Source organism: Carassius gibelio, chromosome B21 (genome assembly GCF_023724105.1).
Source record: "Carassius gibelio isolate Cgi1373 ecotype wild population from Czech Republic chromosome B21, carGib1.2-hapl.c, whole genome shotgun sequence".
Lineage (NCBI taxonomy): Eukaryota > Metazoa > Chordata > Actinopteri > Cypriniformes > Cyprinidae > Carassius > Carassius gibelio.
Window position 1 is genome coordinate 18,158,585 of NC_068416.1, and position 288,358 is coordinate 18,446,942.

Consider the following 288,358-nt stretch of genomic DNA (forward strand, 5'->3'; position numbering starts at 1 on the left):
AGAGTACTTACAACAGAACAGCAACACGTTTTATGGATGACCGTTTCATGAACCTAGGAAAGGAAGTAATTCTGACTTTGCTACGACAATCTGGTGCTTCTGAATCAGTTACTGTAAATATGTTTTGTTATTAGTTAAATTATTTGCTATGGACTGTTGTGTGCGTGTGCTTCTGTGAGAGAGAGAGAGAGAGAGAGAGAGAGAGAGACAGGGTCACTCAAATCACAGTGTACTGCATTTATATTACAAAAACTGTTAAGATTTGAGTGTGTGTGTGTGTGTGTGTCTGTCTGTCTGTCTGTCTATCGATCTCTCTCTCTCTCTCTCTCTCTCTCTCTCTCTCTCTCTCTCTCTATATATATATATATATATATATATATATATATATATATATATTTATATATATATATATATATATATATATATATAGTTCTACCAGAAAGACTCGGGAGATAGAAGAATACATTTATTGACAGCTCAGCGAGCACAATTATAAATTTCTTTGGTGGAAGGCCCCGTCCATGGTTCGTAATCCGAGGGTAGCGAATCTGCATTTCCTGCCTGAAGACGAAGGCAGACCCCCCTGGAAGGTAAGGACAGGACCATCCTGGTGGTGGTGGGGAGGGTGGAGGTTGTTGTCGCGTCGGCATCTGCGAACTCAAACATGTGTAAGTACGATCTTTTATACAGGAGCATAAAGACGTGATTGGATAATGATGAAGGTATTTAGTGACGAAGTGATAGAGTCTTACTGGCAGAACTTAGGCTAAAGCTTCCATTTTCATATTTCTAATATTTCATAAATACACAGTCTAAGTTGCTTTTTGTTGTTAAAATTCTTCACTGTTCCCATGAAGCTGTGTGGTTTTCCATTAATGATGAGAGTCATTTAAGAAAACAAGCTTTCAGCAGAACTCTTTCCACACCCTTGTCATCCTTTTATGATTTCTCCTTTGAAAATAAAATGCACCCTGCTGACACAGACGTCTAGGAATGTCCAGTTTTGTCTGGTGGTGATACCCAGAGTTCCTCAGACTCTCTCATCCTCTCATAGCAACCAGAACTGCCTAGCAACGGTTAGTTGAGGGTGGGTGAGTGCGGTGTAGTGTGTGGCTGGTGTTTGTGTCCGGGGTTGTTGTCATGCAGCTCTCATCTCTCCCCAGCAGTGAGACTCACACTGGACCCTGAAAAGGAGCATCTTTATAGTGACAGTCAAGTTTTGTACTACGTGTGGAGGTCATCATAATGCACATAAGGACAATGTTTTTTGTTTTTGTTTTTTAAGAACACCAAACATCAGTTTGAATCTTGAGTCTGTTTCATCTTGTGCAATGCAGACAAATGAAGGCACTGACATAAAAGAAATAGTTCACCCAGTAGACAACATTTGCTGAAAATGTACACACCCTAAAGGTCATTGAAGATATAGATGAGCTTGTTTCTTCTTCTGAACAGATTTGGAGAAATTCTGCATTACATGACTTGCTCACCAATGGATCCTCTGCAGTGAATGGGTGCCGTCAGAATGAGAGCTCAAACAGCGGATAAAAACGTGACAATAATCCACAGGTAATCCACATGACTCCAGTCCATCAGTATACTGTCTTGTGAAACGAAAAGCTGTTTGTACATTTGTAAGAAGCAAATCCATCATTAAAGCATTTTAACTTAAAACTGGTGCTTCTGGCCATATGAGTCTATAATAAGCAATGTTAAGGAAAGAGGAGGCATGTTTTAGCCAGAAGCAAAAAAATAATAAAAATAAAAACATCTTAACGATGTATTTGTTTCTTACAAACATGTTGCTTTTTGCTTCACTGGGGTCGTGTAGATTACTTGTGGATTATTTAGATTTTTTTTATCAGCTTTTTGGATTCTTGTTCTGACGGCACCCATTCACTCCAGAGAATTCATTGGTAATGTAAATTTCTCCAAATAAGAAACAAGCAAATTATTGATGGCCTGAAAGTAAGTACATTTTCAAGGAAATTTTTGTTTTTGGGTGAATTATTTAGAAGCTTAACCTGCCATTTGTAATGATTATTATACTTCTACATTGCCATCGTCACCGATCCTCAGAAAAATTATTTTGCTGTACTCTGCCCCCCTCCAGGACCCACATGAGACAAGATCCAGGAAATATGCTGACAAGACCCCATCAGTGACCCCATGTACCTTCCGCATCACAAGGACTGCAGAGCCAACAAAACCAAAACAACCAGACACAAAAACAGTTTTTCCCCTGGAGCAGTGATCCTCATCAATAACTCAGCTGCACCATTTAAACAGATGGATTAAACAATGTACATCTGTTGTGTACAGCATGTATTGCATTCATTGCTTTTTCCTTTCATTTGTTTACAATTTTTTAAATGTATTACTGCTATAATGTAAAAAAAAAAACTGGCTTTATAAATGTCAATAATAAATCTCTATATTGCTTTAAAATCTCTGATTTTTTTACAATAAAAATCTATTACTAAAGTTAACACTTGACTTACAAATTCAAAAAAAGCGAAAGTGAAGTTTGGCGATATTGGTGCAGAGCACAGGGAGCAGTTGGGGGTTCAATACCTTGCTCATGGGTCTCACCTCAGTCATGGCATTGAGAGTGGAGAAAGTGTTGGATATTCACCCCCTCCACCTACAATTCCTGCTAGACCTGAGACTCAAACCCACAACCTTAAGGTTAAAAGTCAGACCCTCTAACCATTAGGCCACAACTGCCTCTTAACTTTAATTTTAGTGTTAAGATATAGTAAGTAGCATTCAACTACCATTTTTAAAGATACTCTTAATGTTTTTGTTGAATTTCAATTAAAATATTGACAGTTTATTTTTCAAGAACTAAAGGTTATTACGCATTCCATATCAATAAAATTACAGTTGTAGAGTTGTACAGTGTGCCCAGTTATATTTGTAATGGTACTAAATGGTACTTTTTTACTTATATTTATATTTCAATTAATTCAAATGTAAACATTTTATTCAAAATGTGCATTATAATTTAAATTGAAATTGTGTTCATCCTTTATATTGATTTTATGGTTTTTAATTCACCACCTTCACCATAACACATTATGAATGTATATTGTATCCTTTGCTTGTTTGATGCAAGCTTAAGTCAAATTTAGTTGTTAGCACAACTTTTCCGGTCAATGAAATCAGTTCTAATTCTACAGTGCATATAATCTTGCCCCAGAAATAAACAACCAAACAGCAAATCTTGCCTAGCTTCAGTTTTTCTCTATTCATATCTGTAGAGAATATTAACATTAGTTCAGTCTGAGAACTGTTTGAGCCATTGTACTCTCTGATATGTTGCAACCACCTTGTGAAAATCTTATGCAAGAAGCTTTTGTTTGCCAGGATGTGACCCAGTGAATGTGAAATCTGTGCAATGCATGCTATGTGCCTGAACCTTGACAATTTCGGACATTGTGAAAGGAGGTTATTATTCAACACACATGACCTGTGAAACTCATTTTCAGTTCGTTTCTTTTGCTTACACACACACTCTTCTTTGGACATCCATTTCATAGCTGTAGACGACTTAAGAACCAAAGCGTATAAGAAGAAAGAAAAGATTATGAGTCAAACAGTGGTTTTTGATGTGATATGCCATTTACATTTCATTTCTAAGCATAGATTAATACATCATGTTCTTTTTATTCTCTTTCCTTGCGCATCATGAAATGTTTTACAGCACTTGGAGGTTGGATTTATTCTCTCAGACTTTTTATGAGCCAACAGCTCAATCCAACTGACATGAATACCACTATTCCCCCAGGAAAGGTCACTGTATTCATCGTGCCTCGTACACAAAGAGCTAGCACAAAAGCTTATTAGCTTCCCGCCTCCTGCAATGACCTTCCAGTTGAGCTGGTCAACCAGACACAGGAAGCATGGCCTCTTTCTCTCCTCCCCCCAGACAGGAGGTGGACGAGGAACCAGATGTCCTGCAACAGGACGACCCTCCTTTAAATCGTTATCTCTAATTAGAGTGCTGCAGGTATCGGGCGCTCTGGAGCACACATCACAGGCCTGCAATTCATATGCTAATTACTTGAAAACCCAACAGGAAATGTTTTTTTCTAGTCTCCATAAGGAACCAGTTATATGGACTTCTTAGTGATTGCCCACTCTGTCTTCCCAGAAAACACCCTTGACAGACCACTGACATCACTAGCAAATTGTATTTGCTTTTTTAAGACCATATAAGATGTCTGAAACCACAGATATGGGATAAAATAAACAAATTACAAAAATGCTCAGCGTTATGACATAAGCATGAATCATTCCTTATCCTACTGCGGTGGTGCATGTCAGATGTTCTCCATCTGTTCTGAGATTTATTTGATTGATCTGATTGATTGTGAGAAGGGATCGCTGCCATTGTCCATCACGTTTATTTACCTATTCCAGTTAGTGTTAGTAAATGAACTCCCACAGCAGGCTAGCTGAGCAGGAGCAAGACAGAGAGAGCAGAGCCCCCGGGGTTAGGTCAATTCCATTATCAACGATTGAATTGGCTTCCTGTGCCGCACTGGGACAAAAATACCAGCTAACGTGCAGCTCCAGGCTGGTTTGCTGGTTTCTATAAGTAAGGAATATGGCAAAATGACAGCGTGAGCACTAGCTGCTTAACACAGCGGAATAAGAATGAGAATAGCATTATGTTTGTTAAGTTTAAATATTAAAGAAATAAGGCAGTGACCATATGGATTTACAAGTGGATTTAAAACATATGGATTCATACATATATAAATATTGTGTTATATATCAGTTCAAAGACATGTACAGAGTGTGTGTGCTTGTGTTTGTGCGTTACATACATACACACATATCAATTCTTGTAAATGTCTATTAAAAATTACAAACAGACCGATTGATAGATTTATTTTTATATCAGTATACAGACACCTACAGAGATAGAGAGAGAAAAAGAGAGTGTATCATACACACGTATTTTATATATATATATAATTATTATGAATAAATGTATTAGCATTTATTATTATTATAATTATTATAAATACATTTATAATTAAGGTTAATTTCTAATGGGTGCTGAAAATTCAGCCTTGAATTAATTACATCTTAAAGATTACATTAATATAAAAAGCTATTATTTTAAATTGTAATAACATTTCACAATATTATTGTATTTTTTTTTTTTTAAATCAAACCCCAGTTCTTTTAAATCAATTATCAGTTTTTAATTTGAAAATATCAGATTTATTAATCTCACTAAAACATTTTTTTTCCAACTCTGGGACTTGGACTTGCATCAGTTTTACTCCCACAGGCCTCAAGTAAACACAGACGTCACATGTAGGTCATTCCACCCACAACTTACAACTCTAGAGCAAATATTTCTGTCAAACTCCTTGCACTTCCATCATATCACCCTCTGGTTTTGGCCTATATCATCGCTGTAAAAAAAGCAGTGTCAAATCAATTACAAAGATGAAACAACACATTTTTCACTGAGAGAGGCGATTTAGTTTTATTTTCTCCACTTCCTGTGTCACATTCCATTGCGCACGGCCAAAGGCAAGAGATATAGTGAAGCAATAGGACTTCAAGAACAGGGGGCCAAAGGGTACAGTACATTCAAACACATGCAGACTTGAGACTAAATTTGACATTGGTTGAAGCCAATGTTTAGTTCTACTCTTCCTTGTTTTTGCTCAATTAATGAACACATACTATTAGACAATTCTGCATGCTTTTTTGCCCATTACTTAATTGTTTATTCGTAAAAGAGGACTTAAAAACAACATTAAGTAAATAATTCCACTCGTCTTCTTCTCACTGGGCTTTCTCTGAACCGTGTGAACTCAAGCCCGGTGCTGTTTGTCTCCCCGGGCAGCTAGTCCTGTCATGGACAACAACCGATTACTCAAAGAGCGCCACAACTGTCTCTTTAATAGTGTCATTTTTCATCCCAAGAGCTTCTGCTCTCCTGTCTACTCAATCAGAAGAAGCCATTAATTGAAAACCCATTGAAAAACGTCTTATCCTAAAGTCTCCTCCATGACTGATGCATTGTCTAAATCAGTTTCTCTGTGTGCAATTTGGAATGTGTTCAGACAAGGGCTCAATGTTAGCCCATGCTGCTAACCAGTGTAATTTCAGTATTGTTTATATAATATTATATTATTTATTAATATTTTGTTCAGTGTTTTTTTATTAGTTTTAGTATTATTCATTTTAATACTTCAATATCAGTTTATGTCAGTTAGCTGACATTTCAATTTTTTTAAGTTTATATTTTTCATCTTATATATCAAAATAAATAATTATTTTCAGCTTTTATTTAAATTTTTTTATTTTAATTGTAAATTGTATGTGTTTTTATCATTTTATTTAGTTATTTAAAATATTTATATTGAATTCAAATTTACTGATTTATGTTTAGTTATTAATTTTAATACTCTCACGCTTATTTATTTTATTTCACTTAGCTGCCTTTTTCTTTTCTTTTTTTTTTTTTTAGCTTTATTTCAATTACAGAAAAGATTTTTCATAGTTTTAGTTGACCGTAACAACACTCGTGGTACCTGCACCATCAAAAACGACCTTACTCCATCGACAACCATTCAGTCTGCAATATATTGTAAAATACTTTTCGAGGTGCCATCAGCCAAAAGTGCTGAGAATGATTAGTCACATGCTATTTATGGATCATGTGACTGGCATAACAGTTATCTGTTCTTATAAACAAGATGGTTTAGATTGAATATTAGATTGCATGTAATGTTGTCACATGCATGCAGCTGCCATTGAAATCCTATCTGATGAAACAAGCTAAATCCAACTAAATGCTGAATTTCACAAAATAAGCATGATATTGATGACTTGTGCTCCCACAAGGGGGCTCAATGACATATAAAACTCCAATTTAAAATACATTTATATATATATATTACAGCATTTTAGCAAACATTTTATGCAAGGGAGCAGAAAAATACCCATTCAATGCTCATGCATTGTTATCATCCTCTTGGCAGCATTAGAATCATGTGCTTAATGGCTACAGTATCCTCATATTGTTCCTTAATCCAATCTAGCACACGTGCTGCTGATCGCTCTCACTGAAGCCACCCAATAGGATTTTCTTGACAATTCAATTACTCTGCAGAGTCCTTCTCCCAGACTGACGCCTATCACTTGTCAGCTGTTTTAACAACTAAACAGTGCCTATGTTATTAAGGTTAGTTGAAATAACTTGAACACAACAAGCCAGAGCAGAGGACTTTTAGATACTTCTAACTAGATATGGATGCTCATCGTCACATATTTGCCAGGTGCCAAAAAGATGAGCAATGACTGGGGACAGTGGAAACTATGTGTGTAAGAATTCACAGCAACTTCCAGCGCATTTCACTGACTCACACAGCTGGGAAATATGGATTCAGAGCAGACCGCTGAAGACTCAACAAAAGAGCTCTTGTTATTTTGGCCTTGCTTCGATCTTGGAGCCCGAAGAGCAGATATTTGAGTCTTTAAATATTTGAAGTAGTCTCAAACAATTGTACAAAACCAAAAAAAAAAAGTTAAACCACAAGCTTCCATTTAACTGTATTTACATATAATGCAGCTGTCTTCATCCTAAAATGTAAAGCAGTGTCTGGTTTCATTTCCTAAGTGCAGATCAAAATGTTTATATGTTCCAGCACCAACACTTGCCGCCAGACTTGCTGACGTCTACCAAACATCATTTCCACAAAGCAACAACTTCTTGTTCATTATTTTTGTGCTAGACTCGAACCGAACATTCTGAAGTGTCCAATTATTCTTATTGTCATTTTACAAATTACCCACTGCTCGGAAGCCATTCGTAATGATTTCTCTCTGAACTGGCAGTGGCGCTGTGTTCTGCATATTTTCAGATTAGCTTTCGTTTCAGTAAGATTACAGTAAGGACATTATATCGCAATCTTAAATAATCCATCTGACAGACCAGGCCAGTGTAGTCCCAACATGAATAAAACAATAAATAAAAAGAGATTTTCTTTTAAATGAATACGACTAAAACTATTATGCTTTTCTTATATTCGAAGTGACAACTAATTTCGGGTTTATACGGTACAATTGTAATAATCCATGAAATGAAAATAACAGTGAAACAGTGAGGTTTACTAATTAAGGTTTACTAATGAAGGTGAGGTTTAGTAGTTAAGAAAATTATTGTTTGTATATTATAGTTACAATATTTCTGTTAATAAATATATATTTTAAAATTAAAACATATTCATATATATATATATATATATATATATATATATATATATATATATATATATATATATATATATATATATATATATATATATATATATATATATATATATATATATATATATTCTTAAAGAGACTGTGAAATTTAAAAGACTTTTCAGATGTTACCAAATAGCTTGGTCTCGGGTGTCTTACCTGTTTTAAAGGTTCTGGCATACCAATGAGCCTGTTTGTTTTGTAAAAGCTCACACATGCATACTGATCATGTTTATTTGTTATTTCATACACTCTTTTGTCCTCTGAGAGCGACTTAGAACGCTGGCCATCAACAAAGCTTTATTTTAATGCCCACAAAATAATGTAACTGCATATACTGTATTCCCTACTCCTCATGCCATCCAGACTTTTTCAGTGAATCAATACGGTAATTGATGTAATTGATTGCTTGTTTATTGCCAGTGAAGGTGTTACTTTTCCTTTTCCTGTCCTGCCCACTGATCAGCTTACACCAACATGGCCAGATGTGTTTGCTTTGGCTTTTTATCGTCTGTTAGGGTAAATCAAAGACAAGGTCGTTATTTAGCCCCTGCCCCCCTTTTGTGATGCATCTGATCAACATCCAGCTCTATCACCCTCCCTCTTCATAGTAGAGTCATTACCTCCAGCAGTACTGAGTCATACTGCCTGATGCAGAAGCTAGCTCTCATCAAAACAAACTACAAGCCTAAAAGCTCTTCTGTCTGGGACTGAGAGCACAGTTAGGGCACGCAATAAACAAGTGAGAACTAAACACAAGCATTAATAAACATCCCAAAAGAGCTACATGCTTATATTCCAAGGTCATTTTACCTTTGGCCTCTGATGCTCATCAGTTCTCTTTCTGGCATCTATTCGGGGGTGAAATTGCTGCAGGTTGTTATAAAGTGATTTACAGTTGAGAAACTCCTTCAAAAATCTGAACAGAATGGTGTTTTATTAGCTTATGGACACTTTTATGTCTCAGCGGTTGATTTACATTAAAATGAACTGGCTTGCTTTTTCTTATTGTTACATGAAGATCTTTGAAGTCCTTCCATTCCATTGCTAGGCATATATAGAAAGATGATACAATACAAGGTTGGGATCAGTAAGATCAATACATTATTCAGCAAGGATGCATTAAATTGGTGACAGTAAAGATATTTATAATATTACAAATGGTTTAGATTTAAAAAAAAACAACACTGATAATAATAATGATTTTTGAGCAGCAAATCAGCATGTTAGAATGATTTCTGAAGGACCATGTGACACTGATGATGCTGAAAATTCAGCTTTACCATCACAGAAATAAATTACATTTTAAAATATATTAAAATAGAAAAATGTTATCTAAAATTGTCTACAGACTACTTTTTTTTTTTTTAACAAATGGATACTGTGCTTACCAAAGAGATAACAGTGAAATGAAATGCTAGAAATTATACATGTACATTTGTGTATGAAGTATACAAATTAAAATGCAAGCTAGCAGGAGGTTTTATTTCTTTTAAAAAATCGAATAAAAGTTGATTTAATGTTGTGAAAATTACATTTGTTGGCTCAGAAAAAAATCTGTTTTTCTGTAATGTATGGAGTTCGTAATTAGTGGAGAGTTTTTTTTTTCTTCTTTAAATCCCCAGAACCAAAAGTGCCAGTAGTTTAAGAAACACTCATCATTGTAAACATAACTTTTTGGTGGTTTGGTAGTTAACTATTCAAAAAATTCTGAACCTTAGTTTGTCTGAGGTTTTACAGATGGACACTTCCGGCTGTGAGCTGAAATTCAGGAGAAATTCTCAGGAACTAGCTGAAGGTTTCCATGGGACAGAGTACAAAAACACCCTCGACAGGATGAAAACAACACACCACCTATGTGACAGATTCTCAAGAGGAAGCTCACCAGTCAAGAAACAATATCTGCTTTCCCCTGACCTCTCTCACTCTGTTACACTTTCTCTTGCTATTATTTGTTCCTCTGTTCCTCTTTCTGCACTCCCCAAGAGGCTGAGATCATCCAGGACAAGGTTGCACCATGTGACTGGACAAAAATAGCAAGACTGGCCTGTAAAGCATCTCAACTGCATGCCAATCTAGTAACATTTAGCCAATAAATTGCAACATCCTGCTCTGTTTTTTCCTGCCTGTTATTGTTTCTTTCCACAAGCCATCATAGTAAAGGAATCTTCATCGCTTCACAGTACATCTGGTCCATGTAAATCTCAGATCAGACACTTTAAAAGTGACGTTACTGGAGAGAGAGAGAGGGGGACGGAAATAAAAGAGTGTCTTCCTTTTGTCTTGTTTGACAAAAAAAGAAAAAAATTTTTTTAAACAAGATATATTTACATGAGAAGCAAAACTACAAACTACATTACTGTTTTCAGATAAATGGTCTTAAATTGAGTTTATTTGTCTTAATCAACTGGCAAATGAGCTGAATAATGACACAACTGTCTTTGTAGAGCTGCTTCACAGCAGAATTTGAATATTTGATGAAGTTTGAATCATTGATTCTTTGATTTTTATGTTTATTACTGTGAAGATGCTTTGAAACAACCTGTATTGTAAAAGAGCAACATAAATACAGAAGAATAAAGGCAAAAGGTAGGTTGTTAGTATTATTAAAAATAAATAAAATAGTGAAGTTTATTTTCAAAATTTTTTTAGCAATTTGGAAATTTGTTATCGTAATTTTAAGGATAAATCTAATAAGATGTATTTTGAATTTTGCATTGTAAGCAAAAAAAAAAAAAAAAAAAAAAATCTAATCCGACTGGTAGATGTTTTAAGCAAAACTCAACTATGAGGTTTAGGGTTAAAAAAAAAATATATATATATATATATATATATATATATAATAAAATGTAATAAAAATAGGATCCTAATTCAAGATAAATTATTAATTAATAAATATATATATTTGTAATATTCTTAAAATGCAACTTTATATGAGAACAAAAAATGTTAAAATAATGATGCTTAAATGATATTTGCAGTGAATGAGAGAGATGAAGTGAGGCGAGGATCTGAATAGGTGCCAGAGCTCTGATCTCTTACGTCTGCTTGCTCTTCTCACTCAGAGAGGGGAGGCTTCTTGTGTCTGGCATTTGTCACCACTCCTGAGCCAAGGGGAGCTAGAACAGGAAATGAAGGGACACCTTTTTCTGCCACCAGATATTGCCTGTCATAACCGCTTCATTCTAATAATCGCCCAAAACACCTACGTATCAAACGCGAGTGTGTTTGTTTCTTCTTTCCTGATTGTTTTCTATTACCCTGTCCAGCTGTGAGCCAGCTATGAGCTCCTAGATCATGAGACCTGTGAAGAGTAAACTGGAAACATACTTGGACTTGTGCAGGACTCTGTTTGTGTATCGCCACTGAGCCACCGGGCCCATTCATATTAAACTGCAGTCATACGGTAATGTCTCCATGACCTGCATATTAAAGCAATGTTTTGGTGAAAGCAGCTGATTTGCAGGAAAAATCTCCTTAAAGTCTTATGTAAGTCACAATCCCGCTGCTGCTCAATAATGCAGCGCGTCTGGCTACAGAACACATGTACTGGGGTGGCAGAGAGACTTTAAGAATGAATGATTGGCTCACAGTAAACTTGCCAACTATTGATGTACAATAGAGGATTTATTGTGAAGAAGACATTTTTTTCACATTTCAAAATGACTGCAAGTACAGCAACTCTGCTGAAAGCTCAGTTTCACAGTTTCTAATTTATTTAACACGTTACAAATGTTATATGTACACTACCATTCAAAAGATTTGGGTCAGGAAGATTTTTGAAAAGAAATAAAAATTTTCTGAATAAATGATGTTCTTTTAAACTTTCTACTACTCAATGAATCATGGAAATTGTATCATGGTTTCCACAAAAATAATAATAAATAAATGTATGTATATATATATATATATATATATATATATATATATATATATATATATATATATATATATATATATATATATATATATATATATTTCTTAAGCAGATAAGCAGCCAATTAGAATGATTTCTGGAGAATCATGTGACACTGAAAATTGGAGTAGGGGCTTTTGACAATTTTGCTTTGACATCACAGGAATACTTTTTTTTATGTTATTAAAATTGAAAACATTTTATATAGCACGTATACTGTCTATCTATCATATTGTAAAGTAATTCATTACATTTATTTGCAGGTCAGAAATAGTAAGGTTGGCCGTTACATGTTACACATTCGGATGAATGCTTAAAATAGAAAACGTGAGCTCTACCGTCGCAAACCACTTATTGAAGCAGCTTGAAGTGATGCTCTGTTGCTAAGTAGCAGGTAAAGCTCGCCCTCTTATGCACCCATGCAAAATGAGATAGGAGACACTTACACATGGAAAGCTAACAGGGCTACAGCTCTGCTGTTACTCGGCAGCAGGGGAAAATGAGGTCAACATATGCAAAATGTCTCAAACGAATCCTCCGCAACAGGAAGTTTGCTTTGACAGTGCATCCTGATTTTAGTTTAACACTGATTTGAAAGAAATGAAGTGTTACTATGAATATATCTGCCACTTTTTACTGATATTTAACTTAAGAATTCATTTTTTTTAATCAATTGGTCAGAAAAAAGGAGATGCTAAACAATATATGAGATTTGTTTTTTCCATTTATTTATTTTTTATAAAGTCCCCGCAGTTGTTGCAACTGGGTTATCAAAGTTTCAGATATGTTTATGTACAGTTAAAACTCTGATTTGAATTTTCTAATAAAATTCATAAAATAAGTCTTAATTTAATAAACACAATATAAAAAAAGAGATGAAAAAAAATTGTAACAAAATTAAAAAAGCCAAAATTAATCTTATTGTTGTTGTTGTTGTTGTTAATGATTATTGTTACTATTAAGCATTAATTTATCAACATTTTGTGAAGTTTATTCTTTAAAACAAAAACATCAATCAATCAATCACAATTTTTCTGAATTAAAAAAAAGGATTATACATTCAATCAATGCAAGTCATGTATCACAGTTATGTTCCTCAGATATTAAAGAAAAAAAGTTTTTTTAATTAATGGTAATGGGGTTCAATTAAACATTTAACATGCAATCAACACTACAATTTGTGCAAAAAAATAAATAAAAAAGACAAGATCATTTATGCATCTTTCTGTCATGCTGGCGAAAGGGTCCAAATGATGTGATTTCCCGGGTCTGTCAGAATGGTCCATTTTTTTTGTGATGTGTGTAAAATGTGGGACAAAGCTAATCTTAATAACAATAATAATAATAAATGTAATATTAATTCAATAGATTGTGTCAAAAATATAAAATATATCTAATTATAAGAGAACAAGAGAACCCCTTAGAAGAGGACATTTGTACCATCCAACTTGTTATTAGAATACAGTAATAATGTTAATCGAGTCTGGACCTAATAATCTCTCCCGCCGTGTTCATGAATGAGGTGACATAGTCATTTAGTTTGTGCTGGGCTGGCATGTTTTAATCGGTTTACACAACAGATTAAAGCTAATGTGGTCTTGTGTAACCAGACAGAGGCCAACTTTTAACACATCCACAAAACAGGTTCTATTGGGATTGATTTATTTATTTATTTTCGGAGGACATAAATCCAATAAGAAAGATTATACTCCCACAGAAATAATTACAATAATGACTGCCGAACTGGAGATATTTGATTTGTACACCGGAAGCTGCATAATCTAAAACATTTTGCTAATCTAGTACATCACCCCCCCCCCCCCCCCTCCCCATCCGATCATGTGACTTGTGTGTCTGGCGGGGGAGGGAGGGAGGGAGATGGAGATGATGTCATCTACAAAGACATGATCACAGGAGATGTGAGACCTACTTTCTTCCTCTGCATCAACAAAATCCTCATCACTCAGTGCTGACATGTGACACGAACAGCACACAAAAGCCTTGAATAATGATGACACTGATGTCTGAAAAGCAACAAACGATTGTCTGCCCTGAATACTTCATCGCACTCATGCATCATAACACAACTTGCAGTATGTGACACTCGTGTGGGGACTACAAGGAAAGAATCTAACCGCCGCTTTCCAGCATCGAGTCATATATTTTAGGAGCACATAGCATGTGGAGACTTTTTTATTCCACACACACAAAAAAAACTGTAAAGTCATACTGGTCTGGAGCGACCCGAGCAACCGACACTTGGAAAACTGTGTCTTACATTTCTTTGCAAAACTCCATCTGAAATGAACACTAGTGAAATTAAAACACCAATAACTTCAATGCCCTTTCACACAAATGATGATTACAGGGCCAGAATATAAATTAATAAAGGCATTTTTTGAAGCAGCTCCTTGCACAATAATGTTACGACCTCAAAACACCTTTACCATATTTACCATTATCTAAAGATAATTAATTTTGTCAAATAACCAGCTCTATGTATGACTTTTTTTTGCACTAATAAAATTGCTTGGTAGCCCAGCTGGTATAGCACTGCAAGTCCCATGAACATGTGTCACGATTAAAGAGCACAAAAGTTTGTAGAAGCAAATTATAATGGAAAAGGTTGTTTCAGCAAATCTGACAAGACCATTAATCTTCCAGACATTATAGTTCCCAACTGTCATGATACATACAACAGCCAACATAATAAAATGCTGCCAGATTCACCCTCATTAGTTTCAGATCAAACTGAACATGTTTTAAGCACCACTCACTGTATATTTCATTTTGAAAATCTCACGAAACATACAAAAATCAGCATAATACCATTAATTCAATGTCGCAATGTTTTTTTCATCTGCCTCGGCTGAAATAATAGTAGAATTTTCATTTTTAGGTGAACTTTTCTCTTAAATGCAGCCTGATTGTAAAGTTAGAAGAGACTGACTTATGCCAGTACAGTCAGGTCAACACTTCACCCGTGTCCTAACTAACCCTCATCCTGTCCGGTGACACGCTCCTACTTTGCTTATGCTTATGCAAAACTGTGTTTTGAATGTGGATGTGGCGGATGTTGCTTCTGGAGATGCAGACGTGTGTGTGTGTGTGTGTTTGTGTGTGGGTGTGTGTGTCATATGACAGGATTAATGAGAGGGCGGTGAGCCATGCTGCTTGGTCAGAGCTGAGTTAGTCTGAGGAAGCCACAATGTGGAGGCCTGTCCGCTGGTTTTAACATGCTGTGGAAATCAAACAAATGTCTGTGGTTATATTCAACAATGCAACAAAGGAAGAAGCAGCTACTGTTTCAGTTTTGTCCTTTGGAATATTTTAAAGTTGGTATGTGTAATATAATCCTGACCCATCAACACTGGCTCAACCAATGGCATCATGTTGGGGTGGGACTATTGGTTTGACTGGTTTGACTTATCTAAATGTGATTAAAAAAATGGCTTTTTGAAAGAGTTAGTCTTATTAAGATTAATCTGTCTTCATTACTTGCATAATGAAGAAACTGTTCAGTGCAACTGATATAAAAAAACGGCTTCTAACGGTTAAGATGAAACTTGTTTGACTTGCATATATCATATAGGGAACAAGATGAGCTGTTTCCTCTTAACACAGTGACTAATTGGGTAAACATCAGTATCACTAACCGAGTCCATATCTCACATTACTTGTGGCTTTACATTTCCGCCCAGTCATGAGGGCAATGAAATGCATCAAACACAAGTTTGCTCAGCTGCCTTTGTTGTTCCCTTTTTAGTTTTGAACAGTCACAGTTTAACATGAGCCCGAGAACCCACATTATATCAAAATCCGATGTTTCAGCACATCTTCAAACTCATTGAAAAACTCAATTTGAACTGTTCTAAACCTGTATCGCTTTATTTTTCCTGTGAAACACAAAATATTAAATTTTAAAACAAAACAAACTATTTGAACCCCACTGACTTCCAATGTGTGGCCAAAAAAAGAAAAGAAAAAAGGAATAACTTCTTTTGTGTTCCACAGAAAGCCATAAGGTTTGGAACAACATAAGGGAGTGTAAATGATGAGTATGTTTTTTTTTTTTTTTTCAGTTTCAGTGAACTATTCGATTCAGTCAATACATATTTTACTATGTTTTTACACTTGACTCACGTGTCGTAACTTTCAGTTTTTTTTTCCAAAAAGGTTGAATCATATTCAGGGATAGAGATGTGGTGGTGATTACACATTTGCTTAACAATGCAGATGAATGTTCAGGCCTGGACCTTCATGTTGTTGACACTAAGTATTGCACAAAAGATGCTTGAAAAGCTAATCATCAATGAACAAGAATGAACATGAACAATTAAGGAGTGTACTTAGTGGGCTTGCTGGCTTAGAATATCTTCCAATGAGCTACCCAGTAAGATTTCCCACTAAAACTGATAAATAAATAAACTAATAAATTACTCTCTTACTATAGTGCTTTGTCTTCTTGTCAAAACTTCCAAATGTTTGTGTAAGGACAGTTAATGCAACTACAGTCATACAGTATTTAGTGTGTGTGTGTGTGTGTTTTAGGCATTTATAGGTTTGTATGGATATATTACATTAGTTAATGTTAACTAAATGTAAGCAGGGTAGGTAGTTTTTTGAAGAAAAGCTTTTCTGGGGACTTTATTTATATTCTCTATGTACAATACATATTTTTCAGTTCTTTGGCTGGAATTATTATCATTTTTTTTTCTGATATCAGGAAAATGGATGATTGAGAAAATAATCCACTTCTTATATTAACTATTGTTGATTTCGAACTTCGGTATTTTGGCTTAAATTCATGTCACATGGTCCAAACCAGTACATTATGAAAGATGCCACATGAAGAGTTTGCATCCTTGAAAACCATCAACAAAATGATTTGTTTTTAAACACATTTTTAAAGGAACGATTCAAACAAAAAAGAAAATCCTTCAAAATCATTTACTCTCCTTCATCCACTTCCTTTCTCCCTTGAAACACAAAAGGAGGTATTTTAAAACAAACCATTTGGACTCCATTGACATTTTTCAGAATAAATTCCTATTGTTTCACATCAGAAACGGAAATCATACAGGTTTATAGCGACAAAAGTGTGAGTAAATTGTTTTTAGGTGAACAACCCTTTCAACCGATTACATATTTGACTGTGTTTTTACACTCGACTCATATATGGTACAAAAAAAACCCACCCAGAATCTGACATAAGTGACAGTCTCTGAGCTAACAAGGCTTTCTCAACGGAGCATCTTCCTGTTGTACACACAGGAAATGGCTAAATGGGTTGAATACGCAGGGGTATGCATGTTTAATGAATGATTTGGAGACAGAGAGCACATGACTCTTGGGTGGGACCAGTATAATAAGGCCGACCGTGTTGAATCCTGTGACTCATATTCCATACCCCAAGACTAAACCACTTCCTGTTTGTCAGAGGAGTACGGACGGTATGTGGAAAAGCATCGCTATAATACTCAGCATATATAACATTCATTTCTCCTTACTGTATAAACATGCATGAAATCAGCCTCACTCCCAACCTACTATCAATCCTCACACACAAACACACACCACAGAGGTGGTGGCGAGTTTGACGTCAAGCGTTCGGCTCAAAGTGACTGCTCCTCCCCTGCGCAGTCACCACATCATCCTTTAGCAGTTTCTACATGTGCCATCGCTCCGTTGCTATGACAGCTATGATTTACCCAGAGCCCCCATCGAAAGCACAGAGCACTGCACACGTGCCCCGAGCTGCCATGGCTACTCTACTTTCTTTCTACTCTGAGACATTTGTAACTCATATAAGCCTATGCATTCTCTAGAGCACGGGTTTTCAAACCTTTTGACGACACAGAATATTCATTTAGAAAGGCCTATTTGTACTATGAAAAATAAGGACATTTGATATATTTGCAAAATATAATTTGGAAATTGTTTACTCACCCTCAAAATAATAGCTATGTTTTGTGTTTAACAGAAGAAAGAAACTCTCACAAGTTTGTAAAAATTCCATACTCGCATAACGCATACTTTTTTGTCTTTTCTGTTAATAAATAAACCTCTGTTTCAAAATCTTGGTCTGGATGTGTTCCCCAATATCATGTCATTTTGAAATCTATATATTTTTCTCTGTGAAGAGGAGAAATCAGAAACATACTGATTCCAAAGCCACAATCAAGAAAACATTTTGGCACATAAAGAAACAGACTAAAGTAAAATCACTTAGCATTAACAATTCTTTAACACGCCACAATTGCTTCAGACGGTGTAAATGAATTGTTTTCAGTCACAAATGGATGCAAAGCCATGTGTGTTCACAGCTTCACAGGAGCAGAGGGGGGAAGGGAGGATGTGTCATATGATAACATTAACACATCTTTTGGATAGAAAACCTTCCTATCTGCGCTCAACTGAAGCAATGATGGCAAAGCACTATGCAAATACAGGAGTCTCATGAACGAGCTTGTGTTAAATCATGCAAATATTTTACATTCGAGATCCGGAGGAATTGAAAAGCATGTTTTAAAATGCAAAACCATTCCTTCAAATCCACACATAAATATGGAAGCAATTTAAACAAGTATCTCCGTAACTTGTGGTAATTAGTTTTAGTTTTAACTTTAATTAAAGAAAAGGCAGAAATATCCTACTGTATTTTACTTCAGTATAACTATAATACAAGTACCATTAGGGCTTTTCAGCTAAAATCATATTAAATGTTAAGTTTTTTGTTTGTTTAACAAATGCTTATTGCATTTTAAAGATGATATCTGAAATATGCAAACCCCAGGAGAAGAAGCGCAGCTCTTTCCTGTTAACCATGTTAACTCATTAACTAGGGGCTTTCTTAATCCCATGAGTCAACTAAGAACTCACCCTCATGTCTCCATCAAATCAGGCAGCATCAGACAAAACCCCCTGTAGGGAAACGATAATTAATCAGAGCAATAATTAACTCTTTATACATAGAAAGGCAAGAGTGAAAAAACAGTTGTCAGAAAATTAGGCCTATTTTAAATATATTATTTATTAAATAATAATAAAAATAAAAATGATGTGGATTGCCAGATGGCAGTTTGGTGACTACACTTTCAAGTTTCTACTAACACTTTATTTCATTATAAAACAATTGTAGGTTATATCAAGGTACTTTTAAGTCTTACAAATTTTTAGTTAGTGTAAAACGTACTAACAATCAGATGGTGCAATCGTAAGCACATAATGTGCATAAAATCCACTAAATAATCATTCTACCCTACATTATTCATCCCAAAAAAATAAACAATATTCTCAGCTAACTTACTCACACAAAGCACCATGAGCATAACCACCCTAGTTAATTAAACAAAAAAATGAAAAAATAATCCTAACTTACTGTAAAAAAATAATAATAATAATTGATTGATTGATTGGTTGATTGATTTATTGATAATAATTATAATAAGTATGAACTACAGTAGTGTTTTCAACAAAACGTAAACAGATGTGATGCTTAGTGCAGAGAATTATGGGAATTCCCTTTTTTTATTTAATAAAATATTCTGCTGTGTGTGTTTGTGTTATATATATATATATATATATATATATATATATATATATATATATATATATATATATATATATATATATATATGTTACAGTCACACAGCAACTACTTTTACTATGACGTTTAAATATTCCAGTAAAACTGTACACTATTTGAACTTGCCGTAGGTGTATCAATATGTTGTTGACCGTTCTTTTAAGTAAACTGTCTCGCCATCTGAGAAAAAATATCTGATGGCTGGGTTCTGGTTTAGACGAGGAAGGCGGTCACCATCGATCGTCGCTGACTCTTATGAATGAAGAGCGCTTAATGAATGGAGCTCGTAGCAGACGTCATCTCCATTGTGACGTCGCGATCCTTTTATGGAGCGCGCGTCTGAAGCCCATTCATAAAACGGAAAGAGAAGTGCCCGTGGTAGTAAAGCTCTCTGGAGGGCAACACAACATTACACGTCGCACTGGCAACGCTGGATTTGACGTATTGTTGTTATTAAAGCACCGTTTGACCGTGACCAGTGCCCGTCGGAGGAGGAAAATGGTCACAATGGACGAACTTTGTGAAATGGATTGCAGCGTTTTGAAGAGGTTGATGAAGAACGACAGTGCGAAATGTCTGCTTTTGGACTGCAGGTCGTTTTTAGCGTTCAGCGCCGGTCACCTCCGCGGTGCTGTAAATATTCGCTGTAACACGATAGTTCGGAGGCGAGCGAAAGGCTCCGTGAGTTTGGACCAGATTCTGTCCGGTGACGATGAAGCGAGATCCCGTCTGAAATCAGGGCTGTACTCCGCCGTGATCTTATACGATGAGCGGACCTCCGATACAAACACGATGAAAAACGACAGCACAATCACCCTGGTACATAACGCTTTGTGTAGGGATACGTTTAGGACAGAAATCTATCTGCTAAAAGGTAAATTCCAATCTACATTACACAAAAATCTATTGAGTTATTGTATTTCTGAACTGAAATAAAGCTGCCATGTTTTGAGAAAATATCTGTTTTCATTGTGGAGGGATCTAGTAGATGGATAATGATGATGATGTAATGTAGATTGCCATTTTCTCTGCTGGAAAATCCAGTTTAAGAAAGCCTAGTAGCTGTTTTTTTTTTTTTTTTTTTTTGGAGCACACTAGCTGGTCCATGCTGGTCATTCGCTGCTTGACCAGTTAACATGTTCTAACTTGACCACCTTGAGCTAGTGTGGGCAATTAGAAACCAGCTCCCATGTTCTGAAGAAATCTGGATCAAACCATTTTAATCTGTTAGTTTATAGACACAGATCCAACTATTTAAAATGCTTCACGTTTCTTTTATAGGGGGTTGTGCATTTTATTTAGTAGGCCTTACACTGTGTAAAATGTATTCAAAATGTCACAAATTAATGGCTTGTCTTAAAAGAGTGGGTAAAATGAAATGTATATGAAATGTAAAAACTATGTTCAGGTGGCCCCATCTTTAAAGTGGAATTACTGAATGCATTCTCTGTGACCGCAATAAAATAATTCCATTGAAGTAAAGATTAGGGGAAGTTAAATGCAGTTTCCTCATCTTAGATGGTTTAAGGTGGACTATAGCTGATTCTAAAACAACAACCCAGTGAACCAGCTTTCTTTAAGATGGAAACAGTTTGAGGAAAAGTGTTAAAAATATGTATTTTTTCACTTTCTAGGAGGCTACGACAGATTTTCCACACAGTATCCCGATTACTGTTTGAAAACCAGAACTCTGGCAGTATCCAGCCCTCAGTCCAGCGTGGAGAGCAGCTGCACCTCTTGCGGAACTCCACAGCATGACCAGGTAACTACATTAGGGCCAGTGGATACTTTGAGGTCAGCTAATGGGCAACATTGTGTAACATTAAACGTCCGGTTGACTGCTGTCATCCGCTGCTCTTTCCGGCTGATGTAGCAGTGCTTTAGAGTGCGTTCCTCTGTGATAGGGGTGTACTGTGTCAGACACTTCAGTGAGCTTTAGAGTTGATTCCCACATTGATCGTTTCCTGTCTCTACAGCTTGCAAAGCAGGCCACTGATGACATAATAGTGGGCCAAATCGATACACATTCCCAGAATAAATAAACTGGACGTTATTAGCTTGACCTTTTTATAGCAAACAGAGGTGTAGTAAGTGGTCTGATGCTGTAATCTGCTGCAAATGCTTTTGATAATTTATTGAGAGGGGCCTGCGATGATTATCTGGACAAATGAATGAAATCGTTTATCTTTTAAATTATAAATGCATTTATTATTATTATTTTGGTTACACTTTATTTTAAGGTGTCATTGTTACAGTGTAATTATACATTTAAGTACTGAGTAATATTAAATAACTACATGTTTTTACTATATGGTTAGGGTTAGAATTTTGTTTAGGGTTACTTGCATGTAATTATGCATAATTATTGTTATTATAATAGTAAGAACATATAACATGTAACAAGGACACCTCAAAGTAAAGTGTTTCCAAAAATATTTATTTAACATATATTTAATATCCATTATTAATCATTAATTTTTTTGTCACTTTTTTTATTACAGGGTGGCCCTGTGGAAATCCTCCCCTTTTTATTTCTTGGCAGTGCTCTCCATGCGTCTAAAAAGGACATGCTAGATCGTATGGGCATTTCTGCTCTATTGAATGTATCTTCAAATTGTCCGAATCATTTTGAAGGGGATTACCAGTATAAGTGTATCCCGGTGGAAGACAACCATAAGGAGGACATCAGCTCTTGGTTCATCGAAGCCATTGAATTTATAGGTATGTTCAACATTATATTATGTTATACAGATTTTTTTTAAATACATATAGATTTTGTCAACTTTTGGATGGTTAGGGTAGGTGAAACCATTGTAAATTGCTCTTGGTTGCTATGGCTCCTTTCAACTGCAAATAGTGTGGCATTCATCAGCAATTAAAATGTTTATCTGCATTGCAGAGCATTTACAGCAATTGCACCCTTCTTTTTAGTCTTGCATTCTTCTTGGTCACTTATGCAGGTAGCTTGAAGAATATGTTTGAATGCGTTTTGATGTGTAGAGTTCTTTGTATAAATACGATGATGAAAATTGAAGTCTGCGTGTCATGGGTGCAAAATACGGGTTGAATGCGGTATGGGTGGGTCTTCCTCATAAAAGGGTTTTCCGTGACTGAGTGGTGGGAGGGGGGGGGGGGGGGGGGGGGGTTGGGAATCCTGTATATCCAGTTTCAGCTCAGCATCCTCTGCACTAAAGCAAGGCCCCCAAGTAGGCTTGCCGCATTTGATCGCACCATCCTAGATGTGTGTGTGTGTGTGTGTGTATGCGTCAGAATACAGAGCTTAGGGACCAGAGTCTGACTCATCCTCCAGTCAGGGGTGCCTTGATACTGGAGTTACCTCAGATCTGGGTGTGTATGACTGTGCGAAGGTGTATGTGCAGACCGTAATGTGAAAACAATAAAAAGAAACCTGACTTATGTTTGGATATATGTGCTTACTCTCCCTTTGTACCATGGACTTGTCATTTTTTTGTTAATTAGCAGCTTGTTAGCAATAGCAGGAGGTGTCTGTGTGTACAACGGTGTGAAATCCACCCCAGACCATTTTGTTTGGGCGTTGAGTGTTTGTTGTCCAACTGTGACTATCAGCTTTGGGTGAATGTGTTATTCTCAGTTCTGTGTGTATTTCTAGAAAAGCATTGTTTTTATTATTGGATTTTTTGAGTGTTTATTAATGCCTACAAATCACAGCTCATTGTATACAGCAAACTGTTCAACTATAGCAACAGGGATATATAATTATAATTACCTTTTATATTAAGATTTATTTTAGATTTGTTTTTTGTTCATACATTTAATTTGTATCTTTTCAAAAATGATTATTGAACTGTGATTGGTTGTTTTACATGTCATTCGCCTGATTCGACAGGCTCGGGAGATAATTAATTCAGGTCATCCACCGTCAATAGAAAATGTGAACACAAGTATTTTCTCTGTAATTTAGGCCTAATAGTTTCATAGTAATTTGGTCACCTTTCATAATCTGAGTGTAGTTTTCTCAGCTTCGCAATATCTGGTCATGTTTCCTGCATAATTTTCAGAGGTGACTCTGCTAAATCTCAAGTGCAAACATCAAAAAACATTTTACACGAGTTGATTGGGAGTTTGCAGTCTAAACCGAACGAGATTCGTTATTCAATAAGGGCAAGAAATATGTTTCGAGCTATTCCTGCCACAGGCTGTGTGCAAAACAGAACATAACAGAAGACTCGTTCACTGAATGAACTACATGCATTTCTCAGAGCAGTGGTTCAATGCCTCAATAGTTCTATATATTTTAATGTATTATAATTAATAAATGAATTATTTATTATTTATAAATGTTCCTATGACTTCTGAACCCGCATCAAAATGTTGCAGGCTGTAAATACTGTAAGATGAGTCATGTCTGAACTTCATCTGTGCTTAACTAAACTAAACTCTCTGCTCTTTTCCTCAGACTCAGTCAAGGATACCAACGGCCGTGTTCTGGTGCATTGTCAGGCTGGCATCTCCCGGTCAGCTACTATCTGCCTGGCGTACCTGATGAAGAAGAAGCGTGTGCGTCTGGAAGAAGCGTTCGAGTTTGTTAAACAGCGGCGCAGTATCATCTCCCCCAACTTCAGCTTCATGGGTCAGCTGCTGCAGTTCGAGTCTCAGGTGCTGGCCACTTCCTGTTCTGTAGAGGCCGCCAGCCCTTCCGCCACTCTCGGTCCCAAGTCTTCCTCCACCCCCACGTCGCCCTTCATCTTCAGCTTCCCCGTGTCAGTAGTGACACACAGCCAGTCCAGCAGCCTCACCTACCTACAGAGTCCCATCACAACCTCACCAAGATGCTGATACAACACCAGACACTAAAAAAAAACTGCAAAAAGGGTGAATTTCTCTAACGTTCTTCACTTGGCACAATCATGTGGTCATTCCAGCTGAGTTGCAGCTTCGGCTTTGCTGGTGACCCGTCCTCATCAAACTCACCCTGCGGTCTTCACCGTGCATTAATATCAGAAGAATAAGTTGTAATAATCCGTGGGGACGGTTCATCTCCTTCATTTCCTGTGGTTCACTTCCAAAGAGTGGCTGGTGGGGCTGGTGGTAATGAAGTGCAGGACGTCCTTGGACCCTGAGATGTTCTTCACACTGCGTTTGGACTTCCCATTTATCACTTCCTCTCGCTGGCCTTCCTCAATTCCTTTAATAGAGACGGTCATGGCCTGACCGTTGGCAGGAAGTGTCTTTCATTTGCATTTGTCAGTGCCTTGTACAGAGAAGGTACACAGACACTTTCACAAGACGCTCACGTCGCCTTTCCTTCAGCCTGATCGCAAACGAGACATTCAAAACATTTCAATCTGCAATACCTACCCGTTCCTCTCACAAATCAGAGCAATATCCTGATTCTCCTTCCTCCCAGTCACCACCAAAGCTATGTCATGTCTGTTTTCCTTTGTTGTATTGTGTGGACATGATTTGGTTTTCTTTGCTAGTTTGTACTGAGGAGATGTTATAAATTATTTTTGCTGTATGCCTTACCAACAATGACATTCTCCCACACAGAATGTTCTCATTAATAGACTATTTAAGGAAAAGCATAAGTCAAGATAATGCCAGGTTATACACTGAACCCTTTTTACACTGGAAGTTGGGAATGGGAGTCGATTAGTTTTTAATATTCCCCTTTGAGCAGCTCTGTGAGGGAAACATGCCTTGAAGAGTCCATATAGCAGCTGGTATGTTTATGTGCGAGAACCTACTTTTTTTTTTTTTTTTTTTTTTTATGAGATCGTGGTATCTTTTATAGCACTTTTAAATGATGCAAAATTGATTTGAGGTTCGTTTCGCACAATTTCGTCGGATTGAATTGTAACCGAGCGACGTTTCCCACTCTTTTTTGTTTTTTTGGCATATTACGTCGTCTGTTTGTCTGTCAATCACTGAGATGAATGCAATACTTTTTACTGTACTTGTGGAAATGTTATTGTCTGACGGCTAATGGCAATATCATTCTGAGGGTTAAGATTTTTTGAACTGTAGCCGACCCTGTTCTGTTGAAATAGCCTGGGCTATATGTACATTTTATTTATCTCACGATTGTTATTAAATATAAACTGTGTTCTTTAATTAAAGTGTGGCGTGATTTAATTGTATAGACGAAGAAAAGCTACAGAGGATGAATCATATTTTACTGTATAGGCCTGTAAGTAATATTGTAATCATTTTTAAAAGATGAATAGAACATGAGCCATCTCATTATTTCTTACATGAACAAAGAAGATATAGAATAGAATAGCGCGCGCTATTACGCAGGAGAAGATAATTAGTATTATATCTGATAAATGAGGGAAGGATTATGAATAGATTGAATAGAGGTTACTTTTGAAGAGCCACAGCGCCTCCTAGCGTCTGTCTGAGAGTGGATTACACATTACCGTAAATTCTGACCCACGGAAACCATATTTCCCACTCATTTCCCGAGAAGTTTGCAGAAACGACAGCGGCTTCCTCAACATGTTCCACAGAACCCTCGGTGACACGCTGTAGCAAAACATCAATAGGTAATGTTCAAACTGGAAGCTGCCATAGAAAAAGCAGCTGCAATGTATCAAATGGAGCAGTTTGTATATATCTTATTGTAAAAAAAATAAAAAAAATAAATAAAAACATTAGCCGTTATAATCTTATACTACACTACATCATAATTATCCCTATTTTATAGAATGGAATAGATGTGGAAAACTCTCTTTCCTGAGAAATGAGACCGAATAAGGGTTCAGAACAAGTGTAACAAAAGACACGAGACAGTATTTATGACATACTTTATTAAGACCATTTTACATGATTAAGGAGTTTTTGATTAGTCCGCAGATGGCTTATGCAAGATAAGCCGTTTCTGATTAAAGTTCACAGGAACATGGAAATAAAGTACAATTACAGCTCAGAGAATTGAGAACCAGTTCTGGAGCAGTCTCCCACGTATTGGCTTGAGGAGAGCAGAGGACATGTCTGTGCTCATACTACTAAGAGGAGAAGACAGGTCTGCTCTCTTTCTCTCTGGTTTGAACACACAGATTCCTGGAGTAAGGCAGATGACCTCCAGTACACATGTACAGAACCACAAACTACACCTGAGCAAAGCAACCAAACCGTGAGGCTTCCCGAGGTAGAGCCACGTCCTTCATTTCATTCTGTAACATGAACGCGAGTCAGCCGAGCCGCTCATATCAGTAGTGTACGTACGGAAAAACGTTACGGAGACCCTCATAAAAAAAGACTTTTCTCTGATGCCAGAGAAACAGGACTGGAATGAACAAGAACTGAGGAGTCCCTGTGGTTGTGATCCAAAACATATCGTAAGCAAAAGGAGCGACTTCCGACACGGAGTCACTTAATCGTCCGAAAAAATAAAGGAAAGATTTGAAAGCAAGAATTCCCACTTCCTTTACAGTACTAATAAAACCCACTCTGCATCGGTAAACAACATTAAAAGATATACAAAGGCATTGTCCATTACACAAGCTGTACATTACTGGACATTTTTTTTTTTTTTAACATAAGTCTTTTAGAATTATTCTGAATAACTTAAGTCCTGGCTAAAAGTGCAAATTGTTTAAAAGATGCACTTTCAGATAATGCTATGGCAATGGAATGGGACATTCTGGCCAGTATTCCTGTGCAAAGATATGTAAAAACTAAAACGATAATAAAAAAAAAATAAGTACCAAAAAAAGAAAGAAAACGAATTCAATTTTTGCTATTTTATGGTCAAAGGCTTTTTGAATAGTTCTGGTCTCTGCATCAACATTCTTTTTTGCTTTAAAACCCCTCTAAGGCTTTTTTTATATAACAATGCATGAAGAAAAAATAAAACCACAACAATGAGATTTTTAGGGTTTTCGGTGAACTTCTACAATGAAAAGGAGGATTGCTGAAATGTCGGGTCCCTTTAAGATGTGGTCCATTATTGTGAATCAAATTTCTGGAAATAAAACAGAAAGGTAATTAATCACAGTAATAGTAAAACCGTCTCAAAGAAAGGAAGTTAATGCTTGAAGAGTGTTAAATTGAGTCGAATGAAGGGGAAGAGGTCACTTGTTGTCTTTCACGGAGTCCTTTCGTTTAGCCCTGAAACAGCATTATGACCGATATCCTGACCCTTGACCTGAAGAGGAGGGCAAGGACACGGCCAGCCAAGGCAACTCTTTCTTGTAAACACTCAAGGGGACAGAAATGGAGCCTAACTGCAAATTAAAGAGGCAGCGCTGAGGTTTATGGGAGTGGGTGGATGTTTCTATCATGTGAGGAGGAGTCTGTGGATGTGTGTGAGATGTTTGGGGAACAGTCTGAGAGTTTCGCAGGGCCGCCCCTGTGGACTAGGACTTCTGCTCCGCTGCTGTCGGGGACGGAGGGGTGCTGTCTGGCTTGATGATCTGGTATGTGATGAGGTACTCTGGGAAGGCCTGTAAAACACAAAGAGTTAGAAATGAACTGAATATCTACTACCTGAAAAAATGTGTTTTTGATTTTGCAGTTGTTAAATCTCTGAGCTCTCTCACCTGTTCCCCTCGGTAGATGACGTATTCGGCGTAGGCTAACCCGTTGACGCTGGGACGGCCGATGACCGAATGGTGCCCTGGAGGAGCGTGGGCCATCTTCATGGCACTGAACTGCAAGAAGGATTTACCCAGAGTCACCCGGCAAAACAGCATCTGCCTGTGAACAGAATGATTATATTTGAAATAAATAAATAAGAATAAAAAAATTACGTACTAAATGCGATTGAATTAAATTTAATACCACAAATTAATTTAATATCATTAAATCATTTTATATAATTTCACATAAAATACAAAATGTACATAATTTATATTTATAAATCACATGTATAATTTACAAAAACAACAACAATTATTCTTATTATATATTTAATACCACAACTTATTTTACTGAACAGAATCAAAGTAGTCAAACAAGTTGACTTTTGAGTTGAAATTTTGAGTTTTAAAAATACATCACAGCTTATGTATAAATAAATTATTACACAGAATTAATTTACGTCCATGGACAGTTTTAGATCAATTACTTTTAATAATTCATGCAATAATATTTAACTTTATTGAATATTAGCAAGTATAATTAATATTAATGCATTTCAGTGTTTGATTTGGATTATACTTTAGTACGATTAACTATTTTGTGCTGGGTCAACACTTTATCTGGGTCCTGAAACTTAACTAGTTTGAGAAGAACTGGATTGTAGGATCCACAGCACCATCAGCTGGTCATGTGTGGTCACTGCGCCTGTATTTCACTCATCAGAGCTTGTCTAGGATCTTAAAGGGGAAGGGGATGTGTGTGTACCTGTGACAGATGTAACAGGAGCGGTCTTTATGTGTGGGGCAGCCTGTCCCTCCGCCGATGCCGTACACATACTGGTTGCTTTTAGAGGAGTTCTCTGCAAAGTAGATCCCTGCTCCAAACATCCCTCCGATGTAAGCGTGCCTCTCATCAAACCCTTTATGAATGATGGCGTTGATGAACGGTGATCCTGGAGATGAGGAGAACTGATCATCCTTATGTAAAAAGCGGAAAATTGGAATTACATTCTTTGAAAGAAGCTTTCGAGTCTGACATGGAGGAAAAAAGCTTCTTTTGTAGCTTGAACTTTCCCAAATAGCACTTCTGACAGCTCATTCGTCTGGTGACAGTACCGTGAAAGAGCATGCGCTCGTTGTGGTGGTTGTGATTCTCGTCTGTGATCTCCTTCTGCCTGTGTGCGTATCGCTCCCTCAGCTTCTTGTTCACCACCTTCTGAATCTGTAACATTCAACAAACGTCTGACATCAGCGCATACAGGATCAACAAACACACACGCTATGAACTAATCAAAGGTATTAATGTTCACACTCACCTTCAGGATGTTGTATCTGCTGAAAACACCGCCAGCATTGCCACCGTCCCTGTGCTCTCTGATCGTACTTTGCAGCTGTAAACCGAAAACAGAATTCTTTATTACGTCATGCTACAAAATATTCAAGAACCCTTAAATAGGGGGAATGCAATCAAACTTGACAGAAATGTTAAATGACACGACAGATTACAGACTCAAATTTTATCACAGTAAAAAAAAAAAAAAGACTACAAATAAAACCATAGAAACGTTAAATACTAAAATATAATGGGATTAAATTCAACAATTCAGTTATAATTGTAAAATTTTGATTTGATATTTTTAAAATGCAAATAAGATCACAAGTAAATTAAAACTTATCACACTACAAGAATTAAATATAATTAATATGCAAAATGAAAAAGTAATAAAATAAGACTATATATATAAGTTATAGAACACCAAGTTATAACTTCTTGATTATTTGGTGTAATGAAATGTGTTTATGCAGTTTAAGGTTAAAAAAAAACACATTATTTTCCAAATGATTGTTTCTCTTCTATGCCCTGCCTTCTGGAACACATCGTTTTTTTTTTACAAAGCTCATTGTCTGAAAAGCGAGGTGTGCTCTGATTGGCCAGCTATCCAGTGTGTTGTGATTGGCCAAATGTTTCAAGCGTCTGATGGAAATGCTACGCCTCTCAACATATATTGTTATGGCGTGTCCCGGACAGAACACCAACATGACAAGAAAAACAAAACAAAACGAGGCAGTTGTTGCATTCAGTGGGAACATAATTTTTTGATTATAATGACTTATACAGTCTTTTTATGTGTTGCGTTGCATATCGTGCCATGTAAACATAAAACCATGTCTGCATTTGTGATCGGAGAAACGACAAACAAGAAGGGCTACTCTACATTAGTCAAAACTCGCGTTTGCATCATCAGTGGCAAATCCTCCACAAAGGAGCAGCAGGGGGTGTGACTTTGAGACTTTAGTCTTTGCAACTTTACAGATCTTCTTCATGCACCAAGAGCTTGTAACACTCCAAAGAGAAAGGAAAAATAGAAATAGCATCATATGACCCCTTTAAATACTAAAATATAACAAGATAAATTAAATAAAATAGTAGAATAAGACAAATCGGTTATAATTAGGTTAAGTTTACATTTTTAAACGCACAAAGTAAAATAAGGTCACAAATAATTTGCATCAGACAATAAATTAAATACTACAAAAATGTAAATACAAAAAGAAATAAAATAACAAGACTACATATAAGTTATAACTTTTCAAATAATAAAATACAACTTAACACTACAAATAAGTTAGGACTATAAATAATTAATAACCTATCACACACTAAAATAAAATACTACAAATAAGTTAACTTCTATCACACACTAAAATAAGATTAATAAATATAGTCTAAAAATAAGTTACATAAAACTTTAAATAAGTTCTAACTCTTAATGCACACTAACACTACAAATCATACTCCTTACAAAAAACAATTTGATGAAGAAAAAGAAAAGTTGTTAAAGGTTTTTTAATGCATATGCCTTAATCTCATTTATAGCTCCATCACAAATATTTATATTTCATTAAACAAAAATAAAGCCTTAAATTTAGTTGCTAGACAACTAGTTACCATCACTGAATATCTTAGCATGGATGAAATACTGTGCTGACCAATCAGCTTTTAGAACCAGAACAGTCCATTTTATAATATGGAATCTAATAATTTTATAATATGATCTGATGATTTGGATTCCCCTCTCACCTCCTCCTCTACTGACTGAAACTCTTTGTCATCAGGGGCCAGGTCGATCAGCACCGTGCCTTGACTCGCACAGTGGAATGTCAGGTATGGGTTGGCACCTGAAATGTAAGCACACCAACACATAAAACTATAAGGAAACTCAGGGTCATGAACAGATGGTGTTTGAGAGAGATGCTGGAGTTGAACGCTTCTGGACTGACCTTGTTGACCGCCCAGCAGCCTCTCAATGCCTTTGATGAGTTTGTGTCTGTGGCCGTACGCGTTGATCCCGATCTCCTTGAGCTCCTCGTGCCCCATGTCAGCTAGCACATCCAGCGTAATCTAATACAACAGATGAACATCAAACAGAATTAGGGAAGCCATAGTAGTCTGGAGGCACAACCAATCACAAGATAAAGTTGTAATGAAAAATGATACATTTCAAGGCCAATTTCGACTCGGCTGCTTCTAAAACAGCCAACAGTGCAATATATTATTTTCTCAGCTTGTTGCAATGTGGAACTTCCTCCTACTGAGAAGATAAACTCTTAGAGCGGCAGGAGGCTTGGATGGATATTAATGGTGTGACTCGGAATGATTATTACTGAATACGCCTCCTACACGCAACATGCACCGAAAAGCAAACATGCAGATGGCGTTTGGCGCATGCTAGACTGCGACGCAGGGAGCCGTTTGAGCCAGCGTGTGTTTTACAGAGAGCATTAATGTTTGGTCACACTTGAACGAAGCACGTGAAACTGTTTTGGACCTTATGGAATGTGGACGAATGGTTACATCATTACTTTTTTGTTTGTTAACTCTAAAATAAAAACATAATATGTTCAAAAAGTTAAAATATAGGAATGTGCAGGTACGTTTATTTCCTTTTTGAAAAAAAATCATTTTTCATTCAGCAATGACTAAAAACGACAGTAAAGACATGTTCCATTTATACTCTTATTTTTACATAGCAATGAGAAGCGTTAAATGTGGAAGCTAGCAGAAGCCGTAGCATTTACAAAAAATAGCGTTTCTAGAACTATGAGAGAACACCAAACAAACAACATGCCATTAAGAGCCGTGCTTACACAGGTTCTGAACGATCCTCTTCACTAATATTCTCTGGGTCTCAATCGTGCTCAAATTGATAAGCAATATAGACGACGCCGTTGTTTACAATACAACCGAAGTTGCTGAGGTGAGGGGCGGGACATTTAGGCGCTTTCTAGAGTTGGTTTAGCCAATCACAGCACATTGGACCAGCTAACCAATTTGAGCCCATTTCTAAGGGAGAGGATTCATAAAAACAGGAAATGATCAGTGTGTTTAGAAGGGACAGAGCGGTGTGGAATAATTTTTTTTTTTTTTTTTACAAAGCATTAACACATGTTAGACTGCACCCCAATATTAGCATCAAATCAGCATATTAGACTGATTTCTGAAGGAGACTGAAGACTGAAGCAAGACTGCCACAGGCATGAAATATTTAAATGGGGGGAAAAAACTAAATATTATGATAAATTGTAAATTGTATATTTTGACTATTTTAATTGTATTAATTGTAATACATTTCAAACTAAAGTAACTTTTAAAGTAATAGTTCACAATTTGTTTAACTATGTTTTTGATCAAATAATGCTGCCATGGTGAGCATAAGAGACTTTTTTAAAAACAAACTCAAAATCTTACGTTTGAACCTTTGAACAGTAGTGCATAAATGAAAGTGAAAGAAACAAAAAGTGTGAGCGTCCCATCGCCGTTGACTCCGCATCAGGCTGTGTAATCTCAAACTCCCAGACTCCAGTTCCAAGGACCATTTATTGGCAATGCATCACATCTATGATAGGTCTGTCAAAGGCCATTAGCCCAGGAGCTGCCAACTGCTCTCTCTTTCTCTCAGAAAGCACTGTGCACTTCAATCGATAGGGCTCGCAGGACCAGCCATTATGGCTGTGAAGGTGTGATGGCCGCAGCAGGAAAGATTCCATTTATTTCTTTTTCTCTCTCTTTAACTCTCCTGGCAAAGTTTTCATTTGTGCCAAAGCTGAGAAGGAACTGCAGCAGATTTACAACAGACTAGTGAAAAACCTGAAGACTTATGAAAGTCTTATTTATGTTCAGTGTTGTATTAAAGTAGAAAAAGGAAAACCTTAACGTAAGGTAACGTATATATATATATATATATATATATATATATATATATATATATATATAAACACGTGCGTGTCTGTAATTATAACTATATTAAGTTTTTATTATCATTCTAAATATATGAAATCGAAAAGTCCACACTAGAATTTTAACGTGCAAATTTGTGACCCCCTTGACCACATATACAGAAGTAGCATGGGTATATTTAATAAACAAAAATTCATTGTATGGGTCAAAATTATCGATTTTTTTAATGCCAAAAATTATTAGGGTATTATTTAAAGATCATATTCCATGATTCCAGATTTTCAAATAGTTATATCTCAGCCAACTATTGTCATAACCGAACAAACCATACATCAATGGAAAGCATATTTATTATAATCTCAATCTCAAAAAATTGACACTTATGACTGCTTGTGGTCCAGGGTAACATTCGCTAGAAAGCGTTTGTGGATTCTGGAACCTTTGTTTTTAACCGATAAATAAAACAATAAAATGTCTTAAGGAAGTGGAAATGTAGCAGACATCTAAAAGAGACAAATATTCACACACCGCCCTTCTGACGGCACTTGTAAAGTGAGAAGACGCCTCTAAACTGTTCTGAGGTTAAAGCCAGACACGTCTAATGACGACATCGGTGCGTGTATGAGATCTTTGAGCATATCCTCAAACTCATTTGCACTCAGTCTTTCGCACGTCTCTGAAAAACTGTTGTCTGTTCATGCTCCATCTCCCGTAGGCACAGCGAGGCAGAATAAGATGGAGAGTGAGCAGACGAGTGAGTCACTGTGAGACAGATGAATGCGTCTTACTAAAGCCACAATCAGAACTGATTTCAGCCCCTCACATCAAGCGCTCTTTCCCAGCTGGTGGCCGCCAAGACCATTTCTGTTCATCTATGTGCAAATGAGTGGCGGGCTTGGCGCAGTATGCCAATCGCATCCCACGGGTGAAGCAGAGAACAAGGAAAGCCGGAGGAACAACAGAGTCCGGAGCTCAGTGTGAGCGAGTGGTATGACCGTATTAATCAAAAGAAGGGGTACAGAGGTCAGCCCCGTTACCCAGGATCTCTCTCATACCTATAAAGATCCAGAGATGCTGGTAATCTCACAGCGTCCGGCTGAAGAGGAGTTGGCTGGAAAGGCTAGAGCCAAGGTGCTGAGAGAGTTGAGTTTATTGAAAGGAGATAATTACGAGTCCACAGATGTCATCGCATTTACATAACGTTCACTAGAAGGACCTGGAGTTCTCTACAGGAAACAACGGCAGGCCTCTCTCTACATGGGACGGATGGCAATTTAATGTGTGGAGTGGAACTGAGGAGACTGAGATTGATTTGATCCCAGGAAGTGACCTTACCTGTTCCCGCTCGAAAATATCCCGCAAATGCTCCAAACCCAAACTCTTCAGGAACTGACTGATGTTCATATCCAGAATCATAACTATAGAGAACAAAATACATCATTACTCATGTAACTATTATCCTACATTCAGGGCATAATTACATTTAGGGATGCAACTAAATGTCATTTTACTACATGATTAATCTTTTTTTTTTTTTTTTTTTTTTTTTTTTTGTGATTAATGGGATAAAAGATTTTTCCATCATTTTATAAAACAACGTGCTATTTCATGTCATGCACTCTCCCTTCCTCCAAAACCATGTGCAAACTGAAGATTATAAATACAAATAGAAAAGACTATAAAACAGTACATAAACTCTGAGTTTATACTCTGTGTGCTATAAATTGTATAAAGCTTTTCACACACACACACACACACACACACACGTTTGTTTTTGTGAAAAGTGGGGACATCCCATAGGTGTAATGGTTTTTATACTGTACAAACTGTATATTCTCAAATTTCAAATTTAAAATGCACAGTGTAACAATGAACTTATAAGTGTTATAATGTATTAACTGTTATTATAATTATAGATAAGATTGTACAATGCTATTAGGAGCATTACAAGGCATAATTAATGCATTAAAACTACTTTTATAATGCATTATACATAAAGGTTATAAGTAAACTGTTACTGACATATTTTCATAAGTTCTAACTACTAACAAGTTCTGCCCAAGTATTGTTACTATAATTTCTGTTTCTTATAAATGTAAGAGACTGACATAATTTGTTATAATCCCATTACAGTTACTGTTCTTAAAAATGTTGTCAGCATTCCAACATTTCTCAAAAACATTCTAAACAAATTATTTATATTCAATTTATATTCAGATCAAAATTTGAAAAAGGTGTTGCAGCCCTAAAAAAAAAATATGAAGACACATCACATGACCTACTCACTTTCTCCCTCCTTCCTCTCTGATGCAGTCGCCCCATCAGCAGGGCCTGAGGCTCCAGGTACGGCCAGCTCTGTCAGCGGCCCGGCCAGGTTGTCTATGCTGCTGGCAGCGGACAGACAGGAAGGGGTAGATGTTGGAGAGATGACAGAGGCACTGACCACTGTAGCCTGGGGCTTGAAACAACTAGGCAACGCTTCAGGGGGCATGGCATCAATCAGCAGCGCCCGGATATCATCAGCCTGGAAATCAATAGAAAAAAAGGAAGTAAACGTAAAGGAAAAACGATCAATAGTAGTGTAAGAACTCTCTGTCTGATCAGTTTTAAATACAACTAGACTAATGTAATACTCATGTTAGAGTTCCACGCCACATGGGCGAGAGGATAAATTAGAAAGTAGTTGTACACAGCATTAGTTTGTCTTCTTGGTCTAGAATTGGACAATAAAAGCGGAGAACAGCTGTGTCATTAGCACCTGGCATGAACACAGCCACTGGAGCCCAATTACTAAAGGTTACGGCAGATTTACTATTTGCTTCGCACAAGCCTGAACCCAGGGGACGTGGGTTTAAACACCTCAGCTTATGTGTTTAGAAGATAAATCTCCCAATTTCTCAGGGTAGTCTATGCCACCTGAACCATATGAGGTCTTACAGCAAGAACAAATGGTCTTGTAGAGCATGAAACTTTTATAGAAGTTGGGTTTAAAATGCAGAATGTCTATTCAAGTCTGTAGCTCTGTTAAATGATTGACAGTATACGAATGTGGGCTTGAATGTATGTTAATGTGAATCCAAGCAAGAGGTGTGTTTTTATTACAGTCGCCAAGTCCAGCGGCGTCTGGCCCTCCTGGTTCTTCATGGTGGGGTCGGCTCCGTGGGCCAGCAGCAGAGCGCAGAGCTGTGTGCGGCCCTTCTGCGCAGCCTCATGGAGGGGTGTGAAGGCCCATTTATCAGTGGCATTTACACAGGTGTTATACTTGATCAGCAGGGCCGCGATGTCCACATGCTGGAAGGGAAGACAGAGGCTCATTACTGACAAAATTATTCTACAACCTACAATCTTTAAAACCTGGATGTTATTTAAAAAGAAGCATAGCTCTTTCTGGAGCAGATCTGCTTGGTGTAAAAGATTCAGACTTCAGTTGCTAATTGTTATCTTTAGTGCTCCATACAATTTGTTTAAAGCCATATGATAGCTTTGTTTGGACATGTGAACAAAAAAACAAAACGCAAGTTGTTATTCACCAAAAATATTAACATTTGCCTTCGCTCTATTTGGCAAGTGAATAAGAATTAGTAGCAATGTTCCAGCAGTGTCCAATTTTAGCACTTTTTTTAGTTACTTGCCAAAGCAAGTAATTTTTTTTAATCTAATATCCTTTTTATTATGTCTATTAACAAAAATGTTTTTTAATAGTTTTGGTTAACAATAATAACTAAGCATGACACCATGAGCATGCATAAATAATGGCAATATGTTAATTTTAAGGTAGACTACCTCTTTAAAAGGCATTTTAGAACAATTCTCATTAGCAATAGAAAGCGCAGGGCCAACTCTTGAGTTGTGGTGCAGTGTGTGTGCGGCTGAGATGTCCTGAGCCGCCCTTCCATCAGCAGCAGTGACTGTATGGAACTGCGATCAGCTGGCTGTGTTTGCCGAGTGCTGACAGCCTCTACACAAACAGGCCGCATATAAACAGAGGGAGGTGCACTCAAGGTCAGCCAGGATCGGCCGGCCGCCAGCTCTCCTCTAGCCAATCAGCAAAGCTTGGGCAACCTGCCACTACGGCCACAGCCAATCAGAATCTCACAGCTCTTGTCACAGAGGTCCTGTTTCTTGGACGGCGACAGAGAGTGTATGCAAGTATGTCGAGGGCTGGAGTCTGGCTAGTTCAGATCCAACATGTTTATGTAATAGCAATCTGCTCCTATCCATCTGCATGGTCTAATCACATCCCTGTAGACCTCCAGAGGGCAGACCCTGATAAATACCTCCAGCTACCCTCACCTGAAATGGGTTTCCCTGAATTTGCCTGATTTGATTTCCAGAAAGAGTCAAATCCTGTATTAGAAGTGTTCTATGTCACGTGGATTAAAGCTAATCTGGGTTGCAGTTCGCAAACGGCATCATCTCGGCATCTGGCTTTTCCGCGAGTGGAAATGCAAGTGAAACCACCTGAAAGAATCATGAGCCGCAGTGACACATTAAAAGTGCATAAGCCAAGGTTCTGTTGGCAGAACAAATACAGATGTCCAAATACTTTTTGCATACAGTCACACACTGATTTTGTCACACACAGGAAGTGAAAACAAAGTGCTGTATCAAAGCACAGAGGGGTTCAGGTGAAGGTTTACACTTGTTCGAAGAAGAGAAAAGCCCTGCGTTTCATTTTCAGAAGCAAATACATGGATTATTCACAGTCTACATCTGTTTGTGTGTGTCTTGAGGTTTCCTGCCAGACCTGACATGACACCGGAGGCATGACATGCGTCGGCTTAACAGATGTCTGCATGTAGTCCCAGTTTCAATGAAATATTCCTCCTTTTAATCAGCAATTGCACTCACCCCGTATGAGGCCGCGTTGTGGAGAGGAATAAGGCCACCTTTGTCCTGCGCATTGACGTCCGCCCCATGCTCCAGTAAATACTCTGCTACCTCCAGATTGTTATAGCCAGCTGTGGAAAAAAAAGAATGCAGAGAAATGTAAATCCATCTGCCCACAAACCATCTGGTATCAAACACAAGCACCAATCCCTATCACATGTACAGTTCAGAGTGCTTTCGAAACTTTGAAAACTGAAAGAAAAAAAAAAAACTAGCATTTTTCCGCTGTGGTGCACCACCACTGAAGCTACTGTATGATAATAAAGTAACTGCATTGAGGAGATGCTTTAATAATAGCCATAAATTATAAAGTGGATCAGGAGTGCGCAATTGAGAATTATTGCAAACTGGAGCACCGTGAAATTAAATTACATGAGGGTGAGGATCACATTTACATCTAAATGATTATGAATCTACACGGAACTCAACCCAAACCCCAAATCATCTTTTTTTCAGGCAGATTTACTGAATAGAAAGTGTTTGTGCAATTTTGAAGTATCTATCTATCTAATGTATGTGTTATTAAACCATAAACATTACTTAATCCAAATTTTAGTAAATACTAATAGTATGCAAGTATTAAAATCACTGCATCCAAAAAACGAAATAAAAATAAACAATTAAAAATATATAAAGAGCACAAAAACTAAAAAGACAAGCACAAAAAAAGACAAAAAAATGTAAATGAAAACAGAAAATACAATAGCAAAAGCTAATTCAAAATATTAGTAAATACTACAATAGTGTATAACTATTACTAAAATAACACCGTTACAGCTGTCCATGATCGCATTCATAATTTTCCCCATGAATTTATTAATAGTTCCCAAAATCAGATTGCTCATCTTGGATACATTACAGCTTCTACGTAGCTATCACCATCTCAGTGAAATTTAATCTATTTCCCTTTTCAAAACGTAATTAAACTCAATTAATTAAATGTTCTTTAGCCAATGTTACTGAAATCTTACTCCTCGTTACTCCTTGTAATTGCAATTATATTTATTGCTCGGTGTGAAGTGGAAGCTAAGCACAGATATATATTTTTTTTTTTTTGGCCGAGCTAAAACATACTCAATCTGGTAGACAACCTTTGGCACTAAACAAGCTGTCGCTGACCTTTACCCAAAAAGACCAGTAGACTATTTTCAGCTTTAACGGTCTTCTTTGGTTCCTTTAACTCTGTTTCTCACTCCAGACATACATGACTGCCTACAGGACTGTCATTAATTAGAGCCCTCATCATTAAAGGCTGGAGCCCTCTAATAATGAGCAAACCCGGCATTGAGAACCGCACTAATGAGAAAACGCTCTCACATGTACACACTCCACCGCGTGTGCCGCGCTCATCAAACGCTTCCTGCAGGTTCTTCTCCATAAACGACAAGCAGTTTTAGCAGTTTCTCACTTCCTTCCCACGAATATGTCATGTATCTGGTTGCACGCACTGCTCGGTTTTCCTCTTGTTTTTAATAAATCAGATTTACTCTCATTAACACCATGATAAGCATTAAGATTATAATGAATAAAATGAAATTAAAAACGAATAATAGTATGGATACGGTGTCACGGGTCGCAAAGTGTCAGCAACTGTTTTCCAAACATGAGAAAAAGTATAGACTGCATTAGCAAGATGGGCTCATTGCAGCATTTTAAAGAAAATTTCTGCACATATTTGATTTTATGGATGAATGAAAAGCCATTTTTTTTATATAGTATAGTAATACTACGTAAAAAACAAAGTTATTTTTAATTTACCCACAAGTGTTACTTCATAAGCCGTGTTGCGAAGGTTACTTTGGAAATTTAACAGGTTACATGTTAAAAGTTACCCTATTTAAACCATTTCAGTTACTTTATTAAAGTAATGTAACTTATTACATTTAATTACTTTTCTAAATTTGATAAAGCAGCCAGGGTTAACCTTACACTGATAACTGTCAAGACTTTCGAAATCCTTCTTCACTTGAATTAAGATCATGATCATTTAATTTCAAAGCACAGCCACCACAAACTCAGACTTTAGTACCTTTTGCTTCGAGAATGTTCTGCATTTAAATACAGATTAAAAATCGAAATATATAGTTTAATAGCTTTGATACTATTTTTTAATTCAAATCTTTGGATAGCTATGACAGGAAACACTGGCATTTAACAATGCTTTGGAAAAAATAGTTAATCTTAAAAAATAAAGCATTTACATAAACCCAAATAGAAAATGTCCTTGTGTAATAAAAATTCATGAAACACTGATGTCTCATATTTTAAAGCAGCCAATGCAATTTGGGAAAGAAATCCATCAAATCTGTAAATGGGAAATATTCAGATGAAAACCCCTTTGTAATCGTTCCCATTTTCATAAATAACCAATTTAAAGGGTAACTAAACCCCTGGTCAGAGCCTGACTCCACCCACTGAAAATATTTGAAAAATGCTGAAAAGTGGGCAGAGCACAGCTGAAATAGAGGGGACGAACCTAGGGTGGGGCTGAGCGAGTGCGGCGTGAACCTGAGACCCGCAGTGACAGATTGATTGACAGCTGCTGTCAGAGAAGCTAAAATAGAGAGTGACTGTAATGACGCAAGTAGCTTTGCAACAGAGCGATCATTTGAAGTAGAGGACTTTTCTCCCCCACTTTCACCTGAAGTGGAGGATGACGAGGTGTCTGTTCATATCAATTCGAGCCGCTGGCTCAAACTGCGGTCTTAACTCCCGCACCACGTCGCTTTTCATCGCGAGCTGTGTGGAGAAGCCCATTTCCACCTCCATTGCGTTGAAGAAGCAATCCCGCGTAAAATGCAGTTTACACACTGCATCTGGGAACTTGCGGTCTTCCAGACCAAGTGCATGCAACCACTGGCGCCTAATTTTAAAGTCTGCTGGTAAACTATGCAGTCCAGCAGAGCTGTTGCAAGTAGCGACACACCTCCGTACCATCCTGACCACTGTACTAAATACAGATAAATCTAAGCTAACTTGATCTAAATAACTATATAATTGCTATGCTAAATAGATGCTATAATAGTCTATCCTGGTCGTTGTCAGTACTCACAATTCCAACTCCTGACTCACTACAGTGATTTTGACGGAACAAGATGGTTTTATACTGCCAAGGGCGTGGTAGCTCGTACCAAGGGGCGTGGTGAGCTGGAAACTGCTTAAGTCACCTGCCACCACTTACGTCACTAGCCACAGCAACATCCAATAGAAAAAAATCAACTGCAGTAGCCACCATTCAACCTGAAGAGGGCAGCACTCAGGCGTTTTTACAACATATTTTGTAGAATTAAAACACTTTATACTCAAATGTCAAAAAAGTTACTCAAATCACTGAACAGCACTAATAAAACCCCATTCTTACAGATTGTTAACTAAAAAAAGTTGGTTTAGGGTTTAGTTACTCTTTAATTACAAATTTTTCTCTGTACTTTTTGACAATAAATTCATAATTCCATTCCATGCAGCTAGTTACTCCCCAAAACTTTTCATAACAGATTATTTACAAATAAAAGAAAATGAAAACAAATTTAATTGGTGAGTAGACATTTTATCTCAGTCCCCCTAAGCAGCCTTAAAAATGATGTTTCAGTCATTAAAAAAATGCACAGAAAAGCATCAGGATTGTAATGCCTGAGATCCTGCAATATCAGTCAGAACGAATGAATTCATCTTACGATTCTCCCTGCAGGCAAACGGCAGACGAGTGACGTGTTCACTAGGCAGGGGTCACAACCACCACGTTAGTCACAGCCCATTGCTCTCCGGTGGAAATAGAGAATGTGTGCAAGCTGGAGTAAAATCCTGAGTCTATATTTCTGCCTGATGGTTAGGGCCGTCACCCACCTGCTGCTGACCTGGCCTAGCAAGATAAGTGCACTGACCAGAGTGCTCACTCCATCTGTTCAGTGACATTTGCTCAGAACTATTTAACACCCTCAGGCTTCTGGCTAATTCCTTTTAGCATGTAGTCATGGTTATAAAGTTAATTATCATTGTTGCTAATAATGTATTAGAAATGAATTGCCATGCATGTTAAAAAAAACCAACAAACATGAAATTACGTGTTACTCTTCTGTGTTTGTATGTGTGTAAATTTATTTAAAATATTCATATCTTCTCAAACATTCCAGCTGCAATTGTATAATGTTTATTAAAGGGGGGGGGGGGGGGGATGAAATGCTCGTTTTCACTCAATATCCTGTTAATCTTGAGTACCTATAGAGTAGTACTGCATCCTTCATAACTCCAAAAAGTCTTTAGTTTTATTATATTCATAAGAGAAAGATAGTCTGTACCGATTTTTCCTTGAAAAACACGAGTGGCTGGAGGCGTGACGTGTGGGCGGAGCTAAAGAATCACGAGCGCCAGTAGGTTTTTGCGTTGAGAGCGTTTGGGAGCTGTGACATTACCGTGAGGAGAAAAACTATCCAAAACAAACCATGGCTAACAGTCAGATTCAGCCGTATATTTATGATCCAGAATCAGATCCAGAGGCTGAAATTTAACAAGAGCAGCAGCAGCGACGACGTCTCTATGTGGTATGTACTGAAACTGTATACATTTGCTTAGCGGTTTTGGAAAATGACTAAGTTCCAATTTGTCGTCTTTTTTTTTTTTTTTTTTTTAAGCTGTACATGTGGAAAGTGCAGTTTGAGGACAACATCGAATGTTGTTTACTTGATGTGTTTACACGCCGATAGCTAAGTTAACAACACAGAGATATTTGAAGCAGTTTTACTCACCGCATGCGGTTCCAACACACGATCGTGACCCTTTTTCGTTGGGACTGCATTATCCTTAAGAAATAAACGATGTGCAAATCTGGCGTCAAACTGGGCCTTGTTTGTAAAACAAGCATCTTCGAAATGCAGGGAACAAACAAAAACACTTGCACAACTCCGTTGATGCTCTGTAAAAATAAACTCCATCCACTGGTCCCTTAATGCTGTTTTTTTTAGGTAATCTGTGCAGGGTTGTCTTGCCCTGGCAACCAAAAACACACTCCTTTTGTGACATTTCGCGACGCTCTCGCTCTGATCAGTGAATGCCTGTTGTGCTCTCAGCGCTGTGCTATACGGGAGCGTGCGCTCTTCCGGGAGAAGTGCCCTTAGGACCCATATAAGGAAATTCAGCTCCATCTAACGTCACAGAGAGCCATACTCGAAAGTAACTTTCCGAAACTTGTGACAAACCGGAAGGAGTATTTTGGAACAGAAACTTAATTTTTGAAACTTTGTCCATGTTTAGCATGGGAATCCAACTCTAACAGTGTAAAAAACTCAGTATGCATGAAATAGCATTTCACCCCCACATTAAAGAGTGACAACAACTGTTATCATCATCATCATGTTAGTTATAAACTAAATTATTATTATTATTATTATTAATATATTTGAATTAAATTGCTAAATACTTGCAAATAAAATTAAATACAGATGCAATTGTATATTATTTATAATAGTAATGTGATTCAATCATTACAGCTGCAAGTTCATGTTTATTGTAAAATAACAACAATGACTATAATATATTTTTTTATATTAAATAAAATTCTTACTTCTGAATAAGAATTCTATTGCTAATGTCTTCTGTAGAGCTTTTTACTTGTTTCATAATTAACTTTGCACTGCTGAACCAAATCTGAACAAACACTAAACTTACTTGAGCTGAATAATGCCACTGTTGTCTTATCAGAGCTGCTTTAAAGCAATTTGAATTTATATTGTATTATATTTGAAAATAGAGGTCGACCGATATATTGCTCGGCCGATATATCGGGCCGATATTTGTAATTTTTTTATATATCGGCATCGGCCGATATCCGTGTTTTGTAGCGCCGATTTAAAGTCAGGCACGTCGTCGGGCAGCCCCGTGTTATTGGTGCGGTGGAAAGTGCTGCTGCTGCCACTGCATGTGAAGCACCCCAAGACAAAACTTTTGGAAGATTCAACAACTGCCCTGGGAGATAAAGGTAGTCAGATAATTTCACTCTGTAAATGGGGTGGAGAAGTTGTCAGCTCTTACAAACACTGCAGCGTGATTGAGGGCTCCGTTACTCTGCCCTGCTCACAGACAGCAACGCGCTCGGAGAGACAACTGTCCTGGAGCTGCCCCAGAACGGTGAATGACATTTGTTCTGAAGCATGTTTGATGCAGACAATAACCATTTTTCCATCCAATTCATTTGTATTTAGGGATGCCAATATTCGATAATTTCCATGATCGATCTTCGTTTAAATTAACGATCAATTAATGCTGCAAAATGCGTCTGCAGTGGTATTATTATTATTATGTGCAAAAGCCACTTGGAAAAAAAGCTTTCTCACACGAATTAAAGGGGTTTTAGTCTGAATAAAATGCTAGTAGCAGGACTGTAAAATAAATAGATGTGATATGATCATTTGATAAAATGAAGAGAGCGTGCCATACGTTGGAGATCATTATCTTTGTTGACTGTTTCTCTTCAAGGAGACTGCTGAATGCGCTTCTTTAAATGGTTTCGTTGTGCTCGTTGCTGTATTTTAAAACGCAACTGCAATGTTTTCAAATGACACTATAGTAGTGGTGCAACGGATCATCATTGATCCGTGATCCTTTCAGATCAATATCTTCGGTTCGGCACAAACGTGACCCGCGGATTGATTTATGAAAAAAAAAAATAAAAGTTGCGCATGTTCAGTCCACACTCAGCGGTCATGGCGATCAGAGGAATGGAGGAGCTTGAACGCCCCACGCATTTTGGCTTCCCTGTCAGATATAATGATGAAAGAAAGAGGTTAGAGTGAAAAGATTGTGCCAGATCTTTATGAACAGGAGAAGAAAAAAAGTTGTGGATGAACTATCCCGAGCATCCTCTGTTGCGCTCACGACAGGCGGTGGAAGTCCAGGGGGAGGGAGAGCTCTGTGACGATAACTGCTCACTTCATCACAGCAGACTGGAAGATGAGAAGTCCGGCTATTATGTTAGAAAGAAGATATTATGCCATGTGCACTTTAAGTCGATTTCATATATTTTAATTTAATAATTTAATGTTAATAAAAAAAAGACAAAACGTATGTTTATTTGTCTTGGCCTTTTTTTTTTGTTGTTGTTTTTTTTGTTTTGCTGATCTGAAAAATGATCCGATCCATACGAGGACGAGCGAGCGCGGGTTTGCCTAGATGTATTTGGTGGTTATTGCTCAGGTCTTGTTCTGCGCATATCTAAATGTTTCCACATTCGCAATGTATCTGAATGTTAAACTATAATATTTTTTATTATTTTTTAAATGTAAACTAGACGGAAAATATCAAAAACGTCCTTGGCATAACAACAGAGAGGACCTGTATACTACGGTCTATTTAAACTGACCAGTGTAACCTTTTATATGTTTGGTTGACTGTACTTTATTTTAATAATGAACAGACTGCAATGTAATTTTTAAATTAGAATGCACTTTAGATGTCCTGTGCCATTTATACCAAACACAAATGTTGCTGGTTGCTAGTGTGTTTGCAGCACTACTATTATTTATTTTATTTATTTATTTTTTATATTTTTCAATTTATTTTTTTTATTTATTTTTATTTCTAAAATTGTATTTATTTAAATGTATATTTGTGTTTACATTTATGTTCCAACAAACTTGAAAAATTCTACTTGATAAATGCTCGAAAACTTATGTAAATGATTGACATATATATAATTTAACACTTGGTCAGTTTATTAATTTGTTTGGTTAGCTTTGGATAAATTCTTTATTTAAATACCGTGCAGTGCACAAAATTAAGATTTGAGAGATGGTTCAAATCAGTGCTCAATAAATGATGATAGGTTTAGAAATGTTGTGCATCCACTTATTATTAGTGCGACATTTTAGCATGCAAATGAAGGAGAAAACTTCAAGATATCGGCCCTAAAAATCGGCAGCACATATCGGCCATCGGCTGACCCTGACCTCTAAACATCGGCATCGGCTATAGAAAAACCCATATCGGTCGATCTCTATTTGAAAACCTTTGCATCAATGATTCGGTTAGTTCCCATTTTATTATTGTGAAGCTGCTTTGAAATAATCTGTATTGTTTAAAGAGTTATATTAAATGTTTTTTTTGTTTGTTTTTTTTTATAGCTACAATATACGTGTATGTGAACGAGTCTGGAAAAAGTTTATATTCTGAAACATATTTTCACAACTACAAGAACACCCATGAATAAGATGGGGAAGGCTCACATAAAGAGATTATTTTGAATAAGACTTTATCGGGGACATGAGCCATACGGAGAATATTGTTGTTCATGTAAATGTCGGTGACGGTACGAACCGTGTGGAAGTCTTAGACAGATTTAATATTTGGCAAGGAAGCCTTTGAATCCCTGCCTGGAAGCCAGGCTTACACAGCGCTCAGAAAAGGATGAGAGCCAAGATTTAATTCAACATGTCCCCCTTTTCTTTCCTTCTGGGTTTCCTTGCCTTGCCTCTGGGGTGGGATGATATCTCACACACTGCTTCAATGCTTTTGTAGAAACGCAATTCTCTGGATGCCGGTACAGCTTGATTTTTCCATTTGAAAGAGAGAAGAGCTCTCATTTCTATGTTGAAAGCGATGGCTCGGAAGGCTGCAGAATGATTTTTCATTACCTGCCAGGTGCAGTGGAGTCGAGTTGCGTCCCTGTGTGTCTCTGCAGTTGATGTTCTCCAAGCTGCACAGTTTCTGGACCCGGGCCAGGCAGCCTTTTTTGGCGGCATCCAAAAGCGCTGCGTCCCCTCTCAACAAGTCCTGGATATCGGTGTCTCCCTCCTTCACCATGTCCAATGGAGTGTTTCCGTCCCGATTCTTCTTGGTGGGGTCTGCTCCATGCTGAAAGAGATAAGGACATTGAGCACAGATCCACAGAGGAGCCTGAAGCCTGACTTAGCACAGTTTGAGAACCTCATCTAAGATCTCTCCGAGGATTTCTACATGAAATGATCAGTGCTCAATCATTTTTTTTTGATTTCACTAAACAAACACATAAACATAGTATATTTGAATACAGGACGGACTGAGGGACAGATAGTTTGATATGTGGTATGAAAAAAAAAGATGTTTTGTAAATATTATACTGTAAAATGTATCTGTTTGTGTGTGTGTGTGTTTGTGTATATATATATATATATATATATATATATATATTAGTTTATGCATATTTATGTTCATATTTTGTAAACAAATATAAATAAACATTCACATCAATTTGATATTTTATTGCTTTAATGCTTTAGCTTTAATTAATAATCGAGTTAATCACATCCAAAAGTAAAGCTTTTGCTTACATATATGAGTGTACTGTTTATATTTATGTATATATTAATACATACACATGCATGTATAGATTTAAGAAAAAAAGTGTTTTTTTCTATATTAAAAATATTTATATAAATTATAAATTATATGAATATAGAGATATTTATGTAAATACGTGTCAATTTTAAAAAAAATATATACTGTATGTGTATGTATTCATTTTTTAAAAATAAAAAAAATTTAAATTTACACTTTATGTTGAACTATGTATTATTTTGTTGGTGCAACAGTTTATGTTGAACTCTTTATTGTTTTGGCCAAGGTTATTGAGAGTTGGTCTTAGTATGTTATGGCCTCTGAAGCAACAGAGAGATGTTTTCTAATAGTCAGTGTTTCCTATGTTCTGAATGTAATTGACAGTATTGTGTTTTACTTAAAAAACACTTTACAGAAGGTTCCAGCACCTATAAGCTTCCTGAATTTCTGAAATTTACTATTTCTAAATTGTTTCTAAATATGCTATTGCTACACTTCATGGCAAACATTGCACTGGTCTGCTAGACTTGGTTGAACAAAAATAAACAATATTTTGTTGCTTAAGCTTATGTATTCAGTCATTGTTCAATGGTATACTATAAATCCATGTGAAAAAAAAAATACTTCTCAATGTTCTCAGGTCAAATATTTATATGCGATTAAAATGTGATTAATTTCGATTAATTAATTACAAAGCCTCTAATTAATTAGATTAATTTTTCTAATCGAGTCCCGGCCCTAGTATTCATATATACATAATAAATATACAGAGCAGACACATATTATTAGAACATAAACTTGCATTTTGGATGTGATTAATCACAATTAAACTGCACTACTTATATATGTTTTAATGTCACAAAAGTATGGATAAAAAAAAAAAAAAAGATTTTAAGAATGTTTACTTCTAAGAAAACTCTTTTGATCAAATTGCATCTGTAGGCCACAAGTACTGAATTTAATAGTTATGGTCCATTAATATTTCAGTTCCCTGTACAGCTAATGAATTACTCCTAACAGAACTGATTTCGAATCACAATCAAATCAAATGCAAGTCTTTGTGAATACTTTTGACTCAGGAAAAACGTTGCGTTCAAAATCAGTTACAGTTTTAGATTCAGTGGATGAGAAAAACGACATTTCTTTTCTGCAGTTTCTACCACAGCCAACCTCAGCAGTTCCACTTCAGGAAACAAAGTGACATGTTTGTTTGAAGTCTAATGTGCATATTCTTTACAGCTCTGAAGCTGAACCTCTCTGTGACAGTAACCTGAGGTACGATGAAAGCCGACAGCATTAAAACCGACGTCTGCTCAACGCCAATAAACCTGAAGCCCCTGCAGTGGTTCACACTGCATTTCAAAACTTTACAGAGTGATATAAAAACCATTAACAACTCCAGGCTGTCAGACGTCTAGGAAGAGATAGCTCCTGAATTAACAAGTATGCTGAGTGACGCGAGTAGGTCAGTGTTGAGCCAGCAGGAGGGGTGATGAAAGTACCTTCAGAAGTAGTTTGCAGATCTCGTATTTGCCCTTGGCCGCCGCCTCATGCAGCGGAGTGAACTTCCACAGGTCGGCCACGTTGACGGACGCTCCGTGTCTGACCAGCAGCTCCGCCACTTCGTAATGGCCATAGGAACAGGCGTTATGCAGCGGCACCAAACCTCTGCCAACAGACAGGGAATTCCAGATAAACAGTGACAAGAAGATAAAAGCTGATCTCCTGGTGCTGCGAACTCATGAGCTGACTGTTAATGAGGTTCACTCCACAACTGAACAAGAACGGCAGGAAATCTCACCCTTTGTCTTTGGCGTGGACATCGGCGCCGTGGTGTAGGAGATACTCAACCACAGCCACGCGATTGTATCCGGCGGCAAAGTGGAGCGGAGTGGAGTGACGGCCCTCCAGGTCTCGACAGTTCACATTCTGAGGGGAGCAAAGTTGCTGTGCAAGAAAACAACGAGAAAACATTAAAGCGAATGCTTGATTTCATTTTGCAAATCCATCACTTTATTTTAGTGATGAGTGTTTAAATACATCCAAGAATTCATTTCATTTGATGTGCTTTTATAGGGTAGCAGGCCAGAATTATGGCAAGCGTCAGTGGAGATTCTGATTAATTGCCTGACAAAAGTCTAATTGGTGCTCTGATCTAATTACTTTACGCATAATGAGGCTTTCAGATAACGAGGATCTGATCGCATCAAAGGCATCCATCCATTCAGACATTTTTAGCATCGGTTTCTAAATCACTTCAGGCTTATATTACCAGTCAAAAAGTTTGAGGTGATTAAGCTTTTGATCTAAAGACTTGTGCTTAAATTATTCAAAGCACTTTTGTAGACTAACAGAAATTATATTTACATTAATCATCATTTATTACTGTAAAAAAAATATTCAAAATTTATAGTAATTGTGCAATATTAATAATATGCAGGCATTTTAAATCATTGCACGTATGTGATGTATGCCGCTTTTCACAATATTTCATGTTTTTTAAAGAAGTCTCTTATGCACGCCAAGACTGCAATTATTATGTACAGTAAAAAAAGTGATATTGTGAAATACTCTTACAATTTAAAATAACTGTTTCTAGTTTATGTGTGATTTTAAAATGTAATTTATTCCTGTGATAACAAAGCTGCAACAAATGTTAGTGTATAGGATAAAAAAAAAAAAGTTTTTGTGCACACTGGCTCAGCATTTCTCTTACACACACGCACGCGCACACACACACACACACACAAAAACGTGAGGTCTTCTTACATCTACCTTGTTCAAGGTCATGAGTACGGAACAGAACACATTTAAGAACTGCAAGCTGTGTCCTTGAAAAGTTACATTGTCTGGGATAAACAAACTAAACTCAAAGGGTATTTTTGTTCCAGACAAAAGCATATAAAAAAATTCAATATCCATGAGCGCAGATATATTTTAATCTCTGTGTAACCTGGAGCTGCTTTGTAGCACTACGCTAATGAAAACAGTTGTAAAGGTTATTACAGCTATCTCAAACGAGTTAAGGTTTCTTACAAAAAAAGAAAAATAGTGCCTCAAATTTCTCTTTCTTGAGAGAACAGTTTCATGTTATATCTTGGCTCCACCAGATCAAGACAGATTTTGTTTAACCCTTGGTTGACTATTGGACAACTACATGACTAGTCTCACCTTCACAGTGTCCAAGTCTCCTGCTTTTGCTGCTTCTAAGAGTCTATAATCCACGTCAGAATTCCTCACTGGAATGTTTTCTAACAGACACGAGCATAAATTAACATCAATTTCCAGAATTGTTAATGCATAATATCAAAGCCCAAATAAACATTCCCAAACCCCAGATTCAGTCTGTACCATTTAGGATCTGCTGTACAGCTTCATTGCCCATCTGTGCGGCTGTGAAGCCCTGCAGGGAGACGATGGTGGGGTCGGCTCCATAACTCAAGAGTAGCCTGCATGTCTGTAAGTGTCCCGCCAGAGCCGCCCGGTGCAACGCCGTCTGACCCAGCGTGTCAACAGCATTCATCTATAAACAAACACAAAAAAAAGGATGGAAAGGAAGTGAGCAGACTGAAATCTCCTCCTCCTCACTGATCAGCGAAGAGCACATCTGAACGCAGCCCACAGAGCAAGACTGAGCTGTAAGCAAACTTGGCCTCTTTTGAAATGAACACAAATATGAATTAATCAGACAAGCCCCTGGGAAACTTCCACGCTCCTTCAAAGACTATCAACACTGCACAGCAAAGAAAGAAAGGGACCTACTGCGTAAATGTGTGCGTGTGGTTCAGCGTTTGGCACGATTACAGTTCATTATTCTGTCTCAAACTTGTTACTTTTTCACAAAAAAATGCACATGGCGCAGTTCTCCACATCAAACACACAATGGCTTTGTTCACACTACAACCTCCAATTCTGATTTGTTTCAAAATAAATTTGTGACTGATATATAATGCATGAACATTAATTCTGAGAAAACCTGAAAAAGAAATCTCATCGGTGAAAGGATGCTTACATTAGAGTATGCTGAATGTTAAAAATGTTCTTTGCAAATAAGTTATGCTTGCAGGATTTCACATAGCCTTGCATTTTGTCTTGTCCAGCTTGGGGTTCACATTCTGGTTTTTGCTCATATTTTCTGCCAAATTGGCTCTTTTGCCCCAAAACAGCATTTTATTGCATTTTGGCATGGAAATGATCTATGATCTAAATGTTTCCGCATCTGTACTACATATACACATTTAGGATTACATGATTATGATTACATACAGAGTTGCAAATAATGAAAAAACTAAATCCATTATGACTGATTGACATACAATCTAAATTTAAATGTTATAATATATATACTACTGTTCAAATGTATGGTGTTAGAAAGCTTTTACTTTAATGCTTTTATTTTTTGGGGGCAAAGATGCAATAAATTGGTGAAACGTGACAGTGAAGAAAATAATAGTGTTACAAAAATATTTTTGTTTAAAATGTTTTATTATTATTATTATTATTCAAAGAATAGAGAAAACAATTATCAAGGTTTCCAAAAAATATTAAGCAGAACAAATGTTTTTAACATTTCAACATGGATAATAATAAGAAATGTTTCTTGATCAGCAAATCAGCATATTAGAATGATGGATCAAGGATCACTAAACCTATATTTTAAATTGCAATAATATTTTACTAATATTTTGGGAAATGCTTGGAAAGATTGTTACTTCAGAATTTAGTTCAGATGGTTTAAGACAAACTTGACCCCTGAACTTTGTTACTAAATTTTTCATCCATGTTTAACAAAATACAGGTAGATATTTCAGTGTCAAAACTTGTACAGTTGGGTGTAAATTCCCAGTTGATCTGCTGGTATATCTCATTTCTCACAAATAGAGTTCAGGGAGTTAAAGAGAACAAAACATTGGCATCTGTTATTATAACAAATGCTGGAGTACCCCAGGGATGTGTCACAGTTCTGTTATGCTTTATATTTTATAAACTTTATATACAGACGATTGTCAAGCTGACATGACAAATCAATATATTTTAATATCTCTGTTGAATGCTTCAGACAGTCCTATGCTACATCAACAGGGTGTGGCAAAATAGGTAGAATGGTGTTAGAATAATGAACTTGTTATTAATACGATTACAATTGAAGAAATCATATTTGGATACGGATTTGATTATCTGTTGTTATTCATAATGAAAAAAATCAGACAGGTTAAAATGTACAAGTGTTTGGGAGTGATGGTGGATCATATGCTGTCTTGGAAAGATCATATTAATACTCTCTGTAAAAGAGGTGAGGATGCTGTAAAGTGTAGTGTAATTTTAAATGTATAGTACATGTAATGTAGGATGTAACGTAATACTTATGTAAGTGTAAACTATAATGCTTGATATTTCTGTATTGTATAGATGTAATGTATATGTTGGTGTTGAATGTTGAAAAACATGGATACGGTCACATCAGAAGTAGTTCAGACTTGAGTGATAAAGTATTATCATCATCAATATTTCTGAAATTTACTGCTTTTTACTGTATTTTCAAGCATAAGAGACATTCTTTCGGAAACATTTACTGACCTCAAACTTTGGAACGGTAAGTGTACAAATCTGGTTAAATGTTAATTGTGTCCAGTCCAAATTGAGAAACTGCTAAACAGATTTTAGTCACACAGTCTACACCAGAAACAAATTTTCCTGTCAGCTTGAACAAAGCTACACATATCAGTCTAGATCTTCAGCTAATAAGCAGCTCCTAATGTCAGCTGATTTTCTCAGTAACTGTGTTTACTTTAGACAGCTTTATTCTTCACGCATCCTGCTCTTCTTACTTCTTACAATGCTTCTGCACCATCTGTTTACTGGTTGACACGTGGTCTGTAAACACACACTAGCTACAATAGCCTCTTGTCTTTGAACCTCAAGCCTGACTAATTATCCAGTCCATTAATGTCACTTAAGTCTGGCCGCTGAAGTTTGGCAGCGAGCTAGGTCGCAACACCAGTTAATGATCAAATGCGTTTCTGAGGGGTCGTACTGCAACAGATGGACGTTGGCTGGTGACTGAATGATGGAATTCGGGTTATGGTGGGTCACCCTCCATTTATTTATCATGCAGAAGAGCAGGGGTTGCGAGCACGAGGGAGGTCGGCTTCAAATCAAGCTGCTCCAGGCAGCATAAAAGAGTCACACGGCATCAATGAAGAGGACCTCTGGATAATACAACCTTGCGTGAAAGTAGGACAAGCAAGTTTGATGAACTGGGAGGCCCTTTAGATATACTCTCAGCTCAAACAAAGGCGGCAGACTGTGGATGAGATTATTTACAGGAGTATCGGCTCCCCTGGTCTCTCCGCTGAAGAATAGCTGATCAGCCCTGATGCTCTCAGCCAAGGCAGTAGCTGAATGCCTGATCAGTTAGTCGATGCTTATCTGATTTGGCTCTCTGGAAGAGCTCCATTGATTTGGAAGTCTTTTACCCCTCTCTGCTCTAGAGAGGTAATGACATGACTGATGTAGCTCGTAAACGTCCTCCAGTTTCTCTGACACAGTCCAGCTGTGAGATCGAGGTAGCAGACTGTTTACCTATTCATCCTAACCAGAAAATTTGACAATGTGTAAGATTTATCTTTTAAAAAGTATTACAGAAACAGAGCCGGCTCACCATAGAGAGCTTAAAACAAAGAGGACAAACACAAATTAATACAATAAAAAAAGTACAAATAACAGTTAAATACAAATACTGTAAAAACAATAATACTGTGAAATATTATCACAATTGAAGCCGAATTTTCTGCCATTACTCCAGTCTTTAGTGTCACATGATCCTTCAGAAACCATTCTAATATGCTGATTTGGTGCTCAAGAAATATTTCTTATCACAGTTGAAAAAAAAATATATATATATTTTTTTTTTTTTATGGAAACCATGACAATTTTCATGATTCCTTTATGACTAGACAGTTCAAAAGAACTGTATTTCTTTGTAAAATAACTCTTTTGTAATGTTCTATATATCTTTACTGTCACTTCTGATCAATTTAGAGCATCCTTACTGAAAACAAGCATTATCTTACTGACCCCAAACTTTTAAATGGTACAGAATATTTAGAAAACATTTCAATTCCTCAGCAGTCTGCTGTGAAACGAGGTCAGTTCAGAGTACATCAGAAAAACAAAAGAATCAAACGTATAAAATTATTCATAGAACCTTTTCATGTTTTCAAATGTATTTCATCTAGCAACTGTGCGGTCTTCAGTATCTCTTCTAAACCAACAGACATGTGCCAAGTCTGTGGAAAAAATGTAGAAGGCAACTTTTCTCTACTGTACACACACCGAAGTGCCATTTTATTAATTTTGGGAAAAAAATAAATCAGACAAATTCAGTTTTCATTCTTGTGCATATCCGACAAAAACAAATCTATTGCTCTTATGTTTTACATAATTTATTTGTGTTTTATGCAGTTCCATCTGCATTAGTGGAAGAATGCAAATGTTACAGAAAAAACTACAGAAACAAACTTCCTAAAATTCAAGTGATTCCAATATTTTTAAATCAATAAAACCAATAGTACAAAAAATGTTCTGAATCCGAATAACTTCATGATTCCACACTCTAGTGATCAGATTTCCAGTAAGAGACCAATCTGCTAAAGTATCTGAGTGATGAATGTTTGGCAGTTAATTGGGAAGATGTTAGCATATAAACACTTCCATACTGATGATGAGCTCTTCCATCTCAAAGCCAATTATCTTATCCACTAACAAACAGGCAAATGACTCTGACAAAAAACAAAAAAAGAAGGAAGTGCAGTGTTGGCAATGCCTAATTTTCTATTCTCTTCCTCTCATAGCAGGAACGTGATGACTCAACTGCACACAACGGTATTATGTGACAGAAATGCTGCTCCACTGAGAACAGGTGAGAACAGACAAAAAAAAAAGATGCTGTGGTTCTGTAGACAGGCCACATTCTACACTTGTAGTGTTTTATTCTTTCCCCAGTATACCACTTATAATGTCAGTCAATGGTGCTTGCATCATAATCATAATCTATTTTTAAATGGCCAATTACCTCCCTCTCTTTGACCTGAGCTGTTGTTGTATGGCAAGAAAAAAAAATGTCTTCCCAGAATACAGGTGTATTTTTCATACTCTATCCCTTTAAAGGTAGACTACACTGTGAGAGCTTGTGACAGATTGTGGAGAGCGAAGTGAGGTGTCAGGTGTGTATGTGTGTGTCGCAGCTCTGTAGGCACTCGTGAGCACAGGCAGGTATGTACCTTCGCCCCGTGTTTCTGCAGAACCTCCATGATGTCGTTGTGTGCCCGTTCTGCTGCCACATGGAGAGGCGTCATGAAGCTGCACAGGGAATAAAGAGAAGATAGCAGAAGATAATGAGAAACAAAGACCTTAGCATCAGTCTAAAGAGAATAAACGTTTGCCATTTGTTAAACACATGACAGGCACGATGACTCACTCTTTGTTCTTCTCATTGACATTGGCTCCTTTCCGTAGCAGCAGTTCAGTGACCTGTTTTCGTTTCGGGTGAGGTGAGGTGACAGCGCAGTGCTGAAACACAGGACAGAGGCCTTTTAAGTGTCACAGTTCTCTGCTAATTCTCTTTTTGGTACACCATTCACTATCACTGTATGGAACAGAGCAGAGGCATCCTGTCTAAATATCTCTTGTGGTTTAAGGAAGAAAAAATCTCATCATAAAGGTAAGGAATGATATGTAGGTGAGTAAATGATGATAGGAATTTTATTTTGAACTATCCCCTTTAACTATCCCACTATCCTCAGCTGGTGAGCTTTGAAGTGAATCAGCAGGGGCTCACCAGTGCCGTTTCGTGCGTCTGTGGGTGCTTGAAGTTGATGATCTCTAAAGCTAGGGTCTTCTTCACCTTGGTCATGTCTGCTTCCCGTGCCGCCTGAAGTAGAGAGTGGCCCTTAAACTCATCTGCGCCGGAGGAAAAAAGAATATTTTGAGAGGTGATGCAAGATGCTCTGACAGAAGCCTTTGGTAGACATAATTCATCAAGACAAAGCGTGAAAAAAGTCATTGAAGCTTCACAGCTACAATGCAATTTGGCTTTACGGCTGCAAAAATTTGAGTAAGGATATCTAATATGTATGACTGAATCGTCTGACCTGATCGAATGAATTTTGCGCATTCAATTTGTTATGCTTCTGCTCATAAGAACAGCAGAGAGAGAACATTATTCCATCTGCATGAGAGCTGTTTTACTGGATGAGGACGGCGGGGATTCGGCCAAAGGTAATCCCTTCTCGTGCTGATATTTAACAAAACATTACAATTCAATAAATCACATGATCTCCGCCATTAACTGCCAAGAGTTCATTTGTAAAAACACTGTTAAATGCAACCTTTAGAGAATCTAAAAATCAATATACATTTTCATACATCATAATGTTAAAATGCTTAACTTGAAGCATTTCAAACATAAAAATTATATTTAACTGGTGTATTACATTTTAGCACTCTTGGATAACAGCTTGAGCAATGAATAAGAATTGAGAACTGAGAGCTAAATATTGTATTTTATTAATTATACAGTATATTATCTATTTTGTAATTATATAAATATTATTATAATTGATGTATATTTCCATTTATCTCACATTTTTTACTTACCACACACTATCAAAAGTGAATATTACAACAAGAGCTCGCATTCTTAAATACTCGCAGCACAAGCTCAAACTAATTCTACATAAAGGAAAATCTTTACACAGCAAATTGTGTAAAGTTTCCGTCAAAACTACATCAACTCCACCCCACACTGGGAGAAGCCAGATGGAGAATTCACAGGCAAAATATATAATGATGTTGCCTGCCAACCCCATCAGCCGACTGGAGCTCAGCCTCCACTGCGCTTGAATAATGCAGAATGAGAATATTGTATGTTTAAGGTTGTCTTTCTCTAAACCTTGATGTGTCGGTCTCGTTGCCAGTGAGAATGTTGCAGGAACAATCAGAGCTAAGTCATGTCTAGCTCACTTGCACTTGGACGGTGAACAAGCAGGATGAGTTTTGTAAGCTTTGATTATTGAGCAATAATGAAAGATCCCATGTTGTCTTTAATTCACCCTTAAGCAATAAGGAACACGGCTGTTTTATAATGCAATTTATGCTATATAAACTCACATGTGAGCCTCTCCTTGAGTTCTGGGGTCGGGGCCATGTCCACCGCGCTCTTCCCATGGCAGTTGACCAGTGTGGGATCGGCTCCGTGACTCAGCAGCAGGGAACACACCTCCACGCGATTCTTGGAGGCAGCCTCGTGCAGAGGGGTGAACTGCCAGAGGTCCATGGCATTAACGCACGCCCCATGCTACAGAAAAACATTCAGGGTGAGATCACACGGAAAGGATGGTGCCAGCTCTGACGGCTCAGATTCATTTTCATATACATCGAGAACATTATGCGGTTCCGCTTGAGCAGTAAGAGCAGTTTTAGCATAGATTAAGAATTTCTATCTATTAAGGGAGTCTGCTATGCCCCAGAAGCTGAGTTAATAGCACTGAGGGAAAAGAATATCGAACACGTTTTTAGAAAATGGCAGTTTTCCAAAACGGAGACATCAACTTGCACTCAGAGGCAAAGGGTAAACAGAACAAAACTCTTTTTTCTTTACTCTTTAGATTTGCTATCTAGCATCAAATGCTAAATAAAATATTTAAAACATTAAAACATGATATTGTGTGACATGTTTGGTGAACAAGATTTTAGAGGATTTTCAGTCAAATTCAAGCTTTTCCTCAAAAGGATCTAATGGATGGTTTCAAAGGACTTGAAGCTTTACAGATCCTGGTCACCATCCACTTTCATTGTGGAAAACATTCTGCTAAATTTCTCCTTTTGTGTTTCATGACATGAGGGTGAATGAGAAAATCTCTTTTGGGTGAATGATCCTTTTAAAACAGAGAGAGATTCTTTTGAGCTGCAAGTAAGAGGAGTGAAACGAAAGCTCCTGAGGAACTCAGGAACATCAAGATAACGTCAGGTGTTCACAATGCATCAGTGTACGATAAGAGGATTCTTAATTGTCTTTCTGATCATTGCACAGCACATTTAATCGAATATAATGATTGAGGGGGCATAAGGAGATCCGGGAACTACTGATATTGTGATAAGCTCTCCTGAGGCTGAGAATTCTCTGTTCTGCTGTGTATCAAACTCCAAATATTGTTGTAGAGACAGATTGGCCACTCCACAGGGCTCTGTTGACACACTGAGCATGGGAGAACACACCATGAGCATAGTGTTCCATATTACAGCTTTGTAAATAAAGGAAGCTGGGCTTAAAGGCCATACTCTATGGAACTTTATATTGTGTTTGCACTGAAACAGAATGAACTCTGACAGGACATGTAGACTGAAGCTGTATGCAGGACATGCACTAAATTTGTCACTAAAAAAATAATAGATAATAATCTATAACAGTCTATAAATTCAAAAATATCGGCGTAATCATTCTCTCCACAGTGATGCCTAAAACACTGCATAGCATGGAAACGTTTAAATATATAGTAAGTGGAGCAGGATTTTGAATCAATGCTTCATTGCATTGTGCCGGGTTAAAACAAGCTGCTTAACTGGAAACACTGTTGTTTGTCTTCCACAGAGATTACACAAAATTATTCATGCACACCCATTCAGGTTTTTGTCCTTACCTTTAGCAGTAGCTCTGTGACTTCGTAGTGTCCATATGAGCAGGCGTTGTGTAGAGGAACAAGACCACTAGGAATTGCAAGAACAAAACACGCACAAACAAAATCATTTACGCCCAAAATGTGCTTTTCCTTTAAGTAATATATGGACAGAGGAAGGTTAATTAAAAAGATTTTACCAGAGTGAAACAAATAGTTGATAGAGACAGGAAAGTAGGGGAAAAAAGGAGACATAAGCAGACACACCCTTTATCTTTAGCGTGAACATCAGCGCCATGTTGCAGGAGAAGCTGAACGATTCGGACTCGGTTGTATCCGGCTGCCAGGTGCAATGGAGTAGACTACAAGAAAGACAAGAGGAACCACAGTTATGACAAAACTGAAAGATGAACTATATTGTTCAAAAGTTTGGGTCGGTAAGATTTGTAGGCCTATGTATTTATTTAGGAATAAATTACATTTTAAACATTTTAAAACAGAATGTATTTATTTCATATTGCAATAATTTCACAATATTACTGTTAATTATAAATATGATCAAATAAATGCAGCCTTGGTGACCATAAGTGAATATCATTCTATTGAAGTAAAAAAAAAAGAAAAAAAAAATTCTTACTGCCCTCAAACTTTTTAACAGTTATGTACACAGATCCAACAAAGCCATGATGACAAAGCACCCCTCTGTAAAACAGTACCAAAACCCACCTTTCTCTTCTTTATATCTCCTTTTTTCTAAAATCGGGCTGCCTAGTGACCAAGGGAGGTCTTGGTTTGTCGAACACGTGAGGAAAAACCAATACCGGTGTTCCTCACCTCTAGAAAAGTGAGGCTCATGACTGAATTTTGCCATAAGGAAGTCACACTTCATTGCAGCTCTGAGGCTTGAAAACCCACCTGACAATCCAACCCTGCACAAGTCTTACTGAGAATGATATAGAGTTTAAGTATTAAAATACAAAATAACATAAAAATAAAGGTAATTAACCCCATGTATCTGTTTACAGCAGCACACAGTGGGGTATAACAACAGTTCCCTCAGCATGGCATGATCACTGCAAAAACTCACATCACCCGTTTTCTGATCATTTTTTTGCAAACGGTATTTGTTACAAGAGCTAATTAAAGATAGCAGCTGATATTTGTTTCAAGCCAACAAAAATGAAACAAGATGAGAATTTAAAATTAAAAGGAAGTCTGACGGCATAAATATCGAACAGTTCAAATGAGAAGCTAATCAAATTTTTAACTTTCAGACATCAAGTAATGCAAGTCACGCATTCTGCATTCAAGAACAAAACACAAACAAAAAAGAAAATCGACAAGCCAGTCGAAAACAATCAAACAAACTGAGGATCAGGTGGCACAAACAAAATAAAATCCCCATAAAAGTCTACAATGAAATGCGACAAGCAACATGGTCATAAACCATTACAGCAATGTATTGATGCGAGCAAAGCACAATGTGCAAACTCCATGGGTTCCCGCACAGCCTCCTGCGTTAAGCACGGATCATTCAACATACAGCTGAAAATGCACAAAGCAATGAGAAATCAATCTAGATGAAATTGGAAAACTTTGAATTGTGCACTTCAATTGCAAAATAATGATAACAATACGCAGTGACGAGCTTTCGTTGGCATGCACACCAGGGTGTTTGAAGTTGTAAAAGACAAGAAACAAACTGAGTGAATATGTGAATGGTGGGGTGAAAAGCTGTAGTGGTAGAGGAGGTATATTTAAGCTCACTTATCAAGCAGGTGGTGCACTAGGCATCCTCTTTAGGACAGAGTTTTCACACTCTAACACCTTCACTCCAATCCACTGCATTCACAAAGACGCAGTTTATGAACAAAGAACCAAAACAGCCACATTGTGAAAATCCAACAAATTAAAATAAAAAATACAAAATAAATGAATCCAACAAATTAAAATTAGTTCAATCAAGCTCAGGAAAAAAAAACAAACAAAAAAAAACACTTACCAGCATTTTCGGCGATGTCGACTGATAGACAATGTTGCCAGAATGACGAATCAAAACAAAAGAGAGCAAAACAAAAAAACAAAAAAAACAAAAGCAAATAATGACATAATGATAGCATTGTGTAATTCTGGCACACCCTGTAACAATTTCTTGTTCTTCTTCTTTTGTCCTCTAACTTTACTTGGGACATCGGTAGAAGCACAATGTACAATGTGCAGCACTACATTGGCAGCACTGTATTGTGACAGAGACTGAAATGACATGATTTCAACACAAAGTGGATACGCGAACAGAGCAAGCAGTCTATCATTCTTTTTACTCTCCAGGGAGTTAGAGCTGACTTGACAGAAGAGTTGGTACTGATTCAGTGGCATTCAACCAAAACTCATTTCAGGCAGCTGTGACCGAGATCGCACATGTGATGCTGGTTTACGTGATTCATCCTGTGGCAGAGCACTTTGGTCTGCTGATGCATCTCGATTGTCCACTGAATTGGTATTACAAGTTCTAAAAAAACATTAAATTTTTAAAGGGGGGGGGGTGGGGTGAGAAAAAAGCCAATTAGTTTGCATTAAATGAAGTAAATGTAAATACAACTTTTTGTTTCCAACTTTATTAATATTAATGTTCAAAGTACATGCAAGCTGGTGTTTCTATTCCTAGTAGATGACCATTACAAAAACTGCATGCTTACCATCTGTTAACCAAAGCATTAAGTGTAAACTAATTAATTTTAAGCTGCAATGAATAAGACTATTTCCCTAACACCATGAATGTAAATTTGAACCATTTTAAATAATAAATATGAAGACTCACTCATTTTTTTTATATACCACAAAGGTTTAAATGGGGATTACTTGCTGAATCAATCTAAACAAAACCCAGTTTGTTTTCTACGAAAGATTATATTCTCAATCTCATGTGGCACCACAGTTCTATAACAGCATCAAGGTCATGCTCAGACTGAAATTATTTAATCTGTCATCATATCAACATTTTAACTACTTCCTAAAGAGCATTACATTTAAAAGTAACAGTAAATATAATATGGCCCAAAACTGACCCTTGGGGAACACCTAGTTAATTTTACCTTGTGTAAAACATTCATCTGAGGATTTTCTGAACAACCTGAATCTTGCATATGTAACGAGTCAGGAGGCTGGATGTCACCATGGCAACACAGTCATACAGTAGCCATGGCTACACTCAATCACTTTTGCCCCTCCTGCCAATCTGTCTGCCCTACCCAAAGCAAACAGGACTAACAGGAAAGACATATCCTGCAGAGAGCACACATGTTCTCTTGTGCTCTATGCAAAACAAAAAGTAGAAGACAAAACCGTTTAACCGTAGGCTATTAAATCTGTTTCTTGCACAGATCTTCCATCAATTTCTTTAAGAGCCCGACACACCAGCAGAATTGTCGTCTCACTCGAGAGCTGTTCTTATTGAATCATTTAAGATGAATGTGTTGCCTAAAGATGTACAGCTGGAAATATCACCCCTACATACTCCAGATTGCAACACTATGACACTATTTAAAATGCTAAAATAAGCTTTTGCTTTGTTTTAAGGGAATTTACAAATAATGAAACTCAGAATACCCTCTGTGCATATGGCTCTGTCACATAATGTCTTTCTGGTGCTGGCAGAAACAGCAGACAGGTGAACTAAAGTGAAGATCTGTGTCTATTCAGATGGCTTCAAACAGAAAGCAACAGTGAAGCTATGTGGCAGCGTTGACCTTTTGCCAGCAGACCCTGAAGCAGTGCAGTGCAGGTCATTCAAATGAAAAAGTGTTTGGTTTATTCTGCCCATTCAAATATAGGCTACCAATAAGACAAATCCCTGCACACTGTCGGTACCGCCTGCAACAACATTGAGAAACTCAATTGTTTTGTTCTTTTGTGCAAATTTTTCACCATTACACACATTGTGAGGGTTTGTGATAAGGAGAGAAACAGTGTGAACTTTTGAGCAAACAAGCAAACAACAGAAATTTCTGGAAAAGAAAGAGATTGTAAATGCCTAATAATGTATAAATGTATAATGCATATGCATAAATGTATAAACTTGTCTATTGTCAAATAATCCTCTTTAAAGGGTTACTCCACCCCAAAATGAAATTTGTCATTAATCACTTACCTCCACTGATGGCAGATAGACTATTCTGACAATGTCTTTCATACTTTTCTGGACCTTGACGGTGCAATTTACTAGGCTGTCAATGGAACAGTAACAAGCCTCCAGGTTTCCATCCAAAAATATCTTCAATTGTGTTCCAAGGACGAACAAAGCTTTTACTGGTTTGGAATGACATGGTGGTATGTGATTAATGACCAAATTCTCATTTTGGGGTGGAGTATCCCTTTAACTAGAGGGTTTATAACAAAACAAAACAAAAAGAGTTACTTGAATCATGTTTTAGTAACATTTTCAAGTTGACCAATTAAAAATCTTAAAATTCGAAAATCTGTCAAATGTTCTGAAAATGTTCTGTTTTTTTTTTGCCATATTGCCCAGTCCTACCTAAAAGGAGTTATAAAGTTTTAAATAAAAAGAGTTTAATAAAATAAAAAAAAACATTTTCAAATATAAAACCATTTCTTTGGCTACCAATCCGCATATTAGAATGGTTTCAGAAGGACCATGTGAAAGCTGACAATCAGCTTTGAAATCATAAGAATAAATTACATTTTCAAATATATAAGAAAAATGTAATCATATATCCAATATTACTGTTTTTCCTGTATTTTCATTTAAATAAAAGCATCCTTGGTAAGTATTAGAGACTTCCCCCCTCTAATCTCAGTCACTATCACATATCCTGATATATAATTTAACTGTATTAATATGACAGAATTTTACGTGCCTAGAAAACAACAAAAACTCCTTGTTTTTCCTAAGAATAATAATATCCGTCCACATCTTTTCCTTGTGTTGCCATGGAGGAATGGTGACCTGTAACCATGCCGACGATGAGTGCTTCTCCACAGCTGTTGCCATGACTGCGGTACATGCTATAACTAGCGTGAAATCTGCGTGGACGGAGCCTTTGAAAACAATGTTGCTTGGCTAAGTAACCCCATAGTTTAACTCCGTTAGTGCAGATTTACACATGAGAGTGTACAGAAGTCTCTTTCGTCCCTGTGAAACGCTAAAGTAAACACCACGTCCAAAGAGAGGAATATACTAGCTGCAAGCAAACAGCAGGAAGGGTCTACCGAGCACACTAATGCCAGTTACATGCTGAGAGGATCAATAAGACATTAGCCCCTCGACCAGGCCTGGAAAACGGACAAAATACAGCTCGCCAACTCCTATAGGGGCTTCTTACTGCATACTGGGCTCTGCATAAAGGAGCTCAAATCCCAAAGGGGGACGACGCCTGGTTCCTCCGTCCTAATCACAACACTCACACCCTATTAAAGACAGTCCCAGCAGAGCACTGAAGGAGTTAACGACCAGAGCGTCCAGCGGGATGCTATTTTGAATCATGTGCTGTCACGAGCTCAAGTTGTCCCAGGAGTCTATTGCTGAAAAGCAGAAACAAATAGTCACATGCGATAATTAACTGCAATAAAGCCTGTGTGTTTGAGAGAACGAGAGAGAGAGGAAAGAGATAATGGCAGACGGGAAACACTACAAGCGCTCCACATACGCAGCTGCTCCGTTTCTTCCATCCACCTACGTTTCTACGGGGGCGCATCATTGTGCAATGAGGACCAGGAACAGACGCTTGGATAGACAAAATATTTGTTAATCTTCAGAAACATGGAAATGAAACCAAAAAAGTTGTCTGAATTAACATATTCTCACCGGCAACCGCTGCACAGATAGCACGCCGCTTGTTTTATCTCAGCCTGTGCAGCGAGGCTGTCTCAACTTGCTTTATCAAAGATGGCAAGGCACATTCTGCCTTGTTCATTTTACAGTCTAAATGGGGAAAAAACTAAAAAGCACTTCAGCTGACTGCAAGCTTCACCTGAAGTAAAAACAGTGAAGTGAAGACAACACTATCGAGAAATCTGTGCATACACTATATCTTAGAATAATCCAACCAACCACAGAGCTAGAGAGCTGTCTTGTAGAGTACTAGATCCAGAGCACTAAGACTTTGGTGCAAAGCAAATCGTTCTGTGCTAATTCCCTCCCAGGCCTCTTCCTACATCATTCCTCTAGTACACATAATCTTTAAGCTAAAGCCTGGAATATGTTAAAGCGAATGTTATCACACCATATAAACAGCTCTGTTTCACAATCCCACCCAGAGTAATGATGGGGCAGTAATCGGAACAATGGCTTCTAATGTCCTGACATGGATGAGAATGTCTTCATCATGCCTTCTTTAAGGTATTTGTTGTGTGTTTTAGCTAAAAAAACATCTGGTTATAAAATAATGCTTGTTAAAAACAAAAAGAAAATATGAAAAGGAAAAGGAGTCATTACAAACCTTGATGATTTTCTTTCTTCTTTCTTTCTACACATGAAATAAAATATTTCACAGAATTTTCGGTGTTTTTCGACCATACACTCGAAGTCTGTGCTGTCCGAAAATTACACTGGGCTACACTGATTTTCAGTTAAAAAAAATAAGAGATATTTTTCTAAATGTTTTCGTTCCACAGAAGAAAATCAGTCAAGTTTGGAAAACCCTGAGGGTAAGTAAATGATGAAAGTTTTTATGTTTGTAGCCATTTAATTCCAATTAGCAAATTCTCTAAAAGAAAGTGGAGTGGAATCTTATGCGTCTCTTGGGGAAAGAAGATCAGATAAATACAAAATAACAACTGCACAACTAAGGAAGGGAACAAGCTAACTGCACAAGTTTAGTGTCATGGTTAAAAGTTCAGACAGGTTAAGTGGAACTGACTACAGTGTATATTTAACATACAACAGAGCCCAGCTCAAAACTAATCTGAGAAAAAAGCAGCAGTGAGAAAAAGTAAAAACACAGAGAAAATGAAAAAGTCAATTGTTCACCATGGAACAACTGTGACATGATTGATGGGATCTGCGGTAGGTGTACGGTAAGTGATTGTTTTTCCCTGAGCCCCAGTAGAAGGCATCTTGATAATGTGCTCCAGTGTGCTGTGTTAACGTCCTGCACTTCAGAGAGCTCCATCATTTTTAAACCCAGACCGTGGCAAATCTCACACTCTGGAGTACGCTTCCTATTCTCTCTCTCTCTCTCTCTCTCTCTCTCTCTCTCTCACACACACACACACACTCACAAGTATGGCTTTCAATCAGTGTTCGGAGACATTGTCTAAAGCTAGCATGCCACTGATAAATTATTTTCCACTTCAAGAAAAAGAGTCAGGGCAAGTCATTCGTTTCTGCTTTGATTTTACACTGATTCCGATAAAATATTTAAACATCATGCACATCACATCAGTAAAGCCTGTTATGTGATTAGTATTAAATCTCCATCACGTGCTTTCAGGTGGAGTGGCATTTAATATACAGCGGTGTAGTTCACTGAAAAGCTACACAATATCACGTTCATTACTGCAGGCAATTCATTTGTGATTATGAACGCGATGTTGCCTAGGACGGACGTGTTACTCAAAGAAATGTTTGCAAAAAAAATCGCTAATATTTGCCAACGTCATATCATTACAGACTGCATGATAATGCCACAGCATATGTCTGATCAGGGCGATAACTGCCGTAGACATTGATGGGGGCTAATCCCCCCAATAATTAGAAATCGCTAAACCGAGAGAGAAAGAGAAATGGAAGTTGCGTGTATTCGCGTCTCTGCGTTTATCTGTTTAGAGTGAGTTTACTTAAAAACAGCGATTGTATCCTCTCGTCGCTGGAAAATATAATGTAGCGATTCAGTATTTAAACTGTATTTAATAAAAGTCGTGGGGCATGGTTGACAAGTTTATATTCTCCTGGATGTGTGAGCTGCACGATTTCCGAGAACGATAATTAAATGCTCTAATGCACACCAGCACACCAGTTTATGTGTGTATTGTAAGAACTAGACGAGGAATGATGACGTGTGACGGCATAGTAGTGGTGTCCCAATCCTAAGGGGACTATTTTCTACCCTACCCCTTGACACTCTGTTTCAAGGGACAAGGGGAAGGGGTGGGCGGAGGGGTAGGGGAAGGGGTATAAAATAGAATTGGGATTGGGCCTCAACCTATCTCCACTTTTACGAAAATCCAGCTTTTTAGTTCTTAAAAACTACAAAAAAAAAGGGGGTTGGAAAATCAGTGTGAGCTACTTTTGTGTTGTGGCTACTATGAATGAAAATAAAGAAGTGAATTGCAAATTGTTTATTTTTGGAGCAATAAGCTTTTAGAGGTACTCGGGTTGATTACAAAAGCATACTTTTGAACAACAACACAGTGTAAACATAAGAAAGAGATGCAAATTCAGATTGTCCTGACTGAGCAAATGCATCAAGTGTGAAAGCTACATTTAACAGAGTCTGAACTGACAGAATGTGCAAAAGCGCTACCTCCTAAAACCTAGCCTTAATCAATTAGAACAAATTAGAGCAAAAATTCACTTTAAAATTGTGCCACGGGGTTGTGATTTTTCAATTTTATTTTCACAGTCATCCTGCAAACTGTGTGAATGTTCTCACATTTTGATGAAAAGCATGTCCACTCATAGTGTCCTTGCCATGAAAAAGTGTCACCGCAAAGATGACTTTTTCAGCAAAGATGGAGCTTAGCTTTTAGTGTGGCATTAAAGGTATCATGATGAGCAGTGTCTCTGTCTTCACTGACAACCTCTTCTCCAGACAGGAGACTAATGACTCTGCTTTTTCCATCGTTCAGACAGCTACAACTACTGCGAAGCACTCCTTCATTTCACACATCGGCACTCCCTCTCTGTCTCCCGGGCCAAACCACTGTCGCCCTAAGTGACTTAACCCTCTTCACAGCCCAGTAAATGAGCCCTTTAAAAGAGCCACAAGAAACCAGCCATACTGCGCCCTCAAGTCACCCTGGATGGTCGACAGCATTGCTAACTTCTGGAAGTGTTTAGGAAAATATAAGTCTCCCTGGAGGGGGTTGAGGTGTGCCTCCATGCCTGACCCACCACCAGCCCCCTCTGGAGAAAGCCCACACTGTCCCCGTTACTGGTCTGACTTCTAGTGCATGCAAATCTAGACTTTGGTTTGTGGAGAGCAGCAGCACGACAGGAATCAGTGCCACTGGTCAATCCATCAGCAACTGAATCCTGAATCTGCTGTCAGCAATCTCAGGGAGCTTTTTTTCAGCATGCAGGACTCTAGATTCACTAAAAAGTATATACCAGATTGTGTTGTACATGAAACTTCATGAGTATAATGCAAATTAACTAACAAAACTGTATGTGACACGCGGGATGTTTTGCAACATTTAGAAATAAATTGAGAACACCGTTTAATTTTCAGTTCAATTCATGAATTTAATTTGAATTGTGATGGCAAACAGGACATAGTATTGCAAATTGATTTTGAATGCATACATTCAGGACAATGCAAATATTTAATTATCTAAGTGTCTAATAAAAAGAAAGAAAAACAAAAAACAACAGAATGATGCATAACAGAACAATAGCTAAATCGATAGATAAAATGATAGATGATTACTGAACCGAGATCAAGTTTCAACTGAATTTTTGCTTAAATCTAGTCTGTAAGGGGTGTATAGTAAGACCGGTGGTCACCTATTCCATCCTCGAGACGTTGATCCACAGGACAGTCACTTTTCATCCTCTAAATCCTCACAGGTTGTAGCAAATTGCAATATGAGAAGCGCCAACCACGTGCCTGGTTCCTCACATGCTTACAAGAGAAAGGCAGGCAGAGGCCCAACCTGAATACAAAGCAGTTCAAGAGGGTACATTTAACACGCTAACGCTTCGCTGAGCAGGAGCTCCTCCAGGGTCGCAGCTGCCATGAAATGCTGAGACAACACGGCCAGCCAGAAAATATGACAGAAGAGCGTAAAATGCCGTGCTAGATGATGTACATTTCTGATGTACATTATAAATACCAACATCATTACCAATATTAGGATATATAATCACAATTCAAATTTTGGAGTGAACTGTCCCTTTAAATTCAGCATGCCGGCACATTAACGTCTTATGTAAAAAAATATTCCTAAAGTAAATGCTTTTTTATAAAAAAAAATAAAAATAACAAGCAAGCCACTTACAACTAACAACACTAACAAAAATGTATTTAATTTAAAATAACCTTTAATCTGCTGAAAGCTTACAATTATAAATGAGCAATACATCATAAGAGATACTTGAGAGAGGATTGTGGCAGTAAATCTTTCCACATGTTTGACGACTGCTGCCTTGAGAGACCTATTTAATCTGCAATAAATTAAAGAACAGAACTGTCAAGACCTTTACCTCCTACGCAACAAGAAGTCATTGTGGAAAAACTGAAAATAGAATACTCTGAAGAAATCTGCACACAGTAAGCAGAGTAGTAAAAATACCAAAAACAAATAAAGAGTACAGTTTTAAAAGAAAGCCTTATTTTATATGGTTCGCAGTACACTCAACAAAAGCAAAAAATTATATATATATAATTATATAAGCACAAATGTTTTGAGAATAGACAATACAGCATTAAAGCTTTCTTAAAAGAGTCCTAATAGAATGACCTCTAGACAGCTGACTAGTTAGATCTGACTGACATGAGAAAAAGGCTTTCACATTTGCAAAAAAACCTGACCGTTTTGCAGTGATCTTGATTCAGTGTAGCACAGCGAGCACACAGCACTGCATATATTTAGCAGCGAAAAAGAAATCTCTGCTCGTGATGAGACAGCCCTTCAAATAAGAAAACAGGAAGCCCTAATTTCACAGCATGGGACTGGAGACGAGCTTTCAATATATCATTGTTGGTACAACTTTGAAGCTACTGAAATTGGTCAGCATCAAAACACTAACAACAGCAATACATGGGAAAGATGAATGTGGGGTAATTTGCAGGGTGCTGAGAGAGATGTCGGTCTGCGTGGCAAAGGCTGAGATGAGATCTGTCATTAGGATAGATGTTGGAGATGGCAGAAGCCTCTAGGTTCATGCTGTTATACATAATAGATGTGAAAATAACCAAACACAGCACATTACGATTCTGTTCTACTTTATGGTCAAATACGCGGAAATCTAAATAGAAAGAACAAAATTATGTAAATTGTATAGAACTGTAAAAAAAATGTCATTGTTAAAATGCAAAAAAAAAAAAAAAAATTTAAGTGAAATAAAAAAAACAGTGTAAACAGAGAACAATAATTTCTTAGAAATTTCATAAAATTTCTTACAATAAAAAATAGTGAATTATGTGAAATGTAAAAAAAAAAAAAAAACATTTACCTGAAGCAATGTTTACTTGGCATTTTAATTTACCTTATTAAAACTTTAATACAGTGGCCCAGTAGTGCACAACACAACAATATCTACATAAAAAAAAATCCACACAACACAACGCAAATGACACATTTCTATGTGTTGTGCTAATTTTGCTATATTGTGGATTGTTTCCATTGTGTTGTGCTAATTTTGTTTTGTTGCAACTTGGTTGTGTTGCGACTAGTTTCTGTTGTGTTGAGGCTTGTTTCCATTGTGTTGCGCTACATCTTTTGTGTTGCAGCTTGTTTCTATTTGCATTGCGTTGTTCTAATTTTGTTATGTCGTGGCTTGTTTCCATTGTGTTGTGGAGATTTCATTGTGTGGTGCACTACTGAGCCACCATACTTTTTTTTAGTTGACTAACTAAAGCAACGTTTTTCCATAAATGCAGTTTAAGCAATTATGTAAAAGCAGTGCCGTTTCAAAATTGCTATTGAACTTTGCTGTGGTCTCAAAATTGGTACCTTGAGAAAATCACTTGTATTTGTATCGACTACTGAAATATTGCTCTGGTGACAACCTTATTCTATACAATGGTTCCATGTGCTTGGTTTTTGCAAGGGAACACAGAAAGAAAAAAAAAACACAACAACTAAATCAATATTTTATGAATGATGTGTCCTGTATAATCTAAAATCCCCAGAGAGGTGAAGTGTGTGGAAAACAGCAAGCAATAAATTGAGGGCCCAAGGCCATCTGTTACAGCATCCAGGGCTCAGAGCGTGATGGCCACTGAGGCAAACATATAATTACAAAATGAAAAGTGGTTCACTTGTAATGGAGAGCGGGTGAAAGTGCGTCACACCATTGCCATCCATACAGAAGTTGCTTGTATCTGGCAGTGGAGTGGAGCGGAAGATATCATTTTGAATGGAGATATCTTGGCTAATTAAGGCTCAGTGGGAAGGAAGTCTACAGCATTATCATGCACCAGTCTGAATATCAAACCACTATGTATGACCTAGACAACCATGGTGAAGCATCTTGTAGTGCAAGTTCGGACAATATGTTGCAATGGACCTGGTGGACCTCCCTCACCAGCATGGTGTTTTCGCTTACAGACAACACAAGGGTCATGTGTATATTCTCAGTAAAAAAAAAAAAAAAAACTAACCTGCTTGATTGATTGTGCAGAATGAAGCAACTGTGAAAAGTTCTATAAAATGAAACGTAGCACTGAGGACAGTGTTATCAACACAAACACCCCACACTTTTTAGAAGAGAGAGGTGGACAGAGCCTTTCACTATATCTTCTGTTCACTGTAAACATTAAAGCTGGGCAACAGTCAGGAAGAAAAGGCAACAAATATCAGTGAAAGAGCCCTAACATTACATAAGTGGGATGACATTAAAATAGAATCAAATTAAATAAAATGTTCTTTCAAGTCAAACAGCATCTCTGTATGAATTGTGATGTGTCCATTTATACATAACATTTACTATAATTTAATTGTATTGCTGAATGACTGTAAACAAGGACGAGAGGAAAAGAAACTGATGTTTTCACAATAAGACAGCAATAATGCCGACATAAAGACAAGCAACGTAAGCTATATACATATAATAGGGGTGGCGAAGAGTTTTGCTTCAACCCTAATCAAACACACCAGAACAAGCTAATCAAGGACTGACCGGTTACTAGGAAGCTACAAACTGGTGAATCTGAATTAGGGTTGGAGCTGAACTCTGCAGGGCTGCAGCTCTCCAGGACTGGAGTTCACCACCCCTGATTTATAACATATTTCAATATGTGGTTTAATGCATGTAAAGGTATAATAAGGGGCTTTATGAAAATAAAATGTTGGAGAATAATGCCTGTATTGAGAGTTTAAAATATGAAGTTATAGTAAACAGCTTCCATTTAAACTAATTGGTACACTTGACCAAAACATCTGTAGTATTTACTGATTGAAAGCATAATCATAAAACCAAAGAGTGAGAAATCTGAACCGATGCACCCCCAATTATTACAGAACATCGAGTATAACCCCAACACACTGTTTGGCACAGAGATGTGTGGACAGAAGACCAAGGAAGTGCTTCTCTGTCTGAGTGCAGAATACATAATTCAACCATATGGGGGTTTGGAAGGGGTCCAGCGAAAATCTGCTCAGCGTTAAAGGACGGGGGTGTTTTGTGGAGGAAGGCTCTGTCTCTAAACAGCACTGCCGGTCGCTGTAAGTCAAATCACTTTTCATGGTTGAGACTAGAGTATCAGGTGGATGAAATTGGCTATGAAATTAAAGTGACAGAGCTCTAAATAACACGCTTCCAAGGTCTTTCTCTTCATCGTAGAATGGAGAAGAATAAAAGCAGGTAAACAGACAATAGAGAAACACCTCTCAGTGGATCTACAGAAGACGGTATTTTCTGATTACATCAAACAAACAAAGGATTCCGGCTTTGCGATCTGACATTCTCTATTCCTGTAGTGTCTTTCTGTATCTAATGAAGTAGCGAGTGCACCTAGGGCTACATTCAGAAGCAAAGGAAGCAACAAAAGGCAGGAGAGTAGCATCTCCGTGATTCAGGGAGAAGCCGCTATAGACGTTAGCTTAGACTGATCTTTATGCACGCATAAAGCTGCCTGGGAGAGCAAAACAGCCAACTAAAGCAGATGGACCCAGAAAGAGCGTTTTTTTCATTAAGTCCAAAAGAGCTAAAGATTATCCCGGGCATAATGCACACGCCAGCTCTTTGTGTTTGAATAAGCATCATCGTGGTGATTGTAAAATTCTTACGCATCATTAACCAAAATCTATTAAACACGAAATGCAATGCCAATCTATTCTGTGAGTGGGATGAATCCATTGAGATTCATTCGAGAGGGTACAGATCAGATGAATCGAAATACTGTAATCCCTTAAGTAATGACGGCATCTCACACAGAAACACTTTCTAAAATTACTAAGGTGATGAGCATCAGACTTTGTTAGAGGCGTTAACACAGACAGCCGAGATATGCGCCCTTGGGTCGATAAAAGCCAATCTCAGGTACATCCTCAGTGAGCCTTTACTACACTCACCTGTTTTAGGATGAATAGAGACGTTGTTAAACAAGTTCAGGGATGCATTTCATGATCTAAAGGACAACATTTATGTTGTGTTATAAAGGTAGCAAATAAACAGCATTAAGAAGCACAGATATGTTTTGCTGCACTGCATTACATTTTTTGGACATCAATTGCATACTATTCAAGGATACTGGAAACAATTAATATCTCAAATCAGATTTGAAAAATAAAAAATAGACACACTGATACAACATTGTGTCAGTAAATGTAATCTAATTCAACCATGTAACTGCAGATAGTCATTTTAGGATTATGTTTGCATACATATTGTATTATTTTTAAGCATTACACTCATGCAAAATACATAAAAAAAAAGCCAGATCCTATGATAAGTTTGCATTCAAATTTGCAGACATTTAAACGGCATAAAGTATTAAAAATATCCATGAAATTATAGGATTGGTACCTGACATACAAAATTAAATCCTTCCTGCAATTTCTTTAAAATGATTTAATAAAATGTCTTAGCTTGTAATCACAAGTGACAGTGATTTGTTAATCCCGATCAGCACAGAGAAATAAAAAAAAAACTAATAAAAAAAACCTGGCAAATCATTGCAGCATCCTTCAGAGTGCTTATATATACTGCATTTGCAATATATATTATTACTGCCACATTCTGCTGAATTAAGGGAATAATTATGCACTAAGGCACCAATCTTTGTTAAACACTTTTCAGTAATATCACAGACAGTGCATATGAGATGAGAGTGCATGTCTACAGACAGACTCTTCTCAAAATGTTTACCAAAGCGGAGAAGAAAAACCTTTTGGGTAGCACGCTTGGGAAATCAGTCAATATTCGATAAATATGCATGAGGACTACATGCACCGGCTGAGAGTAATTCCTCTAAATCAAGCCCTTGATCTTACGGAGAGATTAGGACTCTTCTGCAACCATTTCACTGCTCCTATCTTGTCCTCAGTGACAAATATTGATGAAAAAGTCGTTGTACACAGTTTTACATGCGCTGCTGACAAAATTCATACAAGTCTTGTTTAAAATAGATAAATCCAATCTGAAAACACACTAAGTCAACATGCATTATGCAACAACCAAAAAAATCTCCATTTAAAGCTCATATTAAACCCATATGAGTGGAGTTTAGGTTAGTAATTTTGCTGCAAGTAAACTGTTGTATTTATTCATAAAAACCTTAGGGCTTGCGTTAATCTTTAAACCCAACGCAAGCAATATTTCTCTGAACCTGAAACTCTGATAAGTGCAATGCTGAGCCCTGAATTTCATACACAAGAACGAAAGCACAAACTAGACTAATTAAATGGCAGTTCCACATAAATTACTTGAGTGATGTACTTGATTAAATATGAACCAATTAAAATAAAAATTCAGAGCGATGCTTCTTAGCTTCAGCTTTAAACCCAACCCTGCACATTCACTTTTACTTGTAATCTGATGATTATGACATAAATTAAACTTATTTTCAACTGCAAATAAGCTAATGCAAGGAGAAGGGAACAATGCCCATTTCTCACAATGAAGCCTGGTAGACACCATATTTAACTGAATATGCAAATTAAGGCAATGTCTCAATAGCTGACTTGAATCAGTTCTATTTTGGTTGGAAAGATTAGCAGTGTTAGTGTGAAAATGAAACAAAAACTAAATAGAATGCTCTCATACATAGCAGAAATACATATAAACGAACAGAAATGGGAAAAACTGAATTCAAACTAAAAGTTAGTGTAAATCTGATCACAGAACAAAGTAATTTTTAGGTACGTGCTATACCATAAACCCGTTACAATATAAAGCCTAAAATAAACGGAAACTAGAAAACACTGGGAAAGAAAACAAACAATGAGTGGAAACTAACAAAAACCAAAACAAATTAAAATACAAAGTTGATTGAGACTAGGGTCATTAACTCTCCCAATAGATTTATATTAAATATGGTATCTACCTTGACTCCATTTCGGAAGTTTGTCAGAAGGACAATATTAACAGCTCTATGGAGTTTTCACCAGCAGTTTTCAAATGTTTATGCCGCAGTGAATGTTCTTACCTTGCGACCGTCGCTGGCATGGCAGTTGACGTTTAACGGCGTGAGCAGGGCCATGAGCTTCTCTTCATTTCCGCTCCTGAAAGCAGCATTTTAAAGAACAGAGGGAAACATGAGAAGTGATGAGTTAAAGGAGAGATGGGGTCATAATCAAAAGAGGAGGAGCACATAAGATGACAAGCATCTATCAGTGGCTTATTTCATGGAACATAAAGTAGTAACCGACAGTGTACTTTCAATATAAAATGTATCACATGCCTATGAGTGGCACTTGTGGATACCATATATAAAGTTTTCTCTGTTATTAGAGTGAGCCATAGCTTGGAGCTCCAGCCTTGTGGCCTGCAGAGGTTTGACTCATCAGCACCTGCCAGCGACTCCTTCACATCTCGCCAGCAGCCCAAGCGTGACCAAGTATGACAGTGTTAGAGAAACCAGACCTACGGCCAAAACCTTGTGCCATCTGGGGCCAAAGATGCCACTCTAATCAAAAGTAAACATGTATTTATATAGCACCTTTCAAAACAAAGTTGCAAAGTGCTGGTGAACAATGGCAAAGGGAGATATCAGATGCAGAACAATGTAGTGGAATGCTTCGACGTCAAGTTGTCCATCTTTGGAAACGGTCAGGTTCTTGCAAGCATGCAAACACAGACTTGTGTCGACTCTAGAGGTGCTTTCCTCAGGTCAAGCCTCACAAAAACAGTAAGGTTCGTGTAGTTGCTCTGGTCTCCTCTTGCCAGTAACTACAGATAACTGGCTTCAGTGAACAACACCAGATCCTTCATTTAAATGCACACTCTGCCGCCGACATGGGAAAATAGGACTGGCTGGGAGATTACAACTGGGAAGAGAGGCTGAGAAATGGGTGGGTGTCATCAATCTTCTTGATGCGTTTGCAGATGCATCCTGGTCTTCGGGAGATTACCACTTAGAGGGAAGCAGGCCATAAGTCAAACCCGACTTTCTTGTGAATTGTTTGTCTGTCTATCGGATTCGTCCATCTTCCATTCTGCAAGTCTCAACAAACAATTCTCAATTCATAGGGTTACATGCGGGGTGGGGGGCAAGATCAACTTAATTCCACAACAATGCGGCCCCCGTGATCGTACATGTTCCTAATGATCGGTGGAGGGAATTACAAGGCCTTTGTAGTTCCTTTCTCTCTTGATCATTAAAACAAAAAGAGTCCTGATTTGTATCCATGCTGCGGGCTGTGCCTCAAGGCAGGGGTATAAAGAGGGGGGCAAAGCCAATGGAGATTTAAATGTAGAGTATGAAAAGGAACATCTTTTCTCTGTGACGAAGGCAGTGACTGCTGGGATCGCAGGAATGTCAGATGTTACCAGAGGCAGTTTTGTTTCACCATGGCCCAAGTGTTTAGTGAAATGGAGTTTCCTTGGACAACAGGTGCTCCCTAGCTCCTTCACATCCTCTTCCTGTGGTTTCACCTGCAGCACTCGGAAACCAATTAAAACCGAATTCACCACATGGAATAAAGCATTCTGCTGCTAAATGGAAACTCAAGCTTCCTCCAGGCCATCACATGTATGTATGAAAACCCATCTACGGAGTCAGAAATCCCTGGTCTTAAAAGGACCTTCTCCGACACATGCCTTAATTCACTTCCATGTGCACAGACAAAAGAAAACAGTGACTATGGAAACTGTACAAGAGCATGGAATCATGGGAGAGTGGGAAATTAGACAAGGAAAGCTTGAGAAGGCATGTACTCACCTCGCAGCTTCCAGGAGTTCGTCCTTCTTGTATTCGCCTAAGTGATTACAAAAAATCATGGTGTCAGAGGCAGACAGGATGAAGGACGTACAGCAGCAGCAAGAAGCCAGAGTAACTAAGTAGCAGTGGACCGCCGGCAGCCCCACACAGACACTCTCAAACACATGTACACACAGGCATCGGTGCACCAACGCTGCCTCGCTTTCCTCTCGTTCTCTGCCTGTCTCTCTCTTCTGGTGGTGGCGTCACCGAGCACCAACCCCTCTCGCCTGATAAAACCGTGGCACTGAGCAGACTGTGGACGCGGCATCGGCAGTGTCTTGGATACGACGGACGAACTGACGCATATCCCTGTTCACTCCACAAATTAAATGGCTCTCTTTCTCAGGCAGACAGACACCACACACACATATACACAAACACACACACACCCCTCCCCTTGTATAGTCAGTGAGCCTGATACTTCCCCTCCACTGTCTATTTTATGTTTGTATAAGAGGAGCCGTTGCCGTGATAACATGAGATAAGGGGGGGGGGGGGGGGGTATGTAATAAACAAATGCCACCAGCCCCGCTCTTTCTCCCACCCCCTTACCCACAATACCCGGCCTCTCAGCCAATCAGAGAGTCTCAACTAATTCAGCTGTGATTCCTCCCCACCCCCACATGTGCGCGCTCTCTCTCTCTCTCGCTCTCTTTCTCGCTCTCTCTCTACTGAGGCTTGTGAAGACAAGAGAAGTGAGGAATAAGGGGGGAGGATGCAAAAAGACAAGTCCAATGAGGGAGGGAGTGGAAAAAGCAGCAGAAAGGCATGTGAAAATGTTGTGGAGAGGTGGCTATCATGACATATGTGCTGCATGTAGGGGTGTTTAAAACCACAAAATGGCTAAAATAAAATTCTGCAAGCAGGGCATGTTTGGCAGTCGCAAACAAAAGGCCATGAATCATCACGAGTGGGGAAGGATGGTAATAAAGCAGAAAACAGCCTGTCTGGAAGACTCATTACATCCCCGTGTCCTCGTCAGGCCATCGGTTGTGTGTTTTCACTGAAAGGGCGGCCAACCTCCCAGTCTGGTGGCCCCCCTGCTGAGAGATCCCAATGAAGCACGGTGCAAAACACAAAAACACGTATAGGGTCTACAATTATGTTTTTGCCAATAGTAGGCCACAAAATTTCAATAGCCTACTTTTGCAGTTATATCGTTTTATAATTAAACTGTATATAAAATTGAGGGGATCAGGGAGCCCCCATTATGCCTGGCATTGAAACTGCTTTTGAATGCATGATTGCTTCAAAATCGCGATCGCAGGCACTCTATTTATACTATGGAGTGGCAGTACTTACTACTTACCACACATTTTACAAGATTAGATGTTTGTCAGTGGTGCTCAGGATCTGCACATCATTCTCCATCATCCTCAGTCATCTCTCCTTACTCTGTTTATGTGATAAGTGAAACTCTATGTACTGCAATGTGACAGGCAACCGTTAGCAATCGTTATTTGTTTTTCCGTGCCTTTTGAATACGGATTCATGCTTCAGGCACACCCCCTAACTTTTTTTATTTGGTGCTTGGCATGTGTTCATTCTCGACTGCATGCACATACATAATGGGGTTTTTCACCCCAGATAAACAGTTCTAAAGACCTTTTTGGTGTCTGACTGTTGACTGGCGCAAACCGGGGAGACTAAACGACCTGAGTTATAGAGCGTGTTTAATGGATAGCATAAATTTCTCTATGTTACATCTGAAGCACACCATGAGAGATTGTCGACGGCAAAATGAACCAGGAGTGAAATCTTGTCACGTCCAGGTCTGGTATTCTGAGAGTTTTTCTTGCTTAGTCAGTATTAAACCACCGAATGTCCCCGGGATAAATCACCTCCAGAACGCTAAGTGACATTATTGACAGGAAGGAGAGCTTTAAGGAAAAAAGAAAGAGAGAGAGAGAAAGAAGAAAACACCACAGATGGTGAGGCAGAAAATATCACGACTTCAGAAACTATTAACGAGCTGCCTGCCAAGTTTAGCAATCTTTCATAACAGCATCAGAGAGACTATTAGTCTAGTCATACCGTTACAGTCAGATGTTCTCTCTGCATGAAAAGAATGCATGTTTACCCAGACGCTAAAAAGAAACATTTCACAATATAAAAATTATCTAGATTTATACTTTAACTGAAGTACATGTGAGTAGTGCAAAACTCACCAGCAGTAAAGTGTCCTGAATTGCTGCTAGGTAGTTGGCTAAAGAGTTCAGAGTTTTTGCTAGGAAATAACTGGGCAGTTGCTAACTGCTCCAAGTCTATGACCTATCTGAAATATTCTGACATCTATTTAGGAGAAATGCGTTGGTATCAAACACTCACCTTTATAAACCAATCCTGACTCCGATTCTGAGCCAAATATGAGGGATTTCAATATTAAGGATGTGCAGAGCTTAGAGAGGGAGCAACAGTCCAACAGGCTCATAACACCAGAGGAAGCTGCACTTTGAACACTCATTTCGAGAATTATTTTTGTCTGGGGTCCCAGAGCCCCCAATGTTATAAAAGTATATAATAATTAGGAGTATTTTTTAAATCAACGTCATATGTTACTTTCAGGCTCCTTTAATATGATCTTATCGTAAAAACAGTAGGCAAATATCAATGAGAAACTATGCCTTTGTTTTACCATACAGTATCCGTTTTTATTTTTTGTTTTATTTTAGTTAATACTTTTAAACAAAGATCTATATAATTGATTAAAATTGTTAGTTAAGACTTGACAAACTGTTACAAAATATATATATATATATATATATATATATATATATATATATATATATATATACTTTTGATCTTTCCTTATTGAAAGAATCCTGATCATGTATTAAAAATGACAAATGTTTTCAACATTGATAAAAAGGTGAAATGTTTATTGAGCACAAAATCAGCATATTAGAATGATTTCTGATAAACAATGTGACACTGAAGGTTGGAGTAATGGCTGCTAAAAATGAAATAATAACATTGTAAAATACATTTGACCCTGGTCCACAAAACCAGTCATAAGTAGCACAGGTATATTTGAAGAAATAGCCAACAATTCATTGTATGGGTCAACGTTATAGATTTTTCTTGTATGCCAAAAATCATAAGGATATTAACTAAAGATCATGTTCCAGTAAGATATTTTGTAAATTTCCTACTGTAAATATTATCAAAACTTAAAGGGGACCTAGTTTGGATATAAATGTGTGTTGGCAGTGTGTGTACACATCCACCCTACAATACAATTTATAAAATTTCTAATCGCGATTACAATTATGGATGCCACAATTACGTAGTCGTTCAAAGCGGCAATTAATCGTTCAAAGTCCACTTATGCTATTCTGCATGCTTAAGATGCTTTTTTCTTTCTTTCTACATGCTACCTTAAGGGTTTTTCCCATTATTTTAATTTAAGTTTTAGTATGACGTAATGCAATTCATATTTACTTTTTTATAATTTAAAGGAACCAATCCGATGTATATTTGACATCTGAGGCTTAATACTATAGAAAAGCACTAAATGTTTTTCAGTTAAGAGTTTTTTTAGCTTTTTTATTTTCACATAAAAATATGGCATGCAGCTGCTTCAAACAATAGTATAAGCATCATTCAATGGTAAATTGTGATAATCGTAATTAATAAATCGCAATTACAATTTCAAGGGAATAATCAACAATTATGATTTTTGTCATAATCATGTAGCCCTACCCTATAATGATAAAAATCCACCCATTATTTTTTTTTAATTCCCATAAATCATAAGCAGTGTCTCCTAATGACCTATCTCAAGCATTGGTGCTAATATGACGTCACATTAGCCACAGCCTTATTATACGATAGAACCGACCTGCGCGAGTTCACAGACAGTTGTGCACAGTCCGCCACTGCTGAACTGACAAGAATTTCTCCCAAGCGTTTTAGGTGTTCTGTAGCTGGATGTATGAATCCACATAGCTCTCTCCATTTACTTCCAAAATCTATCTGAGCTGCTGAAGACAAAGTGGGTAAATTTTGTTTTCGAAGAAAATGCTCCCTCAACATTATAGAAATGTGTTTATGTCTGTGCGAATCATTTACTGCTTTGTGAATGATTGTCAGTATAAAGCAGGTTTTGCACAAAAGTTGCTCCTGAATGATGGAGCAATGACAGCTGTTCATGATCCATCTACACCTCCAGAAGTAGTATCACACGTTTGTTTTCCAAAATTGCCTTTCTGAAAGAGCTTCTTGCTACTCTGTATGTTGCTAAAGCTACCGCTGTCTGTCTGTTTTCACTGGCCCTGCCTTCATGTGTTACTAGAATGAACGTGAATAGTAATGTGATGGTTAAAAATTGCATATGAAAGCAATGTGAAATATACCGCTTGAATCTGTCAACCTCATAAATCACTTATAAAGTTTGCATTAGCATCCAATGGAAATGAGACCAGCTATGTTGCTATTTTTATCGTACTGTGCAACCCGTCTGTGTAATTCATAAATAATCTGGCAGAGTGCAGAATTCGGCATGACACCGGTTCGAACATATATGGCTGAACACTGCAACTAGCAGTTTCTGACATTTTTAGTGCGTGAGAGAGTGTTCGGTTATTGTCGGCATGATGCCGGTGCACAAGCTCTTGAAACTCCACCCACTTCTGAAAAGGGGGGCGGGAGCACCAGCTGGTTTTCATTTAAAGAGAAAAACACAAAAAAACAGCATGTTTTGGCAAATACCCTAAAATTTCAACTGAAGAAAATTTCAATTTCTTCAAGTTATAAAAAATTATTTGTAGGGTATTTTGAACTAGAACTTCACATAACACACTCTGGGGACATCACAGACTTATTTGACATCTTATAAAAATGGGTGTAATAGGTCACCTTTAATTTTTGATAAGTAATATGCATTGCTAAGAACTTCGTTTAGACAACTTTAAGTTGAACCCTAAGATTCCAGATTTCAAACAGTTGTATCTCGGCCAAAAAAAAAAAAAAAATCTAACAGAAAAAAGTAAACTGCAATAATATTTCACAATGTTACTGCTCTTCTGCATTAAAAGTATAAAGGACTTTAAATAACTAAACTAACTTACTAACGAAATAAATTAAACTGAAAAAAAGAAAATACATTCTTTTTTTTGTTGTTTTTACTGCAAACTGCAAATTATAAAAACATTTTTTTTTTAATGCTCATGAATAATACAAATGAAAAACAGCAAATGATTCATGTAAAATTCATTGAAGAATTTATCGGCTTGTATCTGTTGTTGTATCTTTACTAGTCTATACCTTCAGGATGTGCACAAATGATCATTTCCTCCCTCTTCAAACACTGCCACTGAATCAAGGCCTAATCGCCTCTCTGACTGAACCGTGAGTACATCGGTTGTTTGAATTTCACTTTATTTTTTGTGTGGGTGGGTGAGAGCAACAACTCAAAGTAAACATGCGCAGCCTGAGGACAAATGACCTGCCTTTGATTTCTGGGCCGACACACTAATAAAGTGCACTTGGCAAAGTGATAGAGTGCACTTCAGTCTCTTGCTGTGAAGGGAGTTGTGTGCGTGGTGCACGACTGCGAGTGAGGATAGGTTAGGGGAAGTTGGGCATGTGTGGTCAGGGCGACTGGACCCCTGCCTAGCTGACTCAAAGAAAGAGGATTTAACGGGACAGGTAGGTGGTGATGCATCGTAAAGGTGCTCTCCTCATAAGCCTACGGCTCCTTAACAAACACACTTTTGCTGAGATATGATGGGAAACGAAGGACAAATCCTGTTTGCTGCGCCACACAATTTTCTTTCTGGAGCCAAAATAAACATTGGGAGATTAGCTTAATTTCCTCTTCCTACACCGTGTTCGTCAGCACACGTGTTTTGTCTTAAAACCTCTTCTTTCGGAAGAAAATCAGTGTTAAATGATTATCTGAACGTTTCTATGACACTTTTAGCAGTTATATGCAAGAAAATTTTATATAATACAAAGCGACTTACAAATGAGGACAACAGAAACAATCAAACCAACAAAAGAGCAATAATATGTAAGTGCTGTGACAAGTCCCAGTTAGTCTAACGCAGTACAAGCAGCAAGTTTTATTTATATAAATATATAATTAATAAAAAAAAAACAAGTAGATAGAATAAAAAAAGAATAGAAAAAGCTATTATTAGAGTCATGATTTTTAATAATTAAAAGAAAACAAGAAGATAGACTAGGAATAGAAAAGAGAGTGCAAGTGTTAGAGAAAAAAAACTCCTTACTTTATAGGGTCTTTAGGACATAACTTCTGCATGAAACTTTCTATTTCTATAAGATTCAGTTCAGATGTGCCATATGCAGTGATCTTAAATGCAATTGTTTTTCTGAGATATTTGCAACCATAAATATTAGCTAAACTCACCTGTATTAATCCATGAAATTAATTCCACCCATTTAATTATTCAAAGGCGGCACTGAACAAGCCAGTGAACTAACACATTTGTATAACCACTGTCAGACAAAGATGCAACTGTGATATAAAATAATTTCCCTTCAAAGGTTTTTCCCCCCCCACATAATTTGCATATATTTTTTCTTCATTCATTTCACTCTAACTAGCTTTTCAGTAGTAAAAACTTGAGGAATTTACGTTTTTACAAAGTGGAGAATTTTATGGCAGGAGTGGCCTTATGGGTAATGTTTGTGTCACTCTGCAACCCATTAAAGGGCTTAATGCTTCATTTCAAATAAAGGGAAAGAGATAGGGAGACTGGAAAAAGATATCTCAGGCAGCACAATTAACTTAATAAATCTCATTTATAACAAATATAAACTAAATATATAGCCGAAATATCATCTTTTTCATTAGCGTCTACACTGCGCGCCAGATAAGCGCCCACAGACCCGCACTAACCAGCAAACTCCTTCATTCCTCCCATTAACTGGCAAATGCGCATCTCATTCCCAAATCTGATTGAGGAAATAAACCATATTGAGAGGAGCTGCAATGTTCACCTTCTGTTAATATAACTCATGAGTCACAACTCTAGGCAAGAGAGACCCAAGTGCACTACCACACAGACGAAAGCAAAAGACTGATGATGCCTCTGACAAGACCTGCAACTCAAATGATTGCTTTGTGGGCTGCAATTTATATAAACACTGTGACAAACCCCTTTCGGTTTTGGATCAGTGACTCCAAATGGAAAGTTCTTGGGACTACGCATTAAAAGATCACAGCCCTGAGACATGGTCACAGTTTACAGACGGCAAAGTGGATCCCTTCTGCCAAACGGAGCGCTGGGAATTGGAACCTAAGCCACGGAAAACAATCCAGCTGAGTCCTTGCCTCTCCTCTGGCTACACCGGAGAATTTAGCTGTCAATCAAAACCATGGCATACCCTGAATGAGCCATTAAAGAGAAAAATGTTTTGGGGTCTGAGCCGTAAGGTATCACTTCCATTCAGTCAGGACATTCATTTCACATCCTCAATACCAGGAAAACATAATTAAATATAACCATAATTCAAAATATTGCTTTTTCAGTAGCCTATGGCTTACTAAAGTAAATAAGCAGCACAGAAGCTAATAAGCAAACTAAAGAAAGTATCTCAGACCAAAAGAGCCCTAAAGGATTCTAGTGGGACATGCACTGCTAGGATAGAATCTTAAATAGTTTTTCCCCATATTGAGATATCAGTTGTTCCCGGTGTGATTTGCTTAGCAATGGATGTCAATGCTGGTCGATGCATTGCAACTGAGGTGTATCAAAGTCCATTTAGAGCAAGTCAGTTCACTTGGCGGCCATGTTGGTAGCACACTCATTCTGCTGTTTTCTATCCAAACAAACAAATACACCTCCTACTTAAATATAGATGAATAAGAAAGATCATAAAAGTCAAAGTTCAATAACATATTTCAATAAATTCAGCAATAAAATCCATCAACAGCAATTAAATATAGCTCTTGCCTCTCAAACGATGCATAAAAAATACCAAAAATATATAAATATAAAACAACAATAAAATAAATATTTTATCTCATATAATAATAAAAACATTATTCAAATATTTTCAGAAGTAATTAAAACTTATTCAGAAAGGATGCATTCAATTAATAAAAAAAGTCACAGTAAATACCATTATAGATAAATTATATCCTTTTTTATTGGAATTATGTTTATTAGTACTTTATTTTTAATGCGGACTTGGTGAGCATAAAATAATTATTTCAAAATCATTAAAAAAAATCTTACCTAAATCTAAATGGTTTTAACAACATTTACTCAAAATCTACTCCAAAAGTTCAACACTGGAATATATGCATTATGCATTATTCATTGGCAATGCCGTTGGTAGATTTCGGAACGGACACAAGGGAGAGCTAACACGGCTGTTAATTAGACAATATCGCTCTATCACTGCTGGTTACCCACCACAGGAACTGCCATTTCACAGCAAGTCAACAATTAGAGATAACTGTCTACACAAGCAAAAATCTCTAGATCCAATGTTATGACTATGTCATTGCATCACTGCCAAAAATTCAACCCGGCCAATCATAAGAATCCAAAGCTCTCAAGAGAGCTCGTACAACAGAGTAAATCAGGACATGCTGCGGCCCCCACTCTTCTTCAGCTGTTTCATCCTGCATCTGGAGAGTTTGATAACTAAGCTCATTATTTCTGTTTCTCTGTTCCCCATGTCTTCTGTATTTCTGTATTCCTACCATCTTATTACAGGCAGGCCGGGCAGCCGGGCAGCCGTTCAGCCATGTGTAAAACCAGGCAATTACAGCTCGGTGATAATAGTGACCAAGGGCAACAGATAGCCTGGGAAGATGAATCACTTTCTTCTCCATCATGGGACAGGAAAACATCAGCTAGACCAATTGGCAAAACGTCAGATCTCCCGATGATTTTCATTGTCAGGTTTTCTGAGCCATTATCAGTGTGGACGGATTTGTCATTTCAGGAAAGATGCTGCCCCCCTTCTGCCACGAAAGAAAGGGAAACGGATAGGTGACAGCCAACATTGCGCAGTTGAATTTGCATGTTCTCATGGTAACCCTTCTGAGTAATGCTCTGGTGAATAAAGACAAATGAAAACTCGTGAGGGAGGATCTCAGGGCTGCGAGAATTCATCAGGGAGCCGATCGAAAGGCAGCACACCACGGTAATCAATGAGCTGTCAGGGATGGAGGGCAGGCTTGTCACAGAGGAGAACAAAGTGACGGAGCTCTTGCTGGGCCATGAGCATCTAACAGTAAGTGAAAATGGGTGGCCTTTAAAATATATCCGATTGGAAAGTCCATTAGCCAGTTTATTTACTGGCCCTTTTGAATGACTCCTTCACATAGGTAAAAAAAAAAAAAAAAAAACCTGTATTGAACTTTGGCAAAAAAAATATTACACCTATTGGGAATTCTATTTGACTTTTTTTGTAGTGGTGGGGCCTTCAAAGGTTAGATCATCAAAAATTTTTAAAGCTGTCACCTATTGCCCATCCTCATGTCATCCCAACACCATTCGTTAAATTATTCGTAAAGATTGTTGTAGTGAAATATGATATACCGGTCCCTTCATTTTTGTTCTTGTGTGTCAATCAAGTAAAGTTGAGCTTCCATCTTAACCATATTTGATAAGCTCTATATATATATATATATATATATATATATACGGTAAATTCACATGGGCATCAGCTTCAATGCCTTCTGTTTGCTTCGAATGGATGGATGTCAAGCACTGGTGAACTGAATTGTGGGTCCGTCACTGGCGTTACTCGCAACAGAAGTTGAAGTTTTTTTTTGAACTTTTCAAGTGCCAACGCAGGCATCAGCCAATCAGATCCCCTTATTAAAATACCCTAGAGCAAAAGCTAGCCAATCCTGTTCATGCAACTCCAGAAAAGTAAAGAGATTGTCTATTGTCACTATTACCATCAAATTATTTTGTTTTCTTGACAGCCGATGCCGATATTGATATCTTGGAAAGCAGGGCGGCTGATGGCCGATATAGTTTTGTATTTAATGTAATATTTAAGAAATGTAAAAATTTGAAAATGGATTAAAAAAAGAAATGTGTAAAATAAACATGCTTATACTTTAAATGAATGTATTTTTCATAAATAAACAAATATTTAATAAAAATATAATTAAAAAGGAAGTAAACCCTTTAACGAACAGGGCACTCAGTATTCTGCATGGAGGAGGAAGTGAAGCATAATTTGAAATCATGAGTTTCAAGTTTGTCGATCGCGCATCTCAATGAAACTGAACTCTCCTCCTGTCCATATTCAATTTGCACGGACCGACAGTCACGCAGAGTACATGCAGTCGTGCAGGATACAAATGCACACTTCATAAGATCGCACAGCGGGATTCAACTGAGTTTGCAAGGTTTTTGAAATTAGATGTTCATTAGTCATTCAAAGATCTGTTTAAATTATATAAATGTGTGTTTGCTGAATGCTGACAGCAAATGAGAAAATATTATAATGTTTGCCTTTCTATTCCTAACAATATAAAAAAGCAATCGTTATAATACTTTTTGTATATATTTTAATTTCTTTGTTTAACAGTTCTATCTGATTATTAGACAGACTACTGTATGTGGACAGAACGGTTAATGACGACATCGAACAAGAGGTAAAATGTGAGCACTGTTTGTTCAGGGGTGCCGTACTCAGCACCATCAAAATAAGAGTCAAGAAGTCATCTGCCAAACAGAAAAACTTATCAGCCGATGCGATATATTGGGCAGCTACTAACCGATATGACTGTTGCTCCAGGTTAATGTACTGTTATGGGTTTGGAACGACATGAGGGTGAGTAGAAACTAAATGTTTTAACTAACATACAGACAGATAAACAGTTCAGTCATTTCTGAGCATCTAAGACCCTGATTAAAACTCTGATTCCTCTGAATATAGGATTTTACGCATTTCTGGTTCTGAAACCCAGTTAAATCTCATGATAGTGGGTTGAATATACCAAATAAAGTGTTTCACGCTTCTTTTTTTTCACTATGATTGTGGGACGTGGGAGTTTCCTGATGCCCTACACAGTCACAGATGTATCTGCTCCACTTCTGGTGTGTAATATACTTTCGCTGTGGGCATGCAAAAAGGATTATGTTCCTGCCGCAATAAGAGGTTTATCCTCCTCATACCGGGTATAAGAAAGGACTTAGTGAAAAGCCCACCAAATGAGGAATAAAGCAAAAGGAGAGGGTGGAAGGAAGGTGCAGAAAATCTTCCTTAATAAAATGGGTCATTAAAAGAAAAACACCACACCAACAATCTGACGTCGCCTTTGCGTTTAAATTGATCTCCCTGAATAAACGCGCAAACGATACTTCAAAAGATCATTTGCCGGAGACAAACTGAAAGGCAAAAGTGAGCTGTGACCTTTTCTGCTGTAAACCCCTACACTGCCATTTCCATTCAGATCCGACTTTCTCTTCGTTTGCACGGCCCCCGCTTCTTCTGATGGGTTTTAGCTTGTTTACTGCTGACAGCTTTGTGTGCCGGTGTACGAAGGCGATCTGGCCCTGACACCGCAGGCATCCTGAGCTGTGAGCACAGAGGACCCATTTAATGTTTTCTGGCTTTAAGGAGCCTCCCTGCATAAGCCCGGCCGGCTATATGCACTACGCTGCTTGCTAATCTGTTCGATGCTCCTCAGAACTGTCAGGGAAGCCAACAGCACCTGCCCGGAAACAGGCAGCTTTCCCAGGACGGCCAATACGTGTCCAGCACCCTCAAATACGCCGTAGCTCCTGCCGCAGACTCTGGGTGTATGTGTGTCTGAGGCGAGCGCGAGCTGAAGAGACTGAACCAGCACCTCCCTCTGGGAGCTAATCATAATAACAACCTGAACACTTACTGGGCTATGACTTCCTTAAGAGATGCTATTTGTATACAGGGCTAAAGACGTCTCATTTAAGGCATTACAATTAAGGCCTCAATCTTTGAACTACACACAAGCAAGGAAGCAAATTATGGTCTGAACATCTGTGCATTGTCATTATATCTGTAGCCACTGGTATGACACCATCCTAACAGATTTAGCTGAAAAAAAGCACTAAATGAAAGCAAACTGATGGAGTGCCGTGCTCCAAGTCTGACGACGGGAACCAGCAGGATGCAATCTGTGAGCCTTTTGTTTTGTCAGTCTGATATTTGTCCAAAAGCTCACACTGAGTCTTGCCCACAGGGGGGCAGTGGGAGTCCCACATCGCACGTCTCTGCCTCACTAACGCTCTTTAATTCTCTCATTTTACATAGACACCAAGGGCCAAAAACACACAGCGTTCCCACTGGTTCTTTCTGCAAACACCACAAGAACCTGATTTCAGATCACTGTGTAATTAGCTGCTAGAACTTGGAAAGGCTTTTAAATGGAAATCAAAGTTTGTTGCAACATCACAGTCTGCCAGCAAACTCTGTTTTCCTTATGTAAGACAAGAAATACTGCAGTATGTGAGTTACGGTAATGTGAACTGGCAAGTCTGGGCTCTTTAGGTTAGCGATATCCTCGTGGATCTGTAACTGACCTTGGCTAATCTGGACATCAAATGAGATCTGCGCTACACAAGCATGTACTGTCAGAATCAATAAGACTCTGCACGTTTATAATCTTAAACTGGGCTAATCTAGCAGGAATCGGCAAAAAGAGGAAGATAAAAGACCGCAGTGCATGAAATCCAGGTACAGAAGCAAATCTGAAAAGTGGAAAATAGGAGTGGAAATCGTTAGACACCCCGAGACATGTCAATTGTTACAACAACAGCAGAGAGGCAGTTCTGCAAAAAAATCTGTACTAAAATATGTCTGCTCTGACTTAATAAACAGGTGTTTCTTCAACTTTGGGCATTTTTGTGTTTCAGAGTGGATTGTTATTATTTTCTATAAAGTATACACTAAAATTGTCTTATATTGAACATTTTACTATGCCTTTATTGATCATTTTTATTTTTCAAATCATACATTTATATTCTATGTATGTATAGACCGTTATCATGCCATGTCCCAGACCCAGAATTGAAATTTTGGATAAACAATAAAAAAAAAAAAAAAAGTAAATCACAAGAACATAAATACACACACACATTTTTTTTTCCTTGCATTTATACATAAAAATATAAATCATAAATTTACTTTTTATGCATAATTTAAAATCAAGCTGTAATTCTCAAATTATAAAAACATTGAACAAAAATATTTAACTGCATTTAGTTAATTGTATTTAAATTACACATGAAATTAAATTTTATTCCAAAAAATATTTAAAATATAATTATTTCTATTTTTTTTTAATTATAGAACAATTATATATATAATAAATGAATGATGAATATGATGGCGATGATAATGACAGTTTTTTTCTTTAAAGTTTATACTGTTTTCTATTTCTAAAATGCAATCTATTCATGTTATGGCAAACTGAAATGTCATATGATCCTTCAGAAAACAATTTAATATGATCAGTTTTTAATAAGAGCTTGAACTGGTATTTATGGAACAATTATAAAGTCCATGAACAAATCTTTGCCTGCCTGCCTGATGATAGAATCTTAATAGGAATCATAAAATGGCAACTCTTAAGACTTATTACACCCCAGTTTGGCCCAGTAAGACAGAGGGGCTGATTACACTGATTTAACAGCCCAGTGTCCAGTGTCCAGTGTAGAGGATTGATCAGCTTTATACGCCCACAAGAAAGCTCTGACCATTAAGCTAAGTAATTAATAGAAGTTAATGTTGCCTCAGATATCCCTCTTTGTAAAATGGCTCTGTGAACTCCCATTATCGAAGCTCCTCTGGGTGCTTTATCAGCAAAAATTAATGAGTTTTCCTCTTTTTTTTCCCTAAAGAGAGCCACAGGAAATGTATTTTTTTATCAAAAAAAAAATCTAAAAGCTGTAAAACACTAGAGGAAAAACATAGTATAAATGGAGCTGGGAGAGTATATTCAGACATGATCAGAGTAAGTGAGAATCAACAGAACATCATGCTAGATACTACCGACATGCATTCTCACGTTACATTAATGAATGTGTCAGAAGCTTTTATCCAAGGCAACTTCAGAGTGTACTTTAAGTAAATGTGCTTCCTGGGAATCAAACCCACAACCTTAGAGTTTTCAGTGCCTTGCTTTACCTGTTGAGCTATAAAATTCTAATTTTCCTTTTAGCTAAGATTCTCACTAAGGGTTGAATAAAATTCAGATTGATGATAGATTAAATGTTCGGGTCTTTGCACAAAGCATTGAAGTATAATGAAAGCGAGTGGCTGTAAGCAGTAACCCATTGAGCTGCATACAAAACAAGGTTTTTTTATTGTGTTAAGAGCATTGATGAGGGGAAAAGGTATAGAAGAAAAATTATAAATCTGGATTTCATTCCACATAAGGAGCTTTGTTGCTGGGCTTCTGGGAGCTCTGTATACTGCAGACAGGAGTGGATAATTCAGGAGAGCATTAATTATTCAGAGATAAACAGAGACTCCCTTGATCTGAAGCTCCACAGGTGGGCTGAAAAAAGATCTCACGCTGGTCCTTGAGCTCCTGGGTAAAAATGGCCCCAGATCAATGAGATATGTCTCACACCAAATTCCCAAGTTACAAAAGGTTCTGCTGAAGGATCTTCCTCAAATCTGGGTCTTAGTCACTAGTGCCTAGGGTTCCAGAACCATTTTAAATGATTCAGAATGGTTTCTGCCTGCTTTCAGAAATCAATGATATTTAAGACTTTCAGTTACAACAGTCTGTGAAAGTGAATTCATTTTCCGATACAGATGAAACATACTAAAATACTCGGAGGCAACAACCCACAACTGAATCTACACTAAGACCTTTGTAGTTCAATTTATGAATGAATGACTCTTATGAGACAGTAGTGAATAAAACTTTTAGTGGAAGACAGAAAAGAAAATACATATTTAAATAAAACAAACAAATATTGAGGTCTTAAAATAAATATGACAACAAATGTTTTAAAAATTATATATATATATATATGTTATGTCTAAAGTTACAGTAAACAGTTGAGAGAAAAACTCTGTGTGCCAGTATATTAGTGACAGCTAGGGATGGGCATTCGATTAAATTTTCTTAGTCGATCGTCGGGAGAATTAACGATCGACTATCGATTAATCATTAATATTTTTATAATTATTTAATTTTTATAATAAAAAAATGCAATGAATACAAAAATACAGCGTGTTTTTCCTCGGTGAGACCTTTATTACAAGATCAACTTGTGGCAGACAGTTAAACTACGTTCAGGCAAACCGAACATATATCCGCGTGCATATGCAGTGCTCTAAAGCAGCGGAACCTGCAGCTGCTAGCAGGCGTTCTTAACCCTTTCGAGTCGATTAACGCATATATGCGTTTTGAGTCTGAATAAAGTGCTTCATTCTTTTTTCTGAGGAAATCCATTTCTCAAATCATCAACCACATCACATCTTTTTGGGGTGAATTATGTCTTAGTCCTCTCATCGCGAAGCAAACAGTAAAATAAAATAAAAACTTGAAGAACAGTCTCGCTGCTTTTTCTTCTGTGTGGGCGTATTCAAGCCGCGCGCTTCAGTTTGAATCTGAATAGCGCGTTCAGCGCGGGGGCGTGGTCACATTAAATATAATGAAGGAAGATATGTAAAACAGACATTGCGTTGTTTTCATATGGATTACTTTATCTCAGAATATGTGTTTTTCGGAAGCACTTGTTTAGTTTAAAAGTAGACATTCCAGGCTTTCTATAGATATCTCTCTCATGTCTCTTCGTTGAGTATTCACGGAGTTACGGTTCATTTTAATGAAATGTTTGTACATGACGACCAGCGGAGACAAAGACTGTAGACAGAGCCTCATGAAAATTTGCCGGGATGCACAGGTACATCATTTGAGCCGTGGCCGTGTTGTACTTAAACACGGTATCGCAATGTTTGCAGTTAACTAGTTCGCTTTTTAAATCAAAATGGTCCCACGCCACACTTCGCCGTGACATCTTCATGATTATTCTTTGAAATCAAAACGGAAGATCACAGATAACCGAATAGGGTGTCAAATATTGCCCCATGGTGGTAAAATATTTAATTGCTGCCACACAGTGAAATTCATTTAATTGCTTGAAGACTCGCACTACGCAACGCAACCTGCATTAGATTAAAAAAAATGCTTTAGATTAATCGATAACAAATTAACATGATCGAGGAAAATCTTAACGATCAATTATCGATCGTCGATTAATCATGCCCATCCCTAGTGACAGCAAACTAATAGTACTAAAAATCGAATCTAAAAATCATGTAATCACTCTCATGTTGTCCCGAACCTGTACTAATACATTTTGAGAAAATGTGGGTAACCAATAGGGCTGTCACTTTTAGTTTGAAAATCGACTGCACATTCGATCGGACCAACCAAAAAAAGTTTGGACAATTAAAATAGGAAATCAAAGCGACCTCTCTGCATTCACACTAAACGCGAATAGAGCATCTGGCGCGAATGATTTCAATGTTAAGTCAATGTAAAGACGCGATTATGCTTGTCTGGAGGTCTCGCGGCGCGGTAGACGCGAATTCGCCTCTGCATCTAGTTACAGGAGATTTTGAGTTATGAAAAGGACCATTCCAAGCTGACAGCGATCGGCTTTTGTGGTGGAAAATTGGCAGTAATACCCCCACCTTGCGCAGCGGTATCTGAGTGTCCCTGGGACATCAGTGCACGTCTTCTCAACAGCTGGACATATAGTGAATAAAAACGCTCTGCTCTGGACCCCGATCGAAATGTGGATCGACTTGTTTTCCTGTCCAATACATTTGTATTGTAGCCTTTAATTATGTCGGTTACGTTCAATAAAAAAAACATACATGGCCTGTTCTCAAGTCCATTTAAAGTTTCATTTTTTTGAACAGTTGTTTGAAATGCATTGAATCATTATTTAAAATAATCTTGGAGATTTTTGAATTGCCTAAATCATAAATGCAGCCGGGTTGAAGATGTTTTTCTTTTGTTATGGCAGCCGTCCCCTCTGCATATATATTTTTCGGAGAATGTTGCACTCCTGTTGCTGTTTGTTATTTTGCACGAAACTTCATGCCAATAAATAAGAAATATTGCTGACTTGTGCAATTCCAGCGCTCTCTTTACGTTCGTCCGTTATTTGACATTGAAAAAGGAAACGTCTTTTTTTTTTTAGACATGGAAAATCGATTCTACAATCAATTCAATGAACATTTGTGTCTTAAAAATCGAAAAAAAAATTTTTCAAACAGTTGCTGGTCCCTGCTAACTTTGATAGTAGGAAAAAAAATACTATGGAAGTTACTGAGGCCAGCACCGTGAAATGAACTACCATTCAAACAGTAAAAGTTGTGAACTTCAGATTCTGTGCTCCACACAGGACAAAGGTTACAACTTGGCCTAGAGGTTCACGATTTACAGTTGTTAATATAACCAAACAGAACCTGAAAGGCCTTTGCAGCAGACATACGCAGAGGATATAAGGGATTATCTGACCCACCCAGACGGACACAAGCTATGGATCAATTGCTAGATATAATTGACTGGGAAGCGACTGCCTGCAATGAAAAAGTAAATCTTATAAATAAAACTGCAGCCAGTTTTATTTTCCTGCTAAAATCCTGGCAAGGGAGAGGCAGGATATTATGCTGAATAGATTAAGCAAACAACCCCTCTTTACTCTGGTGCTGAGAGCTTTTCAAGATGTTTGCACTACAGATTGTTTTTATGTTGCAACATATCATAGGGCTCTTAAAACAGCTAGAGACTTTTTCAATTCACTTTGGGAAAAATATGTTCATAATAATATGATAGCAAACTCAGGCGAAAGAGGAGCCCTAAAATTCAAAGCATAAAAAAGCAAGCCTGGAAATATCTAAAAGAACTACAGTCAAACAGGATTTATCTTAGATTTATTTTAGAACTAAAATTGAAGAGAGCTGGGTGGAGTTGAAAGCACATAGGTGAGAAAATAAACAAAGGAATTTATTCGGCTCTTCCTCTATCTTTTCATACATTTCATTTCTGTACTTTCTAACTAAAACTGATTGGACAGCATGACCAAAAAAAGCAAACAAACAAAATACAGATATTCTGTTGGAAATTCAAATCAAAAATGTATTATATATTACATAAGCGTGTGGTAAATTAATGCCCGTTCCTGGTACTGCATCTCAATTTGATTATTTTTGGAACTTGGAGGCAAACCAAAAGGTACGATTATTCACAACAAATTAATAGGTCTGTCATCAGTACAAAAACAGCTTCATGTTATATAACACTCAAGGTAAAAACAAAAGAGTAAAAACAGCAGCTGAATGAGCAGTCATAAAGTACTGTTCGGGAGATTTCTGTGATTGCAATGCACCATCGTCATCTCGCCCGGCCCTACCAGGTGATCATCAGCAGAGCAGTGGAGCAAAGATGATGTCCTGACAAGCTGTAAAAATGGCCGAGGTTGTTTATGTGATGCCAAGCAGCAGTTCAAACCAGCCATGAGGCCCAGCCATCTGTCCTCTCCAAGTGGAGACCAGGCTGGATGTCAAGACATCATGCAAAGAACCAGAAGGTTCTCAAAGACAAAGTAAAGCAGTGGTGCAGAACTAGGCCTATTTTTGCTTTATTGTGTTCTGCATTCATACTCCGGATCCTGAGTAATGAGCAGTCAAGCTGTCTGCTGTGAGATAGGTGGACAGATAATTATGTGACAGTGCATCCCTCTTTTGTACCAGGAAGGGAACTGACATGAAATACTTCTGGGAAGTTGACAAATACTGCAGTGTGACATGATATACAACATAATTATAACAGCACTTTGTAATTATATCATGCACCCTTTATAGATTCCTATTATTGGAACACTTACATGAATTCGTATTTTTATTTTATTTTTTTACATCACAGGACCACTTCAATTAACTGGTAAAAGTAAATCAAGTTAAACACGTCACTTTCATATATATATACACAAAAAAAAAAATCCTTCTACAATATCATTCAAAAGTTTAAGGTCAGTTATTTATTTATTTATTTTTAATTAAATTTGCTTTAAATTGATCAAAAATAAGATAGTATGTATATATTAATATTAAGTAATATTAGTAATAATGAAGCAGTGCAACTATTTTTATCATTGATAATACAAATATTATTATTTTTCATAATTGTTTTCACCCTGAAGACTGGAATAATGATGCTGAAAATTCAGCTTTGTCGTCACGGGAATAAATTATATTTTTAAATATATTAAAATATATATAAATAAATATATATATATATATATATATATATATATATATACACACAAATATAAATTTTATTTTTGTAAATATATTTTGCCGGGTTGAGTGAATACCTTCTGTGTGTAAATCATATGACGCTAGTTTTTCTCAAATGAAATGGTAAAATACTCATGAAGTGACTCTTCATGAGTATTTACCAATCAGTTCTGGAGATGTTGTTTATGTATTTGTATCCTCATTTAGTGAGACGACAGATGTTGAAATCACCGCAAGCATTGCGCGCAGTTCAGCGTGTGTAGTAAAAGGAACCTCATGAGATATGATCCCGTATTATGAGTTTATGCTAAACAGATTGCGTAAATCAGTGGAAAATTAATAGAAATTATGATTCTATTTAAAGAAATATCAAGTAAACTTGTATAAAAATATCAGTATTTTTCCAAATATGAACTAATAAGTTTTAATGGAAGCAATTCAGTGATGCTTGCACGTGACTGCCTGCCAGAGTTTTGTCGACAACCAGGGGCGGTCCAAAATTTTGCGAAGGTAGCCACCTCATAATTTTCTATACAGAAAAAAACCTGGCATATATAATACTTCACTTTAGTGAACTGAAGGTTCTACAGTAAACCTAACATTAGGCAAAAACAATGGTTCCTTGATGTAATTTATCTGAATTAATACATAAAATGCAACTAAACAGTAAAAGCCAAGTGAAGATGATCAACAACTATTTCGCTAAATCTTTAAAATAACTGAACTAATCTATAAAGCACTGCATGGTTTCCTAATGGGGAGAGATTCTAGATTCTAGAGAATGCAGTCAGCCCCGGAGCACACAGATCCACAGACGCGTCAATAACCAGACTGATCTGGGGCTCTTGGCACTTCATTAAACTCGCTATAATGCGATTTAACCTCACTTTCTTGGTCCTGAAGGTCAGAAGCATTAGTTTCGGACCACGCAAGATTAAAACCGACTATACATTTACACAACTGTTTCTGTGTAATCCTATAGACTGTAAAGAAATACTGCATATGATGATGGCTGAGAGATAAAACTAGTGCTTTTTTTACAGATACATTTAGAAACACAGGTTGGGCATTATGATACAATAAAAAGAGAAAACAGTTGGATCTGTCATAGCTTAAAGAATGCTAATTTATTTAAATGTATGCATACCCACATATTCACCTGAGGTAACACACGTGATGAAAAAAATCTCTGCGGTCACTCAAATTAGACTGAAAAAGATGTGCTATTGTATGTTTTAAACTCCTCTAGGGAACAAATCGGCAAGAATATCAAATTAATTAATTTTTCTATTGTATTAAAAAAGTAAACAAGCAAAAAGACTTTGTTTGGCTGGCAAATATCCTACTCTTTCCTTGGTCCTAAAATATTTAAAATGACACACAAGGGTTTTCCGGTTATGTTTACGCTGGGTTTTCAAAGATCGTCTAGGGCATGGGTATGCTGCTATAAGACAAATATTCTCCCACTCACTTGAAAAACATTCAAGCTTTAAAAAGTGGACCATGACTGTAATTCTTCAGAAGATTTCAAAGGCTAAATATTTTTCATTCGGTAAGATGAAAATCTAAATGGATATTCAAAGCACTGTGAGGCTTGTAAAGTCACTTGACTGGTGAAAAACAAAAACATTAATAGTTGTTCCAGAGAGAAAAAAAAAAAATTATAAACAAAATTTTGCTAAATAATTAACTATTCATGGAAATGCCACACTTGAATTTTGCATCAACACACTAACTTCTATCTATACTTCTTTTCCCCCCAAGTTCCAGCACTGCTTCACTCAGAAAACACCATCCGAGGCCTTCAGTGACTTTGCATTCCCCTTCACATTTTCCATTTTAGACTCTATATTTCTCAGAGTAATATGATCAACATGAATCCATTTTCAGATGGAAAGGAACACACATGGAAAAAAAAAAAGAATAAAGCACCCACAATAGTGAGCAATATAAAAGCACAGAAGTTCTAGTCCCTGAGAAAGACGTTCTAAAAACAGGCGAGAAATAAAAGTTAAAAGGGCTCGTTTTGAAGCCTTGTAGCAGTCCACTAGCTTACCGATTCAGGTCTATATCTCATAAGAACATTCACTCTGCTTTCTTGCACTGTTTTTGTGCTGGAGGGCACTCGCACTTCAAACATCTTTCCATTACACACAGAAATGTCAGAGTCATCGTTCAGATGCCTCACCGTGGGATTCGCTCTTTAAGGAGAAGATTTTTTGTTTGTATGTCAAATTGAACTTGCATTGATTCAAAATAGCTTCGTTTTTAACATAGGAAGCGGGTTTAATGAATAGCACCTCTTGAAAGTCAGTCAAGCAAAACTAAATGAACGGTGTTATGTTCATCATGGCAAGAGGATGATACGCCAGCGGCTATCTGATGTGTTATGAACTAATCTCTGGAAAACGAACAAGCGGAGCAAATTGGATTCATCAAGCCTGTAACAATAGAGAAATTTACTCACTTCTGATTACAGTATATTACCAGGGATGAGGTGAACTTTGACGTTCGAGAATGGCAAAATAAAACTGATTTAGTGGTAGTGTTCTGCCAGAAATATTTGCTGTTCTGCACTGGCATTTTGTGTGCAATTCTTGCAAATCACAGACGCTCTTAAAACCCCCAGCCAAAGTGTGTGGCTCACAAATACATTATACAATTACACATTCGCACACACAATTGAGCTAACAGCTATCTGAGCTATCAGTGTTATAGCGAGAATAAAACGGCTCATAAATGAATAAATAAATGAAAACAGATACTTGCAGAAACACAAAATGAATCAGTGTGGAACGCCGTGCACGGTACTACTGTAGTAATTAATCATTTCACAAAAAGCTACAGTGCAAGTGTGTCTAATGCAAATTAAAGGAACATTTTGTCTTTGTAAAAGACATCATATGATGGCAGAGGCATTACCACATGATCAAAGTCAAGCTGAAGGTCCCTCAAAATCTGTCATTTCATACAGGCGCTGGTTTCACATGGGTGCTATTTTAGATGTCAAATATAGGCATGAATCAAACTGTCTACTCTGGTGTTCTCTGAAAGCCAGCGTTTTCAACCAGGGATCCGTGAAGACAACATATGAAGCAATGAATACTAATGACTTTCCTTACAACATGAATAAACATTAGCTAATAATCTGTTAAGCATTATATAATCATTGAAACAGCCCTGCTAAGACAATCTAGCTTTTAAGTCCTTGAGGAAATAGTTTTACAAGTATTATATTAAATTAAATTAAAAGTGCAATGCATTAAAAGTAAATGCATTGATTTGATAAAATAAATATTGGAATATTGTGAAAAATTATTAAAATAAATGTTTTATTTTTATTATTATTGTTCCTGTGATGGCAATTATATTTTTTCAGTTAACACTTTTTTCAGAGAACACTATACACTGTTAATGAGTTGCTCATTAGCATGCATATTAGTAGCATAATAAATGTTTATTAGTACTTTTAAAGCACATGTTAATGATTTGTTCTGCATGATCATATTTTAGATCCCCTAAATCTACCCCATACGTAAAATTAATTACAAATAAATAACTTAAATAACTACCTTATTTACTTTAAATACACAGCACATTAGGAGTTTATTGGGGGAAAACTAAAAGTTAATATTCCCTAATCTAAATAAAGTAAAAAAAATTAATAAATAAAAAAAATTCTAATCTGACTGTAAACTTTTGTGTTGTTGAACTTCAGCAAGTAATGATTAGGCATTCTCTGTTTAAATTACTGAGTAATTTATTCATCAGAATCTGAAGAATAAGATGGTATTTCGATATCCATGCAGTAGGATGGGAATTATTTTGTTTTTACAGTGTTTGAGAAGTTTTTTTTTTTCATCATTACCCAGACCCACAACACAAGACCAAAGCAGAGACATGTTTACACCAAATGATCCCTATCCTCATAAATAACAAAAATCTGAACTCTAATGTTTACAAAGCACCCCTCTGGTGACCGCGCAAAAACTTTGCCACAGTTTAAGAATCTCCTATAACGGATATAGCCTAAATACACAAGGGATGTTCAAAGTAAATTGTTAGTAGCTACAATTTGTGCTGGTTTTCAAAACTCCATGTGACAGACAACAAAAACTCTTGGCATAATCGTACAAACTCCATTTTAAAACCACACTCAAATGTAGTGTTGCCTTTGTCAACAAAAATGATGACTAAATATCGTCGTCAACAAACCTTTATAACGTGATAAATACTAGACAAGATGCACCGTAAATGTTAGTCATGTGATGATGACTATAATTAAATGTATAGTGCAATATTTTTGATGAATAAAAATGACACTAAATGTGGTTCACAAAATAAAAACTATGCTAAAATGTCTCTTAATTTTCCAAATCTAGATGAGACGATATGTTAGAATGTTACTTGTCTCGTTAAGTCACGTTATTTCCTGTGTCTCACTTCAGGGGCCGCATCAGGTCGCACTGCGCAGAGGTCGACGTTACGTCCTCAAGCCCCACTCGCAGCTTTATTTAGAAGATGACGACAAACAAAGTTAAGTCTGACACAGAGAAATTTATTGATATGTGCACTTCTAACATGTTTGGTTGGTAAAAGAAATGTTATAAATTCAAATCAGAGAGTCTTCCGCGTCTGGAATGGATGTATTCTTGAGTCTATAAGCTAACAATAATATAATAAGTTAACTTTGTTGGAAATGGGTTCAGCTAAAAGAAAATTGATTCCGCCTATACTACTAGGTACTTATACTATACTCGCTGGGTTAACTAGAATTGCATTACTAAAAAGAGACTGAAGTACAATTTTCAGATTCAATGTCATCAGTTTTCATAGACTAAAACTAGACAAAAATAGTAATGGATAATTCCTACTAAAATAAGACTAAAATGCTCAGACTTTTAGATGACTGAAATATGACTAGACTAAAAAGAGTATGAACAGGACTAAAACTAATAAAAACTAAAATGACAAGACTAATAAAAACTACAAGACTAAAACTCAAATTAAAACAGGCTGCCAAAAACAACACTACTCAACAGACCGTGCATTGGAAAGCCTCCATCCAACAACAAAACCAAACAGGATGCTCGAACAAATTAAGCAGCCGATAAGCAGCTTCACAGCACAGCACTCTTTTGAAACGTGCAATAAATAACCAATCATACAGCTGAAATGAGCTAAACAAAATATTATGCGCGATCATTAAGCTGTAACAACAAGATGGACTTGATGACCAGGAGGTTTATTCTAAACCTGTTTGAAGAAAAAGTAGCTACACTTACAGATGGTTGGACGCATCAGACCTCTCACATCTCGCCTTTTGGCAACCGTGATGCAAAGCAGCTAATTCACAACGTAATTTGTGCAAGCAACATTCAAATTAGCAAAACCAACGTGAGAGGAGAGAAACTAGCATCGAGCAAATAAACAAAAAATGTGAATCGATCCACATTGCTCAGCTTCTAAGTCAATATTTCAGTTAGTAATTAGGGCTTAGGTTGGTAAAAAAAAAAAAAAAAATGAAAAGGCTGGATTTTGTGTACTCAGGTGCAATATAGCTAGCCAACTACGATTAAGAATGAAATGAACACCGCTCTTCAATATTTCTAGACATACGATGGGAGGCTCGAGAGGCAGGGTCAGGTAGCCAGGCAGGAAAAGCAGATCTATAACAATTATCTGAAATACTCGAGAGACTGGGGCTCTGCCTCCTACTCTATTTATACACGCAAAACCAAACACATCACCTCTGTCACTCACACCAGGAGCTGCCATTTATACCGTTCACATTATTTCTGATTTGTTAGACTAAGAAGTGGATCAAAAAACAGATTTTCACAGCAAATCTCATAATTTACATATAATTTCTAATGCATGCACTTTGAGTGATTCTATACCATAAGCACACTCCTTGAAATGCTATGCCCTGGAACCATCATTTTTATGGCTTTCCATAAAAAATCTTAATGTGAAGAATATTTTAATACTCTAAATAAATAAAATTTTTCCACTATAAAGAACCTTTTGTGCAATGGAAAGGTTCCATGGATGTTAAAGGTTCTTCATGGAACCACAAATGTGTTCGTGGAGAACATATTAATAATCTATAGTACCTTTTTTCCACTATAAAGACATTTTGGGGTTCCCCAAATAACCTTTTTTTTTATTTTAAAGAAATTGTTTTTTCTTTATGTTTAACATACTAATCTAAAGAACCTCTTGTGCAATGAAAAGGTTCCACAACTGTTAAAGTTTTTCTAGGAACCTCAGAGCTCAATAAAGAACCTTCAATACCACTTGAATAAGCCTTCTGATTCTTTTGATTTTGCTTTCTGAGATCTGATGTATATTTAATTACAGAATTATTTTCTGAATACATGATGTGAGAAATGAAGAACAACTGTTATGCGGCCAGCTATTGTATCAATGTATAATGTTCTTCAATCAAGATTATTCAGAAACAGAACGTTTTATAATGCATCACTGCTGCAGTGTTTCTGTGAGAGCTGAAGAGTGAAGTTTTACTACTATAATAATTGTATTGTCAGTTTGGAGAATTACTCTGCTGACGAAATGCTTTCTACAACCCTTATAACTGATGTATTTACCAAACAGGAAATGATGCAACTAACTGTAAACACAATCAGAATGTGTCTAAGAGGACCATGTAATAGATCAGTACAGCCTGAATATACTTGAATCTCTTCTCCAAACAATACAAAGTGCGGGGCTAAGTGTAGTGATTATTTTATCAAATTTGTTGACCAATGGAGATTTTACTAAGTTGTGATATGCTGGTTCAATATTTATGTGTAAAAGTGGTGTAAAAAAAAAAAAAAAAAAAACATGGTGTAATAGCTAAATATAATTTTGCAATATATAAATCTATTTAAATAAAAATATTTATACATTTCAAAAGTGGTGAAATTTAAGTGAACCATTTCAACCAAACAGCCAAGTAATTTCAATTTTTAAACTGAACAATAAATAGCATAATTCACACTATGCCTTCCACACTGTTTTTTATTAGAAAACAAAAATTTGCTCAAATTTGTGGAGATTTAAAGAAAAATAGTTTTACACAATATTTTACTCAAAATATAAAATCAATAAATCTGTGCAAAGTAAAATTATGAACAAATTGGGAAGATTCTAATAGTCGTCCAAGTGAACACTGTATATTGGATGATGTGATAATCTTAATAAACAGTCATAATTATCAACAAACACTTTTTACAAATACACAGACAAACGTCAACAAATTGTTGAATCAAGTCACAACACAGAAACGAATCATACATAACTCTAAAAATCTTTCGCAAATGAAGCTTATTCACACTAAGCTCTCGAAAGAAAGACGCAAAACTATTAATAAACAGCATTAAATTCCTCAAAACGTATCTTTATTTTAAAATCATCGCAAATAAATCCTGGATATTCTATATAGTCACCCATCCCTAAAACGGAGAGAGCGCACACAGGCAGAGAAGCGCTCAAGGAAAACAACAGTCTCACTTTACACAAGCACACCGAACGTGGAAATACTGATGCATAACACTGCTCCATTTCAAAGCTGTGCAGACGTAGTATCAGACAGGAACAAACTGCAGATGATCAAAGACAATAACACTGATGAAACAAAGAAAGAAAAAGGAGAAGACAAGGTTGCAGCACTCACCGGTGAGAACAGCTTTAGCGGACGGGTCAGCCAGGTCCAGGGCAGACTTGCCGTCAGTGTTGCGGATGTTGGGATCGGCGCCGTGCTGGAGCAGAACTGTGCAGGGGAAACACAAGCAGTATCGTAACTCAGGCAAGCAGAGGCTGCTGCTGGGGCCGTTCGGCATGGTGGAGACATAAACACACATCGCGCACCAGCGCGCTAGGAGCAGCAGCGAAAACAGCCCACACAGAAACACACACACTGTAGAGAGACCGGGGAAAAAAGCCCATGTTACTGAGAGAGAGTCCGACTCTGGGCATGTGACAGGAACTCGGGTACGAGAGTGGAATATCAAAGCATGTCTTCTGATCCTCACCACAGCCCCCTGAGAGAAAGGAACAGAAATGGAGAGAGCCGCTCGCTGGCGCTCTGCTACTGAGACCCAAGTAACACAGAGCACCTAGAGCAAGCAGCGTCTATCAACTGTCTCCAATCCTCCCCTCTCTCTCTCTCTCTCTCTGTACAATAACGTACGTGTGTACACAAGCTAACGTACTCAACCCCTCCTTTCCCCACTCTGTCTATTTCACTACCCTCCACAGTAACACTTCCACACATCTTTACTCACTACAGTTCATCAGAGAGGAATTCTTTTAAAAATCATTGGGAACATCCAGGAGCTTGGAACTAGTGAGGTTTCAAAATCAACTACTTGACTTCTGGAAGACTTGCATAGTTAGGTTGATTTTGGGTTCACCTGCACGCAATTTTCTATTTATTTTACCAGGGAAAAATGTACATGGAGGTATTTCTTTTACACAATACTCATTTTGCATTCCAAACCCGTTATCTTAAAGACATCGAATTTGTTTACTTAAAGTTCACCCAAAAATGACATTTGTGTAATCATTTACATTACCGATATGGGTTTTTCTGGGCCGATACTGATACCGATATAAGGAAGTAATGTGGTGAGTTTTTACACAATTTAACAAACTTTATTATCCAAAATGGGCCTGACATCAGTGCACTGAACAATAATGTCCAAGTTTATTCAATTCAATTCCTTGAATTCAATTCAATTCCTTGAATTCAATTCAATTCCTTGAATTCAATTCAATTCCATTCAGCTTTATTCTGTTGAAGTTTATTTCATTTATTATTTATTGTTTTTATTATTGTTGTTTATTTATTATTTTTTGGAATCACGCTACTGTTTTCACACACAGACGAAACTTACGAGAAAATTGTGAACTGTGACATAATATACCTCTAAGTAAATACAATATAAATTCACGTCTTGCGGCACACTTTAATGCCTTTGAATGTAACGTAATCATGGCAGAATTAAATTTGAAGTCCACTTTGCAGGGCACTTAAAGGTCAAATAAGACAACGCTTGAATGCTGACCGAACAAGAGTCCTCCTTACTGAAGTGAAACTGTTGACTCTCACAAACACGCCGGAAGATCTCCAACAAATTCTGGGAATCCCTTCAGCTCGAGGATCCCTCTCGGTAGCCACCATCCGCACAATGATAGCCCCTTGGGATCGCAAGAACGGTCGGCACAGAAACCGCGAATTTAACCACCCATAAAAGGTATCCCCGAATTAGGTGCAGATTAACCGCGCAATTACAGAGATATGGCCGTTCAATGGTTTTCCATAGACTTAAAGGGATAGTTCAACCAAAAATAAAAAATGTATGTTTATCTGCTAACCCCCAGGGCATCCAAGATGCATGTGACTTTGTTTCTTCCATAGAACACAAACAAAGATTTTTAAGTCAAACCATTCCAGTCTATCATTCTTATAATGCAAGTAGATAGGAATTAAGGCTAAAACGTACAATAAAACTGAATTGTCTAAACTGTATGAGCCCCTCCACAAAACACAGCCTGCCATGTAGCGTCGTCGTCTTCTTTCTTTACAGCGGATCGCAGTCTTGTAAGTGCATTACCGCCACCTATTTCTCAAATGGACCATTGACATTCTATCTACAATCTTAATTAGGAGTATCAATGGTCCATTTGAGAGAAATGTGGCGATAATGCACTTTCAAGTCTTGACTTCTCTCTCTCAAAAAAAAAAAAATCATACTCAAAAACATGTGAATGACAGTATAGCTGATCATCACGCTGGGATCGGCTTATACAACAAAACATAAGCTTTACAAGAAAGCACTAGAATAAAATATTTAAAGCTTGTGAAAAAACAGCTGTTTTGTTTGGATGTGGCCGTGAATCCTGGCAGAGAAGCTTGAACCTAAAAAAGAAGAGTAATCTTGCGTTGCGTGAGTATGATTGTGATGCTACTGCTATGCCAGTGACTCATAGGTCATATATTTCTCATCAGAAAAACAGTTTTGACAAGCATTAAACCCGTGTGAAATACACCACTGCATCAAGGGAGGACTTGATGTGGAAAAACACGGGCTGAGAAAAACAGTTTAGCTAAGTGGGAAGATACAGCTACTATCAACCCTCTCAGACAAATTAATATGCACTAAAGGTCCCATAGAGACCACATTTGCATACACTGGTGTCATGAAAGCACTTGAGTGGTGGGCTGCTGTGGGGCAGGTGGGAACAGAGGGTTGGAAGTGTTGACTGCGATGGGGTGATTAAAATTCGTTGGCGTGCTTATGATAGCTTGCCTATCCATCAGGCGACAGGCATCAAGGGGACATCATTGTAACCTCTGCGCTCCAGGCGGCCCCCCTCCCTACAAGATGAATCTACGTTGTCTGCATGCCTACCCATAGGCTACTGAAGTGTCAATGAAACAATGCACATTTTTTTGTCTATAAACTTTTTATTTGTGTATTTATTCTGGTACTTTCCAGAGAGCATAAATGTCAGTACGATACAGCTGTTCTAATATTATAATAAAGAAAAGAGCCTTGCTGCAAAGGAAACAGGTGACTTTACATAGGCCTAGTTCAGTTAACGCTGCTTTGTGCCAATTTAAAATTTCTGGTAAAATGCACAATGCCAACCCAAGCTAAATTACACCTGCTCAGACTAGGGGTGGGCACTATACCAGTATGAAAGTGACTATGATATGTATTTTGCTATACCGTGGATAGTGTTATATATTCATGAATCCGAATTTGCATTTATATGGTTCAATTTGGTACACTGTGCAAATTTTAACACAATTGACATTAAAGAGTTGAGGCTGGACGTTTTTATCATTTGTGTGCAACGCTATACTACACAGGCATTAGTAATCAAGAACACAGAGCATCACAAAAGACCAAACTAATAGAGTCTAATAGGGCTGTCACTTTTGTGAAAAATCATTTTCGATATTTAAGACATAAGCGTTCATTGAATCGATTGTAAAATCGATTTTCCATGTCTAAAAAAAATGTTTCCTTTTTCAACGTCAAATAACGGACGAATGCAAAGAGAGTGCTGGAAACGCAAGTCAGCGATATATTCCTTATTTATTGGCATGAAGTTTCTTGCAGAACAGCAACAGGAGTGCAACATTCTCGAAAAAATTTATATGCAGAGGGGACGGCTGCCATAACAAAAGAAAAACATCACTGCAGGCTTCAACCCAGCTGCATTTATGATTTAGGCAATTCAAAAATCTCCAAGATTATTTTAAATAATGATTCAATCCATTTCAAACAGCTGTTAACTTTAAATGGACTTGAGAACAGGCCATGTGTGTTTTTTTTATTGAACGTAACCGACACTTAGGCTAGACGGCACTAGGCAGGCTTAAGGAAATGCAGGCTAGGACCATTACAAATTTATTGGACAGGAAAACAAGTCGATCAACATTTTGGGGTCCAGAGCAGAGCATTTTTTATTCACTGTATGTCCAGCTGTTGAGAAGACGTGCTCCGATCGCACTGATGTCCCAGGGACACTCAGGTACAGCTGCGCAAGGTGGGGGTATTACCGGTCAGCTTGCAATGGTCCTTTTCATAACTCAGAATCTCCTGTAACTAGATGCGCAAATGAGGCAAATTCGCGTCTACCAAGCTGCGAGACCTCCAGACAGGCGCCTCTTTACATTGACTTAACATTGAAATAATTTGCGCCAGACGCTATATTCGCGTTTGGTGTGAACGCAGAGAGGTCGCTTTCGACGTTACTGGGTCTTGTAGGCGCTTAAAATTGCTGGTATTTTCTGTCTAGCTTTCGCAAGGCATACTGCACTTTCGGAATTCTTTATTTTCTTTTTCTGCTTGTTTGTGTGTTTTGTTACATCTATATTTTTTAATTGTTTAATTCTTTTAAAATTAATAGTGTACATATTTGGTTAAAATCGATTCCCTATTTTCATTTTCAAAACTTTTTTTGGTTGGTCCGATCGTGCAATCGATTGCAATCGCATTGTGCAATCGATTTTCGAACTAAAAGTGACAGCCCTAGAGTGTATATCGCCTACTCTAGTGGTTCCCAAACTGACTTTACAAAAAAAAACTAAGGGATGTGCAAATAATCGAATGCTATTTTCATGCACATCTCATCAATAAAGCTGGTTCTGTGATTTCTAGGGGAGTCCCCGACTAAGGATTTTCATAGTCAAATCGCAATTTTCGAATCCTGCCAATATTCGACTAATAGTCGAATCATATGTTTGGGGGTGGGGCGAAATACATAAAAATTAAATAACATAATAACAATTACTGACGTTAACACACAGGGAAAATGTGTAATGAACACCTTGCAGATATAAATGGAGTAAATAATGTTTTATGTTTTGGTGAACTGATAGCTAACATTTAATCGGTGAAACCATAATTTGTTTTTGTTTTTGTTTTTTACAATCGTGCTCTCATTATAACGTTAGCCTAAAATGTTAGAAATGAATGTTCTGCATTTCTGTTTTGAGCTGCGCGCTCAAGAGGACTAGTAAAGTGACACATTTGATACCAAGTTTTTAATCAATTGGATTCAACCTATAATTTCATATAGAATACGCTTCGTTATTTATACAACATAATGTTAATATTAAGACTTATAGACTATTTGCAAAAAGGGCCCAAATGCACATAATATTAAGACTTATAGACTATTTGCAAAAAGGGCCCAAATGCACATGAACATATCTGCTGGGCTCTGAATGTGAACTCCTTTTGTGGACTTGTTCTTTACGAAACAATGTGCAGAAACACTGCAGCTAAACTCTAAAAATTAATAGCATTTTAGTATAATGGTCATCTCATTATAATAGTATGTATATAACAGTCCCAGTCATATTAATATTATGCATTGTGCAATATTCACCGTAGTACTACAATGAAGCGCTTGACTCAAAACCAAATGCATCTTATATCAGGTAAATAATATATCAACAATATATATACACCAGCTGAATTGTTTTTAAATCACTTGTACCCTACCTGTTCAAAAAAAAAACAGTCTCTGCCTGTCAGTTTTAAATCCCTGCCGCGAAGATGCTTCTCTGTCAGTCAGGGATTGTGGAAAGTGAAACATAAATCTATAGGGGTGGTTGGATTTATTCACGCACTTTAAAATATTAATTTGAAGCTTCTTTCTTTTCAGATTCTTACAGCTTTATCATAATAAGCTGTATATTAACTTATTGGAAGAAAACTGGTAGTTCTATGTGAAATCAGACATTTGAGCTGCCCAATATAGTCAAAATGGCATAATCAATAACACCCCGCGAATATTCGACTGTTAGATCAGTATTTGAATCAGGCTGTTCGAATCAAAGCATCGATTCATCGACTATTCATCGAAAATTCAACTAAAATGTCATGTGGTGCAACTCCCTGAAAAAGGTATTGATATTTTTGAATTAGGCCTAATAAATATATATTTAATAAAAACCTTGAACAAACTTTAAGATGTGCATACCAAATTACATTTTTAAAGTTAGCCAACATATACTTTTCTTCAAAGCTGCAGTCTTATTTTGTGTTCAAAATGTACAAAACATAATATGAGTACCTCTTGGATCCATTTTCCAAACCGTGTTTTTGGCTTATCCCAAATCATTACGGTACTCCTATAATAAGTTTTTACATTCAGACTGCTACTGGTGGAACCGCTGTGGAGTACCTGCGTGATTCATCTTAGACATAAACAGAGAGGAGTATCTCCGGCTACAATGTTCTTCCACAAGAGTCAAGACGCATGCAGTTGTGTTTATTAACCACTAGAGTGCCAAAAGTCATGGACTGCAGCTTTAAAAGAGAAGAAAATGTTCAAAGTACATTTTAACAACATGGACGATACATGTATTGAAAACAGACCATTTATTTATTTATCAAAAACAACCTTATTTGTCATTGACCCTGGAAGATGTTTTAAAAAAAATTAAGATTAAAATGAGAAAACTTTAAAAAGAAGTAATGTGTGAACAATGTTATTACTTTTTACATGACTGTTACACCACGTGACTTCTACAAACTGAAAAGTTTTTAAAAACCATATAAAACAAAGTACATTCATAGAATGTTGTAAATTCGTTTTAAACTACATTCATAATGGATTTATTTTGTTCCTTTCTTTATCATGTACAATCTTATAGGTCATTGACCCTGAAATAAACATGTGAAAATGTGTGTTTAGAATACAAATGAAAGAACCCCAGAAGCGACAGCATTAAAACAGGTGCGGAGACCTACAGTTGGTCATAAGGACCTTCTGAATAAACAACGGCTGCCGCGTGCGCAGTAATTGGTGGTTGGAGTGTGATCAGCAGAGTAAGGTAATTGCGACTGAACGCTGAGAGGGCCGATTATCTGAGAGCTTCAGAGAGAAGATGGGTGCTTGGGTTAATGCATAACCATGTACAAATCCCTTCTGTTCTAACAGCATTCAGATAGTCTCGCATACATATATCAGACACAGCCATCTCTACAAGCTGCCGTTCATTAAATTTCTTGACATACTTAGACAACAGTGAAAATGGCCATTAGTGCCAAGAGAAATCATTAGCAATTTGATCAAACCAGAAGGGAATGGAAGAAATGTCTGGCAGGGCTAGCAAACACATACACGGGCACGTACACATATTATCCAGGACTGAAGGTGTGCACTGAGGACATTTGTGATTAATCAATTTATTGATTGTTAATTTTATTTCTAGTGTGAACAATAACAGTTAGTTGCATTGGAAAATAAGAGTTGAAGGCTACAGCTCAAGGCTAAGAATGTGGGGAGATCAAACTTGTTCGGGAGCGAAGTGGAGAGGTAGAAATAAAAATTAAAACATGCCGTCACCATTATCGTCATCCATCTTTGAGGCAAGGAATGACGGCATGACCTCTAATTTCAAACTGCCCTCCTGCAGTTTTAGGCTGATGGGCACAAAAATTAATGAGTGGAGAGCAATCCTAATTAGCAGAGGGATGCTAATTATTTATTCATTATGAACAAAGGGCAAAGGTGACAACACTTGTTGGGTGTTGAAAGAATGAAGATAAGAGGGGAAAAAGCTTCTAATGGGAAAAATTGCCTAGAGCGGTTTATTGTTTATTATCTTTGTCAACTAGTAGCGAGTCATGCTTTGAGATTTAGAAAAATAAAACAAATTGGCATAAATTAAGGTACTGTAACTTTACTTGTTTAACTGCTCGTATGTTTGGGAAATTTTTATTTGGAAAGGATGCATTAAATCGATCAAGACAACGGTTGGCAACCAAAATTATTTGAGCAAAAATAGCAAATAAAGCTCAGTGTTCGGCCAAATAAGTGAAAATAAATTGTACTGAATAATGACGTGACAATATCAAATAACAATCATCTTAGACTGGAGGACACAAAATCTTTATAATGCAGCACAGGTGTCAGCAGTGTGGAAGCATTTAAAACTATCGGAGAAATATGCAATAATCATTACAAGCTCCGACAACAAGAGACTGTTTAGTATAGCATCGCATGATGAGAAGAGGAAGGGGTGATTGTTGCTGGTTTATTGTATGATGATCGAAATCGTGAAATGCCTTAAACAATTAGTAACTAAACTGCAGAATGTCATGTTTTCTAATACACGCATACATTGCATGTTTTCTTACAGCGCTCGCACGTATCTGCTTGTTAACCAGGCGTCAAAGTTCAAAGGAAAATCTGTGCTGAAACCGTGTTACTCGTCAGTTCCTCACACATTTTTTATGATTTTTTTACAAGGCATGTGACAATGCGATATGTGCAACGTATTGGTAATAAGACTGTTGTCAACAAAAAGTAGCACTGAGGTCTTCCTGTGCGTTTCCGCCAAAATAAAAGCTGAAAACTCCATCAACATGTTAGTATTGTAATTTTACTGTTGTTCTGTTAAATAAAATAAAAAGTTAGACAATAATATCGCATCGGCCGATAAGTTTTTCTGCTTGGCCAATGTGTTAAAGGGCGCACCAGACTTTTATTTTGATGGCACTAAGACAGTGACACATTCTCCCTCTTGTTTGCAGGCGTTGTTAACAGTTCTGTCTAATACAGATAGAAGTCTGTCTAATAATCAGATAGAACAGCTAAACAAAATAATTAATGTATACAAAAAGTATTATAATGATAGCTTTTATTTTATTAGCATTAGAAAGCCAAACATTATAATACTTTCTCGTTTGCTGTCAGCATTAAGCAAATACACATTTATTTCATTTAAACAAATATTTGAAAGGCTAATGAACATTTAATTTCACAAACCTTGCAAACTTAGTCGAATGCAGCTGTGAGATCTTGTGAAACGTATCCGGCATGATCGCGTGTTCCCTGCGTGATGGTCAGTCCGTGTGAATTGAATTCTTTAAACTTTAAACTTATGATGTTGAATTATGCTGCACTTATGCATTTGCACACTGTAATATTGGTAACATTGGTGTGCTGTATGTAAAATGAGTGTTACCTTGCCTTTATTTGAAAAACATGATTCCCAATGCACACAAACTTCCCAGAATACGGAGTGCCTTGTTGGTTAAAGTGTTAACTTCCTTTTATATATACATATATTTATGTATTTGTGAATAATACTTTGTCATCTAAAGTATGTTTGTTTTACACCTATATTTGTAATCCATTGTCAAATGATTTCAATTTTCGTAAATATTAATAAATAAATCGATTGGCTGTCAGCAATAAAAACTGGAACATAGCAAAAATAGTGATGTGTGGACAAAGATATCTGTCTAGTGCATGTTTACTCATTAAAAAAAAAAAAATAAATAAATAAAACCGTTCCACCATTCCATTGCATGGAAATGGAATACAGCCAAAGTGGCCATATGTTCTGTCAGAACCTAAACACATCTTCTGGTTACGGTACGTCCAAACATCCTGGTAAAGCTAAATGTTTTGGTCTTTTAGTTGCTGGCTCTATCAAAAACCAACAAAGCCTGAGGATTAAGAACAATTAGGGCGTCAACCAGAGATGACGGCAACAATGGAGACATGGAACAGAGGTTGCCTAGTGTATATTAAAGCAATGGGCAACAACAACAAAACAAACCAACTGCTGTACCTGCATCAGCATACATCTACAACATGAACTAACTTCCCTCTGAGGTCTATCTTGCAGAACATTGTGATCAATAGTGAATCAGAAATATCTCAAGGACAAAAGTTCTATTTCCAGCATGAGCTACTCCAGACTGATGTTTAAAACTGCGAGGTCTACTTGTACATGGAATGACTCAGCCTGTCTAAAGTTCTCGAAAATCATTTTTTCTGATGAGCAAGTGCAAAGATAAAAGCCAGAGAACATCTTATTCAATCTTTTCAGATTGAGAGATGTGAAATTACATGCATGTCCTGAGGCCTCTGAATTCTCCATGAGATTGTGCAGATAATTCTTATCTCAAAGTTTTTAAATTGGAATTTTCCCCCCATTTAATTGGATTATGCTGAAAATGTAGCAAGTGGCACTCTGGATAAGATTGCCATGAGCAGTAGACTAGTTTTTGAGCAAATTCAGATGCAAGCAAAAAACACACAAGCGCACGCAATACAATTCAAAATACCCTTTTCATTTTAGAAACAAACTCAGACACAAATCTGCAGCCTAAATACGTAAAACACAGAGTGGGAAGCACATCAAGCAGATTATTTCATGATCTGCGCATTGTGATGCATGAAACAGAGGTCTGAAATGTTGAACGACATTCCATCGCCGCATTATTGGCCCTCTTCACCCCTCAGATGCAATGCTACATTTCTCATGAATACCAAGCAGTAAAGATCTGATTAATGACTGAGCGCTGTGTAATAGCGTCAGTCACCGCAGCTAATCAAGAAGAATGCCACATGATTAACCCTTATTGAGAACTGTTCCTCAGGCAAAACACAGGAAAAATTAAAGTCATACATCTTCAGAATTCACTAAGGTGAGATTGTACCATTCGTCTCCTCAAACTACAAAGCTTGCAGGCGCCCCATCTGAATCCAAACCAACGTTCGCAACTCGACAGACACATTGGAGGTTGCACAAGCCAACTTTTCACATGATATACCATTGTAGAATAGACAGAAGAAGAGGAACTTACCGATGCATACATCAATTTTGCCCTTGATGGCGGCTTCATGGAGCGGAGTGTAATTCCAGTTGTCTCTAGCATTGGGATCGGCTCCTTGACAAAGCAACAAGCTGACCACCTCGGCGTGACCGAAGGAACAGGCGTTGTGCAGCGGGATCAATCCCCCATCGTCTCGTGTATGCACATTGGCCCCCGTCTGCAAGAGATGTTCCACCACATCTTTCCTTCCAAAACCTGCAAGACAAAAATCTGCTTACAACGTGCGATTCAGCCATTTCTTGCAAGAACATCATTCTACACTTGTGCTGCCGTTTTTTCCATCGACTGTCAAATCTTATCTATGATTTGAGTCATGATATGAGAACATGTTTCAACAGAAAAGTACTTTATTTTCGGTTTGGGTTACAGACTGAGAATACTACTTGATATGAAGAGGAAGGAAATAAAGCGGTGTCTAACAAAAAAGCTCAATGATGATTAATGTGTACAAGAATCATTCAATAACTTTATTGATATAAAACAGACATTATTAGCATCTTAAAAATGCAACTTCCCTTCAAGTACAAGCTTATTCCAAAAAGAAATGTATTTTTGCACATATAACGGAAAACAGGTTTCAGAAATAACACTATGTCATGTCCTGGTGTGAGTGGATCTCCCATGAAATGTCTTGGAATTTAGTGCAGTTTTCCTTGCTATGTGGACATATTTCCTACTGAAACAGGAAGCTAGGGCAGGGCATATCAAATGGCTCCTTTATTTGTTTTAAAACAGCCCATAAATCACCACACATGAACTAAAATCAACACAATTTAAAGAAGTCATCCAGTCATTTGTGATTTTTGGATAAGGACTTTTAAAAATAATTTTGTAGTGACTGCATTTCCAAAGAGCAATTTTTAGTTGAGCAGAAAATTAAGATATCGATATAGAAATGTTGACATTTCATTCATTTGGAAAATGTTGTTTTATCGTTCCAGTTTTACTATGACTGCGGAAACACTAAATAATGTTGTTATAATCATTTTTTTGGGAGTAATAGTTACATGTAATGGACATATGTAATTTAATTACAAAATAAATTTAAAGGCAATCAGTTGTAAACAAAATTTAATTAAATTAAAGTCACTTATGAAAATGTTAACAATTACAAAGGGGGTTACAAATGAATATTTTCACACACACGCACACAGATTTGATTGCTTTCTTTTTCTAAATTGCATTGGCTGCTTGAAAATATGAGACTTATTTTTTAAGATTATTAGTTTTTTTTCCCAAGCATCATTAGATGCCAGTGTTTCCTGTCATAGCCATGCAAAGATTTAATTTAGGTGCTAAAGTCTGATTTTGTAGTGACTGTGCTTTAAAATTAAATGATCATAATCTTTAAGTCAAGAAGAATTTTAAAATTTGTCAGTTATCAGTGTTGGGTACTACTGTAAGGTTAACCCTGCCAGCTTTATCAAATTTAGAAAAGTAATCAAAAAGTATTCAGTTACATTAATAAAGTACCGGCAAATGAAATAGTTTCACTTCTTATTACATTTTAAATAGGGTAACTTAAAAACTGTAACTTATTATATTTTCAAAGTGACCTTCCAAACACTGGAGATATTGTGACGATTAGATGCATATTATCTTTATAACAATGCTAGAATTTTTCTTCAGCACAAACACAACATTTACTACATTCATTTCGTGTATTAAGTGTTTTGACAGCTGTGGAGGATCACAAGCATGCGATAGTCCGGTTTCAGTTTATGGTACAATTACGCGAAGCAAAGTAACTTAAACACTAATTTTGAACATTCGAGCACAAACTGCAGCTTTAAAACAATGTTTATTACTTTTATCGATCAACTCCCGGTTCACCGCGGTTCATTCAGTCTCTATGTCGAACTTTATTCACTTTCGGCAACGCATCAAACGAAAACAAACACGAGCAGACCAATAGCTCGCAGAGTGGTTAACTTTCTACTAACCTAATATGTTGCATGATTGTCCTGTAAACTTTACTTTATTCCCCATGTCCTTTAAACCCTATCTTACTGTTTATTTAGCGACTTAAACCGACTAAGTTACCTGGCTGCTTTCCAGGTCGAAAATCGCAATATATATATATATATATATATCTTATTCGCATTTAATTTACCTGCAGCGAAGTGAAGCGGGGTGGACTTGCGCCCGGCCATGTCCTTAGCGTTTACATTGACCGAATCCACCAGCCTCTTCACCCGAGACACGTCCCCATTCCTGCAGGCCTCAAACAGCTCCCTGAAAGCCCCACTCGTCCCGCAGACGCTGCCTCCAGGACTGGCACTACCGGAGTCGGGAGTGGAGGCCGCACTACTGCCCCCGCCGGTGGTAGACGAGCTAGCGCTGCTCGAGCTGGAGCTACTGCTGCTGGTGCTGAGGAGCGGAGCGGGGACTTCAGCAGCGATATCTGGATCACCGATGCTTTCCGGCCTCTCGCCAGCCGCGGAGCCGCCGGTGTCTGAGGGGGACTCTGGAGGAGTAAGGAGACTGGGGTCGGGTCTTGGTGGGGAGGATAAGTTTTGTTGTTGTTGCTGCTGGGAAGTGCGACGAGACGTCGCCATTTTCGCACTCAAATCCCCCTCTGGCAGCGAAAACATTCGGGGAGAACTTCCGGGAAGTGTCAGAGTAAAACTTCCGCTTGCAAATTACCTAAACGGACAAATAATATTTTTTGCTATCTGTGTCTTTTTACCATGGTACCACAGTTTCAGCCAATAAAATTCAGGCGAGGCTTGGTATTATCAAAGAAATAAACAAATAAATAAATTAAATCAAACAAAAAAGACAAATAAACAGGCAGAAATATATTTTTCTGAAAATAAAACGACAAATAAATTATGTATGTTTATGTAAATTATGTATGTAAATTAAATGTTATGTAAGTAAATCTTTCTAAATGTTAAAGTCAACAGAAAGCAGAATAAAATAGTTTACTGAGGGGAAAAAAAACTAATGGTTTGCTGGGGCCTGTACCATGAAGCTAGATTATCTGGCTAGCCAGGTCATTGCAGGTTAGTTTGCACCAATCCTGGGTTTTAGGTACCATGTAAGTGGCTTGGCTTTTAGCGGCATTCATTGCCATAGTAACTTACACTCCACGCAGGTTATGTTCTGGGTTAGAGATCTCAAACTGAAGGTGTACCAATCAGATGTGAGAAAAAAAACACAGAGTGACTCCTCCAGTTTATCTTGCTCCAAATTAAAGGTCACTAATGCTGAAAAAAAAGGAAAGAGGAAGTCTGGCTTTAATGATGATTACTAAGTCATTTTATGATTTATATAATTATTGTGATTCATATTATTATTATTTATCTTTCACAAATAAGCAAATTTAGTTTAACAGTTATTATAAATTGTTTATTTTGAATAAATATTAATGTATACAGATCATGTAATATAAATAAGCTGTAGTATCAAAATATTGCACTATTTAAAAAATAAAAAATCTGACCTGTACATGTCTCTATTACTATATATTTTCATATGTATAACAAGTTTCACTTGTCACTGCACTGATAGAGCAAGATTATTTATTTTATTTATCCTCCTTTATTTTTCATATGACTTTTAAATTTGTCATATTGTTCGATGTCTTAACCTTTAGTTTTGAACATCGATGGGTCTCTTGCGAAAACTAAATCAAACTTGCTTTGTGTTGCAAGGCTCGTGATTGGCTGTTCGCCAGTGATGTCACACATACATGTGCATGCACTCCACAAACTCGGGATCAAAGCCTGAGTTGACAAAGAAAGTTGATGATCAGCATCATGGTACCAACAAAGCCAGATTGGAGAGGTTTGGTTTTGTCAACTCAAAACTAGTCCTGTAACTCTGAATTTGTTAATCTACCATCATGGTACAGGCCCCTGGTCTTCCAATCCCTGAAAAAACTTTTAAAAACAGTTTATGAGTAAAATATGTGATTCAAAAACTGAATTCAAATAGTTCTATGATCCGTCAAGCACGTAAACTGTTTGTTTTTAACAGATCAATATACTTTGTTTCCAACATCAAATGCAAAGTTTGCCTTGGATGAATAAGCAGCTGTTTAAAAAAAAAAAACTTTGTTACTCATTTCCTTGACCCTCACTGGTCAACTAAACTAGACCATCACTTATCCAAAATTGACAAAACAAAACAGCAGATTTCCCCTCAGTAACAGTCTGTTTTAACTGTTGCCAGATATTAGTGAAAGTCATGACCTTCTGAGGTCAGAGTTCCTTTTCTCAGCTGTTTGGAAATATTTGGATGTCCAGGCTGAAACACTAGCGCAGAATGGACCTGTGATTAAGTATCTAAGGTTCTGTTTGTTTGATTCCTGTTACATAATGACAATGTTTACGTGAGAATCACTGAACTCTTATCACACCGACAGTCCAACGTTACTGTTTACAAAGCGATTTGATTTTCTCCGCATGCTCAAAAGTTCTATAGTCTCAAATATAGTCAAAATATGTATATCCACAATTTTTACATTTAAATTTTAACAGATTTTTTTCAGTTAATCCTTTCTCTTAATCTGTTATGCTTATAGTGTTTTGGGGAAATTGTGTTAAATTGTTTCAAATATACACAGGATTGAATGTGCTCTGGAAGTTCTACAGCTGCTCCATTTCTGTGCACACTGCTCTGTCAATCACAGAGGTTCACAAATGAACCCCTGTAGCCCTTGTTTAAAGGATGTGCCTTTCTTTCTGCATAGGTGTCATATCATCTGTCATAAGAATCCAGTGCTATAAACATATCTGAAAATACTTTTCTAAGCGCAATACTTCAATTTATTATCGCATATGTTTCTGAACTGTATCTGAAAGAAAAAAAGATATTAGACTGCATAATCGCAAATAAATACATCACCTAGAAACATATTTTCTTTTAGACTTTGTGTATTTATGGATCTTTAGTTTCAAGCATGATCAAACATAATGCATACAGCAGCATGACCTCCATTTGACCTCTTCTTGTCACCTTTATGTACAGTTGTCTTATCTATTGATTCAGAATGAACAAGCCTTAACAGCTGTTCTCCAGTTAACCTTCTCTACAGTCTGTTTTAGTTCACTATTTCACAACCCATGATGTGCCTAAAACAGCTTCTCCTTTTCTACTGACTATGGCTGTTTTTGGCCCTATAGTGTTACTGTATCTGGAATTATCTGTGGATTTTCCGCAATATCTGTGCATCATTTGTGGCTACAGTAGGATGAGATATACCACAGTGTCCCAATGTCTCCACACTGAAACTGAGGATAATTCTGACTCCTATATATATATATATATATATATATATATATATATATATATATATATATATATATATATACGTATATATATTTCTTCAGGTTGCTTTTAATTAAATATAGAATATGTATATATTTTCTAAACTGCTATTTCAAAACTCATGCCACTTTTAAGATTTTGTGCACTTCTGAATTTCAGACTTTTTAAATGTTCCAATTTTATGTGAAATAATCCCACATTTGACATGATGGTCAATTATATATGTATATACATTTAAACACTAAGACATAATAGAGTCTTAATAAAGTCCACTATAAAGTTAAATGTATACATAAATGTATACTTTATAAATTGCCTCATTCAATAATTTTTAGCCTTAAATGTAGGGAAATAAACAGATAAAAAAAAAACACTAAGTTCCTTAAATATCACCCACGTCTCCTTTTCCACTATGAGATAAAAAGTGAATGAAGTTCCTCTTATTGACTGCATATGCAAAAACAAAGTGCTTTGTAATTGTATAATATCGACTAGATGTGCATTAGGATAACAAATAGCAAAGAGACTGATAACTGAGCTTCTGAAATACATTTTAGAGGCCTAGTCTAAGTTGACTAAATGATCCACGTGGCACAATGGGAGCAGAGAAAGGATGTTTGAACAAAACGTTGCTTTGAGGTGATGCACATAATTATGCACATGAGCAAAATACTGTATTTACCTTTTTTTTAGCTGTTGACAGACAGTAGTCAGTATTTTCTTTCATTTCATGTTTCTTTGACTTCCTCTATATGTGGCATGTTGGACACTTATTTTGAGTCAGATTGATTTATGCTAGTTATGGCCAAAAACTATGAATGTTACAATCATGGGATAAAAACAAAAAAACAACAACAACAAAAAACATCTTTTTATCTCTCAATTCAGACTTTCAGGTTTGCATTTCACATTTCTGACTTTGTTCTGATAATTCTGACTGTATACCACATTTTATCTTACAATTCTGACTTTTCTCAGAATTGTGAGTTTATATATCTCAATTCTGAGTTTATATAACGTGACTTTTTTTCTCACGACTTTCACAACTCAGACCTTTTTTTCCTATGAATTCTGAGTTTTACATCTTTTACATCTACAATTCAATTGTAAGTGTATATACTTTTCTGAAACATTTCTTCTCAGAATTCTAACTTTTTTATCTCACAATTCAGTTTTTTATATAATGATTCTGAGTTTATATTGTGCTACTATGACATTTTTCTTAGAACTGTGAGGAAAAAAGAAAGAACTGTGTTACATAAACAGGAAAAATTAAAGGAAAAAGAGCCTGAATTGTAATAAAAGGTCACATGAAACAAACTAGACAACAACCACAGATAGCAAAGGAATTGGTTACAAGAGTGCTTGTCCCCTCCAAGACAACAGTGCTGAACACATTCCTTTGCATTTCCATTCTCAATGCACATAAAATTGTTAACACAGACAATAATCCCAGAATAACTAATGAACTGAATGAACTGAAACATTATCTGCACTGGTCATAGAATGTGAAAGCGTTGAAAGGAGTTAGTGGGTTCATGTTTATGGGAGTAAAAGTGGTGGATATTTTTAAAACACAGGGGGGCCTCCAGACATGGCCTACTGACCCCCAGTCTTTGCAGTCACGTGACATGCCATTGATCAGTATGCGGTGCATGCATGCCCCTGTAGCCTGCAGTGATTGGTCCAAACAGGTAGTTCACGTGAACACGGGGTGATCTTCGGCCAAAATGTAATTTTGGTGCCGGCCGGTTCAACTAGGAGGCTCGCTCATTCCGGACGCACATCAGCAGCACGAGCGTTTTACTCTATTGAGCTGAAGCTGCATTTACTAACACGAGACACTGGGCTTGGTGAAAGAGTTTGGTCCAGTTCAAATGTCGTGACGCAGGTATGCATGAATTTATGCTCTCAGTTTGATGATCAATTTTAATTTTGAAGAGGACTGAGTTGATTCGTGTTCAGGCACGCAGGGATTTTTAATCTAAGGGAGGGAGGAAACTTTTATTAAACACGTTCGTGCCCAGGGAAACGTCTGCAAACCAGGAAGAGCATGACGCAGAACGAAAAATGATATTAAGCTTGAAGTTTTTTTTATATATATATGGAAAAGGAAAGCAATTTTGCATAACATTGGGATTAAAAAAAGATTAAAGATTACGAGAGGAGATGTTGATCAAAACGAAGGCGAGGTATGATAAAGCGTGATGATATGTTGGACCTGGGCTAAAGTAGCAACTAAAAATGAGCTCCAACAGGTGCGAAACCATTTGTTTCTAAAGCTAATTGCGATTGCCTATTATTTCAAATGACAATATTCATTTTTAATCGAATCGTTCTCGCGCCAGACCGACCGGAACAATGTTTCATTGTTCCTCGATAACAAGCTAGAGGGTAAGATTTTGGGAGCTTTTTTTGTCTAAGACTTTTTAAATTGTATCCTCAGAATTTGCTATTCTGCAAACTAAAGTTGTTTTGTGAAACCTATCGCTTATTTATACGTTGTGTAAATGAATGTAAAATTACAACGAGTGCTGTTGTTCCAACCAAACACACTGCTAGAGGTTATGAATTGTGTCCATGAGATTATTATGGTATGGCATAGTAACAGTATTTACTTGTGGAAAGATTTTAAAATATTTTAAAACTGAATTAAAAAAATAAAAAACTTTGTACGGGTTAGTTATTGCAACTATTGTGGCAAATAGAGGCCAGCGCGATACAATCCATATGGGACCAGTGGAAGTAAGCTGTAAAATAGTGTTGTCAAAGTTGTCAATCCTCCCTATCTCCTCAGCCATTAAATTTTTAGCAAATTTTCATACAAATGAAAAGCTTTTGCAAGTTATATAGCAATTCTATTTTGCCCTGTAAACCTATAATTATTAAACCATATTGCAACATCTACTACAGGGTTTGCAGGTCTTGGCTTGGAGGGCCGGTGCCCTGCGTAGTTGAGCTTCAACCCTGATCAAACACTCTTGAACCAAATAATCAAGGTCTTCAGGATCACTAGAGTTTGATCTGGGGTTTAGATGAACTCTGCATGGCACTAGATTTGAGAAACCCTGATCTACTGTCACCTTAGGTGGCTGCTGCTTGTCTGCAGTAGTCATTTATATAACTACTTTCTATAATTGGTTAAAACAGGGATGTTAAACTCAGCTCCTGGAAGGCCACAGTCCTGTGGAGCTTAGCTCAAAATTGCTCCAGCCTTTAGTTTTCAGGTAATCCCAAAGACATTGGTTTGCAGGTTCAGAGGTGAGTAATTAGAGTTGGAGCTGAATTCTGCAATGCTTTGGTCCTACAGGAACCGAGTTTGATTGACATTCCTTGGTTAAACTTCTAGTGTTAAAGCTCACCCCTTGTTACAATACTTGCCAGTCTGAAAATTAATTATTTTGTTTGTTTTTCCGATAGATAGTATCTCATCTAAAAATAAAGTTCTTTGTTGTAAAGATTAGGATTATTGTCATTCAATGATTTTGAATGAAGTGTTTTACAAATGAACACTAGAGGGTGCCCAATATCTTTTGTTGTCCAGTCTCTTTGGTTCTCCATATGCAGGCTACATATCCCCTCCCCCTGACCTGCAGCTTAGATAAACTTGTTTGACCGTCTCACTTACTGCAATCTTTTGCTTAATGTTTAATTATTTGATTCTGAGTCTATATTAAGCCCTTTTTACTGTGCATAATGAATAAAAAAAAATTAAACGGAGTGTATATGTTAAGGATTTCATGCTGTGCTGTATTAAAGCACGAGTGAGAAATTTGAATTAGTCAAATATTGGAAGATTTCATTGGCTTTCAACCAACATTCACAGACCAGAACAGACATTTCTCACTGTAGTAATGTGGTTATTAATACACACTTCTGCATTTTCAGTGAAAGTGGCTGCCGTCCCAACGAACCCACCATGCCGATTGAACTCGCCATGCCGATTTATCTGACAAAAGAAGAGTTCCTGAACCTGAGGGTGTCTAAATACAGTAGGCCCTTGCGACCGTGTTTGCACCGATGTCAAAGTACCAAACTCAGTTTCGGCTCTCCGAGGGAGCAGCCAGAGTCGAATGGTGCCAGCGCACCCATAACGATACCTAACAGGGACAAAAAACGTGTATCTTTTGCTGATCACAAGGGCCTCGCCCTGACGATGGTTAAGGTCTTTTCTGAATTTGATGACCCTATTGACATCCCAACCAGCGTTGTGCCGTTTTTTAGCTCTTCTGTGACTCTGCCAGAAGCGAAGGACAAGCTAACCCTCGACTTTGACCAGCCGTCTGCAGATTACTTAAAGTTCCGTCAACGTATAGAGAATGAAAACGTCTGCCTCGAACACTGCATGCTTAAGGAAAAATCGATAGCAGGGACGGTCAAAGTCAAAAACCTTTCCTTTGAGAAGTCCGTTAAGCTTCGCATTACGTTTGACACTTGGAAAAGTCACACGGACATAGAATGCCAGTACATCAAGGACACTTACACCGGCTCAAACCGTGACACCTTTTCATTCGAAGCTTCTTTGCCTGATCAGGTGCCTCCACACGAACGCATCGAGTTTGCCGTTTGCTACGAGGTCAATGGCGTAACGCTCTGGGACAACAACCAAGGAAAGAATTACAGAATTGTTCAATCCGCACTAAAGAAGAGTTCAAATGACACTATGGCTGACCATCAGCGATATGATGTGAGCGACTGGGACGTTCTTTTTGACCGATACGGCAGCCCCAGATGCTCACGTGGAATCTTTCCCAATTGGCCAAGCTACGCTGGATATGAAGACATTGGTCCATATTACTAAGAATCTGCTTTTGGGACACTTTATCCTGCACACACATCCATTGTGATAAATGTCTCCTTAAAAAACACGTTGTTCTTTGATCAAGGACCTGTTGGACCGTGAAGCCATATGGACACTTGAGATATTTATCGTCAATAATATTGGATTGAATGAATTGTTTTTTAAAAAAAAAATAGTGTTCCTGGTGTTGTAGGAATGTAATTATGAGGGTCAATTTGTTTTTTGTTTTTTTTGTTTTTTCAGTGCCTGTCAAATGCATTAATGCTCGTTTCTGTACAGGTTATGTGAAAGTGTTCAAGGTTGATTTTGGGTTTGTATGGATTTGTGTGGACCTTTATAAAATTATTCAATGTAAATTAATTACGTCTAAGTAAATCTGCTGGCCAGTATATTTGCTAAACTGTAAATCATGATCATAAAATTTTGACTTAAATTCTTGTGAGCAGCAAATGGTTTTCATCTGAAAAACCTTGCTAAGAGAGAAGACGGAATGACCCAAAAAGTCAGTGATTTTCCCCCAAAAAATGTGAGACCGGAATTGTACTCCACCTGGATATCTGTATACAAATTCTTTCATATGTTTTTGTTCTTTCCCGAACAGCTCATTTTTAATGTAAAACCCTAAAAGTATTTACATTTCTGTATTTTAATTGACTATGACTGATTCTCACTGTGATTGACTGCACTACTAGATGATGATGCTATTAGTGATGCAAGTTAATAAGTAATGTGTATCATTTGTTCAAGGTAATGTAGGCACTTTAATTTGTTCTTTAACTTCTTGTCACCCATTTTAAATAGCATTGTTTGAGTGTGAATACGGGTTTGCCAGAACCACTTTAAAGACATTGTTAAAAGAAATGTTCTCTCAATGGTATTAGGTGTGTTTATTTTCTGCATTTTAATGCAATGTTTTAAATGTTCATTGTCATTGAAAACTTCAAATAAAGTATTGGAGCAAAACATATTTATTTGACTTGTCCTCATTTACAGATAATAACGTAAATAGCAACATCATGGAGAATGTTTTTATTTTATTTTTTATATTATTGCAATTGTTACTTGGTGTATAGTTGTCCATGCGGATTGATTATCCTCAGAAGAATGTTACACACAAATTACACACTTTGAGAGGATATTTATTTTGGAATTTTCTGAAGGGGAATTTAATATGTATGTTAGAACGAGTACATAAACAATAAGAATGTTACACACAAATTACACACTTTGAGAGGATATTTATTTTGGAATTTTCTGACGGGGGGTTTAATATGTATGTTAGAACGAGTACATTAACAATATAACCATTAATACGCTTGTAACAAAGCTAAGTAAAAATAAATAAAATTGATGGGTCTTTTATTCTACAATTGTTCGACCTTTCAATGACAACTTCCTGTGTACGTTGAAGCGTCAGAGACCGCGTTTGTTATTTGGTTCACGTTTAAATAACAGCAGCTAACCAGAAGTATAATTCTTTGCAAATAGGGGATAATTATAATACAATGTACAAAAAAGAAACTTGAGAAATATAGACAATCATTAGGATTGTAATAATTCGCCCGGAGCGGATTAAATAAGAGACACTGAGCGTGAACGCGCCAAACCAGATATAACGTTCACGTGAGTGTTTATGAAATTAACTAAATAATCAAAACAGATGGAGTCCCAGAAGAAGACCGGTCAGTCTGTGAATAAGACTTCGACGTCTGAGAAAGATGAAGAGGAGGAATGCTGCGCTAATGTGAGTGTTTTAACACACGGTCAGTAACATTGCTAGATTAATGTTATACAGTTAGCTCTGGCTAAATAATGAGTTCCTACTATTTCACGTTTTGTGAGAGTTTCAATCACCATCATTTATATTACAGGTCAAATAACGTTACTTATTATGGTAAATTAGTTAAAAGTCTCGTTATCAAAAACCAGTGACCATGTTGTGATTTTAACAAGCTGAGTCATATAAAATTTCTCCCATGTATGATTGCTGTAATACTTCGCAGTGTGTTGTCTTATGTTAGGTGTTGTTTTGACTCATATTTAGTAGAAATATGTATTATTTACTTATATTTAACTGTTTTAGAGTGATTCATCTCAAATATAAATTCTTACATTTTTAACCCTCTAAATATTCAAAATATAAACAAGTTTGTTTCTTGTTGCTCACCAGTGAATCCTCTGCAGTGAATGGGTGCCATCAGAATAAGAGTTCAAACTGCAATTTAAGTACTAATCCACACAGGTCAAGTCCATTATTTAATGTCTTGTGAAGTGAAAAGCTGTTGTTTGATGTAAACAAATCCATCATTAAGATGTGTTTTGACTTCATATCATCGCTTCACAGTCCATTGTATTGCTTCTTCCAGTGAAAAAGCCCACTGATATTTGTTTAGCTCTATTCTTGGAATGTTTTCAGTTGTAAACGTTGCTTGATCGGTGTACAGTATATTTCTCTCCTGATTCAGAAGAGATTACTTTTTTCTCCACTGGAAAAATTATGCATTTATTCACTAGAAACTTGAAGCATATTACTTCACAAGGCATTAATTGATGGACTGGAGTTGTGTGGATTATTGTGAAGTTTGTATCAAATGTTTGAACTTTCATTCTGATGGCACTCATTCACTGCATAAGATCCATTGGTGAGCAAGTGATTCAAATCTGAAACAAATGCATAAACGCATAAAGATGAAACAACACTAACACTAAACAATGTTTTATTTCCCTGTTTTACATTAAGACTTCATGTGAAAAAAATGAGAAACAGAAGCCTTCATCCCCGAAACAAGGAGATTTCAGTGATCCGGTGTATAAAGAGATCGCAGTGGAAAATGGCACCATCAACCGAATGAATAAAGATGAGCTGCGTGCAAAATGTGCTGAGCTGAAGCTTGACACGCGGTACTGAGAGCTTTTATTGTATTTATTTATTTACATTCATCTTACCTGCCAGTTACTCCAGATTCACACATACAGTTTGTCTCTTTTCAGGGGAGTTAAGGATGTCCTGAGGAAGCGCCTAAAAAGTTACTACAAAAAGCAAAAACTGATGCATTCAGCTGCTGCAAATGGGAGCACTGATACATATTTTGACTACATCTGTGTGGTAGATTTTGAAGCAACGTGCGAAGAGAATAACCCACCTGACTACCTGCATGAAATCATTGAGTTTCCCATGGTGCTGATCGACATGCACACCTTGGAGATTGTGAGTTGGTGAGGGAACAGTCTGGAACATGTGTGCTTGATTCTGGCCAGGCAAACATTTAGAGTTAACTGTTTAAGCATTGATCTGCTAGTTGTGGAAAAGAAAGATTTTAATTTGTGCCAAAATGAATCATTATAGATTTGAGCAAAGCCACAGTGATTGTTAAGCCCATGAACTGATCTTAACACTTACATCTAACACTTTTTTCATTATTTTTTTTTAAATTTGTATTTTGTTTGTAATTTCATTCCTGTCATCACAGGTAGACTCATTTCAGGAGTATGTGAAGCCAGTGGTGAACCCACAGCTCTCGGAGTTTTGTGTTAAACTTACTGGAATCACACAGGTAAGATTTATGATCTGCATATCGAATTAAATAACAATTTAAGATGTATAAAAGAAGTCTTTTAGATTTCTGTATAAATGTGTATACTTATTTTTTTCATGAATGTATTTTAGAACAATAGATAAAATTTTCATTTGCTATTTTTCATTAAAATTAAGTTGTCTGTATGTAGTAGATTGTGTTTAACACACAAAAGATAGATGATCATGTCAACACGAGAATAATAGAAATTCTGCATTGATAAAAAAAAAAAAAAAAAGGTTATTGGATCGGTATCGGCAGATACTCCGAATTTTTCGGTATCGGCTCAATTCTAAAAGAATTGTATCGTTGCATCCCTAATTTCAATCAAATAAATGCATACAGAGCCTTCTAAAATATATATATATATATATATATATATATATATATATATATATATATTACTGACCCCAAACCTTTGAATGGTAGTGTATCTAAGTTTTTAGTCTAAAATTAAATGGAAAGCAATTGCTCAAGCAATTTTTAATTCTTAATTTTTATTTATTTATTTTTAGAAAATGGTGGATGAGGCAGAAACATTCCATCAGGTTCTAAAGCGAGCAGTTTCTTGGCTACAGGAAAAAGAACTTGGCACAAAGTACAAATATACATTTTTGACAGATGGGTAAGGATTAACCAGACACTTTAAGCATGGCTAATGAAATTCAATAGAATGTACAGCTCACTCTCTTGTTTGTGTAGGTCATGGGACATGGGGAAATTTCTTCATACCCAGTGTAAACTGAGTTGCATCAGATACCCACAGTTCGCCAGAAAATGGATCAATATCAGAAAGTCTTATGGAAACTTTTATAAGGTTTGTTTTCTTGTTCAATTTTCTTATGATTCCTTATGAAATAAAGAAAATCTAAAAGAAAAAAAGGATCTTGATATCTAAATTGTACAAAAATGAATTGGGATAAGATGAGTATCTGATCCGTTAAAAAGTTGGCTTTGGAGTATTAAGTTTGAACAAATACTGATGTTTTCATGTGTCTCATGCTTGTTTCTCACAGGTTCCTCGAACTCAGACGAAACTAATCTGCATGCTGGAGAATCTTGGAATGCAGTATGACGGACGTCCCCACTGTGGTCTAGATGACTCCCGCAACATTGCCAGAATTGCCATCTACATGCTGAAGGACGGCTGTCAGCTGCGGGTGAATGAGTGCTTGCATTCAGGAGAACCACGGAGCGTGCCTATCTCTGCCCCTATTGAAGGAGCCCCAGCACCTCAAACCCCCCAAAAAGAGACTGAAAGGATAATTTAAAGCCTCTCTCACAGAAATAACATTGCTTTGTCTGGTCAAATATGAGAACCTGTCTCCATGTAAATGTAAGTTAAATGAGAGTAACTAATGTGGGTTTTCTTAAAATTAATCCTGAAATGTGTACACCATATTTGCACTATAGCAGATCAATGGATTTACTGAAAATTGAGTTTATGTACTGTATTTTGAAATTGCTCCTGATAAGCTGAAAACAGTAGTTTTAAGTCTAACTGATGGTTAGCGATTAATACTTGCAATACTACTTTGCATTGCTTTTCTTAATTCATGTTGCACATCCAATGAAAAACTCAATTTGTATTATTTTGTCAATAAACATTTTTTATGATGCCTCTGTACAATATTATTTTAAGAGATATAACTTTATGCTATTCATATTTAGATCTGATTTTCAAGTGTACTACTTTTTTTTCTTATTGGGTTCTTTGCACCGTTATAATCTATGCAATGTTTAGATATGTTTTAGTATTGCAACAGGACTTGTCAACACAAAGTTTACTCTGTTTCTGGCCACCATATATAATTTTCCAAGGCCATGCAATAATCGAGATTTCGACAATCAAGTGTATGTTAACACACAGTCATGATCATTCTAATGTACTGACGTTGTTGTAAAAAAAATTGTTAGTGAAAATAATTATGCTATTTCTCTTTTTAATGTTAATATTTCTGTTTATCTGATTAGATATTAGTTTAGAAAGTGTCCAGCAGATGGCATCAAAAACATTTTCATTATTATTATTATTTTTTTTTTTATAATCGTAAGCAACACAAAGTCCACCATCAATAAAGCCAACAAGGAGACAGGCGGACTAATTGGCATGAATTTGATTTGTGTTTCTCTTATGTATTTTGTATTTGTTTCCAGGTCTTGTGTACAAAGACTAAAGTCCCTTTCAAATCATAGGCAAACAGTATTCAGCTGTCTGTCTTCGCGCGATGTTTTGGAAGGAAGTTATTATTTACATTTTGGACGGCGCACAGTTCTATGATGTTAAATAGTGTTAGTTAAACCGAAACTATAGAAACGAAGTTACTTTCACATCCCATATCCCTGAACGCGACGCTACTAGACAAACGCTGTTAATACGCGACGCGTGCTTCGTCACCACCCAACTGACCAATCAAGGCTTTTGTTTATGCGAGCGTTGCGTCGCCGGCGCGTAGAGAAGGTGGGGCTTTGACGCAGTGCTGCTCCTGTGAACATTCACTGCTGGCTGCATGCGCAGAGAATAGGCGGAGACACACGAGGAAAGACTACAGCAGCCGCCACTGCCCTTCTTTCATTCCAACTCACTGGATATGTCTTAGATTTTTCTCTCTCATGTGATATCAGAGGAGGCGCTGCCGGAATTGCCAGTCTCGCACACTGGGCTGATGCGAGTTTTGATGCGCGCGTGTGGTTTTTATCCTGCGGTCGATAGCGCAGATGAAGAGGATGCGTGAAAGAACGCAGCCCAGCCCTGTTTTCCTGAATGCGATTGAACGGAACTGCATATTTTCGGATAAAGATGAAATCGGCATTGTCTAAATGTTGGTTTCATCTGGATTTTTGGGCGGAGTACACGAATCGATAAAGCAAGATAAAGCGACACTATGCTGCCCAAGTGATTGATCACTGTGCTCAATGAGAACAAGGAGGAGGACGGCTTCGATACGATGGCTGAGGAGAATAACCTGAAGACAGCTAGATTATGGAGGGATGCTGCTTTGCGCTCCAGGAAGCTGAGGAGCAATCTGAGACAGCTGACTCTCAGCACCAAAAACTGCCAAGAAATTACATTACCCGAGGACATAAAGGAGATCGAGGTCCTCAATCTGGGAAACAACTCCCTTCAAGAGCTTCCAGAGGGACTGGGCTCAACCCTAACCAGACTTCGCATCCTCATTCTTCGAAGGAACAAGTTTGCAACAGTCCCCACTGCAGTATTTCAACTTAGTCAGCTGGTTGAATTAGATATCAGTCACAACTGCTTGAACCACTTTTCAGAAGATATTGATCTTCTCAAGGGGCTTAAAAAGTTGTGCATCTGTCATAACAAAATCCAACACCTGCCATCTCAGATTGGGACTTTGCAAAGTCTGGAGGAGCTTGACATCAGCTTCAATGAGCTGCATGATTTCCCCAGGACCTTTTCACAGCTCAGGAAGCTCAGAACGCTCGATGTGGATCATAACAAGCTACAGCGTTTCCCTTCTGAAATACTTGCCCTTACTGATCTAGAGGAGCTTGACTGCTCTGGAAATAAACTAGAAGGTCTTCCGGGAAACATCATGATGCTCCAATCTATTAAAATCTTGTGGCTCAGCAGCACTCATCTCTCGTTTTTGCCTGAAACATTTTGTGAGCTGCAGAACTTGGAGAGCCTGATGCTTGATAATAATTTCCTCACAAGCCTGCCGCAGTCGTTTGGGAAACTGCTGAAACTGAAAATGCTCAATCTCTCCTCAAATTCTTTCGAACATTTTCCTCAGGTTATCATCAAACTCGCCAGTTTGGAGGAGTTGTATTTAAGCCGGAATAAACTGACATTCCTCCCTGAGGAGATAGGACAGCTGTGCAATCTTGCTAATTTGTGGTTGGACAATAATAGCATAACGTTTCTCCCTGACTCTATTGTAGAGCTAGGGAGATTGGAGGAGCTGGTTTTACAGGGTAACCAAATTGCCATCCTCCCAGACAATTTTGGAAAACTTGCCAAAGTCAACATCTGGAAGGTGAAGGATAATCCTCTCATTCAGCCTCCGTATGAAGTGTGCATGAAGGGGATCCCCTACATAGCTGCCTATCAGAAGGAGCTTGCACATTCCCAGCCTGCTGTCAAACCCAGGCTTAAACTGGTTTTGATGGGCCAGAGAAATGCAGGGAAAACCACACTCAGGCAGTGCATTGTCAACAAACCGTCAGATGCCAAGATGGCCATTGGATGTAGGGGTATTGACGTGACGAACTGGGTAGCGGATGCAGATCGGAGTCTTACATTCATTGTATATGATTTATCTGGTAAGCAGAACTATGATCTTATCAAACCCTTTTTCTTGTCTCCCGGAGCACTTTATGTTTTGGTGGTGAATCTGAAATTGTATACATCAAAGAGCTTCTATTCCCATGTTGGCAGTTTCCTCCACCTGCTCAGTGCTAAGGTGCCACACGCAGTTGTGTGCATTGTAGGCACCCACAGTGACTTATGTGAAGAGATTGAGGTTGAAGAAAAGTGCCTGGATATTCACAGACAGATTTCGCTTCAGGAAAAAACGGACACTGAATGCCTACAAGTGCTTGCCCTGCAGGTCGACGAAGCCCTTGAGCAAGGTTACGACGTTCGGACTTCTAGCCCCCATGTTCTGTTTTATGGGGTCACAGATAAAAACTTACGACGGAAAAAGTCTCAGTTGCAATACATGCTCAACAATCGCCTACAAATCCTCTCTCCGGTGATTTGCGTCAGCTGCATGGTGGCTCAAAGAAACATCCCGCATTTGAAAGAGAAGCTCATGTCTGTGGCAGATCACAGGGAGATTTTCCCCAATCTCCACAGAGTCCTGCCAAAGTCGTGGCAGATGCTTGAAGAACTGCATTTTAAGCCACAGGATTTATGGCTTTCCTGGTGGGATTCGGCCCGGTTTGGCCTTCAGGCTGGGCTGACGGAGGACCGCCTGCAAAGCGCGCTCTCGTACCTACATGAGAGCGGTAAACTTTTGTACTTTGAAGACAGCTCGACGTTGAAGGAATACGTCTTCCACAATCTCCCCCGGTTTATCGCCATCTTGAATGTGTTTTTCCAGAGAGACCTCGCTGCAATGCTTGAGAAACTGCAGGCTGAAGGAGACGATGGAGATGGCGCCAGGTCTATGGAGATGCACGGCCACGTGGAGGGGTTTCTGTTGCACGGCTTACTGCCATCAAATGTGATTCGATTGCTGCTTAAGCCCCTGGTCCAGACACAGCAGGACTTGCACCTGATCATGGAACTGCTGGAAAAGATGGGCGTCTGCTACTGTGTCAACAAACCTCGCAGCAAGCCGCTTAATGGGGCCACCGTCTGGTATAAATTTCCCAGTCAGGTCAGCAATGAGGAGCCCCATCCTGTGGTGTCGGCCAGCGGGGGCTCGTCGATCCCTGGTCAGTTCTTCTCAGTTGAGCAGCTGCAGATTGAATACAGGTTTCCTTTCTCCACCCCTCTTGGACTTTTTGCACGGTATAGCGTGCAAATCAACAGCCACGTGGTGCAACGGTCTGATGGAAAGCATCATATCTTTGCCTATCGGGGTAAAGTGCCTGTGATGGTGAGTTACCGGCCCTCACGGAGCAGATTGCAGCCTGAGACCCTCTCCATTTCCAGCCATGCATCCTTGCCAAATATCTGGACAGCTTGGCAAGCCATTATTCCCTTAGTGGAGGAGTTCAATGTTCTTCTGCAGGAATGGCCTGGCCTTCACTACTCTGTGCATGTCCTGTGTTCCAAGTGCCTGAAGAGAGGATCCCCCAATCCACATTCCTTTCCAGGTTAGTGTTCTGAGCCTTTCCAGGTCTTGTTTCTAACTAGTTTATGACCATGTTTTTTATTGCCACTACATTTCTGCATTAATGCTAAGGAATATTTCCCTCAAAAATTCTAATTCCAGATTGTTCCAGACTTGTATGACTTAGTGTCTTCTGCAGAGCACAAAAAGGATATTCTGAAGAATGTTTTCTTGAATTTGCCCATACAATTAAAGTTAGAAGAACCCAGTCAACTTTAGACTCTGTTCACGTTTATTAAATGGACAAAAATGTTCAGATATTCTTTCTTGTGCCACAGAATAAATAAATACATACAGGTTTGGAATGACCTGCTGAGGGTGAGTAAATGATGACAGAGTTACATTTTTTTGGAGTGAACTATTGCTTCAACATAATTCAGAATGGGGTGTTATGATGGAAAACAAGCTGTTAACCAGATCATTAATTAATATTTTAGAGACTTATTAAAATGTTTTAGTTTTACACTGATAAGCAGTAATAAATCAATCAGGCATGTATTTCAGAACAAATAAACCGTAGCATTGATGCTGCAGTGATGAATAAGGTAATCTTTGCAGTGCTGTCACTATGGAGGCGTATGTCTGGGTTTATTGCCAAGCAAACACTGATACAATAAAGGATGATTCAGCGTGAAATGAAGTCATTTTGGGATGGATCTAGGCTAAACAAAGAATGAGCATGGCTGGCCATAACAAGAGAGAGGGGGGTGGTCTCACTGGGGTTAAAGCCACACCTAGAAACACAAATTAGCTTGAGCTGTCTGCTCCGCTGCTGAGAACACAGACAGGGTCACCATGGTAACATCATATGCCTTTCTTCATGGGATGCAGATTAGGTGCAGCAGCCACTGGCATATATAGTAACCTAGATTCCAGTATATTTAAAAAAAAAAAAAAAAATTATATGGAGAATAAAAATAATGCTTTTTTATAAATGTGTAAATATTCTTGGGGGTCTTGTATTCTGTAGTTTTGCACCCTCTTAGACTTAGGTGCCATTATTGTTTTGGCATCATGTTCATGTGTCTGTAGACAATTTGGGGTTATTAAGTGTAATTACAAAATATTGCAGAAATATTTATAGGTTAGGTTCTCCTAGGCCTTGGTGTCTTTTCCGTCTTCATTTATGAAGGCGTCACAAAGCTACTAAGTTCCTGAAAGTGTAAAACATTTGCGTAAATTCTTTCTGGGAAACTACAGTTATTCTTAGCTCTAAGGAGCTCGCCGAGTGATATTTATGTATGTTGTAATTTGTTGTGTTTATATCCAGTGTTGAAATAGGCACATTTTGAGTGTTATTTTAAAGATTAAGCTGGCTTATGTTAAAGATATACCTCATTGAACACACCATGCTCATTTTTGCCAAATATCAGTCAAAGACAGCATTAGCTCAAGCTAATGTAATGAGGCCCAGTTTCATATATGTCATTGCATTCTAATGGTTTCACAATTCACACCTCCTGGAAAAGAAACCTGTTTTATTATAACACAAAGTAAAATGACTCGATGAAATGTATGCAGTCACTTAAAGTGTCTGAATATCATTGCATTTTAAAATGATCAATGCATGACAGTAGTATATCGTTTGTGCATTACATTGTGCTTATTCTGAAAAGGTTTCAAGTTATGATTTATTGTTGCTAAAAAATGGTGCTGTCATTAAATATATATATATATATATTTTTTTTTTTTTTTTTTTTTACTGACATACTGCATGGCCTGACAACATCTCATATGACTGCAGTTCAATGTTGTTTTACTGAAGCTGCCTTGTTACTTTTTGAAAATGCTGAAAATCTCCTGTTTGATGTTAAATTCAATTCAAAGTTCAATTCAAAGTTATTTGTATAGCACTTTCTATGATAAAAATCATTGCAAAGCAACTTTAACGTTTTACCGGGAAATCCTGTAAAACAGACCAGACACTATGGCCCATTAGGTAATACTTTAATCTTCTAATGAAAGAATTAGATTTGTATATTGTTTAAATAGCTGGGCAGGATGTCCTCTTAGGCTTGACAGCTTGTTTCCTGAAGTCACATGATGAGACAGGTCCAGGTGGGGCGATTCCTGCCTCACAATAGTTCTTAACAGGAGCTCACAAGATGTAAGGGCCCTGTGCCATGGTAAAGACCTGTTTAGCCTGCTTTTAATGAGTGCATTAGTTTGTAAGTACCCATTGTTATTGAAGGCTGGATAAGTTGAGCTCATTAATGTTAATAGATATCGACTGCAGGCTGTATTTATGGTGTTTATGCCAATCTGTTTCTTTGTTTTACCATATACAGGCCTCTAGAGCTAAAGTAAAAACAGAACAACAAGTTTAGCAGCAGGGTTTTTTGATCCTACCAAATTTAGGCATGATATTTTTGGCTCATGCATGTTGATTTAGTGTTGAAGCTCCACTCTCTGAAAGACTAAACATAGTGTGATGCTCACAGGCAGTTCTCTTTTACTTTGGATTTCGGAGACCCAATACCATTTTCTTTTTGGACTCATCCCGATGTCCAATCCTGTCTGTCTGTCTGTCTGTCTGTCTGTCTGTCGGTTGGTCGGTCGTTCATTCTATCCTTCTTCTCTATCTTCCTTTAAGGCATTTGACATTTTAAGAATTTTTGAACAAGGATCACCTGTCAGTCAAGTTCCCTGCAAAGAATCAAATAATTTAATTGAATTTCATTTGCGTCCCTACCTTTAATGCAATTCTGTATTTTGTTTGTACCCCAATTCAGTTGAAATTAAGGCTTTTTATCTCTAGTTTCTGAGAGCTTGTTTGGCTGTTGATAATATGTCATCTCAAACGGCAGACTGGAAAGAAAAGCTTGGTGGACGTGTTTTGCAGGTGATGAGAGTTTGTTGAATTGAACTTACTCCTGTTATTTAATCTCTTTGACTCCTTATTTAATGAAGAAGTTTGCACATTTGGGTGCACCTTGTTTTATGTGATAACTGATAACCATGTCTCTATTAATACAAGCTGGTTCTTGAAATAGCAGATTGGTCCTCTGCATCCTTTTAAGTCCACAGAAATGAAATTGAGGAAATTACTTTCGACAGTTGACAGTTGGCTTGTTACATCTATTTGGCATCTTCAGACAGTTTGAAGATTGAGAAAAAATCTGGCATAACCTGTTTGAGAGTGAACTCAATTGAGATGGCATCAGGTACAGTAGCTTGTCTGACCCATTTAGAAACTGAGCCAACTGATATTTAGTCGTTTGGCTCTTTCTTGGACTGGGTGTTAGAAATAAGAGCCCGGTTGTTCCCTGAGCTAAATTCAGTCGCTGAAGCCCCTGCACTGTCAGCACACTGTACTTAAGTCACAAAAGTCTGCCTGAGTCAACTGCCATGGACTTGTATATATGACCGTACATGTGTTGTTGGTGGAGTGTGTCACTGTGGTGCCAGAAAGGATCCATCCTGTTGGCGGCTGGGGCGGCAGGTCTTTTTAGAAACATTTCTGAGCAAAACCTTCTCCAACACCTTTTCAACTGACCTCAGCTTGCAGTATTTTGAGATATTTTAGACGCCACTTTCAGGGCTGGTGACAGACTAATGAGGGCATTTCTGTACAGCACAGTTTAAATGAAAGGTTTTTCAATGTTGCAATGTCAACGTTTTGAGTTATAAGCTCACTCTCCCACATTTGGTGTATTTGATGGATGGAACAAGATGTTTGATGTTTCTAGGGATGTATGGATATTAAAAGTCTGCTTAACAATACAATGATAACTGATAAATGGCTTAGTTGTTTTTTGTTTTGTTTTGTTTTTAATAGGAAATTTCTTATTTTAATTTCTTATTTTAATAGCTATAGATGCTATTTTAATAATACAAAAACATTTATAAATTATTTAAATATTTGAGATATTTAAAATGTAAATATAAATATATTAAGACTTTACAGTAAGGCTCCATTTGTTAACGTTACTTAACTACATTAGTTAACATCATCTAGTTTTATCTGTTAATATTAATTGATGGATCTGAGCTAACATGAACTACTCTGAAAAAAAGATACATTTTTTTAAGGTAAGTGATTGCAAACAATTTATTTTAGCTACATTTTATATATATATATATATATATATATATATATATATATATATATATATATATATATATATATGTTGACAGTAAGTCAACTAAATGTTTGTTAGAATGTAGCTAAAATAAATTGATTGCAACCACTTACCTTAAAAATATGTAGTAAGTTCAATAATCTTTTTCTTAGTGATGAATAATTGTACTTTTAATAATGAATGTTAACAAAGATGAATAAATAAATACTGTTACAAATCTATTGTTTTTTTTTTTATATTAATGATTTAATTAACATTAACTTATGAACCTTATTATGAAGTGTTACCGAATAATGTATTTTGTCTAAATAAATAAAAATAAAGCGCTTGAGTGAAATACTTCAAGTGAATTTGGGCATCACAACATATAACACTCACTATGTTTTTTTATGTAAATAATATTTTGGATAAATAAAATAATATGATGATAATTACGTGTTATTTAATCAGTTTTAATAGTCTTTTAAAAATAACTTTTTAAATATAACTTCATCCTATTTGTTGTACATAAGAACTACGTTTAGAGAGCATTGTTCATTAACTGACCATGGTAAGATATCATCTATTTACAGGCTTTCCCCCCTTTTTACATTAGCTGTCTTGATGATGTAGTCTGCTGAAATGCTTTCCCTGTCTGTTTGGGTACTCCGGGTCAGTCTGATTCCTCCTGTAATCTCCTTAATGGAATTGACAGGATTGCCCCATGAGTGAAAGGGAATCTTAAGGACTGGCAATTAAGTCAAGGCAGAGTTGGTTAAGTAATCACATGCTGAACGCTTACAACTAATTGTCAGAGTATTCGGTGACACAGAGTAGCGAGTAAGTTCATATGGCGTCATATCATAAAGAAATCTGATTTACGGCAGTTATTTGAAACTACCCTCAGGATAAGAGCTGTTCCCAGACGACTAATGAAAGTGTTTTACCTCACAGGTGTAACATGTCAGAACCTGTACCATGATTAAACATTATGTCTTTAGAACAAGAAAGACTAATGCATGTCATAAAACACTCAAGATAAGACCGAATGGATGAGATGGATGAGTTATGATCCAGACGTGACGGTTGGAATGTATATATGGCCTAGTCAGTCGGGGTCAACAGGAGGTTTGGGTGTTTGCAAGTACAGTTCCGATCTGTAAAAACCTGCTTCCCTCTATTCTTGCACTGGACCTCCGGAAATTCTGCCTGGGTAAACATTCTGCTGTCGGAATTCTGGGAAATGAAGCTGATTTAGAGATTCAGTAATGCTCAGCTGCCACGTCTTTCTTTGGGTTTCCTTGATTTTTATCTGCTCTCACGATGACTTTGGCCGTATCACAAAGGCAGTTTGATCTCTTCCCATTGAGAAGTGTAAAGCGGGAAAATGAAGGGCTGTCTGAACATTAAATCCATTTGAAAGATGATTTGACAAGTTTTATTGTTCTATATTCACATTTTTTTTATTCCTTGTATTTAGGTCACAGCTCACAGGCGGGAAATATTGCTATCATATCTAAAAGTGGAACGGGAAACCTGGGGTTGGTTTTGCAATAATAGACTGGCTCAAATATCAGTGAAAGTGATGCGTCTCTCGTTGTCTATTCTGTGCAGCTAATGATCTCAGATGTCTGTGTTTCATTGGAAGGATTGCTGTAATTTTGTTTAAAATAGCTGGTTACGACAATCTCAGGCTGCCGTTCTGGCTCGAGAAGAGTGTGTGAGCTGTGTGTTTGACCTCATGCCCTCCATCTGTATGATTTCATGTTTGTTTTGCGTGTTTCAGCCTGAAACCTTGTATTCCCGAGCACCGGAATAATCTGGTGCTGACAATCCTGTTATGTCACTGCGTTCCCTAGAGGTCTACATTGTAAGCCTGCAGAATTATCCATGTGACCTGTGCAGGAATGGATGAGCAGAAGGGTTTGTAATACACGTGTCTTCTCTTTTAATGTTGTCATCACATGAGTCGCATCAGCAGATCGAGCTGCGTCAGTCATCAGGGGGTTGAGTTGATGGAAATGAAATTTTACGCACATTCTAAGTCTTGAATAATTGAATTGTTAACGATTGTTCCACACAAAAACATTTATTGAAACTTTAGATCCGTGACATCCAGTTCAATGTGCATCTAATAAACCGAGCCAGGCAAGAAAAAGAACATTGCCATTAGAGATGAGAAGTGCATTAGAGAATATTTTGCAACTGTATTTGTTACCATCAGATACTTTTTATATATGTTTTTTTTGTTTTTATTTATCAGTATGTAATTATGCATTCTAACTTTTTGCATTTAGATTACTTTTGTCAGTTTCTAACACTCACTCAAAGTTAATCTGTAAAACACCAATCATTTAAAAACATTTTTAAATTTAATAAACCACATAGGACTGATTATCCAATTTCCATAATTACATAATTGTTTTAAATGTTTTTCTTATAATTTTGTGATCCCTAAATTCATTTGTAGCAGTTTAGCATTTAACGACAGATTTTAGTGCTTTATTTTTTTGTTTTGTTTACTTGGACACAATTTTATGCAAACTGTAATATGTAGTTATATGTAAAATATATTATTTCAGTTTGTATGTCTTTTATTATTATTATTATTATTATTTAAAATCTATTTATACAAAGTAGTTTAGAATTTTGGCCATTTATCAGTTATAAGCCAAAACACAAAAAATAACTTATTAGCATCTACCAGAATTTTAATATTGGTGCTTTCCTTATTATAATGCTTTTTGCACTACATGTACTATTGAAAATCTCAAATATTTTAAATGCGTCACATGTTAATACCATGATCTTCTTTGAAATACCTTTCAAATACCATGGTATATGAATATGGATATTATACAGTACCATGAAATGTGTAAAAGTATGAAATACATCAAAGCCTGATCATCTCTTTGATTAAAATGAATGTTGAATGATCATGCCACTTAGATAAAACAGAAGTGCACAAAGTTCCTTTTTTTTCTGGTATTGTTTTGTCGTCACATCTTCATGATTCACTAGACGTATGCTTGGTGCAAGTCAGCATGGCATTGTGTCAGTGCAGAAAGCCTTGACAAGATTCAAATCTGTTCACATCAGCGTTCACACTGTGTAAGCAGGATTAGATAGCAGCTATCACCCGCGTCTTGTTTCCATCTCTGTTTCTGTGCTGTGCATGCTCTATGCTAGTCAGATATTTACATGTTTCTTTTAGCCTCAGCTTATTTTAGCCCTGATCTTATCTCTGCCTGCAGGCCTCATCAGATTCTGCTCTGCATCAGTTGAAATAGCAGTGCAACCAAAAATATATACCTTCTGAGTTTGTACTAGTCAGAAAACAGCATTTATTGCGACTCCAGTTTTATTGATTTGTGCAATTGTGCATAGCTTAGTTTCTCACGCGGAATTAATGTAGCACACTTCATTTGCATAACGGCTGTACTGCCAGCTGCAGCGTGTTTTAAGTGGACAGATCTGTCCGTACGGATGAAGTCCTCCAGCCCTGACCTTTGGCAGAAAAACAGCATGAACTTCCTCCAAAGGAAGAGATGCTGCTATTCCTGGAAGCCAGTATTCAAGGCTGTTCTGTGGTCAAGAATGATCTTGTGCGACTTGAGAGTCACGGTTAGGGCAAGCATAACGTTCTCATACTTGATTCGTAGGATGCTTATGTTTATGTCTGCATGGGTGGAATAATTGATGCCGTGTTTATAAATATGTCTAATCATTCTGCATTGCTGAGAACTGGTTTAAATTTACGAGCACAGCAGGATCAGTGTTGATCTGCTTCAGACTTTTACTTGAATGTGTTAGGCGTACATGATTACTAATGCACTGTGAAGTAAACCTGGGACAAATGGAAGATTTGCTTTAATAAATAATGTATAATTTACCAGCCTTTTATTTGGCTGTGGCTCTGTCTTCCAGAATGGTGACTTTTTTATTTTGACTGTTTGTTGAATTCTGTATAAAAGAAAAATGTGTTTGTCTGTTATTTTTTTTAAGCAACTTTTGGTGTACACATGAATACATTTATTAGTACAAAAGGTGTTTTAAAAAGTAAGGAAATTAATACTTGGAAAATAATACCACTATTCAGCAAGAATGCATTAAACTGTGACTATTTGGCAGTTAAGATATCTATAATGTTATAATGATTGCTATTTTGAATAAATGCTGTTACTTTGCATTTTGTATTCATAAAACATTCCTGAAAAAATGTATCATAGTTTGTATCACTAACTGACCCATACTCAGAATTCGTGCTCTGCATTTAACCCACTTCGTTGCCCTGCTCAAGGGCACCTAAGTCGTGTTATTGCCGGCCCGAGACTCGAACCCACAACCCTAGGGTTAGGAGTTAAACTCTCTGCTCCTCACAGCTGCTGCTGAATTTCAAAAGCTCTTGTTCTCTCAAATCGATACAAATTCAACTGAGCATGATTGGCGTAATGTGTCAGCCTCAGCTAGCACATACTGATGGCGGCTTGGTGGATGGCCATAATGCGTGTGGGGCCGGCAGTGATCTCATTACGGACCAGATGTGAGCATCTGTCTCGAGCCAGTCAGATGGCAGACCAAGCTTACAGCAGCCTTTTATTAACAAGATACAGATAGGTAGCGATGCTAGTTCTTCTCAACTTTTACACAATTGATGATCATGTTCTTCAGCTGTCTTGAATACAAAGCACTTCACATATGGATTCTTACAGCTTGGAAATGTGTCTTTAAGACACTGCAGCACACTGCTTGACCTTTAACCAGGCCTCTTTGCCATGTGCTGCAGATATAATTAGGTGTTTGCCCTCTTCCAGTGCCTATGTTTAATTCAAATCCACTCATAGTGCTGAGTTATATATGAGTGAATCTCTAGTTTAGAAGGGGCTAGTGGCAAAGCATCCTGTTTGAGAACTGTCTTACAGTCCTAGATTCACTTCATGGAATTTAATCATATTTCTGTTTTATTTTATTTCAGCTTTATTTCAATGAATGAATGAATGAATGAATGAATTATTTTCAGTAGTTTTACAGGGTAAAAACCCGAACCCGTGTGTTTTATAGGGCAGTATGATTTCCGTGATGTATATAAATTACTGTATGACCTGGAATGTCATGGAATTTGCCAAATTTTTGATACATCAAAGTAGTACACTTAAATCAAAACACGATATGGAGTAGTGTTTGTGAAAATTATATGCAAAAATACCATTTAAATAGAAATCCAATGAGTGTGTGAAAGAATGGTACAGGACACGCCTACTGAAGTGTTTTCAGCCTCTGCCGCCTCAGTATATGAGTACATGAACATATAAACAATTTCTAAGACTGCTCTGAGAGTCATTTCATTAGCATTTTTTTTTTTTTTGGAGTAAAACTATTGTCATATCATACAAACAGAAAACAAATGGTCTTCACAGCAACCTGTCAAAATAAAAGTTTGGTTTAACTTGAAGAAACCATGACGGAAATATATCTTATTATTAAAACATTATTTTTAAATGAATATTTACCAATAAAATAATAATAATGTATCGGAATTTATTCTTCAGATAAATGTAAATACACAATCACCTATTTATGGAAAAACATATAAATTAATTAGAGATGCTTTTGATTATTCATATTTATTGAGACAACTAAAATGCAATCCAGACAATTAATGAGAAACTTGGTAAAATTAAAACTTAATGTGATAAAAAAAACTTACTTTAAAAAATTGCCATTTAATAATGTTATTTTCATGATTTTAATTATTAGACATGCTTTTTGATGAATACAATTTAATGTAACCATTAAAACAGAGTATATACAAATAAAAACAGAAAAACCCAGAGGAATTAAAATGGAAAACATGGAAATTCAGAGGGCCATAGTTTTACATATCACTCAGATGGTCCCGTCTTATTTAAGTGGGCGGTGAGACTGCAAGCTGTCGAGACTGCACACAGCCCAACACTCAGCACTTGCAATCTACATAATGTTAACAATCCAGTTCTGTTTCATCATTTGTGTCTGGCTTAAAGTGAAGCCCTGATCTTTAGTTACAGTATTGTTTGACATTGGGTTACTTTAATGGATGTCTCTGTGTGGGGTTCACAAATAGCAAAGGGAGAATAAAGAGTGCAATGAAATGTGTAGAGACACCTGGAATGGGATCAAAAAGGCATCGGAATAAGATTTGTGTTTGTTGAATAGGATTTATGAATTGTACTCAAGAAATGTTTACAAATTCCTTAGCCCTTACTCAAGTCTGAGAATGGCCATTTGTGTGGATCTAATCCGACTTTGGTAGTGTTACCGAGAGACAGTGATATGGATTTGTCATGACTCCTTCCCTGACTTCCCCTCATTGTCTGCAGTGAATGAAGTTTGATGGTGCTGATTTTGAGTCATTTTCCATTTCCAGTCGTGATTTGTCTCCCATTTCAGTCCTTCCATACACATCCAATGACTGTTGTTATGCTTCTGTCTCACTAAGGAGTCCTTTGTGTTTTAAGACCCATGAAAATGAGAAGTTGGCAGTTCTTTGGTTTCAGTTCTAGAGCATTTGGTTTTCTGATTTTGCAGATGAACGTAATACAGATTCATAAACAATAATATTTGAACAGCGTGTTAAAGGAACAGTCATCATTTACTCCAAACCTGTATGATTTTTACATTTTCTAGGGAAAGTTCCACAGAGGGACAACATCAGTGAATAGAGTTGTTCAAAGATCCAAATCAGATATCGCTGCTTCTTTTGTTAACTTTTTGCACTTTAAACGACTGATTAATTTTTGGTTGAACTGTCCGTTTAACTTGTTTTTTGTTGAGTGTATGTCAGAAATCTCTAACTTAGAGTGGTCCACCCTTTAGTTAATGATTGTGTTCATTTAGCTGTGTTTGATTCGACTGTTGACTTTAATACATCACTGTCGTTCTTCTTTATTTGATTCTTAATGGCCGTGAACAGACCTTTGATTTCAGGGCTATTCAGTGACAGATTTCTCAAAGCACTGAGCATATGTTTAAATGGGGTTCGCTTTTAACCTCAGCCTTTTGGCTTTTTCAGCAGAGCAGACAGCTGCATGGAAATCTCATCAGGACACTCGGCACTGACTGAGACATCTGAATCCAGACGGCTGTTAAGCTCTGGCCACGTGCCGATGAATGCATGCACGTGTGACGTGTTCGTTTACATCTCTGTTTATTATTATATTACTGTAGTACAGTTTTATTGTTTGTTAGGTTTGATGTAGAGGGGAAAAGAGGATTCATATTTAGTTTTGTTTTTGACATTTTTATTAACTAAGGCCTGAGAGACGAAACGATTGTTTTTCTTCCATGTGCAAAATAAAAAGTACAGAATTTTGGGTGCAAAATAATTGACCAATTTTATTCATGCTTGTGGGAAATAGGAGATAAACAGTGTTTGATGAATGTTCAGAATCGGAAATATTTAAATGCTTATTGTGATGTATATATTTCTATGAAAAAGTCAGCAGTTATTCATCAAATGATGAGCAAAAAAGAGCAAGAAAAGAGAATTATAACCATGTGTGTATACTTGTATGTGTGTGTTTATATATCTATTATAAATATATATATATATATATATATATATATATATATATATATATATATATATACAAACAACATAAATCAAAGCATGATTTTTGCAGGGATTGTAAACAGGCGCAAAAAATAATATCCATTAAAAGTTAGTTGAGCCAATAGGAACGAAATTTTTTCCAAACGTTTTCTAAATTAACTTAATTAAAAAATAAATAATAATAATCACTTTGCTATTAGGCTACATACAAAACGTAACTTTTTGAATAGCTGAAACAGTAGTATAAGCTGTTTTGGGAGAAGGGGAATAAAAAGACGGGCTCGGGCCAGATAAGCTGTCGGACAGGGGCTGGAGTAGGGCCTGAGTGTCTCGGGCCAGGGCCGGGCTAGGGCCGAAATTTGAGGCCTGTGCAGGGCTCTAATTTGCTGTTCCATTATGACTTCATTCTTAGGGGGAAAAGTCTATTTCAAGTCTATTTCTGTGTAAGCATAAGCTGTGTGTATACGTGTGTGTGCATGGGGATGACCCTGATTCACTCACTGACACGCTTTGTGCTTTATCACTCAGAGCGATAATCCTCCGTCCGAGTCACCGTCCTTGAGTGGCTGCTCACGTCTCATCCTGCTGGTCACTCTACAGTCTTGCCTGATCACTGTTTACCATCCGCCGCACTGAGCGAGAGGTCAAACGGTGGGAAATGAGTGATGCATACCACCATATGTGGCGCAGAAAGTCAGTTGCAGCAAATTGTCAGTTTTCCCCAGTCTTGAAACCCGCCGAGCATTTTTGTGCATCAAACATAGGTTCAAAAATTATTCACGGCACGGTTTTGTTTTGTTGTGAATGATTCGGCAAATCAAGCCGAACTTCTGCTTGACAAGCGCTATGTCAGCTACACGCTGTTAAATCCGGAGGCAGTTTGTTTTGGCAGTACCTTTATGAATCCACTTCCTCTGGACACTAGAGAAAAAGATGAAGCATTTCAGGATGTCTTTGACCCAGATTTCAGACTTCACAAAGGGCTGCGGAGCGAGTCACAGCATGAATGCGTTAAAGATAAAACAGCTTTAGAAAATATCTGGAATGCGACTGTAGGGCTAGACAAGTGCTTGTCTTTTGTGTGCGTGTTTTGTTGTTGGAATGTGTTTAATTCAAGATGTAACAGACATACAGCTCATTGCATGCTTAATTCATAAAAAAATAACGTACATCCTTTATACCCATCTGTATTGACCAAAATTGTCATCATGAATCACAAACCTTTTTTTTAAATGTGCAAAAGTTGTTTTAGAGACAATCGTGAAATCAGATACTGGTATGTCTCCGACTCAAATATTTGCATATTTCCCTTTGATAGTGTTCTTCATATTGTTTTAGTTATTGAGAGTTAGTGATGGAGTATGGTTGACTGTTAATAGAAAATCCGGAGCACAAAAGATGAATATTGTGCCATTGGAATGCAAGATCTTGAGTATGAGCAATAGACTGTAGGAGTGAAGTCAAAGCCAGACATGCCGTGTAGCAACAGTGGGCTTTGTTATGGAGATGAGGCTCATTGTTTCATTCTCTTTGCTGCTTCCTGTCCCAGCGAGTACAGGATGTTTAAACTGCAGTGTGCCCTTGTGCAAGTGTGTTTATAGATTCAGTGTTTCTAGATTTATTCTGTAGCTAACTAATTCTTTCTAGGTTCAAATGTTTGTCCTCCCTGCCTTCAGGCATAGGACAGGTTTACCTCCCAGTATTGAGTGTGTGAGTTGTGTGTAACCAGATTAGGCCTCCATTTCATTATTGAAAAGCCTTGGCTTTTCTCAAGGTGTTGCATGGCAGTGTTTCACCTGTTACTGTTAAAGTAAGAGCAGAGGTGAGTGTTTTTATTGATCGCTTACAGTAGAAGGCACTTCGGTAGGGACAAAGAGATGCCTTTCAAGGAAAGGGTTACTTCCCAATATACATACAAATTTAAACAAATTGCTATCTATTTCATTAGTTGTTGTTACACTTCTTTCTCAAGCAGTGAAAGTAGAATGAGTCCATTCACTGTCATTCTGCACCCTGGCTCTCATTAAAAAGTAATAATTGTGGCCTGAAGCGAGTCAGCTGACCTGACCATAACATGACTACAACATTGTCACCATGAATGTATGGGGTTTAAAATTCCCTCAAGCCTGCAAAGTTAACCAGATATATGACCTCTAAACCACGTTTAGAAAGTGTCAAGGCTCTGAGGGAAGTCTGATGGGTCATGGGGGTGGAGGGAACCCCTACAGTGCAATTATGTGGCCTGCAGTCTCACCACGGATCTACCTGACCTGTTTTCATTACTTATTAACCCTTTCTATCAAGAGGAACTTCAGCTGATCATTTAGAGATGTTTCAAAATGTTGTTAAAATGCACAGTAGAGATAAGAATAAAATAAAATTCCCCCAAAAAAGAGATGTAAGCATAAGATATTATCTCTCATACTTCTACTGTTTTAGTTATTCATTGTAACCTGACCTTTACAACCCAAATCAAACACATAAATATTGAGACAGAAATAACTGAGAACTGTAGACTTTAAAGAAGAATGAAGAAGTATCTTGTGTCCCATATACTCGAAATGAAAAAAAAAAAGGTCTGCAGAAGTCATTGTTCACTGCACAGGCTTTTATAGCTCATCATAGTTCATGGCCATTTTGTTTTATCCATAAGCCTGCTAGCAATTCTTGCTTACTAGGTCTTGTTGTACAATGGTATTGACTTGAAGCTTTTGCTGGGAGTGCAGTTTACCTTTTAAGGACCTGATAATGCACCTCAGAGAGAGAGAACAGAAAAACAAAAAAACTATTGTGATGCAGAAATGGAGAGTCTGGCAGAGGAACAAACAGGCCTGAGTACAGAAAAGTACCTGGAAATGTTAGGGAGGCCAAAAGTAAAAAAAATAAAAAAAAAGATGGAAGATTCGTAAGTTTTAATGCCAGAAATGACTGTGTTCCAATACGCATTAGCAGAATATGAGCTGGACTAGAGAAGGAGCAAATAACAAAGAATGAATCGGCAAGAACCTTTATTCTGTACGATTCCCGTAAAGGAACTGCTGACTCATTTCCTAATCTCTGTCTACAATAAATAAATGAATAATCAGAAGCAAGACCTTTCATAATCACTGTGTGTGAACTGTTTGCTAATCTCACATTACTCTGGTTACTAGCTTATATTGGCCTTGTTTTGGCCTTCACCTTTCAGCTGAGTGACTAAGTTCAGGCTAGTGGAAATCCTCCTTTATTTAGAATGAAGGAGAGCAGAAAATCAATAGAGCTAATGGTGTAAGTGCTGTATGAGGCGGGCCACTGTGCCAGAGGCATATAATGTGATGCCATTATGTGAATAGTTACATTAAAATACACAATTACAAGTTTTCACTGGAAATGTTCATATTTAGAAAGTATCGTTGTTTCAAAGTGAATTTTAAAATCACATGGAAGCGGATGAATGCAGTCTATAATCTCTCAGTCTGACACATGATGTAATTCTTTGTCTTCCTGCGGTTTCTGATCCCCCTTAAGTGCTCAAAACATGCCCATTTGCTTACTGACCTGCACACTGGAATCCTTCATTACAGGTCTCCATTTATAGACATGGACGGCTCTCCTATCAATTCAGGCTGCTTAGGCTGGACTTAACATGCTTATTTTAGTACCTTAGATGTTAAGAGATTTTAGCACCATCAGGTTTTGCGTCCTGAAGACGAACTGTCATCATTATCTACTTCATAAAGGCATACAGATGCTGGTACTGGTTCTTCAGAGGATCAGTGAGTTTTAAATGGTAAATAGAATAAACTTAAATATGTTTAGCCCTTATTGTAAGCTATTGTGTAAGGTGATTTATTGTGGACCGCATCCAGATAAAAGCTTGTTAAACAGCGCCACCTTGTGGTCGATTTGGAAGGCGCTCCTTGAGATCATTTGAGAAAATTTGGATATAAATGGAATAATACTTTATATAAGGATGGAAATAATAATTAACAATTAAGATTTGTGTCAGTCATTCAGAATCTACTCACCATTGGCAAAAGGATAGTTTTGCGTGAGTTCATATGCAAAAATCGTACAAGACAAACGGCTTGAGTGAGAGGAAGAACTACAAACCCATGAAGAATTGTCAATGACACACACAAACAAACACACACACACATATATACATACATACTTTTCACTAGGAATGCCATAATTTAAAAAAAGGTTAAATATTGTGTGCTGGTGGCTTCAGCTGTGATGTCCAAATTTCTGGAAAAAATTACTATTATCATATCTTATTTTTAATGAGTCAGTCAAAAATATTCATGATATGATGAAAAGAAGTATATAAAATGTATAATTGATCTTACAATGTGCAAAAGAGTGGAAACATGTTCAAATATTCCCTTGAACATCAAAGAACTTAAATACGTTTTAATAAATACGCTTCTTCCACAAAATGTGTGATTTTCTGTCACTCTTTGGATTTAGTAAAATATGAGGGTCATGCTTGCTTTTTATTCTGTCCCTGGCCATAATTGTAACCTTAAAATCAAAATTAGTCACAAAATAATGATTTCAGAATCAATCATGCATGTGCAATCTGACTGAAATTTAAACAAATAGTTGTAATCTGGCTCTGAGGAAGATATGAATCATGTCTTTATGGTAGTTTTTCTGGTGATTGTTGAATAATACTAGACGACTTCACCTGGTTGTCAAAAGCAAAATTCCACTAAATGCATAGAGTGACATGCTAGAAAACCAAAAAATAAACAGACACCTCAAAATGTAAAAAAAATTTTTTTATGGATTTAATTCAGTAAATATGATGCAAAGCTGTGTTGTTTATCAAGTGATTCTGTAATTTTGAAAAAAATCATTTTGGTGCGCCGGTTATTTTAAATTCTGGTGGCCTGTTAAATCTTCTGTAAGATGTTACATTGTGTAAACTACTTGATCTTTTTTCTTGGCAATCTAGGTGAGCTGTTAAGCCAGCCTCGACCTGAGGGACTCACTGAGATCATCTGCCCCAAGAATGGCTCGGAGCGGGTCAACGTGGCACTAGTTTACCCTCCAACCCCGACTGTGGTCAGCCCCAGTCATAAATCACATTGACTTGACTTCCCTGCCTGTGAATGGCCTCCACAAACCACTGCACCTCTATTCCCTATATCTTATATCAGACATTTACACTCACACACAGGTGTATGTGTGTTTGTGTGTGTGCGCAAAAGTGTGCACCCTGCTTTCTTGTTGCCTCGGTCCTTCATCCCACATCTGAGAGGATTGATGGACCACCAGAGACCCGACACGTGCAAAGAAGGTTCATAATAGAAGCTTGCCATTGGAGGCCATCATATCAGGACATACTTACAGGTATAATATTATGAAGCTACATGAAATTTGATGGATCTGTTATGCGAGATCTCCAGCTTCTGTTTTGTTCTCTTCTTTTTTTCCAGGTGTTCAGCTCTGACTGCCAACACACGATAACCTGAAAGTATTAGAAACTGTTGCACTGACATCCTGTTTTTTTTTTTTTTTTCTGTGTACACCTAAAGCTTTTTCAGTCACCCTGAGCCTTCCACGATGATTTAAGCCTTTCAGTTCAACGTGAGATCGGACGTTCCTCTTCAAGTTCTTGGAAGTTCCCATTTGTTGCATCTCTTGGACTGAAACTACATCTTGTGCTGCTGGGTGCCGAGTGGTTAAGCTGACAGAGAATGCAAGCGAAAGGACACCGTTTCCCCTTTGACATAAGACAGACTTTGATTAGCAAGACTGATGCTTGAAATGATGTTGTATTTGAAATGCATGCCCCTAAAATGCAAAAAGGATTCTAAAATGACATACATGGATAAATGCACTAGCCCAGGCCTCTTGAGAGGTTTAGTCTCATCAAACATAAAAGGACAATTGCTGGGCATAAATCTTTGACATCTATTTATTGGTTTTCTGCTCACAGACAGACACACTGTGTTCATATTGTATAGAGATATGCAGACATTTCAAATTATTTTATTGCAGCCAAAGATATAAAAATGTTTTGAAGGACCACTGACACAAGCTTCTATCTATCTATCTATCTATCTATCTATCTATCTATCTATCTATCTATCTATCTATCTATCTATCTATCTATCTATCTATCTATCATTCTTATCGTCCCTTATTTCAGTCTATGCATAATTCTGTACCCACATACACTTGTGTTTATACAGATAATCATACTCCATAGCATGAGGGATATTATTTTAAGCACGCAAATTCAATTCAAATATCAGCCACCTGGAAGATTGTCTCATTGTTTCTTGCACATGTTCACACTTTCCTATAAGACACAGTTTTGGATACATATGAGCAGTAATATTGATGTACAGTCACGGATGGACCGAAATGGTACAGGTATAATAATTCAGCCAAGGATGTTTTCACTCTTGAGGTGAATCTGCTTAGCTGTGAAGTTATTTGATAGATATGTAATACGTGCTCTTTAAAAGCGGTGTCTGAATCATATATTGTACATAAAAAGTGCACATTTAGGACAAAAGAAGCAAGACTTTTTTTATATGTAAGTGATTCTGATACTGATTCGTACTCAGAAATAATTGTGCATTGTTTCAGTGTTTCTTTTTTTGGAGAGGAGAGAACCTGCAATACATGTAATGTTTTGTGAACAGATGAAAAATTTTGTATATAATATTTTATTTTTGTAAGCTAACAAGCTGTCACAAGTTTCCCTCATTATTAACTGTGCATTGTGCATGGCTACTGTGCTCAATGTAAAATCCACAAACTGTTTTCTAAGTTATAAAGAAGTTATTCTTTCTCATTGTAGGACTGCAGAAACACCAAATATAAAGGCTGGTTTCCATGTTGTTGTACTGTTGTTTTCTTTCTTTTGTTTCCCCTGTGTTTTGATGTGAAAACAACTTCAGAGGAATTAAGCTAAACCCTAAACATACCCTTACAGTAATGGAAATACAGTAATCGTGTTATATTCGCGGTAGTAGCTGGAAGGGATACAGTTACAGGAAACCAACTATAAATCATTTTTTCTATTAGATTTTTTTTTTTTTTAACAGTCTACACCTAAACCTACCCTTACAGTAATGCAGATACATTAAATATTGTTGTTCAGCATGAGAAAAAGGTCACAATATTGATGTGTTCGTGCGCAGTAAACCCTGGTAGGGAAATCTGACGTGTAGGATAAAACATCACCAGCGGCCTTGTAATAGCAAGTAACTTTATTATTATTAAATAAGAAAAAAAATATTACACAAAATGCTACTCAGGCCCTACACTACAAAATTAAAACAATTAATTCTACTTCACAAATCGAAAAACATTCATGCATCCACAAATCCCCCTCATTAACAAATAGACACAAAAACTGATATATTCACCATAATACAATGCCACAGATAGGCCGAATTATTTTCCACACAAATTTTGATCAAATTTTTTCTTCATAAATCAAGTGAACAGAGATGTAAACATTGTTCAGTCAATGTAATTAGCATGCTGCATAAAAAAATGGTGCAAATGTGTACATTTATCAGCAAGTGATAAAAAAAAATGTCTTTTGCAGTGTAATATTTACAAAAATGCAAGTAACAGAAAATTGAAACTGGTTACAAAATACTGCCTTTTTCTCAGGAACCAAAATGCGTCTTAGAATCAGTTTCATCTTGAATTATCAAACGCATGACAGGAAAAAGAAAGTGGAAATCTTTGGAAACCTATATTTGGAGGCCAATTTGGGTAAGAAGCCATTTATTTTTACTGAGGCAAGGTAAGTATGATATCATGATGGCACTAGGCTGTTTATTTCAACCTAATACTACAAGTGTCTATACAATAAATATACTCAACATCAACAACCAAGAAGACAATAAGAGCCAGAAATAATAAGCTGCACCAGAAGATGAAGATGAGATGATGGTGTGAGGTCTTCAGTCATTGTCATAGATGCAGTCTGTAAAAGTGTTAAATGATTATTTATCTGTTTCATTATTATAATTTTTACATTGCATTACATTATCTAGTAGGAGAATTAATATTTGACATTTTCACGTAATGTTCAGGTTAATGAATTTGCTACGTACCATCTCCAATGTCATCATAGACCTCATCACTAAAATAAAAAAGTAAACAGTTTAGTTTTGCATATTCACACATTGACAAAACAGTTTACAAAATAATAGTAATAATTTTTAAAAAAATCTTTCAGAGTAGCTTACTCTGTTTGGATGTTGATGGCTAAGACATATCCAACTGAAAAGCAAATTTTACAATGTCATCATTACTAATGCTTGTCCTGGTGTAGGTCACGTCTCATGTGATGTCACTTACATTTGCCATCCTTGTTCCTACAGATGAATTTGTCAGGGTCAGATTTGCTGATGACATCCACAGTCTCCCCAGCTTGTACAGCCAGGTCTTTCCCACTCCCCTTCTTACTGGTGGCAATGGTTGCTTGATGAAGCACCTGAATCTCACCATCGTACTGGTAAAGTAAACGCCAAATTGTTTGCTTATAAATTCAAGCAAGAAAGCACACAGCATAATCCCATACTGTTATTTCATACGCACCTTAAACTTTTTTCTAAATTCCTTTTCTTCTTTCTCAAACTTTTTTTGCTTTTTTGGGTCCTCATGCACTTTGGTCCCCTTAGATATCATTTGAGGGAGGCTGCGATAATGAAAAATATCATTATTGTCATGACAGGCTGATTTAAATGTGCTAATATAGAGTTTTAAGTCTTAACATTGCATCAAAGTCTTAACATTGCATCATCCTGTTTCACATCATTAATGGGAAACCACTTAAAGTAAGACTTGTTTACCTGCTAGGTGATGGAGTGGCAGGGAATGAATCAACATCATCATATATGTCCTGGGAAGCGTCTGTGTTGAGAAGACATTTGAAGAGAAAAGAATTCCCGGTGGGTTTCATAGTTGATTGGAAGGTGTGGTATAGGAATAAAAATCATTTTTACCTTGATTACCTTCAGGTGTAAATTGTGGAGGGGGAGGAATGCTGAAACAGATTGTTAGACGATAAATATTTGATCATTCAATATGCGAACTGATTTAATTTAAAATAAGGCAAAATCAAGGGAGGTTGAAGTCTTGGGAAAAGGACACAGCAATATTAAATCATCCACATCTAGTAATGTTAGAAATGATTACAAAAGCATTAATAACAGGAGGCTCAGAAGAATTTCCTTGAAGGAGCTATTTGGCATTTTTCGCACAGATCGGCTTGATTGTGAAATGAATCATTGATCAGGTTGGTTTGTTAGAACAAATGGTTGCAGTTGTAAATGCAGTTGTGATTGGAAATCAAGGAGTTACATTGTCTGATTACATCTTACGAATGTAAAAATTACTCGTTATGGTGGACTTGGCTTTTTCTTTTGAGCATTTCCAAGAAGTTGCGTGGTTTTAAGAGAGACCTGGGATCTCCAGTGCTATGGTTTCAGAGGAATGTAGTATGGTGAGACAGACAGATCAATAATACAAGTGGCCAAAACACAGTAACAAACCCAGAAATACAGGCACATACGTACGGTATAATGTACACAGTTTGCAAACATATTATATTATATTATATTATATTATATTATATTATATTATATTATATTATATTATATTATATTTGTTCATACCTGATTGGATTAGGATTGGAGTCGGGTATATCATCATATAAATCATCATCTGGTGGTGGAGGTAGAACAACTGTAAACAGCAGAGGGCAGACTTGTTCAAGTATCATCTCTCAAAATGAGGCCGTTTCATTTACAGTTACTACTTGAAGTATTAAACCTTACAGTCAGTTAGTTGGAAAAATGATTAGTTGTATTAAAACTTACCCCGCTGCCCATTCATATTCCTGAAATATGAAAGAGAAAAATACATTCTTGGTAACACTTCAGTATAGGGACCAATTCTGACTATTAACTAGTTACTTATTAGCATGCCTATTATCAACATATTGGCTGTTTATTAGTGCTTATATTCTGCATGACCATATTCTACATCTCTAATCATACCAATACCTAAACTTAACAACTACCTTACTAATTATTAATAAGTAGCAAATTAGTTTATTGAGGCACAAGTTGTAGTTAATAGTTTGTTAATAGCAATAATTGGAGATTAAAATGAAGTGTGACCGAATTCTCATATAAATCCGAAAAGCAGTATTTGCTGTGTAACTTCTAATTAAACGTTCTTAACTTTTTAGACTGGACTAGAGACTAGAAAATTGGATAAAGTGGCATCCAGATCAAATCTGCCTTTTCACATTGAACAACGTTATTTGTAAAAAAAAAATAAAAAAAATTAGTTGGAATTCTACTGAATCAATTTGAATGTGAAAGTTACAGGTTCTTACAATTGTTCGTCCATAGCTTCTACGTCATCGTACACCTCTTCATTTGCCATGCTATGAGGAAGAGACAGGCCTTTATTCTTCAAGACGCTGAAGTCAATCTCGACCATTTCCGTTTTGACATAGCCATCTGGAATATAGAGAAATAACAAATTCATCTCGTCTCAGGAAATAAGAAATCAGTAACCAGTTCACATCAAATATATATATATTATCATCATGTTTTTTTTTTTTTTTTTACAGTGTTTACTCTTACATGATCCATCTTGACTCCGGCCCAGCCATTTACCCTCTGGATTGTCAGTGATTCGCATGATATCAATCGAGTCGCCCTTCTTAATGGAAAGGTCATATTTCCCCCCCTTACAGTCAGCTTTAGCTTTTACCTGATGCATAACCTGCAGGGGTGGTGTAATCTGAAGAAAGAACAAACCAGGAAAACAAATCACCATGAACCAGTAGAGTAAACCTCAATAATTACTTGTTGTGTAATAAGTGCTAAACATATATTACTTACTTTAAACTTCTTAATTGCATCTTTTTCTTTTTTCTCCCGTTCTTTCTGATTTTTCAGATTCTGATTCTGAATTGCAAGTTCTTTTTCTGTCTTTTTCTGAGGCTGACTTGTCTCAACAGTAGACCTGTGGTAAAGCGAACCATTTATTAGCACAAAACACAAGTAAACACTACAGAACATGAAAATAACCATCTGAATATTGGCAGCTAAAATTGTTTGTATCGCTCTTTTCCAGGTGGTTGAGGTGACAGCTATACCTCACCGACAGTGTAAGCAATAATAGAAACTTAAAATGTCTTACCTACTATCATCAAGATCCTCATATATCTCATCGTCACTTCCACTTCCCTAAAAGAGGTGAGACATGAGACAGTGCACCACAAACTTTCCCAAAAATACATTTTATGCCTTCACTATGTTTCTTACCTCGACTTTCTGGCCTATAATGATAAAATGTGAGAAAAAAGTATTTAAAATTAGATTACATAAGTTGTTGAGTTTTTGTCAATTTGACATATATTTGTATATTTATATCATAATCATGTCTTTAATTGTGCATTCCAAGGAATATCAATCAAACTGCAGTTGGGTGGTTTTGATAACTAATGATAACTTAAGAAATAAGTAATAAGTAATGATAACTTAAAAACAGGTAACTTATAAATATAAACTTAATTGAAAGTATGTTTTCTTATATATTAGAAGTTTGTTTTATAGCTCCAACAGTATTTAAATTTTTTTGGCAAAAGCTGATAACACATTTCATGTATCAGAGTAAAAAAAAAACACTTGTTTAATCTTTGTAATCTCATCATCTTAAAGTTTAGATGCCTGACAGCTTTGATGCTTGCTCATCTTTTCAAAGTGACTGGCAGTCTTGTCATCTGACCTTAATACAGTGTACTGATTCACTAAATTAGACTTATCGGCTTCTGTTCACAAAGAGCAAAGGTGCTTTTCAGCTTCTGCAGTAACAGTAAACATGAACTAGCTATGCCTTGAAAGTTGACAATACCGGATTTTTGGCAAAATGTGTTTAGGGTTCAGATTGGGCTATATGTGGAGAATAATGCACGGCACATTTTTGGGGGGAATAAATTACATTTAAAGGGGGGGTGAAATGCTATTTCATGCATACTGATTTTTTTACACTGTTAAAGAATTGGATTCCCATGCTAAACATGGACAAAGTTTCAAAAATTAAGTTGTACGTTTGAAGGAGTATTTCTGTTCCAAAAATACTCCTTCCGGTTTGTCACAAGTTTCGGAAAGTTTTTTTCGAGTATGGCTCTGTGTGACGTTAGATGGAGGGGAATTTCCTTATATGGGTCCTACAGGCACGTCTGCCGGAAGAGCGCGCGCTCCCGTATAGCAGAGCACTTAGAGCACAACAGACTTCACTGATCAGAGCGAGAGCGTCGCGAAATGTCACAAAAGAAGTGTGTTTTTGGTTGCCAGGGCCCTGCACAGATTACCTAAAGAGAAACAGCATTAAGGGACAAGTGGATGGAGTTTATTTTTACAGAGCATCAACGGAGTTGTGCAAGTGTTTGTGTTTGTTCCCTGCATTTCGAAGATGCTTGTTTTACAAACAAGGCCCAGTTTGACGCCGGATTTGCACATCGTTTATTTCTTAAGGATAATGCAGTCCCAAAGAAAAAGGGTCACGATCGTGTGTTGGAACCGCAGGCGGTGAGTAAAACTGCTTCAAATATCTCTGTGTTGTTAACTTAGCTATCGGCATGTAAGCACATCAAGTAAACAACTTGCGATATTGTCATCAAACTGCACGAGTAAAACTGCTTCAAATATCTCTGTGTTGCTAACTTAGCTATCGGCATGTAAGCACATCAAGTAAACAACATGCGATGTTGTCATCAAACTGCACGAGTAAAACTTCTTCAAATATCTCTGTGTTTTTAACTTAGCTATCGGCGCGTAAGCACATCAGGTAAACAACATGCGATGTTGTCATCAAACTGCACTTTCCACATGTACAGCTTAAAAAAAAAAAAAAAAAAAAGACGACAAAGTGGACCCTAGTCATTTTCCAAAACCGCTAAGCAAATATATACAGTTTCAGTACATACCACAAAGAGACGTCGTCGCTGATGCTGCTCTTGTTAAATTTCAGCCTCTGGATCTGATTCTGGATCATAAATATACGCTGAATCTGACTGTTAGCCATGGTTTGTTTTGGATGGTTTTGTCCTCACGGTAATGTCACAGCTCCCAAACGCTCTCAACGCAAAAGCCTACTCGCGCTCGTGATTCTTTAGCTCCGCCCACACGTCACGCCTCCAGCCACTCGTGTTTTTCTGGGAAAAACCGGTAAAGACTATCTTTCTCTTATGAATATAATAAAACTAAAGACTTTTTGGTGTTATGAAGAGTGCAATACTACTCTATAGGTACTCAATTAACAGGATATTGAGTGAAAACGAGCATTTCACCCCCCCTTTAAGGATTATTAAAAAAAGAAAACAGTTATTTTAATATTGGGCTCAAATTGCTGAACAATATTGATGAAGCAACTGTTTACAATACAACAATGGAGCACATGCTGCTGAGGTGAAGGGCGTTACGTTTAGACGCACACTCTGTGGTTTAGCGAAACACAACACACTGGGCCAGTTAACCAATCTGAACCCATTGTGTATTTTCTAAAAGTCATCTGTGCATTTATAGGAGAAGGGTGAGAGCGGTGTGAAAAGGTCAATTATGTGTAAAAAGTCACTCACAGCCACCCTTTTAAATTTTCACTGTATTTTTAAATGCAGTGTTGTGAGTATGGATGCGTTGGTTAATACATAGGTCTTACCCATTCTAAAGGAATCCACATCATCATAATTTTCATCTTGAATTCTGCAGGCAGATAAAAGGTTGTGAATTATCACCAAATTCAGACTTTAAAGGAATAGTCATCAACTGAATCATTCGGTCACAGTGCTAAGTGAGGCAGTTCTGCGGTACTCACACAGGACCTGGATGTCGTGGTGGCAGGTTGGGACGTGAGGGTTGAGAGGACAGGGGTGGAGGTGGCTGAGTACTGGGGTGAGAGGTCGGTGGGGGAGGGGGAGGGGGGGTTACATTCTTTGGTCCTGGACCTGCAAGAAAATAATTAACCTCATGACCAGTTCACCCACAATGTCAATTCTGTCATCATTTACTCACACTCATGTCATACCTTTTCATACCTGTATGACTCTCTTAGCCTTTCAGAACTCAAAGAACCCTAATGACTTACTACATATGGACAAAAACACTCTTTGAAATGTATACTTTGGTGTTCCACAGAAGAAAGAAAGTCATGCTGGTTTGATTCAACATGGCGTAAGAATTGTTTGGGGGAACGGAAGTTTCACACGGTGCTAAGGGCAAGACCTGGTCCTATTCAGGATCCCACCATTATCACAAGTTAAAAATATAAGCTATCTCTAAAACTATGTTCCTATTTTAAATTAGCTTCCCTGTTTTTTCACTGACTCAAGTGAAAAGAGAAACTCAGATGAGGAAGTTAGCTCAGCGCATGCAGGAAATCTTGAATTTCCAATATTTTGTTATTGCTGTTCGATACCACATGCACTTGAATGTTCCTATCATGATTGGTGCACTCTGATGCCAGTTCACATGCTAATAATGTATTGTGTGTTACTAACTAACTAAAGTTTAAAGACAAGTATGTTGCACGGTGTCAAAGTGCATAAATTAAACAGTCATGTGATGTTCCTCATTTGGTCTTAAATTACTGACTAAGATATGCAGCTGCTCACAGTTTCTCGTCTTTATGGCTTTATGGTGTTTATTATATTGTGCAGGCTTGCTAACGGTCTCAGAGGAAAGCAGAGCAGTCACAAAGAAAACCCACGGAAACCACTTTGGCACAAAGTCTACTCTGCTCTGCTTGTGAATGAGAAGTTGCTGTTTTGCGTACACAGTCTTTCTGGCTTTGATGTGGCTGATGATGTGCTTACTGCTTATTGTTTTGTTATCTTAGGTGCTGCCATACAGAAAGCTTGTGCATTTTGTGCTAGACAGGCATTACTCACTCTCTGTTGTAGCCTCTGAGCCCTTCTTGAACTTCTCAAGGTTGACTTTGGGCGGTCTGTTGGGTTTGGTAGGAGCATTGCCCAAAGCATAGGTATTAGGTAAAGGTTTTTTCTTGGGCACCGAAGGATCATCGTTGGCTTGCTGCATAGGAGGTCCAGTTGATTTTCTTGGGACGTTGGGTTTATTAAACGCTACAGGCTTTGAGACTGACTCATTAGCACTTGGCATTTTAGCACCTTCTTTAACGCCTTCCTCTGCTTTGATGAAGCTATTTTTAACGCGGAAACTTGACGGTTTCACATTAGATACTGAGGAAGGTGTTGCAGCAGACTCAACATTGCTGCTGTCCTCCGGCTGCTGACGTAGCATAGATATGGAGCTTTTTGGTTTGGGTGCTGCTGGCATTTTTGGAGGAGTGGGATTAGGGCTTGGGCTATTGTCTTCAGCTTTCGGGGCATCTTTGACCCATGGTGGTTTTGCAATAGTAGCCACTGGCTTTGGACTTGTTACCTTTGAATCATTTGCCATGATGCTTGAAGGCTTCTGTAGTGGTACCTTTGGGAATGGGACCTTTGGAGTCTCAGAGTCCTGGGACGAGTCTGGTGGTTTGGGTTTAACAGGAACCTTGAAGTTGACTTTGTTGTTATCTTGTGTGTTTTCAAACCTAGTCCCAAAAGCTTTTATCTTTGGAGGTTCGTGCATGTCTGGAGCGCTTCTAGCTGTGTTGACTGTGCTCTTAGGTTTTGGGGCAATTGAGGTAGTAGTTACTCCACCGGATAGGCTACTTTCAAGAACAGGCTTCTTAGTAGCCATCGCTGGGCCTGAAGACAAGGTGGCCTGGACAGGTGGTTTTGGACGAACACCTGGAGTCCCTTCCGTAGATGCTTTTCCAGTTTGGAAACGAGCCATGATAGCTTTTACATCTGACTTGTTGTCCTGCAAGTAAAGATTGAAAGTCAAATTTTGAGGAACCAAGACAAACCTGAGCAGAGTGTATACATCCGTATTTGTGCTCTTGGTAATCTGTGTTAGATTTTATCTGTTTGTGATTACTATTATATATCATAGGTTTTGTTACATTTAAATTTATGTATTTTATGACACTTTTATCCAAAGCGATTTACATTAAATTCTGAACATTTTTCAGTTCACTCCCTTGGATGCAAAAAACATGACCTTGGCACCATAAAAAGTGTTGTTTTGAGAGCAAAATCTTTTAAAAAAATTATGAAGGAAGCAGATGAAAGAGCACCATCATGAGCACTACGAGCCAACGCTCTGACAAATATGATATTTGGACACACAGTTCTCATGGTTTGACCAAAACTAGTCTTTACTGCATTATCAGTTTGTCACTCAATTAAAATTGCATAGTTAGGTTGAGAAATAATGTTTTATAAAACTCTTTCAGAGTTTTCCTACCTATAGGCTTCTACAATTCATAACCAGGATAGACTACGATGAAGGGTTTTAATTTGGTGTGGACATCAATATTTCTTAAAAGCCTTTAAAAGAAACTAAAAAACGCATTGCTCATTGACAAACATATGAAGGATTGGTTGGCAAATTTAAAGCAAATACAATATAATCTGTCCAATTAAAAATATATAGAAAAATATATATTTATACAGAATATGAATAGTACTAGGAGTAATATAAGGAAATACCAGAAACTTAACATTAAAGCAATGTAAAATACTAAACCTCAAGCTTAAATACATCCAATGTATGTCTTATGGGATGTGTGTTCGATTTAGGAATTTTGAATTAGGTTTATGTTAAGTTTATGTCAAGTGTATTTCTTTTGTTGTATTGAACTGTCAGTTCAGATTCTCTACAAATATTTATCAGATTTATGCTCATTACTTTGAATAGACCACCTGAACTGTCTGTCTTATAAATTGAGTAAAACATGTAAAAAAACATGATATTTGACATTGAAGTCACATTGCAAGTTAAAGATATCTATAAAATATATTTTACCTCTGTTTCTGGGTCTTCAGTATAACTTGGCAAACTTGATTTCTCCATCAGAGCTGTTTGTATTCAACTACTGAACATGAGAACTGTCCGTTATCACACAGGAACTGAGAGCATTTATCAAACCAAACTAGCAGGAAGTTGAAATGCTCACTGTATGCATAGTATACAAAAGTATACTTTTTTTCTAACAGTATATATATATATATATATATATATATATAATTTGTAATAGATGTGTAGGCCACACTGAAATCCAGGATACAGCAAATTAAATGTTATATTAAAACCATAAAAATAACTTTAGTTTTAAAGCCCGTTTGTCCACTGGTTGTCATTCAAATTCCACGCAATTGGATGCAAATCTCTTTCTGTAAAAAAAAAAACTTCATTTATGTGTCTGCAATAAGTTCCCAATGTGTAACCTAGCTATTTTCTTCTGCATGTCTCAAAGCTACACGTCTTTATTCTCACAGAAACACAATCCTCTGGGCCATTGTGAACATGTGTAGCGATACCAATCCATACATGTGAGACTCTGGACAACGAGTGTGACGCACCCTTGGTAACAAGTGTTTGAATCAGGACAGACCTCCAATCAGGAAGAGCTGATAAGCTCCGGACTACATTCTAATGTGACTGGCGTGACCCAGAGGTAGACACCGTGCTGTTGACTCACTGAGCAAAAAAGAGAAACATAAGTACAGGAACTAACATTGGTCAACCAATTACAATATCACTATGCTCTTGACACACAACAGCACTGCACAGTTTTCTCACAAGTTAATTTCAGTTGTTTGAAACCACCACTTCTGTATATTGATATACAGTAACACCTTTTTTATTTCTCAAATGTATAAATATATATCTTTGCGTTGCACCACCACGGTAACACACACGAAATTAATTGAATGCAATGAACGTAACTGAAATAAACAAAATAACCAATATAACAAAAACTTGCCAGTGTACATCACTGATTGAAACAAAAGTTTTTTTAAAGAAAAAGTCAACTTACAATTAATCATGTTAAGGTTTTTACTGCAGCATTTTTACAGTTTTCTCTGTAAAAAGTACCAACATATTTACAGTGACTTGCATCTTGTTGTTTTAGAAGTTGCATCTTGTTTAAGTTTGTTAGGTTTTAAATGGTAAGACCATAGACTGTTCAAAATGAAGACCAAAAATGATAGGTGTGCATGGTGACATTAGACTTTGCTCCATGCACATGCATGAGAAAATGGGAATGTGGAAATGTATATTTTGTGAACTCTCGTTGGAAATTATGGTAACAGTTTGAAATCTTAGCTCAACACAAAGAATTCAAAAGCTTTATTTATATTTTTAGGCAAGGCAAGTTTATTTATATAGCACGTTTCGTACACAATGGTAATTCAAAATGCGTAACATAAAAGAAAGTAAAATAGTCATTTTTTTAATCCTTTATTTTATTTTTTTATGATTGATTATTATGTTATTTATGTAATAGAATTTAACTATTCTGTTTATCCTGTTGCCCATATTCGCTGTAGAGTTGTGTCAGGAATTATTTTGTATTATTATTAATATTATTTTGTATTATTATTAGTGCTGTCTAACGATTAATCACAATTAATCACTTCCAAAATAAAAGCTTTTGTTTACATAATATATTTGTGTTTACTGTGTATTTTTTTTATGTAAGGACACACAGATATGGCATATATTTTCAAAATATTTGACATGTTTTTGCATGTATATATTTAAATGTATAAATACATTTAACATAAATGTAACATTTTTCTTAAATATAAACATGGATGTGTGTGAATTTATATATACATAAAATAAACAGTGCACACACATACATATATTATGTAAACAAAAACGTTTATTTTTGATGCGATTAATTGCGATTGCAATTGTTTGACAGCACTAATTATTTATTATTATAATTATGGCCTTTCTGATTAATCGACTCATCACTATACCAGTGTCTGGGGACCAAATAGGCTTATAATCTATCATTTCTGGTTTAATTCGGACCCTGTTGTCGGATCTGAAGTAATTTTGCATGGTTAAATAATTTAAGGTGACCATGACTGCTGGATATTCTAGTTGCAAAAACTAGTTTTAACATGTCCATATTTGAAGTGATGTGAATGTGAAACTTGTTGAACTTGCACCAAAATTATCGAGACATCATTTGTTTGCAGATGCCAGTCGGACTGATACAGTAGTTTGTTGTCTATTGCAGTGAGATAACACAAAGATTATGTCTGTGTAATCTCAAACATGGCCTCAGGTTCTGTGCAACTTGACATCAAACGGCTATCAAGAAAAAATCTGCCGTGCTCAAATGAAGTGAAGACCCAGGGTCAGAGGTAAATGTAATTTAGTTTAATATCAAAATAAGTGTATGTTTTTATGCAAGTGTTATTAAAGCAAACTGCATTGATTCGTAGTGCTCCAATAAATATCGATTTGTGATGTTTTGAAACTTTTTTTTATTCCGATAATAAAATAGACGTTTTTTCACAATTGCCATAGTATGTCTGAAACAAATAACTTAAAATGTAACATGTCTTGTGTTATTCCAGCATTCCTTTGTTTTTGTTTATTGCAAAATTAGTTTTAACATCCACTAAATACAGAACCGGATAAATACAGAACCCATTTTGGTAACACTTTAGAATAAGGTTCCATTAGTTAATGTTAGTTAACTACTTTCGTTAACATGAACTAAGCAAGAACAATCATCCTACAGCATTTATAAGTCTTAGTTCATGTTAATTTCAACATTTACTAATGCATTATTTAAATCAAAAGTTGTGCTTGTTAACATTAGTTAATGCACTGTGAATTACCATGAACTAACAATGAATAACTGTATTTTCATTAACTAACATTAACGAAGATTAATAAATACAGTAATAAATGTATTATTCATTGTTTGTTCATGTTAATTAATACATTAACTAACATTAACTAATGGAACCTTATTCTAAAGTGTTACCCCCATTTTATTTATTTATGGTCATTAATACTAACAACAGCTGTACTGATCAAGGCTCCCGAAATGTAAAGCAGTCTCACAAAAAGTTCATAGTTCCGTTCTTTGGATAGATGATTTGTGTTATGAGTTTTGAATATGACACCTTGCACGTGTTAACACGTGCTGAACAAAGAGCCAATGGATAGTCAGTGTGTATATCTCAGATGGTTATGGAGAACTTCAGAGGACCATGAGAAGGTGATTTGGGAGATCCCACATTGTGCCTGTGATGCAATCTAAAACAGGTGTTCTATTGTAGTTTCACTTTGTTAATGTGGTATTATTAGCTGAATCTGAATGGTTTGTGGGTCCACAAAGAGCAAAACCAGATATAAAATTAAACTGTTCTGTGGCACAGTCTATCTGTAGTTTAAAAGAGTGAGGTAAGGTGCATCAAGGCAATGAAAGCAGATGGTAAAGGAATTCAAGAGAAACTTAAGTCTTTGTTCTGATGAAGAGGAACCGAGTTGTGTCGTGAAGCAAAAACTGACCAAACATTACACAATCTTTTTTGTTTTACTCAATCTAATTTTGCAAAATACAAATCCCCTTAACATTCCCCAGATGAACTTTTCAAAATGTAAATTCCAGTGAAATTTTGTAACAGAAGCAACATTTAATTTAATAGCAGATTATTTTCTGCAGATTATTTTACCTTTTACTGATCTAACAAATAAAGTCAGTTATAATTAAAAATGCTTGAAAGATCATTTACGCACAGAAAAACTCCTGCACCCGTTTCATACCAAACGTTTCTCTGAACCAGTATCTCTCTTAAACTGCAATAAAGTTAGACACCAGTCAGTACTATTTAACAATTCAGGGATGAAACCAGAAAGTGCACTCACCATGGTGGTAGAGCCAAAAAAAGATCCTCTCCCAGATGTTCACATGGACTGCTAGCTCACAACCGGACTGATGAATGTGTTTCTGTTTCTGCTTTAGTTTATTTGTGACTGTAAATGCCTGCCCACTCCTGGCTACTTCCTCTATCTGCTGGCAGACCGCTGCACTGTCATCACAGGAAGTCATATCTCTCTCCTCATCAAATCTATTTGCTTATCCCATACTGCACAATTGCTCTTTCTATAGTCATGTACAGTATGCATCCCTTTTCAGAATGATGACTGAATATTAACTTTTGATTGAAATTTTTGCATTATTATTTGAACCCTCACTGTTGACAGGAGTAATATTGATGTTCACAACATAATATATATACTGTGTGTGTGTATATGTATATATATATATATATATATATATATATATATATATATATATATAGCAATGATGCATTAGATGAATAAATAAATCTAATTATTAAAAAATAATTAGATTTCAAAATAAACGTTGATCTTTCCATTCATCATAGAATCCTGAAAACAATGTATGCTGTTTTAAATATTACACAGCACAACTGTTTTAGAATTTTTTGTGTACCAAATCAACATACTAGAATGAAAATTAGAGATAATTGCAAAAGCAAAATTGCAGCTTTTTTAATCATTGATTAATCGCATCCAAAATAAAAGTTTTTGTATACATAATATATGTGTGTGTATGTCACATGTTCCTGTTTGCCCTTATTCCTGTTCCTGTCCCTGTTGTGTGCATTCATCTTCAGCTGTGTTTTATTCATTAGTTCATTTGCTCCCAAGTGTTTCCCATTGTTCCAAACAAGTCGGGACACTGTACAAATTATGAGTAAAAAAGGAATGCAATAATTTCCAAATCTCATAAACTTATATTTTATTCACAACAGAATATAGATAACATATTAAATGTTAAAAGTGATACATTTTGAAATTTCATTTCATTTCATTTTGGATTTCATGAGAGCTACACATTCCAAAAAAGTTGGGACGGGTAGCAATAAGAGGTCGGAGAATGTTTGATGTACATATAATGAACAGCTGGAGGACCAATTTGCAACTTATTAGGTCTAAAGGCAACATGATTGGGTATTAAAAGAGCATCTTAGAGTGACAGTGTCTCTCAGAAGTCAAGATGGGCAGAGGATCACCAATTCCCCCAATGCTGTGTAGAAAAATAGTAGTGTAATATCAGAAAGGAGTTTCTCTGAGAAAAGATGAAAAGAGTTTGACGTTTTCATCATCTACAGTGCATAATATCATCCAAATATTCAGAGACTCTGGAACAATCTCTGTGCATAAGGGTCAAGACAGGAAAACCATACTGGATGTCGTGATCTTCGGGCTCCTAGATGGCACTGCATCACATACAGGAATGCTACTGTAATGGAAATCACAACATGGGCTCAGGAATACTTCCAGAAAAAAATTGTTGTGAACACAATCCTCCGTGCCATCCGCAATTGCTGGCTAAAACTCTATAGGTCAAAAAAGAAGCCATATTTAAACATTATCCAGAAGCGCAGGCGTTTTCTCTGGGCCAAGGCTCATTTAAAATTAACTGTGGAAAACTGGAAAACTGTTCTGTGGTTAGACAAATCAAAATTTGAAGTTCTTTTTGGAAAACTAGGACGCCATGTCATCCGGACTAAAGAGGACAAGGACAACCCAAGTTGTTATCAGCGCTCAGTTCAGAAGCCTGCATCTCTGATGGTATGGGGCTGCATGAGTGCATGTGGCATGGACAGCTTACACATCTGGAAAGGCACCATCAATGCTGAAAGGTATATCCAAGTTCTAGAACAACATATTCTCCCATCCAGACGTCGTCTCTTTCAGGGAAGATCTTGCAATTTCCAACACGACAATGCCAGACCACATGCTACATCAATTACAACATCATGGCTGCGTAGAAGAAGGATCCGGGTACTGAAATGGGCAGCCTGCAGTCCAGATCTTTCACCCATAGAAAACATTTGGCACATCATAAAGGGGAAGATGCAACAAAGAAGACCTAAGACAGTTGAGCAACTAGAAGCCTGTATTAGACAAGAACGGGACAAAATTCCTATTACTAAACTTGAGCAATTTGTCTCCTCAGTCCCCAGACGTTTGCAGAGGGGATGCCACACAGCGGTAAACATTGCCTTGTCCCAACTTTTGAGATGTGTTGATACCATGAAATTTAAAATCAAATTATTTTTCCCTTAAAATAATACATTTTCTCAGTTTTTACAATTTTCTCTAGGTTAACATTTGATATGTCATCTATGTTGTATTCTGAATAAAATATTGAAATTTGAAACTTACACAACATTGCATTCTGTTTTTATTCACAAATTGTACAGTGTCCCAACTTTTTTGGAATCGGGTTCGTATATGTATGTGTATATATCTATGTATGTGTATATGTATGTATATGTGTGTATGTATATGTACAGTACAGACCAAAAGTTTGGACACACCTTCTCATTCAAAGAGTCACACTAAAGGCATTAAGGGCTATTTGACCAAGAAGGAGAGTGATGGGGTGCTGCGCCAGATGACCTGGCCTCCAAAGTCACCGGACCTGAACCCAATCCAGATGGTTTAGGGGTGAGCTGGACCGCAGACAGAAGGCAAAAGGGCCAACAAGTGCTAAGCATCTCTCGGGGAACTCCTTCAAGACTGTTGGAAGACCATTTCAGGTGACTACCTCTTGAAGCTCATCAAGAGAATGCCAAGAGTGTGCAAAGCAGTAATCAAAGCAAAAGGTGGCTAATTTGAAGAACCTAGAATATGACATATTTTCAGTGGTTTCACACTTTTTTGTTATGTATATAATTCCATATATAATTCCATATGTGTTAATTCATAGTTTTGATGCCTTCAGTGTGAATCTACAATTTTCATAGTCATGAAAATAAAGAAAAGTCTTTGAATGAGAAGGTGTGTCCAAACTTTTGGTCTGTACAGTATGTATATATATATATATATATATATATATATATATACATGTGTGTGTGTGTGTGTGTGCGTGTGTATGCATATGTGTATATATATTTTCTACAGCTTAGAAATCTAGCCTTTAATGTTAACAGCTTTAGTAAAAACTAGAATTGCACGCATGTCTTTTAGCTATAATTAAGCATCGTAGCATGTACAACTAAGTTTAAGGAAGTGAAATTTTACAGGACACAGCAAACAAAAGGTAAGATAGCTGTATGAATTTCATACAAGTCCTAGATGTAAAAATTTTGCATTGCATAATATAGGGATGACCAATTCATGCCATGTACACAATATGTATGTCTAATGTCTTTGTTGTGATGACTTTTAGTCCTCAGATCTGTGGTACAAGTAGCTGTCCTCTGTCTCTTCTGTGTAACCATGGTAAGTACCTGAATTCTCATCTGGACAGTGAATTCCAAGAGTTTTTTGCAGTTTCTGTTCCTGTTGTCGCAGTTCCATAGAGTCCACAAGGTCATAGATGCTTCCCAGGGACCACATTGGAGATGGGAACCAGACCTTTACATCTCCGTCCTTACCCACCACCAGCATGCTGAAGTAGTCACGGTTTATCTTCAGCTGATTTCTGAGACTCTCCACAACATCCTGTGAAAGCGTCTCCTTCTCGGGTTGACTTTTCCCTGTAGGTTCAAATAAATATCCTTTAGCCATTCTATAATATTTGATTTTACTTGCAAGAAATTAGATTTAAAATCTCACCATTCAATGGAAAAAAATCCACTGTTCCTGAAGCTGTCGATCCAGTACCCATAATCTTCAACAAGGCAAAATGACGAATACCTGTCCATGTGGATTGAATTTTAGGTTAGGTTGCCATATGTATAATATATAATTTACTCTTTATAAAATAAAGGGTTCCAAAAAGATGTTTTCTCAGTGATGGTTCCATAGAAGAATAATTTTGAGATTCCAAAAGAACATTTTAATAATCTAAAGAACCTATTTCCACTATAAAATAACCTTTTTTTTTTTTTTTGCAATGGAAATTAAAGGTTCTTCATGAAACCATTAATGCCCATTAAAAAGACCCTTTATTTCTTAAGAGTGTATCACTGTTAATTTAATCATTTTTGAAGACATATCCACAAAAGCTCAGAGAACATGAAGCATACAATACCCAGAGGACACTCCTGTCCATTAAGCGCCTGAAGCTGCTGATGGAATGAGAAGTCATCTACAGTAGGTGCTGAGATGATTAGAAGTCTACGTTTGGACATAAACCTGAAAATTCACGTAAGATAATCAGAACAGTTGAAATGATTATTAATCATAGCTTAAAGCTTTGGGAAACTCGAGGTGTTTACCTTAGAAGCGAGTTCTCCTCTTGATTGTTCATTTCTGCTTTAGAGCAGGGTGATGGAAGTTTTCTCTCCTCTTCCTTCTCAGACCGACGTGATGGAAAGTTGTCAATGTAATCGAGTAAATCGGAAGGAGCTGTTGGCTTGTTGAAAACCCTATTAAGCTAAAACCACAAGATGTATGCCTTTGATTCGGTAGTCTGTTAAAGTCACTGTGAATTAGGAGAAAATAAGTGTTCTTACGTTAGGCCTCAGGTCATAGTCAGTCAACACCATTGAGAAGTTTTTGGAGTCCAGCCCATATTCTCTGCGGATCTCAGTGATTAACTCAGGGTTTCTGAACTTTTCTGGCAGGGATGCTTGTGGAGACTCGGAATCTTTTTCAAAAGAAGCAACATGCATTTTTACATTCAATTGTGCGCCAGTAAACCCAACACTAATGCATAAGCTAGAACGATCTGAATGTTCTTAATTTAAATGTTATTAACTACACAGCAAAACAAATATGACTCAATCACAAACAAATGGCTCTTGAGACCCGGATTTTTTAAGGGAATCAAAAACATACAGCGCCAAGACATGTTCAAATCCTGAACAAATTATTCTTTTGAGCTGGTTCTTTTAAGTGAATCCATAACATACAACGTTACAAAAGTGGTTCAATTCATGAACAAATGGCTCTTTTGTGTGAACCCTGTATCAACACAGCCCTAATAATCTTCATAAACTTCACAAGTGGTTAGTTGTATGTACAATGTGCAAAAAGGTTTATACATTACCTTGTTGGTAGTGTTGAATGTGTAGTGTAGGATTACGTTCTGAACCCATAATGGACAGCACTGAGACCTTTCTTTGGGAAAACCCGCAGCTATGTAGCTCATTATCATCTCTCTGTTTGATATACTGACTTGAGACATCACTTGGAGATGAAATCACCTATGCCACACACACAAAAAACAAAAATACATAATCAGATAGACTCATCCCAGGAGATCTACAAGTATGTATGGATCTTCTTAGCAATCAAAATCTCACAAGAAGTCTTCTTCTCCCTTTAAGGTTTTGCATGAATTCTTTAAGAGCTTCCTTTTCCTTATCATCTGCTTCTCGTTGTGACTTCCTCCTCCCTCCTTTCCCCTTTTTCTTCTTGGCATCTTTTCCTTTGCCTTTTTTTTGGGAGCTTGAATGGTCAATGGTTTGCTCTCCATTGAACTCCTCATTGAGGGTGTCAAAATGTAATTTTGCATCAACATGTGTTTTATCTGCTTCTGGTCCATTTTTCATTTCTCGTTCTGGCTCTGGGTGTCTGTTACTATCTGGAGTTTTCTTCTGGTCATCGAGCTTCAGCCTCTCATTTCCACTAGATCCAGATTTTGAACCTGCTTTAGCTGATGCTTTGCTGTTGCCTGTCGCTTTACGGATGACGAATCGTGAACGTCCACTCAAAATATCTTGTACTTTGTTTCTCAAAGTTGCCTTTTTGTCAAGACGTGTCTTCTGTGTCAGGAAGATGGACGTGATATTAACATGCTTCTGTGGACTGAAGGTCCTACGCTTGCCAGAACCCTGTTTCTTCACCACTAACCTCTTCTTTGTGATCTTGCATTTCACTGGTAACCCCTTTCTTGCGACCTTCTCCAACTTTCGCACTGGCAGCTGGTCGATGACCTCAAGAATGGCCTCGACGCGAACCGGGTAAGGAAATCTTTCACTAACCCTCATGTTCTTCTTCAGAATCAGCATGGAGAAGGTATGGTCCTCCAGTTCAAGGTAATGGAGAAGTTTGCTTACCATTTCAGAGTCCATAACCTCCACAGTGGCTTCTCCTAGCAAGGTTGTTCGTTGGATTTTGCCTTCCATCATGGCATTCTGAATAATAGTGACGATGAGCGTGTCTCTCTCTGCCAAGCGACAGTTCAGTCCTTCAGACTCCTGGATCTGCTTCTCCATCATACGCAGATAGTTGTCACTGTGCGATGGTGCGGTGATCACCCACAGGCGGTGTTTCCCAGCAAAATCAGCCAAGAAGTCAGACTCCGATGGACTCTCGGGAGCTCCATCTGACCCAACGTCCTCCTTGGGAGTTGCAGGGCCACTTTGATTCTTCACTTGGTGTTTTTTCTTGCCTCCTTTTGCAGAAAGCACCGGGCCGTTGATCCAGTGCGCCAACAGAAGTAGAAAGATCCACAGACGAGACATATCGAGACTTCACACTCTCCACTAACCTACAGAGTGAGGAGGCAGAGAGAGAAACAGCAGCTTCTGGTTCACATTAGAGTTCGACCTTGTTACAGGAAACTCTTGGAATTTCTGCGCTTCAAAGCAATGGTGAGCTGTGTGGCATGCGGAGCAGCTTCTTGCGCCTCATAACTTTGTGTCTGCATGGAGGATGAGCCGTTGTAGGAGAATGAAAGGACAGGATGAAACCCAACCCCTTTAAAACTTCACTGTGGCTTGATCTTAGTTGTCAACATTTACTTTGGCTATTGCTTTCATCTACAATATTATTGCAGAGTGTATCTTGACAGTTTTACTATGTTTTCGATATGGCAGTTTGAAAAAGAGTAACAGAGATGTCTCGGTTCACTTTCGATGCATCTGCAAAACAGACATCAAAACTATGATGATTAGGACCAGAACTCTAAAATCTTACTGTATTTCTTATTGTGAGGCTAACTTGCATGTAAATCTATACTTGTTTTGTATCAAACTAAATAAAGTTTTAAGTCTAGGCTAGTATGACACTATAAATTTGGTTTCTTATTAGTAATTAGAAAGACATTTGCTTAGAGAAATGTATGTCCAACACACGTGATGTTAACTGCTAGGAAGTGAAAGAACAGGTTGAAAGTGTTAATCTTACATGCTTCGAGATGAACTGAAGATAGCAAAGTTATTATTAATCAGGCTGACTGAAAAATAAGATATTATGTGTGATCCAAACATGAAATAAAACGTTAAATGTATTGTCCCCTTGAAACAACCTTTTTATATAATCTTAATCTACATACAAAAGCCTTCTTTTAATTAATGCATTGGATTTTTATTTAAACTTTTTTCTAGGTTTGAGAAGAATTGTGAGAAAACAATCTGGGTTGGAGTTAATGGTTAACAGTCATGGCACACACATTCCACAATGGGATTTAGTTGAACAGAAACATATGAGAAACACAGGGGGAACTTCAAACAGCACCAGCCAGTACTGATAGAACATATGGAAACGGTCTATTCAATGCAAAAGGTTGTTTAATTAGATTTCTTTTTTTTACATGTACTTTATAGGACTGTTTAATATATATCAGAGTTAGGCTACTTGTTGAATTGTTTTCATTTTTTTTTTATGACCAAGTGTTTATTACTTTTTATTGCTATGCTGATAACTACCTTGAGTTTCACCCATTTTCAATTTTTGATGGGTTAAAAAAAAGCAGGAAATTGTCAGGCTACAACTTAATCAAGTTAAAAATGATGTGGTTTTGGGTCTTTAACCCGTTTGTTGCGTGTGAACAGACTGTGTGTAAATTTGTAATTGCACAGTGTACATTGCAGCAAAAAATCAAGAGCCTAGTCATCTGAAGCTCCTTTCTCAAAATTTCTCCGTTTTATTTCCCTTTACTTCCTTGTTTTTTTTTTTTTTGTTTTTTTTTTTTTTTGCTGAGTTCAGTATTGAAGTAATACTTGTCAAATACCGCCCTCTGCTAGACATTTCGGTAAGTCCAAAAATGTGCCATACCATAGCCTATAAGAGGTTAAATATTCCTGCATTTCCAAAATAACAATAAAAAAAAAATAATGTATTGAAATAAGTATTTTATTTTTAATAAAGTAGTTTATATTTAACTTATTGGTTGCTTGCTTATTCATTTATTTATCTCAAAATATACCATCATTTGTTCTGGTTGACAGCGATTCTTATTATTTCTTAATTGTTAAATAGACAACAAATAAACAACAACAAACACTTGGTCAGCATTGAAATAATGAAATCAAATTAAATGTAAATATACATTAAATTAGAAAATTAAAAAGCTGGTCAAAAATGTTTGAAACAGAAAACATCTTCATTTATTCACGGTCAAACAATAACTGTGGTAACTATGGTATTTTGTTGGTAAATATGGTTACCTTGATGCAATTTTACAACTCCCATTACATCAAAGTTTAACCCAGTTTTGTATCTCCCCTGAATCAAAGGCAACTGTTCGAAATCGTGTGTTTATGACTAGATTGTGTCTTCAAAAGATAAACTAGTGTCTATCTGGTAAATTTGGATAACAAACGCCCACAGCACGTGATTGATTCACGTGAGTTGATGGACGGCGGAACGAAAGCACAGGAATGGCGCAGATAGGGCTGAGCGCAAGTGCTTCCGGGTGGCGGCTGTAAGCTGTGGGTGCCCGCTTTCAAAGGTCGCTCATTGATTGATGCTCTGTCTCGACTCGGTGAGAATTTATTCTTCATTATCGATCTCCGCCACCTTGTCATTTGATCGCAATAAATGCATTAGGGCATGCGTTGCTTTGATCTCTAAATGCAAACGACAGCCTGCAGTTATTGTTTCTGCTTAGCTAACAAGCTAACGGTAGTGTATTAGGAAAATAAATGAAGGGGAAATGAGCGCTTGTGCCCGCCTTCTGTTGGCTCACCGACCCAGAAGCCGAATTGCTCTTACGTAAATAAGCCATGCAAAATCCTAAAATGTAAAATTTGTTTACACATGTTTACGAAAATTCTGCGTTGCTTGTGCCATTGAGCTGTTTGAATGAATGACTTTTGCATTGCCCAAAAACACCGTTATTTCTGATGCCTATCCCTCTCATCGTACATGTTAAATATAATTATCTGAACTTTGTATTTTTTTTTTTTAAAGTTAGTGCACGTTGCCCCACACCTGACCTCTGTGCTTCCTCTGGTCCGCTGACGTGGTGCTGGACTCAGATTGTAGTTGGCACGATAATCCAATAGAGTCTGTGCACACGTTTAATTAAATCGGTGATTTGATTGTTTGCTTCGCCTTCATACAAGCATAATTACCGCACTGCTTTCATGTGTGGGATGGATCTGAAAAAAAAAAAAACAAGGAAAATTGCACATGCGTCTACTGGTGTATAAATGGAAACTGTGTATTACTTGCACATTTTATGAATACACAACATTTTGGGTGTCCCTTGTCTATTTGTAACACCCATTTTGTTCTGAGACCTATTAGATATGTTTAAGTATTTGTCAAAATATCTGTAACGCTTCTACTTGAGATGTCTTGGCCAGAGTATCAGTTTTTACATTGTTTTTATTTAGCAGACGCTTTTATCCAAAGTGATTTACAAAATATTAAAAGAATTTAACAGTAAAAATGTTTAATTTGTTTTTATTAGAATAGTATTATTCAATATTACAAAAAGACAAAACAAGATTCTTTGAAATGTATTTAAATTGATCAAAAACTACAAAACAATATTTGTTTGCATGACGTTCCTTGATTATTCTTTTTGTGTATTCTGTATATTCTGGAGATAACTCTTGCAGACAGTGTTTATGGTGACCATAAAGGACCTGTAAGACCTCCTGCTACTGTGTGACCTGCGCTGTCCCACTCAGAAAAACCCTTATCACCTTCATATCCGATAGTTCTTACCTAAACAAATACACTTCTGCACATTTCAGTGTTTGCCTTCGTGTGACCTTGACTGATTCACCCCGTGGAATAATTGTCACCTTGGAGGTGGGTCAACATCTGAGCTGCGGTGACTGGGGCAGAGTGGAGCATTATGGGATAGGTCAGCTGGCTTACTTCTCCTCTCTCTCTCTCACCCTCACATGTAGGAGGAGGGCCGTTCTGACTGCACAGCTCCTCCTTGCGTCTCCGATGGCGAGTCTTCTGCGCGTGGTAGCTGCCAGCTGTTCCAGCCCTCTGTTCTCCGGGCTGGCCTGTGCTAAGAGTGTCCGGACGGTGAAGACACCATGCGTGCGGTTCTTTAGGACCCATCAAGCCCTCTCTCGTCTCGCTAGTCCAGGTAACGGTCCTGGAATATTGAGTTGAGATGTATAACACATTCTGTTTTAGTAATTGGTATGACTTAAGGTGGTTGAGGATATTAAATCACGTTTACTCCGTAAGTCTTTGAGTATGTTTTGCTGGTGCTTATCCATAAATATAACTTATTTTGCCCCAGCAGATTTAGTTTTAAAGTATAACAAAAGCGAATGAAACTTTTCCAAACATGTGACCCTCAAGGTCAGTGTGTCCCTCCCGTGCTTGTTCTGCCACTATTACCTGCATTGAAGGTCTTGGGATATGAATGAGTGTACTGTAAGTGACCTGTGGAGCGTACTGGCTGCTTGGATACAGCGTTTGTTGGAGACCTGCCATTATTGGCAGACGGTTTTTTTGAGAGGGGGAAGAATGGTAATGACAGCTGAGGCAGGTTATTTCTGGCAGTGTGTCAGCTGAGGAACCAGGACTGTGGCACAGCTCGTGCGGGAGAGTACCTGCTGGGAAAAGAAACACATGTCTGTGGTGACTGCCAGAATTCACTGTGTTTTTGGGCCACATATATTCACTTTGTTTCCATTTAAGTCTGGAAATGTGGGGGGAAAAAACACCTGAAATGCTTAGTAATTATTTTATATTCATTTATGTATTTATTTATTGACACAGCACTGTTCAAAGGTTTATGGTCAGTATGATAATTTTATTATTATTATTTTTTTAAAGAATTGACGTATGCTCACCAAGGCTACATTTAAAAAATACAGTTAACTTATTCTTATTCAGTGTCACGTGATCCTTCAGAAATCATTCTAATATGTTAGAAAAATGTCATTACCATCAATTTTGATCAGATGAATGTGTCCTAAAAAAGTTGATATTTTTTTCAATTAAATAAAATCTTACTGTGTGTGATTGTCTAAAAACATAACATTTTTGTTATAAAGCTGTATCACGATTAGCCAGATTTGACATTGGCATTATGCTCTTTAATAGTCTCTTGTTTTCAACAACCACAACAAAGTTGCCCTTGCATATGCCAGAAAGCAAAACCCTTAAGTTGTCCTCTTGTTTTTAATCAAGTAGTTTTAAATAAGCAATGTAAAACTTGAACCTGGTGACATAAAGTGGCCTCAAAACATATTTAGCAACTATAAATTGAATTGCATTTGATAACAAAACATCACAGTAATGCAGGTTTCCAAGAAAGCAAAAGGAAATCAAAATTTTGTAATACACAATATCACCAGTTGATATCCAATGCAGTGACATTAATTATTTTTTTTTCATATTTACACATGGCTGAAGTGTCCAAATACTTTTGGAGTTGTCTTTGCTCTTTGTGGTTCAATGTGTCTGCCTCCGGGCAGTGATTCCCGTGAGCTTATGTTGTTGTTATCTATAGATCAGGCCTGTGGTGGAATTTTCCACAAGCAAACTCTTGCTATCAACAGCAGAACATGACTTGGATGACTTCTTGATGCATATTCAGCCTGTCTAGACCACATGTTGTTTGCACATCTTTTACAGACCAAAACACATAAAGTGAAGCTGTGCATAAAAATTAAACTTGATTTACTTTATTACACGTCCTAAAACCCATCCGTACTCTGTGTTACAGCTTGAATTCTCAGTTATATTTTTGAAATTGACTGCAAAATTGGAGCTGTTGCAAAGTCCAAAAGACTTGTCTTACTGTAAAAATACACTTAGAAGAGTCTTTCAGAGACCTCATGGACCTAAAGACCATTACACATTTCTTTTAAACTGCCCTTTGGTCTTTATGAACTGCTGCACCAGTTGTTAGTCTGACTCTTATCTTTATTGTACTGCTTTTCTCTTTGACCTATTCTTGAGTTGAAAATGGAGAGTCTGCACGGTTAGAAATGTTCTTATGAGATACTGGCTATGAGAGCAGCTTTTCACACTTCACTTTGTTTCTGAGGCAAGTTTCTTGTAGATGATTAGAAAGGTGAACATTTTAAAGAATCACAAGTTAGTTGCTGCTAGTGTTGTAATTTTGGAATAAGAATATCCAATTTTCTGAATTTTTATTCTAAAGAATTTGTACATTTTATGGCTTATAAAATTACATTTTAAATGAAAACTGTTGCAAAATGTGTTCTTACGTAACACTAATACAATTCAGAATAAAATGCATCTATTTGTTACAAAAATGTGTATAGTGTGTATAATGTATGAATGTGAAAAAAATACAAAATAGTGTTAAATACTTTAGATTTAAATCTACTAAATTAATGTATCCTTATCTAATTTAAGTAAAATATCAAAAATAAATACAATCTTTGTATGATAATTGTTATAATGAATTAACTTATGTCCATATAAATAAAATAGCATTTATTTATAATGAATTTATTTTAAAATAAAATGTGATTTATTATTTTTGTCTACCAATTGTAACAACTTATTTGATGAACTAAGTTTTAAGTCTAAAGCATGAAATAAATACCAGTATGTTTCATAATACTTTCAAAGCTATTTGTTATCATTCCCATTCATTTCAAAGACAGTTGCATTGTACATTTGACACACACACTTAATATGTTCCTCTCCAGACTCTTCTTGATTCCGTAATTCTCTGTTACTTCCTTCAGGCATTCCATACAAACAGCTGACTGTCGGCGTTCCCAAGGAAATCTTTCAGAATGAGCGTCGAGTGGCCATCTCTCCAGCCGGAGTGGAAGCTCTCATCAAGCAGGGCTTTAATGTGGTGGTGGAGTCTGGTGCAGGAGAGTCTGCCAAGTTCTCAGATGACATGTATACAAAAGCAGGAGCCGCCATCAAGGATGCCAAAGATGTCTTTGCATCGGATGTTCTGCTTAAGGTACTGTTAGATTAATGTGTTACCTTCACTTAATGTGTCATCATCAGCACTCATTCTCTCCGGCCGTTCGCCACAGGTGCGTGCCCCCATGTTGAACTCCGCTCTGGGAGTTCATGAGGCCGACCTCATGAGTAAAGGAGCCACTCTCGTCAGTTTCATCTATCCCGCTCAGAACCCTGAGCTGATGGACCGCTTGTCCCAGTGCAAAGCCACCGTCCTGGCCATGGACCAGGTGCCCCGTGTTACTATTGCTCAGGGTTATGATGCCCTCAGTTCCATGGCAAACATTGCTGGGTAAGGCAGTCTATTGTGTTTAATAATGAAGATAATGACTAATAATAGTGCTTATTTTTAATTTAAGGCAAGACTCTTCAGACAAAACCATTGTTTTTGCACTGGTCAGTTTTTAGGTTTTTGGGCAATTTTGATTCCAAAACATGACTTCTTTCAGACTAGTTTAATACATCCAAAATACACATTTCATCACACTTGATCTAGTTACGCATGTAGAATTAAATAAAACATTGCTATAAAGGTTATTTATTTTACTTTTTAAACTTTTATTTATTTATTGATTTTATTCTTTATTGGATTAATAAAACATCTAAAATGCACATTTCATTACGCTTGATCAATTTACTAATGTACAATTCAATTACAATACATTCTTTAAAGGCTATTTAATTTTATTATTTTATTATTTTTCTGATTAGTAAAACATACAAAATATCCACATTACACTTTCTTTTTACGTACGTAGATTTTTGAATAACAAAAAATTGCTTTAAAGGCAATTTTATTTGTTAAAATTATTTTATTTTATTTTTTTTTCCTAGAAAGGATCCAATTCCTGCCTGTAAACCTTTAGCACAAATTTGTAGAAATAAAATTATTTTGAACATGGCATTTCACATTAAGTTTTTGTGTTTTTATTTAAATTAGATAATTCCTTATTTGCATATTTAAAGATATTTAAGATCTAATAATAAAACTTTTAATATAGAATGTAATGTCCTGTAGTCATTTGGAGTAAGTTTATAAAATGACCATATTCACCTGTGTTGTCTTGCCTAAATTTATTCTTTTATATTTTTTTACATTTATTCTTATCATGTTTAATGGGAAATACAAGACAAATAAACAGAGTTCACAGGCAAGTGTGCCGTGACCCGTTTACCTAAATCTTGAATGTCATTATTGTCAACAAATGTGAGATTTGTGGCCAGCGTGAAGTGTCTTGATTCCTGCCTCATCAGCAGCTGTGACTGATGTCCATCTGTTTTTCTTGGCAGTTATAAAGCCGTGGTCCTGGCAGCCAACAACTTTGGCCGCTTCTTTACTGGTCAGATCACAGCCGCGGGGAAGGTTCCTCCTGCTAAGGTATGCTTGGCATAACCGCACACGCGTCTGGAGTGGTTTTTATTTGAGTTTGCTTGATTCATTGCCGTACACTTCTCACATTAGGTCTTGGATGAAGATATTAGCACTGTGTTCATACCTTCCCAAATGAGATTTTTCTGTTTATTTCAGAGTTTGAATTGTAAAAAGGCTGTTCTCTTTGGCAGGTGTTGATAATCGGAGGTGGAGTGGCTGGGCTGGCCGCTGCTGGCTCTGCCCGTGCTATGGGTGCCATTGTCAGGGGCTTTGACACCAGGTGAAAAGTCATACAACTTATAGTTATTCAAGGTGGTTGTTCTTTTGAAAGAAACTAATACTTTCATTCAGCAAGGATGCAGTCAATTCCACAAAAATATTAAGTAACACAAATGTTTTTGGTAATGATGATGTGAAATGTTTCTTGAGCACCAGATCAGCATATAAGAATGATTTCTGAAGGATCATGTGACACTGAAGACTGACGTTTGACTGCTGAAAATCCAGCTTTACCATCACAGGAATATGTTTTTAAACTATTTTATAATATATTAAAATAGGTTAGTTGTTTTAAGTTGTAATAATTGAGCAGAACGTTTTTTAACTATACGCAAACACATAAAAAAAAACTTTTTGACCCCTTATTTTTTTGTATAGCGTAAACTGCCCTTCAGAAGTTTGGCAACAGTAAGATTTATGTTTTTTAAGTTTCTTATGCTCATAAAGGTTGTATTTATTTGATTTAACAATACAGCACAAAAAAAACTGTGATATAGTGAAACATTATAGCACTTTCTAATACTAGTTTCCTATTTTAATATACTTTCAAATGTAATTTATTTCTGTGATGCAGCGCTGAATTGTCATCAGCCATTAATCAAGTCTTCAGTGTCACATGACCCTTTAGAAATCATTCTAATATCCTGATTTATTATTAGTGTTATTAATATTTATTTTTTTATTTTTTTTGGAATCTGTGATACTTTTTTTTTTTTTTTTGATTTAATAAATCAGAAAAAAATAACAGTAATTTTCGCAAAATGGGAATCTTTTCTAACAATATAGGTGTTTACTATCACTTTTTATCCATTTAACATATCCTTGCTGAATAAATTTTGTAATTTTTTTAAAAAGAAAAGATATACTGACTCCAAACTTTTGAATGGTAAAAAAATAAATAATAAACACTTTTAACGTTTGTCAAAGAATCCTTAAAGATTCACAGGTCCCCAAAAAAAGCAGCACAGCTGTTTCCAACACTAATAATTAATCGGCATATTAGACTGATTTCTGAAGCATCCTGTGACACTGAAGACTAAAGTAATGATTCAACTTTGCTTCACAAGAATAAATGATATATAATTTAAGTATATTAAAATGGACAACTGTTATTTTAAATTGCAATAATTTCACAAAATTCTAGTTTCTTTATTTTTGATCAAATAGCTACAGCCTTAATGAGCACAATCTTCTTTAAAAAAAACAGATCTTACTGATCCCAAACTTTTGAATGAAGTGTGTATACTGTATGTAGGTGGCATCATAAAAATCTCCACTCTAGTTAGTTTTTTTGTTTTTGTTTGTTTGTTTCCATTTTCTTTTCTATCTCTAATCAATTGTTATTTGTCTAATTAACATGATGTTCAAGTGTTCGAGGACACAGGAGAGACCGATTTACAAATGTTGTTAGTCATTTGTGTTGCTAGGGGGCGCCATAACATCCTTAGAACCACATTGAGTTGTGTTCATAGTTTACCACAACTTTTATCACAATTGCCAAATGTGAGTTATAACATTTGTTCCTTTTTCCATTAATTGACCCTGATGATTCTCGCTTGCAGCTAAATATTGTGTATTTTCCTCGCTTTTTTTTTTATCTGACAGATGCTCTTTTATTTCCATTTTTGTCAGTATTTATAAATTTGAGTTTTGAGTCACTGTTCTGCTCTAGTTTAGATTTATGATGTTTGTTTTATCTGAAAGTTCTTTTTTTTTCACGTTTTTTCCAAAAACAAGGACATAAAAAGGTCTTGTGCAATAAAACCGTGATGTCACAGCTAATCCTGCCAAAATGGTTTGAAAAGTAAAGATAAAAAAAAAAAAACAAGGCTACATTTTACTATGATTTAAGATTAGGATTTGACAGTGTGAGCCAAGTTTGGAGGATTTAGTTAGGATTCACATCCTTCCTTTGCTTTGAAATGTCATCTGTTTGAGGGATTCCATCAGCGTCAGTTCTGTGAGCTTCCTCTCGGTGGCAGTGGTGCATTAGTCTTGTCCTCTTCTTCCAGAGAGGCCGCACTGGAGCAGTTCAAGTCCCTGGGTGCCGAGCCCCTGGAGGTGGACATGAAGGAGTCAGGAGAAGGCCAGGGCGGTTACGCTAAGGAGATGTCCAAGGAGTTCATCGAGGCAGAGATGAAGCTGTTTGCCAAGCAGTGTTTGGATGTTGACATCATTATCACTACTGCGCTTATCCCTGGTACACACACCTCCCTGTCCTTCTCATCCTCCTTTTTTATTATTTTATTTTTATTTTTTATTTTTCTCATCTCATGCCTCATGCTTTGGCATGTACTCTTGCAGGTAATAAGTCTTGGGGTGTTTGCACATGCTCTTATTTTTCCATTTGACTTTTTAAAGGAAGAGTTCAGCCAGAAATTTAGATTTTACTCTTTATTTATTCAGCGTTATGTTGTTACAAACCAATGTGCTGTTTTTTTTATTTTCTTTCTTTGAAATGCAAGAATCCTTTTTTTTTTTTTTTTAGTGATCATAAGTTCAGTAGGCCCAAAAAGCATATTTAATTAATCCATATATCTCTGTATTGGCTATATTTTAAGCCTTGTGAAGGGTTTATGAAAGCTTTATAGTCAAAATCGACTAATTTCCTTCATTTCACCTTTACTGTTTTCTCCACAATGAAATATTATTTCCAACCTGTTATTGATGTCTAACCTGCATCATAGAAGCAGAGGTAAATCACCGCTGGCAATATGGGATTATAAAATAAAGGTTGTCTGTCTGTTTGTTTATTTATTTATTTATTTATTAATTAATCGATCAGACTATTATTCATAAGTGAAGATAGGAAAAAAAATTTTTTTATCGTGCTTTCTTGTCCATTTTGGAGCTTGTCGGTCTCTAGTCATGATGAACTTGAGAAAAAAATGATTGATTAAAACAAAACAAAAAAATGTCAAATTTAAGTTTACAGTTGAAGATTTTTTTGTAACGGTGATCCTTGATTATCTCAGGATCCTTTAGTTGATACTTGCATGACTTTTGCTGGAATTTGAAAAGAGAAACGGATTACCCGACATAACTAATTACATGCAGCATAATTACCGATTTAACAGATCTGCTTCAAGTTAATTTGAAGCATGTCTTGTCTTAGTCTTCATGACTGAAAGCTAATAATAATCAGGCGTCTATAACAGAATGTTCTTGAAGTTTCCTGAATTACATAAGGGTTGTTTTGTGTCGTTCTTGCTGTAGATTGGCAGTTTTTTCCAGTTTGTGTTGCTTGTCCGGTACCGCTGGCATTTGAAGTCAGTTCCTGTGACTCTTGCATGCTTGTGCACACTCCTGGTGTCACTCCAATGTTATTTTATTTCCATCCCTGAAGCCATGGAGCCACCGGTTAGACTTTTGTACACTAAATACCTGGCAGTTTTCAGCACGCTCAGATTGGTCAGATGCATGCAGTCCATTCCACTTTTATCAGAATAGCGTTTTTCTTTTAAAACCAACAAGCCGCAAAACGGCTTATCAGTATATTAGGTTGCACGGATAAAAGGCACATCAGAGGAGTCTTATTAAATGCATATCAGTCATGGTTTTGGTTTACCAGTCTCACTGTGCTGAAATTATTATGCAGGTCGGAAGGCCCCTGTGCTGATTACTAAGGAAATGGTGGAGACCATGAAAGATGGTTCAGTGGTGGTGGACCTGGCTGCAGAAGCTGGGGGCAACATTGAGACCACGGTTCCTGGAGAACTCTCCGTTCACAAAGTGAGTACACTGCTGGAGAACAACAACTTGGAGGCCTCGCATGTGTTTGCCAGGAACATTCAGGGGTCAATAAGGCATTTTTTATTATTTGTTTTATTCAGAGTTAATGTATTTAGACTTATCAAGTGACATGAAGACATTTAATTTTTTTATGCAAACAGATATTTATAGGTGACAAATTAAATGCAAAATAATCAAGGTCAACAAAACATGCATAACAGCCAAAATGTGTGTGTAACTGGGGGGGGCTATATAAACAAAGAAAAAAAAAAAAAGTACAACGTTTTAATTTACTTTGCATTTGGCTGAATTTTTCATCCAAATCTTGGCATTGTTAGAGCTGTGCAAAAGCTGAAAAAATCTTACCAGCCGAAATCTTTTGAATGTGGTGTATATTCACATGTTTGTCTGTCTTGTTTCTTTAAATGTGTTTCTGTACTTTCCTGTAGGGTGTGATCCACGTTGGTTACACTGATCTTCCCAGTCGCCTCCCGACTCAGGCCAGCACATTATACTCGAACAACATCATCAAACTCATCCGTGCCATCAGCCCGGACAAGGAAGTTTTTCATTTTGACGTCAAAAACGAGTTTGATTACGGCACAATGGACCACGTCATCCGAGGTTCAGTAGTTATGCAGGTACATTTTATTTAATTTTAATTTTTTTCAGAGGACATATAAACAATCTTAATTGTGTTGCATGTTATAGGTTACATCCTAAATCAGTAAAACATTTCCTTCAAGTATATGCAAAATGTCACACTCAAATATCTAGCAAAATCAAGCTTTTAAAAAAAAAAACTGTTTATAGAAATTGTATGTGTGCAAAGTTGGACAAGGTGACGTATCCCTTTGAGATTTGGCATTGACTGGTATAAGGACAAATATTAAAATAAATAACATAATATTAACATTTCATATTGGTCGTGTATGTGTAACTGAAACGAGTAAATTTAATCCATTTTGGAATACCATAATATTGGTGACCTAAGCATCAAAGTTGTTTTGTGGACTTGTCGTGCGTGTTCTCTCCATGGAAACACTAAAGTTTAAAAAATACTAAAGTTTGGCCTGCATAAGATGATGTTTTATCCAGTCTGGCTGTTGACCTAAAATGAGTTTGACACCCCTGAGCTAAAGGATGTGAACCGTTTGAAATTTATGACTCAGTATCTCTATGGCACTCATTTAGTTTTAAAGGAGTTGAGTTGTGGTGTTACTTGAATTCTGGCTCTTTCTCTGTCTGTCTGGCTGCAGGACGGAAAAGTGCTTTTCCCTGCACCACAACCTAACAACGTCCCAGTGGCAGCACCTCCAAAACAAAAGAGTGTCCAGGAGCTGGAGAAGGAAAAGGCAGCTGCCATCTCGCCCTTTAGAGCCACCCTCACCACGGCTGGGATCTACAGTGGAGGTAAATCACAGTCCGGCTGCCCTCCCTGTCTTCCTCTTCCCACCGGATCTTTCCTGGTCCCCCCTGGGGTTAATATGAAAGCAGCTCCCTGTGTGTTTTAAGAGAAGGACACCACTGCATTGGTGGTCCCTGACACTGAACTATGTTAATAAGGTTGCTGTGTACATTTCAAGCAGCCCCCCTTTATTGCCTTTGAGCTTAATCCGATTTTTATTTTCTTCCTTTTATCCACTTAACAATCTGCATTGCTAAGAAATTCCAAAAATAGCAGCTCCCCTGTTTGGCCGCTTTGTCCCAAGATGTGATTAGACTCCAAAGCCCTGCTTAACTAAACGGCACACAAATGAATTCTATTGGTTGCAGACGCCTGAGGACCACTTGTGTGAGGAGAGGCAACTTTGGCTTCACATCAAAGCGCTCACTTCCTCACTCAGACAAGCCACAAATACAACTCGCACGTAAATAAACACCGGCTGATAAACAAACATGCAAATGAGATCTTCCTGCCCTTTCATGGTTTTCCTGTATCTGTATGAGCTTAGGTACAGGGAATCCTGACTTGCTCGGAAGGCCGAAATCACTGCCTTTTTAAATCACGATTGGTCACCTAATTGCGGCAAAAGCTGTTTTGTTTTCCACATCATCTTGGCCCGTTCTGGCATCTGAATGCCAGGAACCTGGGATGATAAAATGGTAGTTGTGTTGCTCCTTCCCTCCTGCTGTGTATGTCTGTCATGGCATGGTGTTGATGTTTTCTTACTCACAAATGGCAAATGGCTGGTCTGTGAGTTTGTAAAACCAAAAGGCCTATTATTAAGACCACTGGCAATAATAATTTATGACATGATAATATAAAAATAAATATAAAGTATTTGTTATTTATTCATTTATAAATGAGTGCTACCAAATGATTAATCAAGATTAATCGCATAAAAAAATAAGTTTTTGTTTACATAATATGAAGAATTTGGTTCCAAAACGCAATAAATCCATTTAGATTAATATGACTAAAAATTTGTTTTATTTACGAAGAAAGTGGCAAGATGAAAACCAGTCATCGCCTCCAAAATTAATTCAAGGGGTCATCTTGTTAATGCTATAAATTAATTGCAGCGATTAAAATTAAATTTCGTCGTGAACACGAACAATATCACATTAGACCACAGAAATTCCAAAATTACATTTCCCTTACATTCAACTTCCAAAAGTGCATTCATCTTTAAGATGTAACATTAATTTAATTGACTAGTGCTATGTGCTGTATTAACAAAAAAATAAATGGCATTAATAAAAACACTAACACTGACAATTTATGCAATATCGTGTCCATAATTAAATGCAATTCATCTTGAATACGATATAGTGTAGCTTGTCAGTGATGTACGTCTCGGTGTATTAAAAGCGTCTGAATAATTTCCATCTGAAAGCACGTGATGGAGTTTTACCGGTACTATTAATCACAGAACCGGCTTTACTGCAGAGATGCAGATGTCAATCACATGCAATTTATCATGCAGCCCTTGTTTGTTAATCACAAAGTACAAAGTAGATGAGGAAAACTAGGATGCCTCATGACACCGGGTGTACTCAAAGCGCCGCCTTTACTGTCTATAGTGCGTGGAATTGTGGGCTGTGATTGGTTGTTACCGTTTATAGTGCGTGGAATGGTGCGCTGTTATTGGTTAAGCATATATACTGCAAAAAGGGATGCTGACATTTGTCACGGCTTGGAAGAAATAGGGGGAAAACATGACTCTGCTAATATCGCATTTTGTGTAAAATTAAAAATGTACTTTTTATTTCGTTTTGGAACCAAACTCTACATATGTATGTGTTGTGTATATTATGTATATATAAATACACACATACAGTATCAATTTTGAAAATATTTACATGTGTATATACATTTGTTCTTATTTTATATTACACAAATATTTAATATATATATATATATATATATATATATATATATATATATATATATATATATATATATATATATATATATATATATATATACATATATATATACATACCATTTTCTTAAATACATGCATGTTTTTTTGTGTATATATATATATATATATATATATTAGTGCTGTCAATCGATTAAAAAAAATTAACTAATTAATCGCACAATTTTTTAAAATTAATCGCGATTAATCGCAATTAAAAGACTGAAACTTTTTGGATATGTAAATGTAAAATGTAAATAATTAATGTAAACTCAAGACCAAGAAACTATTTAAATTCAAAATATGATTGTTTATTGGATTTTTTGTTTAACTTGTAACACAAATTTTCTCATGTAAACAACATACCTGCAATAAACCATCAATATCCTCCAAATTAACTGTTGGCTTGAAAGCCATATTTATTACAGAAATAAAAACACAGGCATGTAAGTACCATTTGAATTTCAAAACAATCAATGCCAATAAAAAACAAAAATGATTTCCATGTTGAATTCTAAGTGGACTGCAAAAAAATTCCAAAGTATAGTCATTGCCAGTGCTTTAAGTGGGCCAGTATGCACCTGTACTCAGTACTGCCACTTCCAAATATAGCTCTTGAGCTTACCGCCACCTCTCCGTGCGCCCAGAACGTGCTTGTAGCGTACCGGTACGCTCATTTGGACATCTGTTTTAATAGAGGTTTTAATCTTTTACCTGCACTGCCGATTTTCAGAGCGCCCTTCACAATGCAAGCTTCCTAATTCATCCCACCCAGAGCAGAAACTACATTACCCATTCACCTTTAAGTTATACAAGTGAATAGCGCATGTGTCGCTTTTCCCACTGTTAAGTGTCAACAACTCAACGTGGCCGGAGAAGGTATGTGAAACTCGTTGTGAGTTATACTAAAGCAAAATCTTGAGTATTTATTGTCTGATAAACATTAAAAACTGTCTGCGGAGGTTGAGTCGTCCTGCAGCTCCCGCTGGCTGTTCATTGGCTGCAGCATCTTTTTTCTAAGTTCTAAAAAAATACCGTAGACGGCAAGGCACAAATTTAGATATTCATTTATCTAGTTAATCTCTAGCCTATGCACAAAGACAATATGATCTTTTTGTCCCCTTTTTGTTTTAAAGCTTGATGAAGAGAGAGAGCGCAAGTTGCTGCAGCTGAGGAGGACAGTGATGCACGCGCACAGGAGTGATTGACAGTTCGCGGCACTGTGTACAAAAAATACTCCGCTACACAATTATTTCTTTATTTTCGTTTAAGCTTATTAACGTTAGCGTTACAGAAAGGTCTGATTTACGCACTGTTACAGTCATACAGTCATAATGTTTCTTGTGGCAGACTGAAGAGTAATCCGGCAGAGTTTTATACTGAAACTTTCCGTCTAAAAGTCCTTCCTTGGTCTTATCCATATTTCTTTGCACGTTGAACATACATAGGCCACAACTGGAAATAAAAAAAAACTGCAACCGCGTTAATTGCGTTATTTTATTTTAACGCGTTAAATATTTCAAATTAATCGAATGCGTTAACGCGCTAATTTTGACAGCACTAATATATATATATATATATATATGTATATGTATATGTATGTGTGTGTGTGTGTATATATAATATATTATACACTATGTACAGACACATTTTATGTAAACGAAAAAAAATCGTGATTAATCGTTTGACAGCACTAAAATAAACCAACTATAAAATCTTCTACATTTACCAAAAAGTAGTTATGGGACTCTTATATTTTTAACTTTCAAAATGTAACATTTAAAAATTTTATGAGTCAGAGAGCAAATGTTCCCTCTATTAGAGTTGAGGTGGCAAGTGTACATGACCCACAGCAATGTTGATGTTTTGAGAGGATTATGGGATGTATAAACAGGACCCATTGCCCCTGGCACTCGGCTGATTTGTCTGTGCAGTCAAGCGGTCAAAATTACCTTTACTGAAAAACAAACCTATAACGTTTGACATCTTATTTCTACTCAGGTCTGGCTTCAGCGATCGGTCTGGGGTTGTGTGCTCCCAACGCTGCTTTCCCTCAGATGGTTACAACCTTTGGCCTGGCAGGAATCGTGGGATACCACACCGTATGGGGCGTCACTCCTGCTCTCCACTCCCCACTTATGTCCGTAACAAATGCCATTTCTGGTAAGTTAGTAAATCAAAATGCACAACCAAAGTGAAAGTAATAGCTCAACTTGCATCCCCCTGCTCTTGATGCATTTTGTTGTATTCTTGAGCATCAGTAAATGTTTTCACCCTTTGTAATAGTTGTATATGAGACCCTCAGTTGTCCTCAGTGTGAAAATATGGATCTCAAAATCCTAGTTTCACTTTTGGAAAGGGTTCAAATATGCAGGTGTTGGTGGAAAACCAAAGAATGTGCAGGAGTTGGAGGATGTTTCTGAAGAACTGCTCAGGACAAACAAGAGACTCAAGAACAATTATCACAAAATATAAAAACAGTTGTGGATCACCCAGGAAATTACACACAGTATTAAGATTCAAGGGTACAGTATGTAAACTTTTAAATGGGCTCATTTTTTTTATCTATCTATCTATAGTATCTATCTATCTTTCTATCTATTTAAATTTCTGTTGCAGGATCAAACATTTTTTTCAAGCACTGGTCATCAAAGTGTTTTTTTCTTCATCTGGGTTTGCCCTTTAGCCACGGAGGGCTGTCAAGTGGGTGTGAATTACCCACTTGCTTTAATGGGTCACTAATCCAGCCCTTGAGTTAGAGTCTGTGATGGGCCAACGTAGCCCACCCGTTAAGTGCCGAATTCAGCTCTTCATTAGTCTAGACTCAAGGTCCCAGGGTTCAGCGGCCTTCAGAAGGCCACACCGTCATCAGCCAGGCAGATCAAGGATGCTTCTGTGCTTCATTAAGCTTTTTTTCGTTTCTCTCAGCAGGCTGAGAAACCAGGAAAGGTTTCATTGTTTTTAACACCACCGAGTCCTTGGTGGTCTGCATTAAAGAGTCCTTTATGTCAAGCGAGCTATAAACTTGACATCAAGAGTGTGGGGAATCAACTGAAGCAATTAGTTTGCCTCGACCTACTGCACACTTCCTGTGAATTACTTTATTAGTCTTTTAGAGACCGTCTCTTGCTTTTCTTTGTCGTAGTTGAGTATGAGGTGTTCCATATTTGACACTTACTGAACTGTGTCTTTCACCGGCCTGGAAATGTGAGCGAGTTGGAATTCGCTTCTTTCGGTGCCAGAAGTAATGAAGCTTTCACAAAAGTGACCGAGACGTTAAGCCACTAATGTGGAATTTTTCTTTCTCATTGAAAGTGTGGGAGAACTTTTCCAGAAGCGTAAAGTTACTCCTTTGCTCCTGGTGGAGTAGAGTTCCTCTCTTGCTCTTTAATCTACCTGAAACTGGTGAATCAGAATGACCCCGCATTGCTTGATATCAACGTTTGAACGTCACCTGGTCCAAGGAATGTTTACTGATGAACTTGGGCTATTAGATTTTGGTTTTGGGTCCATTTGGGTGACGTGGAGGTGACCTAATGAATGTGTCATTGCTTAAATCAGCCAAACATCTTGTCGCTTTATTCTCCATGATCACAGAAAGTCCGAAATATTATCCAGCCATTAGAACAACAGCAATCCATTTGTGGATTTCAAGCAGACTCCGGCATCTTTCATATTCATCCAAGGGTTTTATTTTACAGATATCCAGACTTTTGCATGTCTTTGTGTGTGTGTGTGTGGCAGTTCGTGCCTGCATAGGTTTACAAATCGTCTGTTGCGTTTCCTGCAGTGTTGTGGTAGCGTGCTCTTGGCCTGTGAGCTGGTCTGTGATCAATTGTTACTTCAGAATTACAAAGTGAGAGGAAATGCTTACCAACAGTTACACACTCCATTGACTTAAGATACCGCTAACTATCAGGGCCACCTCAGGTTTGGTCAGTCGAGTCGATGCCGCAGAAGCATTTGAAAACGATTAAAGAGGTGATGGTTATCAGATTTCCCTTGGGGATGCCAGTGTTGTCCTCTTTAATTCCCGATCAAAATGAGTTACAAACGACTTGTTTTGAGCACTGAGTGCCCAAGCTCAAGCATTTTATGTAAGATTTCTAGTGGAATGGTGCTTTATTAGAGGTGGGGGGGGAGTGATTGTTTATCCATATATGCTTTATTAGTTAGCATGGATGTAATAATTACATCTGGCTCAAATTCTGATGAAATGCAAAAACTTTTGTTAATAAAGTGTAGCAGCTGCTATCAGCATCTGCATTGTTAATAAATAAATATATATATATATATATATATATATATATATATATATATATATATATATATATATATATATATATATATATATATATATATATATATATATATAAATATATATATATATATATAAATTAACTATTTCAATATTGAAATATTTCTTACAATTTTTTTGAAAAAATGAATTTAATCATATTAAACTACATTTTTTTTCTTCATGCCATTTCAAAATTCGTGCTGTATAATTTTTTATTTTTTTACACATTCAAAATTAGTGGTGTATCCCATGGAATGCTATTTATTGCAGTCAATGTATATTGCAAATATCTCTGTAGTTTAGTAGCTGTTATCTGCACCCAATTTTAAGAAATTTAAGGCAATTTAACTCAATTTAAGGCAAAAATTAAATATAATTAAATTTAATTCATATTTAAATAAATTTGATGTATTTTAAATTAAGATTATTTAATTTCAAGAACTACATTATCTGAATTGAAAGCATTTTTCTTTTAATTAAAATATTACAAAATGTATTTTAAACAAAAAATTTTTTTTTCTAATAACATGTCTGCCGTGTGTTTTCAGGTTTGACTGCTGTTGGTGGGCTCTCCCTCATGGGTGGTGGATTACTTCCTAGCTGCACGGCCGAGACCCTGGCCGTACTGGCTGCTTTCATCTCCTCTGTCAACATCGCTGGTGAGTGCTCTGAACACACAATCTGTACCTGCCCTACAGCGAAAGGCACGATAAAACATTGCTAAAATCTCAGAGGCTGAAAGTCGAGTAAGATTACAGATGCGAGGGCAGTGCACTCGGGCCGTTTGCTGCACCCTGGCTGCCCTGCATCTTGTGTTCGTGAGAAGAGCGGCGTATTCCGTTCCTTCCAGGTGGAATAGTTTAGTCCCGTTAAACCTCACACCTGAAGCAGGAAATGTCAGCGTGGCAGTTTTGCTTCAAAGAGCCTTGGTCATGTCATAAATCGGGCTCCGTTCAAAACCAACCAACAGGGTCATTAAGGGGGAAAAATGGCTTGGAGTGGGCAGTTGGCCAAAATGCCATCCTGAATCCAATGACCCCTCCATTCTACGTCTTGGTACGGTTGGCCAAGACGCCAGTCCTAGTCAGAGGGTGTGTTAGTGATTTAATGGCATGCTACTAGGCTTTTAAAGCAGTTTTTCATCATGCTACAATAACATCTTTTTGAGATGTGTTCCAGCGCACATAAAGTGTCTGAATTTATATATTTATCTTCTCAGAAGGCAGGTGTTTAATTTTGGTTGAAAGATGGTTTTTTTGTTATTTCCATTCCTCATACACGGCGATTCCTCCCGCAGTCCCATTACCCATAAACCTTAGAGTTAGAAATATGGACATTCTGGTCGCTTTTTCCTATCCTCTTTTCGACCGTTTTTATTGTTACAAGTGCATGCAGGGAAAAAATAACAATTGCCCTTTCCAATTTAATTTCAATAAAAGACAAGGAATTTATGGTGAACCTGCTCCATTAATGACAGGAATGAAAACATATTTTATTCTTTGGCCCTTACTATAATGTCTGGGAATCCTTCACATTTAATTGTGGGAAAAACGGAACGTTCTTTCTAATGCTGTATACATTGTGTTCAACCGTCTAAGTGCATTTCTTTCGGAGTTGAAAAATTTGACCAGGATCCTCAGAGGAACAGGTCACTAAGGTTTGAGTGAAACTGGATACTGTCTGAGTTTCGGATGAAAAGCTTTGGTTTGGTAATCGTCCTAGTAAGTTGCTTAGCTAGGACGGTGTAAGCCAGGAAAATGAATGTAAATGCAATCACATGGCTGTTTAAAAAATACTTCGCTAATGAGCAGCAGATGAGTGACTACCGCCATTCTTAATGGCATCCTTCTGCAACTCAATTAGGACATTTTACACATTTAACTTGATGTTTAAAAAATATGGTTTATATCAAGTCAGTAATTATATTTATTGATATTAATTTCAAATGAATGCTGGGAAAAATTAAGCTTGGTATACAAATGTAACATTGACTATATTGTCTTGTGTTTATACGAATATTTATTTATTTTTTGATCAGGGGGTTTCTTGGTTACTCAGAGGATGTTGGACATGTTCAAGCGGCCCACTGATCCTCCAGAGTACAACTACTTGTATCTTCTTCCTGCTGGTTTGTTTGTTGGAGGTTATGGGGTGGCTCTTCAAAGCGGCTACAACATTGAACAGGTAAGAGTGCATTACTTTATTAGTTTATTGCAATTGTCCTGCACCATTTGAACTATAGACGATGGATTTTTCCTCAAATCATGCAACTTCTTAAAGTGTTTGGTTTGAACTTAGACTTTTCAAACTTGCACACATTTACATTGAAGTATTAAAATTACTTATTAAAATTATTTTAAGTTAAAATAAAATAAATGCAATTAAATCTTTTATTTTTAAATGGTTAATAACAATAGTTAAAATTCATACATTATGCCTGTTAACAATAATAATAATGACAAACTCATAAATAATACTAAATAAACTGTATCTTGTAGTTTATAATATTTATACACACATTTTTTGACACGTTTTTTTGTATTATATACACACACACTAAAAAAACACTGGTTGAAGGAGGGACGAAATCTTGTGACCAGAATATCAAAGATGTGTAGCAATATAAGTTCAGCTCGGCACACCATAGTAACTTCCTGGCCACTGTGAAAATCTAGTTATATACTGTAGTTGTTCTACAGAGAAATGAATTCTACAGGATTTCTTTCCTCACTTCCTGTAAACCTTCTCTTTGTGTGTAGATGATGTACTTGGGATCCGGGTTATGCTGCGTGGGGGCTCTTGCGGGTCTGTCCACCCAGTCCACGGCCCGTCTCGGTAACGCTTTGGGCATGATTGGAGTGGCCGGTGGGATTGCTGCCACTTTCGGAGCGCTGAAACCTTCTCCTGAGCTCATAGCACAGATGAGCGCGGCCATGGCGGTGGGTGGCACTGCTGGTGAGTACACTTGTGTGTCTGTGTGCATTTCTTCTTTAGTCAGTGGCCTTTGAACCTCCAAGTGTGTGAATGTAAATGGTAAATAACCTTGTGATTTCCCCGCAAAACCAGGTAATGGTCATCAGGTCGCGTGAGTCACACAGCACGGTATCACGCTTTGTAGCCAGTCATTTCTAATCTAAGTTGCTAATTATTCCTGGAAACCTGCTGGAATGTAGTTTTAAACCATCCCGACCAGCCCCAGCTCAAACCAGAAGTCTGCTTGATTCCAGATGCTTCCACCCTGAGGACTCAGCCCGCCCCAAACATGCCCCCCACACCCCCTTCCCCCAACCTGCGCTCCAGATTCACATCAACACACACACGCACCACTTCATCGGATGTGACCCGTTTACCAGCAGGCCTGAGTTCCCCTTTGTTGTTCGCAGGTCTGACCATCGCCAAGAAGATCCAGATCTCGGACCTGCCGCAGCTTGTCGCCGCTTTCCACAGTCTGGTGGGTTTGGCGGCTGTGCTCACCTGTGTGGCAGAGTACATGGTGGAGTATCCACACTTCGCAACCGATCCTGCGGCAAACCTCACTAAGATCGTGGCCTACCTGGGGACCTACATCGGTGGAGTCACCTTCAGCGGATCTCTGGTGGCTTATGGCAAACTTCAAGGTCCTGCTTGTTTGGTTCTATAATAACAATTAAAGGGATAGTTCAGTAACACTTTAGTATAGGCACCAATTCTCACTATTAACTAGTTGCTTATTAGTATGCCTGTTATAAACATATTGGCTGTTTATTAGCACTAATAAAGCACATATTCTGCATTTCTATATTGTACATCCCTAATCATATCCGCCCAATATCTAAACTTAACAACTACCTAACTATCTATTAATTAGGAGCAAATTAGGTAATTTGAAGCAAAAGTCATAGTTAATGGTGAGAAGAGTCATTGAGTCATGGAGAGTCATTGTGAGAATTGGACCTTGTACTAAAGTGTGACCGACAGTTCAACCGAAGATGATTATTCCGTCACCTTGATGTTTCAAACCAGTATAACTGACCTTTTTTGTGGAATACATAAGGAGATATTTAAAGAACAGCTTTTATCCATACAATGAAAGTCAATAAGACCCGTATCATCTTTTGGCATCACAATCCATTCAGGTTTTGGAACAAAATTAGTAAAATGGTGACATAATTTCATTTTTGGGCAAACCGAAACACTCTTTCTGTTTTGTGTCTGTTTTAAACAGTTCTCTCAATACTTTTTTTCCCTTCTTTTTTGTAGGGAAAAACAAATCTTGTTGCTTTTCTGGTAAAATTCCAGTTTTGTTTGCACCATTTGACTGAAAAACCCAATTTATTATATCACAATAATAATAATAATAATAATTACAATAATAATAATAATTATTATTATTAAATGCAAATATGAAATGAAATATTCTTGTTTCATATTAAATATTAATTACTGTTATACATACTTTCCAAGTCAAGCATGTTTAATAGTAATAAGGTTTAATTTTTCTGTACAATTGTTTGTTCACTTTCAAAAGTTAAACCACTGAGTTTTTATTTTGGTGGAAAAGTAGTGAGCCCTTAACTTCTCTTTTGACAAGTTTTGGCAAGTTTACTGCGAACTGAACTGCTCTGAGATACTAAAAAATACCGGATCATGAGCTGATCACCTGTATAAGAAAACCGTCCCACGCTTGACTCTCAGATATATACAGGTGCATCTCAAAAAATTAGAATATCATGGAAATGTTTTTATTTTTTGTCATTAAAAAAAAAGCTAACTTTATTACATTCTAATTCCATTGCACACAAATTGAAATATTTATAGAGTATTGTTTTAATTCAGATTATTATGAATTAAGAATTAAAAATTCAGTATCTCAAATTTGAATATTTTCTCAAAGATCAATTAAAAAAGATTTGCAAAACCGAATGTTCAATATCTCCCAAAAATGATCTCAGTGCGGTGTGGCATGGAGGCGATCAGCCCGTAGCACTTCTGAGGTGTTATTGAAGCCCAGGTTTCTTTGATAGCGGTCTTCAGCTCCTCTGTATTTTGTCAGATGTTACTTATCGTCCTCTTCACAATACCTCATAGTTTCTCTGAGATTCAGGTCAGGCATGTTGGATGGCCAATCAAGCACAGTAATATCATGGTCAGCAAACCGCTTCGAAGTGGTTTTGGCACAGTGGGCAGGTGCTAAAGTCCTGCTGCAAAATGAAATCAGCATCTCCATAAAGCTTGTCAGCAGATGGAAGCATAAAGTGCTCCAAAATCACCTGGTAGATGGCTGCGTTGACTTTGGACTTGATATAACACAATGGACCAACACCAGCAGATGTCACGGCAGCCCAAATCATCACTGTGACTTCAGAAACTTCACACTGGACTTCAGTCAGCTTGGATTCTGTGCCACTCCAGACCTTGAGTTCCAAATGAAATGCTAAATTTACTTTAATTTATGACAGGTTTTTTTCTGGTTCAGGGGTGGCCTGGTTCTATGAATGTGACAGCTGTAGCCATTTTCCTGAAGATGTCAGAGTGTGGTGACTCTTGAAGTACTGATTCCGGCTTCTGTCCACTTCTTGTGAAGCTCTCCTAAGTTCTTGACTCAGATTTTCCTGACAATCTTCCCAAGGCTGTGGTCATCTCTGTTGCGTGTGCACCTTTTCCTACCACGCTTTTTCCTTTCAGTCAACTTTCTATGAATATATTTTGATACAGCACTCTGTGAACAGCCAGTCCTTTCAGCAATGAACTTCTGTTACCCTCTTTGTGGAGGATGTTGATGATTGTCTTCTGGACAACTGTCAAGTCAGTAGTTTTTTCCATTATTGTGGTTGCATGTTCTAAACTAACCCAAGAGGTACCCAGTATTTATAAACTAATAAAGAGATTTTTGAGATACTGAATTTTGTAATTTCCTAAGCTGTAATTCGTAACCATTAGAATATAAAATAAAAAATAAGAAACCTCTTGAAATATTTCAATTTGTGTGCAATGAATCTAAAATATAAGAAAGTCTGCTTTCTTTAATTCAATTACAATAAATGAAAACCTTTTCCATGATATTCAAATTTTGAGATGCACCTGTTTTTAATTATTGAAATCAAGGCCTTGCACTAGGGTTATTGTGGTTTAGTTTCATTTATATTTATCGTGCAGCCCTGTTAGAAATCTTAATGTCATGGATCTAGGTCCTCCTTGTCTGGTGCGGCTTTGTTTGTTAACTCACAGGCCCACCGGTGCCACACATGCCTCATGTTTAAAGCTTGGCCAGGCGGAACCTCTCAGAATTTGGCACTGATTAGTCCCTCCGCCCCCCAGTCATTTTCCACTTGTCCCTCAAAGCTGGAACGCATTATCTTCAGGAGCTTTCCCATTCCTCCACCACTACCAATGCTCTGAAGCCTGCAGTCCTAAACTGATAAAGCAGATTAGAAGTCTCATTTGTATCCTTGTGAGTTTTTCTTTCAGCCTAAAATTGGAGTCAGTGTAGAGTACTGTACATAATCGCCCAGTCCAACGGTTTCGCTAACTTGTTACGCAGCACAACACCTACTGAATTTTTCCTGTACACATACTTGTCTTGCACTGATGATATGTCTTGTACATATTATTATAGTTTACAGAGCGCTAGCAGCTGCCTAAAGTGCACTTACACAACTGCATGTCATGTTGTTAACTTTTTTTTTTTTTCAAGGAAGTTTCTCGTTTCCAAGAAGTTCTTACCCTAATTTTATTTCGCTCATCGTATTCCCAAAGAGCACATGGTGTCCGTTGTACGTGCTAACCCACTTTTTGTGTTGCTCTCCTCACTTGACTTTTTCCTCGTGCAGGTCTCCTGAACTCCGCTCCCCTTATGCTTCCTGGTCGTCATGCACTGAATGCCACTCTCATGGCAGCCAGTGTGGGCGGCATGATCCCCTACATGCTGGATCCCAGCTATACCACTGGCCTGACCTGCCTGGGCTCTGTGTCTGCACTCTCTGCCGTCATGGTAAGGGATTCACAATCCTGCAAAATTGTATTATATTTTTTTTGGACAGATTATCTTTTATTAATTTGAGTGTTTTTCGGTGGTTTAGATGTGGTGTTTTTTGTTTGCCGTTTTGTTTTTGTCAGTTTATTTTTGATTGTTTGTTTTTTTATTATTTTGTTCTATTGTGATGTATATAAAATCATTTGAAAAAAGTAATAATTTATCAATAATTTAATAAATTATCAATAATATAATAAGTTTTTAAATGTGTATGGTTTGAAGTCCTTTTTCTTATGCATTTTTCGGTGAAATTACGCAGCTAAATTGTTTTGAGGGAGTCTGTTGTATATGTGTGTGTGTGTGTGTGTGTGTGTGTGTGTGTGTGTATACACGCACACATATATACTGTATATATATTTTAAGAACAGCATGACATGGGTAAATGCAGCTCATGAAACCCAAATCCCTTTGGCTTTAGTTATATTTATTTATTTTATATAATCCATAAGACCACACCACCATATGATGACATATCATGAAAATTCCAAGGGAAGGCTTTTGGAGTTCTGGTAAACATTGGCGTCATGGGGCTTTCATAATTTGTCAATCAGGAAGTCGACATTTTTTATATTGCATAGATCCTATTACCTCCATAAAGATAAACAGTCACCTGCAGTATGGTGTCTGGCTCTTTTTACAGTGATTATTCTTAAAGTGTCCGTCTTTCTGCTTGTTCGTAGGTATTTTTTTACATGATGCATGGTAGCTGGCTTTGTTTAGGCCTGTTCCCTGAAGGAAAGTACATTGTTTAATAATACAGGGATGATATCACGGACGAGTGAAACGAATACTGTGTTTTGACAAACGCCTTAATTGAAGCCCATTGCAACCAAATCTGTGTTGAAATATGTTGCTCTGGCGTGCACTATATCACATTTCCTGTTTGCATCATCACCCAGTGTGTAAATGAACACACTCGTTTTATAAAAATGAACCATGTGTACAATGCTCATACCTCAGGCTTGTGATTTTTCCTTTTAGTGGACTTTCTTTAAATGATGGAATTGAGTTACTGTTGTGCTTTGCTCACTTGTCATTACCGTAACCTTTGATCTCCACTCTTTTTTTCTCTCTCTGACCCGCTTTCTGACCTCGCTTTTCATTTTCTTTGTAGGGCCTGACCCTGACAGCTGCCATCGGAGGGGCTGACATGCCCGTGGTGATCACCGTGCTAAACAGCTATTCTGGCTGGGCCCTGTGTGCTGAAGGCTTCCTGCTCAATAACAACTTGCTGACTATTGTGGGTGCCCTCATTGGCTCTTCTGGAGCCATCCTCTCCTACATCATGTGTGTGGTAAGTTCACCTCTTTTATGAAGTAGTTTTGTGCTCATTGTATTTGGAATGGTTTATGGTAGTCTAGAAATTGTGGTTGTCATTTGTCTTAGAAACTAACAGTGGCAATGTTTTTTCCAGCCCATGAATTCTAAATATTAATTCAAAGAGTATGTATTATTTTAATGAAAAAAACACACACGCACACAAATTAAATTTTAAATGTGTATATATGAATGTACACTACCAGTCTACCAGATTTTGAGTTTATTTTATCAGCAGTACAGCAAATATTGTGACATTGGTAGTACACTTTTAAAATAACTTTGCAGTTTTCATTTATTTCTGTCAAGCGAGGCTGAATTTTCAGCAGCCATTATTCCAGACTTCTCATGATCCTCCAGAAATCATTCCAATATACAGATTTTGTGCTCAAGAAACATTTCTTATTAAACAACTGTGCTGCTTAATATTTTGTGGAAACCATCAAAGACTGGATGTTCCTGTTATAATGACTCCCATCACTTGTACCACAGTGGGACTTGAGAATTCAACATCATGGTTTAGTTAAAAATTGTAAGTTTAGTTTAGTCAAATGGTATTATTTTACATGTATCCACTTTTATTTTTCCTTCTCATGCAAATTGCACTTGAGTCATTTTGGCTGTCTGGCTGACTTGCTTAATATCCTATAAATAATGTCTAAATGTTGTATAGAGACACATTTTCTTGACGCAGTCTTTTTTTACTTTGCTGAGAGGTGGACTTCGTAATCTGCAATCCTGATTTCCAAACTCTGGGTATTTATTTTATTTTTTTCTCGCTAGGCCATGAACCGCTCACTGGCAAACGTCATTCTGGGTGGCTACGGCACCTCATCCACCGGCACAGGCAAGCCCATGGAGATCACAGGTACCCACACTGAGGTCAACGTGGATCAGTCGGTGGAGATAATCAGGGAGGCTCAGAATATCATCATCGTTCCAGGTAATGGAGGCCCTTTGTAGCCTTGCACATCTGAAACTTCGTTTCAACTAGATCTGGAGCAAACCATCAGCGACTTCAAACGATCCTTTATGTTATGTCTGTTAAAGCAACCTCTCTTCACACCCATTACATCACTGGTAATTTTCTGACCCCTCCTGTGTGGGATAAACCCCCCAGAATGCACCCTGAGGCCTGCTGGGGCTTGTTCTAAGGTGGTCTTGAAGTCTAACTTGTTTTTTGAAGCCATAGACCCATTCGTGTGCACTTTTTATCTGTCTGTTTGGGCTCAACTTCTCCTCTGCTTGTTTTTTTTTTTTTTGCGGTTGGCCTCCCGTGGCATTGTTCGTGTGAGGAGGGTGATGTCAGGTTTTCTCTTCTGGCAGGGTCGTGCCACGTTTCTTTGCCCAGATACAGGATGTGTCGGATGAACTTTAACTGTGTTTACCTTTTAATACAAGTTCAGTTGGCAAATAAATATTTAGTCAGACTTAAATATTTTTCTGTGGCTGGTTCTTAGCAGGGGCCTCCGTAATGTCTTTTAGCAATGGCAGCGACTTTCATGCTGCTTTGTTCTCCGCAACGCACTGTTTTATAGTTGTTTTATGGTCTGACAGCAGGTCGAGAAGAGGCAACAGGACAGTGGAAAAGATGAGCGGTAAGATGTGGGAATATGAACAGAAAGAAAAGGAGAAATGATAGCAAACAGCGCAGAGTAAACAAGATTGCAGGGCCAAGCACAACAGAGACGGACCCTTTTATTTAAAACAAATGGCTGTCCAACAGGCTCTGAGGCATCCAAATTTTTCTCTCTTGACCGTTGCCTGTTAAGCCACTGACAAGATGTCTGAGAAAGTGCTATGTTCACTGACAACAAAGGTCTGACCACCATGAGCACTGTGGTCTATTGGTTTGAGCCGCAAAGGGATGAGAAATTTTTGCACCAAATGGTTATAAAATTTAAGTTCATAAGTTTAAGGACCCGAATAGTGAGGTCAAAATATAAATATAATGTAGGTCTAGAAAAAATCGTAATTAAACCAGCACATATCGGCCATCGGCTGACGGCTATAGAAAAACCCACATCGGTCGATCTCTAGTAAATATTTACATTAAATATTCAACTCTCATTAATGGAGATGAGCACAAATATAGGTGTGACTTGGACTCGTTAAAGACCAGTCATGCCACTGCATTCTGAATTGTTTGTAAAGGTTTGACTGCGTGATGGAAGTCCAGCTTGAAGAGAATTGCAGTAATCCAGCCTAGAAATGATGAGGGCCTGGACAAGAAGTTGTGCAGCATGCTCCGTTAGAAAGGGCCTGATCTTTCCCATGTTGTGAAATGCAAACCTGCAAGATCTAGCATTTTTTGCAAAGTGTTTTTTGAAAGTCAGTTGGTCATCAAAAATTACACCAAGATTTCTGACTGAACTTGATGGGTTAATTGTTGATGGACCTAACTGACATTGAAGTACTGGACTGCTAAATAACACATAATTGAACCCACTTAAATTTTCTCCACTCATTCGCTGCTAAATCCATCCATCAACCTCCGTTGTCTGTCCATTTTGAATGGGGTTCCCTTTACTGCTCAGTCTTTACACTGAGTAAGCAATGGCCTTGTTTCCGTTTTCGTTTAATTTAAGTAGTCATAGTTAGTTTAGTTGATTGACATCTGTGAAAACATTTAAGACTTTTCTGTTTAAGCTTGAAGTCAGCCAACCATGGCTGTTTTCCAAAGGAGAAATGTCTTTTTGTTTAAAAAAAAGAGCTGTAAAGAAATCATTAGAAGTGAGGAGGGTTAGCCGGCATGCACCATGGCTTGTTTAAGCAGGAGGATATGAAGGCTGTTGTGACAAGCCTATCAAAAGGTGTCAGCAGTAACTGAGGCTTTAAAATGACTGACATGAGGAATTTACATTAGTTTTTTCCTTACTGTAACTTCTAAATTGGTTATTGATGGCATCAGTAAGTCTTTGTGGCACAGTACTTTTTCCGATCCAAGTTCAGTTAATTCTATGCTGCTTTCAAACTACACCAAGGGTGTAAAAATAAACACTTTTGTGAAATATTATTACAAATTCTAGCACCGCCTTCTAGATTAATCAAAGATGTATTTCAACATGAAGCAATTTCCTCCTCTTGTTTTTCTGTTTGTTTATAATCCTGCAGGTCATTCAAGTTTGAATTATTTCATCTGTGAATAACAAATGTGTGGCAGCAGGTCTCTTGTTTGCCTTACTTTTCAAAACAGATTTTTTCTATTGTTTATAAGTCGGGATTATTTATTGAGGTAAAATCAATTCACATGACACATTTTGAAAAAAGATGAGCTATGATTACTAAAAATATAAAAATGTGTCTGGTTCATGCAGAGTTCATTAGAGTTTTCCCAAATTGAGTTTCCTAGGCGACTGGTTTTTGCATGTCAGTTTAGGTTTGTTCCTCATTTTAATTGCTGTGTCTTTTACTTCAGGTTATGGGCTGTGTGCAGCGAAAGCTCAGTATCCTATTGCTGATCTCGTCAAGTCACTGACTGAGCAGGGCAAGAAAGTCAGGTAAGAAATATTCAAACATCTACAGTCATTTTCAAATCTTAACTGCTGAAGTCATTCGACACCTTTATTAAGCCACGTGTGCACCACAAGATCCAGGATACCAGGATAAAGCAATCCGTTAACATTTCCCATTCATCTCAGTGGCGGATGCAGGACACCCCTTAATAGTATACAGTGTCCTATGAATTATTGAACTGGATGACATTTGGAATCTCCCTTTTCTTTTCCTTTCTTTTTCTCTGTTGCTTCTTCTAATTCCGATGTGTGTTTTTCCACTGCATGAAATGTTTAAGTAGAAAAGCAATTAAAAAAAAATATATAAGTCAAAATAAATGTTATCTATTAAATTATCATTTGTTTTTAAATCAAAATGTGATTTCTGTGAATTTCTCAGACATTTGATAAAGTCGATCAAACATTTCGCCTTATAGTTTAGCCTGTGTAAGTTTTAGTTTCTCTGAGGGGGTCTAAGTTGCCTCAGTACCGCATGGGTGAGTGTTTGAACTCACTAGTTGCAGGTCAGTCTGGGGATCCTCTGAATGGCAGGCTACTCTCTGTTTCTCTCTGCATGTCAGACTCCTCCATTTCAAAGAGTGCCTTTTGAATATCGTCATTCAGTTGCTCTATTGTCTGGGGCTTTTGTTGCCTCTCCAGTGTTACGTGTAATGCCCTGTGATCTGAGAGCGCAGTGTACCCCAGGCCTCCCAGTGCTGTGAAAGAGCCGGTGAAGAACGGAGCGACAGGTGCAGGCTACGCAATACTTTCCACAGTCCCGGTGACACCTCTCAGGTTGCAGGGCGTGGAAAGACCGTGTGCCTGATGGTCTGACCCTAGAGATGCTTCAACAACCATGAGCTTTCAGTATTTTTAAAAGTTTCTCATGTTGAGACTGTCGAGACTCATTTGAATCTTGCCACCCTCATATAAGTAGTAGTAAAATTATCTATAATGCCTTGTGTGAGCAAGCCATTAGTTTTGGGTTTCCTTTTGTTTTCAATGGTAGTTTGTCAAGTCACAAATTTTAAGAGTCTGGTAAAAATTCCACCAGTTTTGCAGATTAATCGGCACCGATAATTGATTGCTAGCGGAACTAGTGCTATTATTTGTATTTTTTTTTTTTTTATAAAAAAAATACAAGTTTAAATTTCATAGGTTTCTTCTGATAGCATTAGTTAATAAACTATGAGCTAACTTTAATCATCACTGTAATTAGTTATTAATTATTACACTATTAATAATTATTCATGTTTTTTTTTATTGAATTACAAAGTATGGTTGAAGTATGGTTGATTAATCGCCTTGGTCAGTGTGGTCCAACCTAGCTATTGGTATCGGTAATGTCCACTATCAGGTGACCTCCTTCTGTAATAAAATAAATCAAAGTTTTCTATGAATATTTCAATTAGGTATATTTATTTGAAAATGTGTGTCCATGAATTATTTTAATAACATTTTTATTTTGGACTCATACATTCACATTGCTTTGTAGCCCTCATATGGACAACACAAGTTCAAGTTCCGACGTTTCCTAATACTGTAATGTTTCTCGCTCCCCATCTCTTCCTGTCCTCATCTCTATTAAAGCAGCAAGAAGTCCAAATGAGAGACATTGGCAATCCTTTGTAAACAGGCATCTGATTTGAATGTACTCTTCACAAGGCTACAGCTGACCGCTTTGGCTCCATTTATGATTTTCCTTTGCCCCTTTTTTATTTTTATTTTCCCATCCTCACACTGGATGGTGTCAATTCTTTTGTTGTCTGGTCCCCACTAGATAGTGGTTGTCGGCGCTAGCCTGGTTTCACCACACTCTTGGCAGTCAGAAGTGTCAATTATGATGTCATCTGTGACTCTGTGATTTTTCATTAAGCCATTCCCTCACACAAATGCTTTTTAATCATTCCCAGAATCCCATGATGTGCTGCCAACCCGTTTAATACACTTGAGCAATGAAGTACTGGTCAGCAACTTGGTCACAAAGTGGTCAACCATGCATGCTTTTCTCAAAAGCAGATTGCCGATGATGGAGATTGTTGTGTGCTGCATCAGATTATCATTCCCTGCAACTTTCTTGTCTTCTTCAAGACAGTTTCCCATAATGCAATTTGTGGGGTACTTAAATAGTCACTTGTACACTTATTTAATTCAGCTGCCACCTTGTCAGATCCATAACCTATAAGCTAGATTCCTGTGTTCTCTCTCTAGAGCTGCGGGCACTGTGTGTTTGTGGAGGAGAGATGCAGACCGGAAGCTTGTGTAATTTTCATTCATTCGTTTGATCTGAGAGCCCAACAGCTGCTGCCAATTAGAGCATTTGCAGTTGATTAGAAGGGGAGATGGGTGGCCAAAGAGTGGACAGATTAGGTAGCGCACCCGCCGCTCTCCCCCTCGCTCTCTTTGGGATAATTGGCTCGTGGTGTCGCCCTGTCAAGAGGACAGTGGGTAGAACTGACACGGTGTAAACTCTCCTTATCATTCCTATTAAGTTTCTGTCCTTTTGTCTCTCCATAAAGATTATTACGCTCGTTTTTGGAAAGATTTGGTTCATTGAAAGGAGTCCGAATCTCCTCTGGGCTGGAAGGTAGTGCTTGAAAAGAATCCCTTTTTTCTTCCAGAGCGTGTGTTGGTTCAGTGCGGTGAAACGTGGTGCAATGGTAATGGGAATAGCTGAACGGCTGGGCTGGTTTGGATGGCAGAACTGAGCTTGGATTCATTGTCCACCCAGACTGTTTTTCGCACACAGCTGCAGCTTATGTAAGCCAACGTCAGAGTTGATTGACAAACCCCATGTCTTGAATGTTTCGAGGCCTGTCCGCTAAGTATATTTCCTCTTAGTTTATTATTGAACATGTTTTTTCCTCATTTCCTTTTTGACAAACGAGTTTACATTTAAAGGAAGCTGATGAACAGATGTCGGATTTGATGGAAAGCAACTGCAAGCATGACATGATCCTTTTCCCCCCCGAGTAGACACTTGTTAGACAAATAGCAACCATCATTTGAAAGTCTACTTCTCTCGAGAAAATGGATGAGAAAATAATTGACAAAATGGAAGTGTAAAATAAAACACAATGTGAGATCAAGTAGTGTATAAATGCTGCACAAATTGGCCTGAATGCTCCGGAAATGGACTAATTATGAAGTAAACAACTCTGACATGTTAATTCGAACAAGATCGGAAGTGGGCTGGTTGTAGTGACTGCTTAGGTCAGGTAAATTGGTAAAAGGTGCACAACCATGCTTGCCATCCTTATACGAAGAGTTATTTTATGGAAGCTGTGTAGCTGATTTAAATGAATTATTATAAATATATATATATTCTGAGATCTTTTGGTGCTTTAGTAAATTACTTTTTATTTTATTTATTTTTTTTATAATCTTTAAGTAACATACTTTTTATTTTTGTATGTTAATCATTCTAAAAAATGTTTCCAGGCCTTCCCTTGGGGTTTTGTCTTTTGTGGTCTTTTGATTTGAATGCTTTTTATTTTATTGTAACTGATGACCTGGCTTTGGTGGTTGCTTATAGTTGCCATACATGTCTTGTGCAGAGCTGTTTGGATAAAGTTCCTACTATTTTTTTTAAAAACCATGAAAGGGTTATTTAAAATCACAAAATATGACATTCCTGGCTTTAATCATCTGTTAAGGTAAACATACAATTTTTTTTTTTTTATATTGGTTACTTTTTGGTAGTGAGTTTGGTCCCCTATACCTTTTGAACCTGAAATAGTGCAATCCTCAAATAAAAATGTAGAAAAGCAAAAAAAAAAAAAAAAAAAAAAGCAGGCATATCACTTCCTGTGTCTCTTCTAAGCCTGTTGGCTGTGATCTTCTGTTTTTACAGTGAAGTCGTAAAGCTGCCCACGTGCCCTGGGGGTCCAATAGTCTTCCTCAAGACATTTCCCCTTAGCTCATGCACTTTACTACTTCTGGCATTAAAAAGATACCTTCAGCCGCTGCTTATTTCCTTCTCTCTTAACCTCTTGCCAAACCCTGACCCCTACCCCAAAGCACTCCTGCTTAACTGTGTTCAAAGACTCTGCTAATGCTTTATTTGGATGCCATATGTGTATCAGGCGATCTAAGAGGTCACTGATCTGGTGTGTGTGTGTGTGTGTGTGTGTGTGTGTTCAGGTTTGGAATCCACCCTGTGGCTGGTCGTATGCCAGGCCAACTGAACGTTCTGCTGGCTGAAGCTGGTGTGCCATATGATATTGTGCTGGAGATGGAGGAGATCAATGAAGACTTCCCTGGTATGATATACATTTTTGGTGGGTTTTTTTGGTGTCATTTGTGGGATATAAAATCTATAATCGTGCTTTCCATTGTTTTTCAGAAACTGACCTGGTTTTGGTAATTGGAGCTAATGACACCGTTAACTCAGCGGCCCAGGAGGACCCCAACTCCATCATTGCTGGCATGCCTGTTTTGGAAGTCTGGAAGTCCAAGCAGGTGAGCATCCTATAAGTTGTTTATGCCAGGCAACTTTTAAATATAAATTAAAGAAATGTATTTGGCAAGGGCACATTAAATTGATCAAATGGCATATTTCTGCTGCGCGGTACGGTACGGTACAGCATAGCTCGGCACGGTTTGCATTTCCACTGCAGTTTATTATCGCTTTAGAGTGGGCGGGATTATTCACATGTCATTATTCACATTCTGTGCCACCCTTAACTGCCGAGACTCTTGAAAAAAATTTCGCATTTCGCGTCGCCCCATCAAGCTCTCTCTGGATCCGCTCCTCTGCTATCACCAAGAGGAACTTCTGTACTTCTGCTACGGACAAACAATTTTGGGGTTTTTATAAAAAGGTGCACTCATTCAAAACACTTCAAATCGAGCTGTTCTTTTGTGTTTGTGTCGCAAGTTCAGTGATGCAAGTAGGGAAGTTTCTCTCCGGCCAATCAGTGATCAGCAGAGTTTTTACACATCACATTTTGGTTTTGGTACAGTTTACTTGGAACCTCAACTGAGGTGGTACTAAAAAAAGTACCAGGTACTGTATCCAGTAGAAAACCCCCCAAAAGTGAACCGTACTGAGCCATACCTTGCCGTACCATGCAGTAGAAAAGTGGCAAAGAAATGTATAATTTGACAAAAGATTTCTATTTCCAGTAATAGTCTTGTCTTCAAAGAATCCTGAAAAAAATCTCTCAGATTCCACAAAAAATGTTGAGTAGCACCAAATCAACATTAAAATAATTTCTATAGTATCACGTGACCCTGAACACTGGAGTAATGGCTGTTGTAAATTCATCTTAGCCATCACAATAATAAAATCACATTTTAAAATATATCAAAATAAAACGCTTGTTTAAATTGGTAATAATCTTTCACAATACTAGCATTTTTACTGTATTTTGAGTCGAATAAATGCAGCTTTGGTGAGCTGAATGACCAAAAAAAACTAACAGAACAGTGTACATGACATACTCATACCCCGTATGTATCAGGCTTTACTTTTATGGCCTAGCCAGAATAAAGCATTGTAATACAGACCATTCCTCACTCTCCCACCCAGAGCGATATGAAAATCTCCATCCCATCCCCACAGCTGGCTCCCACTGTAACCATGCTTTGGTCCAGGTGTACTGTATCTCCAGCAAGACAAGCCTCACGCTGCTTTCATTAGCGCTGACTCGCTCGGTCTGGAATGATGACATTTCAGAGCATCCGACCGATACTTTCCCTAAAATGTGGGGCTGGTGTGCCTCACCACATGACAGGCCCATTGTGGCCAAACCTTCTCTAGGGAAATCACTCGGAGTACTGGGGCTTGACGTTTGCGAATGTGTAAATAAGTCGACCTTCTCCCACAAGTAATTGCTTGTAGCTTGTTAACCTGTTCCATAATTCCATATGGAATTATGCAAACTCTAGCGCTTTGAACCAAAGCCTTCCTAATTTGTAGCAACTTGTAAGTGTAGCCAAGTCTCAGAGAGGGAACTTGACCAACTTAGAACAGTGACGCTCTTGATGACACAATAGTGCGGCCGAATTCGAAGTTTCCCTGTCAATCGTCTCCGTTGGTTTTGATATCCTCAATCTCGTGTAACATCCACACTACTGATTGCTCCCAGCCTTGTTAAAGACCTTCATGTGTAACCTCATCCCCAAATGAAACCAGCTGCCCTATGAATAATTTAACAAAAGGTTGTTGTTCTGTCCTGGGGGATGCTGAGCCTGGGTAAAGTGGTCATGTGACTCTTTGAGAAATGAAGATGGGTGTGTCTGAACGCTGTCCCAATCACCTGGCTGGCATTGAACATCTGCAGGGCTTTTGAGGGACAGATGATGATATTAAAAGGATCCGGCTGCTGATTTTGAAGTCTCAAGATGAGGGTCATTTCATTCCAAAAATCTTTCAGTGTATTGAATAACACTAAAACTAGACCAGCAACAAGGGCTCTCCTTTCTGGTTTAACTTATTCAGTTACCAAATGTTCTCCTTCCCAAACAGATGCTCCCAATCAAAGTGCTGCTCTCGACAACTTTCCCAGAAACTGCTCAGCCTAAAATGTGGTGTTCAAAACACTAATGACTCTTAATTTTGTAAATGGCAGATACTTAAATAACCATTACATGTTGGAAGTACAGGCTCTTTTTGCACCCTCTTATACAAATCCTAAAACCTTCTCTGCCACTTCACATGCAGGTGCATGCAATGTTATTACAGGAATAATGTTGAAGAGTTTAAATTAGCTGGATCAACTCAATGGAAAAAGCCATTGGTAATTTAAGGGCAATGTACAGGGTTTTATTTGATGTGAATTTTCCAGCTACCTTTTGTTCCAGGGTAAGACAAAATGCTTCAATCTCTGCTTTTATCCCTCCAGGTCATTGTGATGAAAAGATCTCTGGGAGTTGGCTACGCCGCTGTAGACAACCCTATCTTCTACAAACCAAACACATCCATGCTTTTGGGAGATGCCAAGAAGACTTGTGATGCTCTGTCTGCCAAGGTCCGCGAGGGCTAGAGAGGAAAGAGAAGATTTGACCTTGCTTTGCACCAGATGAGTCACAGAGACGAGGAGATCGAACAAACCCAATTAACCCTTAGATCTAAATTAGCATTAATAGGATCAAGCTGTTAATGACACACTCTATGCCATTTCAATTTTGCAGTAGATATAAGTAGTTTATTCAGTACTCATCCAGTACAACATTTGTTTTTCCTTCCTATAAATGTTCTTTTTTTTTTTTTTTGGTCCCCCATTTGAATAAGTTAAAAGGAAAAAAAGCATTACAGTATCACATTAATTTGCATTAAAAAAATCAAGCTAACCAGTTATCATCTGGTTTTGTATGCATTATAGATCAGGTTTTATATAGCACAGCACTCTGTTTTTAAATCTGTTTTTGGTAGTGTTAGCATACACATGACCCATTTCTTTCAAAGCCATAAACTGTATGCTTTTTTCCCTTTTTCTTGCTTAATTGTTTATTTCTTGAGAACTTGCCATGTGCATTAATTCACCAGCTGTTGGTGTATGGTGTTGTTCAAAGATGAGAAATCAACTTTTTCAGAGGACCATTTCCAAACAATGCAATTTTTCTCTTAATGGCATGAAGCTTTGAAGGATCGTTTCTTAGATAAAGTTCTAGTGAATATCACTGAAGATTTATGCACAATCCCAAACACGTGTGGCTCCTCCATAAAATGATTTGTATTCCTGCGTGCACCACTCATAATTCAAGTGAATGTCACTGTAGCGGTGAGGTTAGTGTGAGTAGTTACCGTATATCTACCCTGTTGTCCTCCCAAATTTGTTCCCAGCAGGAATCCTCCACAGTATTTGACAGGGATTTGAACAGACGTACTGTACTTTACCCACTGGGACCTAATGGAGTAGATCCTATGAAATACAGGAACCAAGACAGACCATTACAACGACCCTACCTCTCCACAGTTTCAACCCGACCAAAACAATCCCTCACTTCCACAGTCACACACTCTTCTGCTAATGTTCACCTCGAGCTGGGCTGTGTGGGGCACGAGTAGTTTATTCCTAGATTTTGTGGATGCAGGAAGGTGGTACACCATTCTTCACAATTAAGCTTCAGTTTAGATGCTAAATTTCATCAGATTCAGGAATGTTCAATATGTGAAAAATAAGGGAATCTATTGCTGCAAGGGAAAGGAAGCAATTATCGGACACCGGTTTGGGTTAATATGGAGTTTGTGTTCCCTCCCGCCCCTTAGGATGTTTTTTTTTTATAGACCGGTTCTTGCATAGAAATAATTCAGCTTTGTCGCAATACATGGGAGGGAAGAGGGCGGGTCTTCGAATGTTTCAATGTGCCACGGTGAGGAATTAATGTCATACTGTGAAATGTTTATTCTCTCTCCACTGTATCACAGAGCATCCCTCTTAATAAACATCCTGATAAGAGAACCGATGGCACGAACGGTCATTCATTTCTCAATATTGCATGCCTTCAGTGTTGCGGGCAACACAATGCCTAGATAGGGCTGCTGAAGAAGCCACTTGCATCTTCTGATGAGGGAATATCTGTGCACAAGTGACCGTGATTACCCATTGTCAGGTTTTCCTCCCATTTATGTCTGGAGTTGAGGGTGGAGATGTTTGCTCTGATCTCAAGTCCATGTGGGTTCTTTCACATTTGCAAGAAATGGCACTCAGACATGATGGTATCTTCACGCACCTTCTCCTGATCTCTCTTAAAAGGTGAGGGATTGTTGGGAAAGTGCTTCAAAGTATCCAAACAAGCTTTAATTGATTTATTTTGAGGCAAGGTATGGGCCATTTCTGACATGGTGGGAAAAACACATTCCAGCAATTACGGTTTCATTCATTTTGGTTTTCCGTGTCTGGTCCGTCTATCAGTTAGTGCTTTATCTCTCTTAACGCCAGTGTTCTGGAGGGTCTTGTAGATGTTTGTGGTCACACTAATGAATGTGCCTGATGCTTCTGCTTGTTCGTTCTGTATAACAGTGCTGAAAGCAGATTAAATGTGTCTTCATGACCGTTCCATTATTTCCACCAAGTTATCTCCAGTGCTAAAAGTGCTGAAAAACACCAGATGAAATATGATTGGAGCTAGCTGTGCACACTGTTTCTTCACCACAATTATGACAATTACTGTGTGGTTTGTCTCTGTGATGTCAAAGGATGTGGCTTTTTTCCCCTACTGGACTGTTACTAAATCTACATTCTTGAAGATCATCACTGATGCTCCTTTGCATTGACATCTCTATTGCAGATAGAGCCTAATCCAGTTCAATAAGCTTAAAAGTGGACTCGCACCAGACCAGATTCTCACTGGAAACTACTTTTGCATACATGCATACCAATTTGGTGAGCTGCATATTTATGGAGACTGAAAACAGCTGAATTAAAAAAAAAACACCAAAGCTTTAGAGTATGGAATGTTTGAGTAATTTGGAATACGCTACAATATTTGGTGCATTCACTTTTTGAATGGAGTCAATGGGTTCTGGAACTGTAAACATTTGCATGCCAAAATCCAGCATTACTGACTTTCATATGCATGTGGATGTGGAAGAGCAGAAACCCAAGCTCATGTGAAGTTTAGCATTTTGCAGTGTTACAAACTCGCTGGTTAGAGTTTACTGAACATGAAGCCTTGTGACCAATAGAAAATCTATACGCCACGGCATGACCTTGTAGCTATATTAAAAAAAGAACATAAAATTAGAACTGCAGCGCTGTAGGAAAGTGGAGTAGATTGTATGTTTTAACATTTGGTTTTATTATTTGTGTTGTCATATAATGACCATTGCAGTGTCCAAACAAATTTTGCACGCTTAAAGTGTGATCTTTAAAGTGTTTATGGTCACATTTTCTAGCACACTAATGGTTCCAAAGCATTTCAATGCAAATCTACAAACAATAAATATTGTAATATAAATCTACAGTAATTAAATAATTGTTGGACCATTTTATGGACTCTAATTTCCAAAGTATTTTTGAAAATCCAGAAGTCTAAATTGAATTTAAACCTGAAAATGGATAGAATGTTGTATGATTTTAGACCTTTAAAAAAATTGTATGATGTAAAATAAACTTTAGATTCTACACAATAAAGGTCACTTATCAAGTTTCTAATCAACCAAGTAAATTTGTGAATGATCATGTGAATTTGATTGAGCAAAAGGAAAAATCTATTAAAGCTCATGATTCTAATATATTATATATTAATTATTAGTGGACAGGTAGGATGTTCCATGTAGTTTCTAGGTGGTCATTTACAGGTCAATACTCCATCAATATAAATCTATGGGCATTTGTATTTATTAAAAAAAGTTAAAGCTACATGATTTAGGCATATCATTCATGTCTGTAGCAACCTGTGCAGGGCGACTCTTGTTGATATATGACCAGTAGAAAATAGTGACACTCGGCTTAGCAAGCACTACTAAAAAGTTTCATGCCTGCACAGAATCTCTTGTTTGTATGGTGGCATCTTATCTTAATCCCCAAAGGAAACTGTGACTGCAGATAAAAGGGATGTCTAACAGTCGATCATCTCTCTATATGTCTTGAATCGTGCCCACCTGTTCCACCTGTTTGCTTCTTTTAACAGTTTAAGTACACCGAGCACCAGATGCAGTGCATGCAAATCCCTTTCATCATCTGGCCAGCTGAACATTACTCTGATTTAAAACACAGGAGATGGCCATGCACAAACAGTACCTCCAGACGCCATCCTCTAAGCTGCGGTGCAGACGTTCTTAAAAGCATTCGTCCAAGCCATTCCACTCTTAAAATAAAGATAAATGTTGACAAGGTACAACCCTCGTTGTACCGTATCCTTGCTATTAGGCCTGACATTTAAGAAACCCAAACAGTTTGAGTGTCCTTTTAAGAGCCTTTTATTGTCTAAATTCCCTGAATGTGAAGCTTTGGTTAAAATGGAGCGGTTAATGTCAAAGATCTGGAGGTTCTTTTTATGCTTTTTGAGGTTTTGCAGAGGAGTTCTGGCCTGCTGTACAGAGGGAGCTTTTAGTAAACAGCACACAGGATTTGGCAGCACTGTTATCAGCAATGGGGTGTATGTAAGATTGTATACTGGAAGTGGAGAGGATATTATAGGTTACTATGTGTTCTTCAATGTGCTGTCTGATAGCAGGTCGCTGCCTAATAGCAGACTGTTTTATTAATATAAACGCTTTTTAGTACACATACTGTATGTATATAACATGCAAAGGTGCCATGAGGGCAGTCTATTTTAGTAACCTACTTCAGTGGTACTGTTGAATTTCATCCTTGAAGCTATGTTGAAAATCTAGGAGTCTAAATGTAATTTAAACCTGAAAATGACTATATTTTGGATATTTAATATGTCAGTTATGATGTAAAGTTAGTGAAATATTAAAGATTCTGCACTAATTCTGGGCCACTAATTGAGCAAGCAAATGTTTGACACTGGTCATGTGAATCTTTGGATTATTTTTTTAAATTATGCTGGATCACATGATCCGGTTTTACACAGACTTGTGGAGGTTATGCAGTTATTAAAGCAAAAGGCGAACCAAATATTTTCTGAAAAGAGGAACTTTATGAAAAACAAATTTTCATTCAATTTGTTATGTTGATATTATTTGTATTGGGAATTCATTTAGAAAAATGCTAAATAGAAACCTTTTCAGTAGTAGATTGTCTATCCATTACTGTTCAAAAGTTTGGGGTCAGTAAGAATGTTTTAAAATTATATTCTTATAAAGTCTCTTGCTCACTAAGGCACAAGTCATTTGAGCACAAATAATGAAATATGACAATTTCTAAGTTTTTATTTTATTTTAAAATATAAGTTATTGTTGATGTAAAAGCTGAATTTATCTAATCTATCTATTATGTGAATTTGTGAGTCCTGAAAAAAAAGGTTTCTTGCACAGCAGAGAAATATAAAGGCAATATATATATATAGACCTTTATTTTTTTTTGTTACAATATACATAGTCTTTACTGTAATTAATACATCTTTACATGCATAAAACTAAATAAACGCATGAATGTATTCAAATAAAACATTACTGACACCCAACTTTTGAATGGTAGTGTGTATACAGTATGTGTATATATAGCTGTGTTTATGTAGATGGCTATGTATAGTCAGTCATGGGGATGTTCACAGCTGCAGTGTTCTGTCGAGTGTAAAGTTTGGATCAGGACTATAATGTCCAGGCTGCAAATCTCCTGTTCTCTAAAGTGTGTTTGTGCAGCATTAGCCAGGGACAAAATATTTACAGCAGTAGGGTTAGGGTTGTTTTAAACTTGGAGCCACGCTGTGACGTTAGCGCAGAGAGCATCCCTGACTGACCTTCACACAAACCTCAGGCCCGTCTATGCCATGTTACCATAAATATATTGACAGCAAGAATAGCATGATAATGTCACTGAATTTACTATCCCATATTAGTGAGTGTGTACAGACAAGAGGTTATACGGAGTCTTCTCCAGCAGGCAGTGCTGTTTCTGAGCTCTATTTGTAGAATTATTCCTCAGTTGACTGTTATTTTGGCAGTGCTTTTGTTCTCTATACACAAGTGCTTTTTGTTCTCTATTTTGCACTATTATCATCAATAATATCATATCAAAACATTGGACCGGCATACAGACATATAACTATAGATGTTTGATATACCGGTCAATAATAGGTCTTCAGCCAGCTTAAAATAGGTCTCCCGGGTCAGTCTAGTACTGTAAGTCTATATAAAAAAATAATTCTGGCCAGGTTAAACCATCTTTTTATACACTCCGATTATACAATACAAACTGTTTCAAATCAGCATTGCAGTAATAAACCTTAAAACAAAAGTCAATATTGTGAAGTTCATTAAATAACTTCTGTTTTTAATTAGTTCTAAAAAGACACTGTCTAAAATCAAAGATCAGTCACTTAAACTGTACATGCAAAACCATGTTACCATAGATATATTTTTAACTTCAGAATCTAATTGGACTCAGGTGAAGGGCTTTGAGTCTTCTATGTAATACAACAGACACTGTCAATGATACAATCCAACCGCGTCTGTGTTGACCGGTTTGGCAACAGTTAAACTCTACTGTTTTGTGTTTTAATGTCAAGGAGCTCATGTGCATTGTGATAAAAACAAGCAGGATAATTCACAAGGACAACTTTATATCCCAGCATGCAAAGTCTTTTTTCGGAGTGCTACTGAGGCATCTTTCTCTCAGTACATTGTGTTCGTTTCCTCACATAGAGTACAGGCCTGTATTTTTGGATCCGTACAGTAGTGAAGAGTCGATCTACTCTGGCCAGGGTCGAGGTGTTTTAAACAGACCACAGCTAACCACACAGCTGTTTGAATCAGCTCCAGACTCCATAAAACAGCTCATACAAAAAGCGTATTAAGGATTAATGGGTCTTTTCGGGAATTGGCAGGCTTGTTTTATTGCCCCAAAGACTAGATGAACAGAAATAACAATGGCGTTATCTGAGGAATGTCATGATATTAATATTTTGTGATGGCGTCTTGTTCCAGATGTGGTCAAGATCAACTGAAAGTTTCTTCATTGCTGGGTGGAGAAGGGTTTTATTTAGGTGTTTAAGTGTCTAAACAATGTTGTGAAGATCCCATTAGGACTAATTTTTAAGTGGGGTTGGTGTAATAATATAATATTTACAATAATATAATTTCCCTTTGTGTCTCCATCCACTTTCCTGAAAAACGGGTAACATCCATATCTTTTATTATTACATAACTTTTGACATTCTTGAATGGTTGCTAGTTGCGCATTGTAAGAGATGAATAATGATAGACATCTCTTGACAATTGTGAAAATCAGTTGAAATGCTGATGCTGGAGTCTTGTGGTTAAAAGAGCTGTGAAGTGTTTAGCTCTGTCTAGTCAATGCCATCACTCAACACTGTCCCTCAGCAACATCTCCACGATCCTTATCTCATTCCGTGACATGGCAGCCACTTTGGATTGTCAGGAGAGGTGCCTCTTATCTGGCGAGTTCAGAGGATTTCTGTGAGAATCCCTCAAGAAATGCCTGAAAAGAAGCTTTGGAATGAGCCGAAATCCCACAGGAATTATCTGTAAGAGGTATCCTGTATCTTAGAGGCCTGGAGATCACCCTTTGTGTCTGTTCTTTAGGTATGTGTGTGTGCGTGTGTTTGAGACGGCGGATTTGAAGAGTAAAGTGGAACAGATGACGTGAACTCCATTCCATGTTGTTGTAGGTGAGAGCTTTGAACACAAACAACAAATACATCACTTTGCTTGTTTTTCCTCCTCCTGTTTCATCTGGAAAATCTTGCTTAAACTGGTAGCTATTTTCTGGAACAGATGGTTTTAAAGTGCTCCAGACTGGTTTAAATGTTATTAGATAGTCTAAACTAATTAAGTGGTTTACGCTAGTTATTAGTTGGTTCAAGTTAGCCATTAGTTGGCTTTTAACTGGTCCAACCTGGTTTCTGGTTAAAAGTAACTAATTATTAGTTGGTCCAAAGTAGGCATTAAGTGATTTTTAAGTGGTTTACTCAAGTTATTAATTAGTCCAACCTCACTATTAGCTAACTTTAAGGTGATTATTAGCTGGTTCAAGCAGTTTTAAGCATTGTAAATGTGTTATTACCTGGTAAAACAGCCATCATGTGGCAGAAAAAAGCTTGACCACCTTAAGCTTAACCAGCTAATGACGGCATTTAACCAGTTAATAAACATCACAGACCAGCCCTAACCAGCTAATGGACAAACTGGGTAAGTTAATAACCAGACTGATCCATCTAAAGACCAAACTGGAACAGTTAATATCCAGCTTATGCCAATTAATGACCATTTTGAAAAAGCTAATGGCAAAACTAAAGTTATTGACCAGTTTGGCCCAACTGATGGCCGAACTGAACCAGGTAATAACCAGCTCGGCCCAGTTATTGATTGGTTTGTATGAGATAATGTCCAGCTTGACTAGCTACTCACCAAGTTAATAACCATTTTAGACCAGCTAATGAGAAGCTTGAACCAGTAAATGACCAAATCTGGCCAGTTAGCAATGATCTTGAACCAGTTAATAACCATCTTAGGCTCCTTTAATGACCAGTTTAATGGCCAAACTGAATGAGATAACCATTTTGAAACTGTTAATGACCTAACTGGACCAGTTATTATCTGGTTTGTACAAGCTAATATCCAGCTTGACTTGCTACTCACAAAGTCACTAACCTTTTTTGACCTTCTAATGAGCAGCTTGAGCCAGTTAAATGGCCAAGTCTTGCCAGATAGTAATCACCTTGGCCCATTTAATCACCAGCTACTGTACCAGCTTAACATGGATTTTTCCAGCAGCTGAATGGGGGTCTCGGAGCCTGGCAGTCATAAAGGCTGGAGTAAAGGTGATGGGAGAACAAAGAGCCAAATGAGTCGACTCTCTTTGGAGTCAGGTATCAAGAGGATAACCACCTTCGTGTCAAAGGGAGCCACTGCTGGCCGACAAAAGAATGTCTGACACCAGAAAAGAGGGATGGGGTTTCAGAGCCTGGGCATGAAAAGGAAAACATAATTTTCAGTTGTTTTGTTCACAGGCAGTGAAAGAACTCAGCCTCCTTATGCGGGTCGTAGTGTGACACCACTAGAGGAATTTGCGCTGATGGTATCCTTTGAAACGGCCACTATACTGAGTGATTGGATCCATTTGTGTCGCTTTTAATTGAAAGAGCCGTTTTTTGATGAGTCAAGGGTCAAGGATGAATCAGTGAGGGCGGCCACTCAAAACCAAAACAAAAACAACACTTGTCATCGCTTCTATCGCAGCTGATCCACCTTTGTGTACGCGGGTGGCTGAAGTATCCCAGAGGCAAGCTTGGAATCACGCGGGGCTTGTGTTGCCCCCATCTCGCATTACTTTCGTGTGCGGGGAGGTTATCTGTTGGCCTTTTTCAGAGGTGGGGGACAGACAATAGGCTTTCGTGCCATGCAAAGAGAGCGTCCCTCCCTCATCATGCAAGGCCTGGTTTATGAACACAGCACAAAGGAACGAGACCTCCACTTCATCCAAGACAGGATTAACATAGACGAACATATACGCAACACATATGCACATAATAGGTATAATTTGTTTGTTTACGATGTTCTGTTGCCAATGGCTGATTGTAACCACAACACAAGAGCTAACCAGACACTTTCTGCTGCAAGTCATGCCATACCAGCATAAAAGGAAGATGTAAGGCTAAAATATGATTTGAAAATAGAATTATGCCTTTCTGAGTGCTAATCTAAGAGGTGAATGTGTGTACATGGATGTAACATATCCATCTTCGTTTAGAGAAACTAAATCGGTGAGCCAGCTTCTCAAGCGTCTGTTAGTAGGAAACATTTAAATGACTACAATTATACGTTTGCCAATCAAAACCCACGCTAACTATGTGCTGAGAAACGATGACTCACTGACTATTTGTCAGAGAGAGATTTACATTTTGGCCCTAGGCATGTACGGTTTGCTTCGGATGGTCCAAGCAAAAGCTCCCTTGAATTTTTAAGATTGAGTTGCATTTAGAACATTTGTCTTGGCTGCCCACCTTCCAAAAATAAATAGAAAAACACAACTCCAAAACCCCCGGCCTGTGCTTTATCACTCATGAGCCCCGGCTGTCCATCAGACGGTGTGTCTTACATTCGTTCGAACAGTGTCTCAGATGTTTGCGTGTCATAGTTAGCCGTCTTGTTAAGTTATCGACCGTTTTCAAGGCTGGAGGGGATTCTCTCAATTTGACCGGTGACCGCTGGAACAACAGTGAAAATCTAATCTGGAGGTTCGAGAGAATGCTATACCCTTCCCATACTGCAGCTCTGCCAAATGTGGAGCCAGACCCTCAAAACAATTAATTACAGGTCATAACCTGAGAGGGTCGGCATTCCTGGAGGCTGCAGATGGTGTTAGATATTCCTCAGCTGTGCTGTGGGAGAGGACCGTGGGGAGCACGGATCATATCCAACATCACAAAAAGCTAAAAAACATCATGCATTTCATACAAAAAAACAATCCATGATCTTACCTAAATCAGACTGACTGACAGATTATACAGTTTGGTATTCGTATTTATAGGCGCCGAGTCAAATCAAACATCAGTGGCCAAAAACACTGAAGATTTATGTTTGCCACTTTGTCCCAAAAATTTATTTCAACGCCAGTTCTCTCAAAGTGCAGATGTTTTCATTTCTAATCTGCCTGCTTTTTTTCACTCTCACTTATTTAAAAAAAAAAATTCAGAATAGCAGATTACTGTAACTCTCATTTCACATAGGAAATATGGTGGTTTAAGGGTTTGTGACCTGATGTTGTTAGTGGTAAGCAGCTAAACTCACCGAATGACTGATAAATGCGATTTCTTTAATATGTAAAAGCCTCATTGTATCCCCAAATGAGGTTATTACTTAAAGACTTGATTCGCTCACTAAGTGTATCAGTGTCTTGGAAGCCCACGCCGATCTAAAATTTCTCTTTGATTAATCGCTAAATCAGATGTGTGTAACATGAGCAGAAATACCAACATCGATCACAATCAATCACACAAAAATAGTTTGACTCAATCAAACACAAATGTTGCATAATTAGTTTCACGTTTCCAATCAAAGCTAATCATTCAAGCTGTTTTCCCCAGATGCGCCGCAACATCTGCGGCGTTACTGCAGTGCAAAATAAGCAGATGCTCCAGAGACCAAACCAAACCACTTTTTTTTTTGTACAGAATCTCTATGCTAATACAGATGGATATCACTCAGAAATTAAGTTTTGCATACAATTTCTGTCATGCAATGCAATAGTCATATCAAAGGAAAAACAAACTGTGCTGCAAGTTAGTATTTCAACGTGGTGGTCTTAAGGTCTCCTCTCTTTGGAGTTCATGAGCTGTATTTATTGCTCAAGGTGAAGCTAATGACTAGGTCTACCTTTGAAATTGATCCCTCATCAAGTGGTGCAACATTATGGATTTTATCTGGGCAAATGGGTAATTTATCAAGAGTAGCTAAAGTGAAATGCGAACAAGGCATTTGCTTTTAGGGAAAATAATATTTTATAAAAGGTAAAAAAGTGAAGATGAAAATTGATATGCCACATCAATCGTGTTTGCACTCTGTGTGTATTTTAAACTCAGATTTTTATTATAAAGCTCCATTATTGAGAGGATCATAACCTTAGTTAATAGACAAGACAGATGACTTTGCTTCATTCCAAATCGCCACACTTATTTTCTCGTTCTTTCTTCAGTTTAACTAGGTCTTAGTCATTGAATGTCTCAGTTCAGTGTGATGACCATATAAGGACAGCTCATACCTTGAACTGACCCCGACCTGATTCTGTTTTGAAATGCAATCCAGGTCTATGAGGCGATGATTAGAAGTGCAGGTGATGTGAATGGATCTAACGGCTAAGACTGAATAACAACTAAAACTGAACTCCAGCTTGCTGTGATCAGACTGGTATGATATGTCCATTTATTGGTGTCTCCAGAATCTTAAAATTCTTATGTACTTTTACTCTTGCCCAAGGGCACAGTTTGAGATTTTGTCACAGTGCAATGTTACATTATTTCTATAATGTGGGAAAAAAAAAAAACGTATTCCTTTATCCTTTACTCAAGAAATATAGTTTTCCTTATATATTAATAATCTATATATGAAATTATTTAACATATTTTGAAAATACACCGAATAATAAATGGTATTTATATTATTTATTTATATATATATATATATATATATATATATATATATATATATATATATATATATATATATATATATATATATATATATATATATATATATATATATATATTGTTAGAATTATTATTATTATTATTATTATTAATTTTTTTACAAATGGATAATAATTAGGGAAAATAAAACGCTTTGCTTTTTACAAGATTCCCCCCTCTTTCTCTTATGTTGTCAGGAAATGCAGAAATTCTTCTTTGGCATCTTGTAGGTCACAACAGGAAAAAAGTGAAATCTGCCATTTCCAAAAATGGTTAAGCAATACTTACTCCTATGACATAGGAAAGCCAAATTCAAAAACAAACAAAATTTGACTTCAAATCCTAACAAGCATCCCGAAAAGACGAAAGTACCGTCAAATAAACTTAACATTCTGATAATTGTTTATATGTCAGAGGTCTTGGGGGTGAGTCACAGGATGATGGTGAATGTACAGCGGGAGTAGAACACTACTGTGTTTACACGTCTGGCCTCTTTGGGCCCAAACTTGTGGCTGTCTGCTACTGCTCAAGGTCTTTGGCTGATAAAAGATACATTTGAGGTACATTAAGATGCAAGACCAGAGTAAAGGGATTACCAGTTTAGTGTCATTGTTGACACCGATTGCTAGCCTAACTAATGTGATATATGAGTGGTCACTGCTAACAGTAAAATACTTCATGTTTAGACTGAGTCTAAACATGAAGTTTAGACTGAATATTCAATCAGATATTAAATATCATGGGTGTAGATTTGGGTTGAGACATCCTTTTTAATCAGCAATGAAAAGACTTTTAGTATGTAAATAAAGCATTGACCACTGGTGGTGGGCAGAGATGCGCGGGTTACGAGTCATCCAAAAATATTTTTAATGGATATTTGTGTCGCGGTCGGTTGGGCCGTTTGAAATAAAGATGCAAATTAGACACAATTTTGAAATACATAGGCCTACACTTTATTGGCTGAATAACTGGCGCGATTATAGAGTGACCCACCTGTCCCGCTTTTTACCCTATTTTTTACCCTTTTCCCCGCCTCACGCAAATTGAGCATCTGTCCTGCTTTTTCATTCGACCCTGCCTAATAAATACACGGATATGTCCATAGGCGTACTGTTAACTTATGTCCAATAGTTCAGAGGAGAGCAATAAAAGCGTCCAATCAAAGTCGTACACCAATCAAACTGTTGACTGGCGCACGAACGCCTCCTCAACATTGTCAACAATCTCACATTGGAGAACGTGCACTGTTCGGTCAGGTTAAGCAGTCGTGGCCACGGAAAAGAGAAGATGCACTTTTAATAGCGAATGGACCGCAACATACTCTTGGTTAAGACCAGTAGATGGCGAAGCAGAGAGAGCTTTTTGCATAGCCTATTTAAGTATTTAAATTAATATAAAGGGGCGATGCATTTATTACATGTAAAAAATGCGGGTCAGGTACAATTCTTTTTCTTTTTTTGCGGTCTGAGTTGCGGGCGGGTTAGTTGAAAACATCGGTCGGGTGCGGGTCGTATATACATTGACCCGCGCATCACTGGTGGTGGGTTTCTGAAACTTGTAATTGCTGTGTTAATAGTGAAACCATGCAAGGTTTGTGAAATTTAAAAAAACATAATATACATAAAATAAGTAACTCAAATAACTGTATTGCATCTCAACACATAAATGCATATAGTCCTTTAAAATGAGCATAAGACTAAATAAATCACATGGCATTTACACCTCATCTGATGAATTGGCAGATTTCAAATCGCATACTTGGGTGTCATATGCCATTCAAATCTTCTAGGTAACCCTGGCATCCAAGGTTTGTAAAGTGCTTGCAGTTTTGTGGCTGATCCTAAATATCCTTTTGCCTGGAAAAGCGAATTCTCGCTTGAGTAATGAAGGGAGGAAAAGCTAGAATGAGTCATGGGGAAAAGCACTAATGAGAGAGGACATGATGGATTCACCTTTGGGATTACGTTTTCTCTTCACCAGGTTGCTTGAGACATTTCACATTTCCAAATTTGAGAGTCTGTGGAAAAAATGTCCTGCATGTTAACATTCACAGTGCTTGCTGGTTCTCAGAGCTCTGAGCCTATTATAAATATTTAAGGGAAACTGTTGACGTGAAGATAACACTGACAAATTGAGTTAACATTTCAGCAATGAATTACTACTCGTGTGGGGGAAGAAAGAGTATAAAACCCATAACAAGTCCACGTTAGCCGCTTGATCATGCTTCGTTTACGTTTTTATCTATGCTGTTTGTGAAATGGGTAGATTAATCACATGATATGAAATCAAAGGTTTTGGAAGATATAAAATGAGAAGCAATGAGGCTGTTAAAAGGTTTTGAGGATATCAGAGTTATTGTGACAGCATGAAGAGCTTATGGTACAATCATACTGGATCTTCCCAGCAGTGATGTTTATTGCGCTCTAGTGTGAGAGGATGGAGGGAGAGTCTCTATTAAGCCATCCACTGATGTATAGACCAGGTCAGCAGTTGGCTTGCTGGTGTCCTTCAACTATATTCTGAGGGGTACCTTTGGTGGTACTTGTTCATTTAAGGCTGAAATACACACTACTATTAAAATCTGAATGTCACATGAACTATTTTACTGATGTCCTTACGGCATTTCTGGGTCTGGGAACATTTCAGTTACATTGCTGTTTATGCAGGGTCAGAAAGCTCTCAGATTTCATCAAAAATATCTTAATTTTTGTTCCGAAGCTGAACGAAGGTCTTACGGTTTTGTAGCTACATGAAAGTACATTTTTGGGTGAAATATCTGTTTAATGTTATTTAAATATTATTGCAGTGTTCACATTGTTGTTAGGGCGATTGTTTCGTACATTATAATGTTTTTTTTGTGGACATTTAACTGAAGACAACCTATAAGGAATCTAATTTAAAAAAAATGATTATATAATATAATTATAATTACAGTTAATTATATAAATAAATTGAAGGGTGTGACTAGATTATGATCAAATTTAGATGATCCAACCAAATTTATTTGACCTACAATATAACAATCATGCAGCTTACTTAAATTATCATTTATCAGTTTGTTTGAAGGCTGTATTGAGAATCCACATGGCATAAAATCTGAGGGGGTTCTCTGAAAATCTGAGAATTTAATAATCTTTAAATTTACAACACGGGTTGCAGTTTTTGTCAAGCAGAACAAGGTAATAACTACAGGATGTGTGTCCAACATGGGTAGAACATAAATAACCCACAACCTTCCCCAGACCTTAACCCTAACATTAAAAGAATCTTTAAATGTGGTGTTTGGTTCATCCTGAAAAGTAAATCAGATTTTCAATACAATGTCCCAGTTTGAATGGTAATACAAATGGTCTATCAATTTTGGCTTTAACCCAGCTTTTTAAGCTTTCCAACTCATCAAAACTTGACAAAGTAAAGATGCATTAAAACGGCCAGAGATTGCACAACACACCTTTTTGTCAACGAACTCCATGAACTTCCAAACTGTGTCACTCACAACATTTCACAGACCCAGTGATATGGCGCATTAATGGGTGTTTATCCTTGTGATGGATGGCACTGGTTTATTACACAGGAAAGGCCGTAGTGAGATCATTGCTCTCTTAGTTTGAGAGCGGTTATGTGGATAGAGAGAGTGAATGCAGACCAGCTCAACTGCACTGTTGATGTTGAACATCAACTCATGCAGGTGCTGAAGTTATGAGTTTTGTCTCACTATAGTGATTCATTTGATCATGCCACCTGCTGCAGTAACCATCACAACTGCATACTGGACATTCCTGGTATGCACTATAATTTTGTATTTAACATATGGAATAAAATATTGAACCCAAAATTTCTAAAGATTCAAGTCAAAAATGGGTAGGTTTTTTTATCCATTTTATTTATTTATTTTATTTTATACCACCATTAACCAAAAAAAAGGAGTGAATCATTTTATGACTGCTGCAAGTGGATGTCGCCATTATTGCCACATCACAACTTCTAACATCAAAAGCAACTATTATTAAGAGATTTTCCAGACATAATATTTTTTTTCCCTTTATCTAATCAATGTGTTTCAAAACATGAAATCGGTTCGAGTTTTTTTTTTCTTCCTGTCTATTGCAATATCGCTTTAACAAAGGCCAGTTCCTTAATCTAGGAAGTGACATCACTTTAGCAAAACAACCAAACATCACTAAGTATTATTGTTTTTTCTTCTTTTTTGGAATGGTCTTATTAGCTGGCTAGTTTCACTGTGTAACATTTTATGTTTGTTGAAATTAGTATGGCAATATCCAAATTTCAAAAGGTAGTTGAAAAATTTCAACTTTAGGTTGACGATAAGCAAACTCTCAGGCTAGCTGTTGCTGCCCATCCTGTTAGACATGGTTAATTTTTTTAATTGTCTTAAAATAAATAGTTTTTAATAAAGTTGAAATGAATCCAATAGCTCTGAATTTAAATCATTATTGTAGGCTGACCATACTGACTCGGGGTAAGACAACATGTTTTTAATGACAAGCTTTTGCCCTAACAGTAGCTATTTTGTTAACTTCTAAAATATATAAATAAATACAAATAAACAAAACTAAAATCTAAATTAGAAAAAAAAAAAAAAGAGCAGAAGTGAACCAATAAAACAAATCGCTTAAACCAAAAATGTTCAGTACCAGCTTGTCAAATGAAGACTAGGCCCATTTTCAAATGTGAAAGTTTGTTTTGGTGACACTTTGTAGTCTAAATGTTGGTTTATTCAATGGTGTGTGAGTTAGTGTGGGTAAGAGGGCAGTGCCAGTTCTGCCTCACCCAAACAAATGGCAATTTAAACTGTGAATGAATTTATGTGCAATTAAATTTAAAGGGCCAAAATGAAAAAGGGAACAGACTGAGACCCCAGAGCAATGAAAACACAGGAAAATGTGCACGAGAGGCAGAAGGCTGAGAAATGACATCACAAGAAGATTAATATTGCATTTTATTGACTCCCCCCTTTTCCCGTAAAATTCTAAAGACGTAACGAACGGGAAACACTGTATCTAAAACTTTCAGATGATGACAACAATGAGATTCTCATGAAACAGCCGTTATCTTAGCTGTTAACGTAAATTCCCAAACAAAAACATAGTTTTATTTCCCCTTCCCTTCCTGCACATTAGGACAATTTTATTGCTCAGAGGTTGTTATTTCACAGTTCAGTAATCTTAGGAAAAGAAGATCCTTAGAAGAAATGCGTGGGAATAGTAGCAATTAGATGAATTGCTTGACATACAGTAACTGTTTAGAGTGCAGATCATTTTGTTTTGGGAGAAAGTTTGATAGGGATAGTATACCCAAAAATGAAAATTCTATCATTAATTGATTTAATTACCTTCAAATCGTTCCAAACCTGTAAGACCTTTGTTTATCATAAGAACACAAATGAAGATATTTTTGATGAAATCCAAGAGCTTTCTGACCCTGCATGGAAGCAATACAACTACCACATTTTATTCCCAGAAAGGTAGAAAGGAAATCTTGATCACTGTGTTGGAAGATTTACATTTTTAGCATCGTCATATTCCATCACTAAGGGGAATATGACGATGCTAAAAATGTAAATCTTCCAACACAGTGATCAAGATTTGTGGGGACATATTGATATAAATGAGGCATTTTAGGAAAGTGTGGAAGAGTCTTTTATAAAGTTTTATAAAGAATATCCCCTTTGGGTTTGAGACTTTAGTCTTTGCAACGTTACAGATCTTATATAAGCTAGGGATGCACCGAAATGAAAATTCTTGGCCGAAACCGAAAACCGAAAAAGAGAAAACCAAGGCCGAAAACCGAAACCGAAACACCGAAAGAAATTATGCCAATTATTAGTACCATTGCATTTATTGCTATGAACGTGTACTAACTTTACTAAAATTAAGACCGCAATTGCATAAATTAATATTAAAGTTTCAAAGATAATTACAATTACATAACTTATTTAAAAAAAAAAAACATAAAAAAACATAATTACAAATGATATGCAAATATTTATTAAGCACATTGCAACAATGCACAGTATAAAATAAAATTCAAACAAATAATTTATCCCACTCATGTGTATATTTAATAATAATGTACAGGCCTACTGGCCTGCAGAAAGGTTTTAAAATGAACAGTTCTCTCATAAAAACAAAGTGCATTTAGGTGAAGTGCATTTGAAATTTTTCTATGTAGGACTAGAAAGTGCATTACTTCTCCAGTTGGCAAGACTGTTATCACTTCTGGGGATGGGGACTTCAGACAGATAACCATCTAGCTGTTGAGCAGTTGAGCTTGTCATGTGCCTGACATTTGAGAAATATTTGAGAGAGTGTATTTAAATAGGGCCAGGGCATAAATAAACATTTTTATCAAATTAAAGCAGAAATCTAGCAGAAAATCTAGCATAAATATGGCTACAATCTGATATTATGTATGTATATATGTTTGTGTGTGTGTGTGTGTGTGTGTGTGTGTGTGTGTTTGTGTATAGTCTCCTAAGAACAAAATAGCCAACGTATTATTATTATTTGAGGCACTTTCTTGCAGAATTCCACTGAACATATCAGACAACGAGGGTGCATGCCACTCATCTGGTGCAGAGACGAGTCTTTTCTGCGCTCTGATCTGTTTCCTGCGCTGGGCGCTTCTCCGTCTCCACGCGGGTTCTCCGCATCCTGCGCGGCCTGGATCATTTCTCGTGCGCGCTGCCTTATTTCCGCATCCAAGTAATGGACTTTATAACGAGGATCAAGCACATTCGCGAAGTGCAGAGGATCCGAAAAGATCTCAGTGAGACGTGTGCTAACAGACTCTATAAGACTGTACTTTTCTTTGTTTTTACTTCGTGGTCCGTCTTAATCTCTTTGTTAGGACACGCTTTAGTGCTGCGAATAAAGGAATAAGAAGAGAGAGTGTTCTCACTGTTGTTAAGTGAATGTCGCGGGGAGCTCGTGGTCTTTGCTATGCAGGTGCACGTGCAGGTCGCGGTTTCTGTTTGCGTCATCACAACATTTCGGCCGTGTTGTTTCGGTGATAAAAGTCTATCGGCCGAAAACCGAAAAGGCCATTTTCGGCCGAAAATTTTCGGTGGCCGAAATTTCGGTGCATCCCTAATATAAGCACAAACAGCTTGTAACACTCCAAAGACAAAGAAAAACTTGAAAATCTCATCATATGACCCCTTTAAAACAGTCCATGTGACATCAGCGGTTCAACCGAAATTTTATTGAGCTATACAAGAACACTTTTTGTGTGCAAAGGAAACAAAAACAACTTTATTAAACAATTTCTTCTCTTCTGTGTCAGTCTTTGATGGGCATTCATGAGAGCATTCTCAAAAAGTATTCTCGTCGCTTCATAAATTTAAGTTTGAACCATTGATGTAACATGGACTATTTAAAAAACGTCCTTACTACCTTTCTGGGCCATGAAATATTTCATTGTGTTGCTGTCTATGCAGGGGTCAAAAAGCTCTCAGATTTCATCAAAAATATTTTTATTTGTGTTCCAAAAATGAATGAAAGTTTTTACAGGTTTGGAATGACATGAGGGTGAGTAATTAATGAGACTTTTTTGGTGAAATGTACCTTTAAGAAACTTGAGATGACGAGATTACTAGGATTGAGAAATATGAGAAGACTTCAGTAAAAATCTCCATATTCTAATCTCATGGAAAAACAAAATACTGAGAAATGAAATATAATGTGAAAGAGATTTTTTTTTCTTTTATATGGGTGTGTGACCTAATGACTTTCTGTAATTATTTCTGTACTTTCTCACAAAAGAGAAAGCACAGAATCCTGGTTATGATGGATGATGTGTAGAAAAGTCTAGAAAACAATATCAGACTGTTGCTGGCAAATATATCTTACTGACGGCTTTTTCCTTTTAAATTTACATCACAAATGATGTATACTGCTACAGCACATTCAAGTTCCAGAACTTGGATCCATTGGCATTGTCCCGGCCAAATACATTTTACACTATTGACTGTCTAGGTGTGAGCCTATCTATAAAAATTCAAGAATTCAAGCAACGCTCCTATGAGGTAAGAGCTTTCATTTGCAGTTTCTAGTCTTATTTTACACTTATCTCAGGATGAAGATAATCATTTAGGGGAAGTCGTGGCCTAATGGTTAGAGGGTTGGACTCCCAATCGAAGGGTTGTGGGTTCTGGTCTCGGGCCGGACGGAATTGTGGGTGGGGGGAGTGCATGTACAGTTCTCTCTCCACCTTCAATACCACGACTTAGGTGCCCTTGAGCAAGGCATCGAACCCCCAACTGCTCCCCGGGCGCCGCAGCATAAATGGCTGCCCACTGCTCCGGGTGTGTGCTCACAGTGTGTGTGTGTGTGTGTGTGTGTGTGTGTGTGTGTGTGTGTTCACTGCTCTGTGTGTGTGCATTTCGGATGGGTTAAATGCAGAGCACAAATTCTGAGTATGGGTCACCAATGTCACTTCTGAGTATGGGCTGAATGTCACTTCACTTTCACATGAATTCAAAAGATTTGTGGCATTGTTTGTTTTCATTATTCAGCACAAAAGATTAAGATCTAGCGCTTTCTGAGTGAAATTAGAAGTGTATGTTGCAGCTGCGATTAATTTAACTGCAGTGCATGTAAGTGAGTCAAACAATTGCTCAATGCATTGTCAGAAATGGCAGCGAGTAGGATTCCAGTAATGCAGAAAAAAGGGAGAACCCCATTTTGGCCCTTTTGTTTTTAACTAAATCTCAGAGGACAAGACTCTTGTAGTCTGTGATCATTTGCTGAACTTTAACAGTGAGACTGAGCGAGCAGCTTTCAATTTTAGCCTGCGCTCCATGCCATATGTGTGTCTAAGCGTATATTCATGTTCTGGTGCCTGGTCAAGGTATAATAAGTGAGTCAGAAAGACACAGCTGTCGACTAGATGATTGGAGCCACCTGTTTTCTTCATCATTTACACGTTCCCAAAATGTACAAACAACAGCAAATTAAAGGAGTCTAGAGGCTTTGAATCAGTCTGTCTGTTTTCACCTCAGACTTTAATAGCTTGGCACTGTGAATCAATGGAGTGTGTTTGTGTCTTCATGTGCTGCCGCACACTGTGTGGTTGTACAGTTTATGCTGGATGCTTCATAGCCTGGTAATACCAAACTCTTCTACTTCGCTTCGTAGACAGAGTCTGGAATGGCATAATTGATGAGCATTTTCTTTCTCGCGAGGGGGGAGGGGCGCTTGTCTGAAGTTTAAAATCATTGGTTAACTGTAAGCCAATCACATAACGTTTGGTTATGACATGTGTTATGTGCCTCGCCTCGAGCTTCCACTAAAAACACAGGTATGCTGAGAGAAAAAAAAAAACATAGAACGTGTTTCACTGCCTCTTTAACCTGATCCTGAGCAAACAAGGGGGACACAATCACAATTATCACCCTGCCGGACTTCCCCAGTTTCTCGCTGACGACCGGTAACAGTTGATAAATTAAACTTTTCCCAAAACCTGTCGCGATTAGGGCCACAACATCACCTACAAAATGTAAAACAAACACTCTGCGAATAGCATCCCGTGTCTCCATGTCCGCTGTCGTTTTCGATTTACCTAACCTAAACTACGATCTTACATTTGGGACTTACAATGAGGGACTTTTGACATAATAGCAATATGTTTGCATGCATCAAGGTTGTAAAATATGTCCATTGCAGAATCTTACATATAAGTTCATATAAGTGAACTTATCATTCTCTCTCAAGGAAACAAATTAGTGCTCACACATCGCTACTATGCAGCCTAAATCCAATAATGCCTGCATATCAGTAAGTCTTCCAGAGAAAATGAATGAATTAATTAAAAGGAGATTGTTCCATGCATTCCTGGTTTCCTTGTTCCTAGCTCCTTGACTTTACACATAGTGTGACAGAATCTCTGACCAAAAACAGTGTAAATTGTGTGTCTCCCCTGTTTTTTTTTCTATCAGTGTTTTTCTTTCTGTTGTACCCTCATGGATCCCTTCTTTTGCCCTGAATTCCTTTGCTCGAGGGTCATACCAGACTTCTGATTCTGACTTCAGACTTTCTGATTCTGTGGCCCATTTTACCACTTATTTGGACGATGCACTCTGAACGTTCTCTGACGTTCCAGCCTCAACGCTGCAAACAGAGTGTCGTCGTCCAAAGATGTCCCTCGAGCAGAATTCACCACCTTTGTGGATTAGACACTGGCAAGAAATGGATCCCTGTTCCTCACTGGTTTAAGGGGATTAATCACCAGTGCCACTCCCGACCCAGAGCCCAGCCTACCATCTCCCCAGTGTGCGGAGCCATCACTAAAGAGACCAACAGAGCCAAAGATAGCTGCGGAGCCAGAGACCGCAAAGTCAGTCCAGGTGTGTTAGCCTGCAACACCGCCTGCCATGAAGGAGAAAGCCACTGATGGTGTGAGTATGGAGAGGATCTCTGCAATCTGCACCGCGGCTGAGGGTGAGTTGAATATGATGCAGCAAGGGTGAGTTGAATATGATGCAGCAAAAGGGCCAAAACGGGGAGGAGGATTTAATTTACTGGGAATCTGATCTGGAGATCGTACTGCCCCCTCTCCTCTCTCCGTTGGTCCCGTCCAACCCTACTTCGTCAATGAGTCCCTCGTCCAGCCCTGAGGGGGCTTCTGATTCAACAGTGCCTACTCCTAGAATGTGCCCTCAAGTGCCCGCTCCTCATAAATGGCTGCCCTCCCAACCGCTCCAGCCTCCTCCACCACTGTCTTCTGGCAGCCCCTCTGCTCACCCTCAGCCCACCATCATTGCTGTGCAAGCCCGCTGGACTTGCCATGGTCGGAGTCTCTCTCACCTCTGCCTCCAGCCTCCGAGGCCTGGACTCCAGCTCAGCCCGTTGACCTGTCGGCTCCACCATGGCTCCTAGCTTCCTCCTCTGTCATGGTCCAGCAGTCCACAAGCTCTGCCTGGCTCGCTCATCCTCCCGCTCCGCCTTTGTCTGGCGTCGACCATCCTGCACCTCAGGACTCCATTCCTCTGGCTTCACCTCGTCCCTCCAGCTCCGTCAGGCTCCATTTCCTCAGCTCCACCTCAGTTCTCTGTTGCTCCATCTCCAATTCGGCCTCCCGGATTCACATCTCCACATTGGTCGCCGGGGCCATTGGCTCCACCTAGGACCTCCAGCTCCTCCTCGTTACCCTGGCTCTTTGGTTCTCCATCTCTGCCTCGGGCTCCTCTACCACCTGCTCCACCACCACTGATCGGTCCCTGGAGTCAGCGGCCACACCTCCTCCATGGCTCCTCCCTCTGTCGGCTCCACCGTAGGCTGCTTTTATGGCTGTGGCCTGCTTCAAGCTCCTCCTGTCTCTTCCCTGGCTCCTCCCTCCGTGGTCTCTGTCTGCCGGCCCCCTCCTTGGTTCCCACCCATGTCCCCCCCTCTGTTGTTCTATGGTGCGAGGACACACCTTCCGGGATGGGGGAGTAATGTCGAGACCCTGGACTCATTATGTTGTGTTCCATGTCCCTTATTGATTGTATCATTCCATGCATCTGTGTTTCCCCAATTATCTTGTGTTTATATGCCCTAGTACTTTCAGTTGTTTTTTGTATGAGATTTTAGATCTACCGTTGTGTTTTCTGTGCTTCAGTTTGCCCTGTGGATTACTGAATTATAAGAAGATTGTTCTGTGCATTGCTGGTTTCCTTGTTCCTTGCTCCTCATCTTTACACATAGTGTGAAAATCTGGACATATATATATATATTAGGGGTGTAACGATACGCGTATTCGTATTGAACCGTTCGGTACGAGGCTTTCGGTTCGGTTCGCGGTACGCATTATGTACCGAACAGTTCGTTGAACTAATTAATTATATTTGAAAAAAAAAAGTGAAATATAATGATATGCGTACAACAAGGTAGCCCAATAACCCAAACGACGTAACAGGCAATGCCCCTGACACCCCTGAAGAAAAAAAAACACCAACTTATATGTTTATGTTAGGCTACTCAGTCAGGCGCTCGCTCACTCAGTACGCGCTGAGTGAGCGAGCAGTTCATGCACGGTACGCGGTGGCCAGTGCGTTTAACAGACCAGAAATAGAAGATCCTCCAATAACCAACAGGTCTGGTGTTTGAGTGCACTTTGGATTCCCTGTAAGCTATAATGGTGATGGCAAGAGAGTGGTGGATAAAAAAACAACTGTCGCATCTGCCAGTGAAAAAAAAAAAAAAAAAACACCAGCGGGAATACTTGAAACATGTCAACTCATTTACGCCGACATCACCTGTGTGTCAGTATCTGGGAAAAGATGAAAAAAAGGAGAAACATACTCGCAACAAACTATCCCCGCAGCATTTAGACAGACATTTCCAACTGATTCAAACAGGGCAAAAGACATCACCGCGGCGATTGGTAGGCTTACGTTACATTTACATTATAGCTGCGGATATGAGACCTTACTATTTACCATTCATTCTGTCATCACCATTATAGCTTACAGGGAATCCAAAGTGCACCCAAACACCAGACCTGTTGATTATTGGAGGATCTTCTATTTCTGGTCTGTTAAATGCATTAGACATTTTGCAACGAGCCTTCAGCGCGTGCTGAGTGAGCAAGCGCCTTAGGGGCCGTTCTCATATCGCGCCTAAAAACGCGTGGAAAAGGCTAGGCGCGTCTTTCTCCTCCTTTCCAAAGCGCTCGGGCAGAAGCGCCCCTGAGGCGTCTGCCTTTGCTAAGCATCAATGACTTGCTGCTCTCTCCATGAAGACGCGGAAATTTCAGCAAAGGATAAATGGATTTGCAGCTCTAAAAATTGCTTGCAGTAGCTCTGTTACTAAATTTATTTCAAAATTGCAATCCATATACAACTATGATCAGCTGTTCCTTCATCTTGGCTGAGTTTTCAACGTTGTTACGGGAAAGGATGAAGCTGATTGGTTAGTTCTTGTCACATGACCCGTGGTGCGCTTGCGGCATTCTGAAAAGTTGAGATGTTTTTACATTTTGCTGTATCTAAAACGTACCGAATCGTACCGAACCGAACCTTGACATCAGTGTATCATATCGAACCGAACTGTGAATTTTGTGAACCGTTACACCCCTAATACAGTATATATATTAACAGTAACCAATAATTTGGTAAAGCATTTAAGTGTAGTTTAGAATACCATTATTAAATTACTGAACAAAGTGGTTATTGTGAATATAAATCTAAAGTAAATGGATACGTCTCACAGAACCTCAAGTACAGTATTTATGACAGCTACGATTTCTGATTTATTTTAAATAAAGTGGAAACTGACAGACGAGTCGAGGGAGTTTTGAACTCAGTAATAAATCTGACTCTTTAAAAATGCCTATTCATAATTCAATGATTGTGAATCGCTCGTAAAAAATAGCTAACCCCTTTGAACATTAAGTAATATTATATTAAGTTACACAGAAAATTAAACTTATGAACCACAGTTAATGCATTTTTTTACTGTATTATAGTAGTGATTATTTTAAATAAAAAAAAAATGACAAATTTAAATATGACTGAGGAACCATGACTGAGGTGAGACCTTGAGCAAGGAACTGAACCCCCAACTGCTCCCCGGGCGCCACAGCATTGGCTGCCCACTGCTCCGAGTGTGTGTTCATGGTGTGTGTGTGTGTGTGTGTGTGTGTTTGTTCACTACTAACTGATGTGTGTGCATTTGGATTGGTTAAATACAGAGCACAAATTCCAAGTATGGGACGCCACATGTCCCTTTCTTTCCTTATAGTCTGGTTGCCAGTGTGAGGTAAGCTTTAAACCCAGACAGTGTTAAACATCAAATAAAAACATGAATTTATTTTGATTATAACTAAACAGACTAAACCCAGAGAGGGAACTTTGTCTTCCTCATTTCAGATGTTCGCCACACACCCTTGTTACATAATGTTTAGCAGAATAAAATGAGAGAACAAATAGCTTTTAAATCCACATTTATCTTGTTCCAGTTCATTTTGATCTGAGTTCATTTCTTGTTTTGAGGGAGCAGGTTACGACTTGGTTCCAGGTGGGAGGCAGTGGCCAATTTTAGAAGACCAAAGCAAACCGAGGGATAAATTAAGGCTAAGGATTTGGCTAATTTCTCCCTGCCTTATTGGAGACAGAAATCAAAACAAATTTGGCATATAATCTGAGCCCCTGCTTCATTTTCCTTTGGTCCAGGTAATTACTGAATGTGCTATGGTGCTCTCATTACTAGGCAACCAGTTCCAAGTCCCCCCTGCCTTGAACATTCCAGCCAAATTGCACCTCCCACATGAGCAGGCAATCAGCCGCCCAGGGCCAACCTCTCATGTTTGTAATAATATTCTAATAACCAGTTACTGGCCGTTTGGAGAGTGCCCTACTCCTACAAGTCACCATAATTAGGATTCCTAATGAGAGGAAAGCTGGACCACCACGCCATACCCCCCTTCGCTTGGCGGGAAAGGGCCACAACTCACTGCCCACAGTATCTGCTTATCTGAACCTCTCAATTTGTTTGTAAGTGCTCATAGAGCGGTCACGTCTCGTCTTCTGTCTCGGCTGATTTCTGTCAGTTGTGCATCTGAGGTTACTGGAATGGGAGCAGCATTGTGAGAATTCCATTGTGTGTGTTTGACATCAGCTCATTAAGCTTCACATTGATAGCCCACCCAACATTTGAATACCTGTATGAAATTACACAATTATGTGGGAGAAAGGAATGGAAAAGGTGCACTAAAACTATTCTTGATAGCTAAGATTTTATTTTTATTTAATTTTTTTCCTGTCTCTTTATAGATTTAAAAAGTAAATCAGTTCATGTATTGAAAAGTAGCTCTGGCATGTTTGTATATTTGCTGTGGTTGTCTTCCCGAAAGGGTCCTAAATGCTTTTTATTTCTAGGAATGTTTTGACCATTATAACAGACTATTGTGTGAAAAGTACTTTCTCTTCAACATATCACTCGCTTGGATCATTTTTGCTATTCATTCTATGAGAAGAATGTTATTTTGTATTTTTTTTTCTAATATTTTTGGCCTTCTCTGCAATGTTGATTTAGCACTGAATTTTCTTCTCTGTTGGTTATGTTATTAATTTGGGGTGAAATGGGTAAATTCATTCTTGTGGGAGGCCATTTTTCTCATTCCTGCTCAGCAACTCCAACAAAAATGACTTATGCACCTTACGTTCTTCTTACAGATGTTATTCTTCAAGGTTATCAACAGTTCCAGTAAAAAGTCAATTTTATTGACTCATTTTTTTTTTTATATGTTTGTGCTTTTGTGTCATTGAAAGTAAGCCACGCAAGAGATGCTAAAGAAAGGTTTTTAAAGGAATACTCTGAAATGTACTTTATTAAAACTGAGTGTTTTTGAAAGAGATCTCCCATGGCTGCATTTATTTAATCAAAATCACAGTTAAAACAATACAATTGTGAAAAATTATAACAATTTAAAATAATTTCTATGTTTAATAAATATTTCTTTCTTATAATGTACAGCCATTACTCCAGTCTTCAGTGTTGCATGATCTTACGGAATCATGCTAATGATGGGATCATGCTAATATGCTAATTTGGTTCTCAAGAAACATTATTATCAGAGTTGAAAACAATTGTTCTGCCTAACATTTTGTGGGAAATGTGATTTTATTTTGTGCAATTTATTTATTTCAGGACTTGCTGATTATTAGAAAGTTTAAAAGAACCGCATTTATTTGAAATATTCATTTTGTGTTTTATTATGAAGGTCTTCATAGTTTTATTTCCCTTGCTTGCTGCCTTTGATGTCACGGCTCACTGTAGTTGATAGTGAAATGTTTGGGTCTATACCCATTACTAGCAGGTGCATAAAATCAAGAATACACCCATGTAATCTCCTTAGTCAAACAGTTTTTGCAGACCGTGGTCTGCCCTTTTTGTTCCACAAACTTTTGGCTGTGTACTATATTGCTGTTTCATTGCAATAGCTTTTTGCTACAATATTTTGACTTGTTTTGGTTGCCAACTATGATAGCAGCTGAGAAGGTTAATTAACAGAAATTGTCTGTCACTGGCAATACATTTCAATGAAAAACAAAAAAAACCATGCCATTCTTTTTGGCCCTTTTCACCTCACATTTTCCACTCCTTCGCTGGCAATTGGTTATTCTATTCTGAAGGAGAAGGCTACGCTCCCTAACATGTGTCTTGAATTGATAGTTTTGCCCCATTTCCTTTTTGAGAGCGTGGTCCTCGCAGAGTCACCCCATGGCAGTGTAGGTGGCCGGGGTTAAGCAGAGATCTAGTAAGGAGGTGGTTTACTAAGTTTCTCAGTTTGCTAAATCTCAGTATGAGGCCCATGACAAGGAGAAGATCAGGAGGCTGAGGTCAATCACAAACTATTTCAAAAAACAAAACAACAAAAAGGAGATGCTTGCATGATGGAGGATCTGTTTTCTCATGCGGTTCTGTTGCTTGTTAGAGCTGCAGTACCAGACTCACGTACTGCTTCACACGTGCACGTGTTAGGTGGCCTATGATAGGCATGCACTTTATTGAAGACGTATTGTGTGGCTATTATTGCATAATATTGTTTGATGGTTTTAATGTGCCTGTGATCACACTAAATCACACTATTTGGATACCGCAAACAGCCTCTCCCTTAAGGCGACTAGTAAATTCTCACCTGCCAAATTAACAATGTGTGTGTTATTTCAGCGATCTGTTACTATGAGAAAACATAAAAAAAAAAAACATTAAACCAGACCTGTTATTTTTAAATTTACATGCAGTAAATTGTACTGTTATCTAATTGATAAAGCAGCATTCTGCATGTCTGTGTATTTTGTTTAATAAATTTACAGTATTTATTAAACAGTCAGAAAAAAGTGTGGGTTCAACAGACATGTTACTGCACTGTTTAGTTCCGCTGTAGGTGCATAAACATTATATCGAACATTTGTTGAACTTGTTTTATTGAGGGAAATTATATCGCAATAATTATTGTTATTGTTTAATCACCCAGCCCTAAGTACATCCATCCAGATTACTTTCATACTACACACATTCATACAATATAGAACATATTTTTTTAATGGTTGCAAAGTAATTATTTGTTAAAATCGTTCAAAATTGCTGATTCATTCTGGAACAAAACAATGATTAAGTGAGTCATTGAACCATTTTACTAATTTAAAAATGCTGATTCATGCTTGAGTCATTGAATTATTCACCCAGCCTTGAAAAATGCTGATGCATTCAGGAACAAAACAATCATATGTGAGTGACTGAATCATTTAACCAATTCAGAAATGCTGATTCATGATTGAGTCTTTGAATTATTCACCCAGCCAAATCGCCTTAAAAACGCGGATGCTTTCAGGAACAAAACAATCAATGAGTCACTGAATCATTGATTTAACTGATTCAAAAATGCTGATTCATGATACATATGACTGCTTAATTAAGATGCACAGTGCAGATGTGACTTTTGTTTGAAACTATTACAGTATGCTGGTAAAGCAAAGCAACTTGAGTAAGCAAATTACTCAATAATTCCTTGTTTATTGAACTGTTGTTTAGGCATTAAAGCAATATCACATTCACAGCCGTGTTGCTTTTCCCCGTGTGATATCGCTCAAGTGCCAGTTTCTCATTAGGGGTTGCAGATCTTATTAATAATCAAAATGCACATGTTTTGTACTAATGCACATCTGTCAGAGGAGTAATAGTGTTGTTTATGCACTAATCTTTGTTATGCCTTAAGCACCTGGCATTAGGGGAAAAAAAAATGCTTGCAAATCACTCATCATGTGAGGCCAGCTATACTGCAGCATTAACTTGTCCCATATCCCGACAGTGTCTGTGCTGGAGACCCACGCGCTCACCAGACAGAGGTAGCACATAAAACTGTACCCAACCTCACTGTGTATACAAAATAGAGGGTGTTTGTTTGCTTGTATAGACATAAAACCTGTACTTTGGTCACAGTTGGTGAAGTATAGTGGTTTTCAGTTAGAGGAGCCCATGAGGGGGCACAGTAAGTCAGTCTACATTATAGGGAACCTGCTCCGAGCAGAGATGACCAGCTTCCACCAGCATTTTTCCTGTATAATGCGAAGCAGCTGTGACTCTCCTTGCGTGATACACCGAGCCACCAATTAATGGGGGGAGGACATGTTGACCTACAAAACAGAGGAGCACAACAAACCCTGTAACTACAAACAGGTTTGCCTTGAGAAATGCTCCCCTCCAGGGAAAGGGGTGAGAGCGAGTGAAACAGCAATTGAGGAACGGTGATCTCTGTTCTGTCACAAAGCTCATGCCATGTGCACATATTCCACTTACCTTTAAAAGGGGTGTTTTTGTTTCTCTGTGGTTAGGCTGCAGTTTTTCTTTTCACATAGTTCACATAGCCAATTTAACATTTCCCCCCTCGACTTGAATTTCAGTCTCGCAAAGATGTCAAAATGGTATGCATAAAGGCATCCAAATTATGATACTGTAGACATGTAAGGCTGCTAATGTGAGAACCAGAGCCAGCACCTGAAAATATGGTTTAATTTGCGTATATAAATATATAAGTATTGGTAAAAAGATGAATTACCATACTGGAAATTTATCATTTTTAACTAATTGTTCAAATTCATTAGATCGGGAATCAGACTCTCTTTAGTTTATCAGTTGCCAGATTCTTATTTTGCAATAGACGTTTTTTGCAATAGACCAAATTTTAATTGAAATGTCGTGAACATAGTTTTATGTTTGCATTATATAAATAAAATTCAGTTTTAATTCAAGGTCACAAGAATACGCATAGGCTTACTTGGCTTATTCCTGCTTTTAAATGACACTTTCAAGCGAGAGTTGAAACACGTTCTATTAAAATGTCACTTGAACATAGACAAGTGCACCATCCAAACTTAAAATTTCACCTTTAAAATTCATGAATGAAAACATTTTGTAACATGATATTGATGTACTATTTACATGGTAATGCAATGTCTGATTATAAAAGGGGTTTTAAAGGATGAATTTTGAGATTTTAAGTTTTCAGTTGATATATACGGTAATTTCAGATGATTTCTAAAATGTGATCGAGAAAAAGGCAACGAAGAAGTCTTTTTTTTAAAACAAAGGTTAGAACTCCTGTTATGATGTAGATTTTTGAGGGTGCACTCTTGTCATAAATTAATCTATTGCTTTTCCTACATAATTTTTAACAGAAAAACATTGGTAAAATAAATATTTGGGAGTCTTAGACCTTAAATGTAAATGTAGGCGTCCTGTATACGGAACGGGTGACAGTTAACAGGTTAACAAACCTTCTCTGAAAACACTTAACCTGACCCGGGACATTATGGCTAAGTTCCACACCTCCCCAGCCAGTTCACAGCTCAGCTCAGCTCAATGTTGACTTCCCTTTTTACCCTGTCAGTTTCTATTTAAACTCTTCCAGCCATGTGGATTCTTGTGGCATTGTGGGTTTACCTAGGGAATGGATACAGACCAGAAGCACCACTGTGCTGGCATTTATGATCTGGCATTAAAGATACATCCTGACTTTATCTCCTGCATGACCTGGTCTGGGACACTCATCATGAAATAAGCCTTTGGGGCACTGATAAAACATCTAATGAAGGCAGTGGTTTGGTGGTCTGTCATTCATGCGCTAATGCGCAGATGGCTGTCACTCTTCCTAGGCTTTTCCACAACATCTGCAGAATCTTTTAAAACGTTCTAGAATTTTAGGTGCACGTGATGAAATATATTTTTCTTTACGTGTAACTGAAACATCTAATGACATCTGTTTTAGGAATGCATAAAAGCATTGTTATTATTATTAAATATTATTATACTTGAAAACTACTAATAATAATAATATGAATATCAATAATACGTTATTATAATAATGATAAGTTATGGTAAGTTTATAAGAAGAAAAATAATACAAATAATATTAATAATATAATAATAATATAATTAATACAGTAATAGTAAGACAATGAAATTTTGTCATAGAAATACTGAAATACTTTTTTTTTCTTGTAAAAAATTATCCAGCAAATATATTGTATAAATATACAATATACCTTTAGATATTTTTAGTTAATTCTCATTATTTTAGGATATGATATTATGTGCAATTCAAAGAGTTTTGTCACGCAGCTTCACAAAACAATTCACAAAGGTTTTTTTTTATGTGAAATTTTCGAGCTATTTTTCATCATGCGAAAATGTATGGAACTTCATTCATCCCTAAAACAGATCTTGAGTCAACAAAATACCTCAAAAACCTATGTAAGTTAAAATTAATAGAAAAACTACTATATCTAACTTAATATTTTCTTAGCAGACTAATTAGAAATAATTGTGTTTTCATTTCATTTCACTTTAGGGAACAAGAGATCCAGAGTTGCTGTAGTTCAGATAACTCACCGCCTGAGGACCTGTGGGGGGGGGCTGTGAGTAGTGGTCTTGGGTCAACGGTAAATGGGGGTTGACAGCCGACTCAGTGTGCTATAAGCAGCCATCCCCCACAGGTTACAGCCGGGGCAGATGGGAAAACTGATGGAAACCGCAATCCCCATTTGCCACATGCCAGTCTTTATAAACCCAGTATATGTGTTAGACGATACATATGATTTCTGAGTCTGGGGCAAGATGTCATTACAATCTGAGGCCTTCATCATCATTTCAGTGCACATACTAGAGCTATTAATGTTTTCCTGTTATTATTCTAATCTTTATTATACTAGAGTTGAAAATAGTTAATGATTTGTAAAATAACTTTTTTTCCAAATTAGTTTGTATGTGGGCTGCCTAACCATTCATTTTAGCCTAGGCTTATTGGAAAAACTGATCTCTTCCCACATAAAACATACGTTTAGATACAAGTCGCTGTAGTTTCCAGCTGAAATGATCACTAATGGCAATAAAACACCAACAGCTCTTATTACTTTTCAAACTAATTATGATTACATGGCAGATTATCATTTAAGAAAGACTTATTTTAACACAATTTTTTGCACAGTACAATGTTATACCCTCAAAATTTGATTTGTGAAAATAATACATTTTGAGGTTTGTATCACATAACCAGTTCCATAGGTATGGCTTTTCTAACACAGTAAACTTGCTTGATGGCTCACCCGGTACAGCACTGCACTTGCCAAAATCACATTAATCTATTTTGGATTAAATTAAACACCTTTTTACCTCCACTGACTGGACATTTTGCTTTAAAAAAAAGCCATGGACAGTGGAAGAAACAATTAAATGTAATTCTAAAATGTAACCAAAGTAATATTTTTCCATGAGCCTTGGTTGGTAACCTGCATTTTTGAAGGAATCTTTGAATAATTAAACTGGATTGATTGGACAAAGTTGTTAGGTAAAGTTGCAAATATTTGTCATCTTAAAGATCATTGTGAGACTCAAAATCTCAAAAACAAAAGCCAAGGGTTTCTGTCTGAATATATAGTATTTACAGCTTTAGAGGAGGTGTCAGCATGCTAATAGGCACTGATATTAAAAAACAAAATGAAAGAAAAAACCTTCGACAACCATTGATTAGTCGACCAGCATGACCCTACTTTGGGTCGGTTAGTTTGTTTGAAGCATCAAGGTAATTCTGCCCTTTAAATGGACAAAAATAAGCAAATGATGTCCTTTTAATTTCAACCCGTAGGGCCATAGTTTCAAACAACACCATGACAAAACATCCTGGAGATGTATTTCTTTCGTGACTGAAACTCACAAGCAAACTACAGAGTATGCACTCTTGCTAATTAAATGACATGGCACCCAGCTTCTGTTCCCTTCGTATTGAAGGCTCGAAGTCTGGTCAGACATCCCCCCTTTCCCGTTCCCCCTGGTTTCCTCTCTTGTTTGATGTCAGACCCTCCACGGTTATTTAGCTCTTTTAAAGCAGGGTTGAGGACACTGGCTTTTAAGCCTTGCTGGCCAAGGTAAACTTAATTTGTATTGTGTACATATGGTTAAAAGTGCCTTTCTTGTAAAAACCAAGGGTGATGCCGTGGGCCAATAGGAGCGTGTGTAAATGAAAGCAGCGCACAAGATATTGTGTGATGAAGCGTCGCAGCCCTGCTGAGCCCCAGCTGGAGAGCTCTTATCAAGGCCCAAATGAGTGGAGGTGAGAAAAGACAGACCTTGTTGATCCTCATTTCACAAGGAGAGGGGAAGAGACGAGGGAGGGGAGGCCGTCTTCTATAAGAGACTGCATTAAAGAGTTTATTGATAGTTCTAAAGTTCTAAATGAACAATCATTACAATACTAAGTAACCCGTTATAAAAACTCTAAAAACAAATTTTTACATTCTTATGTAAAGTAACACATAACGTTGCTTTCCCTTACTGAATGTGCTCTCACACAGAAACGTTGATGACTTTTTGGAAAAAATGTAAAGTAAAAAAAGATGCATTGTCAATAATGTAGCTTACTTAATTTTTTTTTTTTTTTTTTTTGATGCAGCGTAGGTGTATTTATATAGAAATCACAGTTGCAGAAATGACACATTTAAAAACTTTTACAGCAACTTTTAAGAACAGTTTAGAGCACAATGGAATATTTCATGATATTATAGTATGCATTTTTATTTTTTATATCAGAAACCTGTAAGTAATATATTTTTTACTATGACATTTGTAATTTGTTACCCCCAAGACTGGTTGACAAAGTACAAGAAGATAAAATCCACTTCTTGGTACGAAGGAAGTCAATAAAAATGGTTCTTGGCACACGAGTGAGTTCAGAGCCAGTTTTGTGATCGGACATTAAAGTGGGCAATCTGATTTAAGGTTATGATAAATATATCACATATCAGGACAGGAAAGAGGCTTACTGTATTATAATTAATGCCTACAGGTAATAATGCAAAGCATTACATTTGTGATTGAGATACAAGTTAGCATGATTAGGTCTGTATGCTGCGTGTTTGATGTCACCTGTGTCAAAATATGGCGGAACATTTGTTATGGTATAAATTTAATGAAAGACACATGATGGATATGATTGGCCTAAACTGTACAGTATGGACGGCTGGAGGCTCTAAAATATTTAGGCTTTAAAAGTACAGGATTCAACAACACAGCCCTGATCAATCTAAAAAAACAAAAAAGACTACAATTCTGAGACATATGGGATTTGTTACCCTGGCCAGACAGTATGTTCGTTTTTCAAGTGCTTGTTGCAGTGACTTTGAGTCCTGCATGAGAGGCACCATAAAAAAATGGAAGAAGGATATTGGAAAGAAACCAAAGGAGAAGAGATAAGGAAATTGAACTCAACGAGAGGACCTGAGCAGGCTTAGCGGTCCTTTCCTCTGTCTCATGTCTCACTGTTTTCTTTCAAAACAAACCAATGTTGCAGGCCAGCCTTTATGAAACATCCCTCTCTTAACCTTTCACCCATCAAACCCATCCTTTCTCCAACCCCCACTGACAGAAAGAAACAACATAAAGTTGGTACAGTACATTTTTATGGGTTGATTTTACAGCATCATTGCTGTCCGACACTAAATGTTGAAATAATAAGAGTAAGCTGTGTCATTCAGCCCTCCTCTTTAAGCTGTTAGACCAGAAAGAATAATAACTTGCAGTTGCTCGTAAGAAATCAATACGTGCCGCTTGAAATGCAGCTTGCACAGAATGACCACACAAAATGAATGCTACTGCTAGTGCACTACTGTGGTAGTGACTGTGCGGTTAAGAACATTTTATACAAAGGAAACAAGGCCTTTGTGGAACTAGTTTTCTGTAATAGGAGGCCATAATTCTGTGACCAATAAAAAGTGAAACTCAGTAATCTTTTGTAGTTCATGCAGTCTTTCTAAATAATGTGGTACACTTGTGTGCTCTTACTAAATCTTGTGTCGCTTTTATTTAATATAGTAAGCTATGTTTAGTTTACATTATTTCTTTAACCAATTAATTGACTTGAAAACCTAAGATAAAATTCTCCAAAATGTATCTGAAAAGTTGTAGTTTTTCACTTTAAAACTGTAGCTTGCCAAGTTACATACTACTTTAGTCAGGTAGTCAGGTAAGTAGGTAATAAAATTGAATAGAATAAAATGTATTACATTTGAGTAGAATATAACTGTGTTAAAAACATAACTGGCAGTATTATTCATAAAAATGATGCCAAATGCATCTTTTGGGCAGAGATTCAAATTGCTGAATTGTTTCGTTTTGAGTCTGTTTGTTGCTATTCTGTGCAACCAATTCTCTAAAATGAATCGGACTTCATACCGAGAGAGTTCATGTTTGATCAGCTTGCAAGGCTGAAGGCACGTATGCAATACAATGCTATAAAAAGGAAACAAAACAAAATTACTAAAGGCAAGTTACTTAAAAAAAATAACTTTTTTTAACAGCACTGGGTTTAACATATTATTTCTCTCTTTACTGACCTTGAGAAAAAGGGGGACTAAATGCAATAAAAATGTTTTGGGCACTCCCTATAGCTATTATCTACACTTGTGTGATGGCTGAAATTGTGGACATAGGGCCAGAGGATGTTTATTGCTTGCATATGTGGAAAGCATGTGTTTTACATTTTCCAAAAAGGCTTTTAAAATGTGTACTCCCTGGGTAATTTTACCACTAAAGTATCTCAAGACAGTTCGACACATTTCGTATTATTTGGACGTGCAGATGGTTGTGTGATAGCTTTATTAGTTATAAAATGTTATGCCATAGTCAGCAGAGAAACATACCATAATAATATATTAAAAGCGTCACTGCATGTCATACAGGGTATGTTAAGTATAACCTTTCTTCAAAACAGAGGACAGACTTTATGTATACATGTGTTAAAGAATGTGAAATTTGTGTATACTCATATGAAATCTCAAGACGACACCTGCTGTTTTGTTTTTCTTCTTTAAAATTGATATTTAAGAAAGAATGATCTGCGCTATTTAAATATTATTTTGAATGGGATATGAATGCTTTTAGGACATGTTTGATCCTCCCACACATCAGGCATAAATGAAAATTCACATAGTGTTCCCGCAGCATTAATGGACCTCATCATTTCTCAGCCCTTAAAAGATGTGGCCAAATACTAGCAAAAACCACTTTTTTCATTTTTCTTCACATTTTTCATAATTTCAATAGGTTCAGCCTCAACTGTTGGAGGTTCAACACATGGTGCACATTTTTAAGCAATTGGCAGTCACGCCACTTAAAATGAAAATGAAATATTAACCCTGTACTTGCCATGACTTTGTGCTGCAATTCCAAGGAAATTGAGCGAGGCGCCCAGTTTGCAGGGCCTGCTTTATTTTTCAGTGAACACATTTGCCAGATATAATCATTAATGTCTGGATATTGCGCTGTCATACTATACGAGATGGTACGAGTCCGAATGATATTGTTGAACTATCACACGCAAACCCATTAAATTGACTGTGACATTTCAAAACCCTGATTATTAGCATTTTGTGTGTAGTCTGAGGGAGGTCAGGCCGTATTCATACAGCTCTGGAAAGACTCCAGGGTGAAATTCAAATTCCATGAAGCTCTGTTCAATATCCGTCTCAGTAGGCAGACTGATAGAACATCAGGATTTCTGTATAAAAGTCACGGTGACAGATGTTTTATTGTAACAGGATGACTGGGATTTAGTTTGTCTTATGAAACCCGAGCTTAAACACACTTTATCACCGAAATTCTCCATAATCTGCAAATAAAAGGATCCGTGATGTTTCACGTTTTGTGGTCTAAAGACAATACGCTTACCCCCAAATACCAAAGGAGAGTGACTGATCCAACAAAAGTAAAGAATTCTTATTCTTTTCCACTCTTTTTTCATCACTTGTGGTATTCCCAACAACTCCAAACTCCTAAAGAATTTTCATTTTACACACCACAATCTTTCTTTTGACATCCACCCTTATTGATTCCTTTGAAATTTTGCCGTTAAAACCACGGATAGTCGATCATAAGGTAGGATAGGTGTTGAAATGCTCCAAAAGCTGGCAGTCTCTGATTTAAAAAACTTCTAAGTCTTCCCCACAGTAAGAAATAAGGTAAGACATGCGTCCTTTTGAGAGGAACCAGACTTGTTTTTCTGTCCAATAAGCAGGTGATAAAGGGGAAGTTTCATGTCAAGGCCAGATGTCCAGTGCTAGCATTTTGTAATGACGCAATGTGGCCTTGAAGACGAGAGCTCCCAGACCTCTCACCGCCGAGAGTCCTCCAAGGCTTGCAGGCAGAATCCCTGAGGTTTCTCATCACCCAGACACACGCCATGTGTGACAACACACCAGCCCACCCAGATATTACCCACAGGAAAACAAAATAATGCATGTGGATGGAATGCTGTGGACGGAGTGCCGAAAAAAGTTTGGATTTTCAAATAGCTACGCAACCTGAAGGTATCAAGTTCCTATTTCTTTTACAGCAAAACCCAATCAAACCCAGCAAATCGCATAGAGAATGTGTTATAGCTTCACTTTCCTTGAACTAACGAAATCAAAAGAGTTTGTGTTCAAACTCCACAGATCTGTTTGTGTTCCTTCTGTCTGTTTGGTTAAACACTTCTTGACATGTTGGATCCAATTCCATTTTTTTAAGACTCCATCAGATGTTGAGCAAGAGGAACTGGCAGGTGGGCTCAGGGTTTCTCTGTAACTGTCTCGCCTCACACATTTAATGCATTATCTCTCACATTGAATGGAAAGTGTTTGTGATCCTGACATAATTTCATCCAGCAGGTGAAGAGCTTGTCATCATTATCAATAATATAGCCCATATAGCTTTTTTTTAATTCAGTTTGTCTGCATTTGTGAGGACTTGTGTTGGACGACGCTTTCTATATCTTGACTCAAAGGGATTTAATTACAGATAACTGAGGCATTTCTGCATTAATTTTAATGTGTTAAATGTCTCAGGCATCATGTTCATACACACATATACACACTCTTAGTCAATCAAAAACACAATGTTCTGTTATGCAACTGTTTGTGATGTAACCCTTTGAAATCAGAATGCGATTTAGAATGTACTGACTAATGTTAAGTAAGGCTGGTTACATAAAATCTATTAATAAATCTTGCAGATGCACAAAAATTCCTTGAACAACTAGTCTTTGTTCTACTGTACATACTGTAGCTGTCAATTCAAATCAGCCCAACTTTCCATATGGACTAAACCAGAGCTGTCCGTGGTTCTGAAGCGACTGTTGATTGCACAGTGGCAAAGTTTGATGACTCCAGATTCACGGGTCAATGAAAAGTTCAGTTCAGTCCAATTTGCTCAATTCAGGGCACAAAACTTTAGAAGGGATGAAACTGAAATACAAGATTAGTTATTGACTTATATAACACTTATATTGACTTATATGACAACTATACTGAAAGAAAAAATTGAAAAGAAAAAGCAAAAACGTTTATGAGGATATGGTCAGTGTGTACTTACAACCACTTAGCTTCGACCACTATAAAATGTTTTTAAAGCCTAAATCAGGCCCTTAAAACGGATCACAGTTGTCTTTAATAAAGCTAATTTGATGTACTAGAAAACAATGTTATTGGATAAAGTGCATTAATGTGGTTGACTGACCAAATAAACACCATTTTTACCAGCTGCATGTTTTCCAAAACCCATGAACATTACACACGCTTTAGTTTGGGCAAGAAAGGCCCATTTGTGAAGGATCTCATAATATCTTGCCATCTCAATTGGATACTTTCATGGTTTCAAATCACATTTGACAAGTAATGTTGGTCTTATTCCAGTACAGATGAAAAAAAGCTGGGAAAATACACCCTTGCTTTGGTTGTATTAACTTACATTCAAATGCAGAGTATGGCTTGGTATAAGTTTGTAAATTCAGTTCTCTGTTTGCCTGAAGGGTCGGCATTGCCTGGAGTTGGCAGATGCCTGAGCTCTCTTTTTCTCTCACTCACTCGAGCTGAATTGATAAACACATGCTTCATCCCAGCCAAAGCCAAGGCAAATGTTTTACACACCTGCTGAACAGAAATTGGAAACCTCCAGAGATCGTAACAGATCCAAATCTCAGCCTGAACTGGCCCTGTGTTTAACACGTGCTGTAAGTGCACTCTGAAAACCACTATATTTAGCACTTTGGCTCTTTTATGTTAGCTGACATAAGGTTTCGGAGACCTGTTGATCGCTAATGATAGGAGAAGCACCTCTGTTACTGGAACTCCTTGGACTTGGCTCAATGTCACCACATCTAGGTCCAAAAATATGCAGCGGTGCTTCTTCCCTTGGGGCCATTAAATAGCTGTCTAAGATGCGGCCCTGTCTATAGCTGCTCTCCAAGCAACCTTTCTGCACTGAAATATTCACAGCTGCTCCTGTGGTTTGGTCAACAAGCCACAGAGTCCTTTGGGGAAAGAGTGAAGTTGTGAAGCTGTGAAGGTCACAATATATATTTCAGCTAAAACCAACAAATGGGAATTCCGTCAGTGCTGCGCTCTGAATATGTATGATGCATCTGAATTGGTTTCTCCCTGCGAGAGCCAAATGACTCTGTGGCTCTTTCATGGGTCAACAGGGGATTGCAGACTCGTACAACAGGTATTTGTATTTATCGTCCTTGTTTATTTCTTTATTGATGTCTTAATGTAATAATTTTGTAGGCTAAACTGTACTTTGTAAATTAAGCACCATTTACAAAAACGGTTGGCAATGATAAAAGAATTATGATTTTTGGTTGCTAATGGTTCCATTAAAAAATTATTTTATAAATATTTGAAATAAATACTTGGATAATTGTGAGCTAATATCAATAGGCCTAACAATTATGTTTACATTTATTCTTGCAAAAGGTGAATTTTTGTCTTGTTAGAGGCCGCATAAATACATTTGAATAATTGGCCTTATATTAAACAAACTAAAATAATAAATAAATAAACTTGGTAGTCATATCTTTCATTTATTTTTTTTATAAAATGCTATCGACAAAACGCATACTGTTGTCGTATGTGCAACCAATCAGTAACTGAGGAAAACTGAAAGAGTTTTCTCCAAAATTACTTGTTAGATTAGTTGTTTAATTCACTGAAAACAACCTAATCAGTCTTACGGCAATCGCACTGGTTGCATTGTGGTTTTAATTCAATAAAAGAACCAATTTTTTCAGCAATCATATGTGCTGCTAGTTTCTGAATCACTGAAAAGAACCCGTTCATAAGAATCATTTGTTCGGGAATCGGACATAGTCTATTTCGCGCTATACAGATTCACTCGTGAACCAATGTTGTTTCTTTTGAACTAGGCTATTGCTGGAAACTCTTAAGTATTTGGTTCTCCGTGCTAAAGTACGTTAACGAAGCGAACATCACGTGACTCAAAAACTGAAACTGGTTCTCAGACATAGTCTTGAATCCATTTCGGTGTAATTGTACATGAAAAGATGTTTACGAAACACCCTAAATGACTTCTAAACAAACACATCAATACTCTAACTTGAAACATGAGAACTGCCTGGGAGAGTCCATGAGTCAACGTCATGTTCCCTCGCGAAAGACTATGATAAAAAGGTGAGACTTCAACCCGAACCTTCAAAGTTTTTATTTGCTAATTGCTGGAACTGTGCCGAAGGTTTGAGGGGGAAAAGCGTTAGGCCTACAGTAGAGATAATCAGAATCAGCCCATAATCTACTGCCAATATTTACATACACACCACATGCCCTTCACATTGACTCTTTGAAGTGAGTGGGCTAGTAGAGCAGAGTTTGATGATTGAAAGTTGCAGGGAAAGTTGAAAATGAGGCAAAAGGGCATTGAGTGTGGATATAGATTTATATGTGGGTTTTGATAACAGCTGAAATATAAACAAAAATGAATGTTTTCAATTCAGAGTACCAGACTTTTTGGGGCACAGATGAACTCAGCTTTAAAAGAATCTCAAAGCACAGAGTTCCTTCCACGACTGATACAAGGACAATATGTGTGGCAGTGACTGAAGACCTTCCTGAATGATTTTAGAGATGAGCTCATAGTTATAGTGTGTGGTTTCAATTATGGTATTTTATCATGTAAACAGTGACTGAGAAAATCACTAAAGCTGGTCGTTTTTGAAGGTACAGAAAATGAATTAACCTTATCACCCCTTCCCTTTATAAGTACAGCAAGATCATTTGTTTTACAGATGTTTTTAACCGCTTGGAAGTGAATAAAAGAAGAAAATGAGCTTTTCTCAGCATCACAGACACAACTTCTGCAAGGTAAGGAGAAATATATTTATTTATTCATGTGTAACCGATAGAATAGCTTTTTAAAAGAAGAGCATACATGATAAAAAAAAATGTCCATTCAAAGTTTTTTTTTTTTTTTTTTTGGTCTGTTTTTCTTTAAATATTACATAAAATAAATAATTTATTCCAAAGCAGTCAGGTAAAGAATGAAGATATCAAATACAGTGGCTTTTGCATGTTAATAATGTTAGAGTTCTTTACGCTATGGTGCTAGCTTGACTAAATTCGGATGAAAGATGCGGGGTCTCCGTCTCTGCCTCTCAGCCTTGCACCTTGAGCAAGTGCTTCCGGTAAGCATAACTTTCAGTCCACTGAGTCGCAGAGTTTGAGAGTCTGTTAGAGTGTTTCGTATGAGTTAGTACAGCATAAATAACTGCATCCAAAGGTCACGCACACAAATCCACACAAGCAATACACTCTGTGAAAGGTCTCTTCAGTTCATTCTGGGAGACTGCAATGTCCGATTCCTCTCTGTAGATTTTGGTCCAACCTTTCCTTTGCTAGAAAAGGGTTTGGCTTAAAAAAAAGTCCCATATTTTCCCTGGTGCCAATAACTTAAAAACAAATATGTGACAACAATCGGACTCAGTGAAAAGAAGTTCTCTTAGTTCCTTTACATAGTGCCTTCTCCAAACTGTCCAAAAATTCAAAGTCTTTCCTCAGTGCAGTTAAATGTTCCCTTTTGGTGGGGTTGTAGCTACACAATAGGAATGGGAAGAAAGTGTGTGGCTGTGTTTTTTCTCCGGGTCTTCTTGGCTCTCATCGGCTTCCCGTTGGCCATCAGGCCCACGAACATGGGCTTCTTCCGGTTCCTCCACTCTGCCGAGGCATAGGTGTTGTACCTGTTCTCCTCTATCCTCTCTATCAGCTTGCAGTCAACACCAAAATCTTTCTGAAAGAAGAAGACATACCTGAGTCAGTTTGAGATATCATATTTGGTCATGCAGTGCAGTTTGTTGATTTATTTAAAAAGTAATGAATGCAAACCAAATCAGTATTATAGTAAAAAAAAGTATTTCATGAAATGGATATAATATTATGCCACAATGTTGTGTTATTAAATGTACAGAATATAGTTATAATATAATATAAAATGTTGACCCATTAAAAGGAATCAATCCTTACATATTAATATAAAAAAATATTAAATTTTAATTCATATCTATTTTGGAATGGAATTAATTATTATGTTATAAACTGTGTCCACTAAATGTCCTCTCATATTAACATGAACAAAACTGCTTCCACGACTTTCAGAATTTTTTTTTCATACAATTAATATAATATTGTGTATCATTTTAATTATTTTAAATACAAACTATTGTTATGAATATTTCTGTATAATATTGACACATTAAAATGATCAATCTGTACATCTGTAACTGTTTTTTATTTTGGTTTTAGAAATAATTTATATCATAGATGACCTGTCTCCACCACTATTTCCCCCTTCACTCATAGCATCATCATAAGGATGGTTTTAATTCTACATTTTACTCTTTGAAATCACACACACACACTCACACATACACACACAAAAACTAATCTTTGTATTTTCATAATATAAACTGTAGCATATGTAACTTTATTGATATTTCTCTGAGAGGACAACAGAGGCACATGCAATTGCATTTTAGGACTTTCCCCTTCCACTCTGTTGATACACTTCTGGGAAAAGTACGTCACTATTTTTGCCTGTTTCAGGTAACATTTGCCATTCATGAGAGCGGATGAATGAGAGGCGATGGGGCTGGAGAGAACTCGGAACAAAGAGCGAGCAGGGGATTGTATGGCTGGATTGTGAATGGAAGAGAACACATGCATGGAGCAGTTTTGGAGAAGAGACTACAGTGTAAGGAAGAAGGCTTTCTCGGCTTACTTTTTCAAAGATGACAGAACTCTTTTGCTCAAGCCGACTTTTGCTGGGGGATTGTTTACAGGCAATGGAGTGGAACTGTCCTTTAAAATAACCCCGGGCTTTTTAAGTGCCCCGAGACATGAGAAATAGAGCAGGCTCTCTGACATCAAAGCCTCTGAGAAGGACCCAAGGGCTGACGGATCTTTCTGGAAGCTTGTGAAGAGCTGAATTTCTATAAATAGTTTAGAAATTCTGAATGTTGTTTAACAGTTCCCGATAAGAAGGACGTCTTCGCTTGGACGGGATCACGAAACGTTATCATTATATGCTGTGGAGTCCAGTCATTAACTATAATTAAAAGAGAAATGAATAGAAAATGATGCTCACCGCCCCGTAGACCACCCCTTTCTTGTTAATTGCAAGGTAGTAATTGCTTTGAATCCCCTTGATGGCAACGATGCCCACATCCACAGACTTGATTTCGAGTGTACCTAGAAAACAAACGTAAACGTATAATTTACATAATGTCCACATTAAAACATTGGAGGTTTTAGAGTTTTCGGAATTATGCAAATACTTATTTTACATTAAACAGTGTGCACTGCTGGTTTCATATGAAACATGTAATTGCATAATGACATAGATTAAATGTAAGCCTGAAATTATAGAACAGGTAACAAATAAACATGTAAATATAGGCAAAAGCATCATAGAAATGAACTCCCTGAACTTTACCCACAATCCACCTCATAACCCCAGTGCTACAGTCAATTCTCCATCCTCCCATGCAGGAGTACTTATGTTCAAAAGTGCTCATTTATGACATGAAAAGTCATATTTTGCTCTTTGTTGGAGTTTTTAGAGCTGAAAGGCATGCTGGCAGAGGTTTGTAGTCATTAGTGATTCAAGTTGTGGTAACCATTACTGTTTTGCCTTTTAAAAGGCAATTATGTAAACCCATAAAGCCATCACGCTTTAGATGGGATTAGTCCCAGACCAAAGCATGTCCTAGTAGCAAACAGGGCTATATGATCCTATGTTGTTTGTGTATGGGGTTAAAAGAGCTTTTGCCTGCAGCTTCTGGCCTTTGATGAACACGAGCAGTTCAGTTAACCTCGCTGCTTAAGTGAATTCAGTGCTTTTATCTGCAACTATTCAACAACACATCAAAACCGTAAAAAAACAAGCTTCTAAAGCAAGTGAGCAGCTTACAAATCTGCTGAAAAGACCAGCATCAGCCTCCTCACTAGTTTAGGGTGATAAGTGCTGGTCTAGCTGGTGATGTATGGAATTACATTTGGTTCAATAAAACTGAACATAACTTTTTCAGAAACTATCAACAATATGCCATTACAAAAGAAGAAAAACGCAATGAAAATAAAAAATAATGAACCCAGTCACACAAATTTAACAGGCTCTTCAAATATGCTTCATTCTTTGTTAGTTTTTCAAAGATTTGTTTTCGTGGATTCTGAATGCATTGACACAGATTTTGCTTATGGTTCGCAGTTTTTTGTTTGGTGTTTTTGACACAAACCTCTCATGGGGGCGGGGTTAACAGTGATGTACTCTGACTGGATAGTGAGCTTTTGATGGACAGGTGCTCTCTGACCGGGAAGTACAGATGCCACTCAGTGGCGCCCATATTGGAAAGCCCTCGCTGTGATTTGTATTACTAAATATGTAAATAATATTTTACCTTTGATCGTCTCAGTCTGTAAAGATGAGCTTTTGTCCTTCAAGGCAGCTTGAAGTAAGCTTGTGTTACTGAATGACAATAATAACCTGCAACAAACTGTAGCACACTGTAACATGAAAAACTTATCGATGTTATTGGTTACTTCCGTAACACAAGCCTTCTTCAACCCCACGAGAGGTTTGTGTCAAAACACCAAACGAAAAACTGCAAAGCACAAGCAAAATCTGTGGCAATGCATTCAGAATCCACAACAAGTGAAAACAAATCTTTGAAACACATCAACAAAGAATGAAATTTGAAGAGCTTGTTAAATTTGTGCGACGGAGTTCATTTTTTTCATCTTCATTGTGTTTTTCTTCTTTTGTAATGGCATATTTTTTATAGTTTCTGAAAAAGTTGCGTTCAGTTTTATAAAGTTAGGTTCATTTTTATTGAACCAAATGTAATTCCATAGTGATGCAACACAGTTATGCCGATTGATTTAGGAAGTCATGCTGGTTAAGTTATTAACATTGACTTAATGACAGCTAAACAAAATGTCCAGTAACATATCCCACATGTTGCTTTTGTATGGTCTTAAATTCTGATCACAGAAAATATATACATTCACATTTTTTATGCTTTGTGTTCTGAGTTATGGTTAGAGTTTTGTGATGCAAAGGAATAAAACCCACACCTGTGGATCAGGAGCGCAAGCGCTGCTACAACAGGAGGATTTAGTGGATCTGAAGGCAGTTACTCCACATGGGCTCAGGTTGCAATCACCAAGAGAAGATGTAAGGAGACCTAGTCTTCCCTTGCCTCAGGTTCATGAGCAAGAGTGACAGAATAAAAGATGGGGGCTCAGAGATGGGATCACAGACTTGGTAGGATTAAGGGGGAATAATCCATGATCAAAAAGTAATAGAGTGGACAAAAGCAATGGAACGGCTACCCAAAATGGCACAAGGGCATATACATTTTGACCAGAAATCCCAAACACTTATCATGCAGTTGCACCTTTTCCTATGCGAGTGATATCATGTCATATGTGCAAACTACAAGTCATGTCTACAGAAAATTTGGTAGCTGCTCTTTAAAACGTGCTATGACAAAATAAAGCCTGAATCGTCTGGCAGAAAGCACCTGTTTACTTTCGGCTATTTGATGTGGTCTGTCAAACCAAAACACGCTGGAGTCTTTCTTTCTTTTTTATGACTCCCTCACGAGTCCCAGGAGTGTTTCTCCTGTCTGCATTGAAGCTGAAATGCAGGTCTGCAACAAAAGGCTGGATTTACAAAACCAAAACATCTCGGAGGCATCTAAGCAACAGGTCTCTCTGCATGCTTTCTTCTTCCACATCATAAACATTTAAGATCGGCCCCTCTTTCATTTCAGATTTCTGCCAAATACCAGTTATTTAATGTGAGATTTGACCTAAAAACTCAGAGAATTGTTTTAAGCCCAGTGTCTGAAGTGCAGTAAGCTCTAAAGAACATATTACATCAACATCAACATTCTGAAGACATTACCAAGAACAACAGCTGTGCGTGCAACAAGTCTGTTACGGTTTTATTTGGCTCATTAAAATGCGTATGCGCAGTCATGAAAGGGTTAAACCTCAACAAACCTCTACAGTAGTGGTTCTCAAACTTAATCAGTGACTGCAGAACACCTAACACCTCAAGTCTGAGACAAACCCCAATAACACGAAAACAATTACTTGCAGTTGTGAACAGCATACAATTTGCCAAGGCAACATTTCTAACTTTTATTGAAGCTTTAAATCTAATATTTATATTTTATTTGAATTCAGCTTTTTTTAATCTATTATTTATATTATTTGTATTTTTATTATAAACTTTATTTAAAAAAAAAAATCAAATAATGAAGGGCTTCTGCTACTACGTACTACGTACTATTACTTGATGGTTATTAGTTACAAGCTATGTATTTTTTTATTCTTTATTTATTATTTTATGTCAGTCAATCAACTCACAGGCCTTATTTTTTATATTTTATATATGTATTATTTATTTTATATTATCAGCCAGAAAATCTCACCTGGCCACTTGAAATCTCTCACACAGCACAGTTTGAGGATGGCTGCTCTACAGACAGCTAAGTCTTGACTCATAAGAGCGTGATTACTTTTAAACAGTTTTCCTGGCAGACCCAATGTTTTGTTACATCTATATCTCGGCGCTGGGGTATTCTGACAAACATGATTTCACTGCGTGCATTATTCAAAGCACTAGCCAAGGCATTCTCTTAAAAAAAAGAGAGATAATTTTCTTCTTTTTTTTTGCAGTGCAACCTAATCCTCCAAGTATTCTTGTTTTACTCCACGTTAGGGCTCGGATTACTAAAACTCAAAAGCCTTAGCTTTTTAACAAGCCCATCCCCACCCAACCCAAACCCTACCTGTGAGCGGCCATGTGTCTGTGACATTACACTGCCCATGGCCCAACGGTGGTCCAGAGTGCCCCATCATAGCCTGGCGTGATCTTCCCTCAGTAGACTAGGCTCTTGCTCCAGGCTCTGTAGGTGGCCGCCCCCCTTCCCGCTTAATAGCGTTCAATGCTTTTTTGGCAGGGTGACAGAACTCAGGTTATCGCATCTTGTGGTAATTACAAAAAAAACCCACAGCCTCGTGCAACCTGCATCACCACCAAAGCCTGCGAGAGAGTGAGAGACCCCCATCCCCTTCAAACGTGTTTGAAAACAACAATTTTTATCAGGCAGATGTACTTTTTCCTAACAGCGTTCCGACTGGATCGTTTCCAGACGTCAAAATAATAATCTTACGTGCACTCGGGAACCCTCAACTGCTTGTCAGCTTTCCACACCAGTGCAAAGACTGAAAAAGTCAAGTCAAATATTACACCAGGGTACTTAATTGTCCTGGGAACATCGGACCGCCACGTCTCTGACACACACGTCTTTTCAATGAACCCCCTGCCTACAGGACCATAAAGGGAAAAGGGTCCCCATTAAAAGGCATCTTTGCTGCTGACCCGTCAATGGCTTCTGATGACAGTGACTTGGACCTTTGATCTGGGCTCCACGGGCCCCTGGCTCCTGGGCACAGGGAGATCAGTGGACAGGTCTGGGGGGCCAGTCTCATTATCCCATTCTAGCTCTGCTGAGATACACTGCAGAAAAAATAGTTTTTCAAGGAAATGTTCTTGATTTAAGAATGTTCCTAAATTTTTCTTAAAAACAAGATTTTTTTTTTTTTTTTTTTTTTGCAGTGTAAAGCAACTTTGGAAGAACTCAGACTAGAAGGACTGTTAAAAGTGTTTGTAAGCAGCCCTTTGCTTATTGTTTGTTGTCGGATTGTATGGAGAAATGCAACATTTTTATGTTAAAGCTACAAAAACAGTTCAGATGATGATAACCCGATGCTCTTGATCATGTACAAACAAAATCCATGAGGATTTTTTTTTTTTTAATTAGCCTTTCAAAATGGTTTACAGAAAGCATATGTGGCCTCTGTAGACAGACTCAGAATAACAGCTATACTTTTTTCAGAGCGGTGTTAAAAGCTTGGTGAAGAATGATGATTTTTCTTAAAACAATTTTGTTCATTTTTTCAGCACCTCATAAACAGGCTTTCTTTACTGATTTTCCTACTGAAATCTGCTAATAGAGCACGATGCAAACTCACTGGTAAAGAGAGTTATGCAATCTGTTCTCCCTCACATCCACCAGTTTATCTTCTGATATCTTACAGTAACTTCCCTTGCACATCTGCCTCTAAATATCTGTCTTTAGGGGCCTAGATCCACATCCTTTGCCAAAACATAATGACCAGCCTGCTAAACCAAGCACACACTACGAGGTGCGAGAGTAGGAAGAAAAAGTCAAATGTTGCATTTTTGTATTACAATTGTAACAAAGTCTTCAACTGTGCACACGAGAAACAGTAACTCTTTAAATGTGTGCATGCAGTATTCAGTCTTGTACTGTGCTTGGCCTAAAGAAAAACAAATGATTGTGTTTAAAAAGCTAAAAGGGACACATGATTTAAGGCCAGAGACTTGCCCTATGGATGATGTGTATTTAAATACATGATAACATTACGGTTCTCAGGGGCATATGGTTCAAATGTGCATGTCTTTAGTCTGAGCTTAAAACACAAGAACCAGCTCTATTTCATATTACGTAATGCATCCTCGGACAGTAGTGAAAACAGTAGTGCTGTTCTCCCGCTATAAATCTGTTCAAATGTGACTCATTGAAACAGCACATAAAGAAGAGAAAGTTAGAAAATGAGTATGCTACAATTCTTCTTTCTCTCTTCCAGTTGCTAGGCTCCATACTCAGAGCCCCTATATAATGGGCTGTCTTGAGATTTACCATACATAAACACATATTTTGTTTCACAGCAGAAAAAAAAAAAAGTTTTTGGAACAACATGAGGGTAAACGATGACAGAATTTTAATTTGTGGATGAATCATTATCCCTAAACTCCTCACATATGTCATGTTATTTCAGACCATCAGAGCATGTTGAGTATCATGTTTTTGTTTGACTAACTGTTCAGGCATTTGTTAACCACCCTGCTCACTGTCAGAGGACTGAAGATTTTGTGCTCAGCTAATTTTTGATGACAGACAGATTTCCTCAGTGTTAGCATTGCCTGGGCAATGAAACCACTGAAACACTTTGCGCACATCCAACCATGCATGCATCATCCCAAACACATAACATAACATAACATACCCAAACATCCAGACAACCTTCTGTGGTGGCAAACAGTTTCCAACCTCCTCCTAAATGTCAGAGAGAACACCAATCCTAATGGGAACCAATGCAAGACCACTCAAACTTCCTGTCACTTTGACAGGCCAGATGCATCTCTCTGCACACTGGTCCTCATCTCTCTTCAATGCTTTGATTCGCCAACCGCCGCCATCTGTTCGAGCACACATCGCTTAGGAATTCCCCTTGGAGCTTATGAGAAGATGTGTTTGAGGAAAGCTTCACCATGCTCTTCTTTGTCCAGAATTGTAGCATATCAAACACTTAACAGATTTCTAGGACACTGAAAGACCTTGCAAAGTCGTTTCCCCAGTCTTTGCTGTTCAATGGCTTAAAAAACATGCGTTTGTAGATATCACAGTTATCGTAACTAAACTCCCTGTACCTGGCTTCTTACTCCGTAAACTGCTCGATGATCACCTAAAAGCTTATAGTTTCCTGAAAACAGTTCCAAAACAATTGTCGTCTCACTGGTTTGTGGGCAAGTGTGCTTTTAGTCACTGTCTGTTGGCAATTAGACAGACCACAGCAGAAAATAGACAGTGCTGTTTCTCCCCAGAACATCTCATGGCACAAATGGTGCTCTGCTTTAGGTAATGGGGTCAGAGGTTAGGCATACATCTGGTCGTTCACTCCTCCAAGTTGAACTTTCAGAAGGGAAAAGCTGGATGTATTAACTAGATGAAGATGTTGAGCTGCTACTATAAAATATTCACATGTTGTGGGTATATCAGTTTTTAAAACATGGCCCTTTACCTCATTTTACATGTTAAAATGATAAAATACAAATTATGGCACGCACATTTTTAAAATCATACTATTTAAGCATGAAGTGCTAAAAACAACTTTCACAATAACTCATACATAATAGTTGTAGATCAGTGTGAGCATCTGTGTTAAAACATATTAGCTATTAAAATAAATGAGACACTATTTTTAATAAAATATTTAGAACATAAATTACCGTTCAAAAGTTCGGTGTCTGGAAGATGTTATAATGTTTTTGAAAGAAGTTTCTTATCTCCTCACTAAGGCTGCATTTTTAAATCATAAACACTATTATAAATAACTATTTTAACATATTTTAAAATGTAATTTATTCTAGTTATGGCAAAGCCAAATTTTCAGAAGCCATTACTCCAGTCTTCAGCATCACGTGACTCTTCAGAATGAATTTAATTGAATTATTGTACAGGTAGATTGAACAAACATAATAGAATAATGGACAGCTTATAAGTAAACATGTCAAAGCTAACAGCATGTTGCATTTTTGAGGGCCGTGTATCTTGTAGTGATCCTTAAAATGTCTTGTGAAAAGCTGCTTTATTATTTATGAATCTGACAGGAGAAAGTCTATGAGGATGAGCACAAACACTTCTGAGGAGTGCCATCCATGTGGCCAGGGCCAGCAACATGTCATTTAAATTCATTCACACCAGTGAGTCATTTTACATTTGAGCTGTAAAGCAGGAGGCAACTGAATAAACCAATGTTATGATGAACATGCTGTCATGCAGATTATTCATCGGTGATCAGATATCATATGGAAATTATCACTAACTAGTAAGGCTGCACAATAAATCACTGTTTCAAAATGTTTTGTTTTCAACATGCTTTTTTGCAGTGGTTGGGCACAATGACCAATCACAGACATGTTTACTATGCACATGAATGCCACAAAGGCGTTTAATGCGTCTATAGGCCTATCAGTGAGTAGTGAGGGAGAATACTTCACTTCGGTTCATGGTGGCACCAAAATGAGTCAAAAGCATTGTGGGCCATATCATTTTTTTGTTGTTAGAACTTGCAAGATGCAATTTGTAAATAAAATATTGCATAATTGTCTATATAAATAATAATAATAATATTTATACATGTAAATAATTTAATGTTAAATTAATAATATAATCTTCAAATAGAAGGGACATGATTTTGTCATAATCATACGCATACTAACTAGAATTAGTGGATTATTTTCCATTTTGCCTCAGCAGACATGCCGAGAGCTGCTCGCAGTGATCTTGTTATTGTTCCTGATGAAAGATTTAATGTCACACCAGGCCAGCAAGCTGTGTCCTTCCATGCTAGTTTCTGAGAAACACTTGACAGGATAGGCTTGGTCATCTTTCCTTCTCATTAAAATAGCAAAACAAAAGTTTTATAAAAGGTAAACCGACAGAAGCTGATGGAACACAGAAGGAAAAACAAGTTAATGAACATTAACATTCATTCAGCAAACAAAAGCAAGGGTTTGTTTGCTATATAATTGATAAGGTTCAGCCTAATGCATACAAAAAAACTAAACACCTGAAATAAACAGAGTCATTTATATTCTCCGATGAAGAAAGTGTGCCACTCTGACCAAAGCTAATGGAGTTTGGCCTGGAAACACCTCATTAGACCAGCAATAATCTGTATTCTTAATTGAGCCCTATTAGATTAAACTGACCCCAAATGGAGCGAGAGACGTATAATGAATGCTGGCCTGACCCTTGTTTGATCTGCTGCCCAAGAGCTGACACAATGATTGGAAAGACCCCTGCACTTTAGACCTTACGATTCAACCAGTAGTTGAACTCTGATCGGACAAATCCCCTCAATCAAAGCTGTCAAAGACTAATGATCCTCATTAACAATTTCCTCCGGCCATGCCAACAGCAGAGGTTTTGCGCTTGTGACGATACTGACTTTTTCATCAGCGCCATGTGATAAACACAAAACAATTGCGCAGAAGAATGAAAAGGCAAACAAGGAAACAGGAAAAGAAAGATTGAACTCCGGCCGGTCCGTTCGAGAGCTTTTAGATCACAGTGAGCTTGTTGTTAGGCTCGCTCAATACACCGAGGACAGCTCCGAGTTCCAGCATGAGGTGCCGTTTCCAAAAATGTCTTGGGGGAGACACAATGTGACAAAAGTGATACTGAGCTGATGGATTCTGAAAGGAAATCAAACAATATGGGTGGGATAGGATTTCAAGCAGCACATAGACAGGTCTTTTGTGGACTTGAAAACTAAAGAAGGCTCGACTTGAGAACTCAAACATGGACAAAGAGACTCTCTGACTGGGAGTTTGAATCTGGGAAATGTAACAATCTATCATACTTAGGCTCTCTGCAAATATTTTTCCACATCAAATATGCAAAACAAATATTGGCCCTCTCATAAAATACGGGCTTTTGATTTACTGCATGTGTTTACGGGGGTGTAAATGTACATTTTGCATCAAGGTATGACATTTTATATGTGCATTGCTGGTAAATAGGCTACATTAATGTCTCATTAAAATAAAATGTAATTTCTTCTACTTTATGCCCTTCCAAAAGTATATCCTGTAACTCATCCAAAACAGAAAAACTACTGACCTTAAGTAAATCTGACTGTTAATTTCAATATAATGCAAAGTGTGCTTTGCATAAACAATAAATGTGGAATTTAAAAATATATTTATAAAAATTGTGTTTGATGGCTCGGATATTTTCCCTCTTGATAAAATTCAGCTCTATTCAAACACAGGGCCTTCAAACACAAAGATAATTGTTGACATGACGTCAGTCTATATACAATAACACGCCATGCTGTTCATGGGAATATTCTTTTTGTTAACTCAAGAGAAATATTATACCGCAAAAGGGACTGGTTCCTTTTAAGATGCCAGTGGCTCCAACTGGAGTAAAATCTTTTGAGGATGTTTTGATGTTTCAAGTACATGATGATACATAACATAGCAAGCCACTAATTTCTGCCCTTTTTACGGGCATTTGCGGCAACAACAATGGTCTCTGATTACAGAATAAATCAAGCAAACACACTTGTTGTAAACGCAGCACACTAACATTTCACCGTGCTGCTGTTTTAAAGCAAGGGACACAGGGAACACTGCTGCTACCTTGTGGGCACCAGAGGCCCTTCGAATTCAATTATAGTGCCTGCAAAAAAAGCAGGGAAAGCGGACGGATGGCAGATGTCCAGTCTGTTTTAGAAAAATTATCCATTCACCAACAAGTGTTTCCCCATTGCTATGCCTCCTGCAGACATTTCAGATATATCAGCACTGAAACGAGAAGTGAATCCCCACTGTAACTCAGTGCATCTGCCCGGAACATTATTAGCAGTATGCTTCATTCCTAAGGGTCAATGTGGGAGCTAACAAGGACAGTGCATTTTTTTTTACATGTGGTAAGCGAGTGGTGGGAATCTTTTAACATGTACAGAGTTCACTGGCATACGGAAAAGTACAAAAACATGGCATATGATTTGTAGATTTTGTCATTTTTAACAGACATGATAGATATAAATGTATACTTGTTTTCTATTTAAATTGCATTTTAAAAAAGCTAGAGCATTAATAAATATAAATGTAAAATTCAATGTCTAAAACACTGGACCTAACAGTGTCCAGCTTTCTGGACAAACTCTTTGAAGGAAGTTGAAAGCCTTCCAAAACTCTTCAAGCCTGGTCTTGGATTTATTAAGAGACTTTCTGCGCAACACATTTAAGAGGCAGTTTGGCTAATTGAAATACCCACAGCCATGTCTTGCGAAGTTCCAGCACACCATAGTCTAAAAAAGCAGAGCAGCATGCACATGGGACACATATGTCAAAGCCTTTTTTATTAGCGGCAATGTGTGTGCAACCTACTAACGAAAAAGTGCAGAAGGAAATTTGGGAGTGTGGTGACCAGGTGCTTCGAGCTCCCTGCCGGGTGTCTGGACATGCCACAAAGTGTAAAGTTAAAATTCTTCTGATTATTTATGAATGAACACGATAACACATTCAACAGAAAAAAGAACCACCTGTCATGTGCCTGAAATTAATGAAATATAAAAGTAAGCCATTTGTTGTAGCGACTAGGGAGTTATGACAGCAGTAATAAAAATAACTGATGGACTGTGTGATGTTCAGAAGTAACTTCCTACAATTTGCACATTTTACAGAAAAGAAAGGCTCCCCTAGTAATTTCAAATTGGTTTCAGGAAACCTGCTATGAATAAATCTGCACTCTGAAACCTAAGGACCAACATTAGAGCTGACTACCTCAAAGCCCGACTTCACACACAGCAGCTCGTGCTCACCAACATCAGGTAAGGTTTATACTATCTGCTGGATGTTTGACTGCAAAATCAAAGGAGGCAGGAAATAAGCAGTGCCGTTTCTTCTATGGGACCCGCATGTGAAAGGAAAGAGGGGAAAAGGGCATTACTCACTGTACGGATCGTCCTTGCTTTTGGTGCCGTTGACTTCTCCATTCTTATCGATCCTGAGAAAGAACTTCTGGTAGGAGAAGAGTTTCCTCTTGCGCACGTCCCCCGTGAGGTGGTTGTAGCTGCGCACATGCCGCCCGACCACGGCAGACAATGAGGAGTTGGTGCCCCTCGGGGCACGTACGACTCTGTGGGTGTCATGGCAGGCCACAGGCAGAGCTAAACACAGGAGCAGGAGCAGCAGCGGCAGGGAAAGGCAGGACAGACGGAACCAGGCTGAGGCACCCTTAGTCACTTTCCATTTGCACATTGTCCTGGAGCTCGGAAGACTGGGAAGAGCCTCACAGAAAGGTACATGCTGAAGAGCTGGCCGGGAGAAAGGGTGATACCAGGAGGTGAAGCCCAGTGACGCGTCCGTGGCGGTAGTGTCTGCTTGCGCTGCTCAGGCTGGATCCGGATCTCTTCGTGTCCAGAAGGAATGTGTCAACATCCATAACTCAAAAAACCTCCTCAGGGAACCGCTTCACCTCCTCCTGCTCTCCCACGTACAATCCACTGAAGAACCCCCTGTTCTGTTGGACTGGGGGGAACGAGGACAGCAAGAGGCAAAGAAAATGTTCTAGAGAAGAATGGCGAAACGACCCGAATGCAACAGGCCAGCGAATCTGTTCTCGATGAAATGAGGGGAATCCACAGTAGGAAAAAAAACCTGTAATCCCTGCTGTGTCCAGCTCTCTCAGTGTCCCTCTGATTAAAAGTGGGTTTCCTTTCTGCTCACCACTGAAGTGCTGAGAGGATCCTGAGGTGGAGCAGACTGAGCTCTGACACTCCTCTCACCTTATTTATTTGGTTCAGGGCCCCAGATGTAATCTCTTTAGCTAATAGGGAGACTATGAAAAGCAGTCGGCTTTGAAGATCCGTGTGTGCGTGTGCAAGTTTTGCTTGCATGTGTGCGTCAGAATGAGAGGCAACGAGGGGCATTTTTCCTCGCCCCTCTCCTATCTGTCTCACTCTGTTTTTCCCAATTGCCTCACCCACTCTCAGTGTCTCCCTCTCTCTCACTGCCCCTCCCACCCTGTTCCCTCCCATCTGGGCTGGGAGCCCCATGCTTCGACCCGTACAGGTCTCCTCCGGCTAACTGCTTCACCCCCCCCCCCCCCCCCCCCCAGTGGCATGTGAGCCTTATCAGGGACACCTGGATCTGATTGCCGCTTTTCCCCTCATTTACCGCCGTCCTCATCAGTCTTCTGTCTTACAGTAGGAATAACAAGACTCAGATGCACCTGAACTGTTTGTACCTTCAATACACATTCGGAATCAGTTTATAGCAGCCTAATTAAGTCTTATAGCCATAAAACTACATTTAATGGGCATTTACAACAACGAAAAGAGACATCAGTGCTGTCGTGGGATAGAGCTCACCCTGAAAACAATCTCGATCTCGAGACTGGTTTGTGTGTTGTTTAATTTCCTCTTCATATTATCCAACAGAATCCGTATCTCCGCTTTTCTCCTCTTGTTTGACATCCCTCTCTGTTTTTCAGTGGAAAAATCGAGCCAAATTCAACATCTGCCAAGTAAATATCATTCATATCATATTTGGGCACATCTTCAGTCCTGAATTCCAACCTGTAGTGCAGCCGAGAGCCAAGACAGTTAATACTTTAAACAAGGTGTGAGAAGCACATTTCTGGAATTATGTGAGGGGGTGTCTTAAAGGAAAACATTTATTTATTGAAATTCTCAGGTGATCTTGCGTAACCATTTCATGACAGACTTACCCTATGTCAAAAGAGCTGTTGGAGTCGCGAAGAAGCGAGGAAGTCGAACACTAACCAGGGGAGACGTTTACTCATTATGGGTGGGGGGAAGGGCTACAAAAGAAGAGGGAAAAGAAACATGTGTTAGTGCAAATAAACCTGTGCCCAAGGCATTTGAATGCATTCATAAAACAATATTATTTTCTGTTAATATAATTTGTAGGAAATGTCTTAAAAGCTTTGTTAACAAACATTTCCAATGTGCTCAATTGAAACAATTGCTCTTTTGCCCATTTCATTTATAGTTTACTTAGTATCTCACAATTGTTTTGGCACAAAACATTGCTTGGCAAATCACTGTTATTATATTCTATAGCACAACGTTCAAAGTACTATTTCTAACATTTTCATCATTGCAAAGATGTGGGATGCTGTGTCTGGGGTTAAAACACAACTTCGCTGGCACTGGTTCCCTCTAGTGAGACAAACTTAAACAACAGGAGAACACCCGAAACCCTAGACTAATCCTCTCAAAAGCTCATGTCTGAAGATGAATGGCGGTTTTCAATCTAAGGTGTTTTTCCACTCCCCATAACCCTCATGAGCTCTATCTACCCCAGTGCCGGTCTAACCCGGTGTCCGCGGTCCTCAGAAGTGTTAGTTCAGCACTTAATCTCACGTCTCCCTGCAAACACCTTGGTCTTATCACACACTTCCTTTGTCAGACATTTCCTGCCAACACTAGGGACAAGGATCCAATCAGGAGAATGGGATCTCTGGGAACTCTGATTATTACAACACACGTAATTGATTTTTAAAGAGGAACTCAATGTTCTTCTGGTTTCTAGTGAATGCCGGACCACCCTGGAACAGGTGCTAGATGATAAAAGTACTTTTGTAATAAAGTATGTTTTATACTTTTGTACAAACGTTTTTGATAAAAGTATGTTCTAATATTTGCTAATTAACCTGTTAAAACTAATTCATGTCTGTGAAATATATCTCAAAATTATTATCATAATATTATTATATCATAACCTTAATATTATATATATATATATATATATATATATATATATATATATATATATATATATATATATATATATATATATATATATATATATATAATAAATCTAATACACCAAATAACGTTGTCTGCTTTAGTGCAGGGTTGGTTATCCCACTCATTTGAATCATAGATTATATGTTGATTTTGAAAAATAAATGTCAGTAAAAATCTGCTGACCAAGTTTTCCTTTTTTGTCATCTCAAATAATCATTATCATATTAAAGCAAAGACTCTGGGGCTACAGAATGCCATTCACAGAGATAACCTATCTATGGGGGGATTTGTGAAAGCAGCGAATATGAGACAGCCAGATGATTTTTCCCAGCCAGCCTCTGCCACTGAATGTCCTGCAGTGTTTCTCATTGTTTGCTGCCCCATAAGAGATAGCCAAGAGAGCCTGAGAAAACTAAAAAAACAGCACTATTTAACGGAATTCAATCTGTCCCAACAGATTTGAATCGCTAACTTACATGTCTGAGTGTAGATTCTATCTGGCTAATGAGGGGCCTGAATCCTTCTCTGTTACTTCAAAGGGGTGAAATTCTACCTTTCATGCAGCGAGGACCTTTGCATGGGCTCTCGCTCTCTCTCAGGTGTGTTACTGTGCAAGCTAAAAGAGAGGGTTTCAGGCAGAGAACTTCCAAAGGGTTGTTTGTTCCTAAGTTCTATGTTGAAAGCTAAATATGGGTAAATACACTGGCCAGTTTCAAAGCCTACATTTATCTTACTCTCATTTAATCCAAGATTTTCTTAATGATTAATTTACAAGCCAACCACAATATTTAAGAGGAAACTCCAATACCGTTCTTGCATTTCTATGCAGGAATGACATTGGGCCCCTAAGCTTGCTACCAATAAGGCAATACGGTATCTTGCTTTCAAATAGTATGCACTACAAAAAGTTGGTGTAATTCACATCTGCTACAAGTGACGCCACCACAATGGGAAATGTTTAACACCTCTGACAGCCTTCAATGTGAGAGTAATTTGCCCTAATTTTCTAACTAGAGTTAAAGTTTCCCACTTTTAAAACCAAACGAAGATTTCTGTTGCATGCTATATGCTACTGAATGTGCAACAACTTCAAATTTGACTAAAGTTGTGATTTTATTAATGCATTTGATTTTACATTTCAGTGAATCTGAAAATCTGTATCATTTCCAACCAGGTCAGTTAGTGTTAAAGTTTCTGCAAGGTCTTTAACACTAGGATCAAGACCCTTAGTTGTCATTGTACTCATATGTGTGTGACATTGACCTCTGAGCATTTGAACCTGTGACCTGCCACAATCCCCAAGCTCATTCAATAGCATTAAGTGATCAGTACCTCCAAGACAAAGACTCCAGTTGCCTGGTGTTGAAATTTGCATTAGGTATGTGTTCACTAATGGTAAATAATGCATTGGTTAGATTAGTTTTCGTTTCAGGGAAAGCGAAGTGGGATGAATAAATGATAGCACAATCTATCTGAATCGCTCTAGCGACAACTCAGGTGTGTAAGGTCCTCAGCTCTGGACAATGCAATATTTAAGGCAATGCTACGATGAGGAAAAAAAGTTAATGAGTAGGAAAGAAAAATAGGGCAAGGTTTTTGTTCGAGTAGGGTCATACAAAACATCTTATTTCAAATAAATGTTGTACATATTGCAGATAGTGTATACAGATATTTACTGAAATGATAATCTTTGTTGAAGTAATGTGTTGTATCTGTATACTCTCATGAAGCCCCTCAGGGGTTTTTCATTCAGAAATGATTTTTTCAGTTGGCCTCAGGTGTCAGTAGGGCATTTTATCAGGTGTTTTAACTCTCAGTGAAAGATATGAGGTGTATGGAGAGGAAGTGAGGAAATGAGGCCCAGGTGGATTTAAGTAGGAGGAGACTACAAATGAAAATATTCCCAGGCACTTTAGGATAAAGTAATCTCCCTCTAGTCAGACCCCACTGAAAATGATAAACTCGGAGAGTGTAAGGGAATTTAGATTCTTTATCTTATTTTTAAAGTCTTGCTAATGGGGTTTTGCTTCTAGCATGTATAAGTAACGTATAACCGATATTTCTGAAGTACTGTTAGGAGTTGTTGGAAGAGGGTGAGCAATCCACAGTCATCCAGGGGTCACAAAAAGTAGAGCCAAGTAATGACACGAGTGGCTAATTGACGGGATGACACCAGAAGTACCTTTGCCCTCCCCGAGCAGAAGGTGGAGGTTGAATGTCACACTTGAACTGGTGTCAGTGTGTGCAGGATCACTTTATCAATGACTGCCTCGGGTTACAGAGCATTACTACAGACACATTAACATATGTTCTTACCCTTGTACTAAACCAAACACACACACACGCACACACACACACACACACACACACACACACACAAAATCAGTCCTTAAAAAAGCCAATGAATAATACTAATAAATATATAAACCAAATTTACATTGTAACAATATATAGAATAAATATATTTATTTGTATTTCTATTAAAGAAATAATATTTAAACTTTTTCCATATTCCAAATATTACAAACAATAAAACTAATTATTGTATTAATATTTATTATTTTTATTATAATAGATAGAAATTACATAAAAAATATGGAAAAGTGGAAAAATAAATTTTAGAAAATTTCTTTTTCCAAATTGTATTTATTATTATTATTATTATTATTATTATTATTATTAGATGATAGTTTATAAAAGTGATATATAAAAATATAAAACATTCAATGATGATAACATTCATAATTAACAATATAATTTATAATTTAAAATATTATATTTGTATTACTAAAATATATTTTACAGTTTATTTTTACGTTGCTGTTGATATTGTTAATAAAGAAATACAAATAAATATAAAACATCCGATGATAATAATAATGTTTACAATTAATTATGAACAATAATAATAATAATAATACTTATTATTATTATTATAGTTGCTGTTGTTGTTATTTTTATTCATAATTAAATTAATTTCCAGGGAACAACGTGATAGCTTGAATGCACTTTAAGTTACCAAATACGGTTCATACATGCACATTTCAGTCTTGACATTTTTATGCAGTAATAGTTGCTAAAATACGATGTTATCCAAAACAATTCATCACTTGAGTGTCCAACTCCAAAAACACCTGATGAAACCACATACGAAATATCAGACATTCCACTGTTTTCATACCAGACATGTCCAACAAACATATCCTGTCCAGTACACATATTGCGGTGCACATATACCCTGTTCCCCCTTTAATATATCAAACAGTGCCTTCCACCTGTTGCTCCAGTTTGATATCTCCTCAACAGTTTATGTGACCATAGAAGCAAAAAGAAAGATGCTCTGGAACATTGTATTCATGCAGAGAGCACAACAGAGGGAAAACGTGTGTCCAGTTTACCCTCCGGCCGCTGTGAAACACAACACTGTATATTCCATTACAACGGTATTCTTTTTTCCCAATTACTCTTAAATGCTGAGGCCAGGTGACAGTGTGCTTACACTGGTTCAGAGCATGTGTGCCAGTGTTGTTACTGTTAACTAAAACTAACAGTTAAAAATATTTTTAATTGGGCTGATTGGATAGGATAAAATGTATTAATCCCCAAATGGAAATTTATATATATCGCAGCAGCACCAAGCACCAAACTCCACCTGCTCATCAAATCTGTGCTATATATAGTGCTATAAAATCTTCAAAACTGTGCAGCTGTAATCAAGGAAGTTATAATTTACCATTGAAACAACTGTAACCGCAGCATTCAAACGTGGCTTCATTTTCCCAATCTGCTTGGACCTCAGTGATTGTGGCGTGCAGCTATATTTTGATACTGATTCAGACCATATACCACACATATCCTCCACTAAATATATCTTCTCGTGATGAGCGAGATAAGAAGAGGACAAGTTCTCCATATGGCGCAAATATCCTTTGATGGTCATACGTATGCCACATGTCACTCCTCTATGGAATGAACCGACAGACACGAGCCACGCAGGACTGAAGCAGAGAACCATGAAACCATAATGAGTGTAAGGAGACATCAACACATGTTAATTACTAAAGCAAGTTCCTCATCTCTAATGTGGGAAGGGGGTAGATCCTACCAAGCCACCAAAAAAACAATAAGACGAAGTCATAAAGTTGATAACTTCCTCATTAATTTCACATTAATCGGACAAGTTCCTCATGAGATGAATTATGAGTCAAGAACATCTGATATCAGATGCTGTGCACATATATTGATATCGATGAGTGATTCTGACAAAGCTTGAGTCAGAAGGTCCCCTGCGGTGTTCTCACCCAAAACATCCTCTTAACTGAGAAACAAGCTTGACAAACACACTCACTATTCTGCTAATAGACTGTAATTAACCTGTTTGCTCATGTCTTGGTTTGGTCCGTCTTAGTCATACGTTCTCATCCAGGTAGAAGGGTCTCAAATGAGCATCTACTGGTCACAAGAATCAAAGCATGCCTGACTCTTAAAGAATGTGAACGAAGATGAAAGCAGCTGTAAAGTTTTATGATTCTCACCAAGCGCATGCACGTTTTCAACACCACGTCACGCGTAAAGAAATTTCAGATTCACAGCCACAGTGAAGTAAAAGTTATAAAAACATATGAATAGTGAAACTGAACTGACACATTCAGCTTGCAAATCGAAAAAGAAAATTCTGTATTTGTTAACATAAGCTGTACTAATGTATTTTTTTCAATCGAAGTCAAAAGGGAAAATGTTGTCCGTTCATTGTAATTGAATGGAAAAGTGCAAACCAAATTTTCACTTTTGTATGAAATTTCCTTGTAATGAATAACACACCAGTACAACAGTCAGCCCTGTCCCAGAGAAATCATCTCAGGCATGTCTGCAGGCTTTGGTCACACCATTAAATTCAAACTATTGTTCTGGATTCCTCTCATGCCTCTTGTACAGTATTTCTTCTACAGTGCATTCAGGAGATTTGCTTTTGTCTGGAATAATAAAAACACAGCGAACACTCATCGTCAGCATTTCCATTCCAACTGCACTTTCAACACATTAGCAGCCTTCTCACATTAAAATACTAGAGTTATGAGGAATATTTGCATTAGTAGAAAAAGTTATTATGCAATATATCTGTCCTTTAAACCCAAAATATTGGAAATAAAATATGTGAGTGTGCTGATATTCCTGACTTTAAAAAAATAAAGCTTAAAAACTATCAAGAATTGTACTAGCTTGTCAAAAGGATGATAATATGCAGAAAATAATGCAGACTATATTGTCTAATTAATATAGTTTATTTTATTAATATATTTTTACAATTTAAATTGTTTTAAATTGTTTTATATTTTCAAATATATGTTTAAGTGGCTTCACACACAGAGCTAATAAATGAGACAGTGGCCTCTCCGGATGAGAATAACTCATATTTTATAGACAATAAATGTTAACCCACTTGGAGTAAATGATCTAAAGCCATGGGAAAGAACTGATGCTGAAGCAGAGAAGGTCTGATGTTATGACATACTATTAAAGCACACTTGTAAGCCTCAGAAATCACAACCACAAGCAGAGCTGCTTTCATACCTAAAAAATGGTGAGAGTGCCAGCTGCTTCACCTACACAGAAACTGTAAAGCACAGACCTCTATTTCTGGAGGAAAACAGCATTCTGGCTGCTGGACTGTCTCAGACAGACAGGATTGTTACTCATCCAGACAGGCCTTTACTCCCAGAGCGCTGTAAACATTACTCTAAAGGCTCCCTCAATCTCATCCCGCCCCAGTGTTGACATTCTCTACCTGCTACTGTCAAAGAAGAGCCTTCAGCACAACCTGCCACTCATATGCTGAAGTATAATGAACCACTGTCTGTGAGATCTTCATGAGAGCATCGGGAGATAGAAGCTGCAGATAGATTTCCATTGCTCTGCGCATCTGTGACTCACTTTCCGAACTACACCTCCTCGGTGGGCATTTGTTCTGTCACTTTACAAAGCTGAGGGTTTATGGCTCCTGTGACCTGTGCTCATCATGTCAGTGAATCCACACAGACTGACCGGTGGACAACCACACCGGTGTTATCGTTGGTAAAACTTTACAATAACTTCTCATTTGTTAACGTTAGTTATTAGTTAATGTGCCAACAATGAGCAATACACAGTATATATTTAAAGCATTTAGTAATCTTTGTTCATGTTTGTTAATAAAAATACAGTTGTTCATTGTTTGTTCACAGGGCATTAACTAAGGTGAACTTGTTGAAATGTTGAAATCAACATGAACTAAGATGAAAATATTTTACATTGTTATTTAATGTTAATAATGGAGTATACTAATGGTAACAAATTAAACATTAATGGAACGTTGTGCATTATCGTTATACCTTGAATTAAAACTATTAAAAATCATTTCTGTTCATTTAAATAAAGAGGAAATAAAATCAAAGCTAAATATATTTCAAAATATTTTTTAAAACAGAAATGAATAAAAATGACGAGCACATAAAATTACTAAAACTTAAAATAAATACAATAAAAAAATAAAAACAAAATCTTATTCAAAGCTAAAATATGAATAAACATTATAATATATAAATAACAGTAGACCACAAGTGTATAGTACTGTTACTCAATTGCTAAAAATGGCTTTGTTCTGTGTCTAAAGGGCTTAAAATATCATATTTGGGTAGGCTTCTTCATTTGCTTCTACATCAAGATGGTTGAAAGGGTTCAAATTAACTCGGGACTATCTCACCCAAAAATCTGTCATCACCATCAAGATGTGCCAAAAATGACTTCCTCTCTTCCTTCCATTGAGATTTTCAGTGAATGGCTTAAATTTAAACTGTTCCTCTAGCATAACATTATGGTGAATAAATAATGACCGAATCCTAATGTTTGTGTGAACTATTCCTAACCTGCAAAAGATGAATATGTTGAATCCAGCCATTTGCTTTCAATGAAACTATATTTAATTTGTTGTTGATTTCTCACACTACAAATATGCAACAAATTGTCTCTATAAAAGTGAGGTTAGACTTTTGCTTGCTGTGAGAAACACAAACAAGAAACCAGCAAACCTCAAAACCACTTAGTGAAGAATGAACCAAGATTACGGTCATTTAGCAGTGAGTGTTTGGTTGAACACCTGACTGTTGACTTACACTGGGGGGCAATAAAACTGACCAGCAGATAATACTGCCTAATGTGATTATAGTAATATGATTTACAAATCCTTGTATAGAGCTGAAAGCTTAAAAATGCCCAAAATTCCAAAAGAGTGATGATCTGCCTCATTATCTTAAAAACGGGTGGGATGTTCACTAAGGGAAATTGAAACAAGATGAACAAAGCATGGCATACTTACAGAGTGAAAAGACATTGAGCATCGACATTAATATTTCAGAGCCATAAAGGTTGGATTTCATCTGTTGGGAGGTGCTGTCAGAAAACTGAGCACAGCCTGTAAGACACAAGCAGAACCTGATTTTACCAAGTGAGACATGTTGTTGTCCCTGGAACAACATTGAGATTAACCAATCAGATTTGAAGAACCAGTTTATAGATTTTGTGAAGTTTACGCTTAAAATCACTGTTTGGTGCTTGCAGATCAGTGTCATTCATCTATCATTTCCTCTGATTTTAGGGATTACTCATGGTTAAGGTTAGGTTTAGGTGTAGGGATATGGTCAAGAATATATTTTTGGAGTAAAATGTTGTTGTTCCAGGGTCAACAAAATATGTTGACATAGGAACACATCTAACTCAGCAAAATCAGGACGTGCAAGACACAACACTGCTATAAATAACAGCCAGTGGACAACATACACTGTCAGTATATTGTCAGTTAGCTTTGTGATGCTCTGTATGGGATATATTTTACAGTTAATAAACTGATATAATGTTATTGACGACATAGCCATAAATAAATAAAAGAATACAAATCAATGGTAAAAGAAGGAAACATGCTGATTTGAAGTTTATCAAATCAGCCTTTACTTGCCTTATGACTAATGAACATAAACTGTTTGCGTTTCCACACAATTTTCTAAACATCCTCAGGGTAAAACACATGACATTAAAAATACACATGAACTAAAAAACAAACACTAGAGAAAACTATAAATGCGACACTTTTGTTTTTGCCCCCATTTTTCATGAGATGAACTCAAAGATCTAAGACTTTTTCTATGTACACAAAAGGCCTATTTCTTTCAAATATTGTTCAGAAATCTGTCTAAATCTTTTTTAGTGAGCACTTCTCCTTTGCCGAGATAATCCATCCACCTCACAGGTGTGGCATATCAAGATGCTGATTAGACAGCATGGTTATTGCACAGGTGTACCTTAGGCTGGCCACAATAAAATGTGCTTTTAGTGTAGTGTACCAGTAAGCATTGCTCCACAATGACAGACTGAAGAAACCGAAGTCAATGCTATCCATATGTAGTCCCTGATAACTTCACTCTCATTAATAGAGACCAGACCTTTTGAATGCACAGAAAAAGTCTCAGATCTTTGAGTTCAGCTCATGAAAAATGGGGGGAAAAACTAAAGTGTAGCGTTTATAATTCTTTCAGTATATATATATATATATATATACACTTTTGCCTTCTGTCTGCGATCCAGCTCACCCCTAAAACATCTCGATTGGGTTCAGGTCCGGTGACTGTGGAGGCCAGGTCATCTGGCGCAGCCCTTGATGCCTTCAGTGTGACTCTACAATTTTCATAGTCATGAAAATAAAGAAAACTTTATTTTAGTAATGAGAAAGTGATAAATGACTATATATATATATATATATATATATATATATATATATATATATATATATATATAGTCATTTATCAGATGCTTTTATCCAAAGTGACTTACAACTGAAGCGATCAATTGTAGTATTAAAATAACTAAAAACAGATCCAACACAAAAAGCTAAAACTTTATAAATACTACCTATACACATTTTTAAAATAAAGAAATTTGATAAAAATGAAAAAAGCGTACAACAAAATTCATGAAAAATGAAAATGAAAAACAAATATTAAAGCTAAAAACTATGAAAAAATATTAAATTACAAAAGATATAAGAGTAGAATAATGATTCTAATATAAAAAACTACATACATGTGTATGTACAACCACAAACACATAAACATATATAGATACACATTTATAAATTATATATATAATTTCATTTCTATTTGGTTTATTGAAGTATTAAAATAACTCAAATTAAATAAAACTACAACTTATTAAAAGAGTTTAGTAATCCTAAAAATAACACTGCCAAACACAAGACTTCCATTTTGAATAAATGCTGTATTTCACAAAATGTTTCTGTATTTTGATCAAATAAATACAGCCTTGATGACCACAAGAAACCTGGATAATATATATATATATATATATACACATACAGACCCAAATATTATAGTCTTTTGAAATAAAAATTAAATAATAATAATAATTAACATCTTTTACGTTATTTGCACCACTGCAGTTTAATTTTGAAACCTGAAATCTGCTCAATAAATAAAAAGAAGAAAAAGAAGGAAAAGAAACAAAAGCATTAATGCTATTTGATATCTGACCCACGTAATCTGTGATACAGTCCTCTTGATTTAATGATTAAAAGCTGCATCCATTACATCTTATTGTGAGCAGACACCACAGGAGGTTATTTATTAGGCACTGATGAGATCTTTATCTCCAGCTTTCAAATACTTCTGAAGCATTATCTTCTTCCCCCCGGTAGTTTGGCCGTACACCCATTTACAATGACATAGTGGGCACGTGGTGCTTTGAAGTGTTTGGTTTGTACTCTTCCCTTCGGCTTATCTTGCCTCCCATAACCTCCAATGAAACGTCAGTAGCACCCAGTGTCATCCAGAACAGTTTACTGCAGGAAACTTCCTCAAGACTGTATCTAAATGTTTGTAACTTACTGTGGCTTTGGTGTAAAAACGATCATGAGACTTTAATGCTGTGGAATGGGAGAGCGTGAAATACGCAGAAGGGTTAGAAGAGTCATCAGTATCAGTTTTCCGAGAGAGATATGTTGTCAGGTTAAGGTATAAGACATGGATGAGCTCTAAGAAAGCTCAAACACATTCTCGTTTTATTCAAAGATCTTTTTTCAACTTGTCAACATGCAAGACACCTCTAGACTTAAGCAAATAGACTTTGCAAATGAGAAAGACCTAATGGACAAACCTCACAGTGGAATTCAAGACGTCTAATGCCGAACTAAAAACATACTTTGTCTAAATTGTAATGAGAAAAACACACGTAACAGCTAAAAGCATTTAGAAATGTCACGAAAACAGCATCTTACATTTAGTGCTGTCTATCTTTGGTCCGTTTCTACCCAGACGCCAGTGGGAGGTCTTCACCTCCCTGACGGATCCTAAGCTGAAGCCTGACCACTTGTAGGAAACTCCACCGCAGGGCTCTCAAGTGTAATAAAGGCTCAGGATGATCCGTTTACATGAGCAGCTGTGTAAATGATGTCAAGATTTTCCAGGAAACCGCTCCGGGTCGTATTTGCAAAATATTCGACCTGATTCATCATTTACTAACGAGACTTGACGTTGCTTCACTTGATTTATCTTTGCACAAAAACATCCAGGGCCCACAGATTAGTCATCTTGCTTTGACTTTTCTTCTTCCTGAGTTTCTACAACAGACATCACATCCAAAATCCATTTCTACTTGTGGTCTCAGCTGCACAAGATTTCAGACTTTCTGGGTTGAAAGTGTTTTTTGCGGTGTCTCACATGTTCAGTTATGAGCACGGTCCAATGGACCTGATAATTCCCTCTGTTTATTTCTCCTGTGTGGTATCATCTGCTTATATTTAATTGAACTGGATATTTTAGACTTTTTTTTTTTGCTTGACCCTAAATGCATTCATTGAAAGCTTGCAAATGTAACTGTGAGGCTTATCTAACAGGTAGTAAACACCTGTTTTTGTTTTGTTTTTTGCATGAAACTGCATCCTAAGTAAATGAATGTTAAACTTTTATATAAGAAAGAGGGACTCATAAATCAACGGGGGAACTCACAAGAGACTGTCAGTTAAATGACTAATAATAACATGTTAAATGCGAATGGGAAATATAATGTGCTGTCAAATATTGCACTTTTCAAAGACATGCAATAAGTCCTAATTCCATTTCCCTTTTCTCTCAAAAAACAAAAGGCCAAAACATTTCAAATGTGTGCTAAATCTACAGTAGATGTTGTAAACAGTGACACTGGATATTTTTTAAAAGTATATATTTAGTATCAAACTTCATATACCAAAATATATTTCAGATTGTATTTCAGGTAAAAATATTTCCAATCTTATAGTGCTGTACATTTAGGCTAAATGTATTTTTTCTTTTCAATGTTCCAATGTAACATACAATATATGTTTATGAATGTATTTTCTTTAAATACATATACACAGATATTCATGTTACATCTGAAGAAAAACTTTAAATACTAAATACTTTTTAGTTTACATTTTTTTCAAATGTAGATAGATAGATAGATAGATAGATAGATAGATAGATAGATAGATAGATAGATAGATAGATAGATAGATAGATAGATAGATAGATAATTATACTAACCCCAAAACATTACTTTTAATAAATTAGCAGAGGTTCCTCTAAATCAAAGTTTCCCAACCCTGGTCCTGGAGGCACCCCAACACTGCCCAATTTGCATGTCTCCTTTCTCTGACACACCAGTTTCAGGTCTTGGAGTCTCTACTAATGAGCTGATGACCTGAATCAGGTGTGTTTGATTAAGGAAACATGGAAAACTTGCAGTGTTGAAGTGCCTCCAGGATCAATGTTGGGAACCACTGCTCTACAGTATTTGAATAAATGGTTGTGGACTGTAAAGCATGTGTTATCTATCGTGAGCTCTGGTGAACACATCAGTGGTTCTTACCTTTGTCTTATGGGAAGCAAGATGTGGGATTTCCTACGAAAATCAATGGCTGCTCATAAACACTCAGCAGCATCTGTTGTGGAAGAGTATGAGAATAAACAATTCCGTGTTCTGTTAAACAATGATTCAAGGCAACATGGGAATATAAAAAATATGACTGGTATTAAAAAGTTTCCAAAGTACCATTAAAATGTACATTTGTGGCATTGGTAATTTGTACAGATGGCATCTGGATCACTCCAGTGAGAGATAAAAGGAATGCAAGACAAAGCAATCTGCAGCTGAAAGGACCAGATTCAAAATAACACATTCACACTCATGAGAAACACATGGGGGTCTAGTGTAGTGTGATGGATCCAGTCTTATTACTTAGACTTACAAAATAAATTACTTACTTAAATAAATATCCTAAAATAAGAAATTTGCTAGAAAAAAAACATGCCTTGACATTTGGCAAGACAGCAAAGGCGTATTAGTTTGGTGACGTTGCTGTTGAAATTGAGCTAAGCAGTAAATTATTTTTTATATTAGTCATAAAAACAACTTGAGTGAGATATTTGCAATGAAAAATTAGTGACATTTAAAATACAAATGTATAATGTTTATATAATGTGTTATGTTGGTCTTCTATAAAGTATCAGAGCCTGCAGAGGTGGCTTAAATACTTGCATGCTAAAAAGAACCATACATTTTTTTTCTCTCTAATCCCTGTCAGATCCCTGTCAAAGAGTCAAAAGCTAAATGACCTCAATTAATAAAAAATAAAAGGTTTTCAGATGTTGAATAAGTAGCCAGACTTGGCCACTAGAGAAAAGCCTTTGGAATAATAATACTTGGCTATGAGGTGCTAAGTGACAATTTGTAATCAATCTCTGAAGATCTGACTGAGGAATACAAGCAGTTTTAGAGGGTTTCTAATGCTTTCTTTCTATCATTGGTGTGCTGTTTTTACGGGGGAATCATCTTGATTCTTAAAAAAAAAAAAAAAATTAAAAACAGTTGACAGTAGCCACTGACTATCTCAATGTGAAAAAAAAAAAATTATACTATGGAAGTCAAAGGTAATGTCAACTGTTAGGATACCAACGCTCTTCAAAATACTTTTGTGTTCAACAGAAGAAAAAAACTCATACAGATTTGGAACAGCTTGAGAGTGAGTAAATGATGAGTGAGTAAATTAAGATTAACTAATAATAAAATAAGTTGTTTGTCTGTACAATAAAAGTCAGTGAGGTCCAAGAACATCATATGGGTTCTCAGAACTGATCTCAGAATTGTCATGTTTGGGTGAACTATCCATTTAGTCCTTTTCTGTATTCAGTGTCCCATGATAAACCACATCTGGGGTAGTTGGAATCAAATCAGTGGAGACCATAATTTTGATATCACTGCCTAATCCAGTGAGGGTTTTTAGTAAAACCCCTGATACTTGTCTCTTTACTTTCATTATCCTCCAAGGGACCATTTGTAAGCCACAGAATTTACATCACCATTTTATAATACCACACTCTAAAAAACACTGGGTTAAAAACAACCCAAATTGGGTTGTTTTTAACACAACTGCTGGGTAAATATAGGACAGAACCCATATGGGGTTAAACTAACCCAAGAAGTTGGGTTATTAATTTTAACCCAGCAAATGGGTTATTTTTTCTACCCAAAAATTGGTTATTTTTACAAAAATAATGGGTTAATTTGATTTCATAAATGGGTTATATTTTCAAAGGAATTTTTATTCCTTTTAACATTAAATATACCACATAATAAACAAACAGGACAACATTGTATTATCTTTATTTTTCTTTCAGCATATTACACTTTGTAATTACACTTTACCTCAACCAAAAATTCAAGAGATCATACAAAACTAAAAAAATAAAATTCCATTTATAAACAGTATTTAAAACAATTTCTTTCATTTTTATGGTTTGCCTCTGTAACTTTTCTAAACTGTAAATGTTTAGAAAAAAACATTTGAATTCATAAACTCCAAAGAACCACAAGGTTTAGTAATGCATTTAAAAAATAATTCATATTATTTTTAATCCATATGCTCATGAAATTCATGAACTCCAAAAAACCTCAAGGTTTTTTTTAAATATACAAATAAATACTTATTTTTAAATAATCCATATGCACATGAAATTAAAACTAAAATACTTTACCTCAAGAACTGTTTGTTACAAAGCACATTTGTTTTAAGTCTACATTATGGACCTCTTGTTTTAAGTCTACAAAATGAACACAAAAATAAATCTATGAAATACAACGTATTGGCTCTAAAAGATTTCTACATAAAAATGTAATTGATAATCAGTACGCATAAAGTAATACTCTTCCTCAAGCAATAAAACAGTTGTTTATACAAAAAAAAAAACAGAACAAAAATCTCATGTGCAAATAAAACTTAAACTAAAATACTACCTCGTGTTCTTGAACCACTGTTTGTTCAAAGAACCTCTTATAATCTACTTGCAAGAATGTAGTGCCCAGTGCAAAAAATTCACTGTTGGGGATTCACTTCCCTCCAACTCAAAAATATTATGAATAAACTCCCTAATATAGAAACAATGTTTCGGTTAGTTTACATCAAAAACATAAAACGATTTGAAACATACATTTACTGTCCCAATGAAGTGAAGTGAAAGTGATGTGACATTCAGCCAAGTATGGTGACCCATACTCAGAATTCACGCTCTGCATTTAACCCATCCGAAGTGCACACACAGAGCAGTGAACACACACACACACACTGTGAACACACACCCGGAGCAGTGGGCAGCCATTTGTGCTGCGGCACCCGGGGAGCAGTTGGGGGTTCGATGCCTTGCTCAAGGGCACCTAAGTCGTGGTATTGAGGGTGGAAGAGAGCACTATACATTCACTCCTCTCACCTACAATTCCTGTCGGCCCGAGACTCGAACACACAACCCTTAAATTGCGAGTCCAACTCTCTAACCATTAGGCCATGACTTCCCCTTAAACAATAGTTCTTTGTTCCAAAGCTTCTCCTGCGAGGATGACAAATGCCCGCGACGCAATGTGTCCATTTTCAAGTTACAGGACATATGGGTAAGGTCTTGATGCTTCAGCCTGCTGGAGGTACTCCACCATATTTGTTCCAACCTAAAGGACAGATAATGCAAATGAATAAAGGTGAAACAGAATGGGAGTGTCAGGGGTGTGGGTATGGGTGGTGGGTTGGGGATTCATTCGAAACTGTTTATTCAATCAAGCAGTCTTTAGAAACAATAGGTCTTGTATAGGCAGAGCTTTGGATGAGGCAAAATACCTGAAAATTATTACAGCTTGATCTGGCCCACTTTGACAGAGCCACTGACAGGGATGCTAAGCAAGTCAAAAGAGTTTTGGTAACACTTGAAATACTTTAATTTTACTTTAATATCTACATTTAATATTCTGCCCTACAAAAGCAAAAGACCTTAACTTGCTAGAGTGTGAAACTGAAAAAAAAAAGACTTTTTTTTTTATCTGTCTAGTAAAATTAATTATAGCTAGGAGACTAGAAATTTGCCAGTAAGATGTTTTAGTAATGAAAATTATCTACAGAAAAAAAAATTGTGAGCTCAGACTTATTTATCCAAGATACATTATAAATTAAATTACCAAGTTCTTATGGAGCATATCTTGTCAACATGTTACTATATATAAGACTGGAATAACGATGTTGGACATTCAGCTTTGATCACAAAAAAAAATGTTCTTAATATATTCAAATAGCAAATATTAATTTATTGTAACAATATTTCACAACATTACTATTTTTGCTGTATTTGGATCAAATAAATGCATTTGTAAGCAGAAGAGACTTAATTTAAAAACATTTAAAAAATCATACCGATCCCAAACTTTTGAATGGTAGTCTATTCAACCTGGTGAAGTCATTAAATGATTGAAGTAAATTTCTGTAAAGTCGTACTTACAGGCTGAATGTCAATGAAAGCTTTTTTGCTTTCATCAATGCTGGGTCGGACTGTTTTTCTGCCAAATTTGTAGGGTGGAGGTAGAAGCAAAACAGGTAATAGCTTTAGTGCAAGATTTCCCTTTGCATCTGTAGGAAAATAATATTACATTCATCAACACTAGTAAAAACAGTAGCGAGTTGTCATTGAGAATATAAGGCCAGATTTACTAAACAGGTCAAATTAGCGTGAGTCCAAAATCCCATAAAAGTGTAGACTGAAGTGTAAAGTTGTGCTGTTGATCCACTGACAATATGCAAATAAAAAAAAACAGATTTTTTTCATCACTGCATTTCTATAGTAATCCTGACAGTACTATGGTGCAAGCTATTAGTAAATCTGGCCCATAATATCAAAATATTGTAGAAACATTTTAACCTTCTGTCATTTCTTCAGCTGTACATGAAAGCTTTGCTTCTCGGTCACAAAAAGCAAGATCCTGTCAGTATACCAGCCATTTTTCAAACAGTTTTGGGGCTTCATCTTAATGTAAAATGTGAAAGTCCTGTGCAATCTAAAAGCAAAAATAACAAAAAAAACTTCTCAAAAAAGACTTAATATAACTCATGTTACCATATGACAAAGACATTATGTTAACATACCATGCCTGAGGTAGTTAGCCGAGGAAACTCATGGAGGACCTCAAACATATTTTTCAGATGTACTGTTCCACCTGGCTGATGGGCTGTGTGTTGTTTCTCAGCCATTGTTTAATTTCCTCAGCTCTCTCTTCAGATACGGTTGATTCTACTGGACAAAGAAATAGCAATGCTGTTAATCAAATAGAGGCTTATGAACATTTTTTACATGTAAAAGGATTAGTTTCCATAAAAACAGAAATACTCTTCAGAGCTTTTCAACACTTTAACTAGTAAATCCTGGATGTTTCTAAACTCCATGCAAACTGATTCCTGAATTATACTGCTTAACATTTCACTTTGCTCATAATTTGCTCACAAGTCGTTCCAAACCAGTAAGACCTCTGTTCATCTTCGGAAGACAGTTTCACGGTCTCACGGGTTTGGAACAACATGAGGGTGACTTATTAATGACATAATTTTGATTATTGGGTGAAGTAACGTTAACCCTTTAACTAAACGGGTATAACCACAATAACGTTGACGGATCTTTTTAATAATAGTAACAGCTGTTTTTTTATGGTTTATGGTCATTTTATTATGATCAATGTATGGCAATCATTCAAATTAGATGAGTTAAAATGTCACCTCCAGCTAAAGGCTGTGGATTTGCCACCACGGACAGTCAAGAGCAGGTCTGAGGGGAAAAAACAATATATTTTAGTCCAAGATTAATTGACACTTACCTGGATTTCAAATAATAATACATTTATTAAATGAATAAATGATTAGAAATGTATTTTTATTGTGAAAAAAAAAACCTGAAACGCATCAGACAGAAAAAAAATAGGTAACGTTATCTCTGGTGCTCGCAAATGCAGGATGCTTTATGATCTATCATATAACGTTAAGTGATAATTTAAAATCAGAATGGGACATTTTTGCCAATCTGTAACGATTCAATGATAAAAAGACCAATACAAACCTTTATTTCACCAGAAAAAAAAGCTGAAGTCAGTTTGTTTTTAAAATATTTTCTCCTGTAACGATCCAAAATATGCCCGCGACAGATGACCCAAAAATTGGGTTGTTTTGGCTTAGCACTGCATGCAGTAAGATGGGGGATGGGCAAGTCAAGGAATGCACGTTTACATCACATTGATCTCGTGGCATTGAAATTAATTGACTTAATGGACTTTGAAGTAAATTATGTCATTTAACAGTTAAGAAGAAACGTAAGACTTTGACAAAAGGGTCGTTTAACACATAAAAACTGAAGAAAACGTATTTACTATCCAGCAGGCATTACCAGCAAACCAAAACGAGCGAATCTGGCGGTGCATTTAATGTCATGTAAACGTGACTGTTGTCGCACATTTCTTTGCCTTTTTATCGCTCGTTCGCTCATTATTATGTTATGTGTGTAAATATGTTTAAAAATACATGTCAAATGTATAAATATATTGATACGAACCTTATTTCTCCAAAT

The 288,358-nt window shown here is 37.3% G+C and overlaps 9 protein-coding genes and 1 long non-coding RNA gene across 25 annotated transcripts in view; 5 read left to right on the forward strand and 5 right to left on the reverse strand.

Moving 5' to 3' along the window:
• The first annotated feature begins 20,146 nt into the window (after window positions 1-20,146).
• On the forward strand, window positions 20,147-25,888 carry dusp4 (dual specificity phosphatase 4). Its single transcript, XM_052588996.1, has 4 exons — window positions 20,147-20,661; window positions 21,422-21,549; window positions 22,289-22,508; window positions 24,226-25,888. Exons 1-4 carry the CDS (start codon window positions 20,286-20,288, stop codon window positions 24,603-24,605), a joined length of 1,104 nt encoding a protein of 367 aa, XP_052444956.1. The 5' UTR covers window positions 20,147-20,285; the 3' UTR covers window positions 24,606-25,888.
• Window positions 25,889-26,564: 676 nt separating this feature from the next.
• tnksa (tankyrase, TRF1-interacting ankyrin-related ADP-ribose polymerase a) lies at window positions 26,565-117,794 on the reverse strand. 3 transcript variants are annotated; one of them, XM_052588963.1, is made up of 27 exons: window positions 117,268-117,794; window positions 115,125-115,349; window positions 104,666-104,761; window positions 77,686-77,722; window positions 75,952-76,027; window positions 59,729-59,823; window positions 59,486-59,552; window positions 57,957-58,143; window positions 56,626-56,747; window positions 56,266-56,357; window positions 56,069-56,147; window positions 51,138-51,309; window positions 50,958-51,037; window positions 49,588-49,733; window positions 49,289-49,454; window positions 47,105-47,324; window positions 38,445-38,554; window positions 36,696-36,884; window positions 35,880-36,117; window positions 34,929-35,011; window positions 31,637-31,757; window positions 31,437-31,534; window positions 29,671-29,745; window positions 29,471-29,576; window positions 29,121-29,307; window positions 28,316-28,472; window positions 26,565-28,219 (listed from the first exon to the last, which is right to left on the reverse strand). In XM_052588963.1, the coding sequence occupies exons 1-27, from the start codon at window positions 117,746-117,748 to the stop codon at window positions 28,133-28,135; spliced, it is 3,792 nt and encodes a 1,263-aa protein (XP_052444923.1). In that variant the 5' UTR covers window positions 117,749-117,794; the 3' UTR covers window positions 26,565-28,132. The 3 variants fall into 3 exon arrangements, with proteins under 3 accessions (XP_052444923.1, XP_052444924.1, XP_052444925.1); XM_052588964.1 differs by lacking the exon at window positions 104,666-104,761 and having other exon boundaries at window positions 117,268-117,774; XM_052588965.1 differs by lacking the exons at window positions 104,666-104,761; window positions 115,125-115,349; window positions 117,268-117,794 and adding an exon at window positions 77,860-78,170.
• A 4,316-nt stretch (window positions 117,795-122,110) lies between these two features.
• ppp1r3b (protein phosphatase 1, regulatory subunit 3B) lies at window positions 122,111-126,199 on the forward strand. 3 transcript variants are annotated; one of them, XM_052589011.1, is made up of 2 exons: window positions 122,111-122,322; window positions 124,320-126,199. In XM_052589011.1, exon 2 carries the CDS (start codon window positions 124,351-124,353, stop codon window positions 125,230-125,232), a length of 882 nt encoding a protein of 293 aa, XP_052444971.1. In that variant the 5' UTR covers window positions 122,111-122,322; window positions 124,320-124,350; the 3' UTR covers window positions 125,233-126,199. The 3 variants fall into 3 exon arrangements, with proteins under 3 accessions (XP_052444971.1, XP_052444970.1, XP_052444972.1); XM_052589010.1 differs by lacking the exon at window positions 122,111-122,322 and adding an exon at window positions 122,354-122,689; XM_052589012.1 differs by lacking the exon at window positions 122,111-122,322 and adding an exon at window positions 122,678-122,825.
• Window positions 126,200-126,619: 420 nt separating this feature from the next.
• On the forward strand, window positions 126,620-130,426 carry eri1 (exoribonuclease 1). 2 transcript variants are annotated; one of them, XM_052589008.1, is made up of 7 exons: window positions 126,620-126,995; window positions 127,973-128,133; window positions 128,224-128,440; window positions 128,703-128,786; window positions 129,323-129,432; window positions 129,510-129,624; window positions 129,824-130,426. In XM_052589008.1, the coding sequence occupies exons 2-7, from the start codon at window positions 128,081-128,083 to the stop codon at window positions 130,076-130,078; spliced, it is 834 nt and encodes a 277-aa protein (XP_052444968.1). In that variant the 5' UTR covers window positions 126,620-126,995; window positions 127,973-128,080; the 3' UTR covers window positions 130,079-130,426. The 2 variants fall into 2 exon arrangements, with proteins under 2 accessions (XP_052444968.1, XP_052444967.1); XM_052589007.1 differs by having other exon boundaries at window positions 126,620-126,976.
• Window positions 130,427-131,307: 881 nt separating this feature from the next.
• Window positions 131,308-153,110, forward strand: mfhas1 (multifunctional ROCO family signaling regulator 1). Of its 2 annotated transcripts, none has more exons than XM_052588976.1 (3): window positions 131,308-134,603; window positions 151,215-151,612; window positions 151,699-153,110. In XM_052588976.1, exons 1-2 carry the CDS (start codon window positions 131,756-131,758, stop codon window positions 151,349-151,351), a joined length of 2,985 nt encoding a protein of 994 aa, XP_052444936.1. In that variant the 5' UTR covers window positions 131,308-131,755; the 3' UTR covers window positions 151,352-151,612; window positions 151,699-153,110. The 2 variants fall into 2 exon arrangements, with proteins under 2 accessions (XP_052444936.1, XP_052444937.1); XM_052588977.1 differs by having other exon boundaries at window positions 151,798-153,110.
• Window positions 153,111-153,468: 358 nt separating this feature from the next.
• Window positions 153,469-167,215, reverse strand: LOC127986654 (FYN-binding protein 1). 6 transcript variants are annotated; one of them, XM_052588983.1, is made up of 19 exons: window positions 167,068-167,215; window positions 161,205-162,141; window positions 160,133-160,262; window positions 159,977-160,020; window positions 157,582-157,595; window positions 157,457-157,503; window positions 157,156-157,279; window positions 156,895-157,054; window positions 156,642-156,768; window positions 156,118-156,137; window positions 155,914-155,983; window positions 155,635-155,715; window positions 155,242-155,282; window positions 155,089-155,149; window positions 154,835-154,934; window positions 154,595-154,748; window positions 154,483-154,516; window positions 154,348-154,376; window positions 153,469-154,217 (listed from the first exon to the last, which is right to left on the reverse strand). In XM_052588983.1, exons 1-19 carry the CDS (start codon window positions 167,068-167,070, stop codon window positions 154,195-154,197), a joined length of 2,199 nt encoding a protein of 732 aa, XP_052444943.1. In that variant the 5' UTR covers window positions 167,071-167,215; the 3' UTR covers window positions 153,469-154,194. The 6 variants fall into 6 exon arrangements, with proteins under 6 accessions (XP_052444943.1, XP_052444942.1, XP_052444941.1 ...); XM_052588982.1 differs by lacking the exon at window positions 167,068-167,215 and adding an exon at window positions 163,189-163,354 and having other exon boundaries at window positions 155,251-155,282; XM_052588981.1 differs by lacking the exon at window positions 167,068-167,215 and adding an exon at window positions 163,189-163,354.
• A 2,835-nt stretch (window positions 167,216-170,050) lies between these two features.
• On the reverse strand, window positions 170,051-173,992 carry ccdc80l2 (coiled-coil domain containing 80 like 2). Its single transcript, XM_052588988.1, has 7 exons — window positions 172,434-173,992; window positions 172,178-172,334; window positions 171,642-171,775; window positions 171,405-171,562; window positions 171,218-171,321; window positions 170,800-170,880; window positions 170,051-170,720 (listed from the first exon to the last, which is right to left on the reverse strand). The coding sequence occupies exons 1-7, from the start codon at window positions 173,595-173,597 to the stop codon at window positions 170,407-170,409; spliced, it is 2,112 nt and encodes a 703-aa protein (XP_052444948.1). The 5' UTR covers window positions 173,598-173,992; the 3' UTR covers window positions 170,051-170,406.
• Window positions 173,993-174,619: 627 nt separating this feature from the next.
• On the forward strand, window positions 174,620-213,519 carry LOC127986647 (NAD(P) transhydrogenase, mitochondrial). Of its 3 annotated transcripts, XM_052588967.1 has the most exons (23): window positions 175,742-175,840; window positions 177,063-177,120; window positions 177,222-177,412; window positions 180,006-180,235; window positions 180,312-180,529; window positions 181,528-181,615; window positions 181,801-181,889; window positions 183,901-184,088; window positions 185,487-185,620; window positions 186,070-186,261; window positions 186,880-187,033; window positions 190,990-191,151; window positions 193,837-193,947; window positions 195,327-195,472; window positions 196,048-196,243; window positions 196,672-196,905; window positions 200,098-200,258; window positions 201,415-201,594; window positions 202,401-202,560; window positions 205,036-205,117; window positions 209,255-209,373; window positions 209,457-209,572; window positions 211,960-213,519. In XM_052588967.1, exons 3-23 carry the CDS (start codon window positions 177,265-177,267, stop codon window positions 212,098-212,100), a joined length of 3,249 nt encoding a protein of 1,082 aa, XP_052444927.1. In that variant the 5' UTR covers window positions 175,742-175,840; window positions 177,063-177,120; window positions 177,222-177,264; the 3' UTR covers window positions 212,101-213,519. The 3 variants fall into 3 exon arrangements, with proteins under 3 accessions (XP_052444928.1, XP_052444926.1, XP_052444927.1); XM_052588968.1 differs by lacking the exons at window positions 175,742-175,840; window positions 177,063-177,120 and adding an exon at window positions 174,620-174,639; XM_052588966.1 differs by lacking the exon at window positions 177,063-177,120 and having other exon boundaries at window positions 175,694-175,840.
• Window positions 213,520-254,017: 40,498 nt separating this feature from the next.
• Window positions 254,018-268,602, reverse strand: LOC127986685 (fibroblast growth factor 10-like). The gene is made up of 3 exons (XM_052589019.1): window positions 267,558-268,602; window positions 256,294-256,397; window positions 254,018-254,940 (listed from the first exon to the last, which is right to left on the reverse strand). The coding sequence occupies exons 1-3, from the start codon at window positions 267,862-267,864 to the stop codon at window positions 254,746-254,748; spliced, it is 606 nt and encodes a 201-aa protein (XP_052444979.1). The 5' UTR covers window positions 267,865-268,602; the 3' UTR covers window positions 254,018-254,745.
• A 15,484-nt stretch (window positions 268,603-284,086) lies between these two features.
• The window catches only part of LOC127986695 (uncharacterized), a 4,567-nt gene continuing 295 nt past the window's right edge, over window positions 284,087-288,358 (reverse strand). The window contains exons 1-6 of one of the 3 annotated variants that reach the window (XR_008160909.1): window positions 288,344-288,358; window positions 287,518-287,566; window positions 286,894-287,041; window positions 286,670-286,805; window positions 286,253-286,380; window positions 284,087-285,434 (exon numbers count right to left, since the gene is read on the reverse strand). The exon at window positions 288,344-288,358 is cut by the window's right edge and continues 295 nt beyond it. This is a non-coding gene — a long non-coding RNA (uncharacterized LOC127986695). The remainder of the gene's footprint in view (window positions 285,435-286,252; window positions 286,381-286,669; window positions 286,806-286,893; window positions 287,042-287,517; window positions 287,567-288,343) is intronic. The other 2 variants (XR_008160908.1, XR_008160907.1) reach the window with 2 other exon arrangements.

What these genes read in the sequence shown, in the direction of transcription:
- dusp4 (XM_052588996.1), top strand. Translation starts at nt 20,286, where the DNA reads ATGGTCACAATGGACGAACTTTGTGAAATGGATTGCAGCGTTTTGAAG. An exon ending in GAACTCCACAGCATGACCAG is followed by an intron (nt 21,550 to 22,288) that starts GTAACTACATTA and finishes TTTTTATTACAG; the next exon opens with GGTGGCCCTGTGGAAATCCT. An exon ending in CGAAGCCATTGAATTTATAG is followed by an intron (nt 22,509 to 24,225) that starts GTATGTTCAACA and finishes TCTTTTCCTCAG; the next exon opens with ACTCAGTCAAGGATACCAAC.
- tnksa (XM_052588963.1), bottom strand. Translation starts at nt 117,748, where the DNA reads ATGTTTTCGCTGCCAGAGGGGGATTTGAGTGCGAAAATGGCGACGTCT. An exon ending in CGAGCGCATGCTCTTTCACG is followed by an intron (nt 29,308 to 29,470) that starts GTACTGTCACCA and finishes CCTCATCTCCAG; the next exon opens with GATCACCGTTCATCAACGCC. An exon ending in TCATCTACCGAGGGGAACAG is followed by an intron (nt 28,220 to 28,315) that starts GTGAGAGAGCTC and finishes TGTGTTTTACAG; the next exon opens with GCCTTCCCAGAGTACCTCAT.
- eri1 (XM_052589007.1), top strand. Translation starts at nt 126,893, where the DNA reads ATGGAGTCCCAGAAGAAGACCGGTCAGTCTGTGAATAAGACTTCGACG. An exon ending in GAGCTGAAGCTTGACACGCG is followed by an intron (nt 128,134 to 128,223) that starts GTACTGAGAGCT and finishes GTCTCTTTTCAG; the next exon opens with GGGAGTTAAGGATGTCCTGA. An exon ending in AACTTACTGGAATCACACAG is followed by an intron (nt 128,787 to 129,322) that starts GTAAGATTTATG and finishes ATTTATTTTTAG; the next exon opens with AAAATGGTGGATGAGGCAGA.
- mfhas1 (XM_052588976.1), top strand. Translation starts at nt 131,756, where the DNA reads ATGGCTGAGGAGAATAACCTGAAGACAGCTAGATTATGGAGGGATGCT. An exon ending in CAATCCACATTCCTTTCCAG is followed by an intron (nt 134,604 to 151,214) that starts GTTAGTGTTCTG and finishes TTGGCAATCTAG; the next exon opens with GTGAGCTGTTAAGCCAGCCT.
- LOC127986654 (XM_052588981.1), bottom strand. Translation starts at nt 163,236, where the DNA reads ATGGAGAAATCAAGTTTGCCAAGTTATACTGAAGACCCAGAAACAGAG. An exon ending in GAATATGAATGGGCAGCGGG is followed by an intron (nt 155,984 to 156,117) that starts GTAAGTTTTAAT and finishes TGCTGTTTACAG; the next exon opens with TTGTTCTACCTCCACCACCA. An exon ending in AATTTAGAAAAAAGTTTAAG is followed by an intron (nt 154,749 to 154,834) that starts GTGCGTATGAAA and finishes TTACTTTACCAG; the next exon opens with TACGATGGTGAGATTCAGGT.
- ccdc80l2 (XM_052588988.1), bottom strand. Translation starts at nt 173,597, where the DNA reads ATGTCTCGTCTGTGGATCTTTCTACTTCTGTTGGCGCACTGGATCAAC. An exon ending in CATTCAACACTACCAACAAG is followed by an intron (nt 171,776 to 172,177) that starts GTAATGTATAAA and finishes CTTTTGAAAAAG; the next exon opens with ATTCCGAGTCTCCACAAGCA. An exon ending in ACTATGACCTGAGGCCTAAC is followed by an intron (nt 171,563 to 171,641) that starts GTAAGAACACTT and finishes TTGTGGTTTTAG; the next exon opens with CTTAATAGGGTTTTCAACAA.
- LOC127986647 (XM_052588968.1), top strand. Translation starts at nt 177,265, where the DNA reads ATGGCGAGTCTTCTGCGCGTGGTAGCTGCCAGCTGTTCCAGCCCTCTG. An exon ending in CTCCTCTGTCAACATCGCTG is followed by an intron (nt 193,948 to 195,326) that starts GTGAGTGCTCTG and finishes TTTTTTGATCAG; the next exon opens with GGGGTTTCTTGGTTACTCAG. An exon ending in CTGCACTCTCTGCCGTCATG is followed by an intron (nt 200,259 to 201,414) that starts GTAAGGGATTCA and finishes TTTTCTTTGTAG; the next exon opens with GGCCTGACCCTGACAGCTGC.
- LOC127986685 (XM_052589019.1), bottom strand. Translation starts at nt 267,864, where the DNA reads ATGTGCAAATGGAAAGTGACTAAGGGTGCCTCAGCCTGGTTCCGTCTG. An exon ending in AAGCAAGGACGATCCGTACA is followed by an intron (nt 256,398 to 267,557) that starts GTGAGTAATGCC and finishes TTTGTTTTCTAG; the next exon opens with GTACACTCGAAATCAAGTCT. An exon ending in AAGGGGTGGTCTACGGGGCG is followed by an intron (nt 254,941 to 256,293) that starts GTGAGCATCATT and finishes TTCTTCTTTCAG; the next exon opens with AAAGATTTTGGTGTTGACTG.